Source organism: Symphalangus syndactylus, chromosome 10 (assembly GCF_028878055.3).
Source record: "Symphalangus syndactylus isolate Jambi chromosome 10, NHGRI_mSymSyn1-v2.1_pri, whole genome shotgun sequence".
NCBI classification, from domain to species: domain Eukaryota; kingdom Metazoa; phylum Chordata; class Mammalia; order Primates; family Hylobatidae; genus Symphalangus; species Symphalangus syndactylus.
Window position 1 is genome coordinate 10420083 of NC_072432.2, and position 288358 is coordinate 10708440.

Consider the following 288358-nt stretch of genomic DNA (forward strand, 5'->3'; position numbering starts at 1 on the left):
TTATTGGCCAAGCACGGTGGCTCACACCTGTAATCCCAGCATTTTGGGAGGCTGAGGGGGGTGGATCACAAAGTCAGGAGATTGAGACTATCCTGCCTAACACGGTGAAACCCTGTCTCTACTAAAAATACAAAAAATTAGCTGGGCATGATGGTGGGTGCCTGTGGTACTGGCTACTTGGGAGGCTAAGGCAGGAGATTGGCATGAACCCAGGAGGCAGAGCTCACAGTGAGCTGAGATCGCACCACTGCACTCCAGCCTGGGCAACAGAGCAAGACTCCTTCTCAAAAAATAAAAATAAAAAAAAAATTTATTGAGACTTGCGTTGTGGTGAAGTATACAGTTAATTTTGGAGAATACTCCATGTGCAGATAACAAGAGTGTATACTCTGTGGTTTCTGGATAGAATGTTCTGCAAATATTAGGTCCATTTGGTCTGTGGTCTAGTTTGTGTCCAGAGTTTCTTAGCTGATTCTCTGCCTTGATGTTCTCTCAGATAATATCAGTGGGTGCTGAAGTGCTATACTATGATTATACTGCTATGAATCTGCTTTCTTTGGTCTAGTAGTGTTTGTTTTATGTATCTGGGTGCTCCAGTGTTAGCTACATACAACTTTAAATAATTAGGTCTTTTTTTGTGTTGAACCTTTTATCATTGTAAAATGCATTTTATTTGTCCGTTTTTAACTGTTGTTCTTTTATGGTCTGTTTTATCTAATACAAGAATGGCTACTCCTGCTCGTTTTTGTTTTTTGGTATTTTTTTTCTATTTGTGTGATATATCCATTTCCACCCCTCTTCTTTGAGTCTGTAGTTGCCTTTAGTCAGTTGGTGGGTTTCTCCTAGGCTGTGTATGGTTGTATCTTGCAGTGTGGCACTCTGCATCTTTCAGTGGAGCATTCTGGCCATTTACATTTAAGGGTAATATTGGTATGTGAAGTTCTGTTTCTGTCCTAGTGTTGTCTCCTAGTTGTCTTTGAGTTTCAACTGTGTAATTACTTTGTAGGATCTGTGAGATTTGTACTAATGTGCCCTTTTATGATTATGTATATTGTCCCCTAATTTCCATGTTTAGAATTTCTTTCAGCATTTCTTCTAGGACTGGTCTAGTGGTAATAAATTCCCTTAGTAATTGTTTGTCTGGAAAAGACTGTTCCTGGATCATTTTGGAAGTTTAGCTTAGCAGCATATAAAATACTTGGCTGCCTTTTGTTCCTTAAGGGGATGAATATAGGCCTATAGTGAATTCTGGCCTGTAGGGTTTCTGCTGAGAATTCAATTTTAGTCTGATAGGATTTCCTTTATAGGTGATTAGGTGTTTCTCTCTTGCAACTCTTAGAATTTTTTTCTTTACGTTGACTTCAAATAGTCTGATGACTATGTGCTGTGGTGAAGTTCACCTTGAAATGTATTTTCCATGAATTCTCTAATCTTCTTGCATCTGAATGTCTAAATGCTTCCCAATACCAGGGAAGGTTTTCTGAAGTATATCCTCCAAAGCGTTTTCCATACTTATTACTTCTTTTTCTTCTCACTCTGGAATACTTATATTTCTTAGGGGTGGTCACTTTACAAAATTCCCTAATTCTCAAAGACTTTGTTGATTTTTTAAAATTAATTTTTGTATATTTATGTCTGACTGAGTTAATTTGAAAGACTTGTCTTCCAGCTCTAAAATTCTTCCTTCCTCTTGGTCTAGCCTATTGTTAAAGCTTTCAACTGTATTTCACAATTCCTTCAATGAATTTTTTATGTCCAGAAGTTCTGATTTTTTTTTTTTAATGTCAATATATTCTTTCATATTCTGAATTTTTTTTTCTGATTTCTGTGTGTTAGTTTTAAGCTTTCTGTTTGGTCTCATTGAGTTTCTATAACTCAATATTTTGAATTCTTTGTCTGGTAGTTCAAAATTTCAATTAAATTAGGATCTATTGTTGGAGAGTTAATGTGATCCTTTGAGGGTGTTAAACAGTCTGTTTTTTCATACTTTCAGAGTTATTTCCTGTTTTTTTTCCTCAACTGGATAAACTATTTTACCCTGTTATGCTTTGAATTTGCTTTTGTTTGGATGACAAGCTTATCAAGGAGCTTATCTTATTCCCTAGTGCAGCGGGCTTGCATCAGCAGATGTCTTTTTCTGTTAAGTGATTCAACTTCCAGGCCAGTAGGTGGTTCTATGGGTAAGAACTGGCTATGGCTGATACAGATGTGTATATATTTGATCCTTGTTAACTGAGAGAAGCTATCTGTGTAATAAGACAATGATCTGACCTGTGGAAGGCCCAGACATCTAATCTTCCTGCTTAGCCAAGGAGAAGGCCCACCTACAGGTGACACAATGGCAGACACAAGCACAAGCAGGAGGGAGAAGGTTCAGTGGGCAGATATCAAGTTCCTAGAGGTATGCCTAAGCATGAAGTTGGGAAACCTCTGCTCTTTGCTCATTTTAAAAGAGGCTATTTGGGTTGTCATTGTTGTTGTTTAGTTGAGTTGAGTTGAGTTTCGTATAATTTTTTTTTTCTTTTGAGATGGAGTCTTGCTCTGTCACCCAGGCTGGAGTGCAGTGGCACAATCTCGGCTCACTGCAGCCTCCACTTCCTGGGTACAAGCAATTCTCATGCCTCAGCCCCCCAAGTACCTGGGATTGTAGGCATGAGCTACCTCTCCTGGCTAATTTTTGTATTTTTAGTAGAGATGGGGTCTCACTATGTTGGCCAGCTTGATCTTGAACGCCTGACATCAGATGATCCACAAACTTCAGCCTCCCAAAGTGTTGGGATTACAGGTGTGAGCCACCATGCCCGGCCATAAATATTTGATATTAGTTTTCTTCTGGATTTACAGTTTGTAAATATTTTCTTCCATTTTGTAGGTTGTCTGTTCACCCTTTTGATTATTTCTTTTGATTTACAGAAGCTTATTTGTTTAATGAAGCATCACATTTCTGTTTTTATTCTCTTGTTTGTATTCTTGAGGTCATACTCTTGAATTATTTCCCTAAATTTAGTTATAATTTTTCCCCAAAGAATTGTCCTTACATTTTCTTATAGCACTTTATAGTTTCAGTTCTTACATTTAAAACTTTATTTTGAGTTGTTTTAAAACCTTGCAAAGCAATTTGGAAATATAGGCAACATTGGAAAGGTCTAACTTTTTTGAAAAACATCAATTTCTTATTATGATTTTAGGGGTCAGGATTGTAATCTCATCAACATGTGTTTTACTGTAAAAGGTTTGTTATGTCACTCATGTTAATTTCCTTGCCCTTGACACGTGGTTACAGTGGGAAGAGAGCTGCTCTGACCCAGTCCTAGCCAATGCCACATAAAAGGGACCATGCTTGGGGCTTCTAGGAATGATTCCTCACTTCTAGAAAGATATTTTTAAAATGAGGTGGCCTTTCTTCTGCAAGTAGCTATTGTCCTGCTGCAGTGTGAGTTCTAAATTTGCTTCAGCAGCCTGCAGCCAGCCCGAAGATAATATCAATACACAGAAGAAGAAGAGTCAGGAGAAGATGACAGAAGTTCTGGACTCCAAGGGACAACACTCAGAGCTTGCCTTCCCTCAGACTTCTTGTGGTGGTGGTAACAGATTTCTATTAAATTTATACTAATTATAAATTGTTTTCTTGACCTGGTTTTATACTAACCAAAACAACCATAAAAGTTAGTAATTTTCTCTTTAAAGTATCCCCTCATTTTATCCCAATCCAGGATTAGTCAGAATACATGAAAACTGCTGAGTCATCCTGACAGCATGAACCCCAGTGGATTGTAGGGGTTGACTACAGTATTGAGAAATATTAAAATAACAAAAACTGCAGAAGAGGCATGGATCTCAAAAAGTGCTCAGTGGAACCACCACTTATTGTGAGTCAACATTCAGGACACAGTTGTCTCTTCAGACAGAGTTCACTCTATGAAAACACTATGAGCAAGGTGGGTTTTACTTAAAATTTCATTGGTTGTAAATTTCATCCAGTGTTATAATTAAAATTTCTTACATATTCCCTTAGGCATCTCTGGCTTTTTCCCAAAATTTCCTCTCGGGGTATCAATAGTGCCTCCTTCTCCTCCAAAGTGTACCTGTTCTTCCAATTCCCTCCTGCACAGCTTCTGCTGCTCAGCTGTTTCCACAACAATGCAAACTGACTGTTAGCCTCCATAACTCCTCTGCTCAACAGCCATGCCCTCACCCACAAACCTCTGTGAAGTTCAAGTATACCCCTTATTGTTCACATAGAAACCCCTCAACCCAGAGAATTGAGTCAACAAAACAGGAAACCTCCTCAGGACAAACACTGCTGCCAATATAAATTTTTATTTATTTATTTTAAAGTTTATTTTATTTTCAATGTGAGTGTTGGCTCCCATCTCCCTGTCCTCATGTTCCTTTCATAAGACTGAGAATTTCTGTGGTCTCCTGAGGTCAGATTTTTTCACCAGATTGTATACTAGCTGTGGAAAGTTTGAATTCTTATCAACTCCACAAACCTATGCCAGTCAGACAGAAGCCCCCATGTGCTAACTGCCTTGTCCTTTGAGCCTTGGGAAGTGACAGGAGACACACCTGGTCACTGGAGGAAATTGTGAGTAGACAGAGACAAACAGATGAGGAGAGTTTTAAGCCTGAGCCCTTTGTGATACATGAGTGGTTGAGGCTTGGCACTTTTCACCTAGAATTCAGGGGACGTATCAGAAATCCTGAATGTCTAGACAGGAACCTGCTGAAAGGCTGGAGCCCCCACACAGAGCTTCTATTTAGGCAATGTTGAGTAGAAATATGTGGTTGGAGCTCTGCAGAGTGTCCCCATGGGTGCACTGCATAGTGAAGTGGTGGGAGCAAGGCTTCACCTCTCAACATTCCAGAATTATAAATCTACTGGCAGCTTGCAACTTCAGCCAGGAAAAGCCACAGACCTTAAACTCCAAACTGTGAGAGCAGCCACCTCAAGAATTTTAAGTGTTCTGTCACTACATATGTTGATTATATGTTCATATTGATAAAAATCTGCTGTTGAAGCCTTCTAGTGAGTTTTTCAATTCAGTTATATTTTTCAGCTCCAAAATTTTTTAAAAACATAATTTCTGTATCAGTGATCGTATTGTCATTTTTATATTTTTTTTGGATTTCTGACAGTTTTTCTCCACATTTTTCATTAGCAATTTTAGTATATTTATTATAATTGTGTAAGTCCTCTACTAATTTCAATGTCTGTAGCTCTTCAGGAATGATTTCAGCCAATTGATATTCTTTCTTATAATATACTATATTTTTCTATTTCTTTGTATGCCTTGTTATTTTATTTAATTGGGTATTTGTTGGGAGAAAAGCTGAGTGTTGGGAGAGACGCTGAGGCAGGGCTTGCATTTCTGCTAGACTTGCTGGCTCCTTGCTTCTAGCACTCCCGTGATTTCAAGCAGCCATTTGTTTCTTATTCACTTGATACACTGTTTCCTTTCAACCCCCACATCCTCACCACCTGTTTGTTTGAGCACCAATAAGTAGCATGGGCTCCCAGAGCTCGGGACCTTTGCAGCCTCCTCACTGGCGATGGCTCCCTGGTCTTGCTTTCTCTCTCAAACTGGCTTTTTCTTATTCCTTTGACTCCGCCAGACTTCGTCACCCCCATGACCTGGTGTTGTGTCTGATCACCCCAACATTCCTGGCTGCCCAATGTGGGGCAACGAAGACCCTGGTGAAGGAATGCTAGAGCATGTGAATGCAGAGGACACATCGTCAAAGGACACCCAAGGACGTCTCAAAGAAGCTCGGCAGGAAAGCTGAGCACTGGGAAGAACCAAGGTAACAATGAGACAAAGTGAAAGCAGACATTCTGCTTATTTAAATTTCTTAAGGCATTTATTACAAAGAGGGGGAGTGAAAGTTAGTACTCAGAATTTGTTATCACTCTTTAGTACAGTAATGCAGTTTTGCCCATGGTTTCCTGAACAAGGGACTATGGAGTTAGATGAATGGGAGAGAATTGGAAGAGATTTTTAAAAGTCGTATAAAGAGGGAGCAGAAATTCCAGTTTCTGTTTGGTTAATGTGGGCACCAATAAAGGCAGCTCTTGAGCCATTTCAAACAGATAATGGGGCAGATTCAGATGAGGAAGAGGAAAATGAGTGTAAAAAACTGACTTCAGATTCTGAGTGTGAGGAACAGCTACCAGAGGAGATTAAAGAAAAGAAAGGAAAATGAAAAAAAGTATGTTTTACTAGCCCGTTGGCTCCACCTGCTGAATTAAGTGAATGGTCACCTCCTCTCTCTCCCCTTAATGGGGGAGAAAATAAATTAGCTGAAAAACTTACTGCTCCTGTATTTGCAACATTAAAAGCTGGAGCAATTGGTCATGCTATACAAAATTCTATTCAAAAAGCTAGAGCCAAGGGAGTCCTTGAAGCATGGCAATTTCCTGTTACTATAATCCAGCAGGGAGGACAGACTATAGCTAATTGGGCCACTTTTCCTTCTAAGTTACTAAAGGAATTTAAGCAAGCCCTTAGTCAATACGGGCCAAACTCTCCTTTTGTGCAAACTTTATTTTTAAAATATGGCTCTTGATAATAGATTAATATCATATGATTAGGATACTTTGACAAAATCTGTTCTCACTCTCAGTATTTACAGTATAAAACCTGGTGGGCTAATGAAGTTCAAACTCAGGCAAGGGAAAACACATAAGCACAGCCACCTGTGCCTGTTTCCTTTGAACAGTTAATGGGAGTTGGCCCTAATTGGGGTCAATTAGAGAATCAAGCAGTAATGGAGGATGTTGCCATTGTTCAGCTGCACTTTGTGTGCTTACAGGCATGGGAAAGGATAAATGTTACAGGGGAAAAATATCCTTCTTTCAGTTCTGTCTGACAAGGACCTAAGAACCATATATTGATTTTATTGCTCAGCTCCAAGAGACTGTGTAAAAGGCCATAACTGATAAAACGGCCCAGGATGTTGTAATACAGCTTCTTGCATATGATAATACTAATGCAGAGTGTCAACTTCTATTATAGACCCCTGAGAGGGAAGGCTCATTTAGCTGAATATATTAAGGCTTGTGATGGCATTGGAGGTAACTTACATAAGGCTAATCTTTTAGCTCAGGTTATGGCTGGATTAAGAGTAGGAAAGAATATGCCCCACTTCTCAGGCTCTTGCTTTAATTGTGGGCAATTTGGACACACAAGAAAGGAATGTAGAAAAGGAAATCAAAAGGCAAAAACTACCACCATCAATCAACAGAAAAGTCCCAGTATATATCCCCAGTGTAAGGCAATCACTGGGTGAGTCAGTGTCATTCTAAATTTAGCAAAGATGGACAATCTCTTTCAGGAAACAGGAAGAGGGGCCCCTTCTTGAGCCCCTCAACAAACTGAGGCATACCCAGCACAGCCAGTGCCCTTACAAATGTACAACAATTATCCTCCGCCTCAGCAGGCAGTGCAGCCGCAGACCTCTACAGCACAATTCCCATCTCCTTACTTCCTAGGGAGCCACCAAAGAAGGTCCCCATGGGGGTTAGGAGACCCTTACCCTCAGGAACAGTTAGTCTATTACTTGGAAAGTCTAAATTTAAAAGGCGTCACTGTGCATGTGGGAATAATTGCCTCTGATTATACCAGAGAAATTCAATTAGTTATTAGTTCTTCCGTGGTCTGCCTCCCAGGAGAAAGAATTGCTCAGTTGTTGCTGTTACCTTACATAAAACTAGGAAGCAGCACAGTGAAAAGAACGGGAGGCTTTGGTAATACTAATCCAGCAGGAAAGGCTGTGTATTGGGTTAATCAAGTGTCTGAAGAAAGACCTATTTGCACAGTAACTATTCAGGGGAAATATTTTGAAGGACTAGTAGATATTGGAGCTGATGTCTCTATTATTGCTATAAATCAATGGCCCAGGCACTGGCCTAAGCAAAATGCATCCATTGGTATTGTTGGAGTAGGAGCTGCCTCAGAAGCTTTTCAAAGTTCCTTGATTTTATCATGTCAAGGGCTGGATGGTCAGGAAGGGAAAATTCAGCCTATCATTACACCTGTTCCTCTCAATTTATGGGGTAGAGACTGCAACAATGGAATGCTGAAATATCTATTCCTACAGATCAATATAGTAATAATAGTAGACAAATGATGAAAAATACAGGCTATCACCTGGGAAAAGGACTAGGAAAAGATAAAATAAAAAAAAAGGCCCATCAGAACCTTTATAATTACAAGGGCAAACAGATCGGATCGGATTGGGATGTCATTTTTAGGAGCAGCCATTGTTGAGCCTCCAACTCCCATTCCTGCTGTTTGGCTAACTGCCAAACGGTTTGGGTGGTGCAATGGCCACTGAAATAGGAAAACCTGGAGGCTTTAAAACAACTGGTGCAGGAACAATTGCAAAAGGGACATACAGAGCCTATTTTCTCCCCTTGGAATTCTCCTGTATTTGTCATTAAGAAAAAATCAGGGAAATGGAGAATGTTAACAGATTAAGGGCTGTTAATGCTGTGATTCAACCCATGACTATACTTCTCACAATGTCCCTTAAGCACCTGACCCTATACCCACTGGTTATTCCTTGGTTATATTAGTAATACAACAAAGAATAACATTAAAAGCTAATGATTAATAATGTTTATACTGATTGATAATATCCATGATCATCTCTATATCTAATTTATATTATAACTATTGTTATTCTAACTATTATACTGAAACAGTTTGTGCCTTCATTCTCTTGCCTCGGCACCTGGGTAATCCTTCGCCCACATCTCCCTCCTTTTTATTGATTAGGATTGTCATTGCCATCATTGCTTGTCGCTGGCTTCAAGTTTTTCATTGGACTCCGTGGAGATGCCTGCAGACTAAAAGCAAACAACATAAACACACCAATATTAGTAATGCCGATAACAAAAGTGCACCTCCAATGGGTTTGATCCACTTGAAAGGATTTAGATCAGATAGTCCTTCTGTAATTCTTTCAAATATGTCAGAACCAGGAATGGTAGTTAAGTGAGCCTGGGAAGCCTCAAAAATGTGCTCCTTCAGTGTTGAAATGTCTGGGGTTAAATTATCATCCCAGGCTTTTAGATGCCTTTGGACTTTTCCCAACTATGTTGATCTTCCTTGTAAGCATAAGCTGTTATTCAATAATCAGAAGTATTCCAAACACATTGTCGTTGCAGTCAGTGGTCTAAATTCATCATTCTGTCTCCCAACCAGATGACACTCTGGCAGAGATCATTAATTTGGCCAGTTTTTGATCAGTCTGAGCCTGAGAATTCCAAAGTCTGGTGGAATTTTTTTGGCATGTTTCCACATAATGAGTGGTGTGGACCAAGTTAGGAATGGCTACTCCAGCAGTAGCTGCAGTTGTAGTAACAGCAATTAAACCTGCAATCACGGTAATGAGAATAAAAATGAATCTCCTAGTTCTTTCAAGGGTCCCTTTAAGGACTTCATTGATTATATGAACAGAAGGAGAAGATTCCCAGAGGCGGTGTAAAGAAACTGGTATCCATACCCCTTCCCTGGCCGTGACCAGGAGAACACTTGTTTTTGGATCAAAGGTATCATCAATACACATAAACAATTTGCAATTATTGCATTCAATAGTTTGACTATCAGGGGTGATAATTATGTTTCCAACCAATAACATATATGGTGGTTTAACACAGCTCCTAACGGGTACCACCCTCTCAGACATTAAAGAGTCTTACAAATACCAAAACAAACATGTATAAGAATTTTTTGATAAGCTACATTCCATAATCTGATTCCAGACATGGCTGCAGCCAACCTCCACAATTCAGGATGTTCCGGGGTAACTATAAGATGAATCACTTTTGGTTTTGGAGGAATGATGCCCTGGTCCAACCATTTGAAAGGGTAAGGAGACACCCATTCCCTTTTTTTGTAGGACTGCCAGCCTTTCTCTTCATAATCTATTACATAGTTAAACTCAGAACATTGGGTATTTTGGCCAGAGCAATCTCGCCAATAATACCCTTTTGGGGCCCAGTCAATGACAACACCTGTGATCGGACTCCGTAGCACTACTGCTTTTGAGGCATTGCAATCACTCCATAGAATGTTTTGAATTATTAAAGGTCCCTTTATAGGGTATTTTAAACAGTCTGGCAATCCTTGTGTTTTATTATGCTTTACTGTGACAGGAATTCTCTGTTCCTCAAATGAATTTATGTTAACGTTCAGAACCTGAAAAGAATTACTACAGAAAACATGCACCTGATAAGAATCATTACTGGATGCCAGTACAGTCCACATCCAATTTTGATTAGAGAATGCCAAACAACCAGGTGCAAATCCTGTGCACAGTGGTGGAAATTTATATCCAATGGACACGTTAAAAGGCATTCCTTCTTCCTCTGGTTGAGCCGGAAGTCTGTCATCATTAGGGACTGGCATGAATGCACTGTCATTAGTATAAACTTCCACTGAGGAATCCATCCATGAAACATCGAATAAGAAGGGAAATGGGACATATGACCAGTAGGTGTAATTTTGAGTTGCTGCAGCCCTGGGTATACTTACCACTGCCCTGGGTATACTTACCACCATAAAGGCAGCCAAGATAATATTACCCATATTTTTTGGAATCCCTTTGTCCTGTAGGTGTCTCTCAACCTCTTCGGACATTACTTTTATCTGACTCCACATCAGCAGGGTGGAATTTTAGCATTGGGAGTTATAGGGCGAGGCTGTGAGACGAAGTAGAGATTATAAATTGTATTAGTCAGGTGACGAGCCTTGTACTTCGATTTCTGGCGGCTCTTCACCTTTTGTTTCTGATGGTTCTTCAGGGCTGGAGTCATGGTACAATTTCAGCTGACGGGAGAGAACCCAAACAGGTTGTTGGTCCTTTCCTGGGGAGACACAAGCAAAACCCCTACCCCATGTTATTACAGTGCCTAATTCCCATTTATTAGTTTTTCTGTCCTTCCACCATACTCACTTGCCTTTTTGTGGGTCAAATTTATTACCAGTAAAGTGTTGTTCTGCTGCCATGAAAGTTGGTTCGTAGCCAAATTTAAAAATTTTCATGTGAACAGAGCTAAATGTATCTGCGCATGGGGAGTACTGACATCCCCTTTCTTTTTGTTATCTTGTTTGCGAAGCTGGTCCTTGAGAGATTTATTAGCTCATTCCACCAGAGCCTGTCCTTGAGAATTATAGGGAATTCCAGTAGTGTGAGTAATGCCCCATGCTTGAGTGAACTTTCTAAAGGCAATGCTGGTATAGCTGGGACCATTATCAGTTTTAAGATTAGCGGGGCAGCCCTTAACTGAGAAACAAGAAAGCATATGTCATTTAACATGAGCAGTACTTTCTCCTGTTTGGCATGTAGCCCAGATGAAATGGGAAAAGGTGTCAACTGTTACATGTATGAAAGAAAGTCTCCCAAAAGCTGGAAAGCGGGTCATGTCCATTTCCAGAGTGTGTTGGGGGAAAAGCCTTTAGGATTAACTCTGGAAGGAAGTGGTTGTAGGATTAACTCTGGAAGGAAGTGGTTGTAAAATTAACCCTTGGCAAGAGGGACAGTGCCGTACTATGGTTTTTGCCCGTTTCCATGTGGGAGGGAACTTGCTTCTGAGTCCGACAGCATTGGCATGAGTTAGGGCATGAAAATTTTGCATGTCCATAAAAACGGATGCGTCTAAAGCGTCAGCTCTGGCATTTGCAGCCGAAAGAGGTCCTGGAAGAGACGTATGGGCTTGAATATGAGTAATGTAAAAGGGGGCAGAGCATGCTCAGAGAATTGTCTGAAACTTTGGAAAAGTGAAAGCAAACTTTCATCGGGCAAAAATTTAACCGTTTCTATGTTGCGGGCAACATGCAGGAGGTATGCAGAATCGGAAACAATGTTGACAGGCTCAGGAAAATCCTCAAGGACAGCCATAACAGTGATAAGTTCAGCTCGCTGTACAGAAACAGGTCCTGTGTTAAGAACGCATTCCCATGGTCCTGTGTATACAGCACGGCCATTAGAGGAAGCATCAGTAAAAACAGTAATGGCTCCAGTTAATGGAGTACTTCTAGTAATATTAGGTAAAATCCAGGAAGTGAGTTTCGGGAACTGGAACAATTTTACATTAGGGTAATGATTGTCAATTATATCAGGGAAACTGGCCAAATTTACTTGCCAAGTAACACAATTTGTAAACGCTTGTCAGACTAGTTGATGGTTTAAGGGAACAATAATTTTTTGAGATTCCTGTCCTGAAAGTCGTAAAAGATGGGAATGGGCTTGTCCGATAAGGGTAGAAATTTAGTCAAGGTGAATAGTAAGTGTCCTTAGAGAGCTATGGGGAAGAAAACACCATTCAATTATATCGTGTTCCTGAGTGATCATCCCTGTTGGAGAGTGTTCATTGGGAAAAATTAAAATAATAAAAGGTAATTTGGGATTGAATCTAGTGACCTGAGACCGTTGAACTGTTTGTTCAATCAATCATAACTCAGACTCAGCCTCAGGTGTAGGAAACCTTTTACTGTGTAAATCTGGATCCCCACATAATGTGGCAAAAAGGTTAGACATAGCATATGTAGGGATGCCCAAAGAAGGGCAAATCCAATTAATATCCCCAAGTAACTTTTGAAAGTCATTTAAAGTTTTAAGACATCTCTCCTAAGCTGAACTTTTTGTGGTTTAATCACCTTGTCTTCCAACTGCATGCCTAAATATTGAAAATGAGAGGAAGTTTGAATTTTTTCTGATGCAATAGTCAAACCTGCTTCTGAAATGGCCTGTTGAATCACAGAAAAGCAGGAAATCAAAATGGCATGTGTGGGGGCTGTGCAGAGGATATCGTCCATGTAGTGAAAATGTAACATTGGGGAAACTGATCCCTGACAGGTTGAAGCACGCACCCCACAAAATACTGACAAATAGTGGGACTATTAAGCATGCCTTGTGGTAGGACTTTCCAATATTAGTGTGTAGCCGGAGCAACATTGTTAAGGGAAGGGACCATAAAAGCAAACTTTTCAAAGTCCTGAGAGGCCAGTGGAGTGTTCAAAAAGTAATCTTTAAGATCTATGATGATTAGAGGCCAATACTCAGTGAGCATAGAGGGGGAGGGTAAGCCAGATTGTAACATCTCCAGAGGTTGAAATACAGCATTAACTGCCCTGAGATCAGTGAGCATTCTCTGTTTTCCAGATTTCTTTTGGATAACAAAGACAAGTGAATTCCATGGAGAGAAAGTTTCCTCAATGTGTCCCAATTCTAACTGTTCCAGGACTAAATTATGGAGAGCCTCCAGCTTATTTTTTGGGAGTAGCCACTGATCCACCCAAACTGGCTTCTGAGTTTTCCAAGTTAAAGGGATGGGATCTGGAGGCTTGACAGTGACTGCTTCTAAAAAGAAGAACCAAGCCCTTTGGAGTCAAATTTATAGGAAGGTTGAATAGGCTCAGTAATACCTTAAGCTGACTTTCCCAGACCGGTGTCTCGAACATATCCCATTTTTGTCATAATGGGTTTACTTTGCTCACTGTAGGCAGCATACAGAAATGAAATTTGTGCACCTCATTGTTGTAAAAGATCTCTTTCCCAGATATTAACTGGAAAAGGTGTAATTAGAGGGCGAATAGTACCAGTCTGTCCCTCTGGGCCAGTACAGTGTAAAATAGTGGAACTTTCATAAACCTCAGTGGCCTGGCCAACTCCCACCATCCCGGTGGATGTGAGTTCTTTGGGCCAGTAATGAGGCCATTGGTGTAAAGCAATAAAGGAAACATCAGCACCCATATCAGTCATGCCCATGAATTTCTTTCCCTGTATGTGCACAGAACAAACAGGTCAGGTGTCAGAAATTTTATTAGCCCAGTAAGCCACTTTACCCTGATTATCTGTACTCCTAAAACCTCCAGTTCTTTTATGAGAACTGGATCTGAGTGGAATGTACAGCAGAAGAAGTTGAGCAATTCTATCTCCTGCTGAAGCTTGGCAAGGAACTGCAGAACTAACAATAATGTGTATTTCCCCAGAGTAATCAATTACACCAGTAAGTACCTGAACACCTTTTAAATTTAAGCTTGAGCAACCAAGCAATAAACCAACAGCCAGGTGGCAAGGGCCCAAAAATACCCGTGGGAACAGCTATTGGTGGCTCTCCAAGCAAAAGGAAAATGTCTAATACAGCAGAGATCTGCTGCAGATCCTGTGGTGATGGGGAACAAGCATTGAACTGAGATCCTTGTTGGGGTTTTGACATCTATGCTTGTGGCATGAATGGTTGAAGTGGAAACTGAGTGGTTGGATCAATTGGTTGGGCTGGGGATGCCGTCATCTGGCTGGAAGGCCAAGGCTGGGAGTTGGGGAATGCCTCATTGTTTGGAGGGGCCTGGGGCTGGCCCCTATTACCGTTTCCCTGGTTTTGAGGTGGCTGTAAAGGGTTGCCATTAATGTCGAATTTCGAGTGGCAGTGAGCTGTCCAGTGATTGCCCTTATGGCATCTTGGGCGTGGTGTGGATGGTGGGGCTCGCAGTTGTGTGGCCTTTTGGGGTTGGTGTTGTACAGAGTGGTGGTCTGAACGTGAGGACATTTTTTCCTGGTAAGTCCAGATTGGCCACAGTGATGATAATTACCAGGAAATTGTCCAAGCATTCTAATGCTGGCCATAGCCTGAGCCATGACCATAGGAGTATGTAAAATTCTACCAACACTCTCACATGCTTTAATATAGGATGTGATTAAATCACCTCCTGGTGGGATTTTACCTTTTACAGAGTGAGTAGCAGCCTGACAATCTGGATTTGCTTGTTTATAAGCCATGAGTTCCACAACCAAATGTTGGCCATTTAGATCAGGAATAGATTTTTCTGCCATGTCCTGAAGATGGGCAATGAAGTCAGGGTATGCTTCATTTTGCATTTGTCTAATGGCTGTAAAGGAGGGACATCTAGTGCCATCATCCTGAATCTTATCCCAAGCATCCAGGCAGCATTTTCGGAGTTGCTCAATGACTTCATCATTCAATATCGTTTGGTTTCTAATTGCAGCCTACTGCCCCATTCCCAGTAACTGGTCAGCTGCAACATTAATAGGAGGATTAGAGCCCTGATTAAGGTGGACTAGATCCTGGGCAGCATCAGCCCACCACGTCCTAAATTGTAAATATTGTGATGTAGATAAGACAGATTTTGCTAGAATTTCCCAGTCATAAGGCACCAAGCATTTATCTTCTGCTAAGGATTTTCAGGCGGAACGGATGGAAGGAGAATTGGTACCATATTGTTTAAACGACTCTTTGAAATCTTTAAGGAATTTGAAAGAAAAACTTTCCTAAGTAGCAGGTCATGAGTGGACCTGACCAGGGTGTAAAGGATCAGGTTGCACCACAGCCTGAATGGAAGGTATGCCAGGAACTGGCTCTGCTGGGACCTCAGGCCCTTGGTGCACTGGCTGAGGAGCTTGATCATTGAGCTGTGGGTCTGGAGAGGCAGTGGGATCAGCCACCTGCTGATCTGCTGAACTTGGTCAGCAGGCGGTGGCTGATCCAGCACAGCCAGAGCAGGGGCAGCTGGAAGGGGCGGGGGGTGGGCAGCAGGTATAGGAGATTGTAGAATAACAGGAAACTGCCATACCTCGGGATCCCCATATTCCCTTGCCTGAGAAATGGCCCTCATAAGAGGGGTGTCATTATCAGGAATGTATGTAACCTATTGCTTATGGGTAGCAACAGCAATCGTGACTGGACCAGAAGCAGAAAAGAAATTGGGGTTTTGAATAGAGGAGAAGTTGAAAGCCTTCAAGCCAGGCTGACACACAGTTGCCTGCTTTGCAGGCCTTTCAGGGGCCTGAGCTCCAGGCTGGTGCATGGACTGCAGGGCCTGAACTCCAGGCTGGTGCATGGACTGCAGGGCCTGAACTCCAGGCTGGTGCATGGACTGCAGGTTAGGCTTCTGTGGAGCCTGATGCATAAAAGGAAAGGCAGAATTGAGTGAAGAGATAGCGTCAAGGGCCTCATTACTGGGCCAAACAGGGATAGAGTTGACAGCCTCATAACCGGGCTGAACAGATGGACAGATGGATGGTTGAGAGCCCTACAGCAGGGCTGAGACAGTACAGGAGGTTCCGGCCGCAATGGCTGCTGATAGTACATTTCAGAGGGATTTTTTGGATCTAGGGGAAGGAGATCCTTCATAAGGTCCTCCATAAAGCAATACTGAGGGTGTGGTAGGCGCGGTAGGCTGTGGTGTATTTGGTGGTGCCAAAGGATTATCAGAGTGGAGATCCATTTCTAAAATGACGGCCTCAAGTTGTGCGGTGTCCTCTGGAGAGAGGACTGAGGATTTCCTCAGCCTCTTCGGAGGAGAGGAAAGGTAGAGTACCCTCCATTCCCTCCTCCTGTGGCTGCAAGGATTCTAAGATGGAGCAAACAGAGGACCAAACTGTCCAAATGGCCGCGGGATAACATGTCCCCCTCTATGAGCGATTTTAAACTATCGGCCCACCTCATCCCAATCTTTAAGTTCTAGAGTTCCCTCAGTTGGAAACCAAGGGCAAATGATAGGTGACGACCTCAAAGATTTCAATTAGCTTTTCAGAGGAAACTGAAATTCCTCCTTCTTTAAGAAAGGTTTTTATGAAGTTAAATAGGCCAAGTACTTTGTACTGGCTTGTCCCATGGTGTCCCTGAGATACAAGAGTCCCGCACTCAAAGCGTAACTTCATACAGCGAGGGAGAAACCCACGCAGGAGAACCAGATATAAGGTTCAGCCCTACGGGCTTTGCCAGTGTTCTCCCCATGTGCAGAGATGAGAGATTGTAAGAAATAAAGACACAAGACAAAAGAGATAAAGAGAAAACAGCTGGGCCCAGGGGACCACTACCACCAAGACGTGGAGACCAGCAGTGGCCCTGAATGGCTAGGAGCGCAGATATATTTTGCATACAAGAAAAAGAGTAAGGGTAAGTGTAAGCAGGGTGAGTCGTACAAGTGATTGATAAGGTCAAGCAAGTCATGTGATCATGGGACAGGGGGCCCTTCACTTTTAGGTAGCCAAAGCAGAGAGGCAAGGCAGCATACATCAGTGTTTTCTTCTATGCACTTATAAGAAAGATCAAAGACTTTAAGACTTTCACTGTTTCTTCTACCACTATCTTCTACAAACTTCAAAGAGGAACCAGGAGTACAGGAGGAATATGAAAGTTGACAAGGAGCATGACCATTGAAGCACAGCACCACAGGGAGGGGTTTATGCCTCTGGATGACTGTGGGCAGGGCTGGATACACAAGAAGCTGATGGAGCAGAGTGTTCCCTGATTCCTCCAAGGAAAGGAGACTCCCTTTCACGGTCTGGTAAGTAACGGGTGCCTTCCCAGGCACTGACGTTACAGCTTGACCAAGGAGCCCTCAAGCTGCCTTTATGCAGGTATGACAGAAGGCTCACCTCTTGCCTTCTAGGTCACTTCTCACAATGTCCCTTCAGCACCTGACCCTATGCCCACTGGTTATTCCTTGGTTATATTAGTAATATAATAAAGAGTAATATTAAAAGCTAATGATTAATAATGCTTATAGTAATGATTGATAATGTCCATGATCATCTCTACATTTAATTTTTATTATAACTATTCTTATTCTAGCTATTTTCTATACTATACTGAAACAGTTTGTGCCTTCAATCTCTTGCCTTCGCACCTGGGTAATCCTTCGCCCACATATAGTCACCCTGAATCTCTCTACTAAGACACTGCGTAAATAAATACATATACTTTAGTGAATTTTAGACAGATTCTTAAGGTTTCCATGTGTCAACTCTAAGCTTCTTAATCCACTATCTTGCTGAAATCATTCTCTGTGAAAATTTTCATGAGTTTATAATATTACATTACGTCAATATATAATTACTTATTTCGCTTTTTTTATTATTATACTTTAAGTTTTAGGGTACATGTGCACACTGTGCAGGTTTCTTACATATGTATCCATGTGCCATGTTGGTTTGCTGCACTCATTAACTTGTCCTTTAGCATTAGGTATATCTCCTAATGCTGTCCCTCCCCCCTCCCCCCACCCCACAACAGTCCCCGGAGTGTGATGGTCCCCCTCCTGTGTCCATGTGTTCTCATTGTTCAATTCCCACCTATGAGTGAGAACATGCAGTGTTTGGTTTTTTGTCCTTGCAGTAGTTTACTGAGAATGATGGTTTCCAGTTTCATCCATGTCCCTACAAAGGACACGAACTCATCATTTTTTATGGCTGCATAGTATTCCATGGTGTATATGTGCCACATTTTCATAATCCAGTCTATCGTTGTTGGACATTTGGGTGGGTTCCAAGTCTTTGCTATTGTGAATAGTGCCGCAATAAACATACATATGCATGTGTCTTTGTAGCAGCATGATTTATAGTCCTTAGGGTATATACCCAGTAATGGAATGGCTGGGTCAAATGGTATTTCTAGTTCTAGATCCCTGAGGAATCGCCACACTGACTTCCACAATGGTTGAACTAGTTTACAGTCCCAACAACAGTGTAAAAGTGTTCCTGTTTCTCCACATCCTCTCCAGAACCTGTTGTTTCCTGACTTGTTAATGATGGCCGTTCTAACTGGTGTGATATGGTTTCTCATTGTGGTTTTGATTTGCATTTCTCTGATGGCCAGTGATGATGAGCATTTTTTCATGTGTTTTTTGACTGCATAAATGTCTTCTTTTGAGAAGTGTCTGTTCGTGTCCTTTGCCCACTTTTTGATGGGATTGTTTGTTTTTTTCTTGTAAATTTGTTTGAGTTCATTGTAGATTCTGGATATTAGCCCTTTGTCAGATGAGTAGGTTGGGAAAATTTTCTCCCATTGTGTAGGTTGCCTGTTCACTCTGATGGTAGTTTCTTTTGCTGTGCAGAAGCTCTTTAGTTTAATTAGATCCCATTTGTCAATTTTGGCTTTTGTTGCCATTGCTTTTGGTGTTTTAGACATGAAGTCCTTGCCCATGCCTATGTCCTGAATGGTATTGCCTAGGTTTTCTTCTAGGGTTTTTATGGTTTTAGGTCTAACATGTAAGTCTTTAATCCATCTTGAATTAATTTTTGTATAAGGTGTAAGGAAGGGATCCAGTTTCAGCTTTCTACATATGGCTAGCCAGTTTTCCCAGCACCATTTATTAAATAGGGAATCCTTTTCCCATTTCTTGCTTTTGTCAGTTTTGTCAAGGATCAGATAGTTGTAGATATGTGGCATTATTTCTGAGGGCTCTGTTCTGTTCCATTGATCTATTCTCTGTTGTGGTACCAGTACCATGCTGTTTTGGTTACTGTAGCCTTGTAGTATAGTTTGAAGTCAGGTAGCATGATGCCTCCAGCTTTGTTCTTTTGGCTTAGGATTGACTTTGTGATGTGGGCTCTTTTTTGGTTCCGTATGAACTTTAAAGTAGTTTCTTCCAATTCTGTGAAGAAAGTCATTAGTAGCTTGATGGGGATACCATTGAATCTGTAAATTACCTTGGACAGTATGGCCATTTTCATGATATTGATTCTTCCAACCCATGAGCATGGAATGTTCTTCCATTTGTTTGTATCCTCTTTGATTTCATATAGCAGTGGTTTGTAGTTCTCCTTGAAGAGGTCCTTCACATCACTTGTAAGTTGGATTCCTAGGTATTTTGTTCTCTTTGAAGCAATTGTGAATGGGAATTCACTCACGATTTGGCTCTCTGTCTGTGATTGGTGTACAAGATAGCTTGTGACTTTTGTACATTGATTTTGTATCCTGACACTTTGCTGAAGTTGCTTATCAGCTTAAGGAGATTTTGGGCTGAGACAATGGGGTTTTCTAGATATACAATCATATCATCTGCAAACAGGGACAACTTGACTTTCTCTTTTCCTAATTGAATGCCCTTTATTTCCTTCTCCTGCCTGATTGCCCTGGCCAGAACTTCCAGCACTATGTTGAATAGGAGTGATGAGAGAGGGCATCCCTGTCTTGTGCCAGTTTTCAAAGGGAATGCTTCCAGTTTTTGCCCATTCAGTATGGTATTGGCTGTGGGTTTGTCATAGATAGCTCTTATTATTTTGAGATACGTCCCATCAATACCTAATTTATTGAGAGTTTTTAGCATGAAGCTGTTGTTGAGTTTTGTCAAAGGCCTTTTCTGCATCTATTGAGATAATCATGTGGTTTTTGTTTGTTTCTGTTTTATATGCTGGATTACATTTATTGATTTGCGTATGTTGAACCAGGCTTGCATCCCAGGGATGAAGCCCACTTGATTATGGTGGATAAGCTTTTTGATGTGCTGCTGGATTCAGTTTGCCAGTATTTTATTGAGGATTTTTGTGTCAGTGTTCTTCCAGGATATTGGTCTGAAATTCTCTCTTTTGGTTGTGTCTCTGCCAGGCTTTGGTATCAGGATGATGCTGGCCTCATAAAATGTGTTAGGGAGGATTCCCTCTTTTTGTATTGATTGGAATAGTTTCAGAAGGAATGGTACCAGTTCTTCCTCGTACCTCTGGTAGAATTCGGCTGTGAATCCATCAGGTCCTGGACTCCTTTTGGTTGGTAAGCTATCGATTATTGCCACAATTTCAGAGCCTGTTATTGGTCTATTCAGAGATTCAACTTCTTCCTGGTTCAGTCTTGGGAGGGTGTGTTTGCCGAGGAATTTATCCATTTCTTCTAGATTTTCTAGTTTATTTGCATAGAGGTGTTTTTAGTATTCTCTGATGGCAGATTGTATTTCTGTGGGATTGGTGGTGATATACCCTTTATCATTTTTTATTGCATCTGTTTGATTCTTCTCTCTTTTCTTCTTCATTAGTCTTGCTAGCAGTCTATCCATTTTGTTGATCTTTTCAAAAAACCAGCTCCTGGATTCATTAATTCTTTGAAGGGTTTTTTTGTGTCTGTATTTCCTTCAGTTCTGCTCTGATTTTAGTTATTTCTTGCCTTCTGCTAGCTTTTGAATGTGTTTGCTCTTGCTTTTCTAGTTCTTTTAATTGTGATGTTAGGGTGTCAATTTTGGATCTTTCCTGCTTTCTCTTGTGGGCATTTAGTGCTATAAATTTCCCTCTACACACTGCCTTGAATGTGTCCCAGGGATTCTGGTATGTTGTGTCTTTGTTCTCGTTGGTTTCAAAGAACATCTTTATTTCCGCCTTCATTTCTTTATGTACCCAGTAGTCATTCAGGAGCAGGTTGTTCAGTTTCCATGTAGTTGAGCGGTTTTGAGTGAGTTTCTTGATCCTGAGTTCTAGTTTGATTGCACTGTGGTCTGAGAGAAAAGTTTGTTATAATTTCTGTTCTTTTGCATTTACTGAGGAGTGCTTTACTTCCAACTTTGTGGTCAATTTTGGAACAGGTTTGGTGTGGTGCTGAAAAAAATGTATATTCTGTTAATTTGGGGTGGAGAGTTCTGTAGATGTCTATTAGGTCTGCTTGGTGCAGAGCTGAGTTCAATTCCCAGGTATCCTTGTTAACTTTCTCGTTGATCTGTCTCATGTTGGCAGTGGGGAGTTAAAGTCTCCCATTGTTATTGTGTGGGAGTCTAAGTCTCTTTGTAGGTCACTCAGGACTTGCTTTATGAATCTGGGTGCTCCTGTATTGGGTGCATATATATTTAGGATAGTTAGCTCTTCTTGTTGAATTGATCCCTTTACCATTATGTAATGGCCTTCTTTGTCTCTTTTGATCTTTGTTGGTTTAAAGTCTATTTTATCAGAGACTAGGATTGCAACCCCTGCCTTTTTTTGTTTTCCATTTGCTTGGTAGATCTTCCTCCATCCCTTTATTTTGAGTCTGTGCGTGTCTGCACATGAGATGGGTTTCCTGAATACAGCACACTGATGGGTCTTGACTCCTTATCCAGTTTGCCAGTCTGTGTCTTTTAATTGGAGCATTTAGTCCATTTACATTTAAAGTTAATATTGTTATGTGTGAATTTGATCCTGTCATTATGATGTTAGCTGGTTATTTTGCTCGTTAGTTGATGCAGTTTCTTCTTAGCCTCGATGGTCTTTACAATTTGGCCTGTTTTTGTAGTGGCTGGTACCGTTTGTTCTTTTCCATGTTTATTGCTTCCTTCAGGAGCTCTTTTAGGGCAGGCCTGGTGGTGACAAAATCACTCAGCGTTTGCTTGTCTGTAAAGTATTTTATTTCTCCTTCACTTATGAAGCTTAGTTTGGCTGGATATGAGATTCTGGGTTGAAAATTCCTTTCTTTAAGAATGTTGAATATCGGCCCCCACTCTCTTCTGGCTTGTAGAGTTTCTGCTGAGAGATCAGCTGTTAGTCTGATGGGCTTCCCTTTGTGGGTAACCCGACCTTTCTCTCTGGCTGCCCTTAACATTTTTTCCTTCATTTCAACTTTGGTGAATCTGACAATTATGTGTCTTGGAGTTGCCCTTCTCAAGGAGTATCTTTGTGGCATTCTCTGTATTTCCTGAATCTGAATGTTGGCCTGCCTTGCTAGATTGGGGAAGTTCTCCTGGATAATATCTTGCAGAGTGTTTTCCAACTTGGTTCCATTCTCCCCGTCACTTTCAGTTACACCAATCAAAAGTAGGTTTGGTCTTTTCACATAGTCCCATATTTCTTGGAGGCTTTGTTCGTTTCTTTTTATTCTTTTTTTTCTAAACTTCTCTTCTTGCTTCATTTCATTCATTTCGTCTTCCATCGCTGATACCCTTTCTTCCAGTTGATCGCATCAGCTACCGAGGCTTCTGCAATCTTCACATATTTCTTGAAACTTGGCTTTCAGCTCCATCAGCTCCTTTAAGCCCTTCTCTGCATTGGTTATCTTAGTTATACATTCATCTATTTTTTTTTCAAAGTTTTTAACTTCTTTGCCATTGGTTTGAATTTCCTCCCATAACTCAGAGTAGCTTGATCATCTGAAACCTTCTTCTCTCAACTCATCAAGGTCATTCTCTGTCCTGCTTTGTTCCATTGCTGGTGAGGAACTGCGCTCTTTGGAGGAGGAGAGATGCTCTGCTTTTTAGAATTTCCAGTTTTTCTGCTATGTTTTTTCCCCATCTTTGTGGTTTTATCTACTTTTGGTCTTTGATGATGGTGATGTACAGATGGGTTTTTGGTGTGGGTGTCCTTTCTGTTCGTTAGTTTTCCTTCTACCAGACAGGACCCTCAGCTGCAGGTCTGTTGGAGTTTGCTAGAGGTCCACTCCAGACCCTGTTTTGCTGGGTGTCCACAGCGGTGTCTGCAGAACAAAGGATGTTTGTGAACCGCAAATGCTGCTGCCTGATCATTCCTCTGGAAGTTTTGTCTCAGAGGAGTACCCGGCCGAGTGAGGTGTCAGTCCACCCCTACTGGGGGATGCCTCCCAGTTAGGCTGCTCGGGGGTCAGGGACCCACTTTAGGAGGCAGTCTGCCCGTTCTCAGATCTCCAGTTGCATGCTGGGAGAACCACTACTCTCTTCAATGCTGTCAGACAGGGACATTTAGGTCTGCAGAGGTTCCTGCTGTCTTTTTGTTTGTCTGTGCCCTGCCCCCAGAGGTGGAGCCTACAGAGGCAGGCAGTTGTCCTTGAGCTGTGGTGGGCTTCACCCAGTTCGAGCTTCCTGGCTGCTTTGTTTACCTAAGCAAGCCTGGGCAATGGTGGGCGCCCTTCCCCCAGCCTCACTGCTGCCTTGCAGTTTGATCTCAGACCGCTGTGCTAGCAATCATCGAGACTCCATGGGTGTAGGACCCTCCGAGCCAGGTGCAGGACACTATCTCCTGGTGTGCCGTTTTCCAAGCCCATTGGAAAAGCACAGTATTAGGGAGGGAGTGACCCGATATTCCAGGTGCCCTCTGTTACCCCTTTCTTTTACTAGGAAAGGGAACTCCCTGACCCCTTGCACTTCCCAAGTGAGGCAGTGCCTCGCCCTGCTTCAGGTCGTGAACGGTGCGCTGCACCAACTGTCCTGCACCCACTGTTTTGCACTCCCTAGTGAGATGAACCCGGTACCTCAGATGGAAATGCAGAAATCACCCGTCTTCTGCATCACTCACGCTGGGAGCTGTAGACCGGAGCTGTTCCTATTCGGCCATCTTGGCTCCACCCCCCATTTCTCTCTTTTTTGTTTCATCAAAAAGCAAATGGAAGCAATCAGGGCATTGCAAAATAACTCAAAGATATTGGTCATGCATGACGCAGACAACAATCATGTTTTAATCTGCCTTCTAAGGGCAGAAACAAGTAATTTCTAGTTTTTCTTTATCAATAATGTTTAGCCAGAGCATAAATTATATAGAATAGTTATCAGTTTTTTGGTTTGTGTCTTTACAATAGCCTCTATTAAAACTGGCTGGAAGAAAAAAAGACACTGTTTGCATATTGCAAATGATGTCCAAAGTCCAAAGGCTGTTAATAATCAATACTCCTATAATCAGATTTTTTTATTTGCACCCTATTCAGAATTATATCTTTATCAGTACTGTACCTTCATCAGCAATGAATATTTTTCTTACAATGTGAAAAAGAAAGAATTTGCTGAGGAATAAAGCAAAAACACCATTTTTGGGGGGTTTTAACTTTCATTTATATTGAGGGTAATCTTTTTGAAGAACTTAGTCATTTTTAAAAATTATGTGTGTGAGAGAGAGAAAGATGAAAGTTGGTTAGTCATTTCAAATGATTCACAATAAAATGCCATCATGATGGCACAAACAAAACAAAAAAGATTTGTAGCTGGAGGTTGTTACAGTCGCACATACAGTCATAATTTTCTCTGAAATATCTGAGTAATTGAATACTTTTTGTAATATATAGAGATTCTGAAAAGCAAAACTACTTCAGAGATAAAATGAGTTTATTTTGACCGTAAAATGCTTTACTTAAGAATTTTATTAGAGAAGAAACAATTGAACTGGATTCAGTTTTCACAACCAGCATAAGATGGCATGCATACTTTCTTTTACATGCTATTGGTTAACCATTAGGCAGTGTGCAGAGGGCATTGTCTCCATTGATTTTATAACCTGTGAGGGAGGAAGAATGAAACATTTGCTAGCCAGCTGAGTGACAGTGATGGATTCAAAACATCAGTGTTTGAAACTAAATGATTGTCACTTCATGCCTATCCTGGGATTTGGCACCTATGCACCTCCAGAGGTAATAATAATGTTTTTAGTGCAGAGAGTTGAAAAGAGCAAAGCCAGAATAAGTGGAAGCTGACCTGGATTGTCAGGTTTGTGTTCGTGTGTTACTCTGCATGATTCCAACCTAAGTTTCTGTAGGTTAAAGCTATACTCTAGCTATACTCTAGCTATACTCTATGTACAAAGAGAAAAGGTCAACCTTTGTTGTGCATTGAAGTCTGGTTGCATGGTCACCTACTGTTTATTTTGGACACTTTTTTTTCTTCTGTTTATTTCATAGCTTGTCAGAATCTATGAAACTCAGTGGTGAAAAGCACTACCTGCCTGCTCCTCTCTTGGAAATTGATGGCAATAGAAGTGGTTTCTCTGTTTCCTTCTGTATTGAAGAAATCTTTTCTTCTTCTAAGAAGACATAATACAGAAGAATTTTTATAGCAAAATTTAGTGGAGATGGGGTGCATGAAATATGTTGGGAGAGTATCACTGTTCTGATATGCAGCCTTGAACACCACATGGTAATACTGGACCTGGACTAAAGAGAATTTCCCATGTACTACTCTCACCTCTGAGAAAATTACCAGAGGATATAAAATATCCTCATTTTAAGAAAAAAAAACTAGAACCTAACAAGGTAAGTTTAAATTATTGATCCTTGTTCATATGCATCAGATTTGTAACAAAATGGTAGGGGTTGTCCTCTGACACAAACATGAGCAAAATGGAGACTTTATTTTCTAGACTAAACTATTTCTACACTGGAAGAAAACTTGTAATCCAAGACTTTCCTGAGACTAATATGTTTGTGATTTAGGGACTAGATACATGAAATTTGAGTCTCACTTTTCTATCAGTGTGTTCTGTGCAACATCACTGGGAGAGGACTCATAGGAGCTTGCACTGTATTCCTTCTATAATTCCTTCCATGTACATTTGTCCCTGTGTTAATCTCACTTTATTAAAAGTATTTAGGACTGTATCTGTAACTATAGGTTGAGGTCAGTGTGGGTTAACCTGTGCCTCTGCTCTCCTGACTCCGTGGAACTTTCCAGAGCAGCCAACATCATTGCCAAATCTGCACCTTCCACGTAGGCCTGGTGTTTTTACTACTGTCTAGTGAACACACAGTGCTCTCTTCTAAAGATTCTTTACCTACTTTGGTCTCCATTATTGTATGTTTTCTTTCTTTCTGACTCATTAGCTCAAAAAGGGTGATTTGCTTATAAGTTAGGATCAGGGGGTGGTGTGTCTGGAATTGGTGGGTTCTTGGTCTCACTGACTTCAAGAATGAAGCCACGGACCCTCACAGTGAGTGTTACAGTTCTTAAAGGCAGCGTGTCCGGAGTTTGTTCCTTCTGATGTTTGGATGTGTTCAGAGTTTCTTCCTTCTGGTGGGTGCATGGTCTCATTGGCTCAGGAGTGAAGCTGCAGACCTTCATGGTGAGTGTTACAGCTCTTAAGGTGGCACATCTGGAGTTGTTCATTCCTCCTGGTGGGTTTGTGGTCTTGCTGGCTTCAGGAGTGAAGCTGCAGACATTTGTGGTGTTACAGCTCATAAAGGCAGTGTGGACCCAAAGAGTGAGCAGTAGCAAGATTTATTGCAAAGAGCTAAAGAAGAAAGCTTCCACAGTATGGAAGGGGACCCGAGTGGGTTGCCACTGCTGGCTCAGGCAGCCTGCTTTTATTCTCTTATCTGGCCCCACCCACATCCTGCTGATTGGTCCATTTTACAGAGAGCTGATTGGTCTGTTTTACAGAGAGCTGATTGGTCCATTTTGACAGTGCTGATTGGTGCATTTACAATCCCTGAGCTAGACACAAAGGTTCTCCAAGTCCCCACCAGAGTAGCTAGATACAGAGTGTCGACTGGTGCATTCACAATCCCTGAGCTATACACAGGGTGCTGATTGGTGTGTTTACAAACCTTGAGCTAGATACAGAGTGCCGACTGGTGTATTTACAATCCCTTAGCTAGACATAAAGTTTCTCCAAGTCCCCACCAGACTCAGGAGCCCAGCTGGCTTCACCCAGTGGATCCCACACCAGGGTTGCAGGTGGAGCAGCCTGCCAGTCCCGTGCCATGTGCCTGCACTCCTCAGCCCTTGGGTGGTTGATGGGACTGGGTGCTGTGGAGCAGGGGGCAGCACTAGTCGGGGAGGCTCCAGCCACACAGGAGCCCACAGATGGTGGGGGGCTCAGGCATGGTGGGCTGCAGGTCCTGAGCCCTGCCCCGTGGGGAGGCAGCTAAGGCCCGGCAAGAAATTGAGCACAGCATCTGCTGGCCCACGTGCTAAGCCCCTTACTACCCGGGGCTTGCAGGCTGGCCGGCTGCTCCAAGTGCGGTGCCCGCTGAGCCCATGCCCACCCAGAACTCGTGCTGGCCCACAAGCGTGGCACGCAGCCCGGGTTCCCACCCACACCTCTCCCTCCACACCTCCCTGCAAGCTGATGGAGTCACCTCTGGCCTTGGCCAGCCCAGAAAGGGGCTCCCACAGTGCAGCGGCGGACTGGAGGGCTACTCAAGTGCAGCCAGAGTGGGCGCCAAGGCCATGGAGGCACTGAGAGCGTGCGAGGACTTCAAGGGCTGCCAGCACATTGTCACCTCTCAGTGGGAGATGATGACAACCATTTTATAGCCATTTTTGAGGTGGGCATGGATGATTTCCAGCTTCTGAAGAAGGAGCTGGTGACAGGTATATATCAGTGCATCTTTGGCTATTTGAGGAATAAGAACACACACAGCATGGAGTCTGGAGGGTGAGGGCTATTGACAGGATGACCAGAAATCCATGGGCTTCCTCCAGCAGTATGGGCATCAGAGCTCCCAGAGCCTAGGAATGAGGCATCCCTATGGGAGGGGTGTTCAGTGAGGAGGGAGGGAACATACCCAGAAGAAATGATTAGAGGTCATATATGGAAGAGGTTTAGAAGGGAGGGGGTTGAGTACATGTATGCTTGGAAAAACACATTGGCACCATTTGGGGATAATTATATGTTGTGCATAAAAGGAAACTCTCTCCACAATCCTTCAAGAAACCCCAGAGCCGAGAGTCAGGCCTGGACCTCTGATGCCCAGTTACAGCATTGACCCTACTGAGCTGTGGTGGGACAGGACATTGAAGACACCATTGACTTATCAGATTCCCCTAACTACCAACCCATCTTTGGAGAATGTTCTTAGATTCCAAAAATATACTATTAATTTATGATACTTGATCTTTTTAAATGTTTCATACATAAAATAAGTGATGGTTTTAGGGGTCAGGATTGTAATCTCATCAACATGTGTTTTACTGCAAAAGGTCTGTTTAAGTCACTCATATTAATTTCCTTGCTCTTGGCATGTGGTTATGGTGGGAAGAGAGCTGTAAGGCATGCTTACAAGTATAAAAGACAAAATGTTCTAAAGCCATTACATATTACTCTCAAATTAAGATAAAAATGGTAAATAATACATCTAATAAAGCAAATTATCCAAACTCCCAAAAATCTTTTGGAAACAGTGTCTGCAAAATTGCACAATGTTTTCAAACTTTAGTAAATGTTAGGAATAACTCTTACAAAGACATGTAATTCTTTTACATAGTTTTTAGGGGTACAAAGTAAATCAACTAATCATGGGGACATAAATTTTCATTTCAGAAAACTCTTTTGAAAACTTAGGATATTCTGGTGAAAGCATTTTGAGGACAGTGGTTTTTGACCTGGGCACACTAACACTTTCGCTCTCAGTTGTTCTTACTCTGGTGGCCACCTTAACCCCACCAAAGAGGCTTTCTCAAGCCAGGTCTCCCAGCACGTTTTGCAGCCCACCGTCTTTCCTTAAACTGTGTATTCCTTAAAATTGAGGGAGGCTATAAACCTTGGAGTGCCCTAGGCCAATTTCCTGGACTGTTTTCTGTCTACTGTCATTCCCTTGATGATCTCTGGCTTTACATACCACCTCTAGGTTGAGAAACACTCCAAAAATATTTGTAACTGAGCTTTTCCCTCCAAACTCCAGGACGGAACATAACAATGTGTGCTCTACATCTCCATGTTAGTGTCTAATGGACATTCACCCTTAGCATGGCTCAAACAAACCATGTCAACAACTGCCTGCTGTTCCACCTCAACTTTCTTATTTTAACCAATAACTATTTCACATCTCATAAGGTTGATTGATGTAATTACCAAGAAAAGAGTGACATTTCTTCAAAACTTACAGGTCAAGTGTGTAACTCCTAAGAAAAATTTTAAATGTCAAATTTCTGTAGCATGCATAACATGTTTTTCCAGATGTGAAATAATCATTAGTGCAGTCATTTGTAAATACTAAATCTGCTACAGGCTTATTCCAGCCAGTTCTTTACTTAGTCCTCTATTTCCACCGAACTCTTAGTAAAAAAAACAAAAAACAAAAAACAAAAACCTTGTAATTTCTCAAAGTTCAACACTTGGTTTTCAGGAACACTTGGGAATGTAACAAAATTGTATAGGGACCCCCAATCCCTGATTCATCATTTTTTTCTCTACAAGAAATGCTGAAGCGAATAACTCAGGATAAAGGAAAGGAAATAGATAGTAACTAACAGCCATTTAGACCTATAAAGATGTCCTAGTCTATGTGAATACATGGCAAAACATGAAAACATGTATTTTTGAAATTTTGGAATTGTACTCTATTTTTCTTCAAGATTTAAAATACGAATGTATACAAATAAGTATAATTCTAAGTTAATATGTACACAATGTAGAAAGCTGTAATTAGTAACAAAACAATGTGAAGTGGAGTAAAAACCTGGGGAAAGGGAGAGGTTCTATATAAAATTTAACTTACATTGGCATTGATTCAAAGTAAATTGCTATGATTTTATTAAATTGTATGTCATCCCCACAGCAATCACAGAGAATAACTGTAGAATATACTCCACAGGAAATGAGAAAGGAATACCAATGTCATTTAAAAAAATCACATAACCTTACAAAATGGTAGTAAAGGTGAATATGAAGGACAAAAAGCTATAGAGAGTGGGAAACATTGAAAATGGCACAAGTAGCCGGGAGCAGTGGTTCATGCCTGTTATCCCAGCATTTTGGGAGGCTGAAGCAGGCAGATCACTTGAGGCCAGGAATTTGAGGCCAACATGGTGGAACCCCATCTCTACTAAAAACACAAAATTAAGCCAGGTGTAGTGGTGCAAGCCTGTAACCCCAGCTACTCAGAAGCCCCGGAGGCAGAGGTTGCAGTGAGCCAAGACTGCACCACTGCAATCCACCCTGGAGGACAGAGGTAGTCTCTGTCCTAGCAAAAAAAAAAAAAAAAAGGCACAAGTAACTCTTTCCCTGTCAAAAATGACAGCCATGTGTCGTGTAATGCCTGGGCTATCTTCTGAGAAAGGCTCTGTGAGGCAGCTCCATCACTGTGGGGACATGAAAGCATGAAGAGAAAATTCTCTCAATGTCATTGCCTCGCCAACTACGTTTATGTCATATTCTAAATCCTTTGCTGTAATTTCAGGAATGTTTACAGCATCTTCATCAGAAGTGGAATCTATTTCACCAAACCAGTTTCTTTGCTCATCCATAAAAGTAGCTTCTCATTTGGTAAAATTATATCATGATATTGCAGCCATTCAGTAATATTCAAGCTCCAATTTTAACTATAGTTCTCTTACTGTTTCCACCACATCTTCAGTTATTTTTCTCCACTGAAGTCTTGACTTGCTCAAAGTCATCCACGAGTGTACTTGTACATAAACAGGCCCATTGACCAAGGGAACCGTAGAGAAGTCCCAGAAATAATGCTGCACACCTGCAGTCATTCAATGAGTAATGCTGTGATAACTAGCTAGCCATGTGCAGAAGATTGAAACTGGAAAGCCTTCCTTACACTGTATTAAAAAATAAACTCAAAATATATTAAAACCTTGAGTTTTAAACCTAAAACTATGAAAAACCCTTGAAGATAACCCAGGAAATACCATTCTGAAATAGGCCCTGGCAAAGATTTCATAATGAAGGCACCGAAAGCAATTGCAAGAAAAACAGAAAAGACAAGTGAGACCTGATAAACTAAACAGCTTCTATACAGCAAAAGACACTATCAACAGAATAAACAGACAACCTAAAGAATGGAAGAAAATTCCCACACACTATGCATCTGATGAAGGTCCAATATCCAGAATCTGCAAGAAACTTAAACAAAATAACAAGCAAAAAGAAAAACAACTCCATTAAAAAGTGGGGAAAATACGTGAAGAGATGCTTTTTAAAAGAAGACATACTTGTGGCAACCAAGCATATAAAAAAATGCTCAACATCACTGATCATTAGAGAAATGTAAATCAAAACCACAATGAGAAACCATCTCATACCAGTCAGAATGGCTATTACTAAAAAGTCAAAAAATAACAGGTGCTGCTAAGGTTCTAACGAAAAGAGAACACTTATACACTGCTGGTGTACTAGTTCAACCATTGTAGAAAGCAGTGTGATGATTTCTCAAAGAACTTAAAACAAAATTACTATTCAACCCAGCAATCCCATTATTGGGCATATAGCTAAACGAATATAAATCATTCTGTCATAAAGACACATGCATGTATATGTTCATTGTAACACTGTTCACAATAGCATAGTCATGGAATCAAATTAAATGCCTGTCAACACCAGACTGGATAAATCTTTACATTCTCACAAAATTTATATACCACATTTTAACGTCCAAGATGACGATATTAGGAGGTTAGTACTTAGGAGTTGATTGTGTTACCGGAAGAGGGTGTCCAGGTTCTTGGCTTCTTGAACAAAGAATTGGACAAAATGCACAAAAAAGCAAGGAAAGAATGAAGCAGCAAAAGGAAATATTCAAAATGAAAGTACACTTCACAGTGTGGGAGTGGGCATGAGCATAGGGCCCCATTACAGAATTTGTGGGGGTTTAAATACACTCTAGGGGTTTCCACTGGTTACTTGCTGTATGCCCTATGTAAATGAAGACAAAGTAAAGTTACAAAGTCACTTAGCGTACACCCTATGGAAAGGATATTTCCTTTCATAGCTGAAGTGTTAATTGGCCTTATGTTCCCTGCCTCCAGACATTATTTTCTTGACTCATATCCCCACTGAGAGACGTGATCCTCATAAATCTTTATGGGAGGCAGAGGGACAGCTGGTCTTTCTTCTGTAGCTGCTTCGTGCTGGCTTGGGGTGTAGTCCCTACCTATTGAGGATCACAGAACTCTCACTGTGTCTAGTGGAGGCAGGGTATCTCCTTGATGGCCAGGGGTGGTGTCTTTACCTGGAATTGGCTGGAGCCTTTGTTGCATGATCATCTGAAGCTAGATGGTCTCTAGGTGAGAGGAAATGAATTTTGTTAAAACATTTAATGGGAACTTCAGGGATGGATACCTATGCTGTCGGTATTGTTTGTTGTAGAGATTTGCAGGAGACAAACAAAATTTTGTCTGTGGTGTGTTCTAGGATCTGTGTGTTTCCTTAAAGTCTTAGAACTAGCGACTCCATTTTGGTTTGGTCTTTTGAGGCTTAGTGCATGAGTCCAGTCCAAAACAATGGCCTCCTATAATTTTGTTTAAAAAATTTCCCGTTTTTGATCAGGTTCTCACTTAGGTGAGAATGTGACCAAAACTTAGGGTCTTAGTGCCACTCTCAGTTACCATCATTTTGGGTTTCCCATCTCAGCATGTCATTGAGAGGTTACAGTGTCCTCATGGTTGCACATTTCTTTCAGCTCTTGTCATTCCAGTCGAAGAGAGACCATATGACATCCTAGTGATGATTGCATATAAGCATTTAAAACTCTTGAGAGAATATAGTGCACCAAGGAGACTATTATTATGACTATTGGGAGGATAATACCTAGAGTTTGGAATATGGTCCTCATCCAAGGTCCCCATAAGCCAAGCCTCCTAAAACAGAATAGATTAAAGAATGAGCTAAATAAAGAGTCTACTCACTTAACTTAGTCTCATCTCCTTCACTGAATTTCCATAATCTTCATTTAATGTATTTCTGTAGGTCGTAAGTGCCAGCTGCAGCATAGATACTTTTCTGTTCATCCAATTCTATTATAACTTTCACAAAAGAATTTAAAGTCTGTTACAAATGATGCCCTTCTAGGAGAGTGAAGGCCTCCTGGAAATGTTCTCTTTAACCCATGATGTGGATTAAGAGGAGTGAATCAATGTTTGTTTGTTTGTTTTTGAATGATTACTAGGCAACATATGTACCATTAAACTTTCTTACATACATTGGGCCTTTGCCCTTTATCTACCAAAGTATAAGTTTATACATTTATAAGGCTGGCTGCAAATTCCTTAACAAAGTACACCCCAAAAGTGCACATAACAGATCCCTTTTCCATTTCTATTGTTCAGAGAGGCATAAGCAAGAAAAAATAATAAAAAATAAGAATTTCATGACAGTAGAAGTGTTAATCTGTTAACTTGGGAAAAGATATTCACATCAAGGATGCCATCTTCATTTTGGGAGAAATTTCCCTGGTTAGTTTCACCTTAATGGCTCCAATGAGTGTACAATTCCAGGAGTGTGGAGGGACCTTTCTCAGTTGTGAGATTATGTACCCAAAGTTCAAGGTCCCAAAGTTTTGTTGTACTGCGGATGGCAAGATTTGATGTTCTCAGAAGATCCAAACAATTGAAAGCTTTTTTTACCTGGTGAGAATATACTGTAGCATAATAATCTACCTTTATAACATCAGCCCTCTTGCATGGGAAAGCTTTTGTACAACCAGAAAACATGCATTGAAAATAACAATTGAATGACATCCTTTTATAAAATGTCTAAATGGCACACCAGGTGACTGAATGTACCTGAAGCTTTGTTTTCCCAGGAATATGGGGCCAAACAATAGTTATAAACTATTTTAGTAATGTGTAAGTTACCACACCAATGTATTCAAATTGGATTATTTTATCTTTTCCATGGTGAGTCATGGAATGCAGAACTTTTAATAATAAATGCTTTAAGGACTCAGGAAGGACAATGTGGCCATCCTGGTTCTCCATGAGTCTGAACTTGAGTAACATTAGACTTATATCCTCTTGAATACCAGTTGATTCTCCAAATTAGGTGCATTGTACTGATAGCTGATGAGTTACCATAGGTGATTTGACTCAGACCATGGAGTTTATTTGAATTGTATATTTAAACAATTTTTGTATTAGCTTGTTTAACATGAAAATCTAAGTATTTTCTTGGTATTTAATTTTTTTGTTCTACTTGGATTAGTAGCTTTATACAAGAAAATTTGGTTATTTCTATGGTTTATAGTAACATAATAATCATAATTATAATTGATGGCATATAATTAGACATTTGAATTTTAGAAATTCCATATAATCTTGGAACATACATTAGCATTATTCACAAAATATAATCTAAAGAAGATTGAACATCATTTTGATGATCCCATATACCTAAACATGTTAAATAATCCTGTTTACCTCTTTTCTGGATGTTTTCAGGGGCCATCTGATCCGTCCAAAAAGCTAGGCATTAGAAAAGACAATTTTGAAACTGAAGTTTGATTTTGGAATTCCAGATTTCCCTAAATTACTTATTTTGCCAAAATGATGACTCAGAAATTTTAAAGCAGAAAAAACCCTTTATAACCTTTTACCAAAAAAAAAAAAAAAAAACAAATTTTACTATTCTTACACATCTTGTATGTAAAACTGTTTCTAGTAATCTTAATTACATGTTAATGGTGACTCCTAGCAATTTTAATTGTAATGTAAAACTTGCTAAGTTATGTTCTGACAAGATTAGACTGTTTCCAGCATAGTTAGGGGCACAGCCAACTCCCCAAGGAGAGCGGGTGGCAGGGACTCGGGGACATTCAAGCAGGCAGAGAGGAGAAGAGGCAAGACCACAGGGAATGCTGGGAGCCTCCCAAGAAGGCCTCTTTCATCCCAGAAGCCCCCAGGGCCATCCCGAGTGGGCTGTCCTCAGGCCTTACCTAGCTGGAAAGCAGGCAAGTTAAACAAATTTCAAACACCAAAGAAGCAATTTATGACCTTAAAGCATTTAGCAAACCTAATATTTGAACATAACTTAGAGCACATGTTTACATTTTCAAGACAACTGTATTTTACCAATAATCTTTAAAACTGTTTATTTCCTAAAGATTACTCAAGTCACATGAACTAAATAAAAACATTACATTTTTCACTTTTCTGACAAAATATTTGATTTAAGTTCTTATATTATTAAACCAATTAATTTAAAACTTTACAGAAGGGACAAATGATGACTTTTACCTTTCATGTAACCAGTTTGCACAGAGCGAAAGAGACAAGAGACTAACTGGTAAGAAATATTCTTTTGCAAGCATGTCTGGTTTCTGGGTTCTTTCTCCCTGTGTGGCCCTAGGGACCCTACTTAACTGTATGCAGACAAACATATTGCCATGAATTAAGAATATTCACAAATAGTTTACAAATTTTGAAGAAATTAGGCAGAGAGAGAAATAGAATTCAAATTCTATTTATGAAAGTATACTCAACATGCTTAAAGTGTCTAGAAGCCTAAAATCCAAAAAGTTAGAATTTGATAACTTCTGAATTACACAAAATTATTCTTTTTCTCACTAATAACAATCTTTTCTGGCACATTTTGTCTACAGAATTATGTGTTAACTAGAACTCTTATCCTTATAACCTAAAACTTAAGTGAAACCCTAAAAAGCAAGAATTCCTGGCCAGGCATGGTGGCTCATGCCTGTAATTCCAGCACTTTGAGAGGCCAAGACAGGTGGATCACTTGAGGTCAGGTGTTCAAGATGAACCTGGCCAACATGGTGAAACCCCCTGTCTACTAAAAATACAAAAATTAGCCCAGCATGGTGGCAGGCACCTGTAGTCCCAACTGCTTGGGAGGCTGAGGCATGAGAATCACTTAAACCCAGGAGGCAGAGGTTGTGGTGAGCTGAGATCACACCATTGCACTCCAGCCTGGGCAATAAGAGTGAAACTGTGTCTCAAAAAAAAAAAAAAAAAAAAAGCCCTTCCCCCTTCTGGGCAGGGCAAATAGTCCTATTCATTCCTAGGCCTTCAGGCAATACCAGGGAGTGACTCCAGCCAATTGCCCTCAATTTTCAAGGAGCTACTAGAAAGCAGTTGTTGAAAGGCTGAAAATGAAAGGAAAAAAGGGAAAAAAGAGAAGACCCGGGTCCCTTAAGCAAACTGGGTGGTGGCAGTTAGGTGCCTTCACATGGACACCCTTAGTTTTCACTGGCCGTAGCCAGAATCCTGCAGTTTTCTCTGTGTTTAGGCACTGCCCACCAAGGATCCCAAGTTGGAAAGGAGAAAAGAGAGAGAGAGATTCCACTGTATGAAACAGAAAGGAAAGGAGAAAAATAAATCCTAAACTTTGGGCCTACCTTCTCCTGGAATCTCTCCTGGCTAGCTCAGCAAAATGTTACCAGTGGAGGGTGTCCATGTTCTCACCATCTTGAACAAAGAGTTCGACGAAACACACAAAGCAAATAAATAATGAAGCAACAAAAGTAGATATTTATTGAAAATAAAAGTACACTCCACATTGTGGAAGTGGGCCTGAGCGTAGTGGCTCAAGGGCCTCGTTACAGAATTTGTGGGGGTTTAAATACTCTCTGGGGATTTTCACTGGTTACCTGGTGTACACACTATGTAAATGAAGAGGGTGAAGTGAGGTTACAAAGTCATTTACCTGGAATATGCCCTATGGAGAGGATATTTCCTGTCATAGCTGAAGTGTGAATTGGACTTATATTCCCTGTCTCCAGACCCTATTTTTCTGCCTCAATTGGATCTTGAGTGTGGAACCATAATAAATGGGATTAGTGTCCTTGTTAAAGAGATTCAAGAGAGAGTGCTTGTCCCTTTTGTGACATAAGGATAGAAAGAGGACAGCTATCTATGAGTCAGGAAGGAGGCCTTACTAGACACTAAATTTGTCTGCACTTGATCTTGAGCTTCTAGCCTCCAGATCTGTGAGAAATCCATGCGTGATATTTATAACTAACCAGTCTGCAGTCTTTTGTTATAGCAGCTGTCATGAACTAAGACAGCCTGTTAGAAGGAGGCATAGACTTAGCCAGTGTTTTGGGGGTATTTTAGGAGCCCTGATAGGTGATCTTCATGTCTGCTTTGCTTCTATTGGGTGGTATTGATGGGGTGAAGTGGATTGTCCCAGCTACTCTGGAAACATTTCTTTTTGCTGCCTCACAATGGATTTCCACTTATTTACAGAGAATTATATGGCTATATCTTACTGTGCTTTATGTTGCTATAACAAAGTAACTATAACTGGCTGGTTCTTACACAATAGAGGTATATTTGGCTAATGGCTCCAGAGGCTGGAAATTCCAAGGCCATAGTGATCCCATTGGATGAGAGCCTTCCTGCTGTGGTGCTCCATGGTGCAAAGCAGGAGAGTAAGAGATCAGGAGCAAGAGAATAAAAAAGCAAGGGAGATCAGTGGCAGAGACTCTCCCTGCTCTCATGGGCTCTATTCCCTCTCTACATAATGAGAGTAAAATCCAAAGAGCATGAGGACTGAATCAAATATGAGAAAGACTCCCTAAAGGCGTGTCAGTGCTGGTAACACCTGTTTTTCACAACTCAGTGACTAAGGCACAGACAACCCCACACAGTGGCACGGATTCTCTTCTTGAACAGACTTTCCCCAGGCTCCTCAGAGTCTCTTTTTAAATAGGCCTTACCTTGGTCTGTAAGGATCTGAACACACCCGAACATAATTTCTAACAGTTCAAGGCTACATCGATAGATAACCAAGCCCTGTTAAACAGCCAGCCTGAGAAAACTCACGGCTTCCAAAAGAATTCAGTATTTGTTCCAGCAATGTCTGAAGAAATGCCTGTCTCCCAGCCTCATAGATGGCAGGAGTTCAACTTCCCTTAGTTCCAGTTAGCAAACCCAGAGGGATGAATCACATGGCCCAAGCAGCCCCTTCCTACTTTTTGTAATTTTCCACTTGGCTGATTCCACTCAGTCTCTGCTCAGGCTTTCCCTTCTCCCTCATTTTCCCTTTAAAATGCTGAGTCACCTTGCATAGATCATAGTTCAGTTCAGTTCATGCTGGACCTGTACTGCAATGTTATGTTACCGATAAAACCTGTCCTCACCATGTTAATCAGTACCCAACTTTCTTTGTCTTTGACTTTAGCAGAATTTGTTTTTTTCTGGCCTTATGATTTAATAGCTACAGACAGGTGGGAATGAAGACCAGCCTATGTGACACTTATCTCTGGGTGCTATTACTATTGAGCAGCAATTTAAGTATTAGGGATTTACAAATGTGTTTAATTTATTGCCAAACCCTAGCATAAGTCAAAATAAATGCTTATATTTAATCACTAAAATACGAGGTAATGATCCACCTCAGGAAGCAGAGTATGTGACTGCAATTATAATCTTTAAAGCCTTCTGTTTAGAAAGCATGCTTGCTTGAACTTCAAGTTTCTAGGCAAATGTAAGGGTCATTTGTAAAAGCCCAGTTTTTCCTGTTGCCAATAAGGATAGAGACATTTTCTTCTATGCTCATTTCTTAGACTATTTTTTTTGCAATTATAATAAAAATTATAAGGTGGTATTGAAGGCTCAGTAAGTACTTTGTAAGGTAGAGGAACAGAAGGATTAATTTAGGGGCAATGAAAAGCAGTGATATGGTGGCAATTTAGGCGGCTGAACAAGTGCATAGCATGTATGGAATTCCAGTGTTTTTTTTAAATTTTTTTAAATTATTCCTATTATTATACTTTAAGTTTTAGGGTACATGTGCACAATGTGCAGGTTTGTTACATATGTATACATGTGCCATGTTGGTGTGCTGCACCCAGTAACTTGTCGTTGAGCATTAGGTATATCTCCTAATGCTGTCCCTCCCCCCTCCTCTGACCCCACAACAGTCCCCGGAGCGTGATGTTCCCCTTCCTGTGTCCATATGTTCTCCTTGTTCAATTCCCACCTATGAGTGAGAACATGCAGTATTTGGTTTCTTGTCCTTGCGATAGTTTACTGAGAATGATGGTTTCCAGTTTCATCCATGTCCCTACAAAGGATATGAACTCATCATTTTTTATGGCTGCATAGTATTCCATGGTGTATATGTGCCACATTTTCTTAATCCAGTCTATCATTGTTGGACATTTGGGTTGGTTCCAAGTCTTTGCTATTGTGAATAGTGCCACAATGAACATACGTGTTCATGTGTCTTTATAGCAGCATGATTTATAGTCCTTTGGGTATATACCCAGTAATGAGATGGCTGGGTCAAATGGTATTTCTAGTTCTAGATCCCTGAGGAATCGCCACACTGACTTCCACAATGGTTGAACTAGTTTACAGTCCCACCAACAGTGTAAAAGTGTTCCTATTTCTCCACATCCTCTCCAGCACCTGTTGTTTCCTGACTTTTTAATGATGGCCATTCTAACTGGTGTGAGATGGTATCTCATTGTGGTTTTGATTTGCATTTCTCTGATGGCCAGTGATGATGAGCATTTTTTCATGTGTTTTTTGACTGCATAAATGTCTTCTTTTGAGAAGTGTCTGTTCGTGTCCTTTGCCCACTTTTTGATGGGGTTTTTTTCTTGTAAATTTGTTTGAGTTCATCATAGATTCTGGATATTAGCCCTTTGTCAGATGAGTAGGTTGTGAAAATTTTCTCCCATTCTGCAGGTTGCCTGTTCACTCTGATGGTAGTTTCTTTTGCTGTGCAGAAGCTCTTTAGTTTAATTAGATCCCATTTGTCAATTTTGGCTTTTGTTGCCATTGCTTTTGGTGTTTTAGACATGAAGTCCTTGCCCATGCCTATGTCCTGAATGGTATTGCCTAGGTTTTCTTCTAGGGTTTTTATGGTTTTAGGTCTAACATGTAAGTCTTTAATCCATCTTAATTAATTTTTGTATAAGGTGTAAGGAAGGGATCCAGTTTCAGCTTTCTACATATGGCTAGCCAGTTTTCCCAGCACCATTTATTAAATAGGGAATCCTTTTCCCATTGCTTGTTTTTGTCAGGTTTGCCAAGGATCAGATAGTTGTAGATATGCGGCATTATTTCTGAGGGCTCTGTTCTGTTCCATTGATCTATTCTCTGTTGTGGTACCAGTACCATGCTGTTTTGGTTACTGTAGCCTTGTAGTATAGTTTGAAGTCAGGTAGCATGATGCCTCCAGCTTTGTTCTTTTGGCTTAGGATTGACTTGGTGATGCGGGCTCTTTTTTGGTTCCATATGAACTTTAAAGTAGTTTTTTCCAATTCTGTGAAGAAAGTCATTGGTAGCTTGACGGGGATGGCATTGAATCTATAAATTACCTTGGGCAGTATGGCCATTTTCACAATATTGATTCTTCCAACCCATGAGCATGGAATGTTCTTCCATTTGTTTGTATCCTCTTTTATTTCATTGAGCAGTGGTTTGTAGTTCTCCTTGAAGAGGTCCTTCACATCCCTTGTAAGTTGGATTCCTAGGAATTTTATTCTCTTTGAAGCAATTGTGAATGGGAATTCACTCATGATTTGGCTCTCTGTTTGTCTGTGATTGGTGTACAAGAATGCTTGTGATTTTTGTACATTGATTTTGTATCCTGAGACTTTGCTGAAGTTGCTTGTCAGTTTAAGGAGATTTGGGGCTGAGACAATGGGGTTTTCTAGACATACAATAATATCATCTGCAAACAGGGACAATTTGACTTCCTCTTTTCCTTATTGAATACCCTTTATTTCCTTCTCCTGCCTGATTGCCCTGGCCAGAACTTCCAGCACTATGTTGAATAGGAGTGGTGAGAGAGGGCATCCCTGTCTTGTGCCAGTTTTCAAAGGGAATGCTTTCAGTTTTTGCCCATTCAGTATGATATTGGCTGTGGGTTTGTCATAGATAGCTCTTATTATTTTGAGATACGTCCCATCAATACCTAATTTATTGAGAGTTTTTAGCATGAAGGGTTGTTGAATTTTGTCAAAGGCTTTTTCTGCATCTATTGAGATAATCATGCAATTTTTGTCTTTGGTTCTGTTTATATGCTGGATTACATTTATTGATTTGCGTATGTTGAACCAGCCTTGCGTCCCAGGGATGAAGCCCAGTTGATCATGGTGGATAAGCTTTTTGATGTGCTGCTGGATTCTGTTTGCCAGTATTTTATTGATGATTTTTGCATCAATGTTCATCAAGGTTATTGGTCTGAAATTCTCTTTCTTGGTTGTGTCTCTGCCAGGCTTTGGTATCAGGATAATACTGGCCTCATAAAATGTGTTACGGAGGATTCCCTCTTTTTCTATCGATTGGAATAGTTTCAGAAGGGATGGTACCAGTTCCTCCTTGTACCTCTGGTAGAATTCGGCTGTGAATCCATCTGGTCCTGGACTCTTTTTGGTTGGTAAGCTATTGCTTATTGCCACAATTTCAGAGCCTGTTATTGGTCTATTCAGAGATTCAACTTCTTCCTGGTTTAGTCTTGGGAGGGTGTATTTGTCGAGGAATGTATCTATTTCTTCTAGATTTTCTAGTTTATTCGTGTAGAGGTGTTTGTAATATTCTCTGATGGCAGATTGTATTTCTGTGGGATCGGTGGTGATATCCCCTTTATCATTTTTTATTGCATCTATTTGATTCTTCCTCTTTTCTTCTTTATTAGTCTTGCTAGTGGTCTACCAATTTTGTTGATCTTTTCAAAAAACCAGCTCCTGGATTCATTAATTTTTTGAAGGGTTTTTTGTGTCTCTATTTCCTTCAGTTCTGCTCTGATTTTAGTTATTTCTTGCCTTCTTCTAGCTTTTGAATGTGTTTGCTCTTGCTTTTCTACTGCTTTTAATTGTGATGTTAGGGTGTCAATTTTGGATCTTTCTTGCTTTCTCTTGTGGGCATTTAGTGCTATAAATTTCCCTCTACATACTGCTTTGAATGTGTCCCAGGGATTCTGGTATGTTGTGTCTTTGTTCTCGTTGGTTTCAAAGAACATCTTTATTTCTGCCCTCATTTCGTTATGTACCCAGTAGCCATTCAGGAGCAGGTTGTTCCGTTTCCATGTAGTTGAGTGGCTTTGAGTGAGTTTCTTAATCCTGAGTTCTAGTTTGATTGCACTGTGGTCTGAGAGACAGTTTGTTATAATTTCTGTTCTTTTACATTTGCTGAGGAGTGCTTTATTTCCAACTATGTGGTCAATTTTGGAATAGGTGTGGTGTGGTGCTGAAAAAAATGTATATTCTGTTAATTTGGGGTGGAGAGTTCTGTAGATATCTATTCGGTCTGCTTGGTGCAGAGCTGAGTTCAATTCCTGGGTATCCTTGTTAACTTTCTGTCTCGTTGATCTGTCTAATGTTGACAGTGGGGTGTTAAAATCTCTCATTATTATTGTGTGGGAGTCTAAGTCTCTTTGGAAGTCACTCAGGACTTGCTTTATGAATCTGGGTGCTCCTGTGTTGGGTGCATATATATTTAGGATAGTTAGCTCTTCTTGTTGAATTGATCCCTTTACCATTATGTAATGGGCTTCTTTGTCTCTTTTGATCTTTGCTGGTTTAAAGTCTATTTTATCAGAGACTAGGATTGCAACCCCTGCCTTTTTTGGTTTTCCATTTGCTTGGTAGATCTTCCTCCATCCCTTCATTTTGAGTCTATGTGTGTCTCTGCACGTGAGATGGGTTTCCTGAATACAGCACACTGATGGGTCTTGACTCCTTATCCAATTTGCCAGTTTGTGTCTTTTAATTGGAGCACTTAGCCCATTTACATTTAAAGTTAATATTGTTATGTGTGAATTTGATCCTGTCATTATGATGTTAGCTGGTTATTTTGCTCATTAGTTGATGCAGTTTCTTCCTAGCCTTGATGGTCTTTACAATTTGGCCTGTTTTTGCAGTGGCTGGTACCAGTTGTTCCTTTCCATGTTTAGTGCTTCCTTCAGGAGCTCTTTTAGGGCAGGCCTGGTTGTGACAAAATCACTCAGCATTTGCTTGTCTGTAAAGTATTTTATTTCTCCTTCACTTATGAAGCTTAGTTTGGCTGGATATGAGATTCTGGGTTGAAAATTCTTTCCTTTAAGAATTTTGAATATTGGCCCCCACTCTCTTCTGGCTTGTAGAGTTTCTGCTGAGAGATCAGCTGTTAGTCTGATGGGCTTCCCTTTGTGAGTAACCCGACCTTTCTCTCTGGCTGCCCTTAACATTTTTCCTTCATTTCAACTTTGGTGAATCTGACAATTATGTGTCTTGGAGTTGCTCTTCTCGAGGAGTATCTTTGTGGCGTTCTATGTATTTCCTGAATCTGAATGTTGGCCTGTCTTGCTAGATTAGGGAAGTTCTCCTGGATAATACCTTGCAGAGTGGTTTCCAACTTGGTTCCATTCTCCCCATCAGTTTCAGGTACACCAATCAGACGTAGGTTTGGTCTTTTCACATAGTCCCATATTTCTTGGAGGCTCTGTTTCTTTTTATTCTTTTTTCTCTAAACTTTCCTTCTCACTTCATTTCATTCATTTCATTTTCCATTGCTGATACCCTTTCTTCCAGTTGATCGTATCGGCTACCAAGGCTTCTGCAATCTTCACGTATTTCTCGAAACTTGGCTTTCAGCTCCATCAGCTCCTTTAAGCCCTTCTCTGCATTGGTTATCTTAGTTATACATTCATCTATTTTCTTTTCAAAGTTTTTAACTTCTTTGCCATTGGTTTGAATTTCCTCCCGTAGCTTGGAGTAGTTTGATCGTCTGAAGCTTTCTTCTCTCAAATTGTCAAAGTCAATCTCCGTCCAGCTTTGTTCCATTGCTGGTGAGGAACTGCGTTCCTTTGGAGAAGGAGAGGTGCTCTGCTTTTTAGAGTTTCCAGTTTTTCTGCTCTGTTTTCTCCCCATCTTTGTAGGTTTTTCTACTTTTGGTCTTTGATGATGGTGATGTACAGATGGGTTTTTGCTGTGGGTGTCCTTTCTGTTTGTTAGTTTTCCTTCTACCAGACAGGACCCTGAGCTGCAGGTCCATTGCAGTTTGCTAGAGGTCCACTCCAGACCCTGTTTTGCTGGGTGTCAGCAGCAGTGGCTGCAGAACAGCAGATTTTCAAGAGACTGCAAATTCAGCTGTCTGATCGTTCCTCTGGAAGTTTTGTCTCAGAGGAGTACCTGGCCGAGTGAGGTGTCAGTCTGTCCCTACTGGGGGGTGCCTCCCAGTTAGGCTGCTCAGGGGTCAGGGACCCACTTGAGGAGGCAGTCTGTCCGTTCTCAGATCTCCAGCTGCATGCTGGGAGAACCACTACTCTCTTCAAAGCTGTCAGACAGGGACATTTAAGTCTGCAGAGGTTCCTGCTGTCTTTTTGTTTGTCTGTGCCCTGCCCCCAGAGGTGGAGCCTACAGAGGCAGGCAGGCCTCCTTGAGCTGTGGTGGGCTCCACCCAGTTCGAGCTTCCTGGCTGCTTTGTTTACCTTAGCAAACCTGGGCAATGGCGGGTGCCCCCCCACCCCCAGCCTTGCTGCCGCCTTGCAGCTTGATCTCAGACTGCTGTGCTAGCAATCAGCGAGACTCCGTGGGCGTAGGACCCTTTGAGCCAGGTGCAGGACACAATCTCCTGGTGTGCCGTTTTCCAAGCCCATTGGAAAAGCGCTGTATTAGGGTGGAGTGACCCGATTTTCCAGGTGCTGTCTGTTACCCCTTTCTTTGACTAGGAAAGGGAACTCCCTGACCCCTTGTGCTTCCCACGTGAGGCAATACCTCACCCTGCTTCGGCTCGCGCACAGTGTGCTGCATCGACTGTCCTACACCCACTGTTTGGCATTCCCTAGTGAGATGAACCCGGTACCTCAGATGGAAATGCAGAAATCACCAGTCTTCTGTGTTGCTCACGCTGGGAGCTGTAGATCAGAGCTATTCCTATTCCTTCTTAGACTATTTTCTTAATAAAAAAATTGTATTTGTAAACTCTTCCTTAGTCCCTTTATTATGCATGTCAATTTTTTGAAAAGCTTACTAAGCCCCTTGCCAGAATTGCAACCTGCCAGTGTTGTGTTAAGGGTAAGAGAGACAACTCTTTGGAAACGAAAATATCAAGAAAGATAACTTCCTATCTCCGTGGGCCCCTTGCTCCAAGCTACGACTGCCTGCTTGTCATAAAGAATGTTAATTTTCCTTGGGATAAAGGTAACTGTCTAGCACAGAAGGATACCCCAATTGCCAGGTGAATTTAGGATGCAGAATGTTATAAAATGTTATAAAAAGAATGTTTGAAAGAATGTTATAAAAAATGGTGGTGTTAGGCCTTATTACATGAAGACCAGTTATCATTTATCTCAAGAAGATGCATGTAAGGATTGTATTTCTTGGCTATATAAAGGGGTGAGATTTCTTTCTGTCTTTGTAATCTCTTTAGCATATTACCCGTGATGCACATTGCAGCCTGGTTTAATGCTTTTTAATATTTATATTTTTATTTATTTGTTTATTTATTTTTGAGACAGAGTCTTGCTCTTTCACCCAGGCTAGAGGATAGTGGCACAATCTTGGCTCACTGCAACCTCCGCCTCCCGAATTCAAGTGATTCACCTGCCTTAGCCTCTCAAGATGCTGGGATTACAGGCACGCACCACCACACCCAGCTAATTTTTGTATTCTCAGTAGAGACAGGGTTTCACCATGTTGGCCAGGCTGGTCTTGAACTCTTGACCTCATGATCCGCCTGCCTCAGCCTCCCAAATTGCTGGGATTACAGGCATGAGCCACCGCACCCAGCCTTAATGCTTTTTTAATAAGAAAATTATTTTCTTTATTTTCTACTTTATAGAGAGGAGTTTTGTAGAATGGCAGGAGATTTCATTTTTAACATTATTCTCCAATATAAAGGAGAACAGACTTGACAGTTGTTGTCCCAAATTAGGTAAAAGATTGAGATTGGAGATCCCCATAGGCCCATAATTTCTACCTTTGGTAACATAATGGAAGACATAGAACAACCCTCCCCTACACAGACTCCTCAATGGGACAGCCCAATTACATCCACTGTCCTGAGCACATGGACCCCCTTTCTCTCTCAATCTTACCCACGTGACTCAGTGAGCAGCTCCAGCCCACATCACAGAACCATATGAAGAATTGAAAACCCCACTTTCTCAAGAGGGCCAAGGGCAGAGCATGGACATATTTGATTAATACCAAGGAGACATGAGAAAAATGAAAATATTGCCATGACTGTATTTTGGTATTCCAGAGTTCCTGCCTCACTGCTATCAAGAACATCACCCTCACCTCAGGTGCTTCTTGTTGGTTTCTTCCTCCTTGACCTCACCCTGTTCTGTGGTTGTAAATCCCCACATGTCTTGGTTGAAGGCAGAGTTGAGCTTGAAGGAAACCAAAATATTTCACTCTTGGGAAAGGAAGATAAATCTTAGGGCCCCAAAATCACTAAGCTAAAGAAAAAAGTCAAGCTGGGAACTGCTCAGCACAAACTTGCCTCCCATTCTATTCAAAGTCACCCCTTTGCTCACCGAGATAATTACATATTTGATTGCCTCCTTTACAGAGGCTAACCAGAAACTCAAAAGAATGCAACTATTTATCTCTTATCTATCTATGATCTGGAAGCCCCCTCCCCACTTCAAGTTGCCCCACCTTTCCGGACTGAACCAATGTTCATCATACATATGTTGATTGATGTATCATGTCTCCCTAAAATGGAGGATACCAAGCTGTGCCCTGACCAAGTTGGACACATGTCCTCAGGACCTCCTGAGGGTGTGTCATGGTCATTTGTCCTCAACCTTGGCAAAATAAACTCTCTATATTAACTGAGACCTCTTTCAGATTTTGGGGGGTACATACTCTAAAAGAAAGAATTTTGACAAATTTCAAGATGGCCATTCAAAAGGGCAGGAAATACAAGAACAGCTGAAAACTGTCTTTTATGAGAGAGGCTTGCACCGGTAGAGAAACTCTGCTTGGATGCAGCCAGCCTTTCTCTGAGGCTTTCCCTTGGATTTAGGAAAGATTAACTGATGGTCTGACATCTTTAAAGGTCTGAAGAAAACATTTTCCATCTCTTCTCTTAAGTGCTGCTATCTATGAGGTTTCATTGACATAATGTGCAAGAAAATTAAATTTTGGGACCCCAAACTCTTTTAGCCAAAGAGAAAATTCTAACCAGGAACTGGGTCACAAAAACCTGCCTCCCTCTTCTGGTTCCTAAATAAGATGGCTACAGGATGAAAGGCTACCCACCTCTCCCGTATTTTGTCCACAAGGAAATTCCTGGTGAGCTGTTGAAACTTCACCATGGTGATGCAAATCCATAGCTTATCTTTACAGTTGCGGTCACCCCACAGACACAAATGCATTTCTGATTGTTCCCCTACCCCATTTTGTCTGTGTTATCTTATGTAAAATGCAGATTCCCCATATTTTTCCTCTGCCCCCTGTTGTTGATGTGAGAACTGTGTGCTTCTCAATATCCCACCCTTTCCCCTTTAAATTTGGAGCCCTCAAAATCATCTTCAGAGAAAGGCATAGACCTGTCTCCTGAGTGCATCCTCAACTTTGGCAAATAAATCTCCTAAAATTACTGAGACCTGTCTCATCATTCTTTGGTTGACAATAACAAGACCTCTGCTAGCCAGACCTCCTCTTTTCTCCTTCCCATAACCTGTGTTGTCACTACAATCTGTTTTGCCAAGATTTAAGCCCCTCTCTCATTTTTTCCATAAACTTAGATGGTTTACACGTTGCTCTGTGGTTCTCCCCTACACATGGTCATAAGTTTGTGTGCCTTTTCTCTTTCTAATCTGCCTTTTGTTAGGTGAATTTTTAGTGAACTTCAGAAGGTAGAGAAAATTTTTTCCCTCGGCCCCCACCAGCATGATCACTCTCCCACAGAAAGACCCAAATGAAGTGGCCCCTACATCTAACGCCATGGCCCCCCTTGAGTGAAGTATTTCTCACTATGTTTTAGGAAATGTCATAAATAAGTTGTTTTTTTTTTTTAACACCCTGTTGGACCATAAAGGATTGATCTACTGGTAGACACTTACTCTCAATCAGAGCTTTTCCCAAGGGAATTTGTCATGTGGAAAAAAGCTCAAGGAATGGCCAGGCATTGTGGCTCATGCCTGTAATCCCAGCACTTTGGGAGGCCGAGGCGGGCGAATCACCTGATGTTGGGAGTTCGAGACCAGCCTGACCAACATGGAGAAACCCTGTCTCTACTAAAAATACAAAATTAGCCGGGCGTGGTGGCGCATGCCTGTAATCCCAGCTACTCGGGAGACTGAGGCAGGAGAATCGCTTGAACCCAGGAGGTAGAGGTTACGGTGAGCCAAGATCATGCCATTGCACTCTAGCCTGGGCAATAAGAGTGAAACTCCATCTCAAAAAAAAAAAAAAAAAATGTAAAGGAATATGGGAGTCATGGAGGCTTGGATGTATTACTGGGGGGCTCTAGAGAGATGGAGGAGCCACGGGTTGCTGGGGCTAAGATATCCTGAGCTGCACTGGTTTCTGAGCTATTCAAATCACAGTTGTTTCACCCTTTTCTTTATTTTTGGAGTCACCCAGGATCCTTTTAGCAACCACCTTTCACTTGCATTTGAGCCTGTTTTTACTGTTGCAAACACACAAAACACACTTAAATAAGATGCTGTAACAGTAGTTCTCAAATCACAGCAACAACTCTAGTAGTTGTATCCTAGGAAATTAAAATTCTGTGTTACTTACTTGCTATGGTTTGATGTGTTCTCCAAAGTCCATGTATTGGAAACTTAATCTTCAATGCAATAGTGTTGAGAAGTGGGACCTTTAAGTGATAATTAGGTCATGAGGGATTTGCCCCATGCATGAATTATTGCTATTATCTCAGAGGCGAGTTAGTTATCAGGGGTTGAAATCCTGATAAGAAGATGAGTTTGTTCTGTCTGTCTGTCTCTCTCTCTCTCTCTCTCGACTCCAGAATTGTAAAAAGCCAATCTCTGTTCTGTATAAATTACCCAGTCTCAGGTATTCCATTATATTAGCAGGAAATGGACTAAGACACTACTTTATAAAATTTTGCAATTTCCAATATTCAGCTTTTCCTTGATCCGGCATCATCTACATTTTTCTTTGCTTGTTACTGATGGTGAAATTTTCCTGTTGTCTCTCACTTATGGCTTACACTATCACATGCTCTCTACTAATTCATGCCTTCTATTTCCTTCTGTTGCTCTTTGGTAAGCATCTCTTTTCATGTGTCTCATTTTTAGGCTAATACATATCGTAAAACTCAGTTGATTCCTCACTATCATGCATAGAGCTCTGTTTGGGGGAAGTTCTCCCTCCTGACCTGCTACGCCAATACCCAGCCAAAGGAGCGCTGCCTTTGCTTTATTTGCACACTCCTGTTTTACACAGTCATGCCCAGAATTGTGTGGCTACTTGGCGCATGTAATGAAAAATCTGGTTTTTGAAGTCATGCATAAAATTAAAATCTCTTTGTATTTGGTTGTCTCACATCCACTGTGGTCCCTGTTTCAGCACCTCATTGGGATTATTAAACTCATTAAATTCTTTACATGAACTTGAATTGTTCATAGAAATCTCTAGCCATTTCCCTGGTTAAACAGGATATTCTTTTTTTTTTCACTAAAAAACATTCGTGGTGGTTTAGTGATGAGGTTAATATTCCCCTCTTTTCCACCTCCACCTTGGAAAAACCACGTTGGACTGAGTTTTGAGGAGCAAAGAACTAATCACGTGACCAAAGGGGCCTTGTATCCCCACAAGCCCTGGGTATTTTTCTGTCATAGAGAGAAGAGGGTCTGTATGGATACCTGAAAATGTGATTTTATATATTCTTGACATCCAGGGGAGAAAAGTCAATAAGCAAAGAAGCTACAGTTATCTCCCTAGAAATTAATGGGTTATGTCAAGACTATAGGTTTTCATTTCCTTCTGTTGCTTGTTAGAATGATGTTCTTGTGCGAAACTGGAGTTCCACAATTCCCATTTCTTCTTGACTCCCTACCCTAGCTAAGTACTTTATTCTTAAGAGACTGGCACCAAGTCACTTTGTCCTATTATGGAAATGCAAGATTTGTCTTTTGGATGGATTTCTGAAGACAATGGGTAAAACATTAAAGTTGATTTAATTGCTTGCCTGTCTGGGCAAGGAGTTTGGTTTTTGCTGAACATTCCCCTTACTAAAATGGCAGGATGGTTTTGATTGCCATTGAAACTAACCGAATATTTAATCTTTTTCCCTTTAGAGAAAAAAGAAAAAAAAAAAAGGTGCAGCTCACCACCAGTGCTCATTTAGTTTTACATTAACATGTTCTTTGAGGCTGAAGCAAATCTGACCGATTTTCAATGTAAAAATAACATATAAAAACTGTTCTCGGAGTTATTTCTAAACAGAACTAAGATCAGAATTGTTTGAATCATCAGAAACATCTCTTTTGAAAAATCGATTCATCAAATGAATCTTCAGCCAACAACTGTTGAAGAAGGATGTGAATATCACAGGTAAGAATTCTACATTTTCTAAGATGTAACATTGTCAGTGATCTGAAAATATGATTACTATATTTTGTGAATGGAAATACCATTACAAAAACAGAAAGCTACAAAAGGAATGATGTCTTTTGTTTCCAAAGTCAACATACTAGAGTGATTCAAAAATAATAATAAGTCAGATGCGGTGGCTCATGCCTTTAATCCCAACACTTTGGGCGGCTGAGGCGGGTGGATCACTTGAGGTTGGGAGTTCGAGACCAGCCTGGCCAACCTCGTCTGGCCAGTGAATGGTGGTGAAACCTCGTCTCTACTGAAAATACAAAAATTAGCCAGGTATGGTGGCATGTGCCTGTAGTCCCCGCTACTTGGGAGGCTGAGGCAGGTAGAATCACTTGAACCTGGGAGGCGGACGTTGCAGTGAACTGATGTTGTGCCACTGCACTCCAGCCTGGGCAACAGAGCAAGAATCTGTCTCAAATAATAATAACCATAATCATAATCATAAAAGCGAGATATTTCGTGGCAAAGTTTTCTCAGGGTAAACTGCCGCCACAAGTGCCACTGGTGAGTATTCTCGGGTCAAATGGAAAAAGGGTTAAATGCAAGGCAGGTCATCAGCAAAGTATAGTACCTGTTTGTGAGTTGATTTTCTCTCCAGTCCAACATATCCCGCAATATGATTTTTAAATAGAATAGGGATCTCACTGGGGGATATGCAAATAATTTAAATTTGTTCATACATATAGGCAGGGCCCAGAGAGATTAAGAGCACATGTGGTTTAAATGCTGTTATCTCTGCTTTTTGAATAGCATGGTAAGTTGAAAATATTTGCCATTGAAGCAAGGGACTATTTGCCTCAAGGTTAAATAAGACATGAAGAGCTTCAGATGCCTGGTCTGCAGTGATGAGTAGAACAGGCCCTTCTGCTGTCGGGTGCAGACATTTCTCCTCTACCTTCTTTAAGGCATTAACATTCACTAGACATGTTCATCTAAAGGTGTCTCAATAGTGTTAACTCCAGTCTCCTTGTGAGTCTTGCTGACTCACCATGACTAGAGGACTTCGATGGCATGCTAGACCTTCCAGTCACTAGGCTGGATCATTGTACTTGTTCTGAGCTGCACAGGTGTTTTACTTTTGTGCCAGGTGGTTGGAAATAGGCACATAAAATGGAGCCATTTGTTTTAAAATCATTTCGTTTATTGATGCTCTTGGCCAGTGTGTCTGAGGGTGGCATCTGCCTTCCCAGGAGGCGGGAGTGGGGCCCCCAGCTGAGGAGCTCATGGTGCTCTCTTAGCTTTCAAGACTTGTCATACAGGGTGCAGTAAAACAAAATATGCCACTCAAAATGTACTTTTTTGGTATATTTTGATCTTGCTGTTAAGAGGGGCTACAGTTCAGAGAGGCTGCAGACACAGAAATAGCCCTGAAAAGCTTTCTTCTCTGGCAGAGATTTGCAAGTGCTGAGGAAATATACATTAGTGAAGTGAACACAGGGTAAAAGCCTTTCTCTGAGGCCCCCACTTATCTGCCTAATTGGATCAAGGAAAGATTAACTCCCAGGAAAAACAGACTAAGATCCTGAGGCTTTAAAGGTCTGACTGAGAAACTTCTCCATAGGCCACCGTCTATCTTCCTGAGGGCAGCTTGGGGAGCCCCTGAGAGACTCACATCTGTGTGGGGATAGCCTTTGCTCACCATGCGTACCTCTCCCTCTCCCCCATTACCTGAGACCCCACCTCCCCGAGAGACCCCAAGCCCCTATTCTCTCTGTAGCCTCAGGATGTGATGAAATCTTCAATCATCTGGTCCTGCTTAGAGTCTCATATTTGCTGCTCCATGTACATGTATATAAATTTATATGCATTTTATGTTAATTATTCCATTGTCAGTGTGTCTTATGTAATCAAGTCACCAAAACTTCAGAAGGGCAAGGAAAGAAAATTCTCTTTGCACCTGCAGGGGTATCTGCATGGTATGCAAACCAGAAAAATTAAAGGGAAATAATGAATCAGAGTCAGGGAATTAGCAAACATGACCTGGACAATGGCAATGAAGGAGTTGTGCACGGCCTCTATACTGGTATTTACGTAACTGAGGCCCATCAGTGCCAAGATCTTTGTCTTTTTTCTTCCCTTCCCTCTCACTGCACGTGTCTGGACATAGGCCAAGGTTTAGTAAGAGCATCTGGTTAAGATGCGGAGATGGGAAACACTGTGTGGGAATGTGAATGAGTGTGTGTGAAAATGTTAACAATTGCGTTGAGAAAAAAATCCTTGTGCAAGTATACTTACTTGCACAATTATCACCTTTAGTTTTGTAATTATAAGATTTCTCAGAACCTGGCTGGGTGTGGTGGCTAATGTCTGTAATCCCAGCACATTGGAAGGCTAAGGCAAGTGGATTGCTTGAGGCCAGGAGTTCATGACCAGCCTGGCCAACATGGTGAAACCCCATCTTTAATAAAAATACAAAAATTAGCTGGGCATGGTGGCATGCACCTGTAGTCCCAGCTACTCATGGGGCTAAGGCAGAAGAATCGTTTGAACCCAGGAGGTGCAGGTTGCAGTAAGCTGAGATTGTACCACTGCACCACTCCAGCCTGGGTGACAGAGTGAGACCGTCTCAAACAAACAAAAAAAAAGATTTCACAGAGCCTGCCATTGAATGTGTAGTGTTTAGGAAGGATAGAAGGATCTTAAGGAAGTCACCATCTGTGTCTCACTTTCTTCTTAGTGTTAGATGAACTTTCTCATTGACACCTGACAGGAAGAGCCTCTCTATTGGACCACCATGTTTGGGCTCACTGTGTAGTAACAAACCAACACACCAAAATAACGGGAGTTGCCACTGACAAAGAGTTGAATAATCAAATGACGGCCAAAGGAGGAGGTAGGATGCAACCTCAAATTCACTGCCCCAAGGAGTTTTAGAATGGGATTTTCAAGGGACTTCTGGCAGATAGAGAGGGCTGAGGAGTGGGGGGTTGCTGATTAGTTAGGATGTGGGGGATGAAAACATAAAGATATAGTAAGTGCATTCTAGGATCGAATCATTTCCTTAAAGTGGGTATTTACACAGGACGGCATCAGTGGATCTGTTGGAATGCAGGATCTGGAAAATGTGGAAAACTTGAAACTTCTTCACATTACAGAAGTTATCTATAGAGGTTAGGGCCTTGTAATACAGGCTATAAGCTGTAAGCAGCTATAAGAAAGCGGCCTGTGGGCCAAGCTGGTTAATGTTTAACTACCCTTCTACTCAAAAACTTACGATTTTGCTAAAAACCTAGACATTCATTCAGTTTTATTGATTCTATAAGGATGGTGTCACCTTCATTAAACACATTTGTTCTGAGGGACAGTTGGGCTGCAGTGGTCATTGACTTATCTGACCAAAATGCTTGCATTGACCAAAAACTTTCTTTCACACGAATAAAAATATTCCTCCAAAATAAGAACTTGATTTTGAGAGTCTCTGAAAAACAATCATTGTATATAAGAAACATATTTTGTGGTTAATGACAACATAATTTTACTTTACTCAGGGAAGGCTGTTTCTCTCAGTACATCGTTCAACTTTGGCACCAGCCAACATTCTCAGGACTCACATAAAGCCAACCAACTAAGCAAAATCCTGAATATTGTTCACTAATCCTGATTCTGCCTCCTTTCTAGGTGTGAATTCAAAGGCAGAATTACTCCCCATTTTCTTCCCTCTCCTGTGTCTCTCCCCTGAGGCTTCTCTGCAAAGCATCACTGCCCAGCTTAGCGTCTGTCCTGGACACTGGTAATAACGTGGTACCATTCATCCTCTCCTAGCATTCGATCACTCATCAGGAGCCCTCAGCTCCATAGGGAAGAGGACAGAAGAAGAAACCAGTGAGATCCCGATTTCTTGATTCTTTCTGTCAGTATTTTTTCTAATATCTCCAAGTTGCAAGAGAGAAGTAGAAGCTACATGGCATTCACCCTAAACCTACTTGCATGATGCATTCTGTTTGTCTTAGAAGGATCATTATACTTTATCATAAAAGGAAAAAACATTCTCCATTCTATCAATTCTCTGGGTGGTTCTGACTTAAATAGAGGGAGTTTTACTGTCTAGGTTGAGCTTCTGCTCCTTGGTCCACTCCTCTTGAAACTTCACTGAGGTTGTTTATTAAATCTGGGAGTCTTTTTGAGGAACCTTTAGGGTTTTCTAGATATACAATCCTGTCATCAGCAAACAAAAATAATCTGACTTCTTATTTTTACTACTTAAATGCCTTTTATTTATTTTCTTTACCTGATTGCCATGAATAGTACTTCCAAGTTTGTGTTGAATATGAGTGGTGGAGTGGACATCCTTGTCTTGTTCCAGTTCTTAAGGGAAAGGTTTTCAGGTTTTCTCCATGCAATATGACATTGGCTGTTAATTTGTCCTAGATGTCCCTTATTATTTTGAGTCATGTTCCCTTGATGTCTAGTTTACTGAGTGTTTTTATAATAAAGTTTTTATGTTGCATTTTGTCAAAACTCGGCATCTGTTGGGATGATCTTTTTTTTTTGCTTTTAATCATGTTTATATGGTGAATTGTGGTGTAATCATGTTCAGAGATTTGTGTATGTGTTTAATCATCCTTGCATCCCTGGAACAAAATCTAGTTGGTCATGACGAATTATCTTTCTGATGTGCTATTGGATTTAGTTTGCTAGTATTTTGTTAAGAATATTTGTGACCATGTTTTTTAAGGGTATGTTCCTGTAGTTTTATTTTTCTGTTCTGTCCTTGCCTGATTTTGGTATCAGGATGATACTAGTTCAGTAGAACAATTAGGGAGGAATGCCTCTTCAATTTTTTAAAATCTATTTCATAAAATTGGTACCAGCTCTTCTTTGCATGTTTGGCAGAATTGGGCTGTGAATCCCTCTGGTCTCATGCTATTTTTCACTAGAAAATTTTTAATTACTGATTTGATTTAATTACTGAGTATTTTTCATTACTCATTATGGGTCTGCTCTGGCTTTCTGTTTCTTCCTGATTCAATGTTGGGAGGTTGTATGTTTCCAGGAATTTATCTATTTTCTCTATATTTTCCAGTTTGTGCACATAGAAATGTTTACAGGAGTCACCGATACTCTCTTGTATTTCTCTGATATCAGTTTTAATGTTACCTTTATCATTTCCTTTTTTTTTTTTTTTTTTTTTGAGACTCACTGTGTTGCCCAGGCTGGAGTGCAGTGGGGCAATCTCAGTTCACTGAAACCTTCACCTCCCAGGTTCAAGCGATTCTTCTGCCTCAGCCTTCCAAGTAGCTGGGGTTACAGGCACACACCACCATGCCTGGCTACTGTTTTTTGTATTTTTAGTAGAGACGGGGTTTCACCATGTTGGCCAGTCTAGTCTCGAACTCTTGACCTCAAGTGACCCTGCCTCAGCCTACCAAAGTGCTGAGATTGCAGGCATGAGCCACTGTGCCCAGCTCACCTTTATCATTTCTGTATTGTATGTTTTTGAATAGCCTCTCTTTTTTTTTCTTTGTTAGCTAGCTATCAATTTTGTTTATCCTTTCAAAGAACCAAATTTTTGTCTCATTGATCCTTTATACCTATTTTTTTCTTGTTTCAATTTCATTTAGTTATGTTATGACCATTCTTATTTCTTTTCTTCTACTAGCTTTGGGTTTGGTTTGCTCTTATTTTTCTAGTTCCTTAGAAGTGACTTTAGGTGGTGAGTTCGAGGTCTTTCTATCTTTTCAGGGAGGCTTTAACACTATAAATTTATCTCTTAGCACTGCTTTCCCATATCCCAGAGATTTTGGTATGTTGTGTGTCTATTTTCATTCATTTCAAAAAATCTTTTGAATTCTGAATTTCATTCTTTACCCAAAAGTTGTTCAGGGACACATTGTTTAATTTTTCATGCACTTGTATAGCTCTGAGAGTTCCTCTTGATACTGATTTCTAATTTTATTCAACTGCAGTCTGAAAAAATACTTGAAATGATTTTGATTTTTTTAAGTTTATTGAGACTTACTTTATAACCAAGCATGTGGTCAATTTTTGAGAATGGTTCATGTGCAGATGAGAAAAATGTGTATTCTGACTTTTAGGTTTTCTGCTGTTAAATCTGTTTAGTATAACAGGATTTTCTTTAGAGGTGATTTGTAGCTTCTCTGTAGCCGCTTTTAAAATTTGTTCTTTCTTGTTGACCTTGGGTAGTCTGGTGACTATATGCCTTGTTGACGTACATTTGGCATAGTATCTTTCAGGTATTCTCTGAATTTTTTGAATCTCAATTTCTAAATGTCTATCAGGATAAAGAAAATATTTCTGCAGTGTTTCTTCTACTATGTTTTTCAAACTTCTTATTTCTCTTCATCTTCCTTAGAAATGCTTATTAGTTGTAGATTTGATGGCTTTATATAATCCCATATTTCTCAAAGGCTTTGTTCATTTATAACAATTATTTACTTTTTTAAATTTCTGACTGGATTAATTTGAAAGACTAGTCTTCAAGGTATGAAATACTGTCTTCTGCTGGTCCAGTCTACTCTCAAAGTTTTAAACTGTATTTTAAAATTCCTTCAGTGAATTTTTTGTTTTCAAATTTTTGGTTTTTTCCCAAAATATGTATCTCTTTTGTTCTTTCCTTGATTGCTTTTGTAGTTTCTTTGTTTTTGACCTTCTCATGGATCTTATTGAGCTTTCTTATAATCCATACTTTGAATTCTATAACTGACATTTCTCAATTTTATTTTGATTAGAGTCTATTGCTGGAGACTTAGTGTAATTTTTTGATGGTACCACAACATTCAGATTTTTTATGGTGCAAGAATTCTTGTACTGGATTTTTTTCTCATTTGGAGAAGCTGAGAGTTCTTGGCTTTGAATTTACATTCATTCCAATGGAATTCTTTTCTCTATTTTTGCTTTATACCTCTGCCCTTGAGGGTGTGATTGTAGAGTATCATGAGTAGTGTATTTTGGCTTTGCTTCGATAGCCCTATGGCACTTTTGTTGGTAGGTTTTACATTGAGTTGTGCAGTTCAATTCACAGGCCAGTAGAGGGTACTTATGGGTAAGAGCCAGCTGTGCCAAACCAGATGGGTATATACTTGATCTTTGTTTACTGTGTGGGGCTTTCCGTTGTTTCAAGTGATGGGATGGACCGTGGAATGATCAGTGCCCTGAGCTTCCTGTTCAGTGTGTGACAGAGATATAGCTGGGTACAGCTGAAGTAGCTTAATTACCTGCAGATACCCCAGTGATGAGCACAGGCACCAGCCCAAAGAGAGGTTACCAGAGAAACTTCTGTTGTAAAGCATGAAGGTCTCTGTGGGGGTTAGGAAACTGCACTGATCCACAACCTGGGTAGTCAGTAACACAATCTGTTTCCCTAATACATCCCTGTCTTGGGCCTTGTGACTCTCAGTTCAGATGCACACTGCTGTCTATCTTCAGGCCACAGTGTAGCTGAGAGCCATAAAAGAAAAAAACTACTGTCCCATAGCTATCTAAGGAAGTGATATTGGGGCAGAACCTCTTCACCCAGTTCAATATAGACAGCTTTGTGGCTCTCCTGTAATGTGATGTGGTAATGCTGCTGCTTCACGGAGATAGAAGGAGGGGCTCCACCTTTCAGCACTTCTGTGTTGGTATCAGCTGGTTGGGTCAGCCCAGTCTCAGGACCCCAGGGAAGTGATTACATGCCAGCATTGTTATACTGGGTTGGGCAATTTTCCAATTTCAAATTTCACATTTCCCAGGCCCCTACATGGTGATGGAATGGCATGTATGAGGAAAGAAGACTGATGAGTGGCGATGAAATTACAAGAGAAAGTGAGAGACTGTTCTGTCCTAGAAGCTAGATGAAAAAATTGTTTTAAGAAGAAAAGAGTCAAATCCTATTAATAGGACAAGTAAGATGGAGTCTCGGCATTGACCATTGGGATTGACTATTGACCTTTACAAAGTCAAGAATGTTTGGATAGCATGATGGAGGCAAGAGTCAGAATAGTGTGCATTCAATAAAGTGTAGGATGAGAGTAATTAGATACAGAGTGTAGAACATGTTCAAATAACGGGCTGTAAATGGGACCAGACAATTGAGCAACCACCAAAGAAGAAAATGGAGTAAAATGACGGTTATTTTTGTGATGACAGCAAAAACAGCATGCATGTGTGCTCTTAGGAAGAATTTAGCAGAGAGAAAAAAACTGGTGATACAGGAGAGAGAGAGAGAAAGAGAATTGCTGAAATTACATTCAAATTAGTTTTCTCTTCCTGCTGTAACGAATTACCACAAATGTTATGGCTTGAAACTCCACAAATTAATTTTCTCAAAGTTCTGGAGACTAGAATTCCAAAATCTGGTTCAATGGGCTAATGTCAACATGGCCACAGGCCTAAACATGTATTTTTCAGAACATATCTCTAATGTTAGGTAATAAATGACTGCAATTACTTTGTCATTTTTTAATTTATGTCTTTAGCTTTTTGTCCTTCATATCCTCATATCCTCAATTAACAATGTTGTTGTGTATGATTTTTAATAATATTTGTATTCCTTTCTCAATTGCTCTTTTGTTCTGTAGTTATTTTCTTTGTAGTTACTCTCGGGATGATACACAGCACCTTATAGTTATAACAATCTACTTTGAAAGCAATGCCAATTTAACTGCAATCCTATACAAAACTTCTTCCACAGCTTCATTTCCACTTCACATTATTGATTTCATGAATTACAAATTTATACATTGTGTACATGTTAACATAGATTTATGCTTACTTGTACACATTTGTATTTTAAATCTTGAAGTGTAGAATAAAACCAAACTTTGAACAATACATATTTTCACATTTTGCCATATGTATACCTTTACTAAAGGGCTTCATACTTCTATATGGTTTTAGGTTACTGTCTAAAATGCTTTTATTTTAAGCTGAATTAGTCCCTTTACCATTTCTTGCAAAGCAGAACTAATGGCAATGGACTCTTGCAGATTTTATCTCACATTGTCTTAATAACTTTCTAATTAAAAAAATAATTTTTGCCAAACATAGATTTCTTGGTTGGCAGTTTTATTTTTACCACATTAAATGTATTACCTATTATGTCCTTCAAATTGTCTAATCAAAAATCTGTTGATCATCTTGAGTAGAATTTATTGTTCTGTACGTAATACAGAGTTATGTTTCTCCTCTTGCTTTTAAGATAGTCTATTTGTCGTTGGCTTTTAGAGTTTGATTTTAATGTATGTGGGCCTTGGTCTCTTTATCTGAACTCCAATTCTTTAAGTTGCTCACATATTTAAATTCATGTCTGTTGCCAGTTTGAGAACTTTTTGATAATTGTTTTCACCACATAATCTCTCCACCCCCATAGGCTCATGTTTCTCCTTCTCAGAATCCAGTGCTGTGTATACTACTTGGCTTGATGGTGTCCTACAAGCCCTTTAGGATCTGTTCACATCTCTTTACTCTTTTTTTTTTTTTTTTTTTACCTTAGATCAATGATGTAAAATATCTTATCCCTAAACATGTAGACTATATCTTCATTCTGCTCAAATTGCTGTTGAACTCTTGTGAGATTTTCAATTCAGTTGTATCGTTCAGCATCAAAATTTGTTTGGTTTATTTTGTATAATTTCTACATCACTGTTGGTATACTCATTTTTCCATATATGCTTTTCCCGATTTCCTGTAGTTCTATTTCCATATTTTTAATTGGAAATTTTAGCATATTTAAGATAGTTGATTTAAAACCTTTCTCTACTAATTTCAGTGCTCATGATTCTTCAAAAATGATTTCTGTCAATTCGTTTTCTTTGTTATAAGGGACTGTGTTTTCCTGCTTCTTTGTATACCTTGTTATTTGAGCATTTCAAAAAATAGACATTTTTCTCACTCTATATAGATTTGTTCTGTGTCATGACGATTATCAACTAATATGCTTGGTATGTTCTTAGTTTTAGCATAAGCCCAACATAAAACCCTAAGGCCTTATCAGCTCTTTTCTGAACATGTATCTGCCTGGAGTGTGTGTGCCCATTATTAGTTCCCCAAATACCTACTGGCTTTTGAATAGCTTACTATTCCAGCTTCCCTTCAATGGGTTAGATGAACTATTGCACGTCTCTTCCCTAATCTCTTGCCCTTGGCATCATGCTACATTTCTATTCAGCACCCCCATAAATAGTTTATTTTAGTCAATTTCAGATCACTTCTGGATGTGTCTATGAGACAAGTAGGGGCCTTTTGACCCACCATGTTGCTGAAATCACTCTGTAAAAGCTTTCAATGATTGTATATTATATTGTATCAATGTATAATAAACTTATTTCTGAACTTACTTTTTGGTTATTGTTTGAGGAAAAGTAAATAGAAGCAATCAGGGCATTGCAAGTTCTGACAACTCCAAGATGCTGATAATGTATTGTGCAAACTACATTCATCATGTTCTAATCTGCCCTCCAAAGGAAGGAACAAGTGAAAACTATCCCACATTAGAATTATTCATCCATTTATATGTAATTAGTTTCCAGTTTTTCCTTATAAATAATGTTTAACAAGATGACAAATTATATAAAATGGTTATCAGTTTTTTGGCTAGTTACTTCTTGATAGTCTCTAATAAGCCTGGTTGAAGAACAAATACTATTAAGGCACTGCTTGCATATATTAAATGATGTCCAAACTCCAAAAACTGTTAATAATTAACACTCCAATAAAAACATCAGAATTTCTTTTTTATTTGCACCCTCATCAGGATTACAGCTTCAGGACTGCACCTTCATCAGAAATGAATCTTTCTCTTATAATGCAAAGAAAGAAAAATCAAAATAAATTTTCTGATAGAAAATGTAAAAAGGCAAATATTTTGACAGTTTTAACTTTAATTTTTTATTGAGGGCCAACTATTTGAAAAATTCCCGTTAGTCATTCCTTTAAATTATGTGTATGTGAGAGAAAGATGTAAGATGGTTATTTCAAATGATGCAGTATAAAGAAGGGGCATTATCGCCGGGCGCGGTGGCTCACGCTTGTAATCCCAGCACTTTGGGAGGCCGAGGCGGGCGGATCACGAGGTCAGGAGATCGAGACCACGGTGAAACCCCGTCTCTACTAAAAATACAAAAAACCAGCCGGGCGTGGTGGCGGGCGCCTGTAGTCCCAGCTACTCGGAGAGGCTGAGGCAGGAGAATGGCGTGAACCCGGGAGGCGGAGCTTGCAGTGAGCCGAGACTGCGCCACTGCACTCCAGCCTGGGTGACAGAGCGAGACTCTGTCTCAAAAAAAAAAAAAAAAAAAAAAAAGGGGGGGCATTATCATGGCAGAAACAAAAAAAGATATTTGTAGCTGGAGGTTTTTATAGTCTAACACATGGTTGCTATTTGTTCTACAAATCTTTTTGAATAATTTAATATACAGAGAGATTTTGAATCGAAAATAATACTTCAGATACAAATTAATGAGTTTATTATAACCATATATTATAATAATTTACTTAGGAATTCTCTTTGATAAGAAACAAATTAACTGGATGCAATTTGCTCCACAGACCGTGTAAGACTGCCTATGTACCTCCTCCTAACATGCCATTGGTTAACCATTAGTCCATTTGCAGGGGGGCGTTTCCTGCCCATTGTTTTTATAATCTCTGAGGGGAAGAAGAAGCAAACATTTGCCAGTCAGACAAGTGACAGGAAATGGATTCTAAACACCAGTGTGTGAAGCTAAATGATGGCCACTTCATGCCTGTATTGGGATTTGGCACCTATGCACCTCCAGAGGTAAGAATAATTTCTTTTAGTTTTGAGATTTCTTCTTTTTTTAATTTAAGTTTTAGGGTACATGTGCACAACGTGCAGGTTCGTTACATATGTATACATAAGATTTCAAAAGAATAAACCTAGTAGAAGTGAAACCCATCTTGGGTTGTAAGGTTCGTGTTCCTACCTTACTCTGGAAGACTCACTGGTCTAGGTTTCCTAGGCTAGAAGAAAAAAAGTAGTCAATCCTTGTTCTGCACTGAGGTCCGTTCCTATGGTCACGTACTGCTTATTTTTAGTTTGTGCACTGTTTCTTTCTTCTGTTCATGTCTAGTTCCCAGCTTGGTAGAATATGTAAAACTTGGCAGAATATGTAAAACTCAGCATTGAAGAACTGTCGGTCAGCTCCCTCTGGTGGAGATTAATTGCAATAGGAGTGACTTCTCTGTTTCTACAACTGAAGAAATCTTTCCAAGAACATACGATCCAGAGAAATATTTATAGCAAAAATTACTGGATATGGTGCACAAAACTGTTGGCAGAGTATCACTGTTCTGATGGGCGGCAGTGAGCGCCACCCAGTATTACTGGACCTGGACTAGAGTTTCCACTGTACTACTTTCACTTTTAAAAAGAACTTCCTGAAAGAAAAAAATACAATCTGATTTTAAGTAAAATCTAGAACCTAACAAAGGAAAGTCTAAATTCTTAGTCCCTTTTTGTATGCATCATATTTGTATCAAAGTGGTAGGAGCGGTCTTCTGACACAAAAATGAACAAAATGGAGACCTCATTTTCTAGATAGAACTACTTCTACTCTGGAAGAAAACTTGTATTCCACGACTGTCCTCAGACTACTAACTGTGTGAATAGGGACTAATTATTGAAATTTGAGTCTCACTTTATCGGTAAGTTGTGATGATCTACAAGGATACATTTTCTAGACCACTGACAAAAGTGGTTTAATTTTTAATATAAATTGGCATGGGAAGGAAGTGAAAATAACGACACCACTGAAGCGCCAGCCTTGGTAAACCTTTGAGTGTTGGCACACACTAAAGACTGCTCTCAAAAAAACAAATTAAAAAAAAAAAAGACTGTTCTCAGGAGATGGCGGTGAGACTGGTATCTAGTTCCTTGTAATTTCAATGAAAAAAGAAAGCTTCTTAAATACATATAAAAATGAAAAACAGTTTATTTATATTTTTGTCATTAAAAAATACCTTTCAAATCTTTATCCAAATTTGGTCAATAAGTCAGTAATTTTAAATTTCACTGGAATTCTCTTCCCTGAAAGAGATAGCCTTATTTTTTATGGCAGAAATGTACCTTACTAAATCCTTACAGATTTCGTGAATTTTTAATGTATAAATCGATATCCTCAGAGTGTATGTCTTTACTCCTAGTGTTCAGTTCTGTTGTGTAGCCAGAATGGCTGTGCAGAAAAGACTTAACATAATAGACTACTATTCACAGATGCATTATTTCCCACGTGAACCCTAGTTGGGTCGATATAACTAGCACCCAGTCAAAATCTCAAGAACTGAGACACCAAAGAACATCTCTTGTAGACAGCATTTCCCAAATATGATGTTGGAGGAAGTCTGGGTGAGCATTCTGTGTGATATCACTGAGAGAGAACTCATATGAGCTTGCACCGTTTCCCTTCTATACGCCATGTGATTTTTACCATGTATAATATCACTGTATTAAAAATAATTAGGACTATTTCAGTCCTGTTAACTTTTACAACAAATCGCTGAATCTGAGGGTGTTGTTTGGTACCTCCATAACAGTGATCAACCAGAGATTGCCTGGGACTGAAGGTGTTTCTGGGATGCTCAACCTTTATTACTAACCAGGAAAGACCCAGGCAAACTGAGATGGGATTTTCACCCCACATACAGACAGGAGCAAAAGCTGATTCTTGTAAAAGTCAATGCTTGTGCCTGAACTACCTCTCAGCCACACTGATCACCAGATACTACCTTTGGTTGCTCCTCCAGGTTCCGAGAAGTAAAGCTTTGGAGGTCACAAAATTAGCAATAGAAGCTGGGTTCCGCCATATAGATTCTGCTCATTTATACAATAATGAGGAGCAGGTTGGACTGGCCATCCGAAGCAAGATTGCAGATGGCAGTGTGAAGAGAGAAGACATATTCTACACTTCAAAGGTACTATCCCTATGATGAGCTTGTGTGCACATATACTTAATGTGATTGTGTGAAGATGACAATTCTATGACTGGATCAGTAGTTGTGGGTGAATTTTGCTTCTGGGTTCAAATTTATTCACACCTATTCACATTAAAACTGAAATCAAAATCAAGGAATGATGATCACTTTTCATTTTGGCTGTGTTCCAATTTATGATCTGAACATCCCTTTACTTTTTTGACCTTCAGCTGAGGTCAGTGTGATTTGACATGTGCTACAGAATCACAGAGAACAATAATCATGTTATGGTTTTTCTTATCTCCTGGGTGATTTTCTAAGATTTCTTATTATTCTCTCAATTGCTATCTTTATCAGTGAGATAGAAAACAATATAAGAAAGCTCTGGGAGTATTAAATAATAGATACTTAAATTGTCCTAAATTGTGTCCAGCACAGTGAGCATGTTCAAAACTTGTTTTACCCCCCTTTTATGTTGCTTTAGTTTCTAAGCAACATAAATAGCTATTCTTAAGCATTGGGTTGAATGGATAGAAGAATTAGACTGTTAAAATGAGTTGTAAACTCTACTGAAGATAATTCAGGTAACATCATAGTTATTACTTAATACAAATTTTTACATTTTAAGAATTTACTCCTATCATTCAGTAGATGTACAAACTACACATCCAACATATAATAAAGTTCATAAGGATAGGTCAGAGCCAAAGGAATCATGAGAAGGAAGAGAATATGTTTGCCAGTGGTCATAAATTTTGAAGCAGTAGGAAAATATCTAAATATTAGATGGCACAAACTAATAAGATTTGCTCAAGCATTCATTCAAAATCACCTCCATTCTTTAACCTCTGCAGCTTTGGTCCACTTTTCATCGACCAGAGTTGGTCCGACCAGCCTTGGAAAACTCGCTGAAAAAAGCTCAATTGGACTATGTTGACCTCTATCTTATTCATTCTCCAATGTCTCTAAAGGTATACAGTTTGTATGAGCATAAAATTGTGCTTCTGCTGTCATTATAAACATTGTTTATATGGATAGTTGAACAGAGCTTTTTCTTAGGAGGATGTAGGGATTATCACACAGAAGAAGAACTGTAAGTGTAACACCTAATTTCCTTTCTTTCGAGTAAATTTTGAATCCTACTTCTCTAATGCACACCTACAAGAGAAGAGAGTACAGCAACCTCAAAGCCTCTTCCTCAAAAACTTGAGGAAACTACAATAGTCTCTTTCAAGGCACTGTCTTAGTTGTGGCTTTTGAGTCCATCTCTTGGGATGTTCCCAGACACAGAGTTTCACGCAGTTGTGGTGCCCAATAAAATTGCTGCACATGTGATGCACAATGAGTTTCCACCATCTCTCCCCATTTCAAGCTGAAGCAGATTTGGTGGAAGCCACTATGCATGGTTCTTAAATCAGAAACCCTTAATGTGGACTTGCAAAGCTTTATTATTCTGCTGCCTCCTCTTTCACAATAGAGTTTGAAGCTGTATTTAGCCAGGAATTACGGTGTGATTTAAAGTTACAGGAAACTACTCAGGCTAGTTAATGCAAAAGAGTTTACTGAGTTATATAAAATGGGAAGTCAAAGACATGGCTACATTTAAGGATATGAAATAGTCTACAAAAATGTATCATTTGTCTATTCTTATCTCTAAACTCCAACACTTTTTTTATTATTGTTGACCCAAACTTTTTCATTGGTGGCGATTATGGCTTTGGAGCAGTTCAGGGCTCATGGTCATCACCATAAGACAGCTCCTCTGGGTCTCCCAACTTCTGCTGACCCTGTGTGATTCACAGTCCTGCCCATAGACTATCAATTCTTCAGGTGGTCTGATAATCCCACCGTGTACAAGAGTACAATCCATTATTTTTGGATATCAAGGTATTTCCAAATCAAAGAGAGGTACTTCAATAGAGGAAATTATAAAGGCAGAATAAAGTGACATAAGTCAACTATGAAACTTGATTAAGGCCTAGAAAATGGTCCTTTTCCATACATATAATATTTGTAAGAGATAAGAGGAAGCCTGTCTCCTGAATACATTCCTTACATCTTCATATGTAAAACACTTAGCACACATCACTTTCTGGAGCATTGTACCACCTGTCTCATGGAGGATTAGTGTCCTTAAAGGTATCTGGGATCACAGCTATGGGTGGAGAAATTAATTTGTGACATCATTAAAATGACTGCTTCTATTTCAGCCAGGTGAGGAACTTTCACCAAGAGATGAAAATGGAAAAGTAATATTTGACATAGTGGATCTCTGTACCACCTGGGAGGTGAGTGCTTGGCAGAGAGGACACAGAGAAGGATGACAAAAAGAGAAAATCTGTTTCCCAGGTTCAATAGGAAAGAATGGAACATGCACCATTAGATCTAGAAATTCAGAAACTTTACAAGAGTAGTTTTGGTGAGATGAAGGGAAAAACACGAGAGGAATGTTTAGAGAGTGAGGCACAAGACTTGGGGGCAAGGAGGACAGGAATCCCTTTCCTTGCCTGTGCACTAATCTATCCAGTTTCCTAAGGAAGAGATAGAAAGTCTTACTCTTGCTACCTCTATCTTCTTCCCCTATTTGCTGTTTGAATTTTTCTCTTCTTGACAATCACTGCTAGCTATGTTCATTGTCATATTTTGAAAGTTGTTGCTCTCACAGTTCTGTCTTGCATTTATCATGATTTGCAGCCAACTGCACAAATAATTCCTCACAACCCCTTTCTCCCCAGGCCATGGAGAAGTGTAAGGATGCAGGATTGGCCAAGTCCATCGGGGTGTCCAACTTCAACCGCAGGCAGCTGGAGATGATCCTCAACAAGCCAGGACTCAAGTACAAGCCCGTCTGCAACCAGGTGAGCTCCCTTGGCCTCCTCTCCTTTTGGTTCTTCATGCCCCTCTTCCTGTCCTATTGCCAAATATGTGTTTTGTCCCACTTATCTTTGTGAAGCAGAAGATTCTAGAGAGCAAAGCTTCTGTCGAGAAAGGCATGAAGATTTATTTGTACCCTGCTTGGAAAAGTATTAGGGAAAAATTGGGATGAGTTTAATGTTGAATCGTGTGTAATATTTAGGGGAGGTCCATTTGATCAGGGAGGCCTAGAATCATCAATTAGAACTCAAGGAAAGGTGGACTTACCTCTAAGCTATGAAAGATGACCAGAGAATGCATGAGTGAAGGTGATTTGGAGGGAATGGTGTATAGATATGAAGCTATGAAAAGATGAAATGAGCTGTACAGAAACAGAGTTAGAATAAGAGAAGAGAGGTACTAGGGGTTTACATGGAATTTGGATGTCTGAATGCCTCTTGATATTTCAACAATTCTTGACCAGGGACATAGATATACTAAAAATTAGCTGCAGACTATGAAAGTCATCCATGTCAGAAAGAGAAAAATTAGGCCGGGTGCAGTGCCTTATGCCTGTAATCCCAGCACTTTGGGAGGCCGAGGCAGGTGGATCACCTGAGGTTGGGAGTTCCAGACCAGCCTGACCAACATGGAGAAACCCCATCTCCACTAAAAATACAAAAAATTAGCTGGGTGTGGTGGCACACGCCTGTAATCCCAGCTACTTGGGAGGCTGAGGCAGGAGAATCGCTTGAACCCAGGAGGCAGAGATTGTGATGACCCGAGGTTGCGCCATTGCACTCCAGCCTGGACAACAAGAGTGAAACTCCATCTCAAAAAAAAAAAAAAAGAAAAATTACCTGTTTATGGAGATAACTGTTCACAGTGGATGAAATCAACACTGAGGAACTTTAGCAGAACATAGACGTGACCTATCACTGCCCATGTCTTAGTCTGCTACTTCTCTTTGGGGTCTGTCATCCAATCAGTTGTTTAAACACATCTATTCTATGCATGGTTTTTTCATAGCTTAGGGATAAGTCCTTTTTTTTCCCCTGAGTTATTGTTAATGATTCCAGGCCTCCTTGATCAAATTGACTTCCCCTAAATGTCACAAAAAAATTCAAAATTAAAGTCACTCTACCTTTTTACTAATTTACACTTTTTTATTCTTACTTTTATACAACTTAGAGCCAATGAGTAAAGATCTACAATTGAAATATGAAGTGTATAAAATCTGTGAATTTGGCATAATGATACAGTTCCATCATATTCAAATAGAAACATTAAGAAAATTAATGCAGTTTTAATATTCCTTCAATTTTTATTATGATGATTTTCAAACTTTCAGAAAATTTGATAAAAATAATACATGATTCAACATTACCATTTATATTCAAAATTGTTAACACTTTGCCACACTGCCAAATATTTATGGCAAATATTTATGTGGGTATATCTGCATAAATACATATAATATTTTCAAAACCTCTTCAAAATAAATTGGAAAGATGACAATTCACCTCTACAGACCTAAATAAAGTATGTCACAGAAATGAAGATATTCTTCCAGTTACAGTATAATTATTGTATCTAAGAAAACTAACTGCAATGCCCTCATGTCGTTTAACATCCAATCTATATTTGAATTTCCCATTGTTTAATGGAAACGTCGTTTATAGCACTCCCTTTTAAAACAGAATGGAAACAAGTTGTGAGCTGATCTGTTTTTTATAATCATATGTTTTCCATTCAGCAATTACTAATAATCCACTGGGTGATAATTCTCAACAGAAGAAGTCATATTCCATGACAAATTTTCACATATGATTGTGTATACATCACTGATACTTTTGTATTTTATGGTTATTATTGTATTTATTATTTTTTGGAGTTTTTAGATAATCATGAAAAAAAAATCCTTCACCAAATCAAAATGAAGAACAAATATTCCTCAAAGACAAAGTAAAATTTAATACTTTCCTCTAAATATCAATTTCCTGAGAAAGAGATTACTATAATAACCACCAATGGTGGAGGCAAATTATTTTGTTCTTGCTTGCTCTCTGATTATCTCACTCATTACTATGGACTTGGACATTTTTCCTTAAGATTTTTAATTAATTTTATTTTTGTTAGTGCTCATTCTTACCCAATGGGTAGATTTTTTTCTTGATGCTGAAATCTATCCAAACATCACCAGTGACACTTCTTTGAAAGTAGTGCTTTTGTCTTTCAGACTTGCCCTCACGAGTCCTTGACCAAATTCTTGCTTTCTGGCACAATCTGATACAAAAGGCTCTAAGAATCTTACTGTATCCCAGATATGGAATTTGTTACATCTCCTTCTAGTTATCAAAGGTCTTTGGAAGCCAGGATCTGATTCATAGATGAGCTTCTGTTCAGAAATGGCATTTCCATTTGTACTTTTAGAAGATAGAGATATAAAATTTATTTCTATGAAAAAGATTATTACTTGACAATAATATCCTCAGCTCAAATATAATGCTATACTGATTATTATTCAGCTTCTTTACTTTCATCTTTTTTATATTAACATAATTATTTCATATAAGTTGATGCTTCTCTCTTTTGGTCAACTGCAGGTAGAATGTCATCCGTATTTCAACCGGAGTAAATTGCTAGATTTCTGCAAGTCAAAAGATATTGTTCTAGTTGCCTATAGTGCTCTGGGATCTCAACGAGACAAACGATGGTAATAAAAACAATGAGACCTTTATGTAAACCTCCATTCTGCAGAAAATTTTTCAGTCAGAGCATCCTCAGTTTCCTGTAGTTAAGTCTCAAGCGGCTCATGGAGAGGAAAGAGAATTGCATTTCTGATGTGATCTCGGATGATGCTGATGGTGATGCTTGGGGGCCTCGCTTGAGAAGCTCTGGTGCAGAGTGGGCGCCTTAGTCTGTTTAGGGAGCCGCCTAACAAACTGTATCCCCAGCCTCTGGGCTTCAGCATTTCTGCCTTTCCTTCCAGGGTGGACCCGAACTCCCCGGTTCTCTTGGAGGACCCCGTCCTTTGTGCCTTGGCAAAAAAGCACAAGCGAACCCCGGCCCTGATTGCCCTGCGCTACCAGCTGCAGCGTGGGGTTGTGGTCCTGGCCAAGAGCTACAATGAGCAGCGGATCAGAGAGAATGTCCAGGTGAGGAGCGGGGCTGTGGGCCTCAGGGCCCCTGCAGTGTCCTTCACACGTGTGCTTCTTGTAAGGCTCTCAGGACAGCCTTAGGCCAGCTCCGTTTCCCTGTATTTCTCATATGAGCGCTTTGCTTGCATCCTGAGGGTTTCTTCTGCTCTACCACGGGAGAGGCAGCACAGGTGGAGAGAATTAGGATGGGACCAAAAATGGAGATTTTTTTCTTTCAGCAATAAGTTGACAATCTACTCTGCATCCCTGCACCAGGAACGTCATTTTTTCATGTTCTTTGTGTTTTTTGAGACAGAGTCTCACTCTGTCTCCCAGGTGGGATGATTCTCCTGCCTCAGCCTCCTGAGTAGCTGGGATTACAGGCGCCTACCACCACGCCCTGCTAAGTTTTGTGATTTTTAGTAGAGTGTGTTTTGCCATGTTGGCCAGGCTAGCTCCAAACTCCTGACCTCAGGCGACCCACCTGCCGTGGCCTCCCAAAGTGGTATTACAGTTGTGAGCCACTGCTCCTGGCCTCCTCTTCATCCTCAGAAATGAGGAGTAGCATTTGGTGTTCTTTAGTCTATTTCTTTATACACTCAGTTAAAATTTCACATATTTATTCACTTAGAGTTTTCTGTTTGTGTACTGCCTACGTCTTTGACTCTTAGTTGCTTGTCTTTTTTTTAAGTATAGGAGACCATAATTATACTATTAAATAGTTGTTAAACAAAATCACCCTCAACATAGGGGTTTAAGATGAAAACCACTGATTTACTCAGGATTCTCTGGTTAGAAAATTAACATGGCCTCAGCCTGGACTTAGTCAAGTTCTGTTCTTGGCTGGGCTCTCCCGTGTCGAGATAGCTCTGCTTCAAGATGTCAGTGGGACATTTGTCTGGGTGCCATTTTCTCCTCCATATAGTTCATCCTTCAGCCATCCAGCCCAGACTTCACCTCAGCACATGGCATGACCCCAAGGCAGTGAGTGGACACATGCAAAGCCCTTTCATGTCTAGGCTCAGGGCTGCCACGCCATTGCTTGTGGCAAGGCAAATATTACCCACTAATGCAAGTTACAGGACAGGCCAGACTCAAGGGATGGGTAAATAGACACCACCACTTATTGGAAGGAGCTAGAAATTCATATAACCAAGCAAGTGGATATAGGGACATGTGAGTGTTGGAGGGAGTGTTTCTTATTAATCTATCTCATATATATGACTGATTAATATATGTTGGGTTAATATATATGATAGATTTATACATATAGTTTAATAAGATATATATATGATAGATTACACATATATACATATATATTCTGGGTATTAATAGTTTAGAGATTCAGATGTATTATTGAAGTACCACCTCCCAAATTGCATCTGTGCTGTGATTTTCTCTGTAGTTATGTTTTTATGAACAAAAGTTGCTACTTTTCATGTAGTTAAATTATTCATGCCTCTTTCCTGTGGTTGATGAGTGGCATGTCATGGGAACATGACAATCTTTTAATATGTTATCTTGAAAAACTGGTAATTATCTTTACTTACAAATTAGTTGTAAATTCAAATGAATTTCTTTTTTAATACTAAGTAAAAAAAAATCCAAATATGCACATGGAATTTCTAAATTGATATCAAAATGTCCCAGCAACAATTATTGAAAAGCGTTCACATTTGCTCACATATCTTGATTTTTTACCTCTACCATAAATGAAACATTCACAAATAATATTCTTGCCTCTCTGTCGTCGTCAATTGATTTATTTACTTTTATGTGCTGTCTAAATAATGAAAGGTCTTGCTACCAGAATGGTACACCTTTTATTCTAACTCTTTATTTTGATTATTCTTGACTGACTATTCTGTTATATGAAATTTTGAAACATCAACATCCATGAAAGAGTACATATTTTAGTCTTTGGTTGATATTGTAATGAAACTGCAGTTCACTGTGAAGAGAACTTTTTGACAATATTGAGACTTTCAACCCATGATGAATTTCCAACTATTTAAATGGCCTTTTAATATATATTTCATTAATTTTATAACATTCTCCACTAAACCATATGTATTTTTAAATATTTATCCATAGAATGCTGAAAATTATTAGAATCTCTTGATAATGTTTTCCTTTTTGTTTTGTGGCTTTTCTAATGTGTAGAAATGTTAAAAGAAAAATGTAATGAACACCTTTTACCTAGACTCATTAATTGTTAACTTGTTAATGTTTTTTATTCTCTCTCATTCTCTGTATCACTATTTCAGAGTGATTTATTCAATTTATAGATGTATTCAATTCCATGTATTAGCAATTAGTGGCATCATCTTGATATTTAAAGTCTCTCAAATTTAGTGAGATACACTTCAAGCCTGTATCTGTTTCCTTTAAACATGAAATTGTTAGTATTTAGACAATTCTTGCCTTGAATTATGTTGAAAACAAATGTTGTTTGCATTATACCTGTTTACTAAAGAGATATAGAAATTCAACAATATCTATCGAACTTACTATATAATCTTCTGTTACTGAAAAATTTGCCTCTAGATTCTTGTGGGTCTTCTAGGTACATGACCCTATCATGTGGGCACAATGGCAGCTCTGTTTCTTCTCCATTTTCTGTTGAAATTTTCTCTTTGTCTGCAGAGTTGTGCAGTTTCAATACATAATATCTAGGAATGGATTTCTGCTTATTTTTCGTGTGATATTCACTGACCACCTGAGTGTTTAGAGATGACTCCTATAACTGTTCAAAACTTGCCAATATCTTAAGTATTGTCTCTGCACCCTACTGTCTAATATACTTGGGGGTTCACAATTAGCAATTATGCAATCTAAAAATAATAAAAGTTTTTTATTTCTGTGATAGGTTTTTGAATTCCAGTTGACTGCAGAGGACATGAAAGCCATAGATGGCCTAAACAGAAATCTCCACTATTTTAACACTGATAGGTAAGTTTCCTTTGTAAATGGGTGACCTAATTTATTTTTGGAGAAGGAATGTAAGATGGGTGTTGAGAGTGACCTCCATACCAGAGGGACAGAGGCCAATGTGAGTCAGAGGTGAGACAGGAAGTTTCCAGAACTCTCCTGCTGGATTCACCCCAGAGCTCTGTTCTCTGGCAGGGTGAGTGGGCGGGGATCAGCATGGGTCAACCTGTGCCTCTGCTCTCCTGACTCCATGGAACTTTTCAGAGCAGCCAACATCATTGCCAAGTCTGCACCTTCCATGTAGGCCTGGTGTTTCTACCACTCGACATGCTGTGGATACTGCCCATGTGACCTCATTAGATGTTTCCAAATCTGTGCTTATATCACATTGTCCCAAACCTGCTCAGCTGCTTATCAAATCAAAAACATTTCCATCAACTTTGTGGTCCAGGTGCCAATTCCCACCTCCTTCATATGGAATTGCTTGCTAGATCCTGTCAATTCAGCATCTTTTATTATTTCAAATGTTTTTCCTCCTCCTCCTTGCATGTTTGTTCACGCCCCAAACTCTGCTTTTGCCTCCAGAAAGGCTTCCTTAGTGGAGTGAATAGGAGCGCTTGTCCTTGATTTCCTGCAATATGGAGATCTCAAGGCAGAGAATTAAAAAACAATTAAAATCAAAGAAAGAGTGTGAGTGTGGAGGCAGAAGCTCCATTGCTGTATATAATTTGTAGCTGATAGAAGATCTTTACTATTCCTTCATGGTCTAAGGTTCTAGGATTCATAGACGGTCATTCATGTAATGAGGGAAAAGCAGGAAGTTATGGCCGGGCGCAGTGGCTTACGCCTATAATCCCAGCACTTTGGGAGGCCGAGGTGGGCAGATCGACTGAGGTCAGGAGTTCGAGACCAGCCTGGCCAACATGGTGAAACCCTGTCTCTACTAAAAATATAAAAATTAGCCAGGCATGGTGACACTTACCTGTAATCCCAGCTACTTGGAAGGCTGAAGCAGGAGAATCACTTGAACCCAGGAGGCAGAGGATGCAGCAGTGAGCTGAGATCACACCACTGCACTCCAGCCTGAGTGACAGAGTGAGGCTCCATCTCAAAAAAAAGAAAAAAAAATCAGGAAGTTATGTAACTGCTGGCAGTGGAGATTTTAACAAGTGATAGGGTGAGATAGTGTGTGAAAAAGCATAAGCACGGTGGCCCTTCATAAGTGCTTAAAAATTGGTAGGTATCATTGTTAATATTTTTTTAGTTTCAAGGAAAATAATAAAAAAGGAAACCATGTAAAAAAAAAAGGAAGAGTAGCAAGCATCAGTAATTCTTATCAATTAAAAATGTAATAAGCTGGTGTTTATCTGTTCCTTTATATTTCATGTTATTTCTATATAAGAATTTTTAATGCATTGGAGCTCCTTGGATATTAGACCCTATATCATATACAGCAATTTACATTTCTGAATCTTACAAAATATATTGCATACAGTAGGCGGTAGCAGGTAATAAGTAACAAAAGAAAGTATAATCAGAGTATCTTTGCTGACAGATGTACAGGAATATGCTTGAATATTTGTGTGTTTTATGTGTTAACTTCCAGATAAGGGAATATGATTGAATAATTATTATTTCGAAATTACATATATTATGAAACCATGTCCATAAAGGTAAGAAAGGCAGATTCTACAACTAGTCAGACAACTTAACATTCACACTAATGACAGCTTCATTGAAATCACTTTACTACTCCCCTAGTAATGGAGTCATTGCATTCATATTATACATTATTCTCTTTTCAGTCTTGCTAGCCACCCTAATTATCCATATTCAGATGAATATTAACATGGAGGGCTTTGCCTGATGTCTACCAGAAGCCCTGTGTGTGGATGGTGATGCAGAGGACGTCTCTATGCCAGTGACTGGACACATCACCTCTACTTAAATCCGTCCTGCTGAGCGACTTCAGTCAACTAGAGCTAAGTCCATAGGCCAGAAAGACAGACAATAAATTTTTATCATTTTGAAATAATTGAATGTTTTCTCAAAGATTCTTCACCTACTCTCTTCTGTTAAATGTATGTGTGTGTGTTCTGGCTCAATAGGGCCCAAAACTGATTTGCCTATAAGTTAGGAGTGGGAGTGGGGGAATAATAATCACTTATAGACATACTGTAGTGGGACTGCAGTAGAGTTTTCAGCCTCTAGAGAAGGAGCAGGTGACAGGTGTGGATCAGTTAGTGCCTCTCTAGCTCTTTTAGGAAGAACACACACACCATGAACTCTGGAAGGTGAGCGATATTGACAGGATGACCAGCAATCCACAGGCTCCCTACAGCAGCGCAAGGGTCAGAGCTCCTGGAGCCGGGGGAGGAGGCATCCCTGTGCGAGGAGTGGTCAGGGCACCCACCAAAGAGAAATAATTGAAAGAAGTTATGGGGGAGGTTAGGAGAAGGGAGTCAAGCACATCTCTACTTGGAAAATATTGGCACTTTTTTTGATAATCATAGTTGTAAATAAAACATTGAACAATGTTTTTAAAAACCCCAGAGCTGAGAGTCCAGCCTTGACCCCTCTATGTGTGCCCTGTAACACCAGTGACCTTTGGGGGGCTGTAGTGGGGCAGGACATCAAAGAAACAATGAACTATATATGCATATATGTATACATATATTTGTATATAATATACAAATATAAATTTGTTATAATTTTTGTTTTATACATAAAATAAGGTACACTATCAAATATGAAACACAAAATGTCCCAAAGTCATTATATATTACTGCCAAATTAATATTAAAATGGCAGGTAATACATCTAATCCAAATTTCAAAAATCTCAAACATCTTTTGAAAGAAAACGTGGAAAATAACATGATGCTTTTAAACTTTGGTAACTTTTAGGACCACTTCTTACAAAGATGTAATTATTTTGCAGTTTTTAGGGGTATAAATTTCATCAGCTAATCATGAGGATGCAAATTTTTATTTCAGATGACTCTTTTTGAAAACTTGGGACAATGTCATGGCCTACTGGTTAAGGCATTTTGAGAAGAACAGTGGTTTTTGACCTGGGCACACTTTCTAACACATTCATTCTCAACTGTTCTTACGCTGTTGGCCACCTTCACCCCATCAAAGAGGCTTTCTCAAGCCATGTCTCTCAGCTGATAAGCATCCCCTCAAGTTTCATAGTAACCACAATCTTTTCTTAAATTATTTGTTCCTGAAAATTGGAAAAGGCCATACGCTTTGGAGTTCCCTATGCCAATTTTTGGGTGATTTTCTGTCTATTGTCATTCCATTGATAATCTTACATATTTTCTGGCTTTACATACCACTTATAAACCGAGAAACCCCCAAACAGTGTCTCTAGCTCTGCTTTTTCCCCCAGACTCCTGAATGGAACATTAAATTATCTACTCTACATCCCTACATTAGTGTCTAACATTCACCCTTGGCATGCCTCAAATAAAATTGATGTAACCCACTGTCATCCTGTTCCAAATCAACTTTTTTACTCTAATGATTATTTCACATCTAATAAAGTTGATTTACATAGTTATTAAAGAAAGATTGATTTTTTCAACTTAGTAGTCAAGTGTATAAGGCCAAAGGAAAATTTTTAATTTCTTTAGCATGCATAACATTTCTTTCTTTAAGATGTGAAATAATTATTAGGGTGGTTATTTATAAATATTAAATTTGCTAGAGGCTTATTCCAATTCTTCACCCTCCATTTCCACTTCTTATTTTTAAAAGAAAGTTTCTCAGAATTTCATAAAGTTCAATGCCGGGCTTCAGGAACCCTTGGAATGTAACAAAATTCTACAGAAACTACCAATCCTGTTTTCTCTACAAGAAATGCTGGAGGGGAATGCTTCAGTTGAATAAAAGGAAGTAGACAGTAACTCAAAGCCATATAGAGCTATAAACACTTCTAGTCTATGTAAATAAATATATGGCAAAATATGAAAATATGTATTTTTTTTTTTTTTTTTTTTTTTTTTTTTTTTTTTTTTTTTTTGGAGACGGAGTCTCGCCCTGTCGCCCAGGCTGGAGTGCAGTGGCGCAATCTCGGCTCACTGCAAGCTCTGCCTCCCGGGTTCACGCCATTCTCCTGCCTCAGCCTCTCCGAGTAGCTGGGACTACAGGCGCCCGCCACCACGCCCGGCTAATTTTTTTGTATTTTTTAGTAGAGACGGGGTTTCACCATGGTCTCGATCTCCTGACCTCGTGATCCGCCCGCCTCGGCCTCCCAAAGTGCTGGGATTACAAGCGTGAGCCACCGCGCCCGGCCGAAAATATGTATTTTTGAAATTTTGGTTTGTACTCTATTTTTCTTCAGAATTTAAAACAGAAATAAGTATGATTATATGTTAATATGTACACAATATATAATGATGTCCTAAAGAGTGACAAAAATAATATGAAGTGGGAAAAAAAAACCTGGGAAAATGAGTTTTTATATGAAATGGAAGTTAAATTGATGTTGATTCAATGTAAATTATTATAACTCTGTGAAGTTGTATGTCATCCAGACAGCAACTACAAAGATGATAACTGTAGAATATACTCAAGAGGAAATGAGAAGGGAATCCACATGTCATTTAAAAAATTACACAATCTCACAAAATACTAGTAATGATGGATATGAAGGACGAAAGCTATAGACATGGAGAAAAAAATTAAAAATGGCAAAAGTAACTTTTTTCCTGTCACTAATGACAGTCATGTGTCATGTAATGCCTGGGCTATCTTCTTGAGAAGGGCTTTGTTAGGTAACTTTGTCACTGTTCAGACATCATAGTGTCTAGATAATTCAAACCTTGTCATGATCTTATCAGTGACCTTTATGTCATATTCTAAATCATTTGTTTTCATTTCAACATTCTTGATAGCATCTTCATCAGAAGTGAAATCCATTTCACCAAACCACTTTCTTTGTTCATTCATAAAAAGCAACTTCTCATTTGTGAAAATTATATGAGACTGCAACCACTCAGTAATAGTCAATCTTCAATTCTAATTCTAGTTCTCTTGCTATTTTCACCACATCTGCAATTATTTTCCCCACTGAAGTCCTGAATTCCCCAAAGTCATCCATCTATGAGGGCTAGAATCAACATCTTCCAAACTCCTGTTCAAGTGTGTACTTTGCCCTCCTTTCATGAGTCATGAATGTTCCTAGTGGCATCTAGAATAGTGTATTAGGGTTCTCCAGAGGGACAGCACTAGTGGAATATATATATTATATATAAAAGGGAGTTTACTAAGTATGAACTCACGTGATCACAAGGTCCCACAACAGGCCATCTGCAGGCTGAGGAGCAGAGAGCCAGCCCGAGTTCCAAAACTGAAGAATTTGGAGTACGATGTTCAAGGGAAGGAAGCATCTAGCACAGGAGAAATATATAGACTGTGAGGCTAGGCCAGTCTCTCCTTTCATGTTTTTCTGCCTGCTTATATTCTAGCCATGCTGACAGCTGATTAGATTCTGCGCACCCAGATTAAGGGTGGGTCTGCCTTTTCTAGCCCACAGACTCAAATGTTAATCTCTTTTGGCCGCACCCTCAGAAACACACCCAGGATCAACACTGTATTCTTCAATCCAATGAAGTTGGCACTCAGAATTAACCATCCCAAGTCTACCCTTTGTTAACTTGAACCCATACACATCTCCTGAGATCATACATAGTATTCAGATAAATACAATAATAAGGTCATAATTATGCCTAACATAATACAACTATCCTTCCTACAACCGGAAACGCACCAATCCCCACCCCAAATACTATTACATAAAGTAAACAATACTTAAATGCTGATGTGAAGTCAATAAATCTTACGTCACATGATAAGGAAATGATTTTTTTTTTAGTACAAGTATATATATGCACAAATATGGTTTTAACAAAAGGAGGAAATACTCATGACGATTACAGTCCTCTTTTCTGCAGCTGGTCACATGGTCATAGCCAGTATTGATGACTACCTTCTTCTACTATCCATTATGTATACCTTTGTATACCTGATACACAAGCACTTCAGCAGATCATGTTTCTTTCCTGGTGGAGTGACCCAAACCTTCATGTTTGAAGGGTCTGGGTCACTTATAGTCCTGCTGGATTGGGCTGTTGTAGTTTCCCATTGACCTTAATCACACAGCATGGTAATACTAAGTGACACCCTAATGCATACTCTTCCTTACCTCTGTTGTGAAGTAGTAGACTGATTTCATCTTGGCAGCCCGCGTCAGTCACCCCAGCCAACACTGTAACTCCCTTCTTTCCCTGTTGACTTAAAAGTAGGAGGAACCCAAAGTGTCCAGATGACTATCTTAACTTTCAGTTTACTGGAATTGTCATTGTGTCTCCTGGTGGCAGCGTTCTTCCCTCTAGAACTAAGATCTCTAGGCCAGCAGAAAGTGATGTCATGGGAACAGGAAGCAAAAATTTTGTTAATGGATCACTAAGAGTTATGCTGAGTGGTGCCACTTCCACCCCTTGATTTCTGGACCATGAATCCTGGCTATGAGAGAAACAGTACTAATACATTGGATGCTGATTCAGGGCATACACAGCCTTCTGGAGAACTTTGCCCCATCCCTGCAAAGCACTGTCACCAACTTTCTAATCATGCTTCTTCCAAGTCCCTGACCATCCAGCCAAAATATTAGCTACGGGCCATGAATCACTATATAATCACATATCTGGTCATTTCTCCTTCCATGCAAAGTGCACAACCAGGTGCACTGCTTGAAGTTCTGCCCACTGGGAAGATTTCCCTTCACTGCTGTCCTTCAGGGATGTCCTACAAAGGGGCTGTAGTGCTGCAGCTATCCACTTTTGGGTGGCCCCTGCATATCATGCAAAACCATCTGTGAATGACTTACAAAATATAGTAATTCTTGATCACTGGAAATGTTAAATCCTGGAACACGTAGCATTCCTATTCATGATGTTAACATCATTTTCCAACACTTGATGGCCAAAGATTCATTTGATTAATCCAATCTCCCCAAAATAGATGATTCTGATGATTCCTACAATTCTGATGTTAGTTCTCTTTAGAAATAACTCCAAGAACAGTTTTTATATTTTTACATTGAAAATAAGTCAGATTTGCTTCAGCCTCAAAAAGTGTGTTTATGTAAAATTAAATGAGCACTGGCAGTGAGCTTTTTTTTTTTTTAAACAGAAAAAGGGTTAAAAGGTGCTTCCTAAACACGAGTCTACAAAATAGCCACATTTAATTCACCGCTTAACCACTTTTAAATGTTAGTTTCCTGAGCCAAAATGAGGATTCAGGAGCAAACAATGAGGTAACGGACTTCAGCTTCCCTCAGAGAACAAGACTATTTGTACATTTGGCTCCAGGGTGGTTTTCAACTATAGGAGATACTGGTTCATGGAGATATGGGAAGAAACATATCCACCCTCAACCGAGGATTCCTGAAGCAAGCCAGGACCTGGGGTAGGATTGATACCCTCCAGATTGTCTCCAATTTGGAAAGCTTTGTCACAAATGGTATGTCTGTGATTACCAGGTATTAAAATCACCCACTCAGGACATGCTGGTTCTAGGTGTGTAGAGAAATTAGAAACTGTCTTAGTCCATTGTGTTGCTATAAAGGAATACCTAAAGCTGAGTATAAAGAACAGGTTTATTAGCTCACAGTCTGGTGGCTGTACAAGAAGCATAGCATTGGCATCTCTTAGGCCTTTGGTGAGGGCTTCAGGCTGCTTCCACTCATGGCAGAAAGGAAAGGAGAGCCAGCATGTTCTGAGTTCACAGAGTGAGAGAGGAAAGTAAGGTGCCAGGCTCTTTTTAACAAGCAGCTATGAAAAAAGTAATAAAGCCAGAATTCACTTGTTACTGCAGGGAGAGCACCAAGCCATTCATGAGAGATCTGCCCCCATGACCATAATGACTTCACTAGGCCCCACCTCCTACATTGAAAATTCAGCATATGGTTAGGAGGGTCAAATATGCCAACCATAGCATTCTGCCCCTGATCCATAACCTCATGTTCTTCTTACATGCAAAATGTAGCCATTTCATCCCAATAGTTCCCAAGAGTTGTGACTTGGTCTAGCACCAACTTAAAATTCCAAAGTATAAAAATTCATATCAGACTCAAGTCAACTTCCTGCCAGTTATCAGCCTATAAAGTCAAAAACAAGTTATTTACTTTCAAAGTACAACCATGTTATCCATTGTGGGTAAACATTCCTTTTTCAAAAGGAAAGTTAAGCAAAAAAAGGCAGGGGTAGGGACAGGGGAAACAGGACTCATGGAAATCAGAATTCCAGCAAAGCAGACATTAAACTTAAAGCTTCAAGGTAATTTCTGTTGACTTTATGTCTGTACAACCTGTGTGTCTAGATTCTTCTTGGCCTAAGTAGCATTCCTTCCTTCTGGCTGTGGGGCAGGGCCTTCTGTGAAATGGGAGTCTTAAGACCTAGAGTCAAACAAGATAGGTCAGATAATTATTTTTATGGCCATAATTTACACAGAAAGGTGGAGGGAAAGTTAGAGTAGTATCTTTAGTTTTTATGGCTGGCTTTGGGAAAAATGGATTCTGATTCCTATGACCTACCTTGGGGAAGAAAGATTCTAGTTTCTGTAGCTAGTTTAGAGGAAAAGAGGATTGAGATATAAGAGGGCGAGAGAAGCTCAGAAAAAAACTTTTGCTTCTGAAGCCTTTATGTGGGGCATTGTTTGCTGAGTCCTGGCATTAATAGAATTGTATGTTGGTTCTCTTATTAATCTGCCTTTCATCAATTGATTTTTAGTGAAACATCAGAGAGCAAAAGGGAAGTTTTCCCTTGGCCCCTATAGCTGCCATTTGACTGGAGGGAGATATTTTGTTTTCTTTCTATTACTGGACAGTAAACATGCCTTCCATTTCCTTGGAGAAAAATACTATCTCTATATGCCAACACTGTTCACTCTATAAATTTCTTTAAAGAAAAAAAGGGTGGAATGCAGGGAAGTCAGTGCCCCCTACTTATCAAATGTGCAGAAATGTGAAAGACCTTGCAGAATGGTCTCCCAATAGGCATATACCAATTTTGATCAATTACACACTCCTGACAGAGTTTGTTTCATTCATAATCTACATCCTCTACCAGACTATAAACTCAAGGCATTTACATTTTTATTTCATTTTTGCCTACTTTATTTATTGACAAAACAGTGTTTGGCACAGAATGAATATTCAATAAAGTTTTGCTAGATGAATAAATGAATGAATGGCACAATATGCAAGAACTAACACCATGCCAGAACATGGGTAGATGATTAAGAACCTTAATAAATTAATGAGATGCACTGCTTTAAAATCAGTAAAATATAATTTTGAAATTTTTGAATAATATTTGATAGCTTGGAAAAATACTTGTTACTTCTGTTATATATAAAAGTACATAATCTACATGTAGAAGATGATTTCATGATTGTAAAAATGCACAAAACAAGCATAAATATTTGCATAGGAAAATTATGAAGAAAAATATACCAAATGTAAAGTATTCTGGAATGGAAGAATTACACATTATTTTTGTTCTCTATCTTTTCTAAATATTTGTTATTTATGCACACTTTTTAATAATTAGAAAAACAAACATCCTCATATTCAAATCTTTGTTATTTCATAAAGTGAAGAAGTGAAAGGCAGGCAAACAGAAACTATAAACTCTGCTTTCTAATCCCCTCACCAAATACAGAGATCCTCTCCAAGATGCCTAAAAGGAAGAAATTCTGCTAGTATGGCTCAATAGCTCATGGTCAATATTCTTCAGAAAATGGATAACAAGGGTGATTAGCAGCATTGAAATAGAAAAAAGAATATTAATTTATAATTCTTTTCCCACTCTGTGAATGCAAGTGTTTTTCCAAAGGTACAGTGAGCGTTTGCTAGCATCCCATAACATGGATCTCTAATATCCAGACATGCAAAAATTGTTGGGAACAGGCCCCCAAATCTGGCCATAGACAGGCCCCAAAACTGGCCATAAACAAATCTCTGCAGCACTGTGACATGCTCATGATGGCTATGACACCCACACTGAAGTTTGTTGGTTTACCAGAATGAGGGCAAGGAACAGCTGGCCCACCCAGGGCAGAAAACCACTTAAGGCATTCTTAAACCACAAACAACAGCGAGCAATCTGTGACTTAAGGACATGTTCCTGCTGCAGATAACTAGCCAGAGCCCATCCCTTTGTTTCCCATTTTAGTTAATCTATAATCTATAGAAACAATGCTTATCACTGGCTTGCTGTTGATAAATATGTGGGTAAAACTCTGTTTGTGGCTCTCAGCTCTGAAGGCTGTCAGCCCCAATTCCCATTCTGTACTCTGTATTTCTGTGTGTGTGTCTTTAATTCCTGTAGTGCTGCTGGGTTAGGGTCTCCACGACCAAGCTGGTCTCAGCAAAAAGTGATTACTGTCTGATTAATTGTAAGAATTCTTGTTATTCAGTAATAGTAGTATTATTTGTTTTCCTTTTCCTGTGTTCTTTTTTCTCATTTTTATAATTTGTCCTTTCCAATTGAATGTCAATAATGAGCACCTTTTCAGCAGTTAGTGTGCCAGGAGCTGTGATATTGAATAGGGTCACAGAGATGAGTAAGACAAGGCTAAACACTCTCATGAGGGAGACCACAGATTTCTACTTAAAGCCTTTCAGTATATAAAAGTCACTTCCCACATTTTTGTTCATTCAAAAATGTCTTCTCTCAGAATCCTGGTGTGGTTTCACAAAAAGAAGAGAAACTGTTCACATATTTTTGGGGGGGACTGAATCTTTATTCTTATAACTAAAATTTTTTCCCTATTTCTGAAATAGTCGTATTTTTATTTTATTTTAGTTTTTGGTAATTATTCTACCAGTTTGGAGTGTAGAAGTGGAAAATACGATGCTATTACATTGCTAAGCAGCAAAATGAGCATATATTTCCAAGCCATGCTAATTACAATATTATATATGTAATGTATAAGTAATAAAATGAGTCAAAGGATTATAAATAGAATTTTAAGTTAATATGCTCTAAAACAATCCAGGTATTTTTTTTTTAAGTGCAGCATAAAAAGACACAGAAGTTTTTCTTTCTTTGATTTTTGCATATAAAATCCCTATCGGGTGCAAACACACATAAAAAATTTCATTTTTTCCCTATTTCTACACTCCCCTCCAAACTTCTTTGTGTTTGATTTCTCTTCTTTTTCCTCAATCCTGAGATCCTGCCACAGTTGATCCAATGGAATGTCATATTTGTGAACAAACCAAAGTCAAGGGATGTTGGGTTCCCCAGAGATGGGATTCAGATGGACAAAGAAGACACTGGAGTAAGAGTCTTGCCTTGAGGATCCAGAGAAACTCCAGAGGATCTTATCTTGGTAGAGGCCATAGGGGACACCTCAGTCACTAGCACTGGGAGTCTATTAATTTCTTAATTCGTTTATCATTCAGGTTGGTGAGATTTATATAGCTGAGCAAATGAGAGTTGTGACAGGCAAAGAAAGCCAAGGAAGACATAAATTTGGGAGATATAAGTGGTGTCCTAAAAAGGTAATGCCACATTAATAAGAAATGCCACTGGACTCTTAGGGGAGGACATGGAAGCAGGGCCCACTGTGACTTCCCTAGGACCTATGCACATTTACCTACCTGGGCCCATCTCCATAAAAATATTAAAATTATGTCTTATGTTGCCTCGGTGGAGACACGAAGATGGACCAGGTTTGAGTCATTATTACATATTTGTTATTATCATATTAATTTTTCTTTTTTTAGCATAAATTAAGACAGCCCTGTGCCTTCTAGTCTAAAGGGTAAGAGGGTCCAAAGTGTAGGACCCAGGTACAGGTAGTAAGGGCATCAAAAACAGTGGATTCACAATGGTGCAGACATAGGCAGTGTTACTTACAGATCGACATTCCTGTTGGGTCAGAAATTAAGCCCTGGAGGAAACCTGTGGTCTGAGGGCTACAATGAATCTCCTGTTTCACCCCATACCTGAATTCAGGCCTGTCTTCCTGAGGTAGGAAAGATGTGTCCCTCTGTTTCTGTGCATCCTGCAGAAAATGGTCTGTGAAAAGATCTGCAAGCATCACTTACAATTGTAACTTAGCATGTCGGAGATTTCCATTGAGGCCATCAATGGCTTTTATGTCCTCTGGAGTCAACTCAAAGTCAAAAACCTGAAAGGCAGGCAATACTCACATTAACCTTTCCCAGGACAGCACCTTCTACCTGGGAATCCAAGGACTTCGCAAGGGGCAAAGGCAAGGATGGCATTAGGGGAGGCATTTCTATCCTCATCGGCTTCCAGGTGCACCTGGCCTGGGACCTCTTCCACCTGAGCTCTGCCTCTTCTCCATCCCACCCCTCTTCTACTCTGCACCACTTCTCAAAAGAAAGATGTGCACTCATCAATCTAAAATATTTCTAGAAAATTGCTTGAGACAGAAAAAGGAAATCACTTGTTTTAAAATGGAAAATAAAGTGTAGACACAATACATGCCACCTGAACTTGACTACACTTGGTCAGGCTCTTGTTTCCCCACTTCCTAGGGAACTTGATCCAGCCTTAGACTGAGCAAGCCTTGAAACACGGAACAATCCCATTCAAGAAATGAACCTAGACTTAGAGAAATTTATTCAAAGGGTAGAACTCTGAGCATAACATCTATGTATCTCAAAGATTAGTCAGAAAACATTTTTTATAACGACAAGCAAACACAGCTGCAAATAGACAGTATTCAGGGGTCATGAGGTGAGCAAGTAGAACAGTTGATCAGGAAATGCTTTTTCTGGGACAAATGTATTAGTATAATCATGGTCTTCTACACATAGAAAAAGACAAGCAACCTAATAAAAATACCCAACGACTTCAACATGCACTACTATAAAGAAAACTCTAAGAGAATATATGAAATTTATACTAAGTAAACAAGCAAATGAAAAAAATCAGCAATGATTTGGAGACTAGAGAACACCTAATCCCACTCCTCATTTCAGAAAATCAAGAAAAGCAGATGTTCCTAGCACAGGGATGCATAATAAATTGCCAACTTAATGTTGAAACACAAATCTCTGGTTTTGGTCCCATCCTAATTCTCTCCACCCATGCTGCCTCTTCTGTGGTAGAGTAGAAAACCTTTAGGATGCACACAAAGCATTTGTGCATAGGAAACGCCCAGGAAATGGACTTAGTCCAACAGTATCCTGCTCTTGCCTTACAAGAAGCACATGTGTGAAGGACACGATGCAGGAGTCCTAATGCCCACCCAACTCCTCATCTGCATGTTCTCTCTGATCTGCTGTTCATTGGAGCTCTTGACCAGGACCACAGCCCCACACTGCAGCTGGTAGCACAGGGCAATCAGGGCTGGGGTCACTTGGGCTTTTTTGCCATGACACAAAGAACTGGGTCCTCCAAAAGAACTGGTGAGTTCTGGTCCACCCTGGAAGGAAACCCGGAAATGCTGAAGCCCTGAGGCTGGATTCAGTTTGTTAGGCGGCTCCCTAAACAGACTAAGGTGTTCATTCTGCACTGGAGCATCTCAAGTGAGGCCCCTGAACAGCAGCAGCAGCATCACGTGGGATCTCATCAGAAATGCAAATTCTCACCTTACCTTGACTCACTGAGAGTGAACTCCAGGAAAGAGAGTACCATATAATTAAAATACTTCATAAAAATGGCATTTTAGGTAAACTTCCTGATGCTCTTATTACCATAGTTCATGTGTTGGGTTCCCAGAGCACTATGGGCAACCAGAGCAATGTCTTTTGACTTGTGGAAATCCAGCAGTTTGCTTAGTTGAGGTAAGGATGACATTCCACCTGCAGATGACAAAGATAGAAAAACATCAGATAATATGAAACCGTTATGTTAATATAAAAAGATTACAGATTAAAGTAAAAAAAGGTGAATAAATATGTGTAGCATCAAATTTGAACTGACAATATCACTGTCAAGTAATTATCTTTTCCATCAAAATAAATTTTATATTGCTGTTTCCTAAAAGTATACATAGAAATGTCATTTCTGAGCACATGCAACTCCATGGACCAGATCCAGTATCTAACTACCTTTGACCACTAGAAGGGCACGCAGCCAATTCCAGCTCTGGGATAGGGTAGGATTCTGAGCTTTGGACATCAAATTGTGCCAGAAAGTAAAAATTTCTTCAAAGACTCATGAGGCCAGGTTTAAAATGCAAAAGAAATAGTTTTATAGGAATATTACTGGTAATGTTTGTACAGATTTGAACATCAAAAACAATAATAAGTAAAATCAATCATAAATTATAGCAAAAACAATTCATGGGTTCATAATCATGAGTGATTAAAAGAGAGAGCAAAAATATTTGCCTCCACTGAAGGTGATTATTGCAGTAATTTCTTTCTAGGATAGAATAATTAAAGGGAAAGAGTTAAGCTTTTAGCATTTCTGAGAGGAATAACTATTTCTTTTCTTGGTGAGGGATTATTTTTCATAATAAAATGTAAAGTCAGAATAACAAAACTAGTAGTTAAAATTGAAAGTAATTACTTTAAAGCCCCAAGGAAAGAACAAATACAATAAAAAAATAGTAATACAATAAAAAAATCAAAACATCATTGCTATATACTCAATCATTATGTGGAAATACGTTGTGGAATATAACTTCCCCTCTTGATAATTATCATCCAGCAGATTACTAGTAATTGCAAAGGGGAAAACACATCTCTATGAAGATTAGATCTGGCCACCATTAACTTAATCAAATGATCAAAATTAGCATGACTAATTGTGGGGCAATCTGTCATTTCATGCTGGCTACTGTGGTGTAATTTCAGGGATACAGCAAGGTAGAGACAGTTTATCTCCAAAAATGTTTAACCTCGATGATATAAAGCATTCAAGTATAACTTCTAATTTATAGAAAAGTACCTTTGAAAACATAAAAAAAAAAGTTAACTGATCAAAGTACGGTAAGATGAAAGTCACAATTGGATTTTTTTCATGATACATATTTATTTACCACTTATTTAACATCTCTCATTGTTTTATAATTTTCTCTGTAGAAGTTGTACACATCTTTTATTAGGTGTACTTTTAGTACTTAATATCTTTTTATATTATATGGTATCTTTAATTTTTTTCATCTGCTGTTTATAGTTAAAAATAAGAGTTATAAAAGACCATTCAAGGAAACAATGGTAAATCTCAATACAGACGGGGTATTAAATAATCTGAGGTCATTATTGGTACTTCCTTAGATATAACAGCTGTACTGTTACTGGGAGAATATCTTCATTCCTATGCTAGCTTTGAAAGGTCTGTAGAGGTGAATTGTGATCACTAAAGTTAACTTTGAAGAAATTCAACAAATACTACATGCAGGCATATATATTCACATATGTATGCCTATATATTTATCAGGTTGGTGGCAAAGTGTCAATAATTTTGGATATAGATGGTAACATGGATGTCCTATATTATCCCTTCAAATTTATCACAAGTTTGAAAATTGTCATAATAGAGGAAAATTAATATTAAAACCACATTAATTCCTTAACTTTTTAATTGAAAATCGTGACTTTGTATTATTATATTACCAAATACATACATTTTAAATACTACATGTTTCATCTGTAGACCTGTACTCATTGACTCTAAGTTGTAAAAAAGTAAGTCAGAAAACAAAACCATAGCGGGGTGGAGCCAAGATGGCCAAATAGGAAGAGCTCCAGTCTACAGCTCCCAGCATGAGCCACGCAGAAGACTGGTGATTTCTGCATTTCCATCTGAGGTACTGGGTTCCTCTCACTAGGGAGTGCCAGACAGTGGGTGCAGGACAGTGGGTGCAGCGCACTGTGCACGAGCCAGAGCAGGGCAAGGCATTGCCTCACTTGGGAAGCACAAGGGGTCAGGGAGTTCCCTTTCCTAGTCAAAGAAAGGGGTGACAGACAGCACCTGGAAAATCGGGTCACTCCCACTCTAATACTGGGCTTTTCCGACAGGCTTAAAAAACGGCAAACCAGGAGGTTATAGCCCGCACCTGGCTTGGACAGTCCTACGCCCACAGAGTCGAGCTGATTGCTAGCACAGCAGTCTGAGATCAAACTGCAAGGTGGCAGCGAGGCTGGGGGCGGGGAACCTGCCATTACCCAGGCTTGCTTAGGTAAACAAAGCAGCCAGGAACCTCGAACTGGGTGGACCCCACCACAGCCCAAGGAGGCCTGCCTGCCTCTGTAGGCTCCACCTCTGGGGGCAGGGCACAAACAAACAAAAAGACAGCAGTAACCTCTGCAGACTTAAATGTCCCTGCCTGACAGCTTTGAAGAGAGTAGTGGTTCTCCCAGCACACAGCTGGAGATCTGAGAACAGGCAGACTGCCTCCTCAAGTGGGTCCCTGACCCCCGTGCAGCCTAACTGGGAGGCACCCCCCAGTAGGGGCGGACTGACACCTCACATGGCCGGGTACTCCTCTGAGACAAAACTTCCAGAGGAACGATCAGGTAGCAGTATCTGCGGTTCACGAAAATCCACTGTTCTGCAGCCACCACTGCTGACACCCAGGCAAACAGGATGTGGAGTGGACCTCTAGCAAACTCCAGTAGACCTGCAGTGGAGGGTCCTGTCTGTTAGAAGGAAAACTAACAAACAGAAAGGACATCCACACCAAAAACCCATCTGTACATCACCATCATCAAAGACCAAAAGTAGATAAAACCAAAAGATGGGGAAAAAACAGAGCAGAAAAACTGGAAACTCTAAAAAGCAGAACGCCTCTCCTCCTCCAAAGGAATGCAGTTCCTCACCAGCAACAGAACAAAGCTGGATGGAGAATAACTTTGATGAGTTGAGAGAAGAAGGCTTCAGATGATCAAACTACTCTGAGCTACAGGAGGAAATTCAAACCAATGGCAAAGAAATTAAAAACTTTAAAAAAAAATTAGACAAATGTATAACTAGAATAACCAATATAGAGAAGTGCATAAAGGAGCTGATGGAGCTGAAAGCCATGATGCGAGAACTACGTGAAGAATGCAGAAGCCTCAGGAGCTGATGGGATCAACTGGAAGAAAGGGTATCAGTGATGGAAGATGAAACGAATGAAGTGAGAAGGGAAGTTTAGAGAAAAAAGAATAAAAAGAAATGAACAAAGCCTCCAAGAAATATGGGACTATGTGAAAAGACCAAATCTACGTCTGATTGGTGTACCTGAAAGTGACGGGGAGAATGGAACCAAGTTGGAAAATACTCCACAGGATACTATCCAGGAGAACTTCCCCAATCTAGGAAGGCAGGCCAACATTCAGATTCAGGAAATACAGAGAATGCCACAAAGATACTCCCCGAGAAGAGCAACTCCAAGACACACAATTGTCAGATTCACCAAAGTTGAAATGAAGGAAAAAATGTTAAGAGCAGCCAGAGAGAAAGGTCGGGTTACCCACAAAGGGAAGCCCATCATACTAACAGCTGAACTCTCTGCAGAAACTCTACAAGCCAGAAGAGAGTGGGGGTCAATATTCAACATTCTTAAAGAAAAGAATTTTCAACCCAGAATTTCATATCCAGCCAAACTAAGCTTCATAAGTGAAGGAGAAATAAAATACTTTACAGACAAGCAAATGCTGAGAGATTTTGTCACCACCAGGCCTGCCCTAAAAGAGCTCCTGAAGGGGGCACTAAACATGGAAAGGAACAACCGGTACCAGCCACTGCAAAATCATGCCAAATTGTAAAGACCATCGAGGCTAGGAAGAAACTGCATCAACTAACGTGCAAAATAACCAGCTAACATCATAATGACAGGATCAAATTCACACATAACAATATTAACTTTAAATGTAAATGGACTAAATGCTCCAATTAAAAGACACAGACTGGCAAAGTGGATAAGGAGTCAAGACCCATCAGCGTGCTGTATTCAGGAAACCCATCCCATGTGCAGAGACACACATAGGCTCAAAATAAAAGGATGGAGGAAGACCTACCAAGCAAATGGAAAACAAACAAAGGCAGGGTTGCAATCTTAGTCTCTGATAAAACAGACTTTAAACCAACAAAGATCAAAAGAGACAAAGAAGGCCATTACATAATGGTAAAGGGATCAATTCAACAAGAAGAGCTAACTATCTTAAATATATATGCACCCAATACAGGAGCACCCAGATTCATAAAGCAAGTCATGAGTGACCTACAAAGAGACTTAGACTGCCACACAATAATAATGGGAGACTTTAACACCCCACTGTCATCATTAGACAGATCAACGACACAGAAAGTTAACAAGGATACCCAGGAATTGAACTCAGCTCTGCACCAAGCAGACCGAATAGACATCTACAGAACTCTCCACCCCAAATCAACAGAATATACATTCTTTTCAGCACCACACCACACCTATGCCAAAACTGACCACATAGTTGGAAGTAAAGTACTCCTCAGCAAATGTAAAAGAACAGAAATTATAACAAACTGTCTCTCAGACCACAGTGCAATCAAACTAGAACTCAGGATTAAGAAACTCACTCAAAACCACTCAACTACATGGAAACTGAACAACCTGCTCCTGAATGACTACTGGGTACATAATGAAATGAAGGCAAAAATAAAGATGTTCTTTGAAGCCAGCGAGAACAAAGACACAACATACCAGAATCTCTGGGACACATTCAAAGCAGTGTGTCGAGGGAAATTTATAGCACTAAATGCCCACAAGAGAAAGCAGGAAAGATCCAAAATTGACACCCTAACATCACAATTAAAAGAACTAGAAAAGCAAGAGCAAACACATTCAAAAGCTAGCAGACAGCAAGAAATAACTAAAATCAGAGCAGAACTGAAGGAAATAGAGACACAAAAAACCCTTCAAAAAATTAATGAATCCAGGAGCTGGTTTTCTGAAAAGATCAACAAAATTGATAGACCGCTAGCAAGACTAATAAAGAAGAAAAGAGAGAAGAATCAAATAGACGCAATAAAAAATGATAAAGGGGACATCACCACCGATCCCACAGAAATACAAACTACCATCAGAGAATACTACAAACACCTCTATGCAAATAAACTAGAAAATCTAGAAGAAATGAAAAAACTCCTCGACACATACACCCTCCCAAGACTAAACCAAGAAGAAGTTGAATCTCTGAATAGACCAATAACAGGCTCTGAAATTGTGGCAATAATCAATAGCTCACCAACCAAAAAGAGTCCAGGACCAGATGGATTCACAGCCGAACTCTACCAGAGGTACAAGGAAGAACTGGTACCATTCCTTCTGAAACTATTCCCACCAATAGAAAAAGAGGGAATCCTCCCTAACTCATTTTATGAGGCCAGCATCATCCTGATACCAAAGCCTGGCAGAGACACAACCAAAAAAGAGAATTTTAGACCAATATCCTTGATGAACATTGATGCAAAAATCCTCAATAAAATACTAGCAAACCAAATCCAGCAGCACATCAAAAGGATTATCCACCATGATCAAGTGGGCTTCATCCCTGGGATGCAAGGCTGGTTCAACATATGCAAATCAATAAATGTAATCCAGCATATAAACAGAATCAAAGACAAAAACCACGTGATTATCTCAATAGATGCAGAAAAGGCCTTTGACAAAATTCAACAACGCTTCATGCTAAAAACTCTGAATAAATTAGGCATTGATGGGACGTAACTCAAAATAATAAGAGCTATCTATGACAAACCCACAGCCAATATCATACTGAATGAGCAAAAACTGGAAGCATTCCCTTTGAAAACTGGCACAAGACAGGGATACCCTCTCTCACCACTCCTATTCAACATAGTGTTGGAAGTTCTGGCCAGGGCAATCAGGCAGGAGAAGGAAATAAAGGGTATTCAATTAGGAAAAGAGGAAGCCAAATTGTCCCTGTTTGCAGATGACATGATTGAATATCTAGAAAACCCCACTGTCTCAGCCCAAAATCTCCTTAAGCTGATAAGCAACTTCAGCAAAGTCTCAGGATACAAAATCAATGTACAAAAATCACAAGCATTCTTATACACCAATAACAGAAAAACAGAGAGCCAAATCATGAGTGAACTCCCATTCACAATTGCTTCAAAGAGAATAAAATACCTAGGAATCCAACTTACAAGGGACGTGAAGGACCTCTTCAAGGAGAACTACAAACCACTGCTCAATAAAATAAAAGAGGATACAAACAAATGGAAAAACATTCCCTGCTCATGGGTTGGAAGAATCAATATCGTGAAAATGGCCATACAGCCCAAGGTAATTTACAGATTCAATGCCATCCCCATCAAGCTACCAATGACTTTCTTCACAGAATTGGAAAAAACTACTTTAAAGTTCATATGGAACCAAAAAAGAGCCCACATTGCCAAGTCAATCCTAAGCCAAAAGAACAAAGCTGGAGGCATCATGCTACCTGACTTCAAACTATACTGCAAGGCTACAGTAACCAAAACAGCATGGTACTAGTACCAAAACAGAGATATAGATCAATGGAACAGAACAGAGCCCTCAGAAATAACGCCGCATATCTACAACTATCTGATCTTTGACAAACCTGACAAAAACAAGCAATGGGGAAAGGATTCCCTATTTAATAAATGGTGCTGGGAAAATTGGCTAGCCATATGTAGAAACCTGAAACTGGATCCCTTCCTTACGCCTTATACAAAAATTAATTCAAAATGGATTAAAGACTTACATGTGAGACCTAAAACCATAAAAACTCTAGAAGGAAACCTAGGCAATACCATTCAGGGCATAGGCATGGGCAAGGACTTCATGTCTAAAACACCAAAAGCAATGGCAACAAAAGCCAAAATTGACAAATGGGATCTAATTAAACTAAAGAGCTTCTGCACAGCAAAAGAAACTACCATCAGAGTGAACAGGCAACCTACAAAATGGGAGAAAATTTTCGCAACATACTCATCTGACAAAGGGCTAATATCCAGAATCTACAATGAACTCAAACAAATTTACAAGAAAAAAACAAACAACCCCATCAAAAAGTGGGCAAAGGACATGAACAGACACTTCTCAAAAGAAGACATTTATGCAGCCAAAAAACACATGAAAAAATGCTCATCATCACTGGCCATCAGAGAAATGCAAATCAAAACCACAATGAGATACCATCTCACACCAGTTAGAATGGCCATCATTAAAAAGTCAGGAAACAACAGGTGCTGGAGAGGATGTGGAGAAATAGGAACACTTTTACACTGTTGGTGGCACTGTAAACTAGTTCAACCATTGTGGAAGTCAGTGTGGCGATTCCTCAGGGATCTAGAACTAGAAATACCATTTGACCCAGCCATCCCATTATTGGGTATATACCCAGGGGACAATAAATCATGCTGCTATAAAGACACATGCACATGTATGTTTATTGCGGCACTATTCACAATAGCAAAGACTTGGAACCAACCCAAATGTCCAACAATGGTAGAATGGATTAAGAAAATGTGGCACATATACACCATGGAATACTATGCAGCCATAAAACATGATGAGTTCATGTCCTTTGTAGGGACATGGATGAAACTGGAAATCATCATTCTCAGTGAACTATCGCAAGGACAAAAAACCAAACACCGCATGTTCTTACTCATAGGTGGGAATTGAACGATGAGAACTCATGGACACAGGAAGGGGAACATCACACTCCAGGGACTGTTGTGGGGTGGGGGGAGGGGGGAGGGATAGCATTAGGAGATATACCTAATGCTAAATGACGAGTTAATGGGTGCAGCACACCAACATGGCACATGGATACATATGTAACAAACCTGCATATTTTGCACATGTATCCTAAAACTTAATGTATAATAATAATAAAAAAGAAAAAAATAATAAAATAAAAAGGAAAACTGCTTATGTCTAAGCAGTTGATTTGATGACAGAAAGCAAAAAGGAGCATTTGAATAAGACGTGGGCAGTCACAATGTGAGCTCAATGTTCTGTTAAGTTTTCCTCAGTGTTGGTTTCATCCACCAAAACCAGTTATCTCCATAAACAGGTAACTTCCTTTTTGTCACTCTTTAAAGTTTTATTTCACAAACTTAACATCAAATTTCCACAGTTGTGTTCTGGTCAATTTACTATACTTGCTTGACTTCCCAAAATGATTGTACAAAATATTTGTGGGCTAGGGAGAAGAGATGACTTCAAGCATCACTGCATTTACACATCTTCCACAAACCCACAGAGCTGGGCATCTGATTCTTCAACAAGACGAAGTGTTAATAGCACCCAGGAGGGAACACAGGAAAACTAGGCAGTAGACACTCTTCCTTTTGTCAAAGTCAGACCAGAAAAAAATCTATTCCACATATATAGAAAAAGTATCATATTCATCTTCTCTTTTTCTATTACTGCAACATTTTTCTTCTTTTAAGCATCATATCATGGAGTTTCTCAACTCCTTCATTTCATGTCCTATGATTGCACAGGTAGGCTGCAAATGCCAAGCAGTTGATGAGCTCAGTTCAGCCATTGCTAACAATTTCTCAATTTCTGAGAGAGACAAGTTCTTCAAGTCTTGTTTCTTAGCACCTGTAAGTACAGGGACATCTTGATTTTCTTATATCCCAGTTATTTTACAAAGTTCAGCTTTGGATTCTTCCCTTCTTTCAACATCAACAGAGTCCACAAGAAACATAATGCCATCTGTGCATCTGGTATATGACTTCTACAGTGTCCCTAATTTCTCCTGACCACCTACATCCCAGAAGTAAAAAGTGACTGTTTTAGGATTTTCCAAGGTTATTGTAATTATCTTAGTTTTAACGCCTTTGGTAGGTATGATATTTACAAATTTATTGGATACCAGTCTGAATAAGACAGTTGTTTTTCCAGAACAGTTCAAATGCCAAATAACAATGTGGAAGTGTTGCGGGAATCAGGAGGATAAGAGAGACCTCGGAGTAAAGCAGGAGGATCCTTACTGAGTGCACTCAAACCCAGCAGACTTAACATCTGAAAAACTGGGCCCAGAACAAAGACACCACTTGACTTTTATACACACTTCAAAAAGAGGGTGTGTTAGCTTGAAGCAGGCTTACACTGCCATGAAAGCGGGATACAAAGGCAGGACAAAGACAGTTAATCAAATTGTAACAGGTTCATAACTTAGGATTACACATGACCGTTGCTATGCAAACAAGGTGTCTGTTATCTAGGTTTTGCTCAAAAGAGCCTTGCACTGTTTATCCCATAACCTTCACTATGGTGCCCAGACAGCTGTAGTTCAGGCCTGCTCAGGCTTCTCATGACCTTTGCTGTACTTCTTAGATAAAACAGGATACTTGAAGTTACGAGTTACGGAGAACAAGAATCTATAAACTCATACTATAAGACAAAGGAAAATTTGTTTTTCTTCTCCCTTTGTTGAGGGAGTACTGGGAGAGTCTCCAGAGAACATTGCTTTGTGTCCTAGCTTTTAGATAATATTATCAAGATTATTCCTGGGTCTGGGCTGTGCCTGTTGCTACCACTGAGACAAGTCAGCCTAACACAGGAAATCTTATTTCTCTTTTTTTAATTTAATTTTTTATGTCTTTAATTTCCCACCTCATTCCCCTCTTTGATGCCTCCTATAAATGAAATTTAATAGAATTCATCACTATTACTTAGTTCTTCGTGACAAGTTAGCTATTCTCTGTTTGGTATGGGTTGATACTTGGTTAGGGTCATTAGTTGAGTGGAGATGGTTATGTTAACTATGGCTTTTATGGTTGATTGGATGCTTCTGATGAGGAGGGGTAAGAGGCAAGGGAGTATTAAGCAACCTCTTAATGTACCCAACACTACCCCTAATGTTTTAAAACCACCAAAGGATGAAAACCACCCTCTGAAGAGGGAATCTGGAGATCATTTGTGTTTCCAGGTCTGAACTGGGACATGAGCTAACTTCCACATCCTTGCACTTATTTCCATGATGGCTTTCTTGTTATTATTAATTTCTAGGCAGCAATTAGTTAGATTGAACTTTTCACATACTCTTTCCTGGGCTAGGAGGTAGTCCAAGGCTAACCTGTTTTGGTAAATGGCAGTTCTCATTTTTGTTGCTTGCTGTGCCAGCAAGTTTATTACATTTGTTGTCTCATTAGTGATGATTTCAAGTACCGCCTGCAACCTTATGATGCAATTAAGCATGGAAATAGGGGTATGGTACCCCCATAACATATCTTGTGCCCAGGTACCCATAGTATGTGTGGTACGATCAAGTCTTAACTACTGTGTTTCTTATCCATGTAGTGTGCATGCAGTGAGGGCCCTTCTATGGGCCCCTCTTCTTCTAGCATAGATATGGGGATCATCAAAAGTAAAGCAAAGAGTAGCATTCTTATACCCAGCATGGGCAGAAGAGAGGTTTTCCCAGAGGAGGCAGTTGACCAAAGTGACAGAACAACAAAAGTAAAATTAATAATATAAGAAAGATTATTGGGCCTAAGATTTCTGGCCACATTTACTCATCTGATGATGACTGACTCTTCAAGATTCGGCCCTGCATAGACTAGTCATCTTCCGGGGTGACTAGAGCAGGGCTTGCTGTTTCCTCAAGCTTCCACCATGCATAGACTGGTCAGCCTCTGGAGTGACCAGAGCAGGGCTGTTGTTGTCTCTACTGGCAATGTGGTCTCGTCGCAGGATCAGTCTGATTGGATGGTCTGGGTCCTGCTGGCCTGGTCCACTGGTCCTGGGCTGCCAGTTTCAGCTGACTGTGGTGGATCCAAGGCATGATACCTACAACTTTAATAGCAGCGGGAGTGGACAAGATTACAGTAAGGGGCACATCTCATATGGGTCCCAGAGTAGTTGGATTCCTAAACAAAGTCCTCAGGTTTGAAAGGATGTACTGGGTCAGTTAGACTTACAGGCATTCGTTCTTGCACCCAGCCATGCACTTTCTGCATGGCCATCCCTAAAGCCTACATTTGCCTCCTTAAAGTTAGTTCTCCTAGCTCATAGACATCACCTTTAAACTGACTTATGACTGGGGGTGGCCAGCCAAACAAGATCTCATAGGGTGAATACCCAGTTTGTTTTGTGGGGGTGCACCTGACTCGGAGGAGGACCATGGGCAAGACCTGATGCTACCTCAGGTGAGTTCCCTGACAAAATTTCTTCAACAGCTGCTTGAGCATCCAGTTCATGTGCTCCATTTTCCTGAGTTCTGCGGCCAGTAGGCTGTGTGTAATTTGCATTTTATTTTTAATAGCCAACTTAAGTCCTGAACTATTTCAGCCACAAATGCTGGTCCATCTTCTGATTCTAGAGTCAGGGGTAGTCCAAATCTGAGAATAATGTCTCTTAACAACACCTTTGTTATCTCTCGTGCCTTCTCTATCCAGGTGGGGGAGGTCTTGACCCACCCTGAAAAGGTACAGACAAGCACAAATATGTACCGATAGCCCCCTGCTCAGGGCAATTCATTGAAGTCCATAAGCAGATTTTCATAGGGCATGGCTCCTGTTTCCTGAATTCCCGGGGGCCAGGTAGGCCTTTGTCAAGGATTGTTCTGAGCACAACTTAAACACTGTTCATAAACAGCTTGTGTAATAGCAGTGAAATGACCCCCTAATAATATCTTTAGTGCTATTTTTCCCACTTGAGTCCCCTGGTGGAACCGTTTTACAAATCTGGGGGCCACCATTTCAGGTATGGCTAGCCTCCCATCAGAGAAGTTCTACCATCCTCTTTCAATGTAGCTCCTATTTTCTTGGGCAAACCCAGCCTTTTCATTTGGAGTGTAGCTTGGGGTCTCCAGGAGGAGAATCTCCTAGAGGAGAGGCATAGCTAAGTCTTCCTATTTAGAAGGTGGAGTCACCATTGCAGCCCACTTTGCCTCTTTGTCTGCCTGTTTCTTCTTGCCTCTGATGTTCCTGCCCTCTGGTGCCCCATACGGTGCATTACAGCCACCTGCTTCAGGGCCCACACAGCATCTAAGAGCTATAGAATGTCTTCCTTGTACTTTATTTCTTTCCCTCCTTCAGTCAAAAATCCTCTTTCTTTGTAAATAGACCCATGAACATGCAAAGTGGCAAAAGCATATTTAGAGTCTGTGTAAATATTTGCCTTTTGGTCTTCTGCTGGCCAGAGAGCCCTTATCAGAGCTATTAGCTCTGCTTTCTGAGCAGAAGTTCCTGTAGGCAAAGACTGCACCTCTACTACTGAGTCCAAAGTCACCACTGCATACCCAGCTTAGTGGACTCCCTCTAGTATGAAACTGCTTCCATTAGTAAAATACTCAACGTCCAGGTCCCCCAGGGGTCAATCTGTCAAATCTCTCTGGCTTGAGAACACTTCATCTATTACATCCACACAGCAATGAAGGGGGCTTCCTGTCACTGACTCGATGGGGAGCAAGGTAGCCGGGTTTAGGGTATTCACAGTCTCTAAAGTTATGCAGGGATTTTCACATAAGAGTGCTTGGTATTGAGTCATCCTTGGATCTGATAACCAATGGTGCGCCTTTTTGTCCATCAAAGTTATAATGGAGTGTGGTACCCGGATTGTCAGTTGCTGTCCCAAAGTCAGTTCATTAACTTCTTGTGCCAGCAAAGTAGGGGCAACTAGTGCCTTAAAACAAGGAGGCCATCCAAGCGCCACAGAATCCAATTGCCTGGATGAGTATGCCACCAGGTGACGCCATGACCCAATGGCTTGAGTTAGAACTCTTATGGCCATTCCATTTTGCTCATGGACATACAAAAAGAAAGGCTTAGTTAGATCTGGCAGCCCTAAAGCTGGAGCCTGAGTCAAGGCTCCTTTGATTTCTTTAAAGGCCTTCACCTGGTCAGCCTCCCAGAGGAAAGGGGTCCTTCTCTCCCCCCTTTGTGTCTTCATATAATGGCTTAGCCATGAGAGAGAAATTTGGGATCCAGATGCAGCAGAACCTTGCTGCTCCTAGGAACTCTCTTATCTGATGCCAGGTGGTTAGAGTAGGAAGTACACAAACAGCCTGATTTCATTCACTACTGAGCCATCTTTCCCCTTAGATTATATAGAAGCCTAAATACTGGACACTTTCAAGCAAATTTGAGCCTTTCTCCTTGACACTTTATATCCTGCCTTTCACAGCACATGCAAAAGGTCTTGGGTTCCTCTCAGGTGCAGTAGCCCTCAGCCAGCAGCTTTCTCATACCATGGCTAGCCCTGACCATTCTTTTTATTATAATTCTCTGGACATTCATCCTTTCAGTGTCCTCTCCTTTGCACCATGCACATTGATCTTTTTCTAGCCTTGGCCAGCTCTCAAATCCCTGTCCAGACTGGCTACCTCCATGACCACATTCACACCCACATCTGCATCCCCTTGCAAAGCCAGCTTCCCTTCCCATGAGGGCTGCTGCTAGCAAATCAGCCTTTTCCTTAGCCTCTGTTCAGCCTCCTTCTTTGCCTCCTCATCTCAGTTAACATACACCTTGGTAGCCACCTTAATAAGTTGAGTATCATTCATGCCTACGGAGCTTGTCACTTCTGAAATTTTTTGCCTGATATCTCCCTAAGCCTGCCCTAGAAATGTCCATGCACTGATTTTCAGCAGCCTCAGAGTTAAACAGAGTGTACAACTGAAATGCTTTACAAATTCTTTCATAAAACTGGCTGGGACTCTCATCTACACCCTGGAGCACCTCTGAGATTTTTATTTATTATTATATATAATTTTTAATAGAAACATTTTTAAAGCTTTTTTTTGTTACATATGTATCCATGTGCCATGTTGTTTTGCTGCACCCATTAACTTGTCATTTAGCATTAGGTATATCTCCTAATGCTGTCCCTCCCCCCTCCCCACACCCCACAACAGTCCCCAGAGTGTGATGTTCCCCTTCCTGTGTCCATGAGTTCTCATTGTTCAATTCCCACCTATGAGTGAGAACATGCAGTGTTTGGTTTTTTGTCCTTGCGATAGTTTACTGAGAATGATGTTTTCCAGTTTCATCCATGTCCCTACAAAGGACATGAACTCATCATTTTTTATGGCTGCGTAGCATTCCATGGTGTATATGTGCCACATTTTCTTAATCCAGTCTACCATTGTTGGACAATTGGGTTGGTTCCAACTCTTTGCTATTGTGAATAGTGCCACAATAAACATACATGTGCATGTGTCTTTATAGCAGCATGATTTATACTCCTTTGGGTATATACCCAGTAATGGGATGGTTGGGTCAAATGGTATTTCTAGTTCTAGATCCCTGAGGAATCGCCACACTGACTTCCACAATGGTCGAACTAGTTTACAGTCCCACCAACAGTGTAAAACTGTTCCTATTTCTCCACATCCTCTCCAGCACCTGTTGTTTCCTGACTTTTTAATGATGGCCATTCTAACTGAGATTTTTCTTATATTGATTGCCTTTCTCCTACCTTCCCTTAAACCTTGCAGGAGTGCCTCCCGGTATCTCTGCAGCTGCTGTAGTTGGGCTGCCTCATTTGGGTCCCAGAGAGGGTCCTCTTGTTTCCCTGAGAGGCATTTCCATAACTAAGGTGTGGCAAGAGCTGAGATGGCCTGGTTGACTTTCTGAGCTTTTTACTTTAATTTCCTGGAGTTTTGATTCCTCTCTCTTGGGTGAGACTGGGGGCATGTACCCGTTTGGACTTGACTCCTCAGGGGCAGTTAGCCTTGGTAAAGGAGGTAGATTGGAATGTAGGGAGGATGGGGTCTCTCTTCCCTCCAGTGGTTCTTGCAAAACTGGTTTTTCCTGTGGCTTTCCTTTTGTCTCTATGTTTGCCAGTGAAGCTTTCACTTTTGGCTGGGCTCACACTACAAGCTCCTGTGACTTTCCTTTTAACTCTGTGTTTACCAGTGAAGCTTTCACCTTGTCTTTTAGACAAGTGTCTTGTAGAAAAGGTGTTTTTTCACCTTGTCTTTAGACCTGCCAGCACAGCTGATTTCTCTTGGCTCGAGCTGTGAGCATTCTGCATTCCCTAGCGAGCTGCTAGGGAATCCTGCATCCAGCCATGAGTCTCTGAATGCCCTGACTGTCCTCCAACCTCAGTCACCACCTTAAACACACAGCATATTGTTTTCCTATCTATAGTACCTTTGGCCGGCCAGCTGACACCAAAAGAGAGCCATTCTAATTCACAGAGTTTTCAACCTTTGGGGGGTCAGTTTAATTCCATAATCCCCCGCAAAACCTTTCCTAAGGTTCTTTAACATACATCCTAAGGGGTGGGTTTCGGTGATTTTCCTCTCACTTCCCCCCAGTAATGATGCAAAACATTCACTCTTCTTTTCACTTCAGACCGATTGGACCTCGTTAGTCTTACACTTTGCACAAAGCATACGATCTCTACTAAGAGACCTGTGTCCCCCTACACGTCAATCCTCACATTGGTTCCTCCTGGAACCATCTCTTTCACAGGTATTCACACACTTCCCCACTCCAAGTTCCCTTCCTGGCTGGGGCAGTGAGTTACTCTCACTGCCTCCAGTTTCCTCCTGAACTGACTTAGCAAGCCACTCTCACATCCTGTGTTCGTTGGGGGTGTGAGTTTCACCCAAATTGGTGAGCCACTCTTGCCAGCCCCAGCCTCTCTGAGTCAGATTAGTAGTCACTCCCCAGGAGGTGATCAGGCTCCCCTTCCATCCTTATGGGACAGGTCTTGCCTTGGGCCCCAAAACCTTACCGCTGTTTTGAAGGAAGCATGCCATTCCTGGAATCATCCTGCAACTCCTCTGTGTTCGCTTGCCCTGTGAGGAGAGGAGCAATGGGGCATGGGAGAGCTGCTCCTTTCTCTGGGCTTAAGTTCTCCCAGCGGCACCTGAAGTTATGGGTGTCCTGTGGTCGGGGACCCCAGACCACCCACAGGCAAAGGAGACAGCCAACCTGTCTTCTCCACCTCCTGGCTGGCCCTCCAGAAACACTGCAGGAATCAGGAGGACAAGAGAGACCTCAGGGTAAAGCAGGAGGATCTTGATTGAGTGCACTTCCAGACCCAGTGGATTTAACATCAAAAAAACTGGGCCCAGAACAAAGACACCACTTCAAAAAGGGGGTGCGCTAGCTTGAAGCAGGCTTACACTGCCATGAAAGCAGGAACACAAAGGCAGGACAAAGACAGTTAATCAAATTGTAACAGGTTCATAACTTAGGATTACACATGACCGTTGCTATGCAAACTAGATGTCAGTTATCTAGGTTTTGCTCAAAAGAGCCTTGCACTGGTTTATCTCATAAGCTTCACTATGGTGCCCAGAAAGCTGTAGTTCAGGCCTGCTCAGGCTTCTCATGACCTTTGCTGTACTTCTTAGATAAAACAGAATACTTGAAGTTACTACTTATGGGGAACAACAATCTATAAACTCATACCATAAGACAAAGGAAAGTTTGTTTTTCTTCTCCCTATGTTGAGAGAATGCTGAGAGAGTCTCCAGAGCACCTTCCTTTGTGTTCCAGCTTCTTAGATAGTATTATCAAGACTATTCCTGGGTCTGGGCTGTGCCTGTTGCTGCCTCTGGGACAAATCAGCCTAATACAGGAAAGGTTATTTCTCTTTTTTAAATTTTATTTTCTTTATTTCTTTAATTTCCCACCTCATAAGGACTAAAATGAATGCAGGCTGGACAGGACAGTAGTTTAGGCTGATAGTCCATTCCCCATTTTCAGCTGCAAGTAAGTGTCCCAAATTGAAATGCTTTCTTTTTTTGTGCTTTAGAACCTCTCTTCCTTAGTGATCCAGCTGTAAGTCTCCTGTTTTGGAGTCTGGGTCTAAATGAGGCAACATTGGCAGGCTTTTCTACACAAGGCAGAGGTGGGGATAGAACCCCACTTCCTTTCAATTTATCTCTCAAAGCAGCTCTCATAAATGGGTAACTTCCTCTCCCTAACCTGAATGACTTTCATTGTTTCCAGTTAATTTTTAGTACCTGCTCAAGAACTGTGAAAGCAAAGATACCAAGAAAAAGGATTCAAATATCTAAACCCCATTTAAACCCATAGTACCTAAATTCTCTCATTCTCACTCTCCTTATTTACTGCTCATGCCATTTTTTCATGCCTTCTATCATTATACACATTTTTCTCCGTCTTGACCTATCCACTCTCTGGTGGTGTTTCATAGCTTTGAGATAAGTCCACCTTCTCCCTGAGTTCTGATTAACCATTTCAGTCCTCCTTGATAAAAATTTATGTCCCAAAATATTACACACAATTCAGCATGAAGGTCTCTGCACCTTCTTCACTAAGACTTCTCCAAGGAGAGGTACAATTAAGGGTACTCCATGTTCTTCCAGACAGAAGCTTTGCCTTCTAGAATCTTTTGTTTCACAAAAGTAAATAAAACAAAACAAATGGAAACCAGGCAGTAGGACAGGAAGATGGGCATTGAGAAGAGAAAGGAGAGGAGGCTGAGGCCCCTCACCTGGTTGCAGACAGGCTTGTACTTGAGTCCTGGCTTGTTGAGGATCATCTCCAGCTGCCTGCAGTTGAAATTTGACACCCCGATGGACGTGGCCAATCCTGCATCCTTACACTTCTCCATGACCTGGGGAGAAAGGGGTTGTGAGGAATTATTTGTGCAGTTGGCTGCAGATTATGATAAATGCAAGACAGAACTGTTAAAGCAACAACTTTTAAGAGATGACAATGAAAATAGCAGTGATTCTCAAGAAGACAAAAATTAAAATGGATAACAGAAGAGGATAGTGACCACAGGAGGAAGAATTTCTGTATCCTCTTTAGGAAGCTGGAGAGATAAATGCACATGGAGGGCGAGGAGTACCTGTCCTCCTTGTCCCCAGTTTATCTCCTTCATTTCTCTCTATTCTATTTCCGTCATGTGTTCTTCCTTACCATTCCGCAAAACTTCCTTTGTTAAGCTCCTTAATTTCTAGATCCAGTAGTGCATATTCCATTCTCGGACATGGAAGCTGAGAAACAGGTTTCCCCCTCTTGTCTTCCTTTTCTGTACTCTGTCCTCCAAGCACTCACCTCCCATGTGGCACAGAGATCCACTCTGCCTAATATTATTTTTGCATTTTAATTTTTTGGCATTAGCTTCTCACCTGGCTGAAGTAGAAGCAGTCATTTTAATTGTGTCACAATTTAACTTCTCCACCCACAGCCATGCTCCCAGGTATAATTTAGGATACTAGTCCTCCATGAAGAAGGTGGCCCAATGTTCTGGAAAGTGATGTGAGCAAAGTGTTTCACATACGGAGTTTTAAGGAATGTCTTTAGGAGACAGGCTTCCCTTAATCTCCTACTTCTATTATATGTATTAATAAATAACCATTTTACAGGTGTAATGGGGTTTCACAGGTGACTTTTGTCTGCTCCCATCATTTTCTCTCGGGTAACGTCTCTCATTGACTGGAAAAGCCTTGATATCCAGCAATATAGAATTGTACTCTAGACCCTGGAAATACAATAAGAGCTCCTTATCCCCCTGAAGACTTGATAGTCCATGGGCAGGATCATAAACTAAACATGGTCAAATGGAAGTTCTTTTCAATATTAATTTGAAAGTCGTAAGACTGAAAGAGGCTTTCTTATGTTAATCACCACAAGCCTTGAGCTGCCTCTAAACTATCATTGGCAACAATGAAAAAGGCTGGGATAAAAATCCAGGAAACCTCTTGGAGTTCACAGATAATTACGGAGAAAAGGTCACATTTTTAGAGTCTGTGTCAAATCTTTAAATGTATTCATAATAAACTAGACTGGGTTTTTTTCTATAAATTTAAAAGTTATACACAACCGAAATTCATGACTAAGCAAAGCTACAAACTCCATTGTGAAACAGGCCTTAGTGAAAAAGGCAAGGATTCTCAGGTCCTATTATGGTTTCCTTTTTAAGACTCACCCAGAGTGAATTCCACCAAATCTACTTCAGCTTAAAATGAGGAGAGATGATGGAAACTCACTGTGCACCACATGTGCAGCAGTTTTTTGGAGTACCACAGCTGCATGGATCTCTGTCTCTGTGGACATCCTAAGAGATGGACTCAGGAACCCCAATTAAGACAGAGCCTTGAAGGTGGCTACTGTTACTTTCTCGAGTTTTTGAGGCAGAGGCTTTGAGGTTGATGCATTGTCTTCTATTGTCATCATACATTAGAGAAGGAAGGTTTCACTATTTATTCAATAAAACAGGGGTTAAGCATTATACTTAGGACTCTTCTCTCATGTAATAATACCTACATCCTCTTAAGAAGGAGCTTAATTGAACCATTAATGTAAAGGATGGTCATGCTGACAACAGAAGAGAAAGAAGTTTGATCTCACAAACTGCCAATCTTGAGAGCCATTGGGAAATGAATAAGATAAAGGTCAACAGAGTCCAGTTGAAGTTTTTTCAGTGAGCTTTCCAAGGCTGGTTGGACAAACTCTGGTCAATGGAAAGTCCACCAAAGCTGCAGGGTAAAAGTAAAGAATTGTGTTGAATAAAAATATGACCCAGTTTTATTAGTTTGCCCCACCTAATATTTAGACATTTTTCCACTGCTTCAAAACTGATGACTGCTATCAAAAAATATTCGCTTTCTTGTTGTATTTTATTTTGATATGACCTATCCATGTAAATACTACTATCTATTGCATAAATAGTACAATTGCTGAACAATGGAATTAAAATTTTCAATAAGTGAAAATTGATATCAATAGTTATGCTCATTATCTGAATTGTGTTTGATAGAATTTATAAAACACTTGAATTGTCTAATTTTCTCATCCATTGAACCCAATGGACAATAATAATTATTCCTGTTGTTTAGAAATTAAAGAGAATAACATTTTTAATATGATAACATTTATGGAACTCCATTCAAGATACTTTAGTTATACATTGTTTAATACTCATAGTGCTCCATTATTTTGTACTTTACCCCCTCACACTCTGGTGAAAGGGACAATTGAGATTCAGAATAATAAGATATTAAGGAAAGTCATCCAAGATATAACAAAAACTAATATGATTATAGTTCTCTATGATTTTATAGCCTATGTAAAATCATCCTGATCAGACTTTTTTCCCCAAGATTGTGGATGAGGCAGTGTTATCATGTCCCTCCCACTTGGAAGGACAGAATAATGTGTAGATATTCACACTGTGAACTTTTTTCCAAGAAGCAATGCAGGAACTTAATAGAAAAACTGAAAGAATTCACAGACCCTTTGAAAGAAGTGGCAGGCTGCAGCCTACACTGTAAGACAGATGAAAAACTGTAAGTGCCCAGAGTGTGAGAAGAGGAGAAACTGCCTCCAGAATACCCTTTCCCACCAGGGATTCTGAAAATTTAGACTATGGGGAAAGCCTTATCCTACCGAGACCTGGAACTGACGTAGGGAGAGGTGAGAAATAAAGTAGAAGCTGCGGTGACAAATGCCACAAAGGCGTTCCCAATCTCCAGCATGGACTGAAGGAGGCCATTTCTTATTTTATCTCACAAGGGACCTCGGTGAAGTCAGCCAACTAGTTCAGGCAGGGGTCGCAGATTGAAAGAAGCTCCCAACTGGCTAAAAACCGGGGGGCAAGAAAGAAGTGTGCTGCAGACACATATGCCAAAGACTTGTGCCCGGACTTGCAGTTGGATGAAGAGGGGCATAGCTTGAAAGCCACAGTTGCTATCTCTACAGGAAAACTTTTGGCCCAGGGCAGTTCTGAGTTCTGAGCACAGGCTACTTGGAACTCAGTCCAGTGCTCTTAGCACCTTCACTCAGCAGCCTGTGCAACAGAGCGCTGTGGAACTGAGATCTGCCTTGCCAACTGTATGGGATCTCAATGAGGCTTACTGCCACCTGCTACTCCCCACTCCCTGTGTGAATGCTTCTATGCAGCAGAGTTATACTCCCCTCTGCAACATTACTCTATTGGCCTAAGAACCATCTCCTTGCCCTCAGAGCAGGTGCAGCTAGCCCCGCTCCAGGAGAGTCAGAGTGCAGACCTGCCTAACACTGACCCAACCTGGTTATGCCCCTCCACCCACCCTGGTAGCTTAACACAAAGGACATAAAATTTTGGGAACTCTGTGACCCTGCCCATCACCTGAGAAACCAGAATACCTCCCTAGGGCAACATGAGGCAAGCCCAAATCTCACAACCGGTGCTCTGTTGCAAGAGCTGGAGGCCAACGAACACAGTTCATTACAGCATCCCTAGGTAGAATAACATTGCACACAGGAAGAAGAAAACTTGTTTGTAATCTCAGCTGTCCCCGTTGCCTGCAACTACTTGACTAACAAGAAGTCCTGAGTCTGGCCCTGAGACATGTTCACTACTATTATATCCAGCATTTGAGAAAGCCAACACAAAATGGCTATCTGTAACCAAGGAATCTCACAGAGTCTATGTCCCTTCCCTGACACCATCATGAGAGCTGGTGCTGGTATCCACTGCTGGGAGACATGAAGACGGGTCACATCACAGGATCCCTTGCCAATATTCCCCAGCACTAGCCCAGAGTTGGGCAACCCCACTGGGTGGCTAGACCCAGAAAAGCAATAGCAATCTATCACTGTAGTGTGGCTCTCAGGATCTTCTACTCCTAGTGTAATGGAAAGAGCATCACACCAAGACAACATCCTGTAGGACAAAAATATCCAGATAGCAGGACTTGAGTTCCAGATCTTTACACTGGCGGGAAGTTTCTTTCAGCAGAGACACAATTTCAGTGCTAGATTTAGTAGGGAAAGTCTAAACCTCTACCACCAACAGTCCAGTGGCCTTGGTGCTCATGAAGGGTCTTGGAGAAGGGGTCTTCTTTCCCCCCTTGTCCATCAATGCAGACATAGCTAGGGCTTCTCCTAAAGAAGCTCTGCATGGGTACACCTATACACAGCTTTCCTGGACCACTTCAGAATGACTGCATCCCCACAGGAGGAGCACTCCTCGGGTTCAGGCTTGCATGAGAGGCAGTCACAATTTCTCCCAACTTGGAACATCAACATTTCTATAGATGAAAAGAGGTACCTGTCTGATCTCAAGATTCTGAACACTGGGACAAGAGTGAGGCTGGGAAGTGCATAGCTTTCCTGTCAACCTGGTATGGGAGCTGAGGTAGCTTCCACCCTTTACGTTGATAAGAGAGTGAATCCAATTGAGAGCTCTCCCAACCACATTGGGTACTTCATTTATCCACCTGCTTTAACTACAAATGGTTCCTATCCAGAGATACCACCTCTACTGGTCTGGGGTGGTATCTCTGGGTAGGGGATACTCAATAAATAAAATAAACTTGATAAATAAAATACTGGGAAAAAATTGAATAAATAAAAAAGTGCACACAACAGGAGAATAAGATAAGCTTCAAGACACTGCTGCCATTCCAATCCTATAGGAGACAGTGAACTTGCCCACACACTGAGTATATAGCTACTACAACCAGCATCTGAGGAAGCCGTGATACAAAGACTCTCTATAACCAAGGAATTCATGTAAGTCTTCACACCTAATAGCACTAAGAACCCAATTAGGCTATTATAAACTATAAACATTAAAGTCAGATCCTTAAAAGGGAAAAAAGAAATTAAAGAAAAACAGGGAAATCAAAAATAAATTCAAGAACAATTAGAAGAAATAGTCTATCAAAATGAGAAGACATCAGAAAAGTAATTATGGTAATATGACAAAACAAGATTTTGTCACCCCAAAACCCTGGGGTCACACAAATCACCTCAAAAAGATCACACTAGCTCCCCAGCAATAAATCCAAACAAAGATAAAATATTTAAAATACCAGATAATGAATTCAGAAGGTTCATTATTAAGCTACTCAACAAGATATCACAGAAAAGTGCAAAACAACCTAAAAAATTAAAAAAAAAAAATTCAGGATATAAATGAAAAATTTTCCAGAGAGATAGATATCACAAAGAAAAACCAATCAGAACTTCTAGAAATGAAAGGCACATTTAGGGAAATACAAAATGCAGTGGAAAGTTTCAACAATAGACTAAAACAAGTAAAGGAAAGAATTTCAGAGCTCAAAGACGAGGCTTTTGAATTAACCTAATCAGACAATGATAAAGAAAAAAGGATCAGGCTGGACGGGTGGCTCACACTTGTAATCCCAGCACTTTGGGAGGCCGAGCTGGGTGAATCACTTGAGGTCAGGAGTTCAAGATCAGCCTGGCCAACATGGTGAAACCCAGTCTCTACTAAAAATACAAAAATTAGCCTGGTATGGTGGCATGTGCCTGTAATCCCAGCTACTCAGGAGCCTGAGGCAGGAGAATCGCTTTAACCTGGGAGGCGGAGGTTGCAGCAGTGAGCCAAGATCACGCACCTGTACTCCAGCAGCCTGGGCAACAAAGCAAGACTCTGTCAAAAAAAAAAAAAAAGAAATGAACAAATTATCCAAGAAATATGAGATTATGTAAAACAGCCAAACCTAAGAATAACTGGTGTTCCTGAGGGAGAAGAGAAGTCTGAAAGTTTGGAAAACTTACCTGAGAGAATAATTGAGAAAAACTTCCCTGGCCGGCTAGAGATTTAGATATCCAAATAGAAGAAGCTCAAAGAACTCCTTGGAAATTCATTGCAAAAATATTACCACCAAGTCAGATAGTCATGAGTCTATCTAAAATCAACATGAAGGAAATAATTCTAAGAGAGGTGAGAAGAAAGCATCAGGTAACATAAAGAAAAATCTATCAGACTAACAGGAGACTTCTCAGCAGAAACCTCACAAACTAGAAGGGATTGAGGTCCTATCTTTAGCCTTCTTAAACAAAATAACTGTCAGCCAGAAATTTTGTATCCAGAAAAATTACATTTCACAAATGAAGGAGAAATACAATCATTTTTAGAAAAACAAATGATGAAGGAATTTGACATTATCCAACCAGTTCTACAAGGCATGATATAAGGAGTTCTAAATCTTCAAACAAAAGATTGTTATACACCACAATGGAACCTCCCGAAAGCATAAAACTCACAAATCCTATAAAATGATAACACAACAACAGCAACCAAAAGTATTTAGGTAACAACTGAAATGATGAAAAGAACAGTACCTCACATCTCAATATTAACATTGAACATAAATGGCCTAAATGCTCCACTTAGAAGATACAGAATGGCAGAATGGATAATAAATCAGAAACAAAATACCTACTATCTTCAAGAGACTCACCTAACACATAAAGATTTGGATAAGCTCAAGTTAAAAAGGTGGGAAAAGAGATTCCATGCAAATGGAAACCAAAAGTATGCAGGAGTTGCTACTCTTATATCAGACAAAACAGACTTTAAAGCAACAGCAGTTAAAAAAAAAAACAAAGAAAATCATTATATAATGATAAAAGAATCAATCCAGCAAGAACATATTACAATCTTAAATTTATATGCACCTAATACTGGAGCTCCCAGATTTATAAAACTACTACTAGCAGACTTAATAAATGAGATAGCAACACAATAATAGTGAGGGACTCAATACTCCACTATACAGCGCTAGTCAGATAATCAAGGCAGAAAGTAAATAGGAAACAATGGATTTAACATACTATAGAAAAGAATTTACTAAACAGATGTTTACAGAACATTGTACCCACTAACTGTGGAATATACATTCTTCTCATCAGCACATGGAACATTCTCCAAGATAGACCATATGATAGGCCACAAGTCTCAATAAACTTGAGAAAATCCAAATTATATCAAGTATCTTCTCAGAACACAGTGGAATAAAACTAGAAATTGACTCTGAAAGGGACCTTCAAAACTATACAAAATACATGGAAATTAAATAGTCTGCTCTTGAATGATTTTGGGTTAACAATAAAATCAAAATGGCAATTAAGTAATTTTTGAAATAAATAATAGTGACACAAATTATGAAAACTTCTGGAATACAGGAAAAGCAGTGCTAAGAGGCAAGTTCATATCATTAAATGCCTACATCAAAAAGTCTGAAATAGCACAAATTGACAACCTAACATCACACCTCAATGTGCTAGAGAAACAGGAACTAACTAAACCCAAAGATATCAGAAGAAAAGAAATAATATCAGAGCAGAACTAAATGAAATTGAAACAAAACACCCCCACAAAAGATCAATGAAAGATAAAGCTGGTTCTTTGAAAAGATGAACAAACTTGATAGACCATTAATGAGATTAACCAAGAAAAGAAGAGAGAAGATCCAAATAAGCTCAATTAGAAACGAAACTGGACACATTACAAATTATATCACAGAAATACAAAAAATCATTCAAGACAACTAAGAACACCTTTATGTGCACAAACTATAAAATCTAGAGTAAATGGATAAATTCCTGGAAACATACAACCTTCTTAGATTAGATCAGGAAGAAATAGAAACCCAGAACAGACCAATAACAAGCACCAAGAATGAATCAGTAATAAAAAATTGCCAACAAAAAAAGCCAAGGATCAGAAGGATTCACAGCAGAATTCTACTTGACATTCAAAAAGAAATTGGTACAAATCCTACTGAAAATATTCAAAAAGATAGAGTGGGAACTCTGCCTAAATTATTCTATGAAGCCAGTATCACCCTAATATCAAAACCAGGAAAGGACATAACAAAAATAGAAAACTATAGACCAATATCCCTGGTGAACATAGATTTAAAAAAATCCTCAAGAAAATATTAGCTAACCAAATGCATCAGCATATCAAAAAGATAATACATCATGATCAAGTGGGTTCCATCCCAAGGGTGCAGGGATGGTATAACATAGGCAAGTCAATAAATATGATATATAACACAAAGAGAATTAAAAAAGAAAAACCATATTTTTATCTCAATAGATGCAATAAAAGCGATTGATAAAATCTGCCGTCGCTTTATGATTAAAACCCTCAACAAACTAGACATAAAAGGGACTTGCCTGAAAATAATAAAAGCCATATATGACAAACCCACAGCCAATATCATACTGAATGGAGAAAAGTTTAAAACATTCCCCTGAGAACTGGATCAAGACAAGGATGCCCAATTTTACCAGTTCTATTAATATTGAACTTAATCCTGGAGGTCCTAGCCAGAGAAATCAGGAAAGAAAAAGTAAGAGAGGGCATTGAAATTTGAATAGAGGAAGTTAAAGTATTGCTGTTTGCCAATAATATAATCATATACCTACAAAACCCTAAAGACTCATCCAAAAGTCTCCTAGATTTGATAAAAAAATTCAGTAAAGTATCAGGTTACAAAATCACTGTACAGAAATTGATTTCTGCCATAAACCAACAACAACCATGCTGAGAGTCAAATTAAAAAATCAAGCCCTTTACAACAGCTGTAAATAAAATAAAATAAAATCCCTAGGAATATACTTAATCAAAGAGATGAAACATCTCTATAAGAAAAACTATAAAACACTGCTAAAAGAAATGATACATAAAACAAACAAATGGAAAAACATCTTATGCTTATGGATAGAAAGAATCAATACTCTGAAAATGGCCATATTCTAAACTCATATGGAACCACAAAAGAGCCACAATAACCAAAGCAATACTAAGCAAAAAGAAGAAATCTAGAGGCAGTACATTACCAGACTTTGAATTATACTGCAAGGCTGTAGTTAGGAAAGAAGCATAATATTAATATAAAAATAGGCATTTAGATAAACGAAACAAAATAGAGAACCCAGAAATGAAGTCAAATACTGATCTTTGATAAAGCAAACAAAAATATAAATTGGGGAAAAGACTCTATTCAATAAATGGTGCTGGGATAACTGGTAAGCCACATGTAGAAGAATGAAACTGGATACCATCTCTCCTTATACACAAATCAACTCAAGATGGATAAAAACTTAAGTCTAAGACCTGAAACCATAAAAATTCTAGAAGATAACATTGGAAAAACTCTTCCTTACATTGTCCTCGACAAAGAATTTATCTCTAAGACCCCCAAAAGCAAATGCACAAAAAACAAAAATAAGTAAATGGGCCCTAATTAAACTGAAATAATTCTGCACAGCAAAAGAAATAATCATGAGAGTAAAGAGACAACCTACAGAATGAGAGAAAATTTTTGCAAACTACGCTTCCAGCAAAGGACTATTGTCCAGAATCTACAAGGAACTCAAACAAGTCAGCAAGATAAAAACAAATAATCCCATGCAAAAGTGGGCTAATGACATGAGCAGACATTTCTCAAAAGTAGATACACAAACAGCCAACAAACATACGAAAAAAGGTTCAACATTACTAATAATCAGGGAAGCACAAATTAAAACCACTGTGAGATACCACCTTACTCCTGCAAGAATGGTTATAATTTAAAAGTAAAAAAAAAAAAAAAAACAACAACACTAAAAGTTGGCATGAATGTAGTGAAAAGAGAACACTTTTACATTGCTGGTGGGAATGTAAATGAGTAAAACTCCTATGGAAAACAGTATGGAGATTCCTCAAAGAACTCAAAAGTAGATCTGCCATTTGATCCATCAATCCCGCTACTGGCATCTATCAAAAAGAAAATAAGCTTGCATGAAAAAGACACATGCACACACGTGTATAGCAGTGCAATTCACAATTTCAAAAATATAAAACCAACGTAAGTGTCCATTGACCAATGCATGAATAATGAAAACGTGTTATATATACATCATAGAATGGTGTATATGTAAAAAGGATTGAAATAATGTCTTTTGTAGCAACTTGGATGGAGATTAAGGCCATTATTCTAAGTAATTCAGGAATGGAAAACCAAACACTGTACCTTCTCACTTATAAGTGGGAACTAAGCTATGAGGATGTGAAGACATACAGATGATATAATGGACTTTCAGGACTCAGTATTGGGGGAGGTTGGGAGTAAGGTGAGGGATAAAAGCCTATATATTGAGTACAGTGTCCACTGATCGCCTGATGGGCTCGCTTAAATCTCAGAATCATCACTATAGAATTCATTCATGTAACTAAAATCCACTTGTACCACAAAAGCCACTGAAATTAAAAAATCAGTGCATAAAAACATTTTACTGATCTGAGCTGCAGCTCAAAAAAGTAAAGTGATTTTCAAGTAACAAATTTGAACACAACAATGAGAAAGACATCATCATTTGCCACCTCTTATTTTAGTTTTAATACCTGAATATGTGTCAATAAATTGGAACCAATAAGCACAATTCACCCACCTACAGATCCAGTTACAGAATTGTTATCTCCACACTATCACATTAAATACATGTGTATGCATGCTTATCATAGGCACAGTACATTTGAAGTGTAGAATATGTCTTCTCTCTTCACACTGCCATCTGCAGTCTTGCTTGGGGTGGCCAGTCCAACTTTCTCCTCATTATTGTACAAATGAGCAGAATCAATATGGCAGAAACCAGCTTCTATTGCTAATTTTGTAACCTCCACAACTCTATTCCTAGGAAACCGGAGGAGCAATGAAAAGTAGTATTTGGTGATCAATGTGCTCAACAGGTAGTTCAGACACAAACAATGACCTTCACAAAAATCACATTATTCTTGCATCTTGGGTTAGTTCTATATATGGGGTGATAGATAAATCCATCCCAATTTGCTTTAGTCTTTCCTGCTTAGTAATAAATGTTGGGTATCCCTGGACCTCTTCAATCCCAGGTAATTCCTGGTTGATCACTAGCATGGAGTTTCCCAAGAACAATCTCAGATTCAGACACTTGTTGGACAAATTAACAAGACTCAAATTACAGTTATAAATATAGTCTTTATTATTACTATTATTATTTGAGACAGAGTCTCACTCTGTCACCCAGGCTGGAGTACAGTGGCACAGTCTCAGCTCACTGAAAACTCTGCCCCTCCCACACTTCATCTCGGGCTGAAACAATCCTCTCACCTCCGTCTCCCCAAATAGCTAGGACCACTGATGGGCGCCATTATGCCGGTTAAATTTTTGTATTTTTGGTAGGTACGGGGTTTACCTATGTTGCCCAGGCTCAAGCTCCCAAACTCAAGGGATCCACCTGCCTCTGCTGCCCAAAGTGCTGGGATTACAGGCGTGAGCCACTGCAGGAAGCCTCCTAATTATTTTTAATATAGTGAAATTAACACATGGAAGAAGGCACATGGAAGGAACTACAGGAAGAATACAGTGCACATTCCTATGATTCCCCTCTCAGTGATGTTGCACAAAACACACTGACTTCCTCCAGCATTACATTTTGAGGATATAGGGGAAATGTTGTCTACAAGGGATGCTATTTGGACACTTCTTTCCCAAGATTTTAACTGGGTACTGATTACATTGACCCAGTCTGTATACCACACACACAACTCCCACTCTTGTAAACAAAGCAGATATGTAGAAACCCCACACTTTGTACAAGCAGTTAATTATAGACAGCACCCTTATTAGTTAGGAAATGGTGAGAAATTCTGGCCTCCAACTTTGAAAACAGGTACATCTACGGGTGGCAGTCTATCATGTTCACTCCTTTCTACACAGCCATTAGTCATTCTGTGTGCATGACAGAACTAAATATGAGGAGTAAAGACATACACTCCAAGGATGTAGATTTATACATAAGAAATTAACTACAACCTGTAAAAGATTAGTAAAGTATGCTTTAGTCTTAAAAAATAAGGACAACTTTTTAAGGAAAGATATAATTTCAGTAAAATTTAAAATTATTGACTTATCTACCAAATTTGGATAAAGATTTGAAAGGTACATTTTTTAAACAACAAAGCCATGAATAGAACAATTTTCTATTTTAATATGAGTATTTCAGAAGCTTTCTATTTCCAATGATATTAAAAGGAACTAGATGCCAGGTCTCACTGCCTTCCCCTGATACCAGCCCTGATCTTCTCTTTGCTGTGGAGGCACTCAAGATTTACCAAGGCTAAAGCTTCCGTGTTGTGCTTTTCCTTACTTCCCCTTCATGCCGATTTTCATTACAAAGTAAACCACTAGTGTTGATGGTCTTCAAGGTGTCTCTCTGTAAATTCTTACAATGTACAGTTGAGAAAAGTGAGACAAATTTTATATGACTAGTCCTTATTCAAGCACTTAGTGGCCTTGGAATACACGTTTTCTTCCAGTATAGAAATAGTTCAGTCTAGAAAATAAAGTCTCCATTTTGCCTACTTTCATGTCAGGGGACCACCCATACCATTTTGATACAAATCTGACGCATATTAACATGGACGAAAAATTTAAAATTTCTCTTTTGAGGTTCTAGTTTTTTCTTAAAGTTATTTTTCCTTTTACATAATTTTCCTAGAGGTGAAAGTTGTACATGGGAAATTGTATTAAGTCCGAGACCAGTATTATTACTCTGTCATGCTCAAGGCCACACGGCAGCTCAGCAATACACTGTGTAAGAGTTTTCATACACCCTATCTCTAGACACTGTTACCACAAAGATTTTTTTCGATCGTGCGTACTTGGAAGAATAAACGATTTCTTCAATTATAGAAAGAAACGGAGAAACCATTACACTGCAGTCAATCTCCTACAAAAGGAAATGCCAGGCAGTGTTCTTCACTGTTGAGTTTTAAATATTCTGCAAAGCTGGGAACACCCATAAACAGAAGAAAAAAACAGTGCATAAAATAAAAGTGAGCAGTACATGACCATATGACCAGACCTCAATGCAGAACAAAGATTGACTACCTTTTCTCTTTGAACATGGAATAGCTCTGTCCTATTAAAACAGACCAGGTGAGTCACGCAGAGTAACACAGGAACACAAAGCTAAAACCCAAGTCATCTACTTATTCTAGCTTTGCTCTTTTAAATGCTCAACACTGAAAATATGATTATGTTACCTCTGGAGGTGCATAGGTGCCAAATCCTAATACAGGCATGAAATGACCATCATTTAGCTCCACACACTGATATTTGGGATCCATTGAATGTCATTCCTTTCGCTAAGCAGACACGGTTTCCTCCTTCAACATCCAGCATTTATATTCACAGGTTGTATAAACAATGGGCAGGCAATGCTACACTGCCCACTGTCTGGGGCTGACCAATGGCATGTAGGAAGAAGCAAGTGATGGTATATTACACAGGCTATGAAGAAAATTGAATCCAGTGCACTTGTTTTTTATCAAAGAGAATTCTTAAGTACATTTTAATATAGTTAGAATAAAATTATTATTTTCTTGCTAAAGTAAAATTTTCCATCTGGAATCTATCTATCTATTATCTATCTATCATCTATCATCTGTCTATCTATCTCATACATTCCTTCAATAGATTTATAGAATGATTAATTATCATATGTTAGACTACAAAACACCTCCAGCAACAAGTCTCATTTTTGTTCATGCCGTGATGATGTTTCATCTTTATGTCATATAAATGATCAATCATTTTACATCTTTCTCTCACACGACACTATTTAAAGGAATGACTGGTAAGCATTTTTTAACAAGTGACAATAAAAAAGTTAAACATTAAAACCAAAAGAAAATTTCTCCTTTTACCTTTCCATCAGCAAATATTTTGGGTTTTTTTTCTTTGCATTGTAGAAGGAATATTCATTCCTGATGAAAATGCAGTCCTGATGATGTTGTAATCCTAACAAGGGTTCAAAGGAAAAAGATAACGCAGAAATTATGACATGATGTTTATTGGAGTATTAATTATTAACAATGTTTGGTCTTTGGACATCATTTGCAATACGCAAACAGTGCCTTATAGTATTTGCATCTTTCATATAGTTTTATAAGAAACTATCAAAGGTAACTTTCCAAAAAACTGGTAACTATTTTACATAATTTGTGATCCTGTTAAATGTTATTCATAAAACTGGAATCTAATTACAATAAATTGGTGAATAATCCTCACATGCCCTAATTTTTACTTGTGTCTCTCTTTGGAGGGCAAATTTGAACGTAATGATTGGACCAGACACGTTGGCTCACACCCATAATCCCAGCACTTTGGGAGGCTGAGGTGGGTGGATCACTTGAGATCCAGTGTTCAAGACCAGCCTGGCGAATATGACGAAACCTCGTCTCTACCAAAAATACAAAAATTAGCCACGTGTGGTGGCAAATGCCTATAATTCCAGCTACTCAAGAGGCTGAGGCAGGAGAATAAGTTGAACCCAGGAGGCAGAGGCTACAGTGAGCCAAGGTCGTGCCACTGTATTCCAGTTTGCATGATCCATGATTAACATCCCTGATGAATCCACACCAATATCTGTTGTTTTTTGACATTTTAAGAATAGTCATTCTCACTTGTGTAAAATGATATCTTAATGTGCTTTGCTATGTGTTTCATAAGTGTACATTAAATGTAAATGGCTTAAATTTCCACATCAAAGGGACGATTTGCAGAATGGGTTTTAAAAAATCCAGGATGCAACTATATGTTCTGAACCAGAAACTCTCTTTAGATGAGGACATAAATAGTGTGAACATGAAGGACAAAAATAAGTATTTTAAGAAAATAGTAACCAAAGAAAAGGTGTGATAGCTATACTAGGATCAGACAAAATAAAATTTAGTCAAAAACTCTGACAAGAGATAAACAAGATATAAAACACAGGCATATTTTATAGCTATCAAAAGTCAGATTCCAGACCACCAACATAAAGCAAATACCACAATAAAATGAATCACATAAATTTTTAAATTTCAACTGTATGTAAAAATTATGTTTACACTATTCTATATTAGGTAAACAATAGTATCTATCTAAGGAAACAACATACATATCTTAATTTAAACTTTTTGTTACAAAATGCTAACAATTATCTGAACCTTCAGCAGGATGTAATCTTTTGGCTGCTAGAAATTATTCCCTCACTGGGAGTCCATTCCAAGATAGCCAAATAGGAACAGCTCCTGTCTGCAGCTCCCAGCATGATTGACACAGAAGACAGAGGTCAGCATCATCCTGATACCAAAGCCTGGCAGAGACACAACAAAAACAGAGAGTTTTAGACCAATATCCCTGATGAGCATCAAGGCAAAAATCCTCAATAAAATACTGGCAAACTGAATCCAGCAGCACATCAAAAAGCTTATCCACCAAGATCAAGTTAGCTTCATCCCTGGGACGCAAGACTGGTTCAACATACACAAATCAATAAATGTAATCTATCAAATAAACAGAACCAACAACAAAAACCACATGATTATCTCAATAGATGGAGAAAAGGCCTTTGACAAAATTCAACACCCCTTCATGCTAAAAACTCTCAATAAACTAGGTAATAAGAGCTATTTTTGAGAAACTCACAGCCAATATTATACTGAATGGGCAAAAACTGGCAGCACTTCCTTTGAAAACTGGCACAATATTGGGGGAACTTGCCCCCAGTATTTCAATATAGGTTCTTTCTATTTTCCAAAAGTGTCAGCCAGCTGAGAAATAAAGAGAGACAGTATAAAGAGAGGAATTTTACAACTGGGCTGCCAGGGGTGACATCACATATCGGTAGGACCGTGATGCCTGCCTGAGCCTCAAAACCAGCAAATTTTTATTAAGGGTTTCAAAAGGGGAGGGGGTGTAATAACAGGGAATAAGTACAAAGATCACATGCTTCAAAGGGCAAAAAGCAGAACTACTAATAAGGGTCTAACAAAGATCACATGCTTCTGAGGCAACAGGACAAAGGGCAAAAGCAGAACTACTGATAAGGGTCCAACAAAGATCACAAGGCAAAGGGCAAAAGCAGAACTACTGATAAGGATCTATGTTCAGCGATGCACGTATTGTCTTGATAAACATCTCACACAACAGAAAACGGTTCGAAAGCAGAGAATGGTCTGACCACAAATTTACCAGAGTAGAGTTTTTCCACACCCTAGTAAGCCTGAGGTTACTGCAGGAGACCAGGGCGTATCTCAGTCCTTATCTCAACCGCATAAGAAAAACATTCCCAGAGTGGCCGTTTATAGACCTCACCCCAGGAAGGCATTCCTTTCTCAGGGTATTAATATTAATATTCCTTGCTAGGAAAAGAATTTAGTGATATCTTCCCTACTTGCATGTCCATTTATAGGCTCTCTGCAAGAAGAAAAATATGGCTCTTTTTACCTGACCCTACAGGCAGTCAGACCTTATGGTTGTCTTCCCTTGTTCCCTAAAAATCACTGTTATTCTGTTCTTTTTCAAGGTGCACTGATTTCATATTGTTCAAACGCACAAGTTTTACAATCAATGTGGACCCTTAACAGAATTATCACAGTGGTCTTGAGGTGATACATATCCTCAGTTTATGAAGATAACAGGATTAAGAGATTAAAGTAAAGACAGGCATAAGAAATTATAAAAGTATTATTTGGGAACTGATAAATGTCCATTAAATCTTCATAATTTATGTTCCTCTGCCACAGCTCCAGCCGGTCCCTCCATTCAGTGTCCCTGACTTCCCACAACAGCACAAGACAGGGATGCCCTCTCTCACCACTCCTATTCAACATAGGAGCAAGAGAAATCAGGCAAGAGAAAGAAATAAAGGGTATTCAATTAGGAAAAGAGGAAGTCAAATTGTCCCTGTTTGCAGATGACATGATTGTATATCTAGAAAACCCCAACGTCTCAGCCCAAAATCTCCTTAAGCTGATAAGAAACTTCAGCAAAGTCTCAGGATACAAAATCAATGTGCAAAAATAACAAGCATTCCTATACACCAATAACAGACAGAGAGCCAAATCATGAGTGAACTCCCATTCGCAATTGCTACAAAGAGAATAAAATACCTAGGAATCCAACTTACAAGGGATGTGAAGGACCTCTTCAAGGAGAACTGCAAACCACTGCTCAACGAAATAAAAGAGGACACAATGGAAGGACATTCCATGCTCATGGATAGGAAGAATCAATATCGTGAAAATGGCCATACTGCCCAAGGTAATTTATAGATTCAATGCCATCCCCATCAAACTACCAATGACTTTCTTCACAGAATTGGAAAAAACTAAAGTTCATATGGAACCAAAAAAGAGCCCGCATTGCCAAGACAATCCTAAGCAAAAAGAACAAAGCTGGAGGCATCACGCTACCTGACTTCAAACTATACTACAAGGCTACAGTAACCAAAACAGCATAGTACTGGTACCAAAACAGAGATATAAACCAATGGAACAGAACAGAGCCCTCAGAAATATCACCACACCTCTACAACCATCTGATTTTTGATAAACTTGACAAAAACAAGAAATGGGGAAAGGATTCCCTATTTAATAAATTGTGCTGGGAAAACTGGCTAGCCATATGCAGAAAGCTGAAATTGGATCCATTCCTTACACCTTATACAAAAATTAATTCAAGATGGATTAAAGACTTAAATGTTACACCTAAAACCATAAATACCATAGAAGAAAACCCAGGCAATACCATTCAGGACATAGGCATGGGCAAGGACCTCATGACTAAAACACCAAAAGCAATGGCAACAAAAGCCAAAATAGACAAATAAGATCTAATTAAACTAAAGAGCTTCTGCACAGCAAAAGAAACTACCTTCAGAGTGAACAGGCAACCTACAGAATGGGAGAAAATTTTTGCAATCTACCCATCTGACAAAGGGCTAATATCCAGAATCTACAAAGAACTTAAACAAATTCACAAGAAAAAATCAAACAACCTCATCAAGAAGTGGGCAAAGGATATGAACAGACACTTCTCAAAAGAAGACATCTATGCAGCCAACAGACACATGAAAAAATACTCATCATCACTGGTCATCAGAGAAATGCAAATCAAAACCAAAATGAGATACTATCTCACACCAGTTAGAATGACGATCATTAAAAAGTCAGGAAACAACAGATGCTAGAGAGGATGTGGAGAAATAGGAATGTTTTTACACTGTTGGTGGGACTGTAAACTAGTTCAACCACTGTTGAAGACAGTGTGGCGATTTCTCAAGGATCTAGAACTGGAAATACCATTTGACCCAGCGATCCCATTACTGGGTATATACCCAAAGGATTATAAATCATGCTACTATAAAGACACATGCACACATATGTTTACTGCGGCACTATTCACAATAGCAAAGACTTGGAACCAACCCAAATGTCCATCAATGATATACTGGATTAAGATAATATGGCACATATACACCATGGAATACTATGCGGCCATAAAAAAGGATGAGTTCATGTCCTTTGTAGGGACATGAATGAAGCTGGAAACCATCATTCTGAGCAAACAATCTCAAGGACAGAAAACCAAACACCACGTGTTCTCACTCATACATGGGAACTGAACAATGAGAACACTTGGACACAGGGCGGGGAACATCACACACAAGGACCTGTTGTGGGGTGGGGGGGTTGGGGGAGGGATAGCATTAGGAGAAATACCTAATGTAAATGAGGAGTTAATGGGTGCTGCAAACCAACATGCCACATGTACACATATGCAACATACCTGCACATTATACACATGTACCCTAGAACTTAAAGTATAATTTAAAAAAAAAGAAAGAAAGAAAGAAATTATTCCCTCACTGTCGATTGCTGCTGACTGATCAGGGTCATTGTTGCTGAGTTCTGAAATGACTGTGGCAATTTCTTAAATAAAATACGACAATGAAATCTGCCTCATTGATAGACTTCTTTCATGAAAGATTTCTCTGTAGAGAGATTTCTCTGCTGTTTGACAGCTTACACAGTGTAGAACTTCTTTGAAAGTTGAAGTCAGTTCTCTGTAATCCAGCCACTGCTTTATCAACTATCTTTTCATAATATTTTAAATCCTTTGTTGTCATTGGAGCAATATTTACAGCATCTTCACCATCTCACAATGGTTAAGAAAAGAGTAGATTTCAACCCAAGAACAACTTTTTGTGCATTCATATGAAGGAACTCTTAATCTCAAAGTTTTATCATGAGATTACAGCAATTCAGTCACGTATTAAGGCTCTACTTCTCATTCTACCTTTCTTGCTGTTTCCATTACATCTGCAGTTACCAAAGCCTTAACCTTACCCTTAAAATCATCCATGAGAGTTGTAATTAACTTTTTCCAAACTTCTGTTCATGTGGATATTTTGACATTTTCTTATGAATTACAAATTTTCATGATGGCATTCAGAATGCTGAATTCTTCCAGAGAGCTTTCCATTTACTTTTCCTAGATTCATCAGAAGAATCCTTATCTATAGCAGCTATAACTGATTGAAATGTATTTTATGAACAATAAGACTTGAAAGTTAAAATTACTCCTTTATCCATGTACTGAAGAATAAATGTTGTGAAAGCAGTCATAAAAACAAAAGTAATCTTTTGGTACCCCTGCATTAGAACGCTTTGTTAACCAGGTGCATTGCCATTGAACAGTAATATTTTGAAAGGAATCTCTTTTTATTTTTTGAGCAGTTTTCAACTTCTGCTTTTTATTTTAAACAGTAGACTTGAAATATTCAGTAACCATGCTATAAAGAGCTATGCTGTAAGACAGCTTTTTCTATTTATAGAGCATGGTTTTGAAATTATAATAAAGCATTGGTTTTATCCTGAAATCACCAGGCATGGGAGTTACTAACACAAGAGTCAACCTGTCTTTTGAATCCAGGCATTGACTTCCTTCTAAATATGAAAGTCCTAGATGGCACCTTTTTTGATACAAGGCCCTTTCATCTACATTCAAAATCGATTGCTTATTGTAGTCACTTTCATTAAAGATCTTCCCTAAATCTTCTGGCTGACCTGCTGCAGATTCTCCATCAGTACTTGCTGCTTTATTTTGCACTTTTTTGTCATGGAAATGGCTTATTTTATTCAACCTCATGAACCAACCTCTACTAGATTCCAACATTTTCTCTGCAGCGTCCTCACCTCTATGAGCCTTCATACACTTGAAGAGAGTTAAGGTCTTCTTCTGGATTAGGCTTTGGCCTAAGGGAATGTTGTGGCTTGTCCACATCATTAAAACTTTCTTCTTATCAGCAGTAAAGCTTGTTTTGCATTCTAACCATTTCGTATTCACTGGAGTAGCATTGCAGTTTCCTCAAAGAACTTTTCCTTTGTATTCACAACTTGGCTAATAATTAACACAATAGACCCAGCTTTCAACCTACCCCAGCCTTCAACATGCGTTCCTCAATAAGCTTAATCATGTGTAGCTTTTGTGCTTAAATGAAAAATACATTATTCTTTCTTTCATGTGAACATTTAGAGGCCACTGTAGGGTTACAATATGACCTAGTTTTAACATCGTTATGTCTTAGGGTATAGGAAGGCCTGAACAGAGGGAAAGAGATAGGGGAACCACCTGTCACTGAAGCAGTCAGAAGACACACAATTATCTATTGCATTCACTGTCTTATACGGGCACAGTTTAGGGTATTCCAAAACAAGTGTAACAGTAACATCAAGATTACAGATCAGAGATTACCATAACAGATATAATAATACAGTGCAAGTTTGAAATATTGCAAAAATTACTGAAATGTGGGAAAAAAACACAGAGTGAACATGTGCTATTGGAAAAATGGTACTAACAGGCTTGTTCAATGCAGGATTGCTACAAATGTTCAATTCCTTTTTTTAAAAAATACAGTATCTTTGAAGGACAAAAAAGTGAATAACAAAATGAGGTGTAATGTGTTCATAAATGGGTTAATTTATAAGGAATATATCAAGTGTAACCGTTAATTTTAGGTGCCAACTGGATTGGATTAAGCAGTATGCCAATACACGGTAGGGCATCATTTCTGGGTGTACCTGTGGGGATGACTCTGGATGATATTGACATTAGAATCAAGGGACCAACTGAAAAAAATTGCCCTCATTCAATGTGGGAAACAACCCTGCTATTAGCTGCCATTTCTGATAAACAAGCAAGCACAGGAAAAGTCAGCTTGCTCTCTCTCTTCTGAAGCTGGGTCACCCATCTTCTACCCGTGGACATCAGAACTCCAAGCCTTCTGATCTTTGAACTCTAGGACGTTCACCAGTGCCTTCTACCCCTGGATGTCAAAAACATCAGAACTCCAGGCCTTCTGATCTTTGCACTCTAGGACTTTCACCAGTGGCCCTCAGATTCTCAGGCTTTCAGCCTTAGACTGGAGGATACTTTGATGACTCCTCTGATTTCAGGCCTTCGCAGTTGGATTTGGCCATGGCACTGGCTTTCATGGTTCTACAGCTTTTGAAAGGTGCTTGGTAGCGCTTTTCAGAAAACATAATTGAAATGAGGCAATCACTCAAATGTATTCCTGTTCATACATAAAATTATAAAAATGATTTTATACATTTATATATGAGATGACACACATACACATGTATATATAATACATGTGTAAACATATGGATCTAACATATACTAGATATATTATTAAATATATTTAGATATATATTATATACAATATATATTTATATCTATATATATATTTTAGATTTCTGTTTCTCTGGAGAATTTTAACCATATTGATTTTGGCAGTGGAAGTGGTTCTAGAGGAACAGAATTTATGCTGAGTTTTCTGAATTCATTTTGGAGTTTATGGAATGACCACTCTAATCTAACCAAACTTGAGAATACTAAAGACTCTATTTCCAATAATACAGAAAGTGCTAATAGTTTACAATATGAACTGTTCTTAGAGATGCATAAACTATCCACATTACCATATTCCACAATTTGCAAAAGGCCAGGAAATTAGTAACTTTATATATGATACTTTTGAATAGTTATGGAAAACTATTCAGTATAATAATGTTGCTTGGTTGTAACTAATGTTGATTGGTAAAGTTAAAAAAAAATTGATTAGCTCAGGTATTTGAAATAACAGATTAAGCAATGTATCCATGACCTAAGAGCTTCTAGATGTCCCCTGAGAGAGAAGCTTATATCTTGTAATACAGAAAGTGCTAATAGTTTACAATATGAACTGTTTTTGCAGATGCATAAACTATCCACATTACCATACTCCACAATTTGTGAAAGGCCAGGAAATTAATGACTCTACATATGATACTTTTGAATAGTTACAGAAAACTATTCAAAATAATAACCCACTCTGTGGGTTGTCTGTTTACTCTGCTGACTGTTCCTATTGCCATGCAAAAGCTCTTTAGTTTAATTAGGTCCCAGCTACTTATCTTTGCTTTTATTGCATTTGCTTTTGGGTTCTTGGTCATGAAATCATTGCCTAAGCCAATGTCTAGAAGGGTTATCTTCTCGAATGGAAAGCTTTGTCACCAATGGTATGTCTGTGATTATCAGGTATTAAGATCACCCACTCAGGATGTACTGGTTCTAGGTGTGTAGAGAAATTAGAGACTGTCTTAGTACATTTGTGTTGCTATAAAGGCATACCTGAAGCTGAGTAATTTATAAAGAAGTCTATTTGGCTCATGGTTCTGCATACTGTACAAGAAGCATGGCACTGGTATCTGGTAGGCCTCTGGTGAGGGCCCCAGGCTGCTTCCACTCATGGCAAAAGGAGACGTGGAGTTAGCATGTGCTGAGGTCAGATGGTGAGAGAGGAAAGCAATAGAAGGGGAGTAAGGTGCCAGGCTCTTTTTAACAAGCAGCCATCAAGAAAAAAAATAATGCAAGAATTCACTTACTACTGCAGGCAGAGCACCAAGCCACTCATGATGGATCTGTCCCAATGACCATAACAACTCCACTAAGCCCCACTTCCTACATTGAGAACTCAGCATATGGTTTAGAGGGTCAAATATCGCAATTACAGCATTCTTCCCCTGGCCCATGAACCTCACACCCTTCTTACATGCAAAATGTAATCATTTCATCCAAATAGTCCCCAAAAGTTTTAACTTGGTCCAGCACCAACTTAAAATTCCAAAGTACAAAAGTTCATCTCAGACTCAAGGCAAGTTCCTGCCAGTTATGAGCTTGTGAGATCAAAAACAAGTTATTTACTTTTGAAGTACAACATCGTTATCAGTTGTGAGTAAACATTCCTTTTCCAGAAGGTAAAAAATTAACCAAAAAAAAAAAAAAATGGTGTGGGTAAGGTCAGGAGAAACAGGACCTGTGGAAGCCAGAATCCCAGCAAGGCAGACGTTAAACCTTATAGCTCCAAGATAATTTCCGGTGACTTTGTGTCCTGCATCCAGGGCACATTGGTGCAAGGGGCCAGCTCTCAAGCATTTGGGCAGCCCTGTCTCCATGGCTTTTCTGGGCACAGCCCACATGGCTACTCTTACAGGTTGGAGTTCTATGCCTGTGAGACTTTTCCAGGCAGAAGTTTCAAGCTGCCAAAGGGTCTGTGATTCTGGGGTCTGGAGGGCTGTGGTTCTGCTCCCACATCTCCACTAGGCAGAAACAGCATGGTTTCTGCCATGACTTCTGATCCCACATTTCTACTTAGCATTGCCCAAGTAGAGACTCTGGGTGGGGACTCCACCCCTGCATTAGGCTTCTGCCTGGCTTGGAGAAGCTGCCAAATCTCAACTACTCTTGTGCTACAGAGATATCAGGTTTGAAACTCTCCTCCTTTTTTTGTATTTTTCTACTCAGCATTTCCTCCAGTGACCAGGTGTGAGGCCTCTGGCTTCACAAGGCTCAAGGGACTAGGTGGCTGCTATGTGGGGGCTTCTGCCTGAAGATTGTATACAATCTGGCTGAATGAGAAACTGATCTCAGGAGGCCAGGAGAATGTTCAGTAGTATAGGAGATAGAAAGGAGGAGGAACATAGAGAAGGGGAGAAGCAGGGAAGGAGGAAAGTAAGAATAAGAAGTGGGAAGGAGAGATGCAGGGTGTCCTTGAGTCAGCAATAACACTCATGTGCCTCAAATAAATAATTGATCTTATTGTAAACCAAAAAGTAACTGAGGCAGATATCAATCTATTAGAGGTTTATTTTGGCAAGATTGAGGACACACCCCAGAAAGAAAAATGCAAGTCACAGTAAGATCTTTGACCTGAACTTTTTTCAAAGAGGATTTTGGGAACTGCAATATCTAAAGGATAAAGAACAAATATTTGAGGATAAAAAAAAGCAGGGCAGGTACACAATGAGGCAAGTGATTACATTCTTGTGAGCCTCTTATTAGCGCTCACTGAATCTACATCTTACATGTGAAAAGAAAGCAGTAGGGAAAAAATTCAATTGTGCATTTGTCTTGCACTCAGTAAATCTACATTTTACATAGGATATAGTAAGCATGCAAAATTACAGCTATCTGTTTGGAAATAAAAGGAAGGCAGCTTTTGGATGACTCCATTACCAAGCTTAACTTTCCTTCTGGCATAGTGAGTTTGGGGTCCAGAGAATATATTTTTCTTTCTTTCCTTTCTTAGTAAGGCTCATTCCTATGTCATGCCAGGAAGTCTAATTCCTGGGAGTTTGTGAAGTCTTGTGTCCTATGGAAGAAAGCAGGGACAGAAAGAAGGAAAAAAATAGAAAAAAAGATACCAAGGTCAGATTATAACAAGAAAAGGAAAGGAATCCTGGAAGACAGATTCTGTCTTTACTACTAAAAACTCTACAGTCAGTAAGCACAAATATATAGATAGCTGGTATATATATTTAAATGTTTCGTGATTCCAAGTAGGGCAAGTAGTAGAAAAAAATGAAAACATAATTTTGTTGACTTGTAGCCGGAAAATAATTTAGGATTCAGACCATATAAATTGTAGTAACTAATAAAAACTGAGAAGCAATGGACAAGTGTAGACTCTAATAACAGGTGTACTATAGTTTCTTTTGAAAAATATTTTTTCTCTCCAGTCCCTAGATTTTGTCAAAGACAAATAATGATAGAAACAATTTATTTGCAAAATATGTCATAGTCTTATTGTTTTTGGCCTGATTATTTGCATACATTGCAACAAGAATAATTATTGTTCAATAGGCTCTTCATAAATTGGCTTTGCTGAAGCTATTTAAAAGAATCTCAGATTAGACTTTTAAAGACCTATCTCAGCCATAAATGTATCTGTGCCTTCAGATAAATTGCATAAATTGGTTTATTTTCTCTTTTTTGTGGTTTCAAAATAACTTGAAGTTCCCGGGCCTGTCATAAAGTGGCATTCTTTATTTTTCACAGGTAAGAAACCCTGTAGATGGCATAAGCAAGGTAAAGGACAGTCTTTCCAAGGGACTTTCATTGGCTTTATAAAGTTAACCTCCATTTCTCAAAGTAATATGTTCATTTCCGCAAATATGTCATTCCAGTTAAAGCTTTGATAAATTACTAGTGTCTTATTCCAAAAACAAACACATTCTTATTAAACTTATGTGAATAAACTATGTTGCTATAAATTAAGAATACTCACAAATATGTTTCAAATTCTGGAAGAATTAGGTGAAGAGAAAATATATTTTTCAAATTTTGTTTCAAATTTTGCTCAAAATAGAATATTTTACTCAGTCACTGGAAGCTATCAATAGCTTAAAAGAATAAAGTTTTCTGGACTTTGAAAAAAAAAAACAAAAAGAATCAGCAATAATTTAAACAAAATGTCATAAAATTGTTTTAGTCTTCTATTAGTTTGGTCCCATGCAATAAACTCATGTTGTTTGATATTGGAGCTAATAATTTTATGAACATATTAGCTCTTCACTGAGGGGATTCCAGGATATTTTCTTTAGTCCAATGGCACAATTTCCATGGTTACTACAAAAATGCATTTAAATGTACCCATTGGACTCCTTTCTGCGAATGTATTTAAAGAAGCAAGTCTTGGACAACAGGTGATTATAAATTGCTTTTTGAGAAGGATCAAATTAAGACAACAATTGTCTTTGGATGACAAAAATCTTAGGATAGCCATGATCAAAGACACAATTGACAAAGGAATATTTTATGCCATACACCAATTTAACATAAAAATTATAATAATTATTAAGAATATATACTAAGATATATCAGAATTATAGAAATCTCATATAATTCCTTATATAAGTCACACTCAAAAGAAAGTTAAACACTATTTCATATTTGACAATGCTTCCTGTATAATTTTAACATCTCAAATATGTAAGTTTTGGACTTTAGGAGCCCTAATATTTATAAAAGTTAATGAGGTAAAAAAGACTAAATGTGTAACTTGAACTTTTGATTTTTGGAAAGTTTGTCAAATATCAAAGCCTCAAGACATTTTATACCACAAAATAAAATCAAAGGTCACTGTAAAATAAGTCATTCATTTAGCCACATAATAATGCAAAGATTTAAAAAAAAAACCTCTACTTTTGATAGAAAGGAGACTCAGTTTCCCAAGAAATAAGACTTAATCAAGACAACATTGCAACTGCCCAATGGGTTCTCCTTGCCACTGCCTAGAATGAGCTGATCTATCAATACAGGGGAATTGCAATAGAGAAAGAGATTAATTCACACTGTTCTAGCTATATAGAAGAACAGAGTTTTATTACTACTCAAATCAGTCTCCCTGAAGACTCAGGTATTGGAATTTTTAAGAATAACTTGGTGGGTAGGGGACCAGTGAGTCAGGAGTGTTGATTGGTTGGGTTGGAGATTAAATCATACGGAGTTGAAGCTGTTCTCTTGCACTGAGTCAGTTCATGAGTAGGGGCCACAAGACCAAATGAGCCAGTTTATTAATCTGGGTGGCGCCAGCTGATCTATCAAGTGCAGGGTCTCCAAAATATCTCAAGCACTGATCTTAGGCTTTACAATAGTGATGTTATCTCCAGGAGCAATTTATGGAAGTTCAGAATCTTATAGCCTCCAGCTGCATGACTCGTAAACCATAATTTCTAATCTTGTGGCTAACATATTAGTCCTACAAAAGCAGTTTAGTCCCCAGGCAGGAAAGGGTTTGTTTTGGGAAAGGGCTGTTATCATCTTTGTTTCAAACTACAAACTAAGTTCCCCCAAAAGTTAGTTCAGCCTATGCCCATGAGTGAACAAGAAGAGCTTGGAGGTTACAATCAGGATGGAGTCAGTTTGTTTCCTTCTCTTTCACTGCAATAATTTTCTAATTTATAATTTTGTACCAGTGGTTTCAATTCTTCCCTTTGGGTTTTTTTTTTTTTTTTAAGACAGAGTCTTGTTCTGTCACCCAGGCTGGCATACAGTGGCACAACTTAGCTCACTGCAACCTCTGCCTCCTGGGTTCAAGTGATTCTCCTGCCTCAGCCTCCTGAGTAGCTGGGATTACAGGCACACACCACCATGCCCGGCTAATTTTTGTATTTTTAGTAGAGATGGGGTTTCACCATGTTGGCCAGCCTGGTCTTAAATTCCTGACCTCAGGTGATCCGCCCGCCTCGGCCTCCCAAAGTGCTGGGATTAAAGGCATGAGCCACTGAACCCAGCCCCTTTGAGTTTTATAACACCTTATTCTTAAGGTGTGGGCTATAAAGATGGGAAAAGGCCGATGACCACTCTGGCTTCTTCCTGCTGACAGAGGTCATAGTAGGAATAGAGTTGACCTCAAGGTGAGGTCTGTACTTATGCAGGCTGGGCTGGGATTCTAAGGTTTGCACGACAAAGGCATTATTATTGTCATCTATAATTTTAGTATAGCATTTAAGCAAACAGCATACTATCAGGTAAATAATGAGTTCTAGGATAAAGAGTGCAATTTCCAGTTTTAAAAGTAAAAATTTGAAAGCACTAGTTTGGGGACTTGTAGCCCACAAAGAATTTGGGATTTAGTGCAAATTACAGAAAATAATAAAAACTCAAGAACAACTAACAGCAGGTGTGCTATAGTTTTTTGAAACATAATTTTTGTCTTTCCAGTCCCCATTTGGGAATGCCACTGTTTGCTTGAATCATACATAGAGGTCTAGCCCATTTTTGCTGTTACCGCCAAAAATGGACACAATTTTTTAAGCAAACTGATCTATGTGGCTCAGAATAAATCATCACAGCAACTTGTATAAGTGGCTTTGTGACTGTTGATGTATAAACTTCTCAGAAAATTTACTGGAACACCAGGATCAAACTACAACTCAGAAAAATTGTCAGATTGCCATTGCAATTTAAAAATACTTCAAGGACTCTAGAAAACCTCATCTGTGGACTATTTCAGATATTAACATTTTTCTTCATGGAAATGCTGTGGGGAAGAGGGATTCTAGTTTCTGTGGCTAGCCTTGGAGAAGAATGGGACTGAGAGACAGCAGGTTAGGAGAAGGTCAGAGAAAACCTTTTGCTTCTGGGGCCTTCATTTGAGGGTATTGTTTTACGAGTTCCAACATTAATTAAATTGTATGCCTTTTCATAATGAGTCTGCCTTTCATCAGGTGATTTTCATTGACTTCAGAGCTCAAAGGGAAAATTTTCTCTTAGACCCTAAAGCTGTGATTTTAATGTGGGGAGATATTTTCTTTTCTTTTTATTACTGGACAGTAAACATGTCTTTCATTTTCTTGGAGGGAACTACCACCTTTATATGGCAAAGCTGTTTAATGTACAAATTTCTTGAAAAAAAGTGTGGAATGGAGGGCAGTCAGTGGCCTTCTTATCAAATGTGCAGCAATGTTAGACATCTTGCAGAAGGATCTCCCTACAAGCACTTAGCAATTTCTAACAACTACATACTTATATGTTTCTTGCATTCATAGTTGACATTCTCCACTAGACTACAAACTCAGGGAATTTAAAATTTTTATTTCGTTTAATTTTTGCCTATTTAATTTACTGCTAAAACAATGTCTGGCATAAAATGGATACTCAATAAAGTTTTGCTTGATTAATAAATGAATGAATGGAACAATATAACAGAAATAATAAAAATGCCAAAATGTGGGTAGACAATTAAGAAACAAAATGCATCGAAAGATATACTGCTTTACAACAAGTAAAATATAATTCTGTAATTTGAATAATAGTTGCTAGCTTGGAAAAATATGGTAGTTATTTAAAAAGAATACAAGCTGCACATTGATTATTTCAAGTTTATAAAAACACATATGTAAATAAGTGAACATTGTGTTAGTCCGTTGTCACACTGCTATAAAGGAATACCTAAGACTGGGTAACTTTTATAAAAGTTTAATTGGCTCACAGTTCTGCAGGCTGTGTAGGATGCATGGCTGGGTAAGCATCAGGAAACTTACGGTCATGGTGGAAGGCAAAGGGGAGGAGACACGTCTTCATGTGGCCAGAGCAGGAGGAAGAAGGTGAAGGGGAGATGCTACACATTTTTAAACAACCAGATTTCATAAGAACTCACTATCACCAGAACAACAAGGGTAAAGACTGCCCCTATGATCCAATAACCTCCCACCAGATCCCTCCTCCAATACTGGGGATTATCATTGACATGATATTTGGATGGGGACACAGATCCAAACCATATCAGACATTTTGTTCAGAAAAATCATGAAGGAAAATGCACCAAATGATAAGTATTCTGTAAGGAAAGAATTACAGGTCATTTTTGTTCTGTATTCTTTTTTATTTTTCATTTTTTAAAATTTATAGGTATCACTTTAATAATCAGGAAAAACAAACTTCTTGTTAAAGTCTTCATTTCATAAAATAAAGAAAGGAATGGCAAGCAATCTGCAACTACAGATCCTACTTCCTACTCCTCTATCAAATACAGAAATCCTCTCTATGTCACCTAAAAGGAGGAAATTGTGGTACTAATGTTCAATAGCTCATGGTCAATATTCTTCAGAAAATGTAAAATAAGGATGATTAGCCGCACTGAAAGAGAAAAAATAATATTAATTTAGTAACTTTTTTCCATTCTGTCAAAGAGTTTTTCTGAAGATGCACTTGGGATGGGCTAAAATTCCGGAATTTACCACTACATCCCTACTTGTACCTCAGCACACATGGTTTAATCTACAGAGGAGATGAGATGCATTTCTAATACCCATACCTAAAAAACACAATTATGACTTACTTAAATGTAATTATAAAGATACTTGTTAGTAATTAAAATTACTGTTTATTTTCGTTTTTATGTTCATTTTTCTTATTTATAATTTGTTCTTTTAAATTGAGTGACACTAAAGAGTACCTTCTAAGCAGTTAAATGTGCCAGGAGTCATACTGACATAGGGCCACAGACATGAGTAAGACAACGCATTCACAGTCTCATAAGGCAGATCACAGACTTATACTTAGCCTCTGGGTATAGAAAAGTTACTTCCCACATTTTTCTCATTGAAACTGTTTCCTCTCAGAATCTTGGTGTGGTTTTACATAAGGGAGGATTCTTCAGATCTTTTTTGGAGACTGAGTCTTTACTCTGGCAACCAAAACTGTATTTCCCGTTTCTAAACTCTCCTCTAAACTCCTCTCTATTTAGCCTTCTCTCTCCTTAGTCCTGAGATCCTGCAGTAGTTGAGCAACTGGAACGTCACGTTTATAAATAAACCAAAGTCAAGGGATGTTGGGTTCCCCAGAGGTGGACTTCAGGTGGACAAAGATGACACTTGAGTAAGAGTCATGCCTTGAGGATCCAGAGAAACTCCAAAGGATCTTAACTTGGTAAAGGCCATTGACACCTCAGTCACTAGCATTTGAGGGTCTATTAATCTCGTAATTCATTCATAGTTCAGCATGGTGAGATTATATAGCTGAGGAAATGGAAGTTGTGGTAGGTAAAGAGGGCCAAGAAAAACATAAATTTTTGCAGGAATAGTTGGTATCCTGAAGAGGGAATAACCACATAAAGGCTTCCCTAGGACATAGGCACCTTTGTCTTCATGAGCCCATCTTGTATTAATACTTAAATTATGTTTCCATTGCCATGATGGAAACACAAAGATAGAGCAGGATGGAGTCATTATTACATATGCATTATTATTGTATTCATTTTTCTTCTGATTTTAATATAAATTAAAGAGAACGTTATGATGGGCCCCTATAGGTTTGTAGGTCCTACACACTGAGCCTTCTAGACTCATAGGCAGTGGGCCCTGAGTGCTAGACCCAGGCACAGATAGTAAGGGCATTCAAGAATTGGATTCACAATGGTGCAGACATTGGCAGTTTCACTTACAGACACATTTCTGCTGGGTCAGAGATTGAGTCCTGGAGGAAACCTCTGGTCTGAAGGCTACAGGGCATCTCCTATTTCACCCCATGCCTGAATTTGGGCCTGTCTTCCTGATATAGGGAAGATGTGCTCCCCCATTTCCCTGCATACTACAGAAAACAGCCTGTGAAAGAATCTACAAGCATCACTTACAATTGTAACTTATCATATCGGAGATTTCTGTTGAGGCCATCAATGGCTTTCATGTCCTCTGGGGTCAACTGAAAGTCAAAAATCTGAAAGGAAGAAAACACTCACATTAACCCCTCCCCAGGGCAGCAGCTTCTACATGGGAATACAAGGACTTTCCAGGAGGCAGAGGCAAGGATGGCATTGGGGGAAGCATTTTCATCCTCATCGGCTTCCAGGTGCACCTGGCCTGAGACCTCTTCCACCTGAGACCTCTTCCACCTTCATTCTGCCTCTTCTCCATCCCAACCCTCTCCTACTGGGCTCCGCTTCTCAAAAGAAAGGAGTGCACTCATCAATCTAAAATATTTATTGAGAATTGCTTGAGGCAGAAAAAGGAAATCCTTTATTTTAAAATAGAAAATAAAGTGTGCAAAATAATTGCCACCTGGACATGTCCACACTTGGTCAGGCTTTTGTTTCCTCACTTCCCCTGGAACTTGATCCAGCCTTGGAATGAGAGAGCCTTAGAACACAGGAAATTCCCACTCAAGAATCTGTTTGCCTCAGAAAAAGCATTTTTTTCTGGACAGCTGTTTTACTTCCTCACCTCAGGACCCCTAAATACTGTGTTTGCTCTTCCTTATAGAAAATGCTTACTAATTGCTGTGTTTGCTCTTCCTTATAAAAAATGTGTTTACTCTTCCTTATAAAAAATGCTTACTAGCTGTGTTTGCTCTTCCTTATAAAAAATGCTTACTAATTGATCTTTGAGACACTTAGATCTTATTTTCAAAGAGTTCTGCATTTTAAATAAATCTCTCTTACTGAAGTCCAGAGTAGTTTTCATTTGTCAACACATAGTCCCTGATGAGGAGTCCATTAATAGTAAAACAGATATTTTTCGTAAAAAAAAAAAAAAAAAATACTACTTTCATTATGTGATTCAGGAGACAATTTCATGAGAGACTCAGATATATCTATCTATCTATCTATCTATCTATATCTATCTATCATCTATCTATCATCTATCTATCTATCATCTATCTATCTATCTATCATCTATCTCTATCTATCTATCATCTATCTATCATCTATCTATCATCTATCTATCTATCTCTATCTATCTATCATCTATCTATCATCTATCTATCTATCTATCTATCTATCATCTATCTATCATCTATCTATCTATCATCTATCTATCTATCATCTATCATCTATCATCTATCTATCTATCTATCATCTATCTATCTATCTATCTATCATCTATCTATCTATCTATCATCTATCTATCATCTATCTATCATCTATCTATCTATCATCTATCATCTATCTATCTATCATCTATCTATCTATCTATCTATCATCTATCTATCATCTATCTATCTATCATCTATCTATCATCTATCTATCTATCTATCATCTATCTATCTATCTATCATCTATCTATCTATCATCTATCTATCTATCTATCATCTATCTATCTATCATCTATCTATCATCTATCTATCTATCATCTATCTATCTATCTATCTATCATCTATCATCTATCTATCTATCTATCATCTATCTATCTATCATCTATCTATCATCTATCTATCTATCTATCATCTATCTATCTATCTATCTATCATCTATCTATCTATCATCTATCTATCTATCTATCATCTATCTATCTATCATCTATCTATCATCTATCTATCTATCATCTATCTATCATCTATCTATCTATCTATCATCTATCTATCTATCTATCATCTATCATCTATCTATCTATCATCTATCTATCTATCTATCTATCATCTATCTATCATCTATCATCTATCTATCATCTATCTATCTATCATCTATCTATCTATCTATCTATCTAATGTATTTATCTCTTTCTCTATATATATCTGTCCATCTTCTTTCTATCAACACATTTATCCACCACTCTTTTTAAAAATGTACTTCAGAAGTTATATGATTGTCATGAGAGCAGGTATTAACATTTTGATTTGGATCAAAAAATAAAATAGGCATTTTTTCTTTAAGTTGTCACAATGAGATTTAGATTTACCTATTTAATTTTTCTACAAGTTAATATACTTAATCTATAACTACAATATTTTGAAATAAATACATTATATATGACTCAAATGTCATCTCTTATGGATATTAAACTCATAATAAAATTTGTAGCTGTCATTTTAAAATGAGAAACAGCTTACATATTTTTTCAAAATTCTTGTGGGATTCAAAACAAAATAAGTTGCAGACCTGTGATTAATATAAGGTCCAGAGTGGATGTGGAGAAGGGTTTACAAAATAACTTCACTCATCAATTTCTTAGTTTGGTTAGTCTATAAACTTATACCTAGTTTCATACCTGCTAGAGTCACTGCCGGCGGAAAGGTAATAAAAGACAATCCAGAAGGAGCCACTGTATTTAGGTTCTCACAGTCCAGAGAGCACACTGAAGTATTAGCAAATGATGTAAAATTAATACACAAAAAACTCACTAACAGAGTCATGCCAGGGGCTTTTGTGGTGAAAACTGGGCTGGGGTGTCCCAGTAGTTTAACAGAGCAGCTAATTTTATTTGGGTTTGATTTTAAAATACAAATAGGCATTTGTAGGTAGAGAAGGTGAAGGAGAAGAATCAGGGTCCTTAAAGTTCATTACCCTGTAGAAGAACTCTTGAAACGGATGAAAATAAGTGAGTTGAAATTTGCTTAGTGTCACCCAACTAGTAAGTGGCAAAGCCGAGCCTAGAGATGATAAACCTGAGGACTCTGAGTTCAGTGCTGTCTCGTCAATCCTTCCACACTGCCCTCCTCCCTTAGCACACAGTGGAGACCACAGGAATGAATGACACGTGTTGCATTCTCCCATGTAAGGGAGATCGCCCAGATCAGCGCCCATGGCTCACTCTGGAGCGACTCTGCTCAATCTGTACCCGGAAGTTCTCTTTGATTCTCTCCTGAGAGAAGCTCTTGGCCAGCACCACCACTTCCCGCTGCAGCTGGTAGCGCAGGGCGACCTGGCCTGGGCTTCGACTGTGTTTCTTGGCAATGGATTTTAAGATTGGCTCCTCCAAGAGATGTGGGCAGTCGGGATCCACCCTGTTGGGGACGGAACAGACACAGATGTGAAGGATGCAGGATGCAAAATCTAGAGTGTGCTGCTCCTTTTCCCCAAATTCTCCAGAGAGTTGAGAGGAGTGGGCACAATACAATTTGATTTAAAACGGTCTCATAACTATTCATATGGATTCATTCATAAATGCAGTGAACTGGAAACAATAAGGCTGTCCATTAACAGGTGAATGGACAAACAAGTTATCCATACCCTGGAATAATACCCAGCAATAAAGTGGAAAGAACTACAGATACTCACAGCTACACGAATGCAGCTCACAGATACGGTGAAAGAAGCCAGGTGCAAACTGACATGCATGATCCCTTTCATAGGAAATTTTAGAGCACACAAAACTAATCTAAGGTGAAAAAATCAGAAAATAGTTTCCTAGCAATGAGAAGTTATTGTCTCAGAAGGAGCAAAAAATAACTTTTTTGGGAAATAACAAGTTTGTGTACCACATTAGGGATGTGGGTTACAGAGTATGTCCATTTGCCAAAATTGTACAGCATTACAGCCTATGCAAATTTTACCTAAAAATCACTTTAAAATTTATTTTAGGAGTGGGGTTGGGAGTAAGTAGTCACATAGACAAAACAGGAAGGAAAGAATGTTGGTGACATTAAAGCTCAGTGGTGATACATGGGAACAAACTACACCGTTGCTTTTCGTTTTTAATCTTTGAGCTTTTTTATAATACAATTTTAAAACAGCGTTAATAGGGATTTTTCAGCATCAGCAGAATTCCCACCATAGGTTAACTCTTTGATATTCTTATTACCACTGTGGGTCTCTTTTAGATCCCAGGGCACTGTAGGCAACTAGAACAATGTCCTTGGACTTGCAGAACTCCAGGAGTTTGCTCTGGTTGAGGTAAGGGTGACATTCCACCTGTAATTTTTCAAGACCAAAAGGTGTCACAATATATGAGCCAATAACCACATGCAAATTTAAAACTAGTCTGAAGGAATGTGTAATACCACATTAATAGATGTACTCTACTTTTCATGTTGGACCTTCTCCCCATGCACCTTCTGAAGCACCTTCAAATCCCATCATTTGCCATACTGATACAGTAATTTTCTTATTCCTTTTCTATTCATGTTTGAAAATTATTAAAATACCTTGTGCCCCAATTATAGCCTCTAAAAGCCATTCTTACTGAAAGAAACCAAGATTCCTTAGAGGAAGGGCATATTCCAGTTCTGAGTGTGAAAGTTTCCATTTGAGCCTAGAAAAGCTTGCACTCTAGAAAGGAGAGAAGATAAGAATGACAATGACATATGCTGCCAAAGGACACAGGATCTTACTTGAAGAGGCTCCTGCTGGTCAAAATATGGAAATTTGAGTATCAAAAAAAATAGTAATTATGATGAATGGAAAATGACATATTGGCTAAAATTCATAAATTCGCATGGCATTAATCAAATAAGATCAGATCTGTAGCACTAAGCTTCAATTTACAGGAAGCACAAAAGAAACATGTCAAAGTGTGTCACATGGATCAATGAGTAAGCCATTAGTAAGTGATGTGGAAATCTTTATAGGACAAATGACTTGATTTCTTTCATAAAACTGAAACTTTCACTGGATTCCTGACACCACCCTCTCCTGGTTGTCTCCACCTGTCTGGCAGCTTCTGTTCAGTCTCTTTGCCAGTGCCTCTCTGCCTCACCCTCTCCTGTGGATTTTCCTGCCTGTTCCTTTTCATCCATGAACTTTCCCTAGGAGAACAAATCCATGTCTGTGAGTTTAGTTATCATCCATAAAGCAATGACTCCAAACATCTGTATCGCTACCTGGACCACCCCGAGCTTCAGACCAAAGCTGCCACTTCCCAACTCAGCACCTCCACATGGCTGTCTCATAGAAACTTTCACCCGCTCTGAAGAATTGTGCTCTTCCACTCCACTCAAATTGCTCTTTCTCTGGTATCTCCTTTTTCTGAGAGAAAAGAACTCTCATCTACACAGATGACATCAAAGCAGAAACTTGGAGACATGATTAAGCACGAAATGTGTGAAGAGCACAAAGTCAGAGAAGGCCCCGGTGGGCTAAGGGCTCACCTGGTTGCAGGTGGGTTTGTACTTGAGCCCTGGCTTGTTGAGGATGAGTTCCAGCAGCTTGTGATTGAAGTTGGACACCCCGATGGACTTGGTTAAACCTGCGTCTTTGCACTTCTCCAGGGCCTGGGGAGGAAGGATATGGGTGGTAGACCTTCAGGGTAAATTTTTCTTTTCAATTGGCATTTGACTTTGTAAATGCTGGAAATCTGTTTTAACATATATAAATATTAGACTGAATTAAACAGTTTTATCACTTGAATATACAATTTCCTAATGCATTACTTTGCTATGCATATATGTTTGTCTCCTTGATTCTATTACATGCATACTCAGAACAGCAAGCAGACATATTTGTTGTCTCCCACTTATTTCAATGGTACCTATCTGGCTTGAGACATGCAGTAGTTCCTTAACAAATTATACCAGAGTCATAAGCAAACGAGACTCTTGGGTTTTCTGTTAGTAGAGGGTTTTTTGCTACCTCTATTCTAGAATGGAAAAAAAAATGAAAAAAAATCAATCAAATGGGTTTTTCAAAGGCAGGTTCACTGTTCTGCACCTTCCACCCTCCTGCTGAGTCAGTCCACAGCTGTCCCTCCTCCATGATGTGTCTCTATCCGAGGAAAACATGCTGACTCCTTTTGTGCTTCTCTATCCTGACCCCTCTTATAGGGCTCACATCCTCAACCTGATCTCAACGTCAAAGATGCTTCTATGTCTACTTAGAACCTTAGAAGTTACAATTAAAATGAACTGTAGAGGCCATCTCATTCCACTCTTTCACTTCACAGATGAGAACACAGAGGCACAGAGAAGTTCCACATCTGAGGTCAGACAACTGCTGGAGCAAAATCCCATCTCTTCTGACCCCTCCTCCTGCGATTTCAACCTCACTACACAGTGCTGCCTGGTGTCTGCAGCAGAACATACCTCCCAAGTGTCACAAAGGTCCACGGTTTCTAAAATAATCTCCCCACTGGCATCCTTTGGCAGTAATTCTTCCCCAGGCTGGAAAATAGAAAAGAAGATAAAGAAGGACGTTTTCTATGGAATTCTCCTTTCTGGTGCCTAAGGAGCTCAGCCAAACAACCTTCAAGAGTTTCAGGAGGCTGTGATTATTAATCTGAGTGTGCATATTTGTGCCTGCATGTGCATGCATGTGTGCTTGTGTATGTATATATATATGTGTGTGGGTATGTGTGTAAATGTGTTTGCATGTGTGTGTTTGCATGCATGTGTGGATTATGTGTACATATGTGTATGTGTGTGCAAACAAAGACATGAGTGGAAAGAAAGATAACCTCCAGGCTCCACCCTCCACACATCCCTACTCATCACTAAGAATGAGGTCCCTACTGTTGGAATTCATTTTGTCTCCCAAGGACAAGCTAATGTGGAGGACAGCACTTAATATAGCTATTCATCAGTGTGTTTAGCCCCAGTTTAGGCTCACCCAACTCAGACAGTGAGGACATCAGATGTGCTCAGCCAATGTCCACTGTGATGAGAGGTTGGATCAGTGAAGCCCAAAGGAGCCCAGTTGTGCCACATGCACCATCCCAGGTATCTGTCTTTTGTTGGGCTGAAGGGTACGTACGGGAGACCCTCCCACTAAAGAGGTGGGGGTTCTCATTGTATCTCTGCAGTCTGTGGTAACTCAACATTCTTGAGGATCCTAATGGCTCAGGGCCTCCATTCAGGAACACAAGCACGGAGAAATACGGGGCAATGCCCTCAACTGTCTAGGGTAGAGGAAGTGAGATCATTCAATCTGAATCCCCCTTAAGGCTGGGGGACAAGGATAGACAGATAACCTTGAAGGTAGAGTCACTCAATTGTGAAAGATACTCATGAAAGTTTTGGCAATCCTATGCACCTCACTCAAGTCTGCCTCTCTCAGGAAGAACCCAGGAAACAAAGCTAGAATGAGATAATTCAGGTGCTTATAACCATGATGAAACAGTATTGGGCATAACAAGGAAAAACAAAAGCTGACCTTCATAGCAAATGGTACATGAATAATGAAGAGATCTACATAGTCCAGTCCCAGTTTCTTCAGTGACCTTTCTAGGGCCGGTCGAACCAATTCTGGCCGAAAGAAAGTAGCCCAAAGCTGCAGTGACCAAAAGAAACAAAAATGGATTATAATTTCACACATTTGAGGACCAAAATTAAACTTTATGGTCAGACATTGAGATGTGCATCTTAAAACACTGTGGTCCAAAGCTAAAAGAGCTGGGACTAAATATATGCTACTCAGTATAAATCAGGTCTTTGATGGGGTACTGAGATTTCCTTGAATGACTGCAATGTAAGAAAACTGTGAGTAAAACTAATAAGGGGCAGGAAAATCAACTTCAACGTATCAAGGATTAGAGGATTCATCAACTGAAATGAGTCAAGAAATGGCAGGACAGGGAGAACAGAATCTCTTGTCCTGTATAATAAATTCCTAGAAATAATTATTCTGAGAGACCTACATCCTAAAAATAAGTTGTTATCGATGTAAACACACACAGGGTGCATCCCTGCAGACCTCAGCTCTGTTTACATATGAAGCATGGATTTCCATCTAGGATAATTTTAAAGAGTTCAGAAAACTCAATGCTGATTTGAGAAAAAGTGTTTTCTTGTCTGGATCGCTTTTCTGATTAATATCTGACCTTACTTACTACATCCTAAGAGCTCCTACTGAAGAACTGAAGGAGTGGACCCATAGTGGCTTGGTTAATCCGTACAACAGTTAAAGGAGATAAGTATTATTATTTCCATTTTATATATGAATACTGTCTGATGCTCAGAGACACTGAAGAATTGTGTTCTACCAGTAAAATATTTCAGAGTAAGCAAGTCATTTCTGTTTCTATAATACACCTTCATAATATTAGGAGGTAAATAAAGAATTCAACTTAGACCATATTTTCACTTCAAAATAATATATCTGAACTTATAGTGGCCTCTGGCCACTGTACACACAGAACTTTTCACCTTGGTAGTGTAGAATATTTCCTCTCTCTTGACGGTACCATCAGCAATCTTCTCCCAAATGGCCTGTCCAACCTCCTCATTTTGGTGTAAGTATGCTGAATCAATATGGCGGAAGCCTACGTCAATAGCCACTTTGGTGGCCTCGGCAGCCTGGCTTTTGGGAGTCTATAAGACAGGAATAAAGAGTTGTTGATCTGCCCAACTCAGAGAAAATCAATGCATTTCCCCCAATAGCATTTTCACCGGCGGTTTCTGCTGGCCGCCTCCTCCAATTTTGATGACACGGGTTTCAGTGATAGACCTGTACTCTGAGGACATTGATTAAACTCCAGTATAACTTCTATTCCCAAATAAATTAGAGAAATCGGCTTCACCCTGGAGCATGGAAAAATCATGTCTCATTCCATATCAATCAACTGTAGAAATTCAATATAACATATGTTAGACACGCCTTATACTTACTGGATAAAATGGATAATTATGCCATTGAAAGCAACTGGCCCTGTCTGACAGCTGTTGTAAATTGACTTCTCTTGTTATAGTTCTACCAAGATTAAGCACATTGTTCTGTCATTTTTAGAGCAATTCTTGCAAAGCAACCCTAAAGCTGCCCCTACCTCACTGTGACCAATGTGACACTTTAAATTCCCTTCAGTAAACTGAGTGGATGGCTGAATAGTGTATTTCATGAGAAGCACAATCTAGTCCCCATTATGACATTATGCCTCCTAAGTCTTCCCTTCTCATTTCCTAATGTGTGGAATTGAGATAAAAAAGTCAGTTAGGGTGGGTTCTTGGTAAAACTCCTTTAAACAGAGAAATGGCCTGAAAAATCAGGCTGCAGACATAGATAAGGAAACTTAAACAAATCTCTGGCCCATTCGGATAAAAGACAAAGGCCCAACATAAAAACACATTTGTCCTTTATGCCTAAGACATACCAACAACCACACTAATAAGAGAACAAGACTCACCGTAGATATGCCTTTGTCCCAACATAAAAACGCCTTTGTCCTTTAAGCCTAAGACATGCTCATGACTACACTAATAAGAGAACAAGACCCAACATAGAAATGCCTCTGTCCTTTGTATAACCAACAGACTTCTAGAAAGTGGTCTCTTCTCCTTTCGTGGATATGTACACTGTGGGCTACAGTGGCTTCCAGTGGACACTTTGCTTTTTTGGACATACCTTTGACTGTGAGCCGAGCCTCTAAGAATCATCACTACAGCCTCTGATTGCTCCTGGGCCAAGGTCCTTGGTCAAGCTTTTACTTCAACTCTCTATTAGTCTTGGACCAAGGTCCTGGACAAAACTTTCACTTCGGTCTCTGATTGGTCCTGGGCCTAGGTCCAAGGCAAAGCTGAGTAACACTTTCTCCAAGTCCACTCAACATATTCCTTCCTTCCCAGTTCAGAACACCCCAGACACAATCTCACAGGTGACAACCCATTCAGGCCCCCTCTCTACTACAGAGAGCTTTCTTCTTTCATTTATTAAACTTTCCTTCTAACCTCACCCTTTGTGTCCACAATTTTCTTGGTGGTAAGTCAAAAAACTTTGGGTGATACTTCACGAGAGACTACTACATTTTTGATACATTGATGAGACTGTAACATATTTTTGGTACATGGGTTGGGAATGGGATTCATGGGAAGGGTGAGCAGGAGCCAACCTCCAAACTCTTTACTTTCATTTTAGATTTTTTTTTTCTCTCAAGGGCAAACAAAACAGTGGGCCCCTGTCAGTGAATAGGGCAGCTGCCAGCCTTACAAGACTCAGGGGACAGGCTTCCTGGAGAGGACTTTGTCAATCCCCATCATCCTCAGGTGTTGGGAATGTTGATTCTGTTCCACTCCAGTTTTCTTTCATGGAGGACCTAGCTGTCGCATGCAGCTGAAAACAGGTCCTAAGACAACTGAAAGTTTCTGGCCAAGACTACACCTCGGTATTATCTGAAGGCTCCTGCACTAACTCCAGTTTCCAACAGCCTGTCAGGGCTTTGACACCAGAACTTCTAGCCTTTCCTACTGCATTTTCTTTCTCTCTTTTCATGGCTATCATGTCTTCTGTTCCTTCTTTGTATACAATGTTATAGCATTTTTACAAGCTGTGGATATATTCTTATTGGGTAAACTCAGCCAGTGTTGTAGTAATCAGGAATGTAATCCAAATAGGTACTGATTCCCTAGAAACAAGGGGAATTCAACATTTCTGTCTAAATTTTCACCTAATAAGGGCATTTTTGTCCCTACTGATAGACATTCATGACACTCTATAGGGGGTTATTTCACCACAAGTGAATACCCTCCTCCCTCTCCATTTGGGTTGTCTTTCCTCCATCTAAAAATTCACCACTGCCCAGTGAATTTTAACAGTTGCTTTATGAAACAAATTAGTTTTTTTTTCCACTGTGGGGCATATTATAGGAACAGCCTTTTAAGCCTCAAACCTCTAACTTCTGCCTAGAAAAAATCTGGAGTCAGAGTTTTTACCTAACATTTCAGACCCTACAACACCACCTAGAGGGATAGGATTTTTTCTCCATGGGGAGCCTTGTCAGCCCTTGGCTCAAAACCTCTGGTTTCCCAATTCCTCTCCCTCCTATGTCCCTCTAACAGTGATCAAACTTCATACCCCATCTGTGAACAGAAAAATGCCACTTTCAACAATCAGAAAGGAACTTCTCTTGAGAAACAAATTCTAGCCTCAGTGCTGTCCCCATCAGAGGGAGGACAGCCATTCAATCCTCAGGTTCTTTTGAGATACCTGTTCTACATCCAGTTACACTGACATTTAAAAAAAAGAGTATTTTATGTTTAATAGTCAATCAGTCTCATTCTCTAGAAATGCAAGGCTTTACCAGGGCCATAGCTAGAAAAGACAGAGATGAGGTTAGAACAGTCCCTTCATTAAAGGGTCTTACCCAAATCTGACTACTGTACGATGTCTCCCAGACACCTGGGGTACTTCCAGGGAGGCTTATGATCTAAGAAACCTAGAAAAACACAGAACTAGTACCTTACACAGGTGAACATGACTACTACTAACGACTAACTTGTTCAGATCTATGGGTGAAGGTGACACTTGCATCCATGGGTGACTCCTATAACAGTCACTGTGACCAGGAGGATGAGAGAAAAGAGGAAAAAGGGGACACCCTTTCTATCTTTCTCTCCAAACTGGGTCACTCTAAAAGGAAGAAAGAGACTAAGGGACATCTTTTCTCCTCCCTTTTCTAGATGAGTAACAAACCATCTTCAGCATGCACTCTTCTCAAGTGCATTCTGAAGCATTGAGATTCCTTTGACCCCGAGACTCTGAACAAAAAAAATGGCCATAGTGCCCAAGGTAATTTATAGATTCAACACCATCCCCATCAAGCTACCAATGACTTTCTTCACAGAATTGGAAAAAACTACTTTAAAGTTCATATGGAACCAAAAAAGAGCCCGCATTGCCAAGTCAATGCTAAGTCAAAAGAACAAAGCTGGAGGCATCATGCTACCTGACTTCAAACTATACTACAAGGCTACAGTAACCAAAACAGCATGGTACTGGTACCAAAACAGAGATACAGACCAATGGAACAGAACAGAGCCCTCAGAAATAATGCCGCATATCTACCACCATCTGATCTTTGACAAACCTGACAAAAACAAGAAATGGGGAAACGATTCCCTATTCAATAAATGGTGCTGGGAAAACCAGCTAGCCATATGTAGGAAGCTGAAACTGGATCCATTCCTTATACCTTATACAAAAATTAATTCAAGATGGATTAAAGACTTAAATGTTAGACCTAAAACCATAAATACCATAGAAGAAAACCCAGGCAATACCACTCAGGACATAGAGAGATATTATGTTACTCTTAAACAAAACCCTAACTACTACTGAGAAACAGAGAGCTCTGCAGACAACAAAGAGATTCAGAGATGAAAACATGTTTCCTGTAACCAGCTGAAAAAGAAAACCAGTAAAAAGGGGAAAGAGAATGAAAAAGAGACAAGATCTCCATTCCCAATAACAGGAGAGACAATATCCCTTGAAAACCCTAATGAGAGTTCCAGTGATCCCACAGAGATGTGAAAAAGAAAGCACTTTCTGATGTACATATTAAAAGACTGACAAAAAAATCAGTTTTTTCATAAATTGAACATTGAAATAAAAACACAACAAGGTTTTCTTAAGAAGCTAATCTACTCTAACAAAATGTATAAAGAATTATTAAAGGTTTATAAAAATCTCATCTCATGGTCAAATTGGTTGAGATTAAATAGAATTATCTATAAAGTTTCATTAAAAATTGAGATTGACATTAATAAAAAACTAATAAAAGGGTGAAATTCGACTTTCTTTGGAACAAGATTTTCATGTCATAATAAAGACTAATGAAAAGTTTTTCCTTTCTCAAATTTTTGAATCATTTTAACAAAACAAATGACTTATGGTAATCTGAAATTCTGTATCATAATATCAAGTGGCTTTAAACTTCTAACATATTCGACAGGCTTCCCAAAATCAAACTTGAGTTTCAAGATTGTCTTCCCTGACCCCTAATGTTTAAATACTACAGAAGGCCCCTAAAACAACCCCAAAAAAGTAAACAGGATCACCAGACATATTTAAATATGTGAGACTGTCAAAATGATATTTAATCTTCCTCAAGTTATATTTCAGTCAATAATATTAATATCTGTTCCAAAATCATATAAGATGTCTAAGATTCTAATGTCTAAATATATACTGTCAATCATAATTAAGTTTATTGTGTTAAACTATTGTAAACCACAGAAATAACCAAATTACTTTGTCAATCATATTCTTAACTACAACTACCCTGGACATTTTGTCATTCACAGGCAATTGTTATCTTGTTTTAATCCACTTCAAAAGATGATTTATAATCAACTATAAGACTTTAACAAATACTCTCAAATACAAGTTTCTAATAACAAAAAAATGGAAGACTCACAAAAAACTAAAATGTTTATAAATATCAAACAGAACAAGAGTTAACAAAATAAACTAATAGAAAACTGAAGTAATCCTTTTTAACTTTTTACTAAAAAATTACTGATCATCATTTTGTTTTTTTCAGAGTCAAAAAAACTTTTGAAAGAACTACAACTTTTAATGATTGAATAACATACACTTCAGTGAACAAAATTTAAAACATATTTATTTATCTCTACCTGGTTCCTCTGAAATTCAGAAATTATAAATATCCAAGACTTATAACAATATAATTGCTTACATCAGTACAATAAAAATCCATTTTCTTTTACAAGACACAATTTTTAAAAATGATTATTTTACCAAGACTTTGACTGGAAGGATATATTTCCCTTTGAATAATAAAACTTAACTTCCTAAACCAATAAAATCCTCTTAGAAAAACTGGCCTCATACCTTGTCTATGCAGTTCCCAAACAGAGTTCCTAACCTATAGTAAATAAAGAATGTCACTTTCTAACAGGCCCAAGAACCCCATATTCTTGGGACCTCAAAAAGAGAAAAATTGACCCAACTCATAAATATTTGAGAGTACAAACCCATGACTAGACTCAACTTTAAACTGAGGTATTATCTGAGGTTACTTATGGAATAGAATTCCATCAAAACCAATTTAAAAACCCTATATAAAATAATTATTGTAAGGCCAGGTGTGGTGGCTTATGCCTGTAATCCTAGCACTTTGGGAGGCCAAGGCCGGCAGATTGCCTGAGCTCAGGAGTTCGAGACCAGCCTGGGCAACATAATGAAACCATGTCTCTACTAAAATACAAAAAACTAGCCGGATGTGGCAGCATGCACCTGTAGTCCCAGCTACTCAAGAGGCTGAAGTAGGAGAATTGCTGGAACCAGGGAGGCGGAGGTTGTAGTGAGCCGAGATCATGCCATTGCACTCCAGCCTGGGCAACAGAGCGAGACTCTGTCTCAAAAAAAAAAAATTATTCTTACTACTCTTTATACAAATAATCAGACCAAATATGAAACTAAAATGTATTTTACAAACAACTCAGTCCTATACTATCATGATTTGTTTTTGACAAAAATAAGAACTAGAGAGAAAAATAGTGTGTCAAACTTGCCATATATTTGTCATTAAATTCTAGTCTCACTAATTACTTTTAAATGTTTACCTACATTTTAGACTAACCCTACTTATTCTTATGAACTAACCAACAATCTCTGATGACAACAAAAAATACAAACAGTAAAAGATAAATAATATAAAATTTAGAACAATATTCTAGTTCTGAATAATTATCCCACAAATCCTACCAGGGCATAAGAATATATAGAATACCCATGATCCAGAGATTATTTGAGAAAAGATGACCAAAAAAACTAACCAAAACCAAGCTCCATACACCAAAATCCTAACAGACATAATTATAACTACCAATTATCAGCACATATCAACAACCTGAGAATTTTTAAACTGTCCTTATCCCCCTTGTTTCATTTTAATACATGTACTCTAATAGCCCAAATTATTTCTTCTCACCTAAAAACTATCAAACTCTAAATGATAATACTAATAACACCACACATAAACATATCTTTCTTCCAAAGATCATAAACCAACCCCAGGAAGAACTCTCTACTGTTCCCCACATGACACCACCATCCGACAAAAAAATAGCCAGAAAAGTCAACACCCAATCTCCCTAACGACAATTAGGGACTTCACTCCTGAGGGTAAAAATGAGAGAAAAAACTTAAATAGTTAGACAGAGTTCTTGGTAAAACTCCTTTAAACAGAGAAACAGTGTAAAAAAAAAAATCACACTACACACACAGATAAGGAAACTTACACAAACCTCCAGCTCACTCAGATAAAAAAACAAGGCCCAACGTAAAAATGCTTTTGTCCTTTAGGCCTAAGACACGGCAACAACTGCACTAATATGAGAACAAGAACCAACAGAGAAACACATTTGTCTTTTGTATAACCAACAGACTTCTAGGCAAGTCTCTTTTTCTTTTGTGGGCACGTATATGGTGGGCTCCAGTGGGTTCTGGTGGGCACTTTCCTTTCCTTTTGTAGATATGTGGACTGTGAGATGAGCCTTTGTGAATTATCATTCAGCATCTGACTGCTCCTGGGCCAAGGTCCCGGGCCAAGCTATCACTTCAACTCCTGATTAGTCCTGGACCAAGGTCCTGGACCAAACTCACTTTAGTCTCTGATTGGTCCCAGACCAAGGTCCCAGGACAAGCTGAGTTACACTTTCCTTACACAATCCTTAATTTTCTCAGTCATAAGACAAAAAACTTCAGATAATCCCTCTAAATGAAAGACTACTATATTTTTAATACATTGATGAGACTGTAACAGAATCACAGTGGCTTCTTATATGGCAAAAAGTTTGGATGGTTGAAACTCTCTGGCAAATACTTCCAGCCCCAGTAACCACACAGCAAAGCTGCCACTAAGTATTCATTTTGGCTTTTGATTCCTCCTGGGCCCTTGGCCCTTCACGTGTCTAACCAAGAGTAGAGTGGCTCTGACCAGAGCAAAAGATGAGAACAGCCTGAGCTTGCATTTTTTAAATGTAACAAATTTTAATGAGTACTTACCTAGGCCAGTTGTTAAGGAATTAAATAAGATAATGCATGTAAAACACCTAAAATACATGGAAAGCATTTGATATATTAGGTAACATTGATACTTTTAATAAAGATAATATACCCACAAAATTATCAATCTCAGAATCCCCACAATCAATAACTTGCCATGCCACTTAATGCAAAAAAGATCTCTGTGACCTTGAGAGGGGCAAGTTAGAGACAGTTAAATGGAATCCCAGATGAGTCCTTCCAAGCATCCACTGTCTACCAAGTGCAGGGCTCTTGCCTGATGACGGCCCTGCAAGTACAGCTGACCTAAGAAACTTCAGCCTCTAGGCCGGGCGCGGTGGCTCACGCCTGTAATCCCAGCACTTTGGGAGGCCGAGGTGGGCGGATCACGAGGTCAGGAGATCGAGACCATCCTGGCTAACACAGTGAAACCCCGTCTCTACTAAAAATACAAAAAATTAACCAGGCGTGGTGGCAGGTGCCTGTAGTCCCAGCTACTCGGGAGGCTGAGGCAGGAGAATAGTGTGAACCCAGGAGGCGGAGCTTGCAGTGAGCTGAGATCACGCCACTGTACTCCAGCCTGGGCAAAAGAGCGAGACTCCATCTCAAAAAAAAAAAAAAAAGAAACTTCAGCCTCCTGGGGTCCACTTACGTGATCAGGAGCATAAGTGCCAAATCCCAGCACTGGCATGAAGTGTCCATCATTCAGCCTCACTGAATGACTTTGCTTCAGATCCGTCATCAACCCCAGCTAATCTGTCTTTCCTCCTTTTCCTCACTGACAGCCCAGTAGGAGACAAGGCTCCTGCGTTCTTTATTTGCACCAAATACAGGATGGGCGGGTTGGAGATGACAGCTGCCAATGATTTCAAAATGAAGCTGGAATCAGTCCAGTGCCTTTTCTCTGATTCTTGTGTCTCTGTGGGAGTATTTTACAGAAAACTCATTCAGAAGTGCTGTGAATGCCAGAGGACTTTGATTTTCTCCTCCATGTTGTTCACACTTGATTCTTTAGTTGAAAGATGAACCATGCCAATTTGTCCTTGATAAGAACACTAGACTTCCTTTACAAGATGCAAAGTTATCATTAGGGTGCTCACTTCAAAACACTAATTCTACTACAGAACTGAAGTTAACTTTCTCACTTATATTTGATTGTTAATCCCTTTAAAAACAGCTTATTAGAATTCTTTGAATAAAACTTGAGGCCTGGTGCCAGCCACGCATGTAATGAAATTCCTTAGGAACATCCACCCCTACTCCCAGTGTATTTCCCTTCTGTGTCAAGCCCCACTCCATTTTCTCTGACTTGTTTCCTTGAATGTTTTGCAGAAAAAGCTTGTCTGAGATCATGGATAAATTTCTATGCTCTTGCCTTTGTTCCAGCCATTGCCTCTTTCTAGAACAGCCTGCTCAACTCCCTCCTGGTCTCCAGCGGGTTTCTGATCTTTTACTTATCCTAAAAGCACCTCCTACAGTCTAACATCCTTTACGACTCCTTCTTTTTGTTGTTTTTTGTTTGTTTGTTTTGAACAAAGATAGGAGACAGCAAAGCAGCCTGGGTCCTAACAGAACAGCTTGGAATTCCAGGGCCTAAATTGCTTTTGCAAACATAAACACACACACAGCAACCATGAGAAAAATGAAAATTAAAAATGGCATCCAATTCAGATGCCAAGAGGCTCAGCCTAAATGGACTTCTGCATAATTCACTTTGGATACTTTCATCCTCTATAGGTGAGGGCAACAGGTCTGGACTAAGGTTAATACCTTAAATGGTTCAAAATAACTGACTTTGGGCCGGGTGCAGTGGCTCATGGCTGTAATCCCAGCACTTTGGGAGGCCGAGGTGGGTGGATCATGAGGTCAGGAGATCGAAACCATCCTGGCTAACACAGTGAAAGTCCGTCTCCACTAAAAATACAAAAAATTAGCCGGGCATGGTGGCAGGTGCCTGTAATCACAGCTACTCGGGAGGCTGAGGCAGGAGAATCACGTGAACCCGGGAGGCGGAGCTTGCAGTGAGCCAAGATTGCACCACTGCACTCCAGCCTGGGCGACAGAGCAAGACACCTTCTCAAAAAAATAAAATAAAATAAAATAAAATAAAATAAAATAAAATAAAATAACAGATTTTGAAATAATCAGCAGGGTCACCAGTTATTGCTAAAAACACCTCTTCATCTTTTTTTTATTTTTTTCAAATTTTAAGTAATAGATTTAATTACCACATTATGAAATATTATAAAAAGAGAAGATGACTTCTTCTATAACCTCCCTGGGTGAGGTTGACCAACCTTCTCTGTGTGCCCTTTATTCTCTTAGCCTCTATGAAGCAGGTCAAAAAAATCTCATCATTGAAATCACACTCTCCACCAATAAGGAGCTTCGGCTAGATAAGATGCCTAAGTGGTATTTTCTTTGGTGTTTTTATTATGTGGTGCTTTCTCCAACATGTATTTGTGCCATTGGTATTTTAGAGGCAATCCTGAAACATGACATTGTCATTTATCTTATTTTGAACCCATAGCTCTGGCTAGGCAAGGTCCGAATTCGGCTTGATTCTGATTCCCTGTAGTTTATAATTATCACAACATTGTATCAGCTATGAATCTGGTAAGTATACTATTTATATTACACTGGTAAAACTGTAGAACCCTACAGAGATGGGGCTAAGTTCTGTGTCAAGTCACAAGAAGAGCATGTCTATTAATGGTAATAGCCTGAAGCTCATCATTCACTAGATTAAAAATTTGTCTAACATGTTTGCAGTATTAACCTGTATTTTGCACTAAATGGTTTACCCAAGTAAGAGACATTTCTCTCTCACTTCCCTAATTTAGCAGTCTAGGAAATTTGTTAGTGAAAGAGAGTGGGCCAATTTTATTCTTAGTAAATCCAAAGCAGGGCTTCATGCTCCCTTAAACTTGCCTTAAGCATTATCCTAAAACATTTATAGATTTGACGTCATGCTTTGTAGCAAGCACTTTTCAGAATCCATCTTCCCTAACTGGAAAGGTGTTCGTCCGTGGCTTCCTGGCACTATTTTTACTTCCTCAGGTTTTCAAAAGCTACCAAGGATATAAGATGCTCTCAGGGAGCTCATGGTTTATTGGATAAGAGGTGGGCAGATGGCAAATTGTTCCCCTGTGATCCCTGCCTCCTGGTATTTATGGCCCTGTATAATGTGTGTGATGCCCTCTCATCAACTGTGACTAGTACTCGTGTCTTTATTCTAAACAATTGGCTATTGTAAAGAAGAGTGATATTATTTCCATCATTAGGAAATACAAAATTGTAATTTCCATTGTGCCAGGAAACTCTGTTTTCTCAGTTTTCAAACTTTGATAAAATTGGTGGCAACATAGGAGAGGCTCACATGGAGAGGAGCTGAGTGGGGCCTCTGGTCACCAGCCAGCTCGAAACTGAGGCTTTCATTCAGACAGTCCAGAAGAAACCAAACCCTGCCAGTTCCCCCCGACCTTGGAAGCAGGTTATTCCCCTCTAAGCCTTCAGGAGGCCCTGCTTTAGACTTATGCCTTTACTGCAGCCCATTGAGGATCTGAGCAGAGGTACTAGATCAACTCTGTGTGGCTGCACACAAGTCACTACAACCTTAGCAGCTTAAAACCTACACAAGGTGACAGAGTGCAAATGGCAATTATAATACAGCACGGCACCCAAGGAAACAGAAGGACACGTGCAATTCTGGAAAAAGGGGTGGAAGGAGTGCCAGAAAATATGTTGCAATGGCCTCCATGGAACACATTCAAGAATTATATGAAAGTGTATTCCATTCAAAAGTAAATAGTGAGTAGCTATAATGTGCAAGATACTGTTGTAGGCATTAAAAACAGACAAAAATCTAAGCCTGCATTGAACTCACTTTCAAGGAGACAGAAATGGACAAAAAACTAATAATTACATAGAATGAAAACCATGTTGTATGATAGGAAGCACTGTGAAGGGAAAAAAGCAGGGAAAGGGGTAGAGTACGGAAAGAGTGCAGGGACAATTGAAATTACAAATAGCTTAATAGCTTAAGCAGGGAATCCTCACTGAGACAGAGAGACATTTGAGAAAAGACCTGAAGGAGGAAAGGAAGCCAGCCTTGCTGACAGCTGAGGGAAGAGGGCTTCAGGCAGAGGGATCCTGAAGGGCATAGTCCCTGCAGCCAGGGAAGGCCACATGTGATCTGGGAACAGCAGGATTAGGAAAGAGGTCAGAAAGGAAGGGAAGGCCATGTTTAGGCAGAGCCATGTAGGCCACTGCAAGCATTTGGCTTTCACTCCAGGACAGATCAGCAGACACTGGATGAAACTGAGCTGCTGAGTAGAGAGTAGAATGTAGGTTGGTAAGGGATAAAAGTGGAAAACTAGTTAGGAGGCTATTTATTTTTTTATTTATTTATTTTTTTTTTTTATGAACAGTAAATGCTATACCAGCCTTAGTTGTTTTTTTTTTTTTTTTTTCCACGTATGCTGGTACTTTATTTATGACAAGGGTGACACAGAGCAGTAGAGAAAGGTGGATATTTTTAATAAATGGTGCCGAGTCAATTGGATATTCATTGGGAAAAAATGAAACTTCACCCATACAAAAATCAATTCCAGGTGGATTTTAGATCTTAATGTAAAAGGCAAAATAATAAGGCTTTTAAAAGATAACATTGGAGAATATATTCGTGACTTGATGTAGGCAAAGTTTTCTTAAGCAGGACTAAAACACACTAACCATCAAGAAAAAGATGAATAAATTGGACTACACTAAAAATAAGAACTTCTATTCATGAAAAGGCACTATTAAGAGAGTAAAAAGGCAAATCACAGAAATGGAAATGATGTTTGCAATATCTATAGTCTTAGTAATTAAAGGGTAAATTTTAAATGTTTTCACCACAAAAAATGTTAAGTTACCTGAGATGATGAATATGTTAACTAGCTGACTTAATTATACACATTGTATTAGTAAATTATAAAATCACTTTGTACCCCATAAATTTATATAATTATAAATTGGCAATTTACAATAAAAAATCTATACTTCACAAATAACCTATACCTAAAATATAAAAGGGACACTTATATATTAGTTTGTTTTTTTTTTTTTTTTTTTTTTTGCAGTTCTCTTTATATATATTTGTTTCTTTATTACATTGTTGCTTGGGGGCAACAGTTATGCTCTATTTATCTTTATTTATTTATTTTTTTTTTATTATACTTTAGGGTTTTAGGGTACATGTGCACAATGTGCAGGTTTGTTACATATGTATCCATGTGCCATGTTGATTTCCTGCACCCATTAACTCGTCATTTAGCATTAGGTGTATCTCCTAATGCTGTCCCTCCCCCCTCCCCCCACCCCACAACAGTCCCTGGAGCGTGATGTTCCCCTTCCTGTGTCCATGAGTTCTCATTGTTCAATTCCCACCTATGAGTGAGAACATGTGGTGTTTGGTTTTTTGTCCTTGCGATAGTTTACTGAGAATGATGTTTTCCAGTTTCATCCATGTCCCTACAAAGGACACGAACTCATCATGTTTTATGGCTGCATAGTATTCCATGGTGTATATGTGCCACATTTTCTTAATCCAGTCTATCGTTGTTGGACATTTGGGTTGGTTCCAACTCTTTGCTATTGTGAATAGTGCCGCAATAAACATACGTGTGCATGTGTCTTTATAGCAGCATGATTTATAGTCCTTCGGGTATATACCCAGTAATGGGATGGCTGGGTCAAATGGTATTTCTAGTTCTAGATCCCTGAGGAATCGCCACACTGACTTCCACAATGGTTGAACTAGTTTACAGTCCCACCAACAGTGTAAAAGTGTTCCTATTTCTCCACATCCTCTCCAGCACCTGTTGTTTCCTGATTTTTTAATGATGGCCATTCTAACTGGTGTGAGATGGTATCTCACTGTGGTTTTGATTTGCATTTCTCTGATGGCCAGTGATGAGGAGCATTTCTTCATGTGCTTTTTGGCTGCATAAATGTCTTCTTTTGAGAAGTGTCTGTTCATGTCCTCTGCCCACTTTTTGATGGGGTTGTTTGTTTTTTTCTTGTAAATTTGTTTGAGTTCATTGTAGATTCTGGATATTAGCCCTTTGTCAGATGAGTAGGTTGCAAAAATTTTCTCCCATTCTGCAGGTTGCCTGTTCACTCTGATGGTAGTTTCTTTTGCTGTGCAGAAGCTCTTTAGTTTAATGAGATCCCATTTGTCGATTTTGGCTTTTGTTGCCATTGCTTTTGGTGTTTTAGACATGAAGTCCTTGCCCACGCCTATGTCCTGAATGGTATTGCCTAGGTTTTCTTGTAGGATTTTAATGGTTTTAGGTTTCAACAACCCTTCATGCTAAAAACTCTCAATAAATTAGGTATTGATGGGACGTATCTCAAAATAATAAGAGCTATCTACAACAAACCCACAGCCAATATCATACTGAATGGGCAAAAACTGGAAGCATTCCCTCTGAAAACTGCCACAAGACAGGGATGCCCTCTCTCACCGCTCCTATTCAACATAGTGCTGGAAGTTCTGGCCAGAGCAATCAGGCAGGAGAAGGAAATAAAGGGTATTCACTTAGGAAAAGAGGAAGTCAAATTGTCCCTGTTTGCAGATGACATGATTGTATATCTAGAAAACCCCATTGTCTCAGCCCAAAATCTCCTTAAGCTGATTAGCAACTTCAGCAAAGTCTCAGGATACAAAATTAATGTACAAAAATCACAAGCATTCTTGTACACCAATAACAGACAAACAGAGAGCCAAATCATGAGTGAACTCCCATTCACAATTGCTTCAAAGAGAATAAAATACCTAGGAATCCAACTTACAAGGGATGTGAAGGACCTCTTCAAGGAGAACTACAAACCACTGCTCAATGAAATAAAAGAGGATACAAACAAATGGAAGAACATTCCATGCTCATGGGTTGGAAGAATCAATATCGTCAAAATGGCCATACTGCCCAAGGTAATTTATAGATTCAATGCCATCCCCATCAAGCTACCAATGACTTTCTTCACAGAATTGGAAAAAACTACTTTAAAGTTCATATGGAACCAAAAAAGAGCCCGCATCGCCAAGTCAATCCTAAGCCAAAAGAACAAAGCTGGAGGCATCACGCTACCTGACTTTAAACTATACTACAAGGCTACAGTAACCAAAACAGCATGGTACTGGTACCACAACAGAGACATAGATCAATGGAACAGAACAGAGCCCTCAGAAATGATGCCGCATAGCTACAACTATCTGATCTTTGACAAACCTGACAAAAACAAGAAATGGGGAAAGGATTCCCTATTTAATAAATGGTGCTGGGAAAACTGGCTAGCCATATGTAGAAAGCTGCAACTGGATCCCTTCCTTACACCTTATACAAAAATTAATTCAAGATGGATTAAAGACTTATATGTTAGGAGGCTATTTAATAACCAATGTAAGAAATTGAGTAATTTGGAACAGGATGGTTGTAAAGCAGGTGAGGAGAGGTGATCAGATTCTGGGTAATTTTTAAGGTGAACATCGGAGGCCTTCTTCACAGATTTTATATTGGTTATGAGAGAATTTTAGAAGGCAAGAATCACTCCCCAAATTTGGTTCTTTATGATGGAAAGAAAGGAATCATTGAGACTGTGAAAATTTAAGGTGGAGCTGAATTGCATGGAGATTAAAGAAATTTTTTTCTGGGGCATCCTGAGCTTGAAATGCCCATTAGACCCTCAGGAGGAGGTGCAGAACAGACAATTTGTCATTCCAGTCTGAATTATTGGGAAAAGGTCTGAACTGGAGTTCAGATTACAGCCTGCTGAAGGTTCAGATGATTGTTAGCATTTTGTAACAAAATTTTTTTTAAATTAAGGTATGTACATTGTTTCCTTAGATACTATTGCTCACCTAATGTATTACAGAATAGTGTAAACATATTTTTTTTTGCTTTGTGACAAACATCATCAATAAGTGTTTTATTAGAAATATATTTGCATTAATAATGCTTCTTTTTTTTGTTTTTATTATTATACTTTAGGTTTTAGGGTACATGTGCACAATGTGCAGGTTTGTTACATATGTATCCATGTGCCATGTTGATTTCCTGCACCCATTAACTCGTCATTTAGCATTAGGTATATCTCCTAATGATATGCAGTTGAAATAAAAAAATTATGTAATTCATTTTTGTGCTTTTTTTATGTTGGTGGCCTGGAAGCCAACATTTAATATCTATAACGTATGCCTGTGTACTATGTCTTGACTATCTCTTGTCAGAGTTTTTGACTAAATTGTATTGTGTCTGGTCCTAGTATAGCTATCACGGCTCTTTTTTGGTTACTACTTTCATACAATACCTATTTCTGTCTTTCATGTTCACATTATTTATGTCCTCACCTAAAGTGAGTTTCTAGTTCAGAACATACAGTTGGGTCCTAGATTTTTTAAAATCCATTCTGCAAATCTTCCTTTTAATGTGAAAATTTAAGCCAATTTCATTTAATGTACAGCTATGAGACACACAACAACATTCTGATAAAGGATGAAACACAGAAACAATGGTGGCTTCCCCCAATTAAGTAGGTGTTATCCCTGGGATTCAAGGTTGACTCAACATATACAAATTAAAAGTGTGATTCATCACATTAACATAACTAAAGACAAAAACCACATAATCATCTTCATAGATGCAGAAAAGGCTTTTGATAAAATTCAACGCTACTTCATGTTAAAAACTCAATAAACCAGATATTGAAGGAACATGCCTCAAAATAATAAGACCCATATATGACAAACCCACAGTCAATATCATACTGAATGGGCAAAATATAAAAGCATGCCCTTTGAAAAGTGGCACAAGACAAGGATGCCCTCCGTCACCATGCCTATTCAATGTAGTATTGGAAATCGTGGTTAAGAAATCAGGCAAGACAAAGAAATAAAGGGCATCTGAATAAGAAGAGAGAAAGTAAAACTACCCCTGTTCGCAGATGACATGATTCCATATCTAGAAAACCCCCTAGTCTCATTCCAAAAGCTCTTTAACAAACTGATAAACAACTTCAGTGAAGTCTCAGAATACAAAATCAATGTACAAAAATCACTAGCATTTCTATACACCAACAACTGTCAAGCCAACAGCCAAGTCAGAAACACAATCCCATTCACAACTGCCATAAAAAGAATAAAATGCCTATGAATACATCTAATCAGGAAGGCGAAAGATCTCTACAATGAGAACTACAAAACATAGCTCAAAGAAATCAGAGATAAAACAAACAAATGCAAAAAACATTCTATGCTCATGAATAGAAAAAATTAATGTCATTAAAACGGCCGTACTTCCCAAAGCAATTAATAGAGTCAATGCTGTTCCTATTAAACTACCAATGGCATTCTTCACAGAACTAGAAAAGAACTATTTTAAAATTCATATGGTACCAAAAAAGAGCCCAAATAGCCAAGGTAATCAAAGGAAAAAGAACAAAGCAGGAAGCATCAGACTTCAAACTATACTACAGGGCTACAGTAACCAAAACAGCATGGTACTGGTACAAAAACAGACATATAGACCAACAGAAGAGAATAAAGAGCCCAGAGGTAAGGCCACACACCTACAACCATCTGATCTTCAATGAAGCTAAGAAAAACAAGCAATTGGAAAAAGACTTCCTATTTCACAAGTGGTGCTGTGATAACTGGCTAGCCATATTCATATGATTTAAATCAGACCCCTTCCTTACACCATATTCAAAAATGAACTGAAGGTGGATTAAAGACTTAAATGTAAAGCCCCAAATTACAAAAACTCTAGAAGACAAGCTAGGCAATACCATTCTGGACACAGGAATGAGCAAAGATTTCATTACAAACACACCAAAATCAATTTTTATAGTATTTTTTTTAATATATAATAATGGAAAACAAAAGTGAACAGGAGTAGCCATTCTTATATAAGTTGAAAGTGACTCTGAACTGAAAACAGTAGAAAAACACAATCTATCCTAAATATATATGCATTCAACTCTGAAGCATCCAGATTCATGAAACAAATACCACTAGACATATGAGAAAACATTTGCTGCTATACTTCCACACACACACATAGATAACATCTGACAGGTCATCAAGGCAGAAAGTTAAAAAGAAACTTCAGATATAAACTAGCCTCTAGACTAAATGGATCTAGTGAGTATTTACAGTACATTATACACAACAACCACAGAGTATATATTTTTCTTATCTCTGCGTGGAACATTCTGCAAAATCAAACATATGCCTGACCACAAAGCAAGTCTCAATAAATTAAAAAAATTGATGTTATATCAAGTATCTTCTCAGTCTACAAGAGAATAAATTTAGAAATCAATACCAAGAGGAATTGTCAAAATTATACAACTACATGGAGGCTAAAAACTTGTCTTCAATGACTTCTGGGTAAACATTAAACAAAGGCATAAGTCAAAAATACATTTTTGAAAACAATGAAAATAGAGACACAACTTACCAAAACTTCTAACATACAGCAAAAGCAGTGCTAAGAGGTAAGTTTATAGTATTAAATGTCTACATCAAAAAGACAGAAACAGGCCAGGCACGGTGGCTCATGCCTGTAATCCCAGCACTTTGGGAGGCCAGGGTGGGTGGATCACAAGGTCAGGAGTTCGAGACCAGCCTGGCCAAGATGGGTGAAACCCCATCTCTACTAAAAATACAAAAATTAGCTGGGCATGGTGGTGGGTGCCTGTAATCCCAGTTACTCGGGAGGCTGAGAAACGAGAATCACTTGAACCCAGGAGGCAGAGTGTGCAGTGAGCCGAGATCATGCCACTGCACTGTAGCCTGGGCAATAGAGCAAGACTCCATTTCAAAAAAAAAAAATAGAAACATCTCAAATTAACCACCTAATGTCACACCTCTAAGAACTAGAAAAACAAGAACAAATCAAACCCAAAGCTAGCAGAAGAAAAAAATAAGAAACATTAGAGGAGAACCAAATGAGATTGAGACTAAAACAATGATGCCAGGATCAAAGATATTAAAAATTTGTTATTTGAAAGGTTAAACAAAATTATAGACTGCTAGTTATATTAACCAAGAAAGACAGAGAAAATTCAAATGAGCAAAATCAGAAATGACAAAGGCAACATTGCAACTGTTAGAACAGAACACAAAAACTAACAAATATTACTGTGAACATCTCCGTGCACACAAAACAGAAAACCTAAAAAAAATGATTGAAGTTTTGGAAATACCCAAGTTCTCAAAATTGAACCAGAAATAAATAGAAATTCTAAACACACCAATAATAAGCAAGCACATTTAATCAGTAAAAGAGCAAGAACAAAAAAATCCCAGGACGAGATGAATTCACAGCCAAATTTTATGAGATGTACAAAGAAGATCTGAAACAAACCTTCCTGAAGCTATTTCATAATATCCCTCAATATAGGAAACAAGTGTCACCTTGATACCAAAATCAGGCAACAACACGACTAAAAATGAAATCTAAAGGCCGATATCCCTGATGAACATGGACGCAAAAATTCTCAACAAAATACTACCAAACTGAAACAAAGAGCACATCGAAGAGATAATTTATCATGATCAAGTGGGTTTTGTTGCAGGAATAAAGGATGTTTCAACATTCACAAATTAATAAATTTGATTCACCATATAACCAAAATTTAAAACAAAAAGCATATGATCATCTCAAAAGAGACACAAAAGCATTTCATAAAATCCAACATTTCTTTCTCATAAAACCCTTAACAAACTATGTATTGAAGACGTATCTCAAAATAATAAGTCATACATAACAAACCTGCAGCCAACGTCTTCCTGAATAGGAAAATGTTGAAAGCATTCACCCTACGAACTGGCAAAAGACAAGAATGTCCACTGTCACCACTCTTATTTAACATAGAACTGGAAGTCCTCACCAGAAAACCCAGGCAATAGAAAAAAATAAAAGCCATCCAAGTTGGAAAAGAGAAATTCAAATTATCAATTTTTTTCTGATGACATGATTTTATACCTATCAAACTATAATGACTCCTTCAAAGGACTCCTAGACTTGATTGAAAAAAAAAACTTCAATAAAATTTGCAGATACAAAATCAATGTAGAAAAATAAGTAGCATTTCTATACACCAATAATGTTGTAGCTAAAACTCAATTAATAATTCAGTCCCATTTGCAATAGACAAAAACAGAATAAAATATCTAGATATAAATTAAATTAAGCAGGTGAAAGGTCTCTACAAGGAGAAATACAAAATACTGATGTAAAAAATCATGGATGAAACAAACAAATAAAAAGATTACCATGCTTATGGACTGGGAAAATCAGTATCATGAAAATGATCATACTGCCCAAAGCAAACTACTGATTCAATGCAGTTCCTAACAAAGTACCAACATTATTCTTCATATAATTACAAAAAAATCTAAATTTCATAAAAAGACAATCCTAAGCAAAAGAACGAAGTCACAGGTATCACTTTACCTGACTTCAAATTATACTAACAGGCTATAGTAACTAAAATAACATGGTACTGATACAACAGTAGACACGTGGATAAATAAGAATAGAGAACCTAGAAATAAAGCTACATACATACAACAAACTGATCTTTGACAAGGTTAAAGAAAAGCAAACAATGAGAAAAGGACACTGTAATCATTAAATGGTATTGAGAAAATTGGCTAGCCAAAGCAGAATAATGAAACTAAACCCCTATCTCTTACCATTGGCAAAGTTAAGTCAACGTGGATTAAGGACCTGCAAGGAAGATCTGGAACTATGAATGTCCTAGGAGAAAACCTTGGAAAAACTCTTCTGGACATTGAGCTAGGCCAAGATATAATGATGAAGATGCCAAAAAGGAAATGTAACAAAGACAGATAAATGGGAATTAAACTAAAAAACTTATGGGCAGCAAGAGAAATAATCGACAGAAAATCTACAGAATGGGAAAAATATATTCAAATTTAGGCTCCAACAAAGGACTTTTATTTAGATTCTAAAAGGAACTCAAACCAACTCAACAAGTAAAAAACAAACAATCCCATTAAAAACTAGGCAAAAGACATGAACAGACATTCATCAAATGAAAACATACAAGCAGCTGACAAATATACAGGAAACTGTTTTTAATAATCATCAGAAAAATGCAAATTAAAAGCACATTGAGATATCATCTTGTACCAGTTAGAATGACTATTATTAAAATGTCAAAAAACAACAATATCAGTGTGGATGTGGAAAGAAGGCAAAATGGGCATATACATACTAATATGCATATATATATATATATATATATATACTAAATGTACATACATATACTAAGCATATATGCTTATGGAATACTAAGCATCCACTAAGAAGAGTGAAATTATGTCCTTTTCAGCAACATGGATGGAACTAGAGGATATTATTCTAAGTTAACTAACTTAGAAGCACAACAAAATACCACGTATTCTCATTTACAAGGGGAAGCTAAACAATGGGTACACATGGACATAAACATGGAAATAATAGACATCAAGTACTTCAAAAGGGAGAAAGGTGGAGACAGGGGCGAAGATTACAAAACTTCCTATTGGGTACAATGTTCACTATTTGAGTGATGTGTACACTAGAGGCCCAAACCTCACCGGTATGTAATGTGTCTACATAACAAACCTATACATGTGCCTATTTAATCTAAAATAATTTTTAAGATTTTAATAAGAAATAAAAATATAAAGTCTTTCCTTACTAATATCAATGCCTATAATTCTTCACAGTTTCTGTCAGTTTATTTTCTTCCTCATAATGAACCCTGTTTTCCTGTTTCTTTGTAGCTTTGTTATTGTTTTTATCGCACATTTGAAAAACAGCCACATTTCATTATATATATTCTGTGTCATGACAATGATCAGCTAATATGCTTGGCATATTCTCAGTCTCGACATCAGCTCTACATGAAAACTTAAGGTCTTCTCAGTTCTTTTGTGAACGTGCATCTGCCTGGACTCTATGTGCCCTATTTGATTTCTCCAAATACCCAATGGCTTTTGAATACCTTATCAAGTCAAAAATTCACAGCTCAGCTTCTCCTAAGTGCCACAGATGGCCTAGTGTATGTCTCTTCCCCCTAATCTCTTGCCAGTGGCATCTGTGCATCTATAGTCACCCTGCATCTCTACCGAGCCACTCTATAAATAAATGAGTTTATTTTAGTTCATTTCAGATTGTTTTTTGATAATTCCATGGGAGATTTGAGAGCTTTCTAATCTACCATCCTGCTGATGACACTCTGTGTGAAAATTTTTAAATGACTCTATTATATTCCATTGCTTTAATGTGTAGTAATTTACCTAATTATTTTCTTTTATTGTTTCTTTTAGGAAGAAGTGAATAGAAGAAAAGAGGGTGTTGCAAATCAAAAGCACATAGAGATATCATCTTACACCAGTCCACCAGTCAGAATGGCTATTCTTAAAATGTCAGACAACAACGGATATTGGTATAGATTCTTCAGAGATGTTAATCATTTTCCTTTTTTTTTTTTTTTTTTTTTTGAGACAGTCTTGCTCTGTCGCCCAGGCTGGAGCACAGTGGCCCAATCTTGGCTCACTGCAACCTCTGCCTCCTGAGTTTAAGCAATTCTCTTGCCTCAGCCTCCTGAGTAACTGGGATTACAGGCATCCACTACCACGCCAGACTAATTTTTGTATTTTTTTCATAGAGACAAGATTTCACCATGTTGACCTTGATTGGTCTCAAACTCCTGACCTCAAGTAATCATACTGCCTTGGCCTTCCAAAGTGCTGAGGTTACAGGCGTGAGCCACTGCTCCCGGCCTAATCATCGTGTTCTAATCTGCCCTCCAATGGGAGAAACAAGTAAAATTATGCCATGTGAGGATTAGTCACCAATTTATTTTAATTACTTTTTTCTTCATAACATTTAATAAGATCACAAATTATATAAAATAGTTATCAGTTTTTTGGGAAGTTACTTTTGCTGGTTTCTTATAAAACTGATGGAAGATACAAACACTATTAAAGAACTGTTTGCATGTTGCAAATGATGTCCAAAGTCCAAACATTGTTAATAATTAATACTCCAATAAGCATCATGTCAGAATTTCTGTTTTCTTTTCCCTTTGAACCTTTGCAGGATTGCCACATCATCAGGACCGCACCTTCATTAGGAATGAATATTCCTACTACAATTAAATAAGAAACAAAATTAATTTGCTGGTGAAAAATGTAAAAAGAGAAATTTTCTTTGGTTTTGTTTAATTTCTTTATTGAGGGTCACCATTAAAAAAAATGCTCACTGGTCATTCTTTTGAAAACTGTCTGAGAGAAAGATGTAAGATGGTTGATTATTTCAAATGACAGAAGATAAAGATGGGATATCATCATGGCATGAACAAAAATGAGATTCGTAGCTGGAGGTATTTTATAGTCTAACATGATCACCAATCATTCTATAAATCTGTTGGATGAGTTTATTAGATAAGTAGAGAGAGAGATTGATTGATACTGAATAGAAAATTTCACTTTAAAAATATATTTTGACTATATAATAATGTACGTAAAAATTCTCTTTGATAAGAAACAAGTGAACCGGATTCAATTTTCTTCACAGCCTGTGTAATACACCATCACTTGCTTCCTCCTACATGCCATTGATTAGCCCCAGGGAGCAGTGCAGCATTGCCTGCCCATTTTTTACATAACCCCTGAATATAAATGCCAGATTTTGCTGAAGGAAACAGGATCTGCTCAGTGAAAGAAGTGGCATGCAATGGATCCCAAATATCAGCGTGTGGAGCTAAATGATGGTCACTTCATGCCCGTATTGGGATTTGGCACCTATGCACCTCCAGAGGTAATAATCACATTTTCAGCATTGAGCATTTAAAAGAGCAAAGCTAGAATAAGTGGACGATGACCTGGGTTGTTCAGCTTTGTGTTTCTGTTACCCTGAGTGACTCACCTGGTCTGTCTTACTGGACTAGAGCTATTGTATGTTCAAAGAGAAAAGGTAGTCAATGTTTGTTTCGCACTGAGGTCTGTCATATGGTAATTTACTGCTTATTTTTATTTTGTACACTGTTTTTATATGCTGTTTCTGTGTATTGCCCAGCTTGGCAGAATATATAAAACTCAACAGTGAAGAACACTGCCTGGCAGTTCCCTTTCTAGGAGATGACTGCAGTGAGAATGGTTTCTCCATTTATTTCTGTGGTTGAAGAAATCTTTTCTTCTTCTACTAGATGTGATCAAAAGAAACATTTGTGGTAACAGCACCTAAAGATGGGGTGTATGAAAACGGTTGGGAGAGTACCACTGAGCTGCCGTGTGGCCTTGAGCATGACAGAGTAATACTGGTCCTGGACTTAATACAATACCTTGTACAACTCTCACCTCTAGGAAAATTGCCTGAAAGGAAAAATAACTTTATTCTAAGGAAAACCTAGAACCTCACAAGAAAAATTTTAAATTTTTGGTCCGTGTTAATATGCATCAGATTTGTATCAAAATGATAGGGGTGGTCCTCTGAAACGGAAGTGGGCAAAATGGAGACTTTTTTTCTAGACTGAGCTATTTCTACACTGGAAGAAAACTTGTATTCCAAGACTACTAAGTGTGTTAATAAGGAGTAGTCACATAAAATTTGTGTCTAAATTTGATCAACTATACGTTGTAAGAATTTACAGAGAAACACCTTGAAGACCATCGACAGGAGCAGTTCACTTTGTAATGCAAATTGGCATGAAGGGGAAGTAAGGAAAAGCACAAAACAGAAGCGCTAGCCTTGGTGAACCTTGAGTGCCTGCACAGCAAAGAGAGGATCAGGGTTGGTATCAGGGGAAGGCAGTGAGACCTGGCATCTAGTTCCTTTTAATTTCACTAGAAAAAGAAAGCTTCCGAAATGCTTATATTAAAATAGAAAATTGTTTCATTCACGGTTTTGTCATTTAAAAAATATACCTCTCAAATCTTTATCCAAATTTGGTAGATGTCAATAATTTTAAATTTCACTGAAATTATATCGTTCCTAAAAGAGTTGGTCTTATTTTTTAGGGATAAAGTGTACCTTACTAATCTCTCACAAGTTGCAGTTAATTTCTTAGGTATAAATCTACGTACTTGGAGTATATGTCTTTACTCCTAGTATTTAGTTCTGTCATACACACAGAATGGCTAATGGCTGTGTAGAAAGGAGTTAACACAATAGACTGCCACCTGTAGATGCACCTGTTTTCAAAGTTGGAGCCTGTCTGGTATCTGAGAAGCTGAATTTCTCACCCCTTCCTAACTGATAAGGGTAGCGGCTATAATTAACTGGTTGTACAAAGTGTGGGGTTTCTGTATACCTGCTTTCTTTACAAGACTGGAAGTTTGGTGTGTGCTATACAGACTGGGTCAATTTAACCAGCACCCAGTTAAAATCTTGGGAGTTGAGTCTCCAAATAGCATCCCTTGTAGTCAACATTTCCCCTATGTTGCCAAAATGTGATGCTGGAGGAAGTCAGTGTGTTTCCTGAAACATCACTGAGAGACGAATCATAGGAACTTACACAGTATTCTTACCATAATTTCTTCCATGTGCCTTTTTCCATGTGTTAATTTCACTATATTAAAAATAATTAGGAGTGTGTATTCAGTGACTCATACCTGTAATTCCAGCACTTTGGTAGGCCAAGGCAGGTGGATCCCTTGAGCTCGAGAGTTTGAGCCTGGGTAACATAGGAAATCCCATCTCTACCAAAAATACAAAAACTTAACCAGGCATCATGGTGCCTGTCTGTGGTCCTAGCTATTTGGGAGGCTGAGGTGGGAGGATCACTTGAGCCCAAGATAAAGAAGGTGGGGGTGAGGGCAGATTTTTTTTTTTTTTTTTTGAGACGGAGTCTGGCTCTGTCGCCCAGGCTGGAGTGCAGTGGCCCAATCTCGGCTCACTGCAAGCTCCGCCTCCTGGGTTCACGCCATTCTCCTGCCTCAGCCTCTCCGAGTAGCTGGGACTACAGGCGCCCGCCACCACGCCCGGCTAATTTTTTGTATTTTTAGTAGAGACGGGGTTTCACCGTGGTCTCGATCTCCTGACCTCGTGATCCACCCGCCTCGGCCTCCCAAAGTGCTGGGATTACAAGCGTGAGCTACCGCACCCGGCCTTTTTTTTTTTTTTTTTTGAGACGGAGTCTAGCTCTGTCCGCCAGGCTGGAGAGCAGTGGCGCGATCTCGGCTCACTGCAAGCTCCGCCTCCCGGCATCCACTACCACGCCCTGCTAATTTTTTATATTTTCAGTTGAGACAAGGTTTCACTGTGTTAGCCAGGATGGTTTCCATCTCCTGACCTTGTGATCCGCCCGCTTCGGCCTCCCAAAGTGCTGGGATTACAGGCGTGAGCCACCGCACCCGGCCCGGATTTTGTAGTGAGCCAAGATTGTCCCACTTTACACCAGCCTGGGTGACAGAGACTCTGTCTCAAATAATAATAACTCTTTATAAGTTGAGTCTTGTTAATTTTTCCAACAAATGACTGAATCTGAAGTTGTTGTTGGGAAACTCCATGCTAGTGATTAACTCGTAGCTGCCTGGGACTGAAGAGGTCCAGGGATACCCAATCTTTATTACTAACCAGGAAAGACTTAAGCAAATTGGGATGGGTTTATCACCCCACATACACAACCAACCCAAGACACGAGGATAATGTGATTTTTCTGAAGGTCAGTGCTGGTGCCTGAACTACTGATAGGGATGTGCTGGGAAGGGAAAAGCGTGGTTCCTTTAAATGATACAGAAGGCGGGAAGGGAAGTGCTGGTTAGAGGAGGACATGGTCCCTGGCTATGGCTCCACCTCCACGGACCTAGGTGAGGACAGGCATTTTTGTTTTCCTGCCCAAATGTTGCATTTCCCAAGACCACCCTGGCCTGCCATGCCCCCATCCTGTTCCTATAAAAACCCCAAATCCTAGTAGCAAGGCAGAGACAGAACCGGATGGACTTTGAGAGGAGCACATTGGCAGAGGAACACACAGGCAGCTGGACGTCCAGAGGAGCACATCAGCAGAGGAACACACGGGCGGCTAGACATCTAGAGAAATGCACCAAAAGGCACCAGCACGCCAGCGGGCCACCTACTGGCAGAAGCAGAATGACGCTGAGTTTGGCTTGGGCAGTCAGAAGACAGTCCAGGCTGCTGAGCAGCCGGACTTCAGGGGAAAACGTTCCTACTCCATCCCCTTCTGACTTCCCCCCAAGCTACCTCCACTCAGTGAAACCCTGCACTCATTCTGCAAGCCCAGGTGTGATCCGATACTTCTGGTACACCAAAGCAAGAACTCAGGATACAGAAAGCCCTCTGTCCTTGCGTTAAGGTAGAGGGGTCTAATTGAGCTGGTTAACACAAGCCTGTAGATGGCAAAACTTAAAGAACAAAACTAAAAGAGCACCCTGTAACACACGCCTGCTGGGGCTTCAGGAGCTGTAAACATCCACACCTAGACACTGTCAAGAGGTCAGAGCCCCACAACCTGCCCCCATCTGTATGCTCCCCCAGAGGTCTGAGCAGCAGAGCACTGAATAAGTGAGCCACACCCCCATCGCACACCCTGTGAGGACAAGGGAACTTTTCCTGTTTCACTACCTCTCAGGCACATTGATCACCAAATACTACCTTTCATTGCTCCCTCAGGTTCCGAGGAACAGAGCTGTGGAGGTCACCAAATTAGCGATAGAAGTTGGCTTCCGCCATATTGATTCTGCTCATGTATACGATAATGAGGAGCAAGTTGGACTGGCCATCCGAAGCAAGATTGCAGATGGCAGTGTGAAGAGAGAAGACATATTCTACACTTCAAAGGTACTGTGCCTATGATAGGCATATATGCACATGTATTTAATGGGATTGTGTGGAGATGACAATTCTATAACTGGTTCAGTAGTTGTGGGTGAATTGTGCTTATTAGTTCCAATTTATTCACATATTCATGTATTAAAATTAAAATAAAAGGCAGAGAATGATGATGCCTTTCTCATCATTGTTGTGTTCAAATTTACTACTTGAAAGTTACTTTAGGTTTTGAGCCTCAGCTCAGATCAGTATAATTTTTTTATGAATTCATCTTTTAATTTCAACAGGTTTGGGGGTACAGGTGGATTTTGGTTACACGAATCAATTCTATATTAGCGATTCTGAGATTTAAGTGAAGCTGTCAGGCGATCACTGGACATCGTACTTACTATGTAGGCTTTTATCCCTCACCTCACTCCCAACCTAACCCACACTGAGTCTTGAAAGTTCATTATATAATCTGTATGTCTACACATCCTCATAGCTTAGTTCCCACTTATAAGTGAGAATGTACAGTGTTTGGTTTTCCATTCCTGAATTACTTTACTTAGAATAATGGCCTCAAGCTCCAAGTTCCTGCAAAATATATTATTTCATTCCTTTTTATATATACACTATTCCATGATGTATGTATGTATGTATGTATATATATATATATATATATATATATACCACATTTTCATTATTCATGCATTGGTTGATGGGCACTTGGTTTCATATTTCTGCAATTGTGAATTGTACTGCTATAAACATGTGTGGGTATGTTTTTTTTTATATAATGACTTCTTTTCTTTTTGGTAGATACCAGTATTGGGATTGCTGAATCAAATGGTAGATCTACTTTAAGTTCTTTAAGGAATCTCCATACTGTTTTCCATAAAGATTATACTCATTTACATTCCTACCAGCAGTGTAAAAGTGTTCTCTTTTTACTACATTCATGCCAACTTCTACTGTCTTTTCAACTTTTTAATTATAACCATTCTTGCAGAAGGTGATATCTTATTGTGATTTTAATTTGTACTTCCCTGATTATTAGTTATGTTGAGCATTTTTTCATATGTTCATTGGCTGTTTGTATACTTCTTTTGAGAAATGTCTATTCATGTTATTTGCCCACTTTTCAACAGGGTTATTTGTTTTTATCTTGGTGACTTGAGTTCCTCGTAGATTCTGGATAATCAGTCCTTTGCTGGATGCATAGTTTGCAAAAAGTTTCTTCCATTCTGTAGGTTGTCTGTTTACTCGCATGATTATTTCTTTTGCTGTGCAGAATCTTTTTAGTTTAATTAGGTCCCATTTATTTTTGCTTTTTGTGCATTTGCATTTTGGGGTCTTAGAGATAAATTCTTTGCTGAGGCCAGTGTACAGGCCAATGTAAAGAAGAGTTTTTCCAATGTTGTCTTCTAGAATTTTTATGATTTCAGGTCTTAGATTTAAGTCTTTGATCCATCTTGTGTTGGTTTTTGTATAAGGTGAGAGATGGCTTCCAGTTTTATTCTTATACATGTGGCTTAACAGTTGTCCCAGCACCATTTATTGAATAGGGTTATTTTCCCTAATTTATGTTATTGTTTGCTTTGTCGAACAAAGATTAGTATTTGGCCTAATTTCTGGGTTCTGTATTCTGTTTCATTGATCTAAGTGCCTATTTTTTATACCAGTACCATGCTGTTTGTATAACTATAGTCATGTAGTATAATTTGAAGTCTGGTAACGTAATGCCTCCAGATTTCTTCTTTTTGCTTAGTATTGCCTTGGCTATTGAGGCCCTTTGTGGTTCCATATGAATTTAGAATATGGCCATTTTTATACTATTGATTCTTTCTATCCATAAGCATGGGTTGTGTTTCCATTTGTTTATGTATCATTTCTTTTTAGTAGTGTTTTGTATTTTTTTGTAGAGATCTTTCATCTCTTTGGTTAAGCATATTCCTAGGCATTTTATTTGCAGCTGCTGTAAATGGAATTCTTAATTTGACTCTTAGTATGGTTGTTGTTGGTGAATAGCAGTGCCACTAATTTCTGTAAAGTGATTTTGTAACCTGAGACTTTATTGAATTTGTTTGTCAGAGGAGCTTTTTGGATGAGGCTTTGGGGTTTTGTAGGTATATGATCTTATTACTGGCAAACAGCAATACTTTGGCTTATTCTTTTCCAATTTGGATGCTCTTTATTTTTTTTTACCTTGCCTGATTACTCTGGCTAGGACTTCCAGTACTATGTTTAATAGAAGTGGTAAAAATTGGGCATCCTTGTCTTGTTCCAGTTTTCAGGGGAATGCTTTCAATTTTTCTCCATTCAGTATGATGTTGGCTATGGATTTGTTATATATGCATTTTATTCCTAGTTTGTTGAGGGTTTTTATCATAAATGGATGTTGGATTTTATTAATTGCTTTTTTGCATCTATTGAAATGATCATATGGTTTTGGTTTTTAATTCTCTTTGTGTGATATATCATATTTATTGGCTTGTGTATATTATAACATCCCTGCACCTATGGGATGAAACCCACTTGATCATGATATATTTTTGATGTGCTGATGGATTTGGTTAGCTAGTATTTTCTTGAGGATTTTTGCATCTGTGTTCATCAGGGAGATTGGTCTATAGTTTTTTCTTTTTTTTTTTTTTGTTATGTCCTTTCCTGGTATTGGTATTAGGTAATACTGGCTTCATAGAATAATTTAGGCAGGATTCCCTCTTTCTCTGTATTTTTGAATAGTTTCAGTAGGATTGGTACCAATTCTTTGAACATCTGGTAGAATTCAGCTGTGAATATACCTGAACCTGGACTTTTTTGTTGGCTATTCTTTATTGCTGATTCAATCTTGCTGCTTGTTGTTGGTCTTTTCTGGGTTTCTATTTCTCCCTGATTTAATCTAGGAAGGTTGTATGTTTCCAGGAATTTATCCATTTACTCTAGATTTTCTAGTTTGTGCACATGAAGGTGTCCTTAGTTATCTCAAATGATTGTTTTGTATTTCTGTGCTATCATTTATAATGTGTCCAGTTTCATTTTTAATTGAGTGCTTATTTTGATCTGCTCTCTTCCTTTCTTGGTTAATCTCACTAACAGTCTCAATTTTCATCTTTTCAAAGAACCAGCTTTTAGTTTCATTGATCTTTTGTGATTTTTTAATTTCAATTCATTTAGTCCTGCTCTGATAGTCATTATTTCTATTCTTCTGCTAGCTTTGGGTTTAGTTTCTTCCTGTTTCTCTAGTTTATAGAGGTGTGACATTAGATTGTCAATTTGTGCTATTTCAGACTTCTTGATGTAGGCATTTAATGTTATGAACTTTCCTCTTAGCACTGCTTTTGCTGTATCCCAGAGGTTTTGATAACTGTGTCACTATTATCATTTATTTCAAAAAATTACATATCATTTTTATTTTATTGTTAACCCAAAAACATTCAAGAACAGATTACTTAATTTCCATGTATTTTTGTGGTTTTGAGGGTTCCTTTCAGAGTTGATTTCTAGTTTTATTCCACTTAGTTCTGAGAAGATACTTGATATAATTTGGATTTTCTTAAATTTATTGAGACTTGTTTTGTGGCCTATCATATGGTCTATCTTGGAGAATGTTCTATGTGCTAATGAGAAGAATGGATATTCTGCAGTTGGTGGGTAGAATGTTCCATAAACATCTGTTAAGTCCATTTTTTAAGAGTACAATTAAATCCATTGTTTGTTGATTTTCTGTCTCAATTATTTGACTAGTGCTGTACAGTAGAGTATTGGGTCCCCCACTATTATTGTGTTGCTACCTTATGTATTAGGTCTGGTAGTAATAGTTTTATAAATCTGGGAGCTCCAGTGTTAGGTGCATATAAATTCAAGATTGTAATATCTTCTTGTTGGATTGATTCCTTTGTCATTATATAATGGCCTTGTCTTTTTTTATTATTTTTGCTTTAAAGTCTATTTTGTCTGATATAAGAATAGCAACTGATGCCCACTTTTGGTTTCCATTTGCATGGAATCTCTTTTTTCACCCTTTTACCTTGAGTTTATACAAATCCTGATGTGTTAGCTGAGTTTCTTGAAGACAGAAGGTATTTGGTTTGTGGTTTATTATCTATTCTGCCATTCTGTATCTTCTAAGTGGAGCACTTAGGCCACTTATGTTCAATATTAGTATTGAGATGTGAGACACTTCTATTTACCATTTTAGTTGTTATATACTTTGGTTTTTTGTTGTTGTGTTATTAATAGGCTTCGTGAGTTTTGTGCTTTCAGGAGGTTCTATTGTGGTGCATAATGAGGCCTTTGTTTCCGGATTATAACTCCTTATAGAATTTCTTGTAGTGCTGGTTTGATAGTGGCAAATTCCTTCAGCATTTGTCTGAAAATCCCTTTATTTCTCCTTCATTTACGAAATGTAGTTTTGCTGGATACAAAATTTGATAATTGTTTTGTTTAAGGGGGCTAAAGATAGGACCTCAATCCCTTCTAGCTTGTAGGGTTTCTGCTGAGAAGCCTCCTGTTAGTCTGATAGATTTTTCTTTATAAGTTACTTGATGCTTCTGTCTTACAGCTTTTAGAATTATTTCCTTCATATTGACTTTGGATAGCCTCATGACCTTGTGCCTTGGTGGTGATATTTTTGCAATGAATTTCCCAGGGGTTGTTTGAGCTTCTTGTATTTGGATATCTAAATCTCTAGCTAGGCCAGGAAAGTTTTCCTCAATTATTCTCTCAGTTAAATTTTCCAAATTTTTAGACTTTTCTTCTCCCTCAGGAAAACTAATTATTCTTAGGTTTGGCTATTTTACAAAACTCCCTATTTTGTGGAGATTTTGTTCACTTCTTTTGATTCTTTATCATTGTCTTATTGTGTTAATTCAGAAGCCGCCTCGTTGAGCTCTAAAATTCTTTTCTCTACTTGTTCTATTGTTGAAACCTTCCACTGCATTTTGTATTTCACTAAATGTGCCTTTCATTTCCAGAAACTCTGATTTTGTGTGTGTGTGTGTGTGTGTGTGTGTGAGACAGAGAGATAGCTATCTCCCTGGAAAATTTTTCATTCATATCCTGAATTTTTAAATTTCTTTAGGTTGATTTTCACTTTACTATGGTATCTCCTCGAGTAGCTTACTAATGAACCTTCTGAATTCATAAACTGTTATTTCAAAGATTTTATCTTGGTTTGGATCCATTGCTGGGGAGCCAGTGTGATGTTTTGGGAGTATTTTGGGTGACCCCTGGGTTTTGGGTGACAAAATAATGTTTTGTCATATTACCATGATTACTTTTCTGGTTTACCATTTTGATAGACTATTTATTCTAATTGTTCTTGAATTTATTTGCATTTTTTTCTCTTTTAAGGATCTGACTGTAATGTTTATACTTTATAATAGCCTAATTTGATCCTTAGTGCTATTAGATGTGAATACTATTATGAGTTCTTTGGTTATATGGAGTCTTTGTATCATGGCTTCCTCAGATGCTGGGCGTAGTATCTACATACTCAGCATGTGGGCAGGTTCACTGTCTCCTATGGGATTGGAATGGCAGTGGTCTCTTGAAAGCTCATCTCATTCTCCTGTTGTGTACATTTTTTATTTATTCAATTTTCCCAGTATTTTATATTAAATTTATTTATCGAGTATTCCCAACCAAGGATATCATCCCAGGCCAGTAGAGATTGTATCTCTGGATAGGAAACATTTGTAGCCAAAGAAGGTTGCTAAATGCAGTACCCAATGGTGGGCGGAGGTCCCAGCCTTGATGAAGATAGTAGAGAGAGCTCACAATTGGACTCAGTATCTTATCAGGGTGAAGGGTGGGAGCTACCTCAGCTCAACTGCCAGGCTAACAGGAAAGCTATCCACCTCCCAGCCTCTCTTTTATCCCAGTGTTCTGGATATTGAGATCAGACAGGCACCACTTTTCATCTGTAGGAATGCTGATGTTCCAAGTAGGGAGAAATCATGACTGCCTTTCATGCAAGTCCAAACCTGGGAAGTGCTCCTCCTGTGGTGATGCAGTCATGCTGAGATGTTCCAGGAAGGCTAGCTGTAGGTGACCAATGCTGAACTCCTTTGGGAGAGGCCTTAGGTATGTCTGCAGTGATGGACAAGTAGGGAAAGACCTCTTCTCTAAGAACTTTCATGAGCACCAAGGCTGCTTGACTGTTATGGGTAGAGGTTTAGACTTTCTCTACTGAACCCAGCATGGCAATTGTGTCTCTGCTGAAAGAAACTTTCCACCTATGGAAAGATGTGGGACTCAAGGCCTGCTCTCTGGATTGCTTTGTCCCACGGAATGTTCCCTTGATGTGATGCTCTCCCCCTTACCCTGAGAGTAGGAGTTCCTGAGAGCCAGACTACAGTGATTGATTTTTATTGCTATTCTGGGTCTAGCCACCCAGTGGTGGGATTGCCTCACTCTGGGCTAGTGCTGGTGAATATCTGCAAGGGATTCAGTTATGTGACCTGTTTTCAAGTCTCCCAGAAGTGGGTACCAGCTCCAGCTGTCATGGGGGAGGCAGGGAAGTGACATAGATTCTGTGAGATGCCTTGATTATAGATAGCCCTGGTGTGCTGGCTTTCTCAAATGTTGGTTATAATAGTAGTAAACTTGTCCCATGGACACACTCAGGACTTCTGGCTAGCCAGGTAGTTGCAGGCAATAGTGGTAGCTGAGATCATGCACAAGTTTTCTCCTACCTGGGTGCAGTGTTACTCTACCTGAATATTCTGTGATGGACTGTGTTGGTTGCAAGAGATGGCACTTGCAAAAGAGCACCAGCTGTGGTAGTAGCAGTGAGATTTGAACTTGCCTTATGTTGCCCTGGGGAGGTATTCTGGTTTCTCAGGTGATGGGCAGGGCCATAAATTTCCTAAAAATTTATTGTGTGTTAAGCTACCAGGGTGGGTGGAGGGGCACAACCAAGTTTGGTCAGGGTTAGGCAGGTTTGCACTCTTTCTGGAGACTAGCTTCAGCTGCTGTGAGGGTCAGGGGATGGTGCTCAGACCACTGGGGTAATGTTCCAAAGGGGATCATAACTGCCTTTGCTGCACAAAAGTGTTCACACAGGGAGTAGGGAGTAGCAAGTGGCAGTAAGCCTCACTGAGATCACCTGCAGTTGGCAAGGCAGATCTGTCCCACGGTGCTCTGCTAAGAGCACTGGACTAAGTTCCAAGCAGCCTGTGCTCAAAACTCAGACTTGCCATGGGCCATAAGCTTTTCCTGTGGTGATAGCAACTTTGGCTTTCAAGCTATGCCCCTCCCCATCCACCTGCAAAGCCAGGTGCCAGGCTTCTGCATTTGTCTGCAGCATACTTCCTGCTTTCCCCTGGGGTTCTGGCCAAAGGAGCTCATTCCCACTTAATATTAATATCATGAAATTCAGTTAGGAGCTTCTTTTGATCTGGACATGTGCCTGAACTCCCCAAGTTCAGGTTGGCTGACTTCGCTGATATCCCCTGTGAGATAAAATAAGAAATAGCTTCCCTCAGTCCATGTTGGAGATTGGTAATACCTTTGTGGCACTTGTCACTGCTGCTTCTACTTTATTTCTCACCTGTCCCTAAATCAGCTTTGGGCCTGGGTAGGGTTAAGGCCTTACCCATGGCCTGAATTCTCGGATTCCCTAGTGGGGAAGGGTATTCTGGAGGCAGTTTCTCCCCTTCTCACACTCTGGGCACTTACAGTTTTTCATTTGTCTCACAGTGTTGGCTGTAGCCTGCCACTTCTTTCAAAGGATCTGTGAATTCTTTCAGTTTTCCTATTAAGTTCCTGCATTGCTTCTTGGAAAAAAGTTTGCAGTGTGAATCTCTATACACTATTCTGTCTTTCCAAGTGAGAGAGGCATGCTAACACTGCCTCCAATCCACAATCTTGGGAACAAAAAACTTAGACCAGGATGGTTTAACATAGACTATGGATTCATAGAGACCTATAATCATATTTTAGTTTTTCTTATGTCTGGGATGACTTTCTTCAATATCTTATTCTGAATCTCAATTGTCCTTTTCACTGAAGAGTGTGGGAGGCAGGGAGATGCAATATAAGAGATGTTATGAGTATGAAACAACAGATAACAAAAGTTTCTTGAATGATGCTCAACACATGTCAGCATGTAAAAACTTTTTGCTCTTCAGTTTCTAAACAGGAATGATTATTCTTGCCCATCGGGTTCAACGGATGAGAAAGTTAGACTATTCAAATACTTATAATTTCTCTCAAACACAATTCAGATAATCAGAATTACTTGATATCAATTTTTACCTATTGAAAATTTTAATCCCATTGTTCAACAGTTGTACTAACTACATATGCAATATATAGTAGCTTTCATATGGGTAGCTAATGTCAAAATAAAACAAAGGGAATTTTTGCCAGAGGTCATCTGTTTGGAACGGTGAAAAACGTCTAAATATTAGGTGAAGCAAACTAATAAAACTAGCTCATGTTTTTATTCAACATAAATCCTTTATTTTACCATGCAGCTTTGGTGCACTTTCTTTCGACCACAGATGGTCCAACCAGCCTTGGAAAGCTCACTGAAAAAACTTCAACTGGACTATGTTGACCTCTATCTTCTTCATTTCCCATTGGCTCTCAAGGTAGGGAATTTGTGAGATCAAACTTCTCTTCTGTTCTCAGCATGACCATCCTTTATGACGGTTGAATTGAGCTTCTTCTAAGGAGGGTGTAGGTATTATTACATGGGAGAAGAGTCCTAAGTATAACACCTAAGCCATTTTATTGAAGAGTAAAACCTTCCTTCTGTAATGTATGATGACAACAGAAGACAGTACATCAACCTCAAAGCCTCTACTTCAAAAACTCAAGAAAATAACAATAGCCACCTTCAAGGCTCTGTCTTAATTGGGGTTCCTGAGTCCATCTCTTAGGATGTCCACAGAGACAGAGATCCATGCAGCTGTGGTACCCCAAAAAACTACTGCACATGTGGTGCACAGTGAGTTTCCATTATCTTTCCTCATTTTAAGCTGAAGTAGATTTGGTGGAATTCACTCTGGGTGAGTCTTAAAAAGGAAACCATAATAGGACCTGAGAATCCTTGCCTTTTTCACTAAGGCCTGTTTCACCATGGAGTTTGTAGCTTTGCTTAGTCATAAATTTCGTTTGTGTATAACTTTTAAATTTATAGAAAACAACTCAGGCTAGTTTCTTTAAAAAAGATTTTAGGAGCCAAGATGGCCGAATAGGAACAGCTCCGATCTACAGCTCCCAGCGTGAGTGACACAGAAGACGGGTGATTTCTGCATTTCCGCTTGAGGTACCGGGTTCATCTCACTAGGGAGTGCCAAACAGTGGGTGCAGGACAGCCTGTGCAGCGCACTGTGCATGAGCCAAAGCAGGGCGAGACATTGCCTCACTCAGGAAGTGCAAGGGGTCAGGGAGTTCCCTTTCCTAGTCAAAGAAAGGGGTAACAGACGGCACCTGGAAAATCGGGTCAGTCCCACCCTAATACTGTGCTTTTCCAATGGGCTTGGAAAATGGCACACCAGGAGATTGTGTCCCACACATGGCTCGGAGGGCCCTATGCCCATGGAGTCTCACTGATTGCTAGCACAGCAGTCTGAGATCAAACTGCAAGGTGGCAGTGAGGCTGGGGGAGGGGCACCCACCATTGCCCAGGCTTGCTTAGGTAAACAAAGCAGCCAGGAAGCTCGAACTGGGTGGAGCCCACCACAGCTCAAGGAGGCCTGCCTGTCTTTGTAGGCTCCACCTCTGGGGGCAGGGCACAGACAAACAAAAATTCAGCAGGAACCTCTGCAGACTTAAATGTCCCTGTCTGACAGCTTTGAAGAGAGTAGTGGTTCTCCCAGCACGCAGCTGGAGATCTGAGAACGGACAGACTGCCTCCTCAAGTGGGTCCCTGACCCCCGAGCAGCCTAACTGGGAGGCACCCCCCCAGTAGGGACAGACTGACACCTCACTCGGCCAGGTACTCCTCTGAGACAAAACTTCCAGAGGAACTATCAGACAGCTGAATTTGTGGTCTCATGAAAATCCGCTCTTCTGCAGCCACTGCTGCTGACACCCAGCCAATCAGGGTGTGGAGTGGACCTCTAGCAAACTCCAACAGACCTGCAGCTGAGGATCTTGTCTGGTAGAAGGAAAACTAACAAACAGAAAGGACATCCACACCAAAAACCCATCTGTACATCACCATCATCAAAGGCCAAAAATAGATAAAACCACAAAGATGGGGAAAAAACAGAGCAGAAAAACTGGAAACTCTAAAAAGCAGAGTACCTCTCCTCCTCCAAAGGAACGCAGTTCCTCACCAGCAACAGAACAAAGCTGGATGGAGAATGACTTTGACGATTTGAGAGAAGAAGGCTTCAGATAATCAAACTACTCCGAGCTACGGGAGGAAATTCAAAACAATAGCAAAGAAGTTAAAAACTTTGAAAAAAAAACGAGACAAATGGACAACTAGAATAACCAATGCAGAGAAGGGCTTAAAGGAGCTGATGGAGCTGAAAGCCAAGTTTCGAGAGCTACACGAAGATTGCAGAAGCCTCAGTAGCTGATGCAATCAACTGGAAGAAAGGGTATCAGTGATGGAAGATGAAATGAATGAAATGAAGGGAGAAGGGAAGCTTAGAGAAAAAAGAATAAAAAGAAACAAACAAAGCCTGCAAGAAATTTGGGACTATGTGAAAAGACAAAACCTATGTCTGATTCGTGTACCTGAAAATGATGGAGAGAATGGAACCAAGTTGGAAAACACTCTGTAAGATATTATCCAGGAGAAATTCCCCAATCTAGCAAGGCAGGCCAACATTCAGATTCAGGAAATACATAGAATGCCACAAAGATACTCCTCGAGAAGTGCAACTCCAAGACACATAATTGTCAGATTCACCAAAGTTGAAATGAAGGAAAAAATGTTAAGGGCGGCCAGAGAGAAAGGTCGGGTTACCCACAAAGGGAAGCCCATCAGACTAACAGCTGATCTCTCTGCAGAAACTCTACAAGCCAGAAGAGAGTGGGGGCCGATATTCAACATTCTTAAAGGAAAGAATTTTGAACCCAGAATTTCATATCCAGCCTAACTAAGCTTCATAAATGAAGGAGAAATAAAATACTTTACAGACAAGCAAATGCTGAGTGATTTTCTCACCACCAGGCCTGCCCTAAAAGAGCTCCTGAAGGAAGCAATAAACATGGACAGGAACAACTAGTACCAGTCACTGCAAAAACATGCCAAATTGTAAAGACCATTAGACTAGGAAGAAACTGCATCAACTAACGGGCAAAATAACCAACTAACGTCATAATGACAGGATCACACTCACACATAACAACATTAACTTTAAATGTAAATGGGCTAAATGCTCCAATTAAAAGACACAGACTGGCAAGTTGGATAAGGAGTCAAGACCCATCAGTGTGCTGTATTCAGGAAACCCATCTCACATGCAGAGACACACATAGACTCAAAATAAAGGGATGGAGGAAGATCTATCAAGCAAATGGAAAACAAAAAAAGGCAGGGGTTGCAATCCTAGTCTCTGATAAAATAGACTTTAAACCAACAAAGATCAAAAGAGACAAAGAAGGCCATTACATAATGGTAAAGGGATCAATTCAACAAGAAGAGCTAACTATCTTAAATATATATGCACCCAATACAGGAGCACCCAGATTCATAAAGCAAGTCCTGAGTGATGTAAAAAGGGACTTAAACTCCCACACAATAATAATGGGAGATTTTTAACACCCCACTGTCAACATTAGACAGATCAACAAGACAGAAAGTTAACAAGGATACCCAGGAATTGAACTCAGCTCTGCACAAAGTGGACCTAATAGACATCTACAGAACTCTCCACCCCAAATCAACAGAATATATATTTTTTTCAGCACCACACCATACCTATTCCAAAATTGACCACATAGTAGGAAGTAAAGCTCTCCTCAGCAAATGTAAAAGAACAGAAATTATAACAAACTGTCTCTCAGACCACAGTGCAATCAAACTAGAACTCAGGATTAAGAAACACACTCAACACCGCTCAACTACATGGAAACTGAACAACCTGCTCCTGAATGACTACTGGGTACATAACGAAATGAAGGCAGAAATAAAGATGTTCTTTGAAACCAACGAGAACAAAGACACAACATACCAAAATCTCTGGGACACATTCAAAGCAGTGTGTAGAGGGAAATTTATAGCACTAAATGCCCACAAGAGAAAGCAGGAAAGATCCAAAATTGACACCCTAACATCACAATTGAAAGAACTAGAAAAGCAAGAGCAAACACATTCAAAAGCTAGCAGAAGGCTAGAAATAACTAAAATCAGAGGAGAACTGAAGGAAATAGAGACACAAAAAACCCTTCAAAAAATTAATGAATCCAGGGCTGGTTTTCTGAAAAAATCAACAAAATTAATAGACTGCTAGCAAGACTAATAAAGAAGAAAAGAGAGAAGAATCAAATAGATGCAATAAAAAATGAAAAAGGGGATATCACCACCAAGCCCACAGAAATACAATCTACCATCAGAGAATACTACAAACACCTCTATGCAAATAAACTAGAAAATCTAGAAGAAATGGATAAATTCCTCAACAAATACACCCTCCCAAGACTAAACCAGGAAGAAGTTGAAACTCAGAATAGACCAATAACAGGCTCTGAAATTGTGGCAATAATCAATAGCTTACCAACCAAAAAGAGTCCAGGACCTGATGGATTCACAGCCAAATTCTACCAGAGGTACAAGGAGGAACTGGTACCATTCCTTCTGAAACTATTCCAATCGATAGAAAAAGAGGGAATCCTCCCTAACACATTTTATGAGGCCAGCATCGTCCTGATACCAAAGCCTGGCAGAGACATAACCAAAAAAGAGAATTTCAGACCAATATCCTTGATGAACATTGATGCAAACATCCTCAATAAAATACTGGCAAACTGAATCCAGCAGAACATCAAAAAGCTTATCCACCATGATCAAGTGGGCTTCATCCCTGGGATGCAAGGCTGGTTCAACATATGCAAATCAATAAATGTAATCCAGTATATAAACAGAACCAAAGACAAAAACCACATGATTATCTCGATAGATGCAGAAAAGGCCTTTGACAAAATTCAACAACCCTTCATGCTAAAAACTCTCAATAAATTAGGTATTGATGGGATGTATCTCAAAATAATAAGAGCTATCTATGACAAGCCCACAGCCAATATCATACTGAATGGGCAAAAACTGGAAGCATTCCCTTTGAAAACTGGCACAAGACAGGGATGCCCTCTCTCACCACTCCTATTCAACATAGTGCTGGAAGTTCTGGCCAGGGCAATCAGGCAGGAGAAGGAAATAAAGGGTATTCAATTAGGAAAAGAGGAAGTCAAATTGTCCCTGTTTGCAGATGACATGATTGTATACCTAGAAAACCCCATCGTCTCAGCCCAAAATCTCCTTCAGCTGATTAGCAACTTCAGCAAAGTCTCAGGATACAAAATCAATGTACAAAAATCACAAGCATTCTTGTATATCAATCATAGACAAACAGAGAGCCAAATCATGAGTGCACTCCCATTCACAATTGCTTCAAAGAGAATAAAATACCTAGGAATCCAACTTACAAGGGATGTGAAGGACCTCTTCAAGGAGAACTACAAACCACTGCTCAATGCAATAAAAGAGGATACAAACAAATGGAAGAACATTCCATGCTCATGGGTTGGAAGAATCAATATCGTCAAAATGGCCATACTGCCCAAGGTAATTTATAGATTCAATGGCATCCCCATCAAGCTACCAATGACTTTCTTCACAGAATTGGAAAAAACTACTTTAAAGTTCATATGGAACCAAAAAAGAGCCTGCATCACCAAGTCAATCCTAAGCCAAAAGAACAAAGCTGGAGGCATCACGCTACCTGACTTCAAAATATACTACAAGGCTACAGTAACCAAAACAGCATGGTACTGGTACCAAAACAGAGACATAGATCAATGGAACAGAACAGAGCCCTCAGAAATAATGCCGCATATCTACAACTATCTGATCTTTGACAAACCTGACAAAAACAAGCAATGGAGAAAGGATTCCTATTTAATAAATGGTGCTGGGAAAACTGGCTAGCCATATGTAGAAAGCGGAAACTGGATCCCTTCCTTACACCTTATACAAAAATTAATTCAAGATGGATTAAAGACTTACATGTTAGACCTAAAACCATAAAAACCCTAGAAGAAAACCTAGGCAATACCATTCAGGACATAGGCGTGGGCAAGGACTTCATGTCTAAAACACCAAAAGCAATGGCAACAAAAGCCAAAATTGACAAATGGGATCTAATTAAACTAAAGAGCTTCTGCACAGCAAAAGAAACTACCATCTGAGTGAACAGGAAACCTACAGAATGGGAGAAAATTTTTGCAACCTACTCATCTGACAAAGGGCTAATATCCAGAATCTACAATGAACTCAAACAAATTTACAAGAATAAAACAAACAACCCCATCAAAAAGTGGGCAAAGGACATGAACAGACACATCTCAAAAGAAGACATTTATGCAGCCAAAAAACACATGAAAAAATGCTCATCATCACTGGCCATCAGAGAAATGCAAATCAAAACCACAATGAGATACCATATCTCACACCAGTTAGAATGGCCATCATTTAACAAGTCAGGAAACAACAGGTTCTGGAGAGGCCGTGGAGAAATAGGAACACTTTTACACTGTTGGTGGGACTGTAAACTAGTTCAACCATTGTGGAAGTCAGTGTGGTGATTCCTCAGGGATCTAGACCTAGAAATACCATTTGACCCAGCCATCCCATTACTGGGTATATACCCAAGGGACTATAAATCATGCTGCTATAAAGACACATGCATACGTATGTTTATTGTGGCACTATTCACAATAGCAAAGACTTGGAACCAACCCAAATGTCCAACAACAATAGACTGGATTAGGAAAATGTGGCACCTATACACCATGGAATACTATGCAGCCATAAAAAATGATGAGTTCATGTCCTTTGTAGGGACATGGATGAAACTGGAAAACATCATTCTCAGTAAACTATCGCAAGGACAAAAAACCAAACACCGCATGTTCTCACTCACAGGTGGGAATTGAACAATGAGAACTCATGGACACAGGAAGGGGAACATCACACTCTGGGGACTGTTGTGGGTTGGGGGGAGGGGGGAGGGACAGCATTAGGAGATATACCTAATGCTAAATGACGAGTTAATGGGTGCAGCAAACCAACACGGCACATGGATACATATGTAACAAACCTGCACATTGTGCACAGGTACCCTAAATCCTAAAGTATAATAATAAAATAAAATAAAATAAATTAAATAAAAAAGAGTTTATTGCGTGATGCAAATGGGTAGTCACTGCCATGAATACATTTAAAGATTTGACACAGACTCTAAAAATGTGGCCTTTTCTCCATAATTATCTGTGAACTCCAAGAGGTTTTCTGGATTTTTGTCCCAGCCTTTTTGATTGTTGGCAATGACAGCTTTGAGGCAGCTCAATGCTCATGGTGATTAACATACAAGAGCCTCCGTGGGTCTAACAACTTTCAAATTAATATTGAAAAGAACTTCCATTTGAACATGTTTAGTTTATGATCCTGCTCATGGACTATCAAGTCTTCAGGGGCATAAGGAACTCTTATTGTATCACCTGGATCAAGAATACAATCCCTTATTGCTGGGTATCAAGGGCTGTTTGAGTCAAAGAGAGGCATTTCCCCAGAGAAAATTATAGGATCAGACAAAAGTAACAAAAGTCGACTCTGAAACCCCATTAAAACCTGTAAAATGGTTATTAATATATATAATGGAAGTAGGAGATTAAAGTAAGCCTGTCTCCTAAAGACGTTCCTTAAAACTCCGTACGTGAAACACTTGGCCCACATCACTTTCTAGAACATTGCAGCACCTACCTCACGGTGGATTATTATCCTAAAACGTACATGGGAGCATGCCTATGGGTGGAGAAGTTAAATTGTGACATTAAAATGACTGCTTCTACTTCAGCCAGGTGAGACGCTACTACCAAAAGATGAAAATGGAAAAGTAATATTCGACACAGTGGATCTCTGTGCCACATGGGAGGTGAGTGCTTGGAGGACAGAGTACAGAAAAGGAAGACAAGAAGAGGTAAACCTGTTCCCCAGCTTTCATATGCAACAATGGAATATGCACCACTGGAACTGGAAATTAAGTAGCTTGACAAAGGAAGTTTTGCTGAGTGGTAGGGAAGAACACATGACTGAAATAGAATAGCGGGAAATGAAGGAGATAAACTGGGGACAAGGAAGACAGGTATTCCTCCCCCTCCATGTACATTTATCTCTCCAGCTTCCTAAAGAGGATACACAAATTCTTCTTGCTGTCACTATCCTTTTGTTATCTGTTGTAATTTTTTCTCTTGAGAATCACTGCTATTTTCATTGTCATATCTTAACAGTTGTTGCTTTAACAATTCTGTCTTGCGTTTATCATAATCTGCAGCCAACTGCACAAATAATTCCTCATAATCCCTTTCTCCCCAGGTCATGGAGAAGTGTAAGGATGCAGGATTGGCCAAGTCCATCGGGGTGTCAAACTTCAACCGCAGGCAGCTGGAGATGATCCTCAACAAGCCAGGGCTCAAGTACAAGCCTGTCTGCAACCAGGTGAGCGCCCTCAGCCTCCTCTCCTTTGTCTTCTCAATGTCCATCTTCCTGTCCTACTGCCTGGCTTCCATTTGTTCTGTTCCACTTTCACTTGTGAAACAGAAGATTCTAGAAAGCAAAACATCTGTCTAGAAGAAAATGGAAGACCCTTAATTGCACCTCTCCTTGGAGAAGTCTTAGTGAAAATGGTACAGAGACCTTCATGCTAAATTGTGTGTAATATTTTTGGGGGAGGTAAATTTCATCAAGGGGGACTGAAATGGTTAATCAGAGCTCAGGGAGAAGGTGGACTTATCTCTAAGGTATGAAAGACCACCAGAGAGTGGATTGGTAAAGATGATTTGGAGTATAATGTGTATAATTATAGAGGCCATAAAAACATGGGATGAGCAATAAATCAGGAGAGAGTGAGAATAAGAAGATAGGTACTACGGGTTTAAATAGGGTTTCGATGTCTGAATGCTTTTTCTTGGCATCTCTGTTTTCATAGTTCTTAAGCAGGTACTAAAAATTAACTAGAAACAATGAAAGTCATCCAGGTTAGGGAGAGGAAGTCACCCGTTTATGAGAGCTGCTTGAGAGATAAGCTGAATGGACGTGGCGTGCTACCCCCACCCCCGCCTTGTGTAGAAAAGCCTGCCAATGTTGCCTCATTTAGACCCAAACTCCAAAACGGGAGTCTTATAGCTGGACCACCTAGGAAGAGAGGTTCTAAAGCACAAAAAAGAAAGCATTTCATTTTGGGACACTTATTTGCAGCTGGAAATGGGGGAATGGGCTAACTTGGCTAAACTACTATCTTGTCCATCCTGCCTTCATTTCAGTCCTTCCACATTGCTATTTGGTGTTTGGACTGTGCTGGAAGAACTGTTTTATACAGGCTGCTATTCAATAAATTTGTAAATACCATACCCACCGAAGGATTTAACACTGAAAAGATTAAGGTAACTTTGGAAAATTCTAAAAGTCACTTTTCACTCCTGAGATGTAGGTGGTCAGGAGAAATGAGGAACACTGTAGAAGCCATATGCAAGATGCACAGATGGCATCGTGTTTGTTGTGGACTGTTGATGTTGACAGGATGGAAGAAGTCAAAACTGAACTTTATAAAATAGGGTATAAGAAAACAAAGATGTCCCTGTACTTACAGGTGCTAAGAAACTAGACTTGAAGAACTTGTCTCTCTCAGAAATTGAGAAATCGTTAGCAATGGTTGAACTGAGCTCATCAACTCCTTGGCATTTGCAGCCTACCTGTGCAATCGTAGGACATGAAATAAAGGAAGGACTTGAGAAACTCCATGATGTGATAATGAAAAGAAAAATATTGCAGTAATATAAAAAGATGAATATGATACCTTTTCTATATATGTGGAATAGATTTTCTCTGGTCTGATTTTGACAAATGCAAGACTGTCTACAGCCTAGTTTTCCTGTATGCCCTCCTGGGTGCTATCAAACCTTCATTTCATTGAACAATCAGATGCCCAACTCTGTGGCTTTGTGGAAGATGAGTAAATGCAGTAATGCTTGAAATGGTCTCTTCTCCCTAGCCCACAAATATTTTGGTACTATCATTTTGGGAAGTCAAGCAAGTATAATAAATTAACCAGAACACAATTGCGGAAATTTGATGCAAAGTTAGTGAAATAAAACTTTAAAGAGTGAAAAAAAGAAAGTTAACTATTTATGGAGATAACTAGTTATGGTGGATGAAATCAACACTGAGGAAAATTTAGCAGAACACTGAGCTGACCTTCTGCCTGCCCACATCTTATTCTGATGCACTGCTTTGCTTTCTGTCATCAAATCAACTGTTTAGAAGCATCTATTCTGTGTATGGTTCTGTTCTCTTACTCTTTTACTACTTAGAGTCAATGAGTACAGGTCTACAGTTGAAACACGTATTTAAAATTTATGTATTTGGCAATATAATACAAAATCATGATTTTCAATTAAAAAGGAATTAATGTGGTTTTAATATTAGTTTTACTCAATTTTTATTATGACAACTTTCAAATTCTAGAGAAATTTGAAGGGATAATATAGGACATCTAAATGTTATCATCTATATCCAAAATTGTCAACGCTTTGCCAACCTGGCAAATATATAGGCATATATGAGTATATCTGCATCAATACATGTAGTATTTGTTGAATCTCTTCGAAATATATTCCAGTGATCACAATTCACCTCTACAGACCTTTCAAAGCATGGCATAGGAATGAAGATATTCTCCCAGTAACAGTGCAATTATTATATCTAAGGAAATAACAATAATGCCCTCATATCATTGATTATCCAGTCAATATTCATATTTCCCATTGTTTTATTGAAAGATCTTATACCTCTATTTTAACCATAAATAGAAGATGAAAAAATTTAAAGATACCATATAATAAGATATTAAGTACCTGAAATTATACCTAATAAAAGATGTGTATGACCTCTAAGGAAAGAATTATAAAACAATGAAGAGTAAATAAATAAAAGATGTATCATGAAAACAAAAACAAAAAAAACCATCCAATTGTGACTTTCAATTTGTTGTACTTTGGTCAGTTAACTTGTTGTTCCAAGTTTTTAAAATGTAAGTTTGTGTAGATTAGAAGTTATACTTCAATGCTTTATATCATAGAAGTTAAACATTTTTGGTGAGAAACTGCCTCTACATTGCTGTATCCCTGAAATTATACCACAGTAGGCAGCATGAAATGACAGATTGTCCCACAATTAGTGATGCTAATTTTGATCACTTGGTTAAACAAGTGGTAATCAGATCTAATTTCCAGAGACCTGTGTTCTCCCCTTTGTAATTACTAGTAATCTGCTGGGTGAAATAATCAAGAGGGAAAGTTATATTACACAGCAAATTTTCACATGATGATCAAGTATACATCAATGATGTTTTAAATTTTTGTATTCTATTATTGTATTTGTTCTTTCCTTGGGGCTTTAAAGTAATTAACTTTCGATTTTAACTACAAGTTTTACTATTCTTACTTTATGTTTTATTATAAAAACATTTTTTTCATGAAGTCAAGAAAAGAAACAATTACTGCTCTCAGATATGCCAAAAGCATAAACTCCTTCCCTTTAATTATTCATGTCCTAGAAAAAAATTACCGTAATGATCACTGTATTAGTCCATTTTCATGCTACTGATAAAGACACATCCAAGACTGGAACTTATAGTTCCAATATGGCTGGGGAGGTCTCACAATGATGGCAGAAGGCAAGGAGGAACAAGTCACATCTTACATAGATGATGGCAGGCAAAGAAAGAGCTTGTGCAGGAAATCTCCTCCTTATAAAACCATCAGATCTCATGAGACTTATTCACTATCTCAAGAACATCATCGGAAAGATATGCCCCCATGATTTAATTATCTCCCACCAGGTCCCTCCCACGACACATGGGAATTATGGGAGCTACAAGATGATATTTGGGTGGGGACACAGAGCCAAACCATAACATGCCACCCCTGGCCCCTCCCAAATCTCATGTCCTCACAATTCAAAACCAATCATGCATTCCCAACAGTCTTCCAAAGTCTTAACTCATTTCAGCATTAGATCAAAAGTCCACAGTCCACAAAGTCTCATCTGAGACAAGGCAAGTCCCTTCCACCTATAAGCCTGTAAATTCAAAAGCAAGTTAGTTACTTCCAGGATACAATGGGGGTACAGGCATTGGGTAAATACAGCTCTTCCATGTGGGAGAAATTGGCCAAAACAAAGGGGCTACAGGACCCATGCAAGTTTAAAATCCAGCAGGGCAAATTTTAAAGCTTCAAAATGATCTCCTTTGACTCCATGTTTCACATCCAGGAGTCAATGGAACTCCATTTACATCCATGCTGATGTAAGAGGTGGTTCCTATGTTCTCGGGCAGCTCCACCACTGTGGCTTTGCAGGGTACAGCCTCCCTTCTGGCTGCTTTCATGGGCTGGCATTGAGTGTCTGCAGCTTTTCCAGGTGCACAGTGCAAGCTGTCAGTGATCTACCATTCTAGGGTCTGGAGGATGGTGGCCCTTTTCTCACAGCTCCACTAGGTGGTGCCCCAGCAGGGACTGTGTGGGGGCTCTGACCCCAGAGCACTGCCCTAGCAGAAGTTCACCATGAGAGTGCAGGCTTAGCGGTAAACTTCTGCCTGAACATTCAGGCATTTCTATACATCCTCTAAAATCTGAAATCTAGGTGGAGGTTCCCAAACCTCAATTTTTTTTTTTTTTGAGATGGAGTCTCGCTCTGTCACCCAGGCCCAGGATGGAGTGCAGTGGCGCAATCTCAGCTCACTGCAACCTCCGCCTCCCAGGTTCAAGTAATTATCCTGCCTCAGCCTCCTGAGTAGCTGGGATTACAGGTACATGCCACCACGCCTGGCTAAGTTTTGCATCTTTAGTAGAGACAGGGTTTCACCATGTTGGTCAGGCTGGTTTTAAACTCCCAACTTTGTGATCTGCCTGCCTCAGCCTCCCAAAGTGCTGGGATTACAGGTGTAAGCCACCGTGCCCGGCCCCATACCTCAATTCTTAACTTCTGTGCACCCATAGGCTCACTACCACATAGAAGCTGCTAAGGCTTGGGACTTGTACCCTGTGCAGCCATGGCCTGAGCTGTACCTTGGCCCCTTTTAGTCACGGCAGGAGAGATTGAGATGCAGGGCACCAAGTCCCTAGACTGCACACAGAATGGAGACCCTAGGTCCAGCCCATGAAACCATTTTTTCCTCCTAGACCTCCACCTCCCTCTGGGCCTGTGATGAGAAGGGCTGCCACAAAGGTCTCTGACATGCCTTGGAGGCATTTTCCCCATTGTATTGGTGATTAACATTTGGCTCCTTGTTACTTATGCAAATTTCTGCAGCTGGCTTGAATTTCTTCTCAGAAAATGGGTTTTTAATTTTTACTGCAAGTTTTCTGAACTTTTATGCTGTTTCCCTTTTAAAACTGGATGCTTTTAACAGCACCCAAGTCACTTCTTGAATGCTTTGCTTAGAAATTTCTTTGACCAGATATCCTAAACCATCTCAAGTCCAAAGTTCCACAAATCTCTAAGGCAGGGACAAAATGCCACCAATCTCTGCTAAAACATAACAAGAGTCACCTTTGCTCCAGTTCCCAACAAGTTCCTCATCTCCATCTGAGACCACCTCAGCCTGGATCTTATTGTTCATATTACTATCAGTATTTTTGTCAAAGACATTCAACAAGTCTCTAGGGAGTTCCAGACCTTCTTATACTTTTCTGTCTTCTCCTGAGCCCTCCAAACTGTTAGAAACTCTACATGTTACCTAGTTCCAAAGTCACTTCATTTTCAGGTATCTATCTTTCAGCAACGCCCCACTCTACCATATTAGTCCATTTTCATGCTGCTGATAAAGACATACTCAAGAGTGGGGAAAAAGGGGGAGTTTAATGGACTTACAGCTTCACATGGCTGGGGACACCTCACAATCATGGCAGAAGGCAAAGAGGAGCAAGTCATATCCTACATGGACAGCAGCAGGCAAAGAGACAGCTTGTGCAGGGAAACCCATTTTTAAAATCATTAGATCTTGAGAGACTTATTCACTATCATGAGAACAACACAGGAAAGACCCATTCCCATGATTCAATTATCTCCCCTGGGCCCCTCCTACAGCATGTGGGAATTATAAGAGCTACAAAATGAGATTTGGGTGGGGACACACAGCCAAAACATATCAATCACCATTGGTGAAGGCAAATACTTTTGATCACTCTGTCTTTTAACCACTCAACACTTTGAAGACATGGATTGTTTTGCTATAATTTGTGACTCATTTTATTCATTATTGGTTTTTGATGCTCAAATCTATACAAATGTTACTGGGATTCCTATAAAACTACTTTCTTTTAAACCTGCCCTTATGAGTCTTTAAAGAAATTCTTACATTCTGGCACAATTTGATGTTCAAAGCTCAGAATCTTAACCTATCCCAAGTCTGGAACTTGCCATGTGCACTTCTAGTGGTCAAAGGTTGTTAGAAACTGGCCCTGGTTCATAGAGTTGCTTATGCTCACAAATAACATTTCTATATATACTTTTAGACCAGCAATATAAACTGTATTTTTATAAAATGATTGTTACTTGCCAGTAATATTCTGTCCAAATTTAATGTTATGCTTTATTCAGCTTATTTTAATCTTTATATTAACATATCTGTTTTGAATTATCTGATGCTTTTCTGTCTTGATCATCTAAAGGTAGAATGTCATCCTTACCTCAACCAGAGCAAACTGCTGGATTTCTGCAAGTCAAAAGACATTGTTCTGGTTGCCTATAGTGCTCTGGGAACCCAACGACTATGGTAATAAAAGCAACAGGAAGTATACCTAAAATGCCATTTTTATGAAAAATTTTAGTTATACCGTGCTCAGTCTCCTAGAGTTCACTCTCAATGGGTCAGGGTAAGGGGATAATTTGCATTTCTTACAAGATCCCAGATGATGCTGCTGCTGTTCAGGGGCCTCACTTGAGAGGCTCTGGTGCAGAATGAACACCTTAGTCTGTTTAGGGAGCCTCCTACCAAACTGAATCCAGCCTCAAGACTTCAGCATTTCTGGCTTTCCTTCCAGGATGGTGGACCCGAACTCCCCAGTTCTTTTGGAGGACCCAGTTCTTTGTGCCTTAGCAAAGAAACACAAACGAACCCCAGCCCTGATTGCCCTGCGCTACCAGCTGCAGCGTGGGGTTGTGGTCCTGGCCAAGAGCTACAACGAGCAGAGGATCAGAGAGAATGTCCAGGTGAGGAGTTGGGTGGGTATCAGGGCTCCTACAAAGTGTCCTTCACACGTGTGCTTCTTGTAAGGTTCTTAGGACACCCTTGGACTAAGTCCACTTCCTGGGCATTTCCTATGCACAAATGCTTTGTGTGCATAAGGGTTGTCTACTCTACCACAGGAGGAGCAGCATGGGTGGAGAGAATCAGGATGGGACCAAAACCAGGAATTTTGGTTTCAACATAAAGTTGGAAACTTAACTCTATCCCTCTGCTAGGGACATCACCTTTTCTTCATTTTCTGAAGTGAGGAGTTGGGTTAGGTGTTCTCTAATCTTCAAAAATCATTGCAGATTTTTTTTTCATGTCCTTGTTTACTCAGTATAAATTTCATATATTTATTCTCTTAGAATTATTTGTTGAGTGCCTGTTGAAGTCTTTGGGTATTTTATTAGGTTGCATGTCTTTTTCTATGTGTAGAAGACCATAATTATACTAAGTAAACTTATTAAACTTCTCAACATAGAGGTTTAATACAAAACCATTTATTTAACTGACAATTCCATGGTTTGAAATTTAGCCTAAGCTCCACCTGAACTCAGTCTAGTCCTGTTTCTGGCTCAGCTCTCTCACATGTGTGCAGGGTAATCAGGCAGCTCTACAGAATTAATCCAGAATTCATATTCTGGATATTCTTTAAGAGCTTCAAATGTATTGTTGAAATACCCTCTCCCAAAATGTACCCGTATTTTAATTCCCTTTATGGTGGTTTTAATAAGCAAAAGTTTCTACTCTTAATGTAGTCAAATTATTTATGACATTTTCTTGTAGTTGCTAATATCATGACTTTTTCTACATTGGAAACATGACAATATGTTACTATATTATGTAGTAAAATATTATATAGTCATACAAAGTAATATACTATTTTCTATTAATATCTTATAAAAGTATTAATGTACTTTTATAAACTGGGATAGTAATTTGATTTTTAATATGTGAAATAAGGGTACAAATGTACATATACATAATCTTCACTTGATACTAAAATGTCCTACTAAGAATTATTGAAAAGTCTGTATTTGCTCACTTATCTTGATTTTTCATCCTAAGTGTCCATAAGTACTTCACTGACATTTCCCCCCTTTCAGAGTTAACTTTCCTGCACTGTCTAGATTATGTCGAATAGAAAGTCTTACTACCATAATAGTAACAGTATTTTTCTGACTTATTCTCTTATATAATAATGGCTTGGCTAGTCCTGAATGAGTGTTCTGTTACATAACATTCAGTATTATCAACTTCAACAAAAGGGCTAATATTTTGTTCTCTGGCTGAAATTGCTATGAAACTGCAGATCAGTTTGGTAAGAACTGATTGAGACTTCCAGTTTATGACCATAGACCCTATGAATATTCAGTTATTTATGTGATATTTTAAGATATGCTTCAATTAGTTACATACCATTCTTTATTAAGGCATTTGTGTATGTTTTCCTAGATTTATTCATAGAAAAATTATACTTTTAATAGTCTTTAGATAACTGAGAATTTTCTAATCTATGCAAATATTCTAAGAATACAATGAATGCTTCTTACCTAGATTCATCAATTGCTAAATTGATGACATTTTAATTCTCTTTTCCTCTCATTCTCTGTATCATTAGAGTATTCCATTAAAATTTAGTAATTTAGCTGCATAAATGTCTTCTTTTGAGAAGTGTCTGTTCATGTCCTTCACCCACTTTTTGATGGGGTTGTTTTTTTCTTGTAAATTTGTTTGAGTTCATTGTAGATTCTAGATATTAGCCCTTTGCTAGATGAGTAGGTTGCAAAAATTTTCTCTCATTCTGTAGGTTGCCTGTTCACTCTGATGGTAGTTTCTTTTGCTGTGCAGAAGCTCTTTAGTTTAATTAGATCCCATTTGTCAATTTTGGCTTTTGTTGCCTTTGCTTTTGGTGTTTTAGACATGAAGTCCTTGCCCACACCTATGTCCTGAATGGTATTGCCTAGGTTTTCTTGTAGGATTTTAATGGCTTTAGGTCTAACATTTAAGTCTTTAATCCATCTTGAATTAATTTTTGTATAAGGTGTAAGGAAGGGATCCAGTTGCAGCTTTCTACATATGGCTAGCCAGTTTTCCCAGCACCATTTATTAAATAGGGAATCCTTTCCCCATTTCTTGTTTTTGTCAGGTTTGTCAAAGATCAGATAGTTGTAGATATGCAGCATCATTTGAGGGCTCTGTTCTGTTCCATTGATCTATGTCTCTGTTGTGGTACCAGTGCCATGCTGTTTTGGTTACTGTAGCCTTGTAGTATAGGAATCTAGAACCAGAAATACCATTTGACCCAGCCATCCCATTACTGGGTATATACCCAAAGGACTATAAATCATGCTGCTATAAAGACACATGCACACGTATGTTTATTGCGGCACTATTCACAATAGCAAAGAGTTGGAACCAACCCAAATGTCCAACAACGATAGACTGGATTAAGAAAATGTGGCACATATATACCATGGAGTACTATGCAGTCATAAGAAATGATGAGTTCATGTCCTTTGTAGGGACATGGATGAAACTGGAAAACATCATGCTCAGTAAACTATCGCAAGGACAAAAAACCAAACACCGCATGTTCTCACTCATAGGTGGGAATTGAACAATGAGAACTCATGGACATAGGAAGGGGAACATCACACTCCGGGGACTGTTGTGTGGTGGGGGGAGGGGGGAGGGACAGCATTAGGAGATATACCTAATGCTAAATGACGAGTTAATGGGTGCAGCACACCAACATGGCACATGGATACATATGTAACAATCCTGCATATTGTGCACATGTACCCTAAAACTTAAAGTATAATAATAGTAATAATAAAAATAGGACTAAGAATACTTATGTGACTATATGTTAGGAATCACTAAGATTATGTATGTGAAAGAGGCTTGTAAACTACAAAGGTAGTATACACTGAAGTGTTAATATTTGTATATAATAAAGTGAAATAGAAAATGGACATACAAAAAAAAAACAAGAAAGAAATTTCTTCCACCAGATACCCTTAATCATCACTAAGTTCAGACTTCTACAACGTCCTGGAATGGACATAATGCAGCCAAGTTCTTTCCTAAGGTATAACAAGGGTGATCTTTGTTCCAGTTCTTAGTAAGTTTCTCATTTTGATCTTAGACTTCATTAGCGTAGACTTCATTGGCCATTTTTTTTTTTTTTTTTTTTTTTGAGATGGAGTCTCACTCTGTCGCCCAGGCTGGAGTGCAGTGGCACAGTCTCTGCTCACTGCAAGCTCCGCCTCCTGGGTTCCCGCCATTCTCCTGCCTCAGCCTCTCCGAGTAGCTGGGACTACAGGCGCCCGCCACCACGCCCGGCTAATTTTTTTTTTTTTTTGTATTTTTAGTAGAGACGGGGTTTCACTGTGGTCTCGATCTCCTGACCACTTGATCCGCCCGCCTCGGCCTCCCAAAGTGCTGGGATTACAAGCGTGAGCCACCGCGCCCGGCCCGTTGGCCATATTTTTAGTCAGCATTTTGGTCAGAATCATTTAACCAATGCCTAACAAGTTCCAGACTGTCCCTTATCTTCCCATTTTCTTCTGAACCCTCCCGACACTTCCCAACTGTGCTAATTACCCAGTTCTAAAGCCACTACCACATTTTCAGACATTTTTAGCAATGTCCCACTCCTAGTAACGATTTTCTGTATTAGTCCATTGTGCGCTGCTATAAAGAAGTACCCGAGGCCAGATAAAATATGCCAAAAGTTGTTTTGACTTACCATTTTGCAGACTGTACAAAAATCATGGCACCAGCATTTCGTTTTGGTGAGGCCTCAGGAAGCATTTACTCATGGTAGAAGGTGACAGAGGAGGAAGTATATCGAATAACAAGAGATGAAGAGGGAAAAAAGGAAAATGTCAGGCTCCTTTTTAAACCAGATTTCATGTGAACTAATGCAGTGAACACTCATTACCATGGGGAGGGCACCCAGCCATTCATGAGGGATGCCCCCATGGCACAAACACCTCCCACCAGGACCCACTTCCATCACTGGGGAATTACATTTTAACATGAGATTAGGAGGGGACAAATATCCAAATTGTATCACCATCAAACTGTCTAAATTATATATTTCAGAATTTCTCTAGATTCTTCTGAATCTAAGTACATGAACCAATCATGGGCACACAAGGTCAACTTCGTTCCATCTTTAGTTTCTGTTGAGATTTTGTCTTCAGTTTTGTGCAGTTTCAATATGTAATATCTAGGAATATATTTATATTTTATCTGATATTCTTTAATCACTTGAGAGTTTAGAGATGGTCTTTCATGACTTTTGGAAACTTATCAAGTATTTTACATATTGCCTCTACACCCTACTGTGTGATATACTTGGCTATTCCAAGTTGACCATTATTCAATCTAAGAATAAAAATTTTCTACTTCTTTGGTAGGTTTTTGAATTCCAGTTGACATCAGAGGATATGAAAGTTCTAGATGGCCTAAACAGAAATTATCGATATATTGTCATGGATTTGTAAGTAACTTTGGAAAATGGGTTGCCCAGTTTATTTTTAGAGGAGGAACGTCAGATGGGTGTTGAAAGTGACCTCAAAACCAGGGAGACAGAGGCCAGTGCAAGCGAGAGGTGACACAGGAACTCTCTGGAACTCTCCTTCTGGATTCACTCCAGAGCTCTGTTCTCTGACAGGGTGAGTAGACCCAGGGTCAGCATGGGTCAACCTGTGCCTCTGCTCTCCTGACTCCATGGAAATTTCCAGAGCAGCCAATATTATTGCCGAATCTGCAACTTTCATGTAGGCCTGGCATTTTTGCTACGGCCTAGTGGACAGTAGATATTGCCCATATGGCTTCATCAATGTTTTCCAAAATCTGTACTTATAGCTTTTTCTTCCAAATCCACTCAGTTCCTTATCAGATAAAAAACATTTCCAACAACATTGGTGTCCATGCCAGAAATTCTCATCTCTTCCATATGGAATTGCTCACTAGATCATGTCAATTCAATATCTTTAATTGTTTCAAATTTCTTTCTTCCTTCTCCTTAGACATTTGCTCATGACCCAAACACTGCATTTTGCCTCCGGGAAGTTTGCCCTTAGTGGGCAATAGAACTCTTGGCTTTAATTTTTGCAATATGGAAATCTCAATGCAGAGTATAAAGAAGTTTTAGAGAAGATAGATTAAAAATCAAGAGAAGAGCCAGGCTCAGTGGCTCATGCCTGTAATCCCAACACTCTGGGATGCCAAGGCAGGTGGATCACTTGAGGTCAGAAGTTTCAGACCAGCCTGGCCAAAATGGCGAGACCCTGTCTCTACAAAAAATACAAAAATTAGCCATGCATGGTGGCACACACCTGCAAATCCAGCTACTAAGGAGGCTGAGGCAGGAGAATCCCTTGAACCCGGGACGCGGAGGTTGCAGTGAGCCAAAATTGTGCCACTGCACTCCAGCCTGGGCAACAGAGCAAGACTCAGTCATTTAAAAAAAAAAATCAAGGGAAGAGTTGGAAAGTCCCATCGTTGGGGATAATATATAGCTGACAAAAGATCTTACTCTTTCTATATGCTCCAAGGTTCTAGGATTCACAGAAAGGCACTCATGTGATGAGGGCAAAACAAGTTATGTCACTGCCTGCGGTGGAGATGTTAACAAGTAATAGACATGAGATAATGTATTAAAAAGGATAAGCACAGCAGCACATCATAAGGACTCAAACATTTTTAGATATCATTGTTTATATCTTTATTAGTTTAGAGGAAAATAGTAAAATAGAAAATCATGAAAAGGAAAGGAAAAGTGGCAAACATCAGTAATTCTCACCAATCAATTATTCAATATTAATGAATCATTTATTCATTCTATTTTGTGTGATTTTCACCTAAAGATTGCCCTTAGCATATTGTAGGTTTTGGATATGGAACCCCATATCACATATGACAATTTACATGTCTGAATTAAAGAAAATATTTTCCATATGGTAAGCAGCTAGTCAGTAATGAATACATTTTTTAAAAGGAAATGTGATTGCTAGCAATAACATTTAACCCTCAAAACTTTTTGTTAGTGATGAACATATAGCTGGCTTATTTCTATTCAAAACAATGCAGGATGAGTTCCTGCTTTCATTGAGAATTTGAAGTAGAAAAGGTCAGAATATCTCTTTGCTCTGTTGACAGATATGGAGGACTATGTTTGAACAATTGACCCTGTGTAGTTTGTGTGATAAATTCCAGGCAAGGGAATGTAAGTTGAAAATTTTCTTATTTTGAAAAAAAAAAAAAACACCCATTATAAACTCATGTTCATGAAAGACATATTCTACAAATAGTCCGAAAATAAACTTCTTAACATTCACACTAATGGCAGCTTCATATAAATCACTTTGCTACCAGCTTTTTAATAGAGTCATTTCATCCATATTTATGTACTATCCTTTCTCTTTTCAGTCTTATGGACCACCCTGATTATCCATTTTCAGATGAATATTAGCATAGAGGGTGTTGCACGACATCTAGCAGAAGGCCCTGCGTGTGGATGATGATGCAGAGGATGTCTCTATGCTGGTGACTGGACACGCAGCCTCTGGTTAAATCGCTCCCCTCCTGCTTGGCAACTTCAGCTAGCTAGATACATCCATGGTCCAGAAAGCCAACATAATAAATTTTTATCTTGAAGTAATTGAATGTTTTTCCTTAAAGATTCTTTTCCTCCTCATTTCTCTGTTACTTGTGTGTTTCTTTTCCTTCTAGTTCTTTAGGGCCAAAAATTGATTTGCCTATAAGTTTGGGGCAGAGAGTAGATGATAACAAATATTTTATAGACATTTTTGAGGTGAGAGTAGGTAGAGTTTTCAGCCTCTAGAGGAGGAGCAAGTGACATATTTGTTAGTCTGTCTTTAGCTCTTTCAGAAAGAAGAAAACACACAGCATAGAGCCTGAACGTGAGCCATATTGACAGGATGACCAACAATCCAAGGCCTCCCTCCAGCATTGCAAGAATGGGAGCTCCAGCAACCTAGGGATGCAGCATCCCTGTGGGGTAATGGTTAGGGAGGTGGGAGGGCACCCATCCAGGAGAAATAATTAGAAGTCAGATATGGGAGAGGTGAGAAGGGAGTTGAGCACATTCTGCTTGGGAAATACAAACACATGCTCTTTTGTTAATTACATCTTGGGCATAAAAGGAAACTTCCCACATTGTTTTAAGGCTGAGAGCCAGGCCTTGACCTCCTCTGTGTGCTCAGTATCAGCAGTGACCTTGCTGGGCTGTGGTGGAGCAGGACATCAAAGACACCAGTGACTGGCCACATTCTCCTGAATATCAGCTCCATTTAGAACAAATATTAGGTTCTAAAAATATACTCTTAATTTGTTCTACTCAGTCTTTTGAAATATTTCATACATTCACAAAGGCACACTTACTCATATAAAATATCTGAAAGCCATTACGTGTTATCAAATTAATTTCAAAATTGCAACTACATCTAATTATCCAAAATTTCAAAACTCTTCTGAAAACAGTGTATGTGAAATAGCATGATGCTTTCAAACTTTGTAAGAATTATTCCTGAAAGTTACTAAAAACACCTAATTGTTCGTATAGTTTGTAGGGGTACAAATTTAATCAGCTAGTCAAGAAAATAAAATTTCATTCCAGACAACTTTTTGAAAAGTTGGGACAATGTTACGGGCTACTGGCTAAAGCGCTTTGAGACTGACAGGTGTTTATAACCTATGCACATTTTCCAGTGCTTTTACCCTCCACTGATTTAACCCCATTAGAGGGGTTTTCTTAAGCCATGTCTTTCAGCTGAGAAATACCCTGCCAAGTTTTGTAGTTTACAATATTTCCTAAAATGATTTATTTCTTAGAATTGGAAGAAGCCATGAACTTTGGAAGACCCTTGGGTGATCTTCGGACTGGTTTTCTGTCTTCACTCATTTCCTTGATGATGTCAAATATTCTCATGGCTTTAAATACAACCTCTAGGCCAAGAAACCACAAATCAATTTCGGCAGGTCAGCTTTTTCTCCAAAACTCCAGAATGAAACATCATATTGTCTGCATCTCTACATTAGTGCCTAATGGACTTTCACACTTAGCATGACTCAAACAATTATTTCACATCACAAAGTTGATTGACATAATCAAAAATTAATGTTTTTTTAACTTATTAGTCAAGTATGTAATGCTATAGAATTTCAGATTTTCTTAGTATGCATGACATTATTTTCCCCAAGATGTGAATAATTAGAACAGTCATTTACAAATAGTAAATCTAAAAAAATAAAAAATAAATAAACAGTAAATCTGCTACAGGCTTATTCTACTTGTTTACCCTTCATTTTCACAGAAATCTAATTTTAAAAAGAAAGTTAGGCCAGGTGCTCTGGCTCACACCTGTAATCCCAGCACTTTGGGAGGCCAAGGTGGGCAGATCACGAGGTCAGGGAATCGAGACCATCCTGGCTAACACGGTGAAACCCTGTCTCTACTGAAAATATAAAAAATTAGCCAGGCGTGGTGGCGGGCACCTGTAGTCCCAGCTACTCAGGAGGCTGGAGCAGGAGAATGGCGTGACCCCGGGAGATGGAGCTTACAGTGAGCAGAGATCCTACCACTGTACTCCAGCCTGGGTGAAACAGCAAGACTCTGTCTCAAAAACAAAAACAAAAAGAAAGTTACTCGGAATTTTTTAAAGCTTAAATTGGGAACACACGGAGGTTATAGAATTTTGTTAAATCCAATTCCTCATTTCATTATATTTTTTCTATAAGAAATGCTAAAGCGAGGCTGGAACAGTGGTTCACGCCTGTAATCCCAGCAACTTGGGAGGCCAAGGTGGGCAGATTACTTGAGGTTAGGAGTTTGAAACCACCCTAGCCAACATGGTGAAATCTCATCTCCACTAAAAATGTGAAAATTAGCCAGGTGTTCTGTCATGCACCTGTAATCTCAGCTACTCAGGAGGCTGAGGGAAGAGAATTGCTTGAACCCGGGAGAAGGAGGTTGCAGTGAGTCAAGATCAAGATCACGCCATTGCACTCCAGCCTGGGCAACAGAGTGAGACTCTGTCTCAAAAAAAAAAAAAAAAAAAAAAAAAAAAACAGGAAAAAGAAAAAAGAAGAAATGCTAAAGTCAGTACTTCAGGTTGAAATAAAAGACAGTAACTCAAACCCATAAAGATGTATAAAGACTGCTTGTTTCTATATATAAGACAAAATGAAAAAAATGTATTTTTGAAGTTCACATTTTTACTCCATTTATCTCAAGATTTGAAACACAAATGTATGCAAATAACACTAAATTAATATTTACATAGTGTGTAATCTCACTGAAAAAAGTAATGTGAGGTGAAGAGAAAGAAACCCTGTGGAAATATACATTTTTTTCAACACCACACCACACCTATTCCAAAACTGACCACATAGTCAGAAGTAAAGCACTCCTCAGCAAATGTAAAAGAACAGAAATTATAACAAACTGTCTCTCAGATCACAGTGCAATCAAACTAGAACTCAGGATTAAGAAACTCACTCAAAACCGCTCAACTACATGGAAACTGAACAACCTGCTCCTGAATCACTATTGGGTAAATAATGAAATGAAGGCAGAAATAAAGATGTTCTTTGAAACCAGTGAGAACAAAGACACAACATACCAGAATCTCTGGGACACATTCAAAGCAGTGTGTAGAGGGAAATTTATAGCACTAAATGCCCACAAGAGAAAGGAGGAAAGATCCAAAATTGACACCCTAACATCACAATTGTAAGAACTAGAAAAGCAAGAGCAAACACATTCAAAAGCTAGCAGAAGGCTAGAAATAACTAAAATCACAGCAGAACTGAAGGAAACAGAGACACAAAAAACCCTTCAAAAAATTAATGAATCCAGGAGCTGGTTTTTTGAAAAGATCAACAAAACTGATAGACTACTAGCAAGACTAATAAAGAAGAAAACAGAGAAGAATCAAATAGACGCAATAAAAAATGATAAAGGGGATATCACCACCAAGCCCACAGAAATACAAACTACCATCAGAAAATACTACAAATGCCTCTATGCAAATAAACTGGAAAATCTAGAAGAAATGGATAAATTCCTCAACACAAACACCCTTCCAAGACTAAACCAGGAAGAAGTTGAAACTCTGAATAGACCAATAACAGGCTCTGGAATTGTGCCAATAATCAATAGCTTACCAACCAAAAAGAGTCCAGGACCAGATGGATTCACAGCCGAATTCTACCAGAGGTACAAGGAGGAACTGGTACCATTCCTTCTGAAACTATTCCAATCAATAGAAAAAGAGGGAATCCTCCCTAACCCATTTTATGAGGCCAGCATCATCCTGATACCAAAGCCTGGCAGAGACACAACCAAAAAAGAGAATTTTAGACCAATATCCTTGATGAATATTGATGCAAAAATCCTCAATAAAATACTGGCCAACGGAATCCAGCAGCACATCAAAAAGCTTATCCACCATGATCAAGTGGGCTTCATCCCTGGGATGCAAGGCTGGTTCAACATATGAAAATCAATAAATGTAATCCAGCATATAAACAGAACCAAAGACAAAAAGCACATGATTATCTCAATAGATGCAGAAAAGGCCTTTGACAAAATTCAACAACCCTTCATGCTAAAAACTCTCAATAAATTAGGTATCGATGGGACGTATCTCAAAATAATAAGAGCTATTTATAACAAACCCACAGCCAATATCATACTGAATGGGCAAAAAACTGGAAGCATTCCCTTTGAAAACTGGAACAAGACAGGGATGCCCTCTCTCACCACTCCTATTCAACATAGTGCTGGAAGTTCTGGCCAGGGCAATCAGGCAGGAGAAGGAAATAAAGCGTACTCAATTAGGAAAAGAGGAAGTCAAATTGTCCCTGTTTGCAGATGACATGATTGTATATCTAGAAAACCCCACTGTCTCAGCCCAAAGTCTCCTTAAGCTGATAAGCAACTTCAGCAAAGTCTCAGGATACAAAATCAACGTACAAAAATCACAAGCATTCTTATACACCAATAACAGACAAACAGAGAGCCAAATCATGAGTGCACTCCCATTCACAATTGCTTCAAAGAGAATAAAATACCTAGGAATCCAACTTACAAGGGACGTGAAGGACCTCTTCAAGGACAACTACAAACCACTGCTCAATGAAATAAAAGAGGATACAAACAAATGGAAGAATATTCCATGCTCATGCATAGGAAGAATCAATATTGTGAAAATGGCCATACTGCCCAAGGTTATTTATAGATTCAATGCCCCATCAAGCTACCAATGACTTTCTTCACAGATTTGGAAAAAACTACTTTAAAGTTCGTATGGAACCAAAAAACAGCCCGCATTGCCAAGTCAATGCTAAGCCAAAAGAAGAAAGCTGGAGGCATCACGCTACCTGACTTCAAAATATACTACAAGGCTACAGTAACCAAAACAGCATGGTACTGGTACCACAACAGAGACATAGATCAATGGAACAGAACAGAGCCCTCACAAATAATGCTGCATATCTACAACCATCTGATCTTTGACAAACCTGACAAAAACAAGCAATGGAGAAAGGATTCCCTATTTAATAAATGGTGCTGGGAAAACTGGCTAGCCATATGCAGAAAGCTGAAACTGGATCCCTTCCTTACACCTTATACAAAAATTAATTCAAGATGGATTAGAGACTTACATGTTACACCTAAGTCCATAAAAACCCTTGAGGAAAACCTAGGCAATACCATTCAGGACATAGGCATGGACAAGGACTTCATGTCTAAAACACCAAAAGAAATGGCAACAAAAGCCAAAATTGACAAATGGGATCTAATTAAAATAAAGAGCTTCTGCACAGCAAAAGAAACTACCATCAGAGTGAACAGACAACCTACAAAATGGGAGAAAATTTTTGCAACCTACTTATCTGACAAAGGGCTAATATCCAGAATCTACAATGAACTCAAACAAATTTACAAGAAAAAAGCAAACAACCCCATCAAAAAGTGGGCAAAGGACATGAACAGACACTTCTCAAAAGAAGACATTTATGCAGCCAAAAAACACATGAAAAAATGCTCATCATCACTGGCCATCAGAGAAATGCATATCAAACCCACAATGAGATACCATCTCACACCAGTTAGAATGGCCATCATTAAAAAGTCAGGAAACAACAGGTGCTGGAGAAGATGTGGAGAAATAGGAACACTTTTACACTGTTGGTGGGACTGTAAACTAGTTTAACCATTGTGGAAGTCAGTGTGGCGATTCCTCAGGGATCTAGAACTAGAAATACCATTTGACCCAGCCATCCCATTACTGGGTATATACCCAAAGGACTATAAATCATGCTGCTATAAAGATACATGCACACATATGTTTATTGCGGCACTATTCACAATAGCAAAGAGTTGGAACCAACCCAAATATCCAACAACGATAGACTGGATTAAGAAAATGTGGCACATATACACCATGGAATACTATGCAGCCATAAAAAAGGATGAGTTCATGTCCTTTGTTTGGACATGGATGAAACTGGAAATCATCATTCTCAGTAAACTATTGCAAGGACAAAAAACCAAACACCACATGTTCTCACTCATAGGTGGGAATTGAACAATGAGAACACATGGATACAGGATGGAGAACATCACACTCTGGGGACTGTTGTGGGGTGGGGGGAAGGGGGAGGGATAGCATTAGGAGATATACCTAATGCTAAATGATGAGTTAATGGGTGCAGCACACCAACATGGCACATGTATACATATGTAAGAAACCTGCACATTGTGCACATGTACCCTAAAACTTAAAGTATCATAATAATAAAATAAAATAGAATAAAAACCCTAAAATGTTATGTTCCTAAAAGAGTTTTGATAAAAATTATGGAGAAAAAATTGGAAATCATCAATAACCCTAATTCTAAAAACCATGACCAATGTAATATGTTACTGAAGTTTCTTTTGGTCTTTTTCATATGTGCATATGTATAAGTCCATTCTTGCAATGCTAAAATGAAATACCTGGGACTGGGTAATTTATAAAGAGAGGAGGTTTAATTGGCTCATGATCCTGTGAGCTGTACAGGAAGCAAGGTGCTGGCATCTGCTCATCTTCTGGGAAAGTCTTAGGAAACTTATAATCATGGCGGAAGGCTAAGGGGGAGCTGGCATTTTGCATGGCTGGAGCAGGAGGAAGAGAAAGAGAGGGGAGGTACTACACACTTTTTAAACAACCAGATCTCACGAGAACTCACTTTTGCAAGGGCAGTACCAAGGGGGATGATGCTAAACCATTCATGAGAAATCCACCGCCATGATCCAATCACTTCCCACCAGACGCCGCCTACAACATTGGGGATTACAATTCAGCATGAGATTTGGTGGGGACACAGATTCAAACCATATCAGTATATAATTATTTCTAAGTTTTTAATGTGGAAAATTCCAAACATACAAAAAAGTAATGGAAAGAGTATAATGAGCCTCATGTATCCATCATCCAATAATTAACTTGTGGCCAATTTGTTTCCTTTGTAGTCCCTTTCATTATATCCACCCCCCTGAATCATTTTGAATCAAACCCTAGACATTGTATACTTTCATTTGTAAACAGTTTAGTGTAAATCTCTAAGAGATAAGGATGCTCCTTCTAAATGTACCACAATACCTTCATCATACCCACCTCTAAATCAGCAATAATACCTAAATCACAGAATATCCAGATTATGTTCATATTTTCCAATTTATCCTTTAAGTTCTCTTGTTTCCCTCAACTGTTGGAATTAGGATCCAAACACGACCCACACCTTTCAGCCAGTTAATATGTAGCTGAAATCTCTTTAAAAGAAAAAAATCAACTTTACTAAGGTATAATTTACATATAATAAAATGTAAAAAGGCAAAAAAAAAACCCTGTGGAAAGGTTTATGAAATACTGGTAGATTGGTATTGATTCAAAGTAAATTGTTATAACTTTACAAAGTTGTATGTCATCCTCACAGCAACCACAAAGAAAATAACTATAGAATATACTTAAGAGGAAATGATATGAGAATCCCAATGTCACTTTTAAAAGTCATACAAACACACCAAAAAAATAGTAACTGTGGATATGAAGGACAAAAAAGCTATGGACAGAAAGGAAAAACTGAAAATGGCAAAAGTCACATTTTCCCTGTCACTAATTCAATCATGCATCACATCACACCTCTTCTGAAAGAGGCTTTATTAGGCAATTTCATCTTTCTTTGTGCAAAGATGAGGGAGTATAATTACACGAACCTGGATGGCATAGCTTACTGTGCATTAAAGCTATATGATATAGAATATGGGGCCAGACACGGTGTTTCACACCTATAATCCCAGCACTTTGGGAGGCTGAGGCAGGCGGACCACTTGAGGTCAAGAGTTTGAGACCAGCCTGGCCAACATGGTGAAACCCTGTCTCTACTAAAGATACAAAAATTAGCTGGGCATGGTGATACACACCTGTAATCCCAGCTACTTGAGAGGCTGAGGTAGGAGAACCACTTGAACCAGGGAGGTTGCAGTGAGCCTAGATGGCACCACTGCACTCCAGCCTGGGCGACAGAGCGAAACTCCAACTCAAAAAAGAAATTTATAGAATAAAAATATGGGTCCCAGGCTACAAACCTGTACAGCATGGTCCTGCACTGAATACCATGGGCAAGTGTAGCACAATGGATAGTATTTACATATCCAAATACATTTTAACATGGAAATGGTACAATAAAAATAAGCTATTAAGTTATGAAACTGCTGTTGTATATGTGGTTTGTCATTGACCAAAATATTATTATGTGTGCTGAGAAGGGAGGTGGTCTGAGAGGGTAGTGAGCCTGAGGAGGAGGTGTTCTGAGAGGTGTGTGATTCTGAGGGGGGAGGTGGTCTGAGGCAGGGCCCTGGGTCTGAGGCAGGTCCAGGTGAAGGGGGGCGTGGGTCTGAGAGAGGAGGTCGGCTGAGAGGGGTGTGGGTCTGAGCAGGGAGGGCCACCGAGGGGGCTTGGGTCTGACGGGGGAGAGCAGAGGAGGCAGGCACTGGTCTGAGGGGGGAGGTGGACTGAGGGGCATGTGGGTCTGTGAGAGGCATGTGCTTAAATGGATTAAATTTCTATTTCAAAAGCAAATTGATTGGCAGAATAGATTTTACAAATATAGGACCAAATTTAGTCAAAAACTGTGACAAAAGATAAACAAGACATTAAATATAGGCATACCCTAGAAATATTGCAGCTTCAGTTCCAGACTACCCCAATTAAGCAAATAACCCAATGAGTGACAAAAGTTGTTTGAATTCCTAGTGCCCATAGAATGTTTACACTGTATTGTAATTAGGTGTACAGTAGCATTCTGTCTAAAGAAAATACACATACCTTAATTCTAAAATATTTTATTATCAAAAGAGCCATCAGCAAAGGAAAATTTCTTTGCTGGTAGAAAGTCTTTCCTTGATGTTGACTGCTGACTGATTAGGGTAATTATTGAAGGTTGGAGTTGCTGTGACAATGTCTTTTTCTAAAGGCAAAAATGAAGGCTGCTGCACTAATTGACTCTTCCTTTCCTGAAATATTTCTCTGTCACATTATGCTGTTTGATAGCACATTACCCCTAGCAGAACTTATTGCAAACTCAGTCAATTCTATAATCCTGTCATTGCTTTATTAAATATGTGTATGCAATATTCTAAATGCTTTGTCATTTCAACAATGCTCACAGCATCTTCATCAGGAGTAGAATCCATTTTACCAAACCCCTTTCTTTGCTCATCCATAAAAAGCTACTCTTCATTTGTTAAAATTGTATCATGAGATTACAATTCCATAACATTCAAGCTCCAATTCTAATTCTAGTTCTCTTGCTATTTCCACCACATCTGCATTTACTTTCTCCATTGAAGTCTTGAATCCCTTAAAGTCATCCAGAAGGGTTGAAATCAATTTCTCCCAAAACTCCCATTAACGTTAATATTTCGCCCTCGTCCCATGAATCATGAATGTTTCTAATGGCATTTAGAATAAATCTCTTCCAGGTTTTTCATTTACTTTGTCTACATTCTTTGTAGGAATCACTATCTATGGCAGCTATAGCTTTATTAAATATATTTTGTGAACAGCAAGACTAGAAAAAAAAATCAAAATTGCTCCACAATCCATGGGACACAAAATGGATGCTGTGTTGGCAGGCAGAGACACAACAGTAATCTCTGTATACATCTCCAACAAAGCTCTTGGGTGATTAAGTGCATTGTCAACAAACAACAAGCAATATTTTCATAGAAATTTTTCTGAGCAGTGGGTCTTAACAATGAAATTAAAGTATTCAGTGAGCTATTATTTAAAGAGATACACTGATATCCAGGCTTTCTTGCTCCATTTACAGAACACTTGCAGGATAGATTTAGCTTAAATCTTAAGGACCCTAGGATTGTTAGAATGGTAAATAAGCATTGGCTTCACTGAACATCACCAGCTGCATCATCTCATAACAAGAGAGTCAGCCTGTCCTTTGAAGATTTGAAGCCAGCTATTGATTTCTCTTGAGCCATAAATGTCCTAGATGGCATCATCTTTCAATAAAAGGCTATCTTTTCTACACTGAAAATCTGCAGTGTAGCTACCTTCATTAATGATCTTGGTAAGTCTGGATAACTTGCTACAGCTTTTCCAGCAGCACTTGCTGATTCACCTGGCATTTGTTATAGAGATGGTGTCTTTCCTTCAATCTCAAACCAATCTCTGGTAGATCTCATGTTTTCCTCTGCAGCTTCCTCATCTCTATCAATCTTCCTAGACTAGAAGAGTGTTAGGAATTGCTCCAGACTAGGCTTTGGTGGAAGAGAATGTTGTGGCTGGTTGACCCACACCACCAAAACTTTCTCCATATCAGCAATAAGGCTGTTTTGTTGCTTTCTAATCATTTGTGTATTTACTGCAGTAGTATTTGAATTTAAGAACGTTTCCTTTGCATTCATGATTTGGCTAAAAATTAGTGCAACAGGCCAGATGTGGTGGCTCACAGCACTTTGGGAGGCCGAGGCAGGCAGATCACAAGGTCAGGAGTTTGAGACCAGCCTGACCAACATGGTGAAACCCTGTCTCTACTAAAAATACAAAAATTAGCCAGGCGTGGTGGTACATGCTTGTAATCCCAGCTACTCAGGAGGCTGAGGCAGGAGAATCGCTTGAACCCAGAAGGTGGAGGTTGCAGTGAGTTGAGATCGTGCCACTGCACTCCAGCCTGGGTGACAGAGCGAGACTGTCTCAAAAAGTTAGTTCAACAGACCTAGCTTCCAGCCTATCTTAGCTTTCAGCATGCCTTCCTCAGTAAGCTTAATCATTTGTTTTCAAGTTAGAGATGTGCAATTCTTCCTTTCACTTGAACACCTAGAGGCCATCGTAGGATTACTAATTGGCCTAATTTCAATGTTGTTGTTTCTCAGGGAACAGGGGAGGATTGGTGCTGAGGAGAAGGAGAGAGACTAGGAAACAACAAGTCGGTGGAACATTCAGAAAACATTTATCGAATGTTCGCCATGTTATCTGGTCACAGTTCACGGCTCCCAAAAACAATTATAATAACATCGAAGATCACTGATGACAGACCAGTAAAACAGGTAAAATAATAAAGTATGAAATATTGTAAGAAGTACCAAAATTTGACCCAAGGACATGAAGTGAGCATGTGCTGTTGGAAAAATGCACCCGTGGACTTGCTCAAAAGGGATGTCACTAATCTTGAATTTGAAAAAAAATAAAAAAATAAAAAAAATAAAAAGTAATATCTGCAAAGTACAACAAAGTAAAGAATAAAATGGGGTATCCCTTTTTGATAAATGGGTCAAATCATGAAAAATATAACATGTGTAATGGTTCATTTTATGTGTCAACTGAGTTGTATTAAATGGTACCTCGACTGCTGGTAAAGCATCATTTTGAGGTGTATCTGAGGATAATCCTGGAAGATACTGGCATTTGAATTAGTGATTAACTCAGGAAGTGCCACCATCACCACTATGGGCAGGCACAATCCTATTGGCTGAGGGCTCAGAAGAAAGCAGAGGAAAGGTGAATTTGGCCTCTTTCTCTTTCATGGAGCTGGGACACAACTTTTTTCCTCCCCTTTGACATCAGAGCCCCAATTTCAGTGGTCTTTGAACTCTAGGACATCCACCAGTGGCTCCCCGGGCTTCAGGCTTTCAGCTTCAGGCTGAGAGATAAAGTATTGGCTCTGCTGGCTCTCAGGGCTTCATATATGGACTGAGCCATGTTACTGGGTCCCTGTTTCTCCAGCTTGTAAATGGTATATGGTGCCTCCACATGCCTCTATAATTACATGAGCTAATGCTCCTGATAAATCCCCTCTCACATACACATACACACACACACAAACACCAACACACAATTGGTTCCGTTTTTCAGGAGAACCCTAACTAATAGATTTTGGTAACAGGAGTGGTTCTAGAGGCACAGGAATCTAAGTTTTCTGAACTGGATGATTGGTTGTGGGGTTTCTAGATTGTCTCCCTAAGATTAGACTTGAAAACACTGAGGACTATTTTCAGTAATACAGAAGACAATGATAGTCCATGGCCTGAATTGTTTATAGAGATGTACAAGACATCTGCAATCATACTCTACTTAATGACCCATAGGAGGCGAGGAAATTGGTGACTCTACATGAGATACTTTTTCACATTAGTGGAAAAACTAAAGAATATAATTAGTTGGTTGGTGGCAGCTAATGTTGCCAGACAGTGTTAAGGGGAAGACAAGGATGAGCTCATGGGTGAAATTCCTGGATCAAGCAATGCATGGGTTTGTTGGGAAAGAGAATCTTATGTCCTGTAGCCACAGGGCTAAAATTGCTGAAAATCAAACACAAGTGACAAAAAAGCACAATGAAAGGAGAAAAAAAGATAAATTGGACTTCATAAAAATTGAAACATTTTTGCATCAAAAGAAACTACAAAGAGAATCAGAAGGCAACCCACAGAATGAGGAAAATATTTGCAAGTCCTATTTCTGATTAAGCTGAATTTGACAGAATTACATAAAATAGTTTATTTGATTACATACACGGGAAGGTCAAGACATTATTAGACTTAATTCCAAGTTGTCTTCAAAAACATCCTCCTTTTTTCTCTTGTATCTCTGCATTTTATAGCTTGCTTTTTGTCCCAGCATTTACATTGGTGGAAAATATGACCACGGGACAGTTTAAGACTCAAGGTCATTAATACATGAGAGTTCTCTAGACCTTCCAATATCCACTGGGTGGGGGGACTGAAAAGAACATTGATTGACACTGTTATGCTCTTTTATCTGCCTTTGGACCATCACACGTCCAAAGGTGTAAGAAACTGGTTGTCTACCCTGGGTCAAAACTGCAATCCAATATTGCTGAACTTTAAGGTCAGGTAACTACTGCCTTTCCCAGTGAAAAGAAGCATTTCCACAAAGCAACATGCAGGGAGCAAGAAAAAGTAACTTAATTCAACTAAGAGACCCCATAAGAAAATGGTATTTATTAGTGCATATAACAGATGCAAGATGTTAGATAAACCTGTCTTCTAAAGACAATTCTAACAATTCTATATGTGAAACACTTTGCAAACACCAGTATCTGAATCACTGCACCACTTTCCTCATGGAGGTTTAACATCCCAGGCCTAGATTTAGCTGGGAATACAGCTATAGGTGGGGACATCAATTTATGATGGTGGTAAAACCACTGCTTCTAAGTATTCGTTATTCTGTTCCAAGTGTGATATTGGCCCTTCAATTTCCACAGTGGAGTCGAGCTTCAGATGTAACTTTTAGTAAGAATTTAAAGATAGTTTGGAGAATCACAGAGAACAAAGCAGAAAATAACTTAGAACTACCCAGTGTGGCCATGCTCAGAGCTCAGTTTCGTTCACTTCAAATATTTACTGAGCATTGACTATGCATTAGGTGAGTGCAAAAGTAATTGTGGTTGAGCAATTGGACTTGGCAGCCTGTCTTGACACACCACTGCACTGAGTGCTTGAAGAAGTGTTTCAACAGATGGCTGCAGTTAGTGTGTGTCATCACATTCAAGTGGGGATTAAGAGAAGGCAGGCTGCCTTGCTGGAGCTGTGTGGTCTCCAAGTGAGAGTTGCAGGCAATAGAACTACTTTCCTTTTGGAGTAAAAGGAGGAATTCATTTTCAGTAGCCACAAGAAAAGTTTTTTTTTTTTTTTCAGGGTGGCTGGCAAAATGGCCAAATAGTAACAGCTCCAGTCTGCAGCTCCCAGTAACATCAAAACACAAGGTGGGTGATTTCTGCATTTCCAACTGAGGTACATGGCTCATCTCACTGGGACTTGTTAGACAGTAGGTACAGCCCACAGAGGGCAAGCAAGCAGGGTGGGGTGTCGCCTCACCTGGAAGTGCAAGGGGTCTGGGAACTCCCTCCCCTAGCCAAGGGAAGCCGGTAGGGACTATGCCTTCAGGAATGGTGCATTCTGGCCCAGATACTACGCTTTTCCCCCCGTCTTTGCAACTCACAGACCAGGAGATTCCCTCGGGTGCCTATGACACTAGGGCCCTGGGTTTCAAGCACAAAACTGGGCAGCCAATTGGGCAGACACTGAGCTAGCTGCAGTTTTTTTCATACCCCAGTGGCGTCTAGAATACCAGCGAGACTGAACTGTTCACTCCCCTGGAAAGGGGGCTGAAGCCAGGGAGCCGAGTGGTCTAGCTCAGTGGATCCCACCACCCAGAGCCCAGCAAGCCAAGATCCACTGGCTTGAAATTCTCACTGCCAGCACAGCAGTCTGAAGTCAACCTGGGATGCTCAACCTTGGTGGAGGAAGGGACATCCACCATTACTGAGGCTTGAGTAGGCAGTTTTCCCCTCAGTGTAAAACAAAGCCACTGAGAAGTTCGAACTGGGCAGAGCCCACTACAGCTTGGCAAAGCCGCTATAGCCAGACTGCCTCTCTAGATTCCTCCTCTCTGGGCAGGGCATCTCTGAGAGGCAGCAGCCCCAGTCAGGGGCTCATAGATAAAACTCCCATCTCTCTGGGGACAGAGGACCTGGGGGAAGGGGCTGCTGTAGGTGCAGTTTCAGCAGACTTGAAAGTTCCTGCCTGCCGGCTCTGAAGGAGCAGATCTCCCAGCACAGTGCTGGAGCTCTGCTAAGGGTCAGACTGCCTCAAGTGGGTCCCTGACTCCCATGCCTCCTGACTGGGAGACACCTCCCAGCAGAGGCCAACAGATACCTCATACATGAGAGCTCTGGCTGCCATCTGGCAGGTGCCCCTTTGGGATGAAGCTTCCAGAGGAAGGAACAGGCAGCAATCTTTGCTGTTCTTCAGCCTCTGCTGGTGATACCCAGGCAAACAGGGTCTGGAGCAGACCTCCAGCAGACCTGCAGCAGAGGGGCCTGACTGTTAGAAGGAAAACTAAAACAGAAAGGAATAGCATCAACATCAACAAAAAGGACATCCACAAAAAAACCCCATCCAAAAGTCACCAGCATTAAAGACCAAAGAGAGATAAATCCACAAAGACGAGAAAAAAAACACAGCAAAAAGGCTGAACATTCCATAAACCAGGACACATTTTCTCCTCCAAAGGAGCACAACTCCATGCCAGCAAGTGAAGAAAACTGGATGGAGAATGAGTTTGACAAATTGACAGAAGTAGGCTTCAGAAGGTGGGTAACAGCAAACTCCTCCAAGCTAAAGGAACATGTTCTAACCCAATGCAAGGAAGCTGAGAACCTTGAAAAAAAGGTTAGAGGAATTGCTAACTAGAACAAACGTTTAGAGAAGATCATAAATGACCTCACGGAGTTGAAAAACATCGCGTGAGAACTTCGTGAAGCACACATAAGAACCAACAGCTGAATTGATCAACCAGAAGAAAAGATATCAGATTGAAGATCAACTTAATGAAATAAAGTGTGAAGACAAGATTAGAGAAAAAAAGAATGAAAAGGAACAAAGCCTCCAAGAAATAGGGGATTGTGTGAAAAAACCAAACCTACATTAGATTGGTGTACCTGAAAGTGACAGGCAGAATGGAAACAAGTTGGAAAACATCCTTCAGGATATTATCCAGAAGAAGAGTACCCAACCTAGCAAGACAGGCCAACATTCAAATTCAGGAAATACAGAGAACACCACAAAGATACTCCCTCGAGAAGAACAACCCTGAGACATAATTGTCAGATTCACCAAGGTTGAAACAAACGAAAAAATGTTAAGGGCAGCCATAGAAAAAGGCTGTGTTACCCACAAACGGAAGCCCATCAGACTAACAGCTGATCTCTCTGCAGAAACCCTACAAGCCAGAAGAGAGTGGAGGCCAATATTCAACATTCTTAAAGCAAAGAATTTTCAACCCAGAATTTCATATCCAGCCAAACTAAACTTCATAAGTGAAGGAGAAATAAAATTGTTTACAGAGAAGCAAATGCTGAGAGATTTTGTCACTGCCAGGCCTACCTTACAAAAGCTCCTGAAGGAAGCACTAAATATGAAAGGAAAAACGAGTACCAGCCACTGCAAAAACATACCAGATTGTAAAGACCACCAATACTGTGAAGAAACTGCATCAACTAATGTGCAAAATAACCAGCTAGCATCATAATGACAGGATCAAATTCACACATAACAATATTAAGCTTAAATGTAAACAGGCTAAATGCCCCAATTAAAAGACACAGTCTGGCAAATTGGATAAAGAGTCAGACCTACCAGTGTGCTGTATTCAGGAGACCCATCTCAAGTGCAAAGACACATATAGGCTCAAAATAAAAGAGATGGAAGAATATTTACCAAGCAAATGGAAAGAAAAAAAAGCAGGGGTTGCAATCATAGCCTCTGACAAAAGAGACTTTAAACCAATAAAAATTAAAAAAGACAAATAAGGGCATTACATAGTGGTAAAGGGATCAATGCAACAGGAACTAACTATCCTAAATACATATGCACCCAATACAGGAGAAACCGGATTCGTAAAAGAAGTTCTTAGAGACCTTCAAAGAGACTTAGACTCACACACAATAATAGTGGGAGACTTTAACACCCCACTGTCAATATTAGACAGATCAACAAGATAGAAAATTAACAAGGATATTCAGGACTTTGAACTCAGCTCTGGACTAAGCAGACCTAACAGACATCTACAGAACTCTCTACCCCAAATCCACAGAATATACCTTCTTCTCAGCACCACATCATACGTTTTCTAAAATTGACCACATAATTGGAAATAAAAGACTCCTCAGCAAATGTAAAAGAACGGAAATCATAACAGTCTCTCAGACCACAGTGCAATCAAATTAGAACTCAGGATCAAGAAACTCCCTCAAAGCCACACAACTACATGGAAACTAAACAACCTGCTCCTGAATGACTACTGGGTAAATAATGAAATTAGGGCAGAAATAAATAAGTTCTTTGAAACCCATGAAAACAAAGACACAATATACCAGAATCTCTGGGACACAGCTAAAGCAATCTTTAGAGGCAAATTTATAGCACTAAATGACCACAGAAGAAAGCAGGAAAGATCTAAAATTGACACCCTAACATCACAATTCAAAGAACTAGAGAAGAGCAAACAAATTTAAAAGCTAGCAGAAGAACTAAGATCAGAACAGAACTGAAGGAGACAGACATGAAAACCACACACACCCCCAAACCCACAAAAAAAATAAAAACAATAAAAAAAAACCACACACACACACAGAAAAAAACAAAAACAAATAAAAAAACAATGAATCCAGGAGCTGGTTTTTTGAAAAGATCAACAAATATACAACTAGCCAGACTAATAAAGAATCAAATAGATACAATAAAAAATGATAAAGGAGATATCACCATTGATCCCACAGAAATATAAACTACCATCAGAATACTATAAACACCTCTATGCAAACTAGAAAGTCTAGAAGAAATGGATAAATTTCTGGACACATACGCCCTCCCAAGACCAAACAAGAAAGAAGTTGAACCCCTGAATAGACCGATAATAAGTTCTGAAATTGAGGCAGTAATAGCCTACCAACCAAAAAAAAGACCAGGACAAGACAGATTCACAGACAAATTCTACCAAAGGAACAAAGAGGAGCTGGTACCATTCCTTCTGAAACTATTCCAAGCCATAGAGAAAGAGGGACTCCTCCCTAACTCATTTTACGAGGCCAGCATCATCCTGATACCAAAACCTGGCAGAGACATGACAAAAAATTCAGGCCAATATCCCTGATAAACATCGATGCAAAAATCGTCAATAACACACTGGCAAACCAAATTCAGCAGCACATCAAAAAGTGTACCTGCCACAATCAAGTCGGCTTCATCCCTGGAATACAAGACTGGCTTAACATATGCAAACCAATAAACATAATCCATCAAATAAACAACCAATGACAAAAACCACATTATTATCTCAATAGATGCAGAAAAGGCCTTCGATAAATTTCAACAGCCCTTCATGCTAAAAACTCTCAGTAAACTAGGTACTGAAGGAACATCTCAATAAGAGCTATTTATGACAAACCCACAGCCAATATCACACTAAATGGGCAAAAGCTGGATGCATTCCTTTTGAAAACTGGCACAAGATAAGGATCCCCTCTCTCACCCCTCCTATTCAACATAGTATTGGAAGTTCTGACCAGGGCAATCAGGCAAGGGAAAGCAATAAAAGATATTCAAACAGGAAAACAGGAAGTCAAATTATCTGTTTGCAACTGACACGATTTTATATTTTAAAAAACCCATTGTCTCAGCCCAAAATCTCCTTAAGCTGATGAAACAACTTTAGCAAAGTCTCAGGATACAAAATCAATGTGCAAAAATCACAAGCATTCTTATACACCAATAATAGCAGAGCCAAATCATGAGTGAACTCCCATTCACAATTGCTACAAAGAGAATAAAATACATAGGAATACATTTAAAAGGGATGTGAAGGACCTCTTCAAGGAGAATTACAAATCACTGCTCAAGGAAATGAGAGGACACAAACAAATGGAAAAACATTCCATGCTCGTGGATAGGAAGAATTAATATCATGAAAATGGCCATACTCCCCAAAGTAATTTATAGATTCAGTGCTATCCCCATCAAGCTACCAATGACTTTCTTTGCAGAATTAGAAAAAACTACTTTAAATTTCATATGGAACCTAAAAAGAGCCTGTACAGCCAAGACAATCCTAAGCAAAAAGAACAAAGCTGGAGGCATCATGCTACCTGACTTCAAACTATACTACAAGGCTACAGTAACCAAAACAGCATGGTACTGGTACCAAAACATATATAGACCAAAAGAACAAGAACAGAGCCCTCAGAAATAACACCACACATCTACAACCATCTGATCTTTGACAAACCTGAAAAGAACAAGCAATGATGAAAGGAATCCCTATTTAATAAATGGTGTTGGGAAAACTGGCTATATGCAGAAAACAAACTGGACCCCTTCCTTACACCTTATACAAAAATTAACTCAAGATGGATTAAAGACTTAAACGTAAGACCTAAAACCATTAAAACTCTAGAAGACCTAGGCGCCATTCAGGAGACAGGCATGAGCAAACACTTCATGACTAAAACACCAAAAGCAATGACAACAAAAGGCAAAATTGACAAATAAGACCCAATTAAACTAAAGAGCTTCTGCACAGCCAGAGAAACTATCAGAGTGAACAGGCAACCCTGGGAGAAAATTGTAATCTATCCATCTGACAAAGAGCTAATACCAGAATCTACGAGGAACTTAAATTTACAGACAAAAAAAAAATCAAAAAGTGGGCAAAGGATATGAACAGACATTTCTCAAAAGACTACATTTATGCGGTCAAACATGAAAAAAGCTCAACATTACTCATTAGAGAAACGCAAATCAAAACCACAATGAAATACCATCTCACGCCAGTTAGAATGGCAATCATTAAAGTCAGGAAACAACAGATGCTGGAGAGGATGTGGAGAAATAGGAATGCTTTTACACTGTTGGGAGCATAAATTAGTTCAACCATTGTGGAAGACAGTGTGACAATTCCTCAAGGATTTAGAACCAGAAATACCATTTGACCTAGCAATCCCATTACTGGGTATATACCTGAAGGATTATAAATCATTCTACTAAGACAACACATGCGCACATATGTTTATTGTGGCACTATTCACAATAGCAAAGACTTGGAACCAACCAAATGTCCATCAATGATAGACTGGATAAAGAAAATGTGGCACATATACAGCATGGAATACTATGCAGCCATACAAAAGGATGAGTTCATGTCCCTTGTAGGGACATGGAAGAAGCTGGAAACTATCATTCTGAGCAAACCATCGCAAGGACAGAAAAACCAAACACCACATGTTCTCACTCATAGGTGGGAATTGAACAATGAGAACACTTGGACACAGGGTGGGGAACATCACACACCGGGGCCTGTTGTGGGGTGGGGGAATGGGGAAGGGATAGCATTAGGAGAAATACGTAATGTAGATGGATTGATGGGTGCAGCAAATCACCATGGCATGTGTATACCTATGTAACAAACCTGCACATTCTGCACACATATCCCAGAACTTAAAGAATAAAAAAAATTGTGGTTTTTGCATTGTTGGAATTTGCTGTTTGATACTAGAATACATTCTTAAATAAATGTGATTATATTATGTATCATTTTAATGGGCATTTCTCACTTTATTTTGCTAGTGACTTATTACTTGCTGTTTATTTTATGTTTATTTTAGACTGGAAATTACATTAGACAAAAAGCAAATTCAAGTGATTTTCTTATTCAAGTTCAAAATGGTTTGTAAAGCAGCAGAAACACACAACAACAAAAACACATTTAGCCCAGGAACTGCTAACTAATATACAGTGCAGTGGTCGTTCAAGAAGTTTTACAAAGACAAGAGCCTTGAAGATGATGTATGGCCGGCCATCGGAAGTTGACAACTACAAATTGAGAGCAATCAAAGCTGATCCTCTTACAAGAAGTTGCCAAAGAACTCAACATTGATCATTCTACAGACGTTTAGCATTTAGAGCAAATTGGAAAGGTGAAATAAGTGGTACCTCATGAGCTGAGCAAAAATCAAAAGAACCATGATTTTGAAGTTTCCTTTTCTCTTATCCTATGCAACAACAATGAACCATTTCATAATTTGATTGTGACATGCAACAAAAAAGTGAGTTTTATAAGACAACTGATGAGGATCAGCTCAATGGTTGGACCAAGAAGCCCCAAAGCACTTCCCAAAGCCAAATTTGCACCAAAAAAGGCCATAATCACTGTTTGGTGGTCTGCTGCTGGTCTGATCCACTACAGCTTTCTGAATCCCAGCAAAATCACATCTGAGAAGTATGCTCAGCAGATCTATGAGATGCACCGAAAACTGCAATGCCTATAGCAGGCACTGGTCAACAGAAATGGCCCAGTTTTTCTCCACAACGCCCAGTCACACGCCACACAACCAACACTTCAAAAATGGAAAGAATTGTGCTACAAAGTTTTGACTCATTCACCATATTCACCTGACCTCTCACCAACCAACTACCACTTTTTGAAGCATCTGACAACTTTTTGCAGGGAAAATGCTTCCACAACCAGCTTGATACAGAAAATGCTTTCTGAGAGTTCATAGAATGCTGAAGCATGGATTTTTATGTTATAGGAACAAACTTATTTCTCGTTGGCAAAAATGTGTTGGTTGTAATCGTTCCTATTTTGATTAACAAAGATGTGTTTAATACTAGGGAGTTTTTCTCGGTGTGGTAGTTAGAGTTGGAAGATTCAGAAAATAATTATGAAAACACACCATGAAATAAGTGAATAAATCAAATAATTACTAATAGTGACAATTCTTAAGAAACTGAAACAGAGGGTTGAGAAGGAGACAGATAATGGGGACTGGGAAGCTACGTTGAATAGAGTGACACAGGGATGAAGACCTCACTGAGAAGATGAGACTGAAGCTAAGAACCAAATGATGAGATAGAGGGGGTGACATGGTGCTCTAGGGAACCTCTGCTCAGACAGGTACAATTCTTGGTGTGACTCAAGTACTTTCCTAAAGCAGAACTTGACAAGGACATGGTCACGTTGTTGCGGGGGCCGGGGGGGAAGGGGAGTGAGTCTCAGGAGATTCGATTAGGAGCCAGTGCCTCCGCTGGACTTCTCCCAGGACCTGGGAGAAGTAAGCCAGAGACAGGAGATGAGATTTTGCAGTGTGACTTAGATTTGCCCATGCTCTTAACCATGACACCTGCTTCTGGTTCCAGAAATGTAGTGTCACACTTAGATGTGCTCCCCTACACATTACACCTAAAAACAGTAAAAGTCTCTGAAATGTTGAGAAAAGAAAGTAGACTGTCTAGGGACCTAGACCCCAGGACCGAGGAGATGACTGGGCAGTAAGTCCTCCGGATCTTTTTGCCTCCCGTATATCCTGGACTGGGCACTGAGGAGGCTCATGACCTAGAAACACCAGTGGGTGCAGTCAGCAAAACAAAGCAAACAAAGGTGGAGAAACAGGATGAGGTGGCTCTCTCTGGGCAAGAGAGTCAAATATGGCTAATGAAAAATGTAAGATGGTGCAGCCACATTGAAAAACAGTGAGGCAGTTTAACAAGTTAAACACACACTTATCCTAGATCCCAGAAGTTCCATTCCTAGACAACCACCCAAAGAAAAATGTAGATTCAGAGACTCCTATACAAATGTTCATTGTACCATTACTACTCATAATAGCCAAAAACTAGAAATAATCTAAATTCCGTTCACTGGTGAATAGAGAAACAGAACGTGGTACATCCATACAATGAAACAAATACTTCTCAATAAGAAGGAGCAAACTATTGGTACAGGCAGGGACAAAAATCAACCACAAATATTTTAGTCAGGTGAAAGAAGTCAAATATTTAAAAAATTATTGTTTGACTTGATTTTTATAAAATTTCTGGAAGAGGTGAAGCTTTATAGACAGAAAGTAGGTTACAGGTTACTTAGAGCTGGTATTGGGAGCAGGGATTGCCTGCAGATGGGCACAGAGAATTTTTCTGGGGTGATGAAAGTGTTTCAAAATGAGATTGTGGTTATAGGGCCATAAAGGGAAGCCTTACCTCTTTATCCTTTGAAGTTTCAATGAAAATGAATGAACAAAAAAAAAATGAGGAGAAAAAAGGCATATAAGTTTATTTTTATGTGTATAGAATGGAAGAATTGCAGAAGAATCATGACCCAATAACCCGGGTGAGGTCCAGGTGCTTACATACCTCACTTCATGGGAGAAGGGGAGGTGGGGGAATAGGTGGTATGGGAGTCAATGATTTTCAGGAGAGATGAATGGACCTGGGAGGCAAACATCATCCTGTAGTCTATTTACTTTGGATGTTGGGAGCACAGAACAAATAACAATTTGGGACAAAGTTGGTTTAGGCTGTAGATGTTGGTGTTTAATTTTCAGTCTCTTCCTCTGTTACATAAGTTCTAATCTTCTTTGGTTAATGAAATTTCAGGGAGAAATTGAAAGCAATTGTGTTCCTCTTTGTGAGTCCAGTTTCTAGGTAAAGAAACTTCAGAAAAGAGCCTAATCTTGCACTTCTTGGGAGACAGAGGGAGGAAAGGTGGCAGGAGGGGAGGGGTATGGTAGGGGAGACCCTGAGGCTGCTGTCTCAGTTCAGCCTGTCAAAGCGCCCTACCTTGGGGTATCATTTTCCACTTTGTAGTATGATTTTCTGAGCCTTAACACAGGGATGATTGCAGAACTCTAGACATTTGCTAAAACTCATCGAAGTGTATGTTAAAAATTGGTGAGTTTCCTGATACGTAAATTACACTTCAATAAAGGTGCTGCAAACAGCAGTAAGTATTCTTGTTACTGTTCTGATGGCCTCAGCATTTGTCTAACTTCCTGTGGCATGAAAACCAGGAGTGGAGACAGTTTTAGGCAGAAGGAGCTGCAAGCAGAGTTCATTGGTCTGGAGGACGGTGGGTAGGGGTGTCCTGGGGCTGAGAGCAGAAGGATCTGCTGTCTTTAGTGGGTCCTGATGACTCCCTACTGCCCTCTTGGACGCTGGGTGTCTCTTCTTTTCCTACAGTTCACACACGTAGGACACCCAAGGCTAGGAAAGGAGAAAACTCGGGGTGCTGATGGCAGCGAGCTTTCCCGTATTAAAGGGAGCTGTGTTCTCTGAAGTTGGAGTGTCTTCAGCTGTGGCTTATCTCCCTTCAGCAAGCACAGGTCCCATGGCATGGATTCTGAGGAAGACCTTGGTGAAGAATGCGCACTCCTAGCTCAGACCAAACTCTACAACCTTAGCAAAGCTGGATATTCGATCTGTTGCATTCTTCTGATCATGTGTTACAACCTACAAATGGCAGAGCCACTGGCACTCAAACACCTGATGTTTTTCCCTGGTGTAATCCATGCCCCAGAGAGACAGGAAATTGTCCCTTGGTCTTCCAGGCCACAGTTTGGAAAGGTGTTTGTCCTTGGGACCCGGGGCTTCAAAATTCAGCAATAATTACTGATATGATTTGGATATTTGTGCACTCCAAATCCTATGCAGAAATGTAATCCCCATTGCTGGAGGCAGGGCCTGGTGGGAGGTGATTGGATCATGGACGGGATCCCTCATGAATGGCTCAGCACATTCCCCTTGTGATTAGTTCTCGCTGTGAGTTCATGGGCAATCTGGCTGTGTAAAGTGTGGCACCTGCCCCCTCACTCTCTTGTTCCCACTCTTGTGGTGTGAGACACGGGCTCCCCCCTTACCTTCCACTATCACCGTAAGCTTCCTGTGGCCCTCCCCAGAAGCAGATGCCAGCACCATGCTTCATGTCCAGCCTGCAGACCATGGGCCAATTGAACCCCTTTTCTTTATCAATTACCCAGTCTCAGGTATTCTTTCATCACGAGGCAATTGTCCTAATACCATCACTCCCATGTCCTAGTTTCAAGGAAGGCTGTTGTTTTAGTCCCAGCCCAAGGGAACATGTGAAGATACAGCCTCACAAAGTGAATATGGAACTCTTATTCTTACATGCCTGACTTAAAAAAATAGTGTAAAAAGTAAAGTTTCCTCTTCAAAGTTTTCCTCATGAAAGAATAAATCATAAATGTTAGAAATGATAGTTTATTTTAAAGACTAACTTCCTTCAAGCCTCCTTGCTTGATGCTAATAAGTTTGTTAAGCCCTATGCTATACAGCCGTTAGACATGCTCACAGGCAGGTTGTACATCCTATGTCCTTGTACCTTAACCGAGATATTTATGTTGAACCTGCTCATAGGCATGCCCCAGCTCACAGCCTGTGCCCCTTTCTTATTTGGGAATATTACTTTCTACCTATTTAAAAAAGCTTAAAATTAGCCAATTGGGTTTTAATTTAGATTGTGAGGTCTGGCTCCAGCCAGTGGAGACAGGACACAGCAACAGGGAACTCATGAGTAAGGAATAAATATTCTGATGTCTCTTTATTCTACGTGTGCCCTCACCATTGTTCCATCTGCAAGGGGTACCCTTTCTGCAGAAAGTAAAAATTGCCTCCTGAGAGAACTTTTTGTCTGAATGCTGATTTCTCCTTGTGGCACGAAAGAAGAAACATTTTGCATTTCTAACACTAGGAACACTGATTTCCACATAAAAGATACTCAGTAAATATTTCTGGAACTGAATTTCAGGTAGGATATCTAACCCCACCTATTAATCCTAACATCTGGCAAAGGTGGTTTCAATCCTGTGAATGCTTAAGAAGCCTTAATGAGATTTAAGAATTTTCCCAGGAACAAATAAGTTTATGTGTGTTCCAGTTATCTGCCTCAATGAACACCATGACAATTACATAACCCAGCATTCTCACCCCATCAGCCTGAACCACATAAGGTGGCGGATTTCACTGATAACCTCACAGAGGATGCAGGGCCAGGGTCAGCCTGACTGACACTCCTGTCTGCTCAGTGCCCCTCCTCCTCCCTCTCCTGCTCTGCTGTAGCCCAGGAGGGCAGCCTCTTCAGCCCAGGGTGCTGCCCTCTCTGCCTGCTGCCTTCCAGGTGGGCTTGGCCACTGTGAGGTGCTGCTGAGAGCAGAAAGGGAAGCCAGAGTCCAGGTGCCTTTCCTACCTTCTCTGAGGGACAAAGCGTAGCTTTCATCCCTCCAGTTGTCCTGGCTGCCTCCCTCAGGCCCTCCATGGGTGCTGCTTCTTCCAGGGACCCCAGGATCTGCCTCCAGCACTGTCTTCTCTGCTTCTCTAGCCTAGGAGGGTAGCGGCTTCCTGTGTTTAAAAGCCTCTGGGTTGCTTCATTGTTCCCTACTGGCTTCCAGATACTCCCATCATCTGATGACACATCCTGTTTAAATGAGCAGCATGGATTTTTATATCCTGGTTCATGACTGATGCTCCTACCTCAAGATGTCCCTGGTCACCTCTGAACCTCCTCAGGGCTGCCACCCTGCACTTGTCCACAAGTGGCCATGCGTGAACTCTCCCTGTGGCCACCATGCCGGCCTCCTGTGCTGCTGTGTTCTCTGACTAGAGCATTGTCACTCAGCTGGGCATAGCTGTACCCCGTTGAGGAAGGCCCTGCTGTTAGTCCCAGCCCCAAGGGGAGAAATGACAAATGTTTTGCTGCTCTGTTTGAGTGCAACATGGGCCTCTCAATTTCCCAATGCAAAAAAAAACAGTATTGGATGCAACCTTTAATAAGGATTTAGAGATAGTTTACAGATCACAGAAAATAAGAACAGAGCACAGAAAAACTTAAAAACCCCACTGTGGCTATGCAGAGCTCAATTTCATTCATTCCAAATATTTATTGAGCACTGACCACATACTAGGGAGCTTTTCTAGGTGTGGTGATTAGTGTTGGAGAAATCAGTCAATAAATATGAAAACACACCACAAAATAAGTGAATAATTCAGGCAATTGCTCTGGTCACAATTGTTCTGAAGAAACTAAAACAGAGGAGTGAGATGGAGAGACACAGTGGGGACTGGGAAGCTACTTTGATTAGAGTGACACAGGGACAAACACATCACCAAGAAGGTGAGACTGAAGCCAAAAACCAATGATGAGACAGAGGGAGTGACACGAAGCTCTGGAAAACCTCTGCACAGGTAGGTACAAGTCTCTATGTGACTCCCACATTTTCCTAGAGAAGAACTTGACAAGGACATGGCCATGTTGTTGCAGGGGCAGGGAGTGAGTCTCAGGAGATCGCAATTGAGTCAGCACCTTTGCTTGGGAGCAGGACCCGGGAGAGGTAGCCCAGAGCAGCATGAAGGCCTTGGCTGGGGTGGGGCAGGCCTGGGAGTGAGGGGCAGTGAGCAGCCCAGAACACTATGACCCTGCTGCTATGGCCTCCCTTTGCCCTGTGCAATGAATGGAATCTTTACATCCCCACCAAAGTCATATATGAAGCCTTAACCCCCAAGGTGATGCTATTTGGTGGTGGGTCCTGTGGAGGTGATTAGGTCGTGAGGGTGGAACCCTCATGAATGGGATTAGAGCCCCTCTTAGTCCGTTTATTGTTGCTATAAAGGAGAACCTGAAGCAGGGTAATTCATAGAGAAAAGAAGTTTATTCAGCTCACAGTTCTGCTGGCTGGAAGTTTCAGGATTGGGCTTCTGGTGAGGGCCTCAGGCTGCTTCCAAGTGTGGAAGAAGGTGAAGGGGAGCTGGTGTGTGCAGAGATGGTGTGGTGAGAAGGGAAGCAGGAAGGAGGGGAGGGGCCAGGTTCTGTTTAACAAACAGCTCTTATGGGAACTAATAGACTAAGACCTTACCCCTCCCCAGAGAGGGCATTCACGTATTCATGAGGGGCCAACCCCATGACCCCAGACCTCCCATTAGACTCCACCTCCAACAATGGGGATCAAACCTCAACATGGGATTTGGAAGGGACAAACGTCCACACTACACCAGTGCTTCCGATAAAATAGCCCCCAGAGAGATCGCATGCTTGTTTTGCCACATGAGGACAGTGAGAGGACAGCTGTCTGTGACCCAGGATGCAGGCCCCTGCCAGACCCTGAATCTGCCAGCACCTTGATCTTGGACTTTTAGCTTTCAGATCTGTGAGCTATCTCTTTTTTGTTTATAAGACACCCAGTCTACAGTACTTTGTCATAGCAGCCTTAATGCACTAGACCCCTAATCAGAAGGTGTGGTCTTAACCAGACTTTTCAGAGGGCATTTTGAGAATCCTGAAAGGTGATCTTTCTGGCTCCCTGCTTGTGTGGAGTGAGGTGTGTTTCCCTAGAGAGTCCAGCAGCATATCGCTTTGTTGCTTGACAATGGACTTTCACTTATTTGGGGAGGATTATATGGGTGTGTCTTAGCCTGTTTTCTGTTGCTGTTACAGAATTACCTGAGGCTGAGTGACTCAGAGAAAATACGTTATTTGGCTCAGTCTTGGAGGCTTGAAAGTCCAAGTGCATAGACTGGTAGACATCTACAGAACCCTCCATCCTAAATCAGCAGAATACACATTCTTCTCAGAACCACATTGCACTTATTCCAAAATTGACCACATAGTTGGAAGTAAAGCACTCCCCAGCAAATGTGGAAAGAACAGAAATTATAACAAACTGTCTCTCAGATCACAATGCAATCAAACTAGAACTCAGGATTAAGAAATTCACTCAGAACCGCTCAACTACATGGAAACTGAACAACCTGCTCCTGAATGACTACTGGGTACATAAAGAAATGAAGGCAGAAATAAAGATCTTCTTTAAAACCAATGAGAACAAAGACAACATACCGGAATCTCTGGGACCCATTAAAAGCAGTGCGTAGAGGGAAATTTATAGCACTAAATGCCCACAAAAGAAAGCAGGAAAGATCTAAAATTGACACCCTAACATCACAATTAAAAGAACTAGAGAAGCAAGAGCAAACACATTCAAAAGCTAGCAGAAGGCAAGAAATAACTAAGATCAGAGCAGAACTGAAGGAGATAGAGACACAAAAAAACTTTCAAAAAAAAATTAATCCAGGAGCTGCTTTTTGAAAAGATCAACAAAATTGATAGACCACTAGCAAGACTAATGAAGAAAAGAAGAATCAAATAGGTGCAATAAAAAATGATAAACAGGATATCACCACTGATCCCACAGAAATACAAACTACCATCAGAGAATACTACAAACACCTCTATGCAAATAAACTAGAAAATCTAGAAGAAATGCATAAATTCCTGGACACATACACCCTCCCAAGACTAAATCAGGAAGCACTTGAATCCCTGAATAGACCAATAACAGGCTCCGAAATCAAGGCAATAATTAGAGCCTACCAACCAAAAAAAAGTCCAGGACCAGACAGATTCACAGCCGAATTCTACAGAGGTACAAAGAGGAGCTGGTACCATCCCTTCTGAAACTATTCCAATCAATAGAAAAAGAGGGAATCCTCCCTAACTCATTTTATGAGGCCAGCACCATCCTGATACCAAAGCCTGGCAGAGACATAACCAAAAAAAAAAAGAGAATTTTAGACCAATATCCCTGATGAACATTGATGTAAAAATCCTCAATAAAGTACTGGCAAACCGAATCCAGCAGCACATCAAAAAGTTTATCCACCAAGATCAATTTGGCTTCATCTCTGGGATGCAAGGCTGGCTCAACATATGCAAATCAATATGTGTAACTATTATATAAATAGAACCAAAGACAAAAACCACATGATTATCTCAATAGATGCAAAAAAGGCCTTCAACAACATTCAATGGCCCTTCATGCTAAAAACTCTCAATAAATTAGGTATTGATGGGACATATCTCAAAATAATAAGAACTATCTATGACAAACCCACAGCCAATATCATACTGAATGGGCAAAAACTGGAAGCATTCCCTTTGAAAACGGGCACAAGACTGGGATGCCCTCTCTCACCACTCCTATTCAACACAGTGTTGGAAGTTCTGGCCAGGGCAATTAGGCAGGAGAAGGAAATAAAGGGTATTCAATTAGGAAAAGAGGAAGTCAAATTGTCCCTGTTTGCAGATGACATGATTGTATATCTAGAAAACCCCATCGTCTCAGCCCAAAATCTCCTTAAGCTGATAAGCAACTTCAGCAAAGTCTCAGGATACAAAATCAACGTACAAAAATCACAAGCATTCTTATACACCAATAACAGACAGAAAGCCAAACCATGAATGAACTCCCAATCACAAGCATTCTTATACACCAATAACAGACAGAAAGCCAAACCATGAATGAACTCCCAATCACAATTGCTTCAAAGAAAATAAAATACGTAGGAATCCAACTTACATGGGATGTGAAGGACCTCTTCAAGGAGAACTACAAACCACTGCTCAACAAAATAAAAGAGGACACAAACAAATGGAAGAACATTCCATGCTCATGGATAGGAAGAATCAATATCATGAAAATGGCCATACTGCCCAAGGTAATTTAGATATTCAATGCCATCCCCATCAAGCTACCAATGACTTTCTTCATGGAATTGGAAAAAAAAACTACTTTAAAGTTCATATGGGACCAAAAAAGTGCCTGCATTGCCAAGATAATCCTAAGCCAAAAGAACAAAGCTGGAGGCATCACGCTACCTGACTTCAAACTATAGTACAAGGCTACAGTAATCAAAACAGCATGGTACTGGTACCAAAATAGAGATATAGACCAATGGAACAGAACAGAGCCCTCACAAATAACACCACACATCTACAACCATCTGATGTTTGACAAACCTGACAAAAAACAAGAAATGGAGAAAGGATTCCCTATTTAATAAATGGTGCGGGGATATCTGGCTAGCCATATGTAGAAAGCTGAAACTGGATCTCTTCCTTAGACCTTATATAAAAATTAATTCAAGATGGATTAAAGACTTAACTGTTAGACTTAAAACCATAAATACCATAGAAGGAAACCTAGGCAATACCATTCAAGACATAGGCATGGGCAAGGATTTCATGTCTAAAACACCAAAAGCAATAGCAACAAAAGCCAAAATTGAGAGATGGGATCTAATTAAACTAAAGAGCCTCTGCACAACAAAAGAAACTACCATCAGAGTGAACAGGCAACCTACAGAATGGGAGAAAATTTCTGCAATCTATCCATCTGACAAAGGGCTAATATCCAGAATCTATAAAGAGCTTAAATTTACAAGAAAAAAAATCATACGACCCCATCAAGAAGTGGGTGAAGGATATGAACAGACACTTCTCAAAAGACAACATTTATGCAGCCAACAGACACATGAAAATATGCTCATCATCACTGGCCATCAGAGAAATGCAAATCAAAACCACAATGAGATACCATCTCACACCAGTTAGAATGGCCATCATTAAAAAGTCAGGAAACAGGTGCTGGAGAGGATGTGGAGAAATAGGAACACTTTTACACTGTTGGTGGGACTGTAAACTAGTTCAATCATCGTGGAAGTCAGTGTGGCAATTCCTCAGGGATCTAGAACTAGAAATACCATTTGACCCAGTCATTCCATTACTGAGTATATACTCAAAGGATTATAAATCTTGCTGCTATAAAGACACATGCACACGTATGTTTATTGCGGCACTATTCACCATAGCAAAGACTTGGAACCAACCCAAATGTCCATCAGTGATAGATTGGATTAAGAAAATGTGGCACATATACAGCATGGAATACTATGCAGCCATAAAAACTGATGAGTTCATGTCCTTTGTAGGGACATGGATGAAGCTAGAAACCATCATTCTCAGCAAACTATCACAAGGACAGAAAACCAAACACCACATGTTCTCACTCATAGGTGGGAATTGAACAATGAGAACACTTGGACACAGGGTGTGGAACACCACACACTGGGGCCTTTCGTGGGGTGGGCAGAGTGGGGAGGGATAGCATTAGGAGATATACCTAATGTAAATGACGAGTTAATGGGTGCAGCACACCAACATGGCACATGTATACATATGTAACAAACCTGCACATCCTGCACATGTACCCTAGAACTTAAAGTATAATAAAAAAGATATTCAGATTTATAGAAAAGTTGAAAGAGTAGACCAATGAATACTTATTGTTATAGACTATTATCACATTTAATACTTTTCCTTGTTTTTATTGAAACAATAAAAATAAGTGCAGACATCTTGAGTTTCCTCAGCCTGCATCTCCTATGGATCAGGACACTTTCCTGCATAAACACAACACTATTATCACACCTTAGAAAGCTAACAATTTCCTAATCTTGTCTAATAAACAACCCATGTTTCATGTTCAGATCTCCCCAGTCTTCCCCAAAATGTCCTTTTAGCTTTTAAAAAAGAATCAACTCAGAATCCAACCAAGGTTCATGAATTGGTTGTGTCTCTTTTGGCCTTTTAAATCTAGAACAATCCCTCCTTTTTGGGTGTATATGTTTCATGTCATTGACCTTTTTGAAGGATCTAGGACAGTTATCTTGTAAAATGCTTCACAATCAGCATTTGTCTGTTTCCTTGTATGCTTTCTATTTTGGGGGGTTTTTTCAGTGAATATTTTGAAATATACATACAGAAAGGTGCTTAAGTTATAAATATGTAGGTTTGTGAAAGTTTACTTTTCAGCTTCTGGGATTTTAAACTTTTGGCTACTTTGCAAACCCTTATCTCTGCACTTCTTTCTCCATTGCCTGTAGAGAATGCCTATTGCCATGACAATTTCCTGGCACTTTCCTACAGATCAGAGTGCTAAGGCTGGGCAGCATCCAATTTAGGCAGTTCCATTGTACTTATCTCAGATCTCCCACTGGGGTTTCAGTTAAAGAAGTTATTGTTCAGTTCCCTTTCTAAAAATGTTGCATTATGTAATTATCCTGGCCTAGGAGATTTGGGTTTTTATACCATGTGAATGAATTGGCTATCAGGAAAGTCATTTTAGAGCTTTTGGTGATCTAATTCAATTATTAAAACTGCTTTAATAACTAGGTTGTAGAAGACACAATATAGCAGGTCCTTGAATAATGTTTTGCTCAATGTCTTTTTGTTACAATGTTGATGAGAAAAAAAAAATCAATTCCTGGCTGGGGCCACTGTCAGTGGAGTTCACACTTTCTCCCCATGCCAGCGTGGGTTTTCTCTGGATGCTGCAGTTTGTTCCCACATTCCAAGGATGTGCACATGAGGTTAATTGGTCCCATTCTGAGTGACTGTGGGCATAGATTGTGAGTGCACCCTGCCATGGGATGGTGTCCTGTCCAAGTGTGATTCCTGCCTTGTGCCTTGAGCTGCTGGGATAGGTTCTGGCCACCCTTGGTCCTGAACTGTAATAAGCAGGTTGGAAAAGGAACAAATGAATAAATGCAAATTATTGTAAAATAAAAGTTTGTAAGGTCTACAATAATCCTACAAATGCATGACAATAAACGATGTGGTACCAAAGTGCAAAAAAGAAAAAAACATTTCTGATAACCCTGAGTTGCCTTTTCCTCATCAATTGCAGAGTCCTTACTGAACTCTGGTTAAATTCCCTATCAGAGTTTAAGCTCTATCCAGCTCCTCATAGTTTTCCTGTAAATAACTTCCTCCCCTTCCAGCAAAATGTTTTAAAACAAATACTGCCTTTTCTCAGTTGATACTTTTACATGGAAGGGCTCAAACATCCTTTATTTTTCTGGAAAGTAACTCACTTGGTGCAGGAAGGCAGACATTCATTATCCCCTCATCATCCCATCTGGTGGTTCCTTCTAGAGAAAACCTGCTAGGATTTCCTTCAGTGCAGGTAGAAGGGTGACTCGAGAGTTCACATTTGCTGAGAGGAGAGCAAATCTTGCTCAGTTCCCCATGTTTCACCCCTTAGGTTAGCAGCTGTTACTGTTTAGTTTGGCTTTCATGAGATACAAAAGACAGAGCGAGTGAGGTGGGGAAACAGTCCACCAATATCCAGAAACATGGAAAATGGGCAGCAAAGGTGCTCAAAGAAATGAAGTATTATGATACAGATCAAGAAATATCACAAAGAACTAGCTCATACTCCAGGGAAGATCTGGGATATTGACTTCCGTAGATCTGTGAGATTTCATGTGTCTCATGGCTTTCCAGCTCCCGTGGCTTTATCTAACTGGTTCCCTTCAACTAAACAAACAAAACTACAAACACAGAACATCCGAACCTTACATTTCCTTTAGGACAGAATGGGATAAGAAAAATGAACTACAAAAGTCTCGTTCTCTGAGAATACTCAGGTGAAAAAGAAAGGTGAATTAAAATAAACGTAAATGAACAGGGTAGTATCTCTACTTTTGTAGCTATAAAGATGGTACCAAGTTACGAGCAAGAAACCCATTGTGCTGGGCCCCTCTTAACCTATAGGGCTTATTTAGGGGTTACTTACAGGGCAATCCACTGTCAGCAGGCTGGATAGGAGAACTATAATCGCTTGCAAAAAAAAAAAAAAAAAAAGGATGCAGTTTATATAGCACCATCACTTACTCCCTCCCACCAGCGACCTCCATGTAGCAACCCTCATTTCTTAGGATAAGTTATTGCTGTCACGTGTGCCTGCCTTACAGGCTATGCCTAAGTTATTGTTGTCAGGTGTGTCTACCTTACAGGTTATGCTTACGTTATTGCTGCCAGGTGTGTCTACCCTACAGCGTATGCCTAAGTTATTGTTGTCAGGTGAGTCTGCCTTACAGGGTATGCCTACATTATTGCTGACAGGTGCATCTGCCTTACAGGGTATGCCTAAGTTATTTCTGTCAGGTGTGTCTACCACACAGGGTATGCCTAAGTTATTGCTGAGAGGTATGTCTACCCTACAGGGTATGCCTAAGTTATTTCTGCCAGGTATGCCTACCATGCAGCACCAAAGACAATGGAACCAATCCAGGGAGAAAAATGGATCAGGCCTCCAATTGGTGAAAAGCAATGCAAAGAGAAGAGGCCAAAACAGCAACTCTGGCGGCAAACTCAGAAGACAGGTGAGGCTGCTCAAGTATGAGCTGCATGAGGATTCAGGTCAAGGTTCTTCATAATCATCTGCTTTGCAAATGTTCCCCTGACCAACAATTGATGACTTTAGGAAACTGACACTGGTGTGTGGATGTCATGGTGGTGATGAGAATGACCAATGCTTGGGCTCCTAAATCTGAGAGTCATAAACAGAATCAGATGACCAACTGGGGTTTGAAAGGAATTTGGGCCAGGCAGGTAAAAGGACCACAGGAAACATTAAGAACTGAAAAATAGGCCTAGCTTTCACACCACAGCAAGCACAATGCAGAAATCTGGAGGCGGCATCCATATCAGAAAAGGTTCCCTGACACAACACAGTGCAGAGAGATGGAGAAAAGGGGACAGAGGAACAACACAAGCTCCGTGAGGGAGCTGCCCCCAGATGTCCCTGGTGTATCACAGGCATTTGGATTAGGATGCACAGAGCGTGGTGCATGAAGATTGTTGCCCAAAGGAATGAATGTCCATCTGGAAGAGGAGGGTTCTTACCCTGGCAGCTCCCCTGGGGAGCTTTCAAGAAATGCAAATGCCTGGGCCTGACCCTAGGAGATGCTGAATGAGGAAGCCAGAGGTAGGCTTTTTTTTTTTTTTTTTGAGATGGAGTCACGCTCTGTCGCCCAGGCTGGAGTGCAGTGGCGCGATCTCCGCTCACTGCAAGCTCCACCTCCCGGGTTCATGCCATTCTCCTGCCTCAGCCTCCCGAGTAGCTGGGACTAAAGGTGCCCGCCAACACGCCTGGCTAATTTTTTGTATTTTTTAGTAGAGACAGGGTTTCACTGTGTTAGCCAGGATGGTCTCCATCTCCTGACCTCATGATCCACCCACCTCAGCCTCCCAAAGTGCTGGGATTACAGGTGTGAGCCACCGCGCCCGGCCGTAGGCTCTTTATTTTTAAACGAAACCAATAAAAACTGAAGGAAACAAGTATTCCATCCTAATATGGGTCTTTCTTTGACATATTTTGAGGTGGCTTTTAGAGGCACTGCCAACAGAAACAGCCCTGCAAAGCTGGCTTTGGCAGGGGAGAGTTGCATCTGGATAGAATCTGCCTCGATGCAGTCTGGCTTCCTCAGAGGCCCTCCCTTAGACCTAAGGATGATTAACTGAGAGTCTGATACCTTTAAAGACCTGAAACCTTCACCTCTTCTCTCTGAGGGCTGCTCCAGGTGAGGTTTCAGCTACACAGCAAGACCACCTTTGCTAGCCAGGCTTCCTCTTCTCTCCCTCTCATAACTTATTTCCCCACCATAGCCTGTTTTGTGCCATGCTCTCCACTCCCATTCTTTTGGTAACCTCAAGATACTACATAAACTTCTGAACCCAATTGAGGGAGGGGTTGGGGTAATCACCCTGATTCTTTCCTTTGCACATTAATACCTTTGTATGCCTGTTCTCTTATTAATCTGCCTTTTGCCTGTTAATTTTCCAGTAACACTTTTTCAGAGGCAAAGGGGATGGTTTCCCTCAGTCCCTGTAAAACCAACAAACACAAAAATGTGTGCTATTTTGACCTGTTGTCAGGGTTTCGACCTTGCATTAGAGTTTCGGTAAACCCGTTTTTTCTTTTCTAGGATTCTTAGTCCCTGTACTTGTGCTAACTTCAAGTTCCTTCAGTGGATTTTAGTTCATCTCAGCTGTGCTGAAGGAGAAACAAGGCCACACAGTCTTGTCACCTCTGCTCTGGGTGTGAAGACAGTGTGGAGATCATCAGGTCAATGCAAGTAAGATGAGGACTTGGACCAGGAAGCACAGAGAATGCTGGGCCGCTGTCCTTTTCTTCATGGGAGGGTGTTTAGAGAGCATTCTCTGGTGACAAGGACACTCTTCTTGCCCCAACTCTAGTCAGGCTCCTCTGGGCTCCTTTTTCAGTGAGGCCCCATTTTGGGGTGTGTCCCAAGACCCCAGTTTTAGCAAGAATCCTGTTACCTCAATTCAGCCAGAATCCCCCACCCATGATGTCTATCAGTCACCCTCAGCCTCAATATCTGGCCAGGTTCCTTGTCCCTCACCATCCCCAAGGAATTTCTGGCCACCCTGAGCTGCCTTCCACAGGAATCCTGTTAGGTTGGTTGAGTCAGAATGCCCCTTACCCCGGGCACTTTGTCCTAGTGATCCTCCATCCCCTGCCCCCACCCTGCTTCTTGGCTTTCCTTTAGTTGCACACTCCTGTTTTCAACAGTCATGCCCAGAATTTTAGCCAACAAAAATTAGAATCGGACCAAACTGTAGAAAATAATAAAAATGTAAAAACATTAAGCAAGACTAGAACCTAACAACATGTGTACTATAGTTTTTGAAACATAATTTTTTTGTCTCCAATTTCCCGTTTTTACTAAAGACAAATCATGGTAGGACTGATTTGCTTTGTTATGCTTGGCCTGATTATTTGTATACAGTACAGCAAGAATAATTAATTATTTTTTACACAGGCTTTTAAATTGGCTTTGATGGAACTTTATTCCACAGAAGGAATCTCAGATAATATTTTTTTGAAGCGAAACCCAGCCATGGATTTGTACCATCAAATACCTATGAGTGGGTGAATTTCTCTCCTCTTGAGATCCCAAGATAAACTTGGGGCTCCTGAGCCTGTCAGAAAGTTACATTCTTTACTTACCACAGATCAGGAACCCTGTACAGGCACTGTGTAGACAAAGTATGAGGCCAGTTTTCCCAAGGGGCTTTTATTGTCTCCATAAGTCAGGTTTGATTTCGTAAAGAAAGCACACTGTTGCAGTCAAAGCCTTGGTAAAATAACCAGTTTCTCCAATTGTGTCCTGTTTCAAATAAAAACATATTCCTATTGCACTTATGCAAATAACTGTATTGCCATAAGTTAAGAATACTAATAAATAGTTTCCAAATTCTGGAGAAATCAGGTAGAGAGAAAGAAATACGCTCCAAATTTTGTTCACAGGAGTATACTAAATTGTTAAAAGCTGCCAATAGCTCAAAAGAAAAGCTTCCTTGACTCTGAAAAACACAGAACAAAGGATCAGCAATGTTTTAAGCAAAAAGTCAAAAAGATTACTTCAGTCTTCTATTAGTTCAGTTCATGCAGTTAATTCTTGCTCTGCTTGATATTCATGAACATTTCAGCTCTCCATGAGTTTTCAAAGTTTTTCCTCTATTCTGATGTCACAATCTTCAAAGTTATCAGAAACCTGCATTCAAGAGCACCTGTTAGAGTATTATAGCTCTATAAACCACCTTCTAAAGAGGAGCAAAACAAGAAAACAATTGTCTGTGGATGACAAAAATTTTAGAGCAGCCATAGTCAAAAACACAATTGACAGGAAAATTTGTTACCTCTGTGGCACACAATAATTTAACATGACAATGATTATTACTGATAATGTATACTAAGTTATATCAGAGTTATATGAGTTTCCCATAATTTTGGAACACATGCCAATTACATATTTATACAAATACAGCCCAAAGATAACCAAACACCATTTCATGTTTGACAATACTTCCTGTATAATTTTCATACCAAGTGAGCCAAATTTCATTTTTAGATTTTAGGGAACCTAATATCTTAAAGGATTAATTAGGTCTGAAAAAGAAATAATTTATAATTTGATTTGGAAAGTTTGTCAAATATCAATGGTTTAAAACACTTGATATCACAGGTCATTGTAAAATAAGTCATTCATTTAACCAAAGTGATAACATAAGAATTCCAAAAAAAGGCATAAACCTTTTTTCTTTGAGAGAGAAGACTTAATTTTCCAAACTATAAGCCCTAATAAAAACAGCGTGATACCAATTAAATCTGTTTTTCAAAATTTTATTAACAATTTATGAACTTTTAATCTTGACAATAAGATATAACTTTCTTAAGCCTTTTATAACCTTTATAACCTTTACTAAGGATTCAGTTAATGCTTCACTAAAACCTTGTTAATCTGACACAGGGGGCTATATTCTTTTCTTGCTTCAGTGTGCCTTTGACATTAATGATTAATTTACAGAGAAATTGAACTTATTTCGTCTCTCAAAATTGGCCCTTTCGGCCGGGCGCGGTGGCTCACGCTTGTAATCCCAGCACTTTGGGAGGCCGAGGCAGGCGGATCACGAGGTCAGGAGATCGAGACCATGATGAAACCCTGTCTCTACTAAAAATACAAAAAATTAGCCGGGCGTGGTGGCGGGCGCCTGTAGTCCCAGCTACTCGGAGAGGCTGAGGCGGGAGAATGGCGTGAACCCGGGAGGCGGAGCTTGCAGTGAGCCGAGATTGCGCCACTGCACTCCAGCCTGGGCGACAGAGCAAGACTCCGTCTCAAAAAAAAAAAAAAAAAAAAAAAAAAATTGGCCCTTTCAATCTCACACACCCACCTCTTCCACAATAGTCCTGGGGCCTTGAGGAGTTGAATAGCTTTAATTTCCGGCCCTATGTCTCAGGAATGCAATTTATTTTGATTGGCATCTTCTACTGGGCCTGAAGATGAGGCTTTAATTGTTGTCAGTGTTTAAGATGTAGCAGAACTTGTTGTCCTTTATAGATCCAGGAGTCAAAGCCCTGTAACTCAATGTCACAAGGACTTTAAAAGCACATATGGAAAGATATACAGATGTAATAATCTTACTTTTTAAAAAATTTGTTCTAATCTCAGTTTTTTTTTATTTTCTGAGCAAACCAAAACTTAATGATAATGGCATAGGAATTCTTTCAATAAACTGTAAAATCTGTTAGGCCAATTACCAAAAGGCAAAAGAAAAGACGTTCTGCACTGCACAGAATATTATATTGGAAGAAAAAATCTCCTTTAGACTTTGAGGAAACATTGTTGAGTGGACTCCAGAGGACGTGAAAGCCACTGACGTCCTCAACAGAAATTTCCAGTATGCTAAGTTACAATTGTAAGTGATGCCTGCAGATTCTTTCACAGGCTGTTTCTGTAGTATGCAGACAAACAGAGGAATAAATCTTCCCTAAATCAGAGGGACAGGACTGATTTCAGGAATAGGCATGAAACAGGAGCTTCCCTGTAGCCCTCAGACCAGAGGTTTCTTCCAGGGCTCAATCTCTGTCCCAACAGGAATATGAGTTCCTAACTGAAACTGCCAATGTTTGCACCATTGTGAATCCACTTCTTTGATGCCCTCACTAATTATTAAAATAACATGCAAATTATAGAAAATTTAGAAAATACAAGGGAAAAGAGAATGTCACTGATAGTTTCTACAGGGTCAATGAAGGGGGCCAAATGCAGAAGTAAAGACAAAGACAAAAAGACTATTTTGAAAGAGGGGGTCAGGGGGCTCCTTGCTTCTAGTGAGCAAAGGCAGCCCTGAGTTTCTACAGCCTTTCATATTTGTTAGGTAGAAAGAGCAGGGAGGGAGAGGTAATGGCTGGTCCACTGCTTGATTTGTCACAGGTCCACATAATTGCTTTCTTTGTACAACAGGCTTCAGATGTTCCTATAGATAATCACAAGGAACACTGTGCTTGAGGCATGACTGCCCTCAGCACCCCTTCTGGCGGCAGACACGGTTATCAGTTTTCCAACATCCTGCTTTCATAAGAACAGTTTTCTGTTTGCTCATATAGCCTCCAGTGGTATCCTGAGTTGGTCACAACTCTCATTCTTTCAGCCTGTAACAAGAGAACAAAAATAAGCTGTAATATTCCCATTCAAAAATACTTAATGTGTATCCACCTACATGATTTTCCTATACAAATGTGTATGTTTGGAGTTTTTAGGGCTTTTAAAAAATTATTTTTTTAACTTTTATGTTCAGGGATACATGTGCAGGTTTGTTATATAGGTATGCTTATTACCTGGGTGACTGAATAATTTGTACACCTCCTGCCATGACATGAAATTTACTCATGAAACAAACCTGCACATATACCCCTGAACTTATAATAAAAGTTGGAAAGAAAAAGATGAAAAAGAATGGTTCAAATATGATGAAAAGCATGTATCTACAAATACAAGAAACTTGAAGATCTGCAGAGAGAATACACTGAAAAAGACCCAGACCCACATACATTATAATCAAACTCTCAAAAGCCAAAGACAAGGAGATCATTTGAAAAGCAGCAAAAGAAACATGACTCATGAGGTACAAGGAATTCTGGATAAGGTTATCAAGAGATTTCTTATCAGACACCTTGGAGGGCATATGAGATTATATATATTTTTTAATTGGTAAAAGAAAAAACAAAACCTGCCAACCAAGAATTCTGTATCTGACAAAAATGACCTTCAGAAATTGGGAAGTTATAAAGACAATGTGAATATAAACAAAAGCTGACAGAGTTCATTGCCACTAGAACTATTCTACACGAAATGCTTAAGGGAGTAATTCACTATGAAATAAAAGGATGTTAGATGGTTATGTAAAGTCATATCAAGTATAAAGACCTCTCATCAAGGTAAATATGGGACAAAATACAAAAACATGTATTTTTGAAAGTTTTGTTTATACTAGCTTTCTGTTCAAGATTTAAAATTTGGCTGGGCGCAGTGGCTCAAGCCTGTAATTCCAGCACTTTGGGAGGCCAAGGCAGGTGGATCATGAGGTCAGGAGATCGAGACCATCCTGGCTAACATGGTGAAACCCCGTCTCTACTAAAAAGTACAAAAAGTTAGCCGGGCATGGTGGTGGGCGCCTGTAGTCCCAGCTACTCGGGAGGCTGAGGCAGGAGAACGGCATGAGCCCAAGAGGTGGAGCTTGCAGTGAGCCAAGATCGTGCCACGGCACTCCAGCCTGGGCAATAGAGCAAGACTCCATCTCAAAAAAAAAAAAAAAGATTTAAAATTCAAATGTGTATGATAACTATGAATCTATGTTAACATGTACACAATGTATGAGGTTGTAATTAGTGACAGCAGTAATGTGAAGTTGAGAGAAACACAGATGTGGAAAAGCAGAATTTACAGAATTAAATTTGTATTGATTTCAAAGGAGATTTTATAACTCTAGGATGTTTTATGTCATTTTCATGGTAACCACAAAGAAAACAATTATAGAATATACACAAGTGAAAATGAGAGGGAAATCCAAGTGTCCCTAAAAATCAATCAGTGACACACACAAAAAAAGTTAGTAATGGAGGATATGAAGAACAAAATGCTATAGACATACAGGAAAAAAATATTAAAATGGCAAAATTAAGTTGCTGTCACTAATTATAGTTATATGTCATTTAATGATAAGAATACATTCTGAGAAATGCATTTTTAGGCAATTCAAGCATCATGTGAACACCATAGAGTGAACTTACATGAATCTAAATGGTATGTTCTACTATAGGCTTTATGGCCTAGACCATTGCCTGTAGGCTATTAACAGTAGAGTGCAGCATGTTACTCTACTGAATACTATAAGGCAATTGTAACACAATGGTATTTGTGTACATAAACATGTAAAAGGAGCAGTAATAGGTTTTGTAATCTTATAAATCCACTGTTGTATATACGGTCAATCATCGACCAAAATGTTGTTATGCAGCACATGAATGTACTTTAAATGTAAATGGATTAAACCCCCACACCAAAAGGCAGATCAATTTGCAAAATGGTTAAAAAAAGAAACAAGATCCAACTATATACTCAGCACTAGAAAATCAGTTTGCATCTATAGATGTGACTAGTATGAAAGTGAAAGACAGAAACAGATATTCTATAAAAACAGTGACAAAAAAGAGCTGTGGTGGCTAGACTAGGACCAGGAAAAATAAAATTTAGTCAAAAACTGTGATAAGATATAGACAACATATTATATACAAGCATATCTCAGAGATATTGCAAGTTCAATTCTAGACTACTGCAATGCAGCAAATGTGACAATAAAATGAGTCACACAAATATTTAGATTTCCCAGCATATATAAAGTTATGTTTACACTATATTGTCATATACTTAGTGTGCAATAGCATTACGGCTAAAGAAAAAAAGTGCATGCATTTGTTAAAAATATTTTATTTCTGCGAAATGCCAATAGTCATCTGAGCCTTCAGCAGGTCATAATCTTGTTGCTAGTGGAGGTTTTGGATATGATGTTGATGCCTGCTGACTGACCAGGGTGGTGGTTACTAACGGGTGAGGTGGCTGTGGTCATTTATTTAAAATAAAATAAAATAAAATAAAGTTTGCTGCATTGATTGAGTCTTTCATGCAAGATTTCCTCTTTCACTTACACACACACACACACACACAGACACACACACACACTATATGTTTTGTTTCTTGGGACAACCCTGACTAATAGAGATTTTGGTATCTGGAGTGGTTCTAGAGGAATAGAATTTTGAGTTTCCTGAATTGGTTTTGGGGTTTCTGGCATTGTCGCTCTAATCAGATTAGACTTGAAAATGCGAAGGACTTTATTCCCAATAATAAAGAGAGCACTGATAGTCCACGATATGAAGTATTTATAGAGTACACAAAACAACTGCATTGATACTCTACTTAACAACTTAAAAGAGGCAAAAAAAATAGTGACTCTGTATGTGATACTTTCAAACATTTGTGGAAAACTAAGAATAGAATGATGTTGGTTAGTTGCACCTAATATTGCTGGAAAGAGGAAGGAAAGAAAAGGATGAGCTCAGGAATTCAAAATTCTGGATCAAGCACACATGACCTAAGAGCTTCTAGGTGTTCCCTGAGTGAGGATCTGATGTCTTACAGCCACAGGGCTGAAATTGCTGAAAATCAAATGCAAGTGACACCAAAAGCACAGTCAACAGAGGAAAACATAGATGAATGAGACTTCATAAATTAAAACATTTTTGCATCAAAAGAGACTACTAAACATCAGAAAGCAACCTATAGAATGGGATAAAAATATTTAGTTGCAAGTCATATTTCTGATGAAGCTGAATACCATGAAATTTCCTGGCAGATGCCCAGCACTCTCAACTTTATCCCAAGCTGCCTTTACTCAGCTGCCAAGACACTTCTTGGTGTCTTCAGACTTCTGTGTGAAGTTTCTCCAGAGTTAAACGGTGCATGTACCCCTAACTTGATGTAAAATTTGGATTATGATATCTCTTGATTGTACACAGATCAGACCTCCTGTTCTATCACCATTTCCCTTCTCTCCTGAATTCAGAATACTTTCTGACAGTCTTTGGATTTACACTTTGATCTAATCCTGGTGACTCCCAACTAGACTAATTGGAAATGCTAAAACCAGTGAAAATTTTGTCTTCAATGTCCTTGTTATAGGAACAGAACTATGTTGCTTCATTCACATCATGCCAAGCAATTCATTATATTCTCTCAACAATATTCAAAAGTAAACTCTGTTTCTCTTCTCTGTGTTTGTGTGTGGATTGGTTTGGTTTTATGAGAAGGAGTCGTCCAGGCTGGAGTGTGCTGGTGCCATCATAGCTTATGTAGTCTCAGCCACCTGGATTTGGGCGATCCTTCCACCTCAGCATCCCTATTAGCTGGAACCACAGGCGCACGCCTCCTCGCCCGACTAATTATTTTATTATTTGTAGAGACAAAGTCTGTGGCCCAGGCTGGATGTGTGTTTTAAGACTAAAATTTTTTAGACACCACCAAAATAAAACAACTCTCAAGTGCCTGTGACACAGGATAATCCCTAGGATTATGTGAAGGTGGACAAAGTACCCTGGTTACTTCCCTTTCTCTCCACATCTGTTTCCTCCCTTCTGTATTTTGGGGATACTATCCACTCCTCTTTTGTGCTACTGTGCTCCAGGAGAAATAAAAACATGGGACAGAATAAATCTTTCTGGGTTCACACTAACAGCCTGTTAGGGTTGGAGGGGAGCTTTAAGGCCAAATTAAACCAAGTAATTGGGGAAAGTATCAGACAGCAACAGGAATAAAATGTGAAGTCCATGGATGAACACCTTTATTATGCAAGGAGTTCTAATCTATAAGAAAATGTCTGGTTCTCAAAAACAGAATTCAAAAGACTTTTCCTCTGGCAAATCTGCATTTCAAACATCACCGGGAATTCATCCAGTTGTCTTCAATGAGGGTCATTTCAACACGCCCCCTCAGCAAATAACTCCACTGTTGGTGCTTTGATAGTTAGAAAACTCCTCTATATGGTGTCCATAATTTTCAATCCACAAATTCAGATGAGTAAGAGGAAAGAAAAGTTACCTGTTTTCTTGAAATTGATCTTCTTTAGGCTGTTGCAACCTTGATCCTCCTTGTCAAATGCCAGCTGAGGATCTGATGGCCTCACCTACAGACCCAAGGTCTTGGGTGGTCCCTCTGGGTGTCCTGCTCTGTTTCCATGGAGACACCCATGGCTCCCAGAGCTTTGCCCCATTCAGGCCCAGCTGCTTTGCTTTCCATGAGCATCACTCCAGTTCCAGAGGGAAAAGGGATGGTTTCCACCTTCAGATATCAAAGTCTAAGTAGGGATATGGGAGAACAACAAATGAAAAAGGCTTAATATAATGGCCTGTAAAAGTAAGGAAGGATGGTCACTGGGTGGTAACTGTGCTAGGAGACAAAACCCCACCATCCAAAGACATTTTTCTTCCTCTCCAGGCTACGGAGATTTTCTCTCAGACAGTGTCTGGAAGATCCCACAACATGACACAAAAATATTGGCATTCACAACAGAAAGAGATCAAGGACTGTTGCTCAACTGCTCTGAAAGTTAGAGTAACTTATCCTATGTGGTCACAAACTTTGGAAGTTGTCTCTTAACACAGCTGTGCTTGTCATCTCTAAAGCACTCTGCTTGGTCCTCCCAGACCAAGATAAACCCTAACCTCACAGAGAGCTGCTTAAAGTTGACAGTAGGCTCAGTGCATCTGAGCAAGGCAACCCTGTACTCACTGTCCAATAAACTTAATATTTCTTCTGGCTAACTCAAGGGAAATTATAGTGGTGATAATAGCAATGACACCAATGCTACTAGCTAACATTTTGAGTTTCTATTCTGTATCAAGCAAGACTATCAGGGAATCCTCTCAAACATCCTATAAAGTAGATTTAACTTTTAACTAATTTTACAGAAAAAGGAACAAAAAGGGTTACTTACTTGTCCAAGGTGATTTGAAGAAGAAACTATGTCCTGAATATGAACTCTCAGTGAGTGAAGATTCCTAAAGATTTTTTTAGATCCATGCCTATTCTGCATTATTTGTTATTTTAATATCATTCAATACTATGGCCAACCCCTAGAATCTACTGGAGCCATGCTGTCAGGATGACCCAGCAGTTTTCACACATTCTGACCACTCTTGTATAGGTACAAAATGCAGGGTGCATTGTAAAGACAAAATGATTAACTTGGATGGTTGTTTGGATTAGAGTACAGGCAGGTGCAAAAAAATATCTCAAATTGGTTTAAAATCCACAGAAATGTGTTAGTCCCATAACAAGAAGTCTAGAGGAAGGGTAAACTCTGGGTGTCATCCATGAGAGTGCAGAACTTCTCTCATCTTTTCCTTTTCTTCTTCTGTGTATTGATGTCATCCTCAGGCTGGGTGGAGACTCCACAGCAATTTCACACCTCATCTTGCAATGGGACAATATCCCGTTGAAGAAGAGAAGCAACCTCTCTTCAAAGGTTCCTTCTTAGAAGTGAGGGAAACTCTCCTAGAAGTCCCCAGCACAGTGCTTCTTATGTGGCGTTGGCTAGGGCTGGGTCACAACTCTTTATCCACAGTGACTCCTGTGCCAACCACAATGAAATTAGCATGGCTGACCTAAACAAATTATTTAAAGTAAAACTGATGTTGGAAAGGCAATCATCTTGACTGCTGAAACCATAGTGAGAAAGTGCTTTTCTTTAAATTAGATGTTTCCAAACTTACATATGTAGAATAAGTGGAGTCTGATCAATTTCAATTTAATATATTATTTAGCCTAATTTTCATATGTAAACTTGTATGGGTATTGAAAGAATGCAAAGAGGAAAGAAGAGAGACCTAATGACAACTCTTGATGAGTCAAGAACTTGATAAATCAAAGTGTAGTAGAAACCACAGAGTTAAGAGACTTGATTAATATGTGTCCAAGTGAAGGTTTCATAGATGAAGCGCGTTTAAGTAGTAAACATGGGATCCATTGCCTGAAGTATAATCTAGACATGAGTAGAAATTCTGAAGAGTTGAGAATGTCAGCAAACTGAAAAGCTTGAGTTTTCCATATGAACAATGAAAAACAATATCAACAGATCCTGAGAATAAGTTTTAGAATAAAATAATGAAGGGCATGTATCCAGAAAGAGGAAATACAATAGGGTCAAGATTACATCAGCTTTGAAGAAATAGGTATTTATTCATGTGGTTTTCCTCTTGATATCTGAGATAAAAGTCTAGAGTTTCAGGATCCAGTGGCTGGACATAGAATTCTTTCTATTAAAAAAATTAGAAAACTAAAGTTTAGTAGCTCTAAATTTACTTACAAAGCTGGTGTAGTAGGCTCAATAATGGCCCCCAAAGACATACATGCCTTTATCTCTGGCACCTGAAAATATGTTACCTTAATGGCAAAAAGGGCTTTGCATATATGATTAAGTATGGATCATGAGATGGAAAGATTTTCCTGGACTGTGCAGGTAGGCCAATGTAATCACAAGGTCTTTATAAGTGGGACCCATGCAGGTCATAGTGAAAGAGATGTGAGAATAGAACCATAGATGAAAGGCTGAAAGAGACTACACAGCTGGCCTTGAGGATGGAGGAAGGAGCTATGAGCCAAGAAATGCTAGAAGCTAGCAATGGGGAGAAAATGGATTTCCCTCTGGACCCTCAAAAAGAAATGCAGGCTTGATGACACCTTGACCTCAGCCCATTGAGCCTGATTTTGAAATTCTGATCTCCAGAACTGTACGAAAATAAGTTCACGTTGTTTCAAGCCACAACATTTGCAGCATTTTGTTATAGCAGGATCAGAAAACTAATTGAGACATTCTCAGCAATTCTCATCCTTTCTCTCCTGCATCATCAATTTTCCTCTCTTAGATTGTTCCTGAAAGCACACAGACATGCTGTTATTTCTGCCATCTCAAAGAAAATTCCCATTCAAATTCACTTTCTTTTCCAGTGACTGTTCAAATACCTGGTACTGTTTACAGCCAATTCTTTGAACGCTTTCTGCACTTCTGTATCTAACTCTGCTCTTCCTACACTTTTTTGAATGCACTCTGTTCAGGCTTTTGCCTCTACCATGCTATCAAAGCTATTCTTGACTTTGTTATGGTCAACTGCCAATCCCAGTGGTCAATGTTGAGTTCCCATCTTACTTGTCCTATTAGGAGTATTTGACTCTTTTCTCCTTAAAACAAGCTGTTCGTTTGTCTTCCAGGACAGAACAATCTCTCCCTTTACCACGTACCAAACTAGCCACTCCTCGACATGCATACCTGGTCCCTCTTCTTCTGTCCCAGGCTCTTGAGAATAGAATGCCTCAGTCTGGTTTGTTTGTCCATGCTGACTCATCAAATCTTATCTATGATTATATCATTTTAGGGCTTCAAGTGGCAACTATTTTCTGACAAATCTAAAACAGTTTTCTTTGCCCTATACCCTCTCTCTAACCCTAGAATTATATGCCCAAGGTCTACGTGGCATGTTTACTTGGACACATAATAAAAATAGCATGACTGACCTAAACAAATTGTTTAAAGTAAAACTGATGTTGGAAAGGCAACCATCTTAACTGCATCTCAAACTTAACATGTCTAAGGGTGCACTCATGACATTGCCACAAATACCTGCTCCTCCCACATCCTCTTCATTTCAGCAATGGCAACTCCCTCCTTTCCAGTGCTTAACCCAAAATTTCTAGAGTCAACTTTTTCCCTTTAACCCCCAGTTAATACACTAGGAAGCCTTGTTGACACTACTCTAAAAATATTCCCACAAATGTTCCCACACATATTCCCGCAAATGTTCACCACCTTTACTGCTGGTAATGTGTTCCAAGCTCACATCATTTCTCACCTGAATTTTTATATAGAGCCCTGAGAGGAAATACCTACACTTTATTTTTCAGTAGTGTCTTCCCACTGTAGCATCTAATTAGCCTTTTAAAACATGTCATCTCCTTTCGCTCCTCTGCTCAGAACTTGCAATCATTATTTTTATTTTTTTTAAGACAGGGTCTCTCTCTGTTGCCCAGGCTGGAATGCAGTGGTATGATCTCAGCTCACTGCAACCTCCACCTCCCAGATTCAAGCAATTCTCCTGTCTCGGCCTCCCGAGTAGCTGGGATTACAGCCACATGCCACCATGCTCAGCTAATTTTTGTATTTTTAGTGGAAGCGGGGTTTCATCACGTTGGCCAGGCTGATCTTGAACTCCTTACCACAAGTGATCCACCTGCCTCGGCCCCCCAAAGTGTAGGATTACAGGCGTGAGCCACCATGCCAGACCTCAATCATTCTTCATTGTTCTCAGAATAAACAAGAAAGTTCTTTCAAAAGCCTATAGGATAGAACCCCCTCAGCTGCTCTGAACCTTATCTTCTGGACCATGTCCCTCGCTCACAAACCTCTACCCACACTAGCTAATTCCTGCCCTATTAATGTTGCAGGAACTCTCCTCCTTTACACACATAGCATTTCCTGTTTCATGTGCAGGAATTCTCTCCCCCCAACTTCAAATCTGCATAGCTCACTCAAACTTTTGCATGAAAGTCACTTTCTCAGTGAAATCTTTTCTGGCCATCCTATTAAAATAGCACATTACACTCCCAATTCTCACACTACCTATTCTGCCTCTCTACTTGATTGTTCTCCAAGTGGTTGTCAGCAATTAAGAAAGAGCTAAGATTTTAAGCTAAGTTGCAAGCTAATAAATTGACTTGCCAGGCTTCATGGAAGCTGATAGAAGTCATGAAACTTCTGGATCAGATAAGAAGGGTAGTTTACTGCTCATGACAATATCTCTAATCAAAGTAACAGATTTTTTTTTTTTATTTTAGAGATGAAGTCTCGTTTTGTTGCCCAGGCTAGAGTACAGAAGCTATTCACAGTCATGATCATAGCACACTGCCAACTGAGACTCACAGGCTGAAGCAATCCTCTTGTCTCAGCCTCCCAAGTAACTGGGATTTCAGGCATACACCACCAGGCTGGGCTTGTAAGATTGTTTTTGTGCAGGTTATTGAGTTCAAGTCCCAGAAGATGAAGTAAAGGACACAGTGGTCCTTTATACTTCCACTGCACATGTAGTGGGTTGAGAGGCAGGAGAAAAACCTTGAGTTGAGAAGGCAGTAAGAATGGATGCCATTTGGATCCAATGGACTAGAGAAAGATATGTTCTATTACTGGACTATGCCTTCCATTTCTTGGAGAGAATTACTATCTCTATAGGCCAACACTGTTCACTATACAAATTTCCCAAAAAACAGGGTGAAATGAAGGGCAGTCAGTGTCCCTGCTTGTCAAATGTGCAGGCATGTGAGATGCAATGCAGAATGAACTCTCTAAAAGAACTTACCAATTTCCAACTACACACTTCCTACCAGATTTATTTCATTTATGCTGTACCTCGTCCACTAAACTATAAACTCAAGACTTTTTTCTATCAATTTCATTTCACTTTTGTCTATTTTATTTATTGGTAAAACAATATCTAGCACACAATGGATATTCAATAAAGTTTTGCTGGATGAACAAATGAATAAATGGCACAATATGCAAGAACTAATACAAATGCAAAACATGGGTAGATAAGTAAAAAATGAATAATAAGATGTACTGCTTTACAACAAGTAAAATATAAATTTGGATGTTGTGAATATTTGATACCTTAAAAATACTTATGTTAAGTTTTGAAAAAGGATACAATCTGAATGTTGAAGATGCTTTCAGGTTTGTAAATAAAAATGCACACACACAAAAATACACATTTGTATAAGAAAATCAGGAAGGAAGATATCCCAAATATTAAGTATTTTTGAATGGAAGAATTACAAGAGTTTTTTTGTTCTCTTTTTTATTTTCTAAATTTTCTGTAATCTCCATGTTATTTTAATAATCAGGAAAACAAACATCATGATATTGTAGTATTTTATTTAATAAAATGAAAGGCAAGCAACCTGAAACTAAATACACTGCTTTCTAATCTTCACCAAACACAGAAATCCTCTCTAGGTTGCCTGAAAGGAGAAAACTCTGGTAGTAACACTCAATAGCTCAGAGTTAATATTCTTCAGAAAATGGATAATAAGGGTGGTCAACAGCACTGAAAGACAAAAAGGGATATTAATTAATTCTTTATCCATGCTGTCGTGGAGCGAGTGTTTCTCTGAAGGCACAGAGAGCATGGGCTAAAATCTCTGAATTTACAACCACATCCCTACTTGTACCGGGCACACACACAGACATGCTTCCTGTTCATGTGCAAACGGCACATGCATGCCCAATTTCCACACTCACATGCATGTGAGTGCCAAAATGACAAGCAACTGGATTTAGTTTACAAATTCTAAGAGAGTATAAGAACTGCAGATGAAGGTCTTGGGTCCATTCAGACCTGGGTAGCCTTTGTCCTTGGATCATGAGGATGATGACAGTGAGGACTGCATTGCTATTTTCCACTCCTTCACTCCACAAACATGTACTGAGCATCCTCAATGATACAGGGTCCTTGCAATGAAAAACTTCTAATCTATGGAAGAGATAAGATGCATCTCTAATAACCAAAAATGTGATTGCTGTTTCCTTAATTATAAGGAAGACCAGCAAAATGTGGTTGCTGTTTCCTTAATTATAATTTACAGGATTACTTGTGATTCAGTAATTATATTACTGTTTGTTTTCCCTTTTTCCATGTTCTTTCTTCTTTTTTACAATTTGTTCTTTTTAATTGAGTGTCATTAAAGAGTACTTTCTAAGCAGTTAAATGTGCCAGGAGCCATAGGGCCACAGAGATGAGTAAGATGAGACATTCACAGTCTCATGAGGCAGATCACAGAGTATACTTAAAGCCTGTGAGTATAGAAAGGTTGCTTTCCACATTTTTCTCATTGAAAATGTCTTTTCTTGGAAACCTGATATGGTTTTACAAAAAGAAGAGGGACCTTTCAGATGTGTTTTAGAGACTGAGTATTTTCCTAACTAAAATATTTCTCCCTGTTTCTAAACTCCCCTCCAAACTTGGCTCTGTTTGATTAGTCTTCTTTCTCCTCAACCCTGAGATCTTGCCACAGTTGATCCAACGGAACGTCATGTTTGTGAATTAACTAAAGTGAAGTGATGTTGGGTTCCCTAGAGGTGGGCTTCAGACGGACAAAGATGACACTGGAGTAAGAGTCTTGCCTTGAAGATCCAGAGAAATTTCAGAGGATCTTAACTTGGTGGAGGCCACTGGGGACACCTCAGTCACTAGCACTGAGGGTCTATTAATTTCATAATTCACTTGTCATTCAGCATAGTGAGATTATATAGCTGAGGAAATGGGAGTTGTGAAGGTAAAGAAAGCCAAGGAAGACAAAAATTTGGAAGAAATACTTGGTGTCTCGGAAAAGGAATGCCACAGTAAGGAGAAAAGTCACTGGACACTTAGGGGAAGCCATGGAAGCAGGGCCCACTGTGACTTCCCTAGGATGTAGGCACATTTGCTTTCATGGACCAATGCTCTATACAAATATTAAAATTAAGTCTTACATAGCCTTGGTATAGACATGAAGATAGACGAGGCTGGATTCATTATTACATATTCATCATTGTTGTATTCTTTTTTCTTCTGACTTTAAAATAAATTAAAGTTAGAACATTATCATGGGCTCCTGTAAGTATTATGGGTCATAGACACCCTGCCTTCTATTCTAATAGGCAGTGGCCCTGAGTGCAGGACCACGCACAGGTTTAGTAAGGACATTAAAGAAGTGCATTCACGGCCGGGCACAGTGGCTCACACCTGAAATCCCAGCACTTCAGAAGGCCGAGGTGGGCAGATCATGAGGTCAGGAGTTCGAGGACAGATTGACCAACGTGGTGAAACCCTGTCTCTTACTAAAAATACAAAAATTAGCTGGGCGTGGTGGCAAACGCCTATAATCCCAGCTGCTCAGGAAGCTGAGGCAGGAGAATTGCTTGAACCTGGGAGGCAGAGGTTGCAGTGAGCCGAGATCGTGTCACTGCACTCCAGGCTAGGCAACAGAGCAAGACTTTGTCTCACAAAAAAAAAAATTGAAGAAGTGCATTCACAATGGTGCAGATGTCAGCAGTTTCACTTACAGATTCACATTCCTGTTGGGTCAGAGATTGAGCCACATGAGGACTATCGGGAAGCTCCAGTTTCATACCTATTCCTGAAATCTGGCCTGCCTTCCTGATTTAGGGAAGATGTGTTCCTCTGTTTGCCTGCATATTACAGAAAACAGCCTGTGAAAGAATCTGCAAGCATGACTTACAATTGTAACTTAGCATATTGGAAATTTCTGTTGAGGCCATCAATGGCTTTCACGTCCTCTGGAGTCAACTCAAAGTCAAAAACCTGAAAGGAAGAAAACACTCACATTAACCTTTCCCCAGGACAGCAGCTTCTTCCTGGGAATACAAGGCTTTCTGGGGGCAGAGGCAAGGATGGCAATATGTAAAGTATTTCTGTCCTCATTGGCCTCTAGGTGAGACCTCTTCCCCCTGAGTTCTGCTACTTTTCCATCCCACCTCCCTCCTGCTCTGCTCCACTTCTCAAAAGAAAGACAACTTATCAATCTAAGGCATTTCTAGAGAATTGCTTGAGACAGAAAAAATAAATTCTTTATCCTAAACAAAGGCAAATCTGGACAAAATACCTGCTTCGTTGACTTGATCACACTTGGTCAGGATTTTCCTTACTCACTTCCCCTGGAACTTGACCCAGTCTTTGACTGTGCAAGCCTTGGAACACAACACAACCTTGTTACAAGAATCTGTTGGCCTTAGAAAAGCATTTCTTGATCAATTGTTCCACCATACCACTTGCTCATTGCAGGCCCCAAAATACTATTTCCAGCTACTACTAAGTAGTACCAAATACTACTTCCTTGCAAAACAAAACAAAACAAAACAAAACAAACAACAAAAAAAAACCTTTTTTCAATAGATTTATCTTACTTAAGCCGAGAGCTGTTTGTATTTGAAAACACATTGACACAGAGTCCCCTGACGAAGAATCCCTTAAAGCAAAGAAAAAAGATATGTGGTTTAAAAAAATTAAGTTCATTTAGTGCTATAAATTTCCCTCTACACACTGCTTTGAATGTGTCCCAGAGATTCTGGAATGTTGTGTCTTCGTTCTCGTTGGTTTCAAAGAACATCTTTATTTCCGCCTTCATTTCGTTATGTACCCAGTAGTCATTCAGGAGCAGGTTGTTCAGTTTCCATGTAGTTGAGCGGTTTTGAGTGAGTTTCTTAATCCTGAGTTCTAGTTTGATTGCACTGTGGTCTGAGAGGCAGTTTGTTATAATTACTGTTCTTTTACATTTGCTGAGGAGAGCTTTACTTCCAACTATGTGGTCAATTTTGGGATAGGTGTGGTGTGGTGCTGAAAAAAATGTATATTCTGTTGATTTGGGGTGGAGAGTTCTGTAGATGTCTATTAGCTCCTCTTGGTGCAGAGCTGAGTTCAATTCCCAGGTATCCTTGTTAACTTTCTGTCTCGTTGATCTGTCTAATGTTGACAGTGGGGTGTTAAAGTCTCCCATTATTATTGTGTTGGAGTCTAAGTCTCTTTGTAGGTCACTCAGGACTTGCTTTATGAATCTGGGTGCTCCTGTATTGGGTGCATATATATTTAGGATAGTTAGCTCTTCTTGTTGAATTGATCCCTTTACCATTATGTAATGGCCTTCTTTGTCTCTTTTGATCTTTGTTGGTTTAAAGTCTGTTTTATCAGAGACTAGGATTGCAACCCCTGCCTTTTTTTGTTTTCCATTTGCTTGGTAGATCTTCCTCCATCCCTTTATTTTGAGTCTATGTGTGTCTCTGCACGTGAGATGGGTTTCCTGAATACAGCACACTGATGGGTCTTGACTATCCAATTTGCCAGTCTGTGTCTTTTAATTGGAGCATTTAGTCCATTTACATTTAAAGTTAATATTGTTATGTGTGAATTTGATCCTGTCATTATGATGTTAGCTGGTTATTTTGCACGTTAGTTGATGCAGTTTCTTCCTAGCCTTGATGGTCTTTACAATTTGGCATGATTTTGTAGTGGCTGGTACCAGTTGTTCCTTTCCATGTTTAGTGCTTCCTTCAGGAGCTCTTTTAGAGCAGGCCTGGTGGTGACAAAATCTCTCAGCATTTGCTTGTCTGTAAAGTATTTTATTTCTCCTTCACTTATGAAGCTTAGTTTGGCTGGATATGAAATTCTGGGTTGAAAATTCTTTTCTTTAAGAACGTTGAATATTGGCCCCCACTCTCTTCTGGCTTGTAGAGTTTCTGCCAAGAGATCTGCTGTTAGTCTGATGGGCTTCCCTTTGTGGGTAACCCGACCTTTCTCTCTGGCTGATCTTAACATTTTTTCCTTCATTTCAACTTTTGTGAATCTGACAATTATGTATCTTGGAGTTGCTCTTCTTGAGGAGTATCTAAATGCCCACAAGAGAAAGCAGGAAAGATCCAAAACGGACACCCTAGCATCCCAATTAAAAGAACTAGAAAAGCAAGAGCAAACACATTCAAAAGCTAGCAGAAGGCTAGAAATAACTAAAATCAGAGCAGAACTGAAGGAAATAGAGACAAAAAGCCCTTCAAAAAATTAATGAATCCAGGAGCTGGTTCTTTGAAAAGCTCAACAAAATTGATAGACCACTAGCAAGACTAATAAAGAAGAAAAGAGAGAAGAATCAAATAGACGCAATAAAAAATGATAAAGGGGATATCACTACCAATCCCACAGAAATACAAACTACCATCAGAGAATACTACAGACACCTCTATGCAAATAAACTAGAAAATCTAGAAGAAATGCATAAATTCCTCGACACATACACCCTCCCAAGACTAAACCACAAAGAAGTTGAAACTCTGAATAGACCAATAACAGGCTCTGAAATTGTGGCAATAATCAATAGCTTGCCAACCAAAAAGATTCCAGGACCTGATGGATTCACAGCTGAATTCTACCAGAGGTACAAGGAGGAGCTGGTACCATTCCTTCTGAAACTACTCCAATGAATAGAAAAAGAGGGAATCCTCCCTAACTCATTTTATGAGGCCAGCATCATCCTGATACCAAAGCTGGGCAGAGACACAACCAAAAAAGAGAATTTTAGACCAATATCCTTGATGAACATTGATGCAAAAATCCTCAGTAAAATACTGGCAAACAGAATCCAGCAGCACATCAAAAAGCTTATCCACCATGATCAAGTGGGCTTCATCCCTGGGATGCAAGGCTGGTTCAACATACAAAAATCAATAAATGTAATCCAGCATATAAACAGAACCAAAGACAAAAACCACATGATTATCTCAATACATGCAGAAAAGGCCTTTGACAAAATTCAACAACCCTTCATGCTAAAAACTCTCAATAAATTAGGTATCGACGGGATGTATCTCAAAATAATAAGTGCTATTTATGACAAACCCACAGCCAATATCATACTGAATGGACAAAAACTGGAAGCATTCCCTTTGAAAACTGGCACAAGACAGAGACGCCCTCTCTCACCACTCCTATTCAACATAGTGTTGGAAGTTCTGGCCAGGGCAATCAGGCAGGAGAAGGAAATAAAGGGCATTCAATTAGGAAAAGAGGAAGTCAAATTGTCCCTGTTTGCAGATAACATGATTGTATATCTAGAAAACCCCATCGTCTCAGCCCAAAATCTCCTTCAGCTGATAGGCAACTTCAGCAAAGTCTCAGGATACAAAATCAACGTACAAAAATCACAAGCATTCTTATACACCAATAACAGACAAACAGAGAGCCAAATCATGAGTGAACTACCATTCACAATTGCTTCAAAGAGAATAAAATACCTAGGAATCCAACTTACATGTGATGTGAAGGACCTCTTCAAGGAGAACTACAAACCACTGCTCAATGAAATAAAAGAGGATACAAACAAATGGAAGAACACTCCATGCTCATGGGTTGGAAGAATCAATATCGTGAAAATGGCCATACTGCCCAAGGTAATTTATAGATTCAATGCCATCCCCGTCAAGCTACCAATGACTTTCTTCACAGAATTGGAAAAAACTACTTTAAAGTTCATATGGAGCCAAAAAAGAGCCTGCATTGCCAAGTCAATCCTAAGCCAGAAGAACAAAGCTGGAGGCATCACGCTACCTGACTTCAAAATATACTACAAGGCTACAGTAACCAAAACAGCATGGTACTGATACCAAAACAGAGATACAGACCAATGGAACAGAACAGAGCCCTCACAAATAATGCCACATATCTACAACTATCTGATCTTTGCCAAACCTGACAAAAACAAGAAATGGGGAAAGGATTCCCTATTTAATAAATGGTGCTGGGAAAACTCACTAGACATATGTAGACAGTTGAAACTGGATCCCTTCCTTACACCTTATACAAAAATTAATTCAAGATGGATTAAAGACTTACATGTTAGACCTAAAACCATAAAAACCCTAGAAGAAAACCTAGGCAATACCATTCAGGACATAGGCATGGGCAAGGACTTCATGTCTAAAACACCAAAAGCAATGGCAACAAAAGCCAAAATTGACAAATGGGATCTAATTAAACTAAAGAGCTTCTGCACAGCAAAAGAAACGACCATCAGAGTGAACAGGCAACCTACAGAATGGGAGAAAATTTTTGCAACCTACTCATCTGACAAAGGACTAATATCCAGAATCTACAATGAACTCAAACAAATTTACAAGAAAAAAACAAACAACCCCATCAAAAAGTGGGTGAAGGACATGAACAGACACTTCTCAAAAGAAGACATTTATGCAGCCAAAAAACACATGAAAAAATGCTCATCATCACTGGCCATCAGAGAAATGCAAATCAAAACCACAATGAGATACCATCTCACACCAGTTAGAATGGCCATCATTAAAAAGTCAGGAAACAACAGGTGCTGGAGAGGATGTGGAGAAATAGGAACATTTTACACTGTTGGTGGGACTGTAAACTAGTTCGACCATTGTGGAAGACAGTGTGGCGATTCCTCAGGGATCTAGAACTAGAAATACCATTTGACCCAGCCATCCCATTACTGGGTATATACCCAAAGGACTATAAATCATGCTGCTATAAAGACACATGCACACGTATGTTTATTGAGGCACTATTCACAATAGCAAAGACTTGGAACCAACCCAAATGTCCAACAATGATACACTGGATTAAGAAAATGTGGCACATATACACCATGGAATTCTATGCAGCCATAAAAAATGATGAGCTCATATCCTTTGTAGGGACATGGATGAAGCTGGAAACCATCATTCTCAGTAAACTATCGCAAGGACAAAAAACCAAACACCGCATGTTCTCACTGATAGGTGGGAATTGAACAATGAGAACACATGGACACAGGAAGGGGAACATCACACACCGGGGACTGTTGTGGGATGGGGGGAGTGGGGAGGGATAGCATTAGGTGATATACTTAATGATAAATGAGGAGTTAATGGGTGCAGCACACCAACATGGCACACATATACATATGTAACAAACCTGCACGTTGTGCACATGTACCCTAGAACTTAAAGTATAATAATAATAATAATAATAATAATAAAGAAATTTTTGCTACAATTTCAACTGGTAAAGTATTCTGGCAATGTTTATTTAAAGATTTAGGGATTTTGAAAATATTTTACAAAACATTTTCAGATAAAATGATATCATATCTGCTTCAAAATAATACAGAAGTAGAATTATCTGTGTAACGTGTTTCGTTGTGAGATAATTATTGCTTAAGTGTGATGATGGGTACATAAAAAAATGATTACAACATGAGAGGATATTCAAAAAATTGATTGAAAATGTGCATTATGAAGAAACTATATATAGATTTCAAAAAAAAATGCTCCAAAATGAACTTACACTAATTTGTTATGACGTGTCTAAACAGGATCTAGTTTGAGGCATTGAGAAAGATAAAACTACTCCCCTATCAGAGAAACATGAATTCAGCTAAATTGAAGTAAGAACAAAAATCAAATTTATTGTGAAGCATGGGTGGAAGAATGGTGAAATTATTGACTCTTTACACAAAATATACGGGCAAGATCCCCCAAAAGAAATAAGAAGTTCACAAATGAATAACTCATTTGAAGAAGGAACGAGATGATGTTGAAGATGAAGCCCACAATGGCATACGATTCACATCAATTTGCTGGAAAAAAAAAAATGTATCTTACTAGTGCCCTAATTAAAGAAGACCAATGATTAACAGCAGAAATGATAACCAACACCATAGATATCTCAACTGGTTCAGTTTACACTATAGTGACTGAAAAATTTAAGTTGAGTGAACTTTCCAATTCATGGGTGATGAAACTGTTGTGGCCAGATCAGCTACAGACAGGAGCAAAACTTTCCAAGGAAATTTTAGGTAAGTGAGATCAAGATCTTGAAGCATCTTCAAAGAATTGTAAAATGAGGTGAAACATGGCTTTGCCAGTATAATCCTGAAGACAAGGCAAAATCAAAGCAATCGCTACCAAGATGTGGAAATGGTCCAGTCAAAGCAAAAGGAGATTGATCAAGAGCAAAGGTCATAGCAAGTTTTCTAGGATGCTCAGGGCATTCTGCTTATTGGCTCTCTGGAGGGCTAAAGAAGAATAACAACTGTTTTGAGAAAATTAGCCAAAGTTTTAGTATGAAAACACCCACAAAAGGCTTCACCAGAGATTATTTTTCACCAGACCAATGCTCCTACTCGTTTTTTTCATTAAGCAGGGGCAATTTTGCAAGAATTTTGATAGAAAAATCACTAGTCATCCACCTTACAGTCCTGATTTGGCTCCTTCTGAGTTCTTTTTGTGTCTGAATCTTTAAGAATCTTTAACAAAGACTCTTTTTTTTACAGTTAATAATGTAAAAAAAAAAAAAAATACATTGACATGATTAAATTACCAGGACTCTCAGTTATTTAGAGATGAACTAAATGGCTACTATTTGCTATTAGTTCACATACTTAGTTCATATACTCATAAGCATATACTTATGCTTTAAAAACTATATTGAATTTGGTAAAGCTTATGTTGAAAAATAGTTGATATATTTATTAACATCTTTTAATTCCACTTTTCCATGAACTTTTTGAACTCCTCATATTCTCTATATCTTTTCTAAAAATTTACAAAAATAAAAACTTTTAAAAGTTATAAAAGAAATATTTTCACGTCAGATATAGGAAAAAATACAACAAGGTCACCTAGAATTTTACCAGAACCATGTAGCAACCTCTAATCACTTTGTATGCTTAATTTTTGTCATTTTTATTGTTCTTAAGTGTTAATTTAAAATTAGCATATATACTGAATAGTACAGATTAACATATTTTATAAGAATTCTGATTTTGTTCAATTATTTCTCCCTTCCTCCATATTCAGCTTCTGTGCCCCAGAAGAAGCCAGTTCACACTTTTGTGTCACAAACTTCCTTTCTCTTACATTAATTGGTTTACGAAAGGCACATTATGTTGTTCAAGCCAATAACACATGAGAAAAAGATTGCTAGAAAACTTCTGTGACCATTATTCTTCTCTCTTTAGAAACAGCTCCAGAAAACCCTCTCTGCCGTGCTGAACATGAATGAGGGGACCTATAGCCCAATTGCCATGAGGAGCCATTCTGAAGCTATCAAACATGGGGCACAGACAAAATATATTCATTTCAAGAGAGCATCTTACAGCTTCTAGAGCAACCAAGATCCAAACTTTCTATAAGTGAATCAACTTTAAGCCTGTTTGAATTGAGTTTTCTGTTTCTTCTGGTTTAAAAGCATCCTGAAAAACAGAATAGTATATAATTCTCTGATATGCTTTTGATATATTATAACATAAGCTTTCCCTTTTTGCTATTAGTCTTCATAATATCCTCTCAAAGATCTCTATGAAGCCATCAGAACTTTAATTAATTCCTCATTTGTGGATATTCAAAATTCTAATCATCTGGTTTTAGAAATTATATATATATGTTAATATATATTATATTACTATATAATATAGATGGGAGTTTTTAACACGTTTTGTCTACAAATATCCCTAGAAATATAAAACTAAGACAGAGTATACATTTTTGAACTGCTTTTTGTATAATTATCAAAATGGTCTACACAAAGCTTTAAACTTAACAGTGTCATAAATCATGATTGATATTTCGCTGTATTGGATGTTTCTTTTAAAATCATATATTTTGATTACGATTTATACACCTCCTCTTTCTCACTCCTTTCCTCTGATCTGGCTTTAGTGCTCACCACTCTGGAGCAGGCCCTGCATGGCTTCCCATAACCTCTACGCCACTAAATCCAGCCACCTTTATCCTTCCCTATTGGAGTGTTCGCTCACAGTAGGACCCACCTATGTCTGACTCAAGCCACTTCAATGCTCTTTCTTTGGCTCCCGACACCAGTCTCCTGGCTGTCTCCACCTGTCTGGCAGCTCCTGTTCAATCTCCTTGCCAGTGCCTCTCTGCCTCACCCTCTCCTGTGAACTTTCCTGTCTGTTCCTTTTCATTCCATGAACTTTCCCTAGGAGAGCTAATCCTTGTCTGTGAGTTGTTACCATCTATACAGCAATAATTTCAAACACTGTATCTCCACCTAGACCACCCCCTGAGCTCCAGACCAAAATGATCACCTCCCAACTCTGCCTCCGCTTGGCTGTCTCATAGGAACTTCACACCCATCCCCAAAGAACTGAAGTCAGGCTCTTCTACTCCACTCAAACTGCTTTTTCTCTAGTATTTTCTCTTTCCATGAAAGGAACTGTCATCTACACAGGTGATACAAAGCCAGAAACTTGGAGGCATGATTAAGCAGCAAGTGTGTGAAGAGCAGAAAGTCAGAGAACGCCCCAGTGGGCTAAGGGCTCACCTGGTTGCAGGTGGGCTTGTACTTGAGTCCTGGCTTGTTGAGGATGAGTTCCAGCAGTTTGTGATTGAAATTGGACACCCAGATGGACTTGGTTAAACCTGCATCTTTGCACTTCTCCAGGGCCTGGGGAGGAAGGAAATGGGTGGTAGACCTTTACTGTAGTCTGTCCATTTCATTTGTCACTGACTTTTTATAAACCAAAAATCTGATTTATGATATATTACGATTATAATGAATCAAGCAGTTTTATCACTTGAATAAATTAATTTTGAATGCCCTTTCTTGTTCTGCGTACATATTTGTCTCCTTAATTCTATTACATGCACACTCGGGACACGAAATAAACATAAAGCTGCTTTTCCATTTCCTCTTACCTATCCCAGTCACTTCTATGGTACCTATTTTACTGTTAGGATGCAATAGTTAACAAACTACACCATAGTCAAGGGCAAAAGAAACTCTCAGCTTTTCCTCTAGTAAAGGGTTTGTTGTTACGTCTTTTTACAATGATAAAAATAAACGAATGGTATAGGCTTTGCAAGGGCAGTTTCACTGTCCTGCACCTTCCACCCTCCTGCTGAGTCAGGCCGCAGCTGTTCCTCCTCTGTGATGTGTTTCTGTCCTGGGATAAAGCGCTGACTCCTTTTGTGCTTCTCTACGCTGACTCCTCTTTAGGGCTCATGTCCTCAACCTGATCTCAGGGGTAAAGCTGCTTCCATGTCTATGTAGAGCCATAGAAGTTAAAATTAAAAATGGACCGTAGGGGTTATCTCATTCCACTCCCTCACTTCAACGATGAGAACACGGAGGCGCAGAGAAGTTCCACGTCTGAGGTCAGAACTGCTGGAGCAAAACCCCATCTCTTTTGACCCCTCCTTCTGTGATTCCAACCTCACCACACAGTGCCACCTGGTGTCTGCAGCAGAACATACCTCCCATGCGTCACGAAGGTCCACAGTATCAAAAATAATGTTTCCACTGGCATCCTTAGGCAGCAATTCCTCCCCAGGCTGGAAAACAGAGAAAACAGAGGATAAAGAAGAAGGTTTTCTATGAGAATTCCCTTTCTGGAGCCTAAGGAGCTTAGCCACACCACTTTCAGAAGGCTGCGATTATTAATCTGAACATGCATGTGTGCATGTGTGTGGATGTATGTGCTTGTGTGTCTGCATGTGCACATGTGTGTATGCATGTACCAGTGTGTGTGTGCCTGTGTGCATATGTGTGTGTGCATGAGTGTATGTGTGTAGATATGGATATGTGTGGATGTACATGTGTGTGTTTGGGGTGGGGGTCAGTAAGAGAAGACATGGGAAGAAAGAAAGATGAGAACAATCTGAGAGACTGTAGCAAAACACTTTTTCTCCACAGTTACCTTCAGGCTCCTTCCTCCATACAACCCCACACTTCACTAAGAATGCCGTCCCTGCAGCTGAAATTTATTTCATTTCCGAAGGACAGGCTGGTGTGGAAGACAGCGCTTACCATAACTATTGATCAGTGTGTTTAGCCCCAGTTTATGCTCACCCAACTTGGATAAGGAGGACATCAGAAGTGCTCAGCCAATGTCCACTGTGATGAGAGGCTGGATCACTGAAGCCCAAAGGAGTGCAGTTGTGCCACATGTCCCATCCCGTGTACCTCTCTCTCCTGTGGGCTGAGGGGTACATACGGGAGAGACCCTTACCATAAAGAGGTGGAGATTTCATGTTGCATCTCTGTAGTCTGTAGTAACCTAATAGCTCAGAACCTACAATCAGGAACTCAAGCACTAAGAATGCAGGGCAATGCCCTCATCTCTCTAGCATAGAGGAAGTGCGATAATCGAACCTGCATCTTGCTTAAGGCTGGGGGATGAGCACACACAGAAAATTTCAATGTCACTCAGCTGTGAAGGAGACTCGTGAATGATTTAGCAATTCTATGAAATTCACTCAAACCTACCTCTCTCAAAAAGAACCCAGGAAATCAAGCTGGAATGAGACAACAGAGGTGCTAATAACAGTGATGAAACTGTTAGGGGCATAAGAAGGAAAAAACAAAAGCTGACCTTCATAGCCAGTGGACTGTGGATAATGAAGAGATCGACATAGTCCAGTTGAAGTTTCTTCAGTGACCTTTCCAGGGCTGAGCAAACTAGTTCTGGTCTAAAGAAAGTTGTCCAAAGCTGCAGTGAACAAAAGAAATAAAAAGTAGCTTATGATTTCACACATTTGGGCACCAAAATTAAACATAACAGTTAGAAATTGACACATGAGTAACAAAACACTGTGGTCTAAAACTAAAAGAACTGGGGCTACGTTTGTGTTATTCAGGGTAAATTACATCCTTGATGAGATGCTGAGATTTACTTGAATGACTGCAAAGCAAGAAAACTGTGAATAAAACTTAGATGGAGCAGGAAAATCAACTTTAATGCATCAAGGGTTAATGGCATCATCCTCTGAGAGCATTCAAGAAATGTCAGGACAGGGGGAATGGAATCCACTGTCCTGTATAATGAATTCCTCAAAACAATTCTGCTGAGAGATGCCTTCTAAAAACAGGTAGTCATCAGTGTAAACATGCACAGGCTGTATCTCCAGTAACCAAAGCTTTATTTACATTGGAAGAAAGGTTTTCCACCCTAGAAAAATGTTATAACATTCAGGAAACTCAATGCTGAGTTGAAAAAGAAAAAAGTATTTCCTAGTCTGGCTCCCTTTTCTGAATAATATCCCAACCTCACTTGATATGTCCTGAGAACAATTACTGAAGAATTAATGGAGTGGCCCCAGAGTGCCTTGGGTAATCGTATACCAATTACTTAAGTATTTATCAATCTCATTTTATATATGAACAATATCTGCTGCTCAGAGACATTGAAGAACAGTGTCCCACCTTTCACACATTTCAGAGCAAAGCCTTTTCTATGTTTTGATAACGTGCCTTCACAATATTAGGTAATGAATACATTGTTCCTACGTTTTGATAATGCGTCTTCACAATATTAGGTAAATACATCGTTCAAACTGAGACCATATTGTTTTTCTAAATAATACATCTGAACTGACGGTGGCCTCTGGCCACTGCACACACAGAAATTTCACCTTGGTGGTGTAGAAAATGTCCTCTCTCTTCACAGTGCCGTCAGCAATCTTCTCTCGAATGGCCTTTCCGACCTCCTCCTCGCTTTGGTAGAAGAACGCTGCATCAAGGTGACAGAAGCCTACATCAATAGCCGCTTCAGAGGCTTCACCAGCCTTGCTCTTGGGGGTCTATAAAACAGGAGTAAGAGGAGTCAATGATCTGCCTGACTCAGAGAAAATCGATGTATTTCCACAATGGCATTTTCTTTTTTTTTTTTTTTTTATCTGTTATTTTGGGTTCAGGGGCACATGTGCAGGTTTGTTATACGGGTAAACTGTGTGTCACAGGGGTTTGGTGTATAGATTATTTTGTCACCTGGGTAATAAACATAGTACCCGATAAATATTTTTTCTGATCGCCTCCCTCCACCCACCCTCCAACCTCAAACAGGCCCTGGTGTCTGTCGTTCCCCTCCCACGTGTAAGTGAGAACGTGCGGTATTTGGTTTTCTGTTTCTGAGTTAGTTTGCTTAGGATAATGGCCTCCGACTTCATCCATGTTGCTGCAAAGGACATGATCTAGTTCTTTTTTTGTGGCTTCACAGTATTCCATGGTGTTTATGTGCCACATTTTCTTTATCTGGTCTACCACGGACAGGCATTTAGGTTGAGCCCAGGTCTTTCCTACCCAATAGCATCTTCACATCTCCTGCTCCCCTTTTGATCATGTGGGTTTCCATGACAGATCTGCACACTCTGAGGACAGCAACTAACCTCCTGTGAGCTTCTAGCCCCAAATAAATTAGTGGAATAGGCTTCACCCTGGAGCATGGAAAAATCACATCTCATTCCATATGAATCAATTGTACAAGAATAACCAACAGGAAAACTTCTGATACTGAGAGAAATTTTCTAAGGCACTCAATAGGCAGGACAAGTCAATCGACACACACACACACACACACACCACATACACACACACTATATACATATACAGCTGACCCTTGAATAACACAGGTTTAAACTTCACAGTCCCACTTATACATGAATTTTTTTCAATCAAAATTAAAAGTGGGCCTGCTTCTCCTGCCTCCCTTCCCACTCCTTCACCTCTTCTGCCTCTGCCCTCCAGAGATAGCAACCCCAACCCTTCCTCTTCCTCCTTCTCCTCAGCTTTCACAGTGTGAAGAAGACAAGGATGAAGACCTTTGTAATGATCTACTTCCACTTAATGAGTAGCAAATATATTGTCTCTTCCTTATGATTTTCTTAAGAGTTTCTTTTCTCTAGCTTACTTTTCTCTAGCTTACTGTATTATAAGAATACAGTATATCATGCATACAACATGCAAAACAGGTGTTAATCAATGGTTTATGTTATTAGTAAGGGTTCCAGTCAACAGTTGGCCTGGTTTCACCCAGGACACAGACGTCACCTCACCAAGCTGGCGTTGCAACGTCAGGACGATAATATATACACACTCTGCCTCAAATTTCAAACAGTGGATAGTTTAATGACTAAATCTGAGATTCTGCCCTAGCAAGCTTATTAGAACAGCAGGACAAAAGACAGCACGACACACACGCAGGAATAAAACTTCTCATTCCTGCAGTGACTTAAGGTAAAAACACCAATTAGAGTGTTAAGGAAGCTTCTTTTTCACTTAGTGCATTTGAAATGTCTGAATATTAAGCACATGCACGTATTACAATTTATTATGGTAAATGGGGGGTTATGGGGAATTTTGTTCTATTCTCTATGGCACTTTTCTGTCTTTCTAAGAGTAATAAACATTACATATAACATATGTAAGACACACATTATGCCTAATGGATGAAAAGGATAATTATGTCATTGAAAACCTACTGACCCTTTCTGGCAGCTGTTATCCAGTGATATCTCATGACAGAGTTCTACCAAGATTGAGCCCATCCATTGGTCTCTCATTTTGGGGGCAATCCCTCCAAAGCAACCCCAAAGCTGCCCTTACATTACCGTGACCAGAGTGTGACACTTCAAGTTCTCTGCGGTGAACTGAGTGGATGGCTGTATTTCAGTCCTTACTGTGATGTTGTGCCCCCTAAGCCTTCCCATCGAATTACCTAATGTTTTGAATCACAGTGGCTTCTTACATGACAAAAGGTTTGGATGGTCGAAACTCCCTGGCAAATACTTCCAGCCCCAACAACCGCATAGCAAAGCTGCCAGCAAGTATTCATGTTGGCTTCCACTTCCCCCTAGGCCCTTGGCCCTTCACGTTTCTAACCAAGAGTGGAGCGTTTCTGAGCAGGTGGAAGATGACAGCAGCCTGAGTATAGGGTTTTTTTACGTAAGAAATAGTGAGTATTCACCAAGGACGGTTGTTGAGGAATTAAATAAGATAATGCATGGAAAATACTTACAATACATGAAACCATTTGATATATGTTAGGTCACAATAATAATAATAAAAAGAATTCGCCAAAATATCAACCTCCAAACTCTCAGAGTCAACAGCTTATCATCCTCTTAGTGCAAAAGAAGGTAAGACCCTTCAGCCTCCTGGGGTCCACTTACATGATCAGGAGCGTAAGTGCCAAATCCCAGCATCGGCATGACGTGTCCATCATTCAGCCTCCCGGAATGGCTTTGCTTCAGATCCATCACCGCCCACAGCCCAGCTAATCTGACTCTGCCTTTCCTTCCGTTTCCTCACTGAGAGCCCAGTAGGAGACAAGGCTGCCGCGTTCTTTATTTCCATCAGTACAAGATGGGTGGGGCAGAGATTACAGCTGCCTATAATTTCAAAATGAAGTTGAAATCAATCCATTGACTTTGTTCTGATTCTTCCACGTCTCTGCAGGCCTGTCTTACAGGAAAATCGTACAGAAAGATTTGCATGCTAGAGGAGTTTGAATTTTATCTTCAGCGCTGTACACACTTGATTTCTAAGTTAAAAAATTAAACATGGCGAAAGAAACAATCAACAGAGTAAACAGACAACCTACAAAATGAGAGATTTTTGCAAACTATGCATCTGACAAAGATCTAATATCCAGCATCTATAAGGAACTTAAACAAATCTACACGAATAAAACAAACAACCCCAATAAAAAGTGGGCAAAGGACATGAACGGACACTTCTCAAGAGGAGGCAAACATGCAGCCAACAAATATGAAAAATGCTCAACATCACAGATCATTAGAGAAATGCGAATCAAAACCACAAGGAGACAGCATCTCACACCAGTTAGAATGGCGATCATTAAAAAGTCAAAAAAATGACAGATGCTGGCAAGGTTGTGGAGAGGACTGAACACTTATACATGGTTAGTGGGAGTATAGATTAGATCAGCCATTGTGAAAGACAGTGTGGTGATTCCTCAAAAGACCTAAAGTCAGAAGTACCATTCAACCTAGCAATCCCATTAGTGGGCATATACCCAAAGGAATATAAATTTTTATATTATAAAGATTCATGCTTGTGTATGTTCATTGCAGCACTATTCACAATAGCAAGGACATGAAATCAACCCAAATGCCCATCAAAGATAGACTGGATAAAGAGGATGTGGTGCATGTACACCATGGAATACTACGCAGCCATAAAAAAGAATTAGATCACATGCTTTGCAGGAATATGGATGGAGATAGTGGCTGTTATCCTTAGCAAACTAACACAGGAACAGAAAACCAAATACTGTATGTTCTCACTTATAAGTGGGAGCTAAATGATGAGAACACATACAGGAGAACAACACACACTGGGGCCTATCAGAGGGTGGAGGGTGGGAGGAGGGAGAGGATCAGGAAAAATAACTAATGGGTACTGGGCTTAATACCTGGGTGATGAAACAATCAGTAAAACAAACCCTCGTGACACAGGTTTACCTATGTAACAAACCTGGACATCCTGAACATGTACCCCTGAACTTAAAAATAAAAGTTAAAAAAAAAGCATGCAAATATGTCTTAGATAATTGCACCAGACTTATTTTACAAGGTATAAAACTATCATTAGGCTAGTGATTCTAAACACTAATTTTCCCAGAGGACCTAAGTTAACTTCCTCACCATTCCTTTCATCATAAATCCCATAACAATACCTCACTGAAAATTTCTTGAACAAAGCCTGACACCTGGTCCCAAGCACACATGTGACTACATTTCTCAGGAAGACCTCCTCCTACTTTCATTATCTTTGTCTCCTGTACCAAGGCCCATTTCATTTTTTGATTCTCACTGTCTCGTTTTCTTTTCTTTTTTTTTTTTTTGAGACAGAGTCTCACTCTGTCGCCCAGGCTGGAGTGCAGTGGCGCGATCTCGGCTCACTGTAAGCTCCACCTCCTGGGTTCACGCCATTCTCCTGCCTCAGCTTCCCGAGTAGCTGGGACTACAGGCGCCCGCCACCACGCCCGGCTAATTTTTTGTATTTTTAGTAGAGACGGGGTTTCACCATGTTAGCCAGGATGGTCTTGATCTTGTTTTCTTGAATCCTTTTGGTGAGAAAAACTTGTCTGAAATCATGGATAAATGTCTGTATTCTTGCCTTTCTTTCAACCATTGCCTCTTTCTGGAACAGCTTTCTCTATCCCACCTAGTTTTCAGCAGTTTAATGACTTCTTACTTATCTAAAATGCACCTCCTCCAGCCACACATCCTTTATGACTCCTTCTATGACCTCCCTAGATGAAGCTGATACCCTTCCCTGCATACTCTTTAGCTTCTACCGTCCAGGCCAAAAAACCACATCATTCAAATTACATTCTCAACTAATAAGGAACTTCCGCTACATAAAACACCTAACTCATGTTTTCTTTAATGTTTCTATCATGTCGTGCTTCTTGCAACCTGTATTCGTGCCATCGGTATTTTACAGCCAATTATGAAACATACAATTATAATTTATCTTACTTTCAACTCATCCCTCTGGCTGGTCAAGGTCAGAACTCTGTCTGATTCTATGAGTCCATTTGGTTGCATTTATCTCAACATCGTGTTCGCTATAAATTTGATGAGAATATCCCTTATATTCCATCGCTAAAGCTTTTGCACTAAACAGAGATGTTCTGTATCAAGTCACAGGAAAACTCTGTCTTCATTGATGTGAACTGCCTGGAGTCCACAATTCAACAGGTTAAAAATTTGTCTAATGTTCTTGCAATATTTATCTGTATCTTGCACCAAATGCTTGGCTAAAGTAAAAGACACTGTTTCTCCCCTACTTCTGATTGAGCAGTCTAGGAACTTAGTAGTGAAAGAAACTGCGCAAATTTCATCCTTAGTGAAGCCATAGCAGGACTTCATGCTCCCCGGCCCTCTTCTCATTACACTTGTGTTAAAAATTATCCTAAAACATTTCTAGATTTGATGTCATGCCTTATGGCATATCGTTTTCAGAATCCATCTTCTCTTTGTAATTGGAAAGATGATTGTCTCTGGTTTCCCATCACCTTTTTTATTTTCTAAGGTTTCTAGAAGACTAGTAATGAGAAAGAATGGAGCTCCTTGTCTCATGAACCAAGGGAGCTCGTTGTTCATGAGACAGGAAGTGGGCAGATGGCAAGATGTTCCACTAGATCCCTGCCTCCTGGTACTCATGCCCTTGGGTAAACCTCTCCTCTTGAGTGTGGCTGGTACTTGTGTCTTTATTCTAACCAATAGAATACTGTAACTCCAAAAAAAAATACTATTTCCATCATTAGGAAATACAGGATTGTCACTTCGATTATGCTCGCCAACTCAGCAGTCTTCTCAGCTTGTGGGCTTTGATAAAATGAGTGGCTTTGTTGGAGAGGCACACATGGAGAGTAACAGAGGCTGGCCTCAGTCCACCTGCCAGCTAAAAACTGAGGCCTTAAAGAACTGAGCAAGCTTGTTCTCCTCTCAGAGCAAGTCTCGGCCACCAGCATCACCCTTTTAGCTGCACTGAAGGAAATCCTGGCGGGTTTTCTTTAGTGGGGACCACCAGATAGGATGATGAGGGGATAAGAATTTCTTCTCACCTTCTTGGTGATGTCTTTGTCCCTGTGTCACTCTAATCGAGGTATCTCCCCAGTCCCTACTGTGTCTGTCCATCTCACTCCTCAGTTTTAGTTTCTTCAGAACAATTGTGATCAGAGCAATTGCCTGAATTATTCACACCAAGTGAGTTATTTATCAGAGGAATAAAGGATGTTTGAGCCATTCCATATCAAGTATCATCTTGTTTTAAAATATTTTGCTGGGCAGAAAGAAAAGTCATTATTTACAGCAAGACTACAGAGTTGGATACAGCCCCAAAACTCTGATAGGAGATTTAACCATACAGAACAAGAGTTCAGCAAGGATGCTGCAATTCATGAGGAAAGGGTAACCCAGGGTTATGAGAAAAATGTTAACATTGCATGGCGATAAAACGCCAAATACCTTGCTATGGTTTGAATGTGTCCCCCAAAGTCCATGTGTTGAAAGTATAATCCCCAATGCAACAGTGTAAAGAGATGTGCCCTCTAAGAGGTCACTAGGTCATAACGGCCCTGCTGTCATGAAGCACTGACCTCATTATTGCGAAAATGGGTCCATTATCATGAGAATGGGTTTATTGCAAAAGTCATTTCAGCCCTCTCTTGTTCTCTCATCCTCTTACCCCTGCTTTCGTGCCCCCTGCCTTCTGCCATGGGATGACGCAGCACAAATGTCCTCACCAGATATGGGTCCTGTGATCTGGGACTTTCAAGCCTCCAAGACTGAGCCGAACAACTTTTTTTTTTTTTTTTGGGAATGAAATCTGAGTCCTACTATTTCTTTTTTTTTTTTTTTTTGGTTTTTTTTTATTATTATTATACTTTAGGTTTTAGGGTACATGTGCACAATGTGCAAGTTTGTTACATATGTATCCATGTGCCATGTTGTTTTGCTGCACCCATTAACTTGTCATTTAGCATTAGGTATATCTCCTAATGCTGTCCCTCCCCCCTCCCCCACCCCACAACAGTCCCCGGAGTGTGATGTTCCCCTTCCTGTGTCCATGAGTTCTCATTGTTCAATTCCCACCTGTGAGTGAGAACATGCGATGTTTGGTTTTTTGTCCTTGCGATAGTTTACTGAGAATGATGTTTTCCAGTTTCATCCATGTCCCAACAAAGGACACGAACTCATCATTTTTTATGGCTGCATAGTATTCCATGGTGTATATGTGCCACATTTTCTTAATCCCAGTAACCAAAACAGCATGGTACTGGTACCACAACAGAGACATAGACCAATGGAACAGAACAGAGCCCTCAGAAATAACGCCGCACATCTACAACTATCTGATCTTTGACAAACCTGACAAAAACAAGCAATGGGGAAAGGATTCCCTATTTAATAAATGGTGCTGGGAAAACTGGCTAGCCATATGTAGAAAGCTGAAACTGGATCCCTTCCTTACACCTTATACAAAAATTAATTCAAGATGGATTAAAGACTTAAATGTTAGACCTAAAACCATTAAAATCCTACAAGAAAACCTAGGCAATACCATTCAGGACATAGGCGTGGGCAAGGACTTCATGTCTGAAACACCAAAAGCAATGGCAACAAAAGCCAAAATTGACAAATGGGATCTAATTAAACTACAGAGCTTCTGCACAGCAAAAGACACTACCATCAGAGTGAACAGGCAACCTACAGAATGGGAGAAAATTTTTACAACTTTCTATTTTTTATGAGTCACTCAGTCTCAGCTATTCTGTAACACAACAGGAAACAGACTAAGACACACCCATATAATCCTCTCTGAATAAACGGGAGTCCATTATCAAGCAACAAAGAGAAATGCTGCCCGACTCTCTGGGGAAACACACCTTACCCCTCTTTTACCACCCCACACAAGCAGGGAGCCAAAAAGATCCCCTTTCAGAGTTCTCAAAATGCCTTCTGAAGTCTGGTTAAGACCACACCTTCTGACTGGGAGTCTGGTTCGTTAAGACTGCTGTGACAAAGTACTGTACACTGGGTGGGTTATAAACAAAAGACGTAGATAGCTCACAGATCTGAAAGCTAAAAGTCCAAGATCAAGGTGCTGGCAGATTCAGGGTCTGGCAGGGGCCTGTGTCCCATATCACAGACAGCTGTCTTCTCACTGTCCTCATGTGGCAAAACAGGCACACAATCTCTCTGCTGCTCCCTCCTTCCTGCTTCCCTTCTCACCACACCATCTCTGCACACACCAGCTCCCCTTCACCTTCTTCCACGCTTGGAAGCAGCCTGAGGCCCTCACCAGAAGCCCAATCCTGAAACTTCCAGCCAGCAGAACTGTGAGCTGAATAAACTTCTTTTCTCTATAAATTACCCAGCTTCAGGTTCTCCTTTATAGCAACAATAAATGGACTAAGAGGGGCTCTAATCCCATTCATGAGGCTTCCACCCTCACGACCTAATCACCTCCACAGGACCCACCACCAAATAGCATCACCTTGGGGGTTAAGGCTTCATATATGACTTTGGTGGGGATGTAACGATTCCATTCATTGCACAGGGCAAAGGGAGGCCATAGCAGCAGGGTCATAGTGTTCTGGGCTGCTCACTGCCCCTCACTCCCAGGCCTGCCCCACCCCAGCCAAGGCCTTCATGCTGCTCTGGGCTACCTCTCCCGGGTCCTGCTCCCAAGCAAAGGTGCTGACTCAATTGCGATCTCCTGAGACTCACTCCCTGCCCCTGCAACAACATGGCCATGTCCTTGTCAAGTTCTTCTCTAGGAAAATGTGGGAGTCACATAGAGACTTGTACCTACCTGTGCAGAGGTTTTCCAAAGCCTCGTGTCACCCCCTCTGTCTCATCATTGGTTTTTGGCTTCAGTCTCACCTTCTTGGTGATGTGTTTGTCCCTGTGTCACTCTAATCAAAGTAGCTTCCCAGTCCCCACTGTGTCTCTCCATCTCACTCCTCTGTTTTAGTTTCTTCAGAACAATTGTGACCAGAGCAATTGCCTGAATTATTCATTTATTTTGTGGTGTGTTTTCATATTTATTGACCGATTTCTCCAACACTAATCACCACACCTAGAAAAGCTCCCTAGTATGTGGTCAGTGCTCAATAAATATTTGTGGAATGAATGACATTGAGTTCTAAGCATAGCCACAGTGGGTTTTAGTTTTTCTGTGCTCTGTTCTTATTTTCTATGATCTGTAAACTATCTCTAAATCCTTATTAAAGGTTGCGTCCAACACTGGTTTTCGCAATGGGAAATTGAGAGGCCCATGTTGCACTCAAACAGAGCAGCAAATCACTCGTCATCCCTCCCCTCGGGGCTGGGACTAACAGCAGGGCCTTCCTCAATAGGGTACAGCTATGCCCAGCTGAGTGACAAATGCTCTAGTCACAGAGAACACAGCAGCACAGGAGGCCGGCATGGTGGCCACAGGGGGAGTTCACGCATGGCCGCTTGTGGACAGGGGCAGGGTGGCAGCCCTGAGGAGGTTCAGAGGTGACCAGGGACATCTTGAGGTGGGAGCATCAGTCATGAACCAGGATATAAAAATCCATGCTGCTCATTTAAACAGGATGTGTCATCAGATGGTGGGAGTATCTAGAAAGAAGCCAGTCAGGAAATAATAAAGCAACCCAGAGGCTTTTAAACACAGGAAGCCGTTGGCCGGGCGCGGTGGCTCACGCTTGTAATCCCAGCACTTTGGGAGGCCGAGGCGGGCGGATCACGAGGTCAGGAGATCGAGACCATGGTGAAACCCTGTCTCTACTAAAAATACAAAAAATTAGCCGGGCGTGGTGGCGGGCGCCTGTAGTCCCAGCTACTCGGAGAGGCTGAGGCAGGAGAATGACGTGAACCCGGGAGGCGGAGCTTGCAGTGAGCCGAGATTGGGCCACTGCACTCCAGCCTGGGGGACAGAGCGAGACTCTGTCTCAAAAAAAAAAAAAAAAAAAAAAAAACACAGGAAGCCGCTACCCTCCTAGGCTAGAGAAGCAGAGGAGGCAGTGCTGGAGGCAGAGCCCGGGGTCCCTGGAAGAAGCAGCACCCATGGAGGGCCTGAGGGAGGCAGCCAGGACGACTGGAGGGATGGAAGCTGCTGCTGTGTCCCCCAGAGAAGGGAAGAAAGGCACCCGGACTCCGGCTTCCCTTTCTGCTCTCAGCAGCGCCTCACAGTGGCCAAGCCCAGCTGGAAGGCAGCAGGCAGAGAGGGCAGCACCCAGGGCAGAAAAGGCTGCTCTCCTGGGCTACAGCAGAGCAGGAGAGGGAGGAGGACGGGCACTGAGCAGACAGGAGTGTCAGTCAATCAGGCTGACCCTGGCCCCGCATCCTCAACGGGGTATCAATGAAATACCGCCTTCTTCTGTAGTTCAGGCTGATGGGGCAGGAATGCTGGGTTATGTAAGTGTCACAGTGTTCACTGAGGGGGATAACACAAAAACTTATTTGTTCCTGGGAAAGTTCTTAAATCTCATTAAGGCTTCTTAAGCATTCACAACATTAAAGCCACCTTTGCCAGAGGTTAGGATTAATAGGTGGGGCTAGATATCCTACCTGAAATTCAGTTCCAGAAATATTTACTGAGTATCTTTTATGTGTAAATGTTCCTAGTTTTTCTTTGTTTGTTTGTTTGAGACGGAGTCTCGCTCTGTCCCCCAGGCTGGAGTGCAGTGGTGCGATCTCGGCTCACTGCAAGCTCTGCCTCCCGGGTTCACGCCATTCTCCTGCCTCAGCCTCCTGAGTAGCTGGGACTACACGCGCCCGCCACCACACCCGACTACTTTTTTTGTATTTTTAGTAGAGACGGAGTTTCACCGTGTTAGCCAGGATGGTCTCAATCTCCTGACCTCATGATCCGCCCGCCTCAGCCTCCCAAGGTGCTGGAATTACAGGCGTGAGCCACCGCTCCCGGACCCTAGTATTTTTTTTTTAAATCAGGCATGTAAGAGTAAGTCCAAGAGTTCCACATTCAATTTTGTGAGGCTATATCTTCACATGTTTCCCTGGGCTGGGACTAAAACAACAGCCTTCCTTGAAGCTAGGACATGAGAGTGATGGTATTAAGACAATTGCCTCGTGATGAAAGAATACCCGAGACTGGGTAACTGATAAAGAAAAGGGGCTCAATTGGCCCATAGTCTGCAGGCTGGACATGAAGCATGGTGCTGGCATCTGCTTCTGGGGAGGGCCACAGGGAGCTTACAGTGATAGTGGAAGGTAAGGGGGTAGCCCGTGTCTCACACCACAGGAGTGGGAGCAAGAGAGAGCAAGGGGGGGCAATGCCACACACTTTACACAACTAGATCTCCCAGAAACTCACAGCGAGAACTAACTCATCACAAGGGGAATGTGCTGAGCCATTAATGAGGGATCCCGTCCATGATCCAATCACCTCCCACCAGGCCCTGCCTCCAGCACTGGGGATTACATTTCTGCACAGGATTTGGAGTGCACAAATATCCAAATCATATCAGTAATTATTGCTGAATTTTGAAGCCCCGGGTCCCAAGGACAAACACCTTCCCAAACTGAGGCCGAGAAGACGAAGGGAGGGTTTCCTGTCTCTCTGGGGCATGGATTACACCAGGGAAAAACATCAGGTGTTTGATTGCCAATGGCTCTGCCATTTGTAGGTTGTAACACATGATCAGAAGAATGCAACAGATTGAATATCCAGCTTTGCTAAGGTTGCAGAGTTTGGTCTGAGCTAGGAGTCCACATTCTTCACCAAGGTCTTCCTCAGAATCCATGCCGTGGGACCTGTGCTTGCTGAAGGGAGATAAGCCACAGCTGAAGACACTCCAACTTCAGAGAACACAGCTCCCTTTAATACGGAAAAGCTCGCTGCCATCAGCACCCCGAGTTTTCTCCTCTTCCAGCCTTGGATGCTTTTCCTGTGTGAACTGCAGGAAAAGAGGAGGCACTCCACATCCAAAAGAGCAGTCAGGAGTGACGGCCATCATGAAGAATAGTTGGAGGTTCCTCAAAAAGCTAAAAATAAAACTACCACTTGATCCAGCAATCCCACTGCTGGGTATGTGTCCAAAGAAAATGAAATTAGTATGTCAGATAGATATCTGCACTCCACAGTAGCCAAGATATGGAACCAACCTGAGTGTTATGAACAGATGAATGCATAAAGAAAATGTGTTTTATATACACTATGGAATATTATATTGCTTCTTTTTCAACCAATTTGTTATTGGTATATGGAAATGCAATTGAGTTTTGTATGTTGAGTTGGCATTCAGCACCTAATTCCCCAGCTTCCTTCTCCTGTTGCAGAGCCTTAGGTTGGCATACCAAAATAACATATCACCCTGAGTCCTGGAATATCCACCTGGAGCAAAGCCCTGGACACTATGAATGACTGACAGAAGTTCATTCTGTGAAGCTGATGAGATTTGGAAATTGTTACTTCAGCATAATTTAATCTATCCAAATACTCCAATCTTGACTCAGTTGCCTGCAACCATGTTTGGTTTCAAACACTGTATTAGCTGGAACTCAGTGCCAGAAACAAGAACTGTTCTATGCCTTTTAAGCAGAAATGAGATAAATAATTTTGGTTGCTTGGAAAACACTGGTAAGGCCTGGAGATGGAAGCTTAACATGACCTCTAGGAACTGCTCCAAGAACACTGTGTACCTGCCCTATCAGGAAAGCCACCTCGGAAATCCTTGCACTCAGGAACATACCCCCATCCACAGCTATGATGGCCAGAATCGGGAAGCTACAGCCACAGCCACAGCCACACAGTGCCCTGGACACAGGAGCCCAGTAACCACTGCACAGCAGGTGGTGCAGTGAGTGTAGCCACCCCACATCTGCCTGTGGTCACATTGGAAGCCAGAGGCTGTGCCTGCCACCTCTATCACTTTCACTGCCAGCAGAAAACACCAAATGCCCTAGGATTTGGCTGCTGCTTCTTTCTGCCTTCCAAGACTTGTGTGAGTGCTTCAAAATGGCAGAACCCAATGAGCGTGTAGAAGTCATATTTGCAAGGTCTTTCCACATTGTCTTAACCTCTTTGTGCTTGGCCAGTTTTGCCAATGTGCATTTATTTATTTATTCAGTTTGATATATCCTAATCTTGTGATTCCAGAGACTGGAATTCATTTGGCTTTCTATAAGTTATGCTGCATTCCATTAATTGCACATTTTTTCACATAAAATGAAATTGGGATGCATCTTAAAGTTGATAGCATGACCTAAGTTAGTTGGCAGAGTTTTTTCTTTCTTAGGTAGTATATAAAATAATAATGCATCTTACAATTGTCAGCATCTTATATTTGAAGAACCCACATGCCCAAGAGGGAATGTGGCCCTGCCAACACCTCAATTTCAGACTTCAGAACTGTGAGAGAATAAGTTTTCACCGTTTTAAGCCACCCAGTTTTGGTCAATGTGTTATAGCAGTTCCAGGAAACTGATCTAAGTGTGCACGAGGCAGGCAGGAAAGATTATGCCAGAGAGAGATTACTGTGAACAAGGCAACAGGATGTGAAATAACTGGTGTTTTTGAAACACTAAGACAAATTTAGTGTGGCCGGCCTGAGGCAACCGGGAGTGGAAGGGGTGTGGACAGGGGCTCCATCATGAGGACAGCCTGTGCCTTTCAAGGGATAGCAAAGCAGGCCTGACCCCAGCTGCCTTCACTGGGAGGGTGGGAGGCCTCAGAGGGCAACCCCAAATGTTCCACCAGGTTCAAAGCCAAGCCACAGGGAGGCATCAGCCTGACAAAGAAAGGAAGAGGGAAGTGATCAGGAAGTGGCAGAAGACCGTTCCTACCAAAAGCAACACTGACAGGACAACAGGTTCATCATTGTCGGGAAATCGACCAGGAAAAAGCCACCAGTGATGGGCAATGGGGCACAGTTGAAGACACGGGGGCTGCAGATTCCAGGGCTCTTCACTCAAGCTTATCTTTCTTTCAGACAGACCACACCACAAAGAGACATGAATATCACAGTCATTTTAGTCTGCAGATTTAAGATTTGTGGATGAAGCCATCTTTCACAACCTCAACACGTATACCGGGCCATGATTCTGCCAGGTCAGTCCTGCAACCACAAGGAAGAGGACCAGGAAAGAGGTTAGGGGAAGGAGGCACCCCAGCCATGCAAAGGCAGAAGATATTCTTAGACCGTGAGTGCCAGGAGCTGCACAGTGAAGGGGTGACCACCAGCCGGGTTAGTAATCTGCTGTAGAAACTTGTCAGCTTTTTTCTTGAGGTTTATAGATTTCTCTTCTTAACATACACACATGCATGTATGCACACACATGCATACATATACACCCATACACACACACATACACATACATAGATGCACATATACACATACACTCAAACACACATATACATACATGCAGACACATATACGCATATACACATGCATGCATATACACGCACATACACATACACACACTGTGATGGTTAATTTTTTTTTCTTTTTTGAGATGGAGTTTTGCTCTTGTTGCCCAGGCTGGAGTGCAATGGCGCGATCTCAGCTCACAACAACCTCCTCCTCCCAGATTCAAGCGGTTCTCCTGCCTCAGCCTCCCGAGTAGCTGGGATTACAGGCATGCGCCACCACACTCGGCTAATTTTGTATTTTCAGTAGAGACAAGGTTTCTCCATGTTGGTCAGGCTGGTCTCAAACTCCCAAGCTCAGGTGATCAGCCCACCTCGGCCTCCCAAAGTGCTGGGATTACAGGCATGAGCCACTGTGCCTGGCCGATGGTTAATTTTAAAAGTCAACTTGACCAGGCTAAACGATGCCCAGATAGCTGGTGAAACATTATTTCTGGGTATGCCTGTGAGGGAGTTTCCAGAGACATTAGTATTTTAGTTGAATTGACTGAACCAAATTTTGAATCTGTAGACTGAGTAGAAAAAAATCACCCTCACCAATGTGGGAGGGCATCATCCAATCCTTCAAGGGCCCACATAGAACAAAAAGGCAGCAGAGGGGCTGACTCGCTCTCTTCTGGGAGCAGGACGCCCACCTTCTCCAGCCCTTGGATGCTGGCACTCCTGGTTCTCCGGCCTTCAGATGGACCGGGACTTACACTGGCAACTCTCCTGGTCCACGGACCTGGGTTTGGACTGCATTGCACCACCAGCTTTCCTGCATCTCCTGCTCACAGATGGCAGTTCATGGGACTTCTCGGCACCCCTAATCCTGTGAGCCAATCTCTCATGATAACTCTCTTTCTACACCTGTAGCTAGATCTCCTGTTAGTTCTGTTTCTCTGGAGAACCCTGACTAACACACACCCTAGAGTGGCATCCACCCGCCTGCAAATGCCTACCCACTTCTGTTCCCTACAGTTCTCCAGTGTTCGCAGACCACTGCTCAGAGACCAAAGGCAGCACCACTGCCCAGGCACAAAACACGTCTGCTCAGTTATGGGAACTCCTTCACAAACTCATCAATCAGATGGCGATCAGTCCTTTCGCTGAACCCTTGATAAGCCAACAATTTGTTCCTTCAAAGAGATTAAAGCAAAACAGTGGGTTTATTACTTGTCTGTAAGTATTTCAGCTCTCCTTGCCAAAGAGTGTTTAGAAACTAGCTTTTGTTCTTATTTCCTTTGGATTTTTTTTAAATTTTCTTTTTCTGTTTTATTTATACTTTTTACAAATCAAGGGCTGACTTTCAATAGATCACAGCGAGGGAGCTGCTCTGCCATGTATAAAGCCCTGACCCAGAAGTAGGTTGTCTACAAATGATTTAGGTTCACCATGAACATGCATTGTGTGACGGGCCAGATTTTTGATTGTTAGAGAATTCTTAAACATCTGTGTCACTATCTCATGTTTATTTACAGATCTTTTGTATTTTCACCACAATCTCCCTAAGAAAGCAAGCCTCTCACCCAAGTTCTTGAGATAGATAATTTCTCTCTTCCTCAATTAGAACTATAACAAACCAGCTCTCTTGGGCTGTTCTTGGGCTGTTTTTGGAAAACAATTTCCCCAGGGAGTCCAAATACACTCTCCCTCTATTGTTCTGGCCATTTAATGTTTTAAACAGGGTCCCCCTTCTCTGCTAACACGAGTGATCAAGGCAAGAGTAGCTTGGAAAGTGTTTAAGTTTGGGGTATCACTCCACATGACTAATAATTTTTTTTTGTTGTTGCTATTGGAGGGTTTTTTTTTTTGTTTTTTTTTTTTTTTGAGATGGAGTCTCACTCTGTCTCCCAGGCTGGAGTGCAGTGGTGCTATCTCGGCTCACTGCAAGCTCCGCCTCCCGGGTTCATGCCATTCTCCTGCCTCAGCCTCCCGAGTAGCTGGGACTACAGGCACCCGCCACCACGCCCGGCTAATTTTTTGTATTTTTAGTAGAGACGGGGTTTCACTGTGTTAGCCAGGATGGTCTCGATCTCCTGACCTCGTGATCCACCCGCCTCGGCCTCCCAAAGTGCTGGGATTACAGGCGTGAGCCACCGCGCCCGGCCTGTTGCTGTTGGAGTTGTTTTGAGACAGGGTCTCAATCTGTTGCCCAGGCTGGAGTACAGTGGCATGATTATAGCTCACTGCACCCCAATCTCCTGGGCTCAAGCAATCCTCCCACCTCAGCCTCCTGAGTAGCTAGGAATACAGTCACGCACCACCATGCCTGGCTGATTTTTTTTAATTTTTAGTAGAGATGAGGTCTCACAATGTTGCCCAGGCTGGCCTAAAACTCCTGAGCTCAAGTGATCCTTCTGCCTCGGCCTCCCAAAATGCTGGGATTAGAGGCATGAGCCACTATGCCTGGCCATGAATAATAGTTGTATCTCTTCAGGGTTCACAGTGTCATTAACTTTTGCATTTTCTGGGAATTTAACAAGTCCTGACAGGCATAGCTTTATGCAGGATTGTAAATTATCCGAAACAATCATGAGGTTTTTTAGATTACAGAAAATCTGACGATGTTAACCTATCATGATCTATAAAATGCTAGCTTTTGATCACCTTGGAAGATATTTTATTTTATTCCTCATTCTATTGCTGTGCCAGTGGGTCAAAGTCTCATTCATCCTTTGCTCCTGTCTGTGTGTGTCTTCTTCCTGCATTTTGGCAACGTTTTCTCTTTACCATTATCTTGATAGATGCCCACTTCCTCGTCCTATTGCCAGTAAGTTAAATACAATCTTCTTTGCATCCATCCCACATCCAGGGCAACTGCACAAAAACAGGCAGTGAGGGAAGCAACTATGGCAAATATCAAAGCCATAACTCCTACTTACCTTGTCAATTGCTCTGAGTAACAGCGGTGTACTCCTCAGAGAAGTCCTACTCATCACTGGAAAGTGTCCTAGCAAACCCTATTGGTTCAGAACATTGTGTACCTACACCTGAGTCACTGAGAACAGGGCGCTTTCTTACCAAATAAACCTATAAAGTTCAATTACACTCTTTCCGGTACTACCAAATCCATTCACCTGAATTGTAATGGATTCTGCGTATCATAGACAATTTCACTTAAGTTGAATGCATATTTATAGAACATTTTAAAGTGTACAAAGCCCTCTCAAAAACATGAACTCATTCATTGAAAGCGTGCTGTCTAGAATCCAAACTGTAGCTCTTTTCTTTTAAAATCCCTGGTGTTGTCTCTACATGAGATTGCTTTTCTTATAGAAAGTTTAAGAGCAAGACAGCTAGTAAGCCTTGATGTCTGCTGCACTTGACCTTGCAGAAATCAATATTATTTTACAATATTGTCACAATTATGACCACAAATTCATGTCTTTACAGAAGACCCTGAATATATGTCAAAGAAAAAATTTAATCCATAGTTCGGATTGTTCTTATCGCTAGGACTTTGAAATTCTTCAGGTGGTAATAATTCCAGTAGAAATCCAAGATGTTACATCTTATGCATATAATGCCTAACCAGATTCAGTAAAGGCTACATCCGTTGAGAACATGTTGGGCCAACTGAAACTTCAAAACTGAAATCTAGAAATTCAACCTAAAGTTGTCTTTAGTGTTTCAAAAGCTCATGGGCAGCTGTCAGTTTATATTTGTGTGGTATTTGATGTCTTTCTTTCTCCTTTGATTTTTCTGGAACATAACAAATTTAGTAACCTAGCAATGACCACTTTCTATAAGCCATCTCTACCATCCAAACAAAATTGGAATATCTTTACTTCCTGGCCAATTCCAGATATTGGCTACACTCTAATAGAATTTACCCTCATTTCCTTCAATCCCCTCATCATTTAAAGGAAATTCTCTAAAATGTCTCTGTTCAAACATCTAGATCCTTCAGTTTCCTTGCCGAATCACGTATGACAGTTTACTGACCCCTGATTTGGTGAAAGGGTTTGTAGTCTTTTGGGTACTCTTGCTCCCATTAGTCATTTTCAGGAGTTGGTCCGGAAATGTTTGCTGTCCCTTTAGAGACAAAGCAATATTGTCTGTAAGTTTAAAAGCCAAACTGTCTCTATAATAAATATGTCACATATTAATCAAGGAGCTTCCCAGTTTTTACTTTTTCATTTATTTTTTAGAGATGGGGTCTCACTGTGTTACCCAGGCTAGACTCAAACTCTTGGGCTTAAGTCATCCTTCCACCTCAGCCTCCCATATGGCTGGGACTATACGGGTGTACCACCATGCCTAGCTGCCCTATTTTTGTTGTGAGATGGAGTCTCGTTCTGTTGCCTAGGCTGGAATGCAGTGGTGCAATCTCAGCTCACTGAAACCTCTGCCTCCCGGGTTCAAGCAATTCTCCTGCCTCAGCCTTCGGAGTAGCTGGGAGGCTGAGCCCTTGAGGTCGAGGCTGCAGTGAGCTGAGATCGTGCTACTGCACTCTAGCCTGGGAAACAGAGCAAGACCCTGTCTCACACACACACACACGCACACACACAAAAATTAAAAGTATTGTCCAATGTTGATGTTAATTTTCTAGAACTGTAGTGTGCAGAATTCACTTCATTAAATTGATATTTCAACAAAGAATGTACATTTGTCCACCAGTCTTATTCTATTCATGATTCTTTAAGGATCACTGACTGTGGTTCAGCAACTTCTCCCCAGCTTAGGACCTGGAACAACTTCTATTCATTTCAGTCAACACTGACTGGATTTCTAACCCCAACCGAAGGATAAGTGCATTTTTTGAACTCGGAGGTCTGCTTCAAAATCATGCCATCTAGTTTATCTCCCAATTTCCTTTCCCCTGCCCTTTTTAAAACCAAACTATTGTCTTTGATGGAGAAGATGAAAGGAAAACAGATGGAAGATTTGACTTTTATCTATCACCATTTACTTTACATGAAATTTTAAATCTCCATTTTCTGTCAACTGTGCTGGTTTTCATAAAATATGTTAAAGCCATTTTTGGCTTCACGTATGAAAGCATGAGCTTGTTTAGCTTCCCTAGCAATGTGCATTTGGCCATTGCTATATTTTGAATGTTTGTGTCCCTCCAAAATTCATATGATGAATCCTACCCTCAAGGTCATAGTATTAAGAAGTGGGGTTTTGGAGTTGATGAGGTCATGAGGATGGGGACGTCATGAATGGGATTAGTGCCTTAGAAAAGAGGCCCAAGGGAGCTTGTTTGCCCTTCTGCCCTATGTGAGGACACAGTGAGAACCGGGAAACAGACCCTCACCTAATACCAAACCTGCCTGAGCCTTGGTCTTGGACTTCCCAGCCTCCAGAATGTTGAGAAATAAATTTCTGCTGTTTATAAGTCACCCTGTGCATGGCATTTTTGTTACAGAAGCCTAAACAGACTAAGACAGCCATGATCACTCTAATTTTTTTTTCATCTTTTCCTTCACATTTGCACAATTCAAGAGCAGGTGCTGACTGGGAGACCCTTCCCTTCCTTAGAGAATAGTGAGCTGCTTTTTCTGATTATGGAAGGGCTTATTTACCTGCTGCAGGATGTGCAATCGAGAACATTACCTTCCCCAGGGGCAATTCTAACCCCCCACCACACTACTTTTTGATCAAAATAGACCCTCTTTCTTTTCACCTATTGTTCACTTTCCTCTGATTAAAACAAAAAAGTAAAGGCGAACCAGTACAAGCCCACATACATGCACACACAGGCAAGCACACACACCACAAGAACACACTCATGCACCCATGCATACACACATGAACACGTACAAGCACACACGCACACACACGTATGCATACAGACACTTTTAACCTCTCCCTGTCCTACATCTGTGTTACATTATCCCCACCAGTTTTTTTTTTTCAAGTTTTAATGAAAGCTTGTATACAAGATCACTTTATTCCTGCATGTTCTCAATCGTTTCCTCCTTGCATTTGCCCTTTTCCTGTCCTACTTGGTGAGATCTGGCTTTCTGTGCAAGGATCTTTTTGTGGTCTTTGTCTAATTTTAGTCTACTGATAACCCCCTTGCTGGGGGGAAAGTCTACATGGACAGTTGTGTCATTAGCCTTTTCCCGCTGCACCCATTCGATGTAGATGACATATTTCTCTCTGTAAATCTGGACTACTTTGCCAATTTGCCGACCTTTATGGTGCCCTCACACAACCTGAACATCATCATCCTTTCAGACAGGCATGGATCAAACGTTGTACTTCTGTCTCAGCTGTTCGGAAAGAGGGGAAGACATAACTGTTCTGTGAAAGTGGGAAGGCGCATTGAAATGCCTTTTGCAGTTACTGCTTCGGTCAGAAGTCACAAAGGGATTGAACTTCATTTTGGCCACTCCCACTTCAGTGATGGCCACAAAGGGCCCCACTGGTTATTAATGTCTTTTTTCAACTCAAACATTTAAACTATATAACCTGGCATATTGTAGAAGAGAACTGTGCAGCATTAAATATTAGCATCTCACACTCACATGCACAGAAATATTCAGATTCCAAAAATATACCAATTTATGAAGATCAATATTAACTCACTAATTTTTCAAAGACTCGCAATTATTTGATCAATTTCAGGAGAAACTATTCTATTTTTGCACTATGTTCATGCAAATTGCCTAAGACTCATCAGTTTCTGTTATTTTCAAATATAGAGTGACTGATTCTATGAATATTCTGCCTCAGTGTTTAAAAAAAATTCTCCTATAATAATTGGAAAAGTTAACAGAAGTGATGAGATTTGTCTTAGCAGTATCTCTTATTTTGTAAATCTTCATGTGAAGCTTCAGTATCTCTTATTTTGTGAATCTTCATCACAATCTGAAGTATTCCCATTACATTTAGGAAAAGAACCAAATGCTTAACATGATCCTCATAAGGTCGCATAATGTATATATCTCTGTATGCTCACTTTGTATTTTATCATCAATATTTGAGGCAACAAATCAAAACCAACTTCCAAGATAAGGTCCAGCATATGTGGACTTCCCAGCAAATTTTAGTAAATGCTGCCCTCTAATGCCTGGCTCTAATATTACATCAGCTCAGGGTTTTGACCAAAAACAAGACACAAATGAGATCACCCAAGGAGACTTTAGCAATCATTTCCAAGTTCCCTTTGACTAGCTCATTCCACAGACGAGCAAACTGAAGCCCAAAAACTCAGGTGTTTCTCCAAAGATCACACAGCGAATGACCGTCAGAGAGAGTTAGAACACAGAATTGCTGTCTTCCCCCAGACAGGGCATGTGAGGTGTGACCACAGGGCTCTAGGGGTGGTGCCTCACCTGTTAGGCTCTCTGAAATTCACAAACTGCAAAGCATGGCACTGCCCCTAGGAATCTGTTACAGAAAACAAGAAAGGATTCTGACATAGCTCAATTAAGAATCAACCGGAATTCATGCAGCCGGGGTCCTTGTGAGAGACAATTTGCATATTATACCAGAAAAGCTGGAGAGGTAGCAGAGATCAGGTGCTGCTCGGTTTTGTGTACTGAACTCAGGATTTCTAACTTAATCCTGACGATGACCAGCTATAGAAGGCTACTAAGCAAATTGAAGAAGGTCACTCCGGCTCAAGGGTATAGGGCGGGTCTGGAGACAGGAAGACCAGAAAAGCTTTATTTTGGTAGTCC

The 288358-nt window shown here is 39.8% G+C and overlaps 3 protein-coding genes, 1 non-coding gene and 3 pseudogenes across 11 annotated transcripts; 3 read left to right on the forward strand and 4 right to left on the reverse strand.

The window, feature by feature from the left end:
- The first annotated feature begins 5526 nt into the window (after window positions 1–5526).
- Window positions 5527–75418, forward strand: LOC129491831 (aldo-keto reductase family 1 member C3). Of its 5 annotated transcripts, XM_055296390.2 has the most exons (13): window positions 5527–5805; window positions 17138–17318; window positions 25337–25687; window positions 50284–50539; window positions 62141–62306; window positions 64292–64459; window positions 65314–65430; window positions 66670–66747; window positions 67195–67317; window positions 69919–70028; window positions 70305–70470; window positions 73322–73404; window positions 75189–75418. In XM_055296390.2, the coding sequence occupies exons 5-13, from the start codon at window positions 62223–62225 to the stop codon at window positions 75229–75231; spliced, it is 972 nt and encodes a 323-aa protein (XP_055152365.1). In that variant the 5' UTR covers window positions 5527–5805; window positions 17138–17318; window positions 25337–25687; window positions 50284–50539; window positions 62141–62222; the 3' UTR covers window positions 75232–75418. The 5 variants fall into 5 exon arrangements, with proteins under 5 accessions (XP_055152365.1, XP_055152367.1, XP_063466134.1 ...); XM_055296391.2 differs by lacking the exons at window positions 5527–5805; window positions 17138–17318; window positions 25337–25687; window positions 50284–50539 and having other exon boundaries at window positions 62174–62306; window positions 73322–73388; window positions 75173–75418; XM_055296392.2 differs by lacking the exons at window positions 5527–5805; window positions 17138–17318; window positions 25337–25687; window positions 50284–50539; window positions 65314–65430 and having other exon boundaries at window positions 62158–62306.
- On the reverse strand, window positions 60891–61026 carry LOC129492412 (U8 small nucleolar RNA). Its single transcript, XR_008660862.1, has one exon. It is a non-coding gene; the product is annotated as a U8 small nucleolar RNA (small nucleolar RNA).
- A 7759-nt stretch (window positions 75419–83177) lies between the features above and the next one.
- LOC129491835 (aldo-keto reductase family 1 member C4-like) lies at window positions 83178–118190 on the reverse strand (annotated as a pseudogene).
- A 16410-nt stretch (window positions 118191–134600) lies between these two features.
- On the reverse strand, window positions 134601–155105 carry LOC129491838 (aldo-keto reductase family 1 member C15-like). 2 transcript variants are annotated; one of them, XM_063611024.1, is made up of 10 exons: window positions 155092–155105; window positions 152757–152826; window positions 144511–144675; window positions 143519–143635; window positions 142453–142530; window positions 141523–141645; window positions 140238–140347; window positions 139275–139440; window positions 136374–136437; window positions 134817–134878 (listed from the first exon to the last, which is right to left on the reverse strand). In XM_063611024.1, exons 1-10 carry the CDS (start codon window positions 155103–155105, stop codon window positions 134817–134819), a joined length of 969 nt encoding a protein of 322 aa, XP_063467094.1. The 2 variants fall into 2 exon arrangements, with proteins under 2 accessions (XP_055152380.2, XP_063467094.1); XM_055296405.2 differs by lacking the exon at window positions 155092–155105 and having other exon boundaries at window positions 134601–134859; window positions 136355–136437; window positions 152757–152895.
- A 12786-nt stretch (window positions 155106–167891) lies between these two features.
- Window positions 167892–201984, forward strand: LOC129491834 (aldo-keto reductase family 1 member C4). Of its 3 annotated transcripts, none has more exons than XM_055296400.2 (9): window positions 167892–167988; window positions 171802–171969; window positions 180426–180542; window positions 187986–188063; window positions 188504–188626; window positions 194857–194960; window positions 195208–195397; window positions 199847–199929; window positions 201864–201984. In XM_055296400.2, exons 1-9 carry the CDS (start codon window positions 167905–167907, stop codon window positions 201904–201906), a joined length of 990 nt encoding a protein of 329 aa, XP_055152375.1. In that variant the 5' UTR covers window positions 167892–167904; the 3' UTR covers window positions 201907–201984. The 3 variants fall into 3 exon arrangements, with proteins under 3 accessions (XP_055152375.1, XP_055152376.1, XP_055152377.1); XM_055296401.2 differs by having other exon boundaries at window positions 195229–195397; XM_055296402.2 differs by lacking the exons at window positions 187986–188063; window positions 188504–188626; window positions 194857–194960; ... (1 more) ...; window positions 199847–199929; window positions 201864–201984 and adding an exon at window positions 180625–180675.
- Window positions 189424–189961, forward strand: LOC129491839 (ADP-ribosylation factor-like protein 4A; annotated as a pseudogene).
- An 84634-nt stretch (window positions 201985–286618) lies between the features above and the next one.
- LOC129491694 (large ribosomal subunit protein uL24-like) lies at window positions 286619–287056 on the reverse strand (annotated as a pseudogene).
- Window positions 287057–288358: the final 1302 nt, after the last annotated feature.

Coding starts and splice junctions, on each gene's coding strand:
- LOC129491831 (XM_055296390.2), top strand. CDS start 62,223: ATGGATTCTAAACACCAGTGTGTGAAGCTAAATGATGGCCACTTCATG. Junction 62,307..64,291: donor GCACCTATGCACCTCCAGAG/GTAAGAATAATT, acceptor TTGCTCCTCCAG/GTTCCGAGAAGTAAAGCTTT. Junction 65,431..66,669: donor ATTCTCCAATGTCTCTAAAG/GTATACAGTTTG, acceptor CTTCTATTTCAG/CCAGGTGAGGAACTTTCACC.
- LOC129491838 (XM_055296405.2), bottom strand. CDS start 152,846: ATGACGGATCTGAAGCAAAGTCATTCAGTGAGGCTGAATGATGGACAC. Junction 144,676..152,756: donor GCACTTATGCTCCTGATCAC/GTAAGTGGACCC, acceptor CCTGTCTTATAG/ACTCCCAAAAGCCAGGCTGC. Junction 141,646..142,452: donor ACCTTTGTGACACTTGGGAG/GTATGTTCTGCT, acceptor CTTCCTCCCCAG/GCCCTGGAGAAGTGCAAAGA.
- LOC129491834 (XM_055296400.2), top strand. CDS start 167,905: ATGGATCCCAAATATCAGCGTGTGGAGCTAAATGATGGTCACTTCATG. Junction 194,961..195,207: donor CTGGGAACCCAACGACTATG/GTAATAAAAGCA, acceptor TCAAGACTTCAG/CATTTCTGGCTTTCCTTCCA. Junction 199,930..201,863: donor CGATATATTGTCATGGATTT/GTAAGTAACTTT, acceptor TTCTCTTTTCAG/TCTTATGGACCACCCTGATT.